The 243,793-nt window shown below is 41.1% G+C and overlaps 3 protein-coding genes and 3 long non-coding RNA genes across 10 annotated transcripts; 4 read left to right on the forward strand and 2 right to left on the reverse strand.

Annotated features, from left to right (window-relative positions):
• Positions 1 to 9,877: 9,877 nt before the first annotated feature.
• On the forward strand, positions 9,878 to 32,711 carry LOC112654307 (uncharacterized). Its single transcript, XR_003132917.3, has 3 exons — positions 9,878 to 10,450; positions 26,220 to 26,309; positions 30,611 to 32,711. It is a non-coding gene; the product is annotated as an uncharacterized LOC112654307 (long non-coding RNA).
• A 6,261-nt stretch (positions 32,712 to 38,972) lies between these two features.
• ELK3 (ETS transcription factor ELK3) lies at positions 38,973 to 103,339 on the forward strand. 3 transcript variants are annotated; one of them, XM_035699176.2, is made up of 6 exons: positions 38,973 to 39,384; positions 67,025 to 67,233; positions 86,857 to 87,636; positions 95,021 to 95,143; positions 96,597 to 96,656; positions 100,806 to 103,339. In XM_035699176.2, the coding sequence occupies exons 2-5, from the start codon at positions 67,027 to 67,029 to the stop codon at positions 96,642 to 96,644; spliced, it is 1,158 nt and encodes a 385-aa protein (XP_035555069.1). In that variant the 5' UTR covers positions 38,973 to 39,384; positions 67,025 to 67,026; the 3' UTR covers positions 96,645 to 96,656; positions 100,806 to 103,339. The 3 variants fall into 3 exon arrangements, with proteins under 3 accessions (XP_035555069.1, XP_048949902.1, XP_025294564.1); XM_025438779.3 differs by lacking the exon at positions 96,597 to 96,656 and having other exon boundaries at positions 38,975 to 39,384; XM_049093945.1 differs by lacking the exons at positions 95,021 to 95,143; positions 96,597 to 96,656; positions 100,806 to 103,339 and adding an exon at positions 94,453 to 94,558 and having other exon boundaries at positions 86,857 to 87,200.
• On the reverse strand, positions 57,615 to 70,964 carry LOC125752514 (uncharacterized). Its single transcript, XR_007402208.1, has 2 exons — positions 70,507 to 70,964; positions 57,615 to 62,333 (listed from the first exon to the last, which is right to left on the reverse strand). It is a non-coding gene; the product is annotated as an uncharacterized LOC125752514 (long non-coding RNA).
• CDK17 (cyclin dependent kinase 17) lies at positions 93,240 to 220,072 on the reverse strand. 3 transcript variants are annotated; one of them, XM_049093944.1, is made up of 18 exons: positions 219,937 to 220,072; positions 156,707 to 156,853; positions 149,233 to 149,397; positions 143,892 to 144,025; positions 140,566 to 140,691; positions 131,296 to 131,352; positions 130,055 to 130,169; positions 129,105 to 129,199; positions 128,807 to 128,869; positions 127,686 to 127,809; positions 123,513 to 123,633; positions 120,639 to 120,736; positions 119,897 to 120,002; positions 117,993 to 118,035; positions 113,681 to 113,771; positions 112,106 to 112,183; positions 106,159 to 106,190; positions 93,240 to 93,837 (listed from the first exon to the last, which is right to left on the reverse strand). In XM_049093944.1, the coding sequence occupies exons 2-17, from the start codon at positions 156,822 to 156,824 to the stop codon at positions 106,183 to 106,185; spliced, it is 1,542 nt and encodes a 513-aa protein (XP_048949901.1). In that variant the 5' UTR covers positions 156,825 to 156,853; positions 219,937 to 220,072; the 3' UTR covers positions 93,240 to 93,837; positions 106,159 to 106,182. The 3 variants fall into 3 exon arrangements, with proteins under 3 accessions (XP_048949901.1, XP_025295274.1, XP_025295275.1); XM_025439489.3 differs by lacking the exons at positions 93,240 to 93,837; positions 106,159 to 106,190 and adding an exon at positions 109,831 to 111,578; XM_025439490.3 differs by lacking the exons at positions 93,240 to 93,837; positions 106,159 to 106,190 and adding an exon at positions 111,441 to 111,933.
• LOC112654846 (40S ribosomal protein S6-like) lies at positions 190,685 to 200,091 on the forward strand. Its single transcript, XM_049093946.1, has one exon. It carries the CDS (start codon positions 193,809 to 193,811, stop codon positions 194,556 to 194,558), a length of 750 nt encoding a protein of 249 aa, XP_048949903.1. The 5' UTR covers positions 190,685 to 193,808; the 3' UTR covers positions 194,559 to 200,091.
• A 576-nt stretch (positions 220,073 to 220,648) lies between the features above and the next one.
• Positions 220,649 to 227,902, forward strand: LOC112654849 (uncharacterized). The gene is made up of 2 exons (XR_004805241.2): positions 220,649 to 220,782; positions 221,049 to 227,902. It is a non-coding gene; the product is annotated as an uncharacterized LOC112654849 (long non-coding RNA).
• The last annotated feature ends 15,891 nt before the right edge of the window (positions 227,903 to 243,793 follow it).

The raw sequence follows: 243,793 nt of genomic DNA on the forward strand, positions 1-243,793 counted from the left end.
TCAGTCAGATTGGATGAGGTCCCACTCATGGCCTCATTTTAACTCAATCACTCTTTAAAGGCCCTGTCTCCAAATATAGACATTCTGAGGTACTGAGGTTAGGGCTTCAACACGTAAATGGTAGGGGGAACAATTCAGCCCATATCAGTAACATACTAATGTTACAATAGATTATTCTAGAAGAGGGAAAGAGTGTTTTTCTAGTAAGCCCAGAGGCACCATATGGACCAGTCATGGTCCAGCTGGGTGTCCCTTAAAGCTCAGTGATTCCAGGGTTTTTGTGTCATGCTTGCAAGGGACTGGGAACCTAGGGCCTGGGTCCAGCCTCCCTGGAGACACAGCCAGCCATTCCTCTCTAGGAATATTACCAGTAGCCTAGCTCCAGGAAGTGGGGCTTTGTTTCCACCACCAAAGAGGACTTTCTGACCTTCATCCTCCTTTCAGTCTGGAGACATTGCCTCACTCTCCCTCTCTCCCACTTTTTCCTCCCTTCCCTCCTCTCCTCTTCCAGGAAACCTTGCACGATCTCACCCACAAGCTTAGCTTTCTTGCAAAAGACAAACAGATATGTGGTCTTCAGTCGACGTTGGCTTTTGACTCTCTGCAACACCAATCTCTCCTCCAGTGGGGGCCGATGGCCTGCTTTCCTCTTGGATTTGGGGATAGGGAGTGGGGGAGGGGGAAGCAATGAGAAAAAAAATTGACTTCTCAGTGGATTAACATGGCAGCCATGGAAAGACTTAGCGCAGGGCCCAGTAGAGTGAGAGCCCAACAGTGTGAATGAACCATCGTCATCATTACTATTAATGTAATTATTGCTCTCATCACAAGCATATACGAAGCAGCAGTCAGAGCCTACAGCCTGAGAAAAAAGCACCACGAAGCTAGTATCTAAAACAGCGCTGTCCAGTAGAACTTTCCACCACAATGGAAATGTTCTCAGTCTGCACTGTTCAGTGGAACAGACTTTAGCCACATATGGTTGTTGAGCACATGAAATGTGGGAGACCCAAGTTTAAGTTCGAAGGGCAATGGGGCTAGCTGTTATCCTATTAGGGCAATGCAGATTTGTAAGATTTTTATAGCAGCCAACCATAGAGAATATTCAAGTACTTTCATTCCAAATAACGTAACAATACCCACTCATTTCCTAGCCATGGTCTACGCATGAGCCGGTTGTGTCTCTCCACCCAGTACAAAGACCAAGGTGGCAGCCCTACGGTCTCTCTAAGCAAGCCCCAAAGCCAACAACAACATTTGGAAGCCTCAGGGGGATTTTTCCGTGTTGAAACCTTGACATTCCTGGTTCATTCTGCACAGTGGGAACGGCAGTGATGCCAACCTCTCACTGCACCTCGCAGCGCCCCCTTTCCTGAGTTTTATGTGGCACCTTAGAAAAAGATATCAAAGTAGAATTCAAGTTAATTCTGATCTTGTGCACTGGTGCGGATCGTTGTGCCACCTCTCGAGACCCTCGGAAATGCTGTGAGGCACCGCTCCCAGCCAGGCCTGGAAGCTGCACATTCCATAGCTGTGTCCAGGCTGCCAAGGTCTATGAAAGTCCTCTGAGCACAATTAGGATTTTTTACTAGATGCCTTAATGGTGTGCCCACTAGAAATGTGTACCTTGGCACAGCTGGGCCCCCCGGCTCCTGTCACTTTCTCGCTGCAACTGGAATTGGCCTTGCAGCCCCTGGAAAATGGGCACCTCTCATCTTGACATCCTGCATGAATTGGCCCGTTCTGTGGAGGAGCAGAGCTCGCCCCAGACGCCTGCAGACATAACAGACAGGCTGCTTTTCCCGCGCCGGGCTTGTCCCAGGGGCTGGAAAGGGGCCGAGAATCTTTCCTTGAGCCGCTGAAATTTTTCCTCTCCTCCTTCTCTGCCCTTTCCAAATTATATAATTTCCTTGAAGCCACATGTTTTTCAAGTCTCTCATTCACACACCTTTGCGAATATTCTCCAATGATGTGTGTGTCTGCGTGTGTGTTAGATACACTTGGCGAGGGCATGGTGTTGAATGCAGTCTGATGGTGTCTCCCCGTGTGAAGCATTTTTTCTGACTCCCCGTCACTAACAGAATATAGTACGGGCTGGTTCATCGTAATACAGGAGGCCCTCCGTGATCCGGGCCTACCTACATTGACAGCCTATCTCCCTCTGTTATTATGTTTGCTCCAGCAATATGGAGGGGCCTGTGGTTCCCCCAAATAAACCCTGCTGTTTCGCCTCCGCATACATCTGCCTGTGCTGTTCCCTGACCCAGGACACCCTCCTTGTCCACTTGAGAATGTCCTTCCCTGACACTCAGGCCGGAAGCTTGCTTCTGCTCCTCTCCCTGAGTTTTGCCCTCTGCCCCCTGCACTGTTTGAATGTCCCATATCTTATAGGGGTCTGGGTTCCACTTGTGTCCTGTATTGTGTTTTATTTCCTTGCCCATATTTCTCCGTATTGAACTGCGACACTGCTGAGGGCTAGATATCTGTTCTTTTCTCATCTGAACTTCCAGAACCAAAGATAGTGCCCAGCTCAGAACTGCCAATCACAATCCACTGTTGAACTGAAATGAGTAGGAAAAGCATCTGATGTGAAGAGGTTGTATGTTTTCAATGCTCAACAAAGTTTTGTTGGATTGACTAGAATTGACTTGTCTTTGGATACAGTTATCATCTGTGCATTAAAAAAAAAAAAAAAAGACTTAAATTACCTAAGAAATACCTTATGCCCAAACTCAACAAATGAAATGAAGTAGGGTACTTGCAAGGGATGTGGGGAGGAGAGGAAGTAAAGTAGCCCCATGCGGAAACGTTTATTTAGGGTCTGCCCCATGGGATCCGACTCCACCTACTTTTGCCCATTCTGGTCTGGGTCCCCTACCTCTTACCCAGACTCCCAGCAGCTGCCTCTCACTTCTACCTGCCCTGGTATGGGCTGTTTGTCTCCCCAAAAGGTACACATTGAAGCCCTCACCCCCAGGATGAAGGTGTTTGGAGATGGGGCCTTTGGGAAGTGACCAGGGTTAGATGAGGCCATGGAGGTGGAGCCCTCGAGTGGGATTAACATCCTTATTAGAAGAGGCAGAGAGACCATAGCTCACTCTCTGTGTGGTTATGTGAGGACCCTGCAAGACAGGTCTGCAAGCCGGAAAGTGGGCCACCAAGAACTGAATCCGCTGCCACTTGGATCTTGGACTTTCCAGCCCCCAGAACTGTAAGAATAAAGGTCTGTTGTTGAAGACACGCGGTCTATGGTGCTCTGTGATAGCAGCCTGAGCTCAGACATGAGAGAGCCTGAGCTCTCTTCCATTTTCCACCCAACAGCTAGAGTCAGCCCTTGCCAGGATGACAGATCAAGCCATTCCGCCTTAACCACCCCACTCACACCTGGGAGCATAACCCACACTCCTTTCTGCAACTCATGACAACCTTCCATAACCTGGCTACCACCTCCGTTCTAGAATTCTGTCTTCGTCCTCTCCCTTGTAACCACATTCCAGCCCCATTACCTTCTTTCAATCCCTCACAGGCTACGCCCATGGGTGCTGCTGCCCAAATTCCTACAGCCATCAGGATGGCTTGGCCCTTATGAGAAAGACATGTTGTCACTGAGACCTTTTCTGGCTGCCGTCTCTAAAGTCCTTCACAGCCTGTTTACTGTTTCATCTTCTTTATAGCCCTTTTCAACACCTGATACACCTTCTTGTTTATTTACTCATTCGTTCTCCATCTTCCCCAGCTAGGCTCGTGGGGACAGGGGCCTCACCTGTTTTGTTCGCTGCTCTATTCCCAGCACCCAGAACAAAGCCTGCCCTGGGGTGTTGCTCAGAAATGAATCGGTTACTGAAAGACCAGTGTGGGCCTGGCACTGTGCTAGATACTTCCACAAACAGTATTTCATGTAATCATATCCAGAAGGGTTTCTTGCAAAAGTTAGCGGGGGAATTGTCAATGATTTCCAGTTTTTGGACATACTTGGTGAGTTCATTCATAATTAGTTTTCTTTGAAGTAGAAGTGAGTCAGAGAGTGTGACTTCATACCCAAGTCTGTCCACATCAAAGTGTTTATGGATGAATGCAAGGGCACCAAAATTAATGCGACCCAGGAGTGAAGGTGCAGGCAGCTAGAGCCTAACGTAAAGCTGTGGGCAGCACCCACCAGGGTCTGTGCTCTGGCTCCTCATCGTTCTGGCTCCGATGCACCCGTTAACTGTGCTGATGCTTATCTGCCTTGAACACAAGTTTCGTCCTATTTGCCCACCCCTTTTGATGCTGAAAAAGATGAACACAATTTCAGAAACTGTGAGATTCTCAGAAGCTCAGTTTAATGTGAAGGTTAGGTTGTGCTTTTAAGAGCACGTGGTCAGAAGGAATCATGGAATTTTCTTCATCTTAAAATAATAAAAGCACCAGACTTGAACACCTAGATTGGAACCCAAATTCTAGTGCTTAGGAGCTCTGTGACTTTGGGCGCTCCAGCTCACCTAAGCTCTCTTCTCTGTGAAAGGTAGTACTTGCTCTATCTGCCTCAGGAGTTTGTTCTAAAGGTCAAAGCTAGAATGGCCCTCTGCAGCGAGTGTAAAGCTATGAAGTATCACACAGTGTAGTGTATTACTTTAGTTATTATCAAGATCTCCCTATGCAATCAGAGAATGACAATGTCAGAAATTATTAATTCAAGCCCTTTTACAGGATATGTGTGCACATGGGTGTTTATATGTTGCATGCATTATAGAAATAGCATGCTTTTGGGGTGCACGCTTGGGTGGCTCAGTCAGTTAAGTATTGGACTCTTGATTTCAGCTCAGGTCATGGTCTGAGGGGTGTGAGCTTGAGCCCTGCACCGAGCTCTGTGCTCCGTGGGGAGTCTGCTTGGGACTCTCTCTCCCTTTGCCTCTATCCCTCCCACCCCCCACTGCTCTCTCTGTCTCTAAAATAAAGAAATAAATCTTTAAAAAGAAAGAATGAAAGAGAAAGAAAGAAAAGAAAAAAGAAAGGAAGAAAAGAAAGAAAGAAAGAAAAAGAAAGAAAGGAAAAAAGAAAGAAGAGAAAGAAGAAAGAAAGAAAGAAAGAAAGAAAGAAAGAAAGAAGAAAGAAAGAAAGAAAGAAAGAAAAAGCTAAAGACACAAACTTCACACCCACACTGCTTGGGCTTACTTCCCCGCTGTGCTGCTTGAGGAGCTGGTTATTTCAGGTCCCTGTAAAAGTGGGAATGTATCAATATCTTCCCCCTTAAGGTTGTTTTTTAAAAATTTTTTTTTCTTTTCTTAAAAAATTTTTTTAAATTTATTTATGATAGTCACACACACACAGAGAGAGAGAGAGAGAGAGAGAGGCAGAGACACAGGCAGAGGGAGAAGCAGGCTCCATGCACCGGAAGCCCGACATGGGATTCGATCCCGGGTCTCCAGGATCGCGCCCTGGGCCAAAGGCAGGCGCCAAACCGCTGCGCCACCCAGGGATCCCCCCCTTAAGGTTGTTTTGAAGATGAAATGAGGTAGTTTATGTAAAAATACTTGGCATCCTGTCTAGCCCTTAATAAATACTTATTGATATCATTTAGGTTGCTCTTCTAACCACATCACTGGCCTAATAACAATTTTCTCATGGGATCTCGCCTTCTGCCACAGGGCCCCCAGCCCTCAGCAGGCCAGCCTCGCCCCCCCTCCACGGCCTACAGCCTTGTCTGTTACTCCCTCTCTCTGCAGCCAAACCAGCGAGTGGCTCCCCGGGAAGGCCTTTAGCCTTCAGGCTTGACTCTGCTTCCCAGAGCTGGAAGTTTCTCCCCTTTTCTCTGAATACATAGGACCTTGTCACAACCCCCACTCCAGTTTTCAAGCTCTCTTTATCTTCCCCATAAGCTCTTGAGCTGCAAGGGTTGTGAGTTCTTTGACTCGTATACTTTGCAGTATCTGAAATAGGCCCTTTGAACCACACACTTACTAAATGTTTACTGAATGAATGAACAGCCTGATGTGATCAGAGGTGGCGTCACAGAAGTGAAAATTTCCCTGAAGGGAGAACAGACTTAAATAATCATTATTATTATTTTTTAAGATTTATTTATCTGAGAGCGAGCGAGCATGTAAGTGTGCATGGGGGAGGGGCAGAGGGAGAGGGAGAGAATCGCAAGCAGACTCCCCACTGACCACAGAGCCTGACACAGGGCTTGATCTCATGACCCTGCAATCGTGACCTGCATCAAAAACCAAGAGTCGGATGCTCAACTGACTCAGCCACCTAGGTGCCCTCCCAAAATTGTTGTTATTTATTTTGACTGTACTGATTAAGAACACACATCATGTAGCTAAACCACATGGGTTCAAGTTCCAATCTTGACACCTACTAGCTCTGGGCACATTCCTTCACTTCTCTGTCCTTCAGTTTTCTTGTTCATTGGGAAAGGATAATAAAAATCACAATGGTTTATGCAGACTATTAGATGAACGTAGTGGCATCCCGCCACATAGTAAGTGCTCAACGAAGGCTAGTAAAAGGAGAGTAAAAGGCTTCTCGTAAGAGGTCCAGGAAGAGTTCCTTGCTCCACCCCAGCAGTCCTACCCCATAGACTTAGCCACTGCTATTGGCTTAGTGAAGATCCTTCCAGAGATTTACAAACATAAAATATATTTAGCAACATAAAATATTTCTTCAAGTTGCTTTTTTTTTTTTTACACAACCATGTATCATGCTGATCTATGTCAACACATTTTATTCCACTTCATTCCTTTTAACACTTGCCCAGCCTATCCGTTTATGGAACTATGATAATTATTTAATCAGTGACATATTGGCAGCCACTGAGGCTTCCTCAGTTTCTCACCATGATAAACATTGTGCAGTGAACATCTCAGAAGTGCAATTTTGTACACTTGTCATAATAGTGCAGCTGCAGGATAAAAAGTCCTGGGTGTGACACCATGGCCAATAGATAATATCCATACTGATGTGCCAGGTGCTCAGTTGTACACTGTGACCCTTGGTCCATTTCAGGTTGCTGTCATTGGTCCTTGCGTGGCCCTCTTATATTTTACAGTGTCGATCTATGTTTGCTAATGATAATGAACACAATAATCATGTTCTAAAGTTTCACAGTCATTTCTCCACTGCTATCTGGAGACATAGTACAAATTACAATCAAAGGATTTGATTTAAATAGGCAAAGGAGGGCAGCCCGGGTGTCTCAGTGGTTTAGTGCTGCCTTCAGCCCAGGGCGTGATCCTGGACACCTGGGATCGAGTCCCACATCGGGCTCCCTGCATGGAGCCTGCTTCTCCCTCTGCCTGTGTCTCTGCGTGTGTCTTTAATGAATAAATAAATAAAATAATAAATAAATAAATAAATAAATAAATAAATAAATAAATAGGTAAAGGATAGTAGTTATTGCTGCTCTTGTTAGGCAAACAACATGAGTATTCTGGGTGGTAGGAACAAATCAGGTTTGTTGAAGGTCCATGGCAAGGAGTGCAGTCTAATTTGAGAAGAAAGCTTCTTTACTGAAGCTGTAGGACAGAAAGTTGGATTAAGAGGAGCAGAGCCAAGGAGCTGGGATCTTACACCAGGCCAAAGGATGAATCTCGTAACACAAGAGGTCTTTTACAAAGATTTACCTGGGGACAGTAGTCAAGATGGACTTTTACTATTGTACTTTACTGTTTAGTGTGCAAGTAAATTTTGACGCTAAAGATACCTGAATCAGTCACAAGAGATTGGGTTATGCTGCAATAACAAATACCCCCCTAAATGGTGGCTTTCAACAATGGAAGTTTATTTTTTACTTATGCTTACTTATGCTGCCTGTGATTGGTTGGCAGGGGGTGGCACTGGCGGTTCTCTTCATCATTTATCAGAGTCACTGAGGGATGTAGGCAGATGGACAGTCACCATCTCCAGCATTGCTGGCTTCCAAGCCAGAGGGAAGGAGAGGACTGTTAGGTCTTGCATTGACTAGTAAATGCTTCAGCCTGGAAGTGACCCATTTCATGGCCTTTCTCAACTTGCTGGCCAAAACTAGCCACTTGACCCCATCCAATGCCCCAGGGGGGCCAGAACTATATAATCCCATCATGCACCCAGCAGGAAGGGAGCTAAAAATAATTGATGAACATCACTACTAACCATCTACTTTCCATATTCTAAAATGCCATGACAACTAAGAGAGAAGGGCCAAATGATGCTGTTGTATCTAACGTTACTTCAAAATACTGGGCTAAAGACAAGGCTTGACTATGCTTAGAACAGTCTGGTTTTACTGGTCAGATATTATTTTGAGAATGGCTTCAGATGAGGTGGAATAGGGTGAAAAGCCTTTTGGAATATGTGAAACCTGTTGAAGAAAACCTTCATGGCAGATCCACTCTCCTTCCACTTGGTGTCTTTTCTTCTCAATGTTCTCTTCCCTGGGTCCTTATGATGATATTCATCATAATGATAGTAAACTCTTTAGAAGTACTTTCCATGTGCCAGTGCTTTTCCTATGTTAACTCATTTTTCTTCACGCCAACCCTAGAAGGTTTTCACTATTTCCTTTTCACAAATGAGGAAACTGAGGCACAAAAGTCTTACATAATTTGCCCCAAGGTCACCAAAGATTAGAAGTCAGGCAGTGAACCTCCTAAGATGGATATGATTGCTAGAGCACTTGGTAGGAGAAATACTCTAAAACATTCCCCACTCTCAACCGCAAACCCCTAGCTACCATAATTTACCACAAAAATCTCTGTTTTAAAAAAAACTTTTCACCCCCCCCATGCCCCATTAGTTTCAGCTAGTATTAAATCCAGAGAAATGACACTATGATGAACACTCACAGAGCTAACAGTTCTTTTAATAGACTTGGTCTGAAAATCTTACATAAAAATCTGTCATGCTGTCACCTTGGTTGAGGACCTGCTTTGTTTTTGCTAACTAATCTGCTTTCATGCTTACTCATAGATCCCTTGATGAGTGGCTTCTTTACATTTCTCTCTTTTTTTTTTTTTTTTGCTCTGAATGCTTTTATAATTTCACCATGAAAAAGATCACCTTTAATGAAGCATTTCTTACCCCCAGACAGTGGTAACCTTTGAAACACACACTAACATACCTTGACCTTTAACCTTTAAATGACTTAATACTCATTTGACTTCAGGCTACTTAGTGTCAGTGATTGTGCTCATTCTTGTACTTCTATAATAATTTTTATCTGAGACCTGTAGAACACATCAGACCTCACAACACCTCTGTAAAGCAGGAAGGGCAAGGGAAAAATGCAAAGATGAAAATATGTATGTGCCATAAATCAGAAATGACACTTCTATGTTTCTCATTGTGATCTTTCAGTGTAGACATGATCTGAGAACTTTAGCATTAAGGACTTACTTGGTGTCCCTCTATCCCTCCTCCAGTTTAAAACCTCAGCCATTGGCACTTGCCTCTCGGGGCCACTTCATGACCCTTGGGATCTTACCTCTAGACTAAAGGAGAAGCCTTTGCTTAGGGTCTGGAGGCAAGACCTATGCTTCCCCAAGTGAAGAGGAGAGTGGGGTTGTCCTCAGGATGGTATATTGACATGAGTCACATGGGAGGAAAGAGAGTGAAGAAGTGAAGAAGGGTTTCTCATGTTGATGAGAAACCATCCAGATAAGCCACTGACTCAACCTGGTTCTATTGATCTAATACCTTGACTCATCCCAAGCACAACCTCCACCTTCTTGTACCTCAGGGTGTGGTCCTGAAGACTCCATTTTACCTGTAACTCACTCCATCTTAGAGAAGATGGAGCAGAGGTTGAGTATCTTTGTAATTAGGGAACGTCTAGGTATGTGATTGATGAGCCCATGGGAAGCAGGGTGGCTTGTGTATTGGAATTGGCACCCTAGTATAGTTGGAAAGATGAAGGCTCTACAAACCCTCCTGTCTTGGTTGCTGGGGAGGGCAGAGTGCTGCAATGAGAAGCATTAGAACCTGGAAAACCAGGCAATTACCCAAGATCAAGATCAAGGTCGAGTTTTGGTCAGAGGCCAGGAATGCAACACACGGTAGAATCATCCAAGTAGACCACTGGACCAGCTCTGTGGGAAACAGTTCAAAGATGTTCAAAATGTAAGAGCAATGTGGTTCCCTTGAGAAGGCTAGAGGTAGCATATAATTAGGAGACCTTGGATAGAGGTGAGGCTTAACTATGATTTTTGTTCAAGGAAAATCTTGAACTGGTTCCATTCAGCTTTCAATTGTAGACATAGGGATTTTTCCTGCAAAACCATGCCAAGTGCCCAAGGGCCCCACCATCCTTGTTGGGGGCCTACAAGTGTCCTGAGATATTGTTTTTTGTGTTGGTCATATGGGATAAGTCCAACTGTGACATCATAGCCAAGTTGAGGCCACAGACAACTGTTATCTAAAGAGTCAGTGAGAAATCCTCACTGGATGGCAACCAGTCTAGCCCCTGGGCATGGGTGAAGCAAAGGGTCGTGTGAGTAGATTATAGATGGTCTGTGGATGCTGTTTCTGCTAATGTGCATGTGGCCCCTTAGGATCTGGCCCTCTTGTCCCAGACTTCACCAGTTTTTTCTTTTCCTTCTGACACTCTCCAATTCTTGAAACTATAGGAGTGAGGCTGGCGAGGCATTTTGTTCTCACTCATGACATTGCTGCCAAATGTTTTGTCCTTTCTATGGGTCTTTTCCATTTCCCTAATGGCCTAAGCTTTTGAAACTCAAAAGTCAGGAAGAGTCTTTTCCCGGCTGTTTTCCATTGTAACATCCTTTCTCTGAGGCAGTCAGCACAGAATTGCCCAACGGCTTCAAAGGGAGTTAGGGGCATGGGGGAAGCACCAAGGAGAGAAAGGAAATGTTGGGATTGAGGGAAAGCATTGGTTCATACAATACAAGGATGTCAAATATTTTTCTCTCACAAATGTAATCCCTTAGAGGCTGATCTAAAGTTCGTTGTCTCACTTGGGTGGATGGCTCTTGGTAGAGCTATTGAACTTCTGTGTCTGAAATAGCAGTTGGGTACCCCCAGCTGAGCACTAGGGGTGAGTATAGCTCTGATCAAATAGCCAAGGAGGTAGAGGAGCAAAGCTACTCTGTGGGTCACCAATTCTTGAAACTACAGGAGTAGTTTCCACAGGAGGAAAGAGTCTGGAGAGTTTCTCCCTGACTGCAAATATCCTCATGCAGCAGAAGAGCCATAAAGTTCCATGATAAGACTGGGTGGGGGCAGAGCCTCTTCAATCAGGGACAGGGTCCAGTGAGGATGAGGCAGCCTGGGAAAATCAAGAGCCCCATAGAGCAAAATCAAATAGCTTTTTCAGGTTCTTGTGCTCTTGAGGGTAGTTAAGAACGGATTGTTTCCTGATTCCATCTAGTAATTGTCCACAGTTAACTCTATGTCTTAGCTCCAAAGTGAAGCACTGACATTGAAAGGAAAGATCCTTCTGTTTATGGAATACTGTGGTTTATATAATTCCTGTGTTTAAACTTTGTCTATAGACAATAAAACAACCGAGCCTCTCAAAATACAATCATCTGAGGTTGATTTTATATTAAATGAAGCATCTAGATGGGCCTTGATTCTTGTCCAAGTTGACTGAATTGGCTGAGCTGGGTTAAATGGAAAATACTGGGTTACCCAAAGACACACTACAATTCTTGAGAAACTGACTCACCTTCTTCTGAGCTCTGCATTGCCCATCTATGATATATGCTTTCAGGCAGCTGTTAATGTGAGCTGTCCTAATTCATGTGAAACTCTGTGGGAAGGATTTTTATTCTCTGAGTGTCTATGCCAATGATGCTACACACACACACACACACACACACACACACACACACACGTTGAAGTCAGCCAAAGTCCACAGCCCCCCAAAGGCACTTTACAAAGGGGTGAATGAGAAGGTACAACAAAGCTGAGATTCTCTGAGGCAATTTATGGAAATCACCAATCCCAAAGCTCCCCATTTACGTTGGACTCATTTCCCATTTTGAAAGATGTCATTTGTGTAAATGCAGGACACATTTGCTTTGGGGTGAGCAGAATTGTCCCCAACTCCTGGTGGTAGCGGATACATCTGAAAAATGGAATCAAATCAATTTTACTCCCGAGAGGGACAGGTAGAGGACTCCCATTTCCTGCCAAATCAGTTGGAAACAATGAGGAGAGAGAAAAAAAATTAAAAAACGGAGCCCTCCCTTCTCTTTCTGGCCTTAGACATGAACTCTTGATAAGATCCTGGAAAACAAGCAGCATTTTTAACAGCCGTTTGCCCTCTTCAGCTGAGAAAACAGCACGAGCCAAAACTAGGAACTGAGGCCACCTCTATTGTGAATGTGGCCAGGCTGACTTACTGTGGCCAAACAGCAAATCACGAAATGACTGAGATAAGGAATATAATAACATTTTCACATGAACCTTACATTCTTACCTCTTCTATAGGAAAGGATATCCCTGCAGGAAGGAGGAAGGTGGGGCCCTGCCCATGTCCTACAGTGGTGCTGGGACTGCATTGTCCAGGCCTTTTGTAGGGACACAGGAAGAGGGTACGGAAGTTTCTACAGGAAAACAGAGAAAAGTTCAAACATAAACAGCATCCAAAAAAATTTACCAACAGTGAACTAGATTTCCTCTTTGGGCCTTCCATGCTTCCACGCACCACTGGGTTGGCAGATTTTAATCTTGGATTCTGTTCACCTTGGTAACCTCCAGCGTGTGTGATTGTGCTGTTTCCCTACTTAATAAGTTAAGAGGATGTGTTTTCTATGGCATTGGAGACAAAAACAACCTCTTTCCAGAGACTGTATCCTGGCCTGGCTGGAGTCCGTTCTGTCTTTTCCATTTGTCATTTCTGGGGAGGGCACAGGCTTCCCTGAAGTCCCGGGTGGGACAGGGCGGCTCCCTTTTAGGAGGCTTTGAACAAAAGCTGAAAGTGGCCAAATCTCTGCTTCCCACAACAAGGCAAGGGTTTGGGTTCGGCCCTCCCAATTTGGCCAGAGATGTGCCGGGAGAAACTCACTCATGAAGGGGTGTGAGAAAAGTTGTATCCCCCCTCTAGTGAGGGCTACAATGTTTCCCTCTCCCACCCTTTTTGCTCTCTTTGGAGCCCCACTAGGGCTCAGAAGAAGTTTCTTCAAGAATGTCTGCTGCCACACAGCTCTCTGGTTTGAGGACTGAGTTATGAGAAACCACAGTTCTAACAGGGAGAAGTAATTCCATGGTTAAATCTGAAAGAAAAGAGCCCAAATGAAAAAGAGAGAGTGGCTTTGGGGGAAGCCCCTCCCCCTCTTCCTGGTCCTTAGAGAGGAAACCAAAATGGCTTCCCTTGGCCTCAAGCTGCAGAGATGGGTGACCCATAGAAAAAATGTTAGCAGATCTCTGCCGAGAGGCTTGAGAGAGTCTTCTCAAGGACAACCTCTGAATTGCAAGGAGTTGCTTTCCACTCTCCCCACTGATTGAAATGCTTTTAACTCCGGCTAGGAATTGTGGAAACCACTTCCAAACTGGTTTCAGTATAGGCCTCCGGGCACTAAAAGGAACATCCATTACTTCTCAGATGGGGCCAGTCACACGCTGCAGGAGCAAATTGTTACGGTGAATAGACTGACTTCCTAGATGAGGCCATTATGGGAAATTAAAACACTTCTTACCCCTCGAAAAATAGCGCTTACTCCCGAGAATCTTTCACGGCCCAGCAGAGGAGAGAGTTCTGAGTGGACTGCTCTAGCTTTTTAGGTGATATCTCTTTCTGAATTGCTTTTTCCAGAACAAATGACTTCCATTATGTTCAGCAAGGGACCAATTTTTCACTTAAGTATGTAAAGCAAAATACGGCCTGTGCTCTGGATGTGTTACTCACAATAGGAGAGCTTTTCTGACAATTGCCCCAGACGGATGATGGAAGCCTGTTCTATAAAAGCCTAGTTACAAGCAAGAGGGTGACCTCGACTTCTGAAACCAGTTTAGTACATTGATTAAGATATATTCAGAAAAAAAAAAAAAAGATATATTCAGGATGCTCTGCTGCGTGGAAGGGATACCTGACTTTTCAGAAAACCGTTGACACGGAGAACTCATTCAGGCAACACAAATTTATGGAACAACTGTTGCCCATTTTCATCTGTTCATTCATTCATTCATTCATTCATGCATGCATGCATGTATTCATTTATTTATATACTAAGGTGCTAAGGATTGGGCTGTATTTTAAGGACAATCAGTGGTGGTTTTCAGAACGTTTCACAGCAAGGCATTGGTTCTTGGAGAACTTGCTGGACATTCTGTTGGAAGGTCCTCCATTTCTGTGCCCAGTGTTAACCTTCCAGCTGCTGAGTGTATTTCATGTTTTTTTTAAAGATGCTATTTATTTATTCATGAGCAACACATGGAGAGAGGCAGAGACACAGGCAGAGGGAGAAGCAGAGGGAGAAGCAGGCTCCCTGTGGGGAGCCATAAGCGGAATTCAATTCCAGGACCCCAGGGATCATGACCTGAGCTGAAGGCAAATGCTCAACCACTAAGCCACCCAGGTGCTTGAGTGTATTTCAATGTTTTAATAACCACTATGGCTGTGCCAGTGCCTACCAGCTGTATAACAGCCCTGAATAGCAGGATATACTAACCATAGTTCCTCATCTCGAGAAACCAACAACGCAAGGCCAGTTGCTCTAAATTGGGATCAGCTCCCAGAGAGACTTGTTGCAAGGGTCTCTCAGTCTCAAGCTGACCTGAGCCTAAAATCCTCATAGGCTCCACTGACAGAGCCTTAATTCCCATGGCAGGGTAGAAGCAAGAGTGGGGAAAGGACGTTCTGGTAGGAGAGGGAGCTGGAACAAGCAGGGAATTATGTTAAGGATGATGAACCAGGGGAGAGATGGCCCAGCTATCTATGGGTGCCCTGTTTCCCACCTAGCCCAATAGGGGTTTCCCTGCCTGTGGAATCGTGTCCACCTCACTCAAGGTCAGCAGATGCCTGAGCAGGGGGTGGGGCTAGGGGTCTCTAAAACAACGAGCCAAGCAAGAACACTTGGTTCTGAGTTTCCACCTCAATGCTGAGGATACTATTCTCATTGGACCTTGAGATCTGTTTTGTTCTGTCCCCCAGTACACTCCTGGACATTGACTCCCCATTTTTCTTCTCCACTCTACCTTCCCAGACCCTGAATTCTGATCCATGGTCCCTGCCAGCCAGCTCCTGGTTAGCAAACACCAAGCCTGGGTCTCCCCTGGGCTCTCATGTCCTGTGCCTGCTTTTTCCACCATCCTCATGCATTCAGCATTTGTGCACTCATTCAATAAATAATTATTGAGTGCCAATCATAACATGCACTCTGTAGGTGCTGGAGACAGCGGTAACCAAGATGAACATGACCTTGACCTCATGGGGTTGTTAATCTGGCCAAATGACAGAAAGATGTCTAATTGTACTTGATTCATTTGAAATTTTTTTTTACATAATCCTATTTAAACATGCTATTTCGAAGCTGGTGTTCTAGATTGGTGAGATGTTAGGTTTTCCTTCCATTTTCTTTATTGTTGAAATTATGTGTTTCTATGCTTCTATAATTTACAATAATTAATAAAATATAACTATATACAGTTAGAGTTATATATAACTGTAAATCCATAGGTCTTGAATAACAAGCCTATCTGAACAAGATTAAGCCTTCCTGAGGCTATAGGAGATTCGAGGCATGCCCTTCACCTAGTGGTATACAACCTAAATTAACACCAATGACAGCTAGCATTTATGGAGAGAGGGTTGGCATGTGCCAGGCACTGCTAAGCACTTTACATGGATTGTCTCATTTATCATAACACGAGATAGTCACTAATATTATCCCTATTTTACAGACGAGAAAACTAAGGCTTAAGGAGGTTAAATAACAGATTTTTGAAAGACAAACCTTTTCACGGTTGAATCAGCAATTTATTTGGTTCACTGCACCCAATTGCAGGGATGATAAGCAAGATATTTAACAATCGGTACGGAGTGGACACTAACCAATCAGAACAGATGTCACGGAGCAGAGGCAGAGTGGGAGGGCCAGGGGTCACTGGGGGAGGCTGGGGTGGCTGGGCTAGACCAGTCATGATGGGGTCGGCTAGGAAAGCATCTGTTTATAGATCAGTATGGCGGTGTTTCATTCACTGTGTTAACAACTCAGGGATGCCTGGGTGGCTAAGCGTTGAGCATCTGCCTTTGGCTCAGGGCATGATCCCGGGGTCCTGGGATTGAATCCTGCATTGGGCTCCCCACAGACAGCCTGCTTCTCTCTCTGTCTGTGTCTCTGCCTCTCTCTCTGTGTCTCTCATGAATAAAAAAAGAAAGGAAGGAAGGAAGGAAGGAAGGAAGGAAGGAAGGAAGGAAAGAAAGAAAGAAAGAAAGAGAAGAAAGAAAGAAGAAAGAAAAGAAAGAAAGAAAGAAGAGAGAAAGAAAGAGAAAGAAAAAGAAAGAGAAAGAAAGAAAAAGAAAGAAAAGAAAGAAAGAAAGAAAGAAAGAAGAAAGAAAGAAAGAAAGAAAGAAAGAAAGAAAGAAAGAAAGAAAGAAAGAAAGAAAGAAAGAAAGAAAAAAGAAAAGAAAAAGAAAGAAGAAAGAAAGAATATGTTAACAACTCAGCCTGCCTACCCCGGAGCCTGGCCTAGGTGAACTGGAAAGCCACTCCCCCGCTCCCACATGGATCAGCTCAGTGACCACTGTGCTCATCAGAAATTTAGAGAGTTACTAAGGGTCAGATTGACTTTTACAGCCTATTTTAAACTCTTGATGTGCTTTGGAGTATGCTGAGATACTGAGTATGATTTTATACAAACTGTCTTAGGTTACCAAGAGCTCTCTTTCCTGTTTCTAGACCATAACGCCCGGGTTGGAAATCTATGGGCTGAATTCAGCCAGCAGACATGTTTTATTTAGCCCACACAATGACTTCTCATTTTAAGTAACAAGAGCTAATATTTCTGTAGCACTAACTATAGACCAGGCATGTGCATATATATATAACTCACGTTATTCACCTCAGGCCTACCAGATTGGTACTATATGACTGTCCTCATTTTACAGATGAGGGAACCAAGGCACAGAGAGGTTGAGTAACCTGCCTAAAGTGGCACAGTTAATCAATAGGCAGAGGTGGAATTTGAACCCAAGCATCCTGGCTCCAGAATTCAAGTTCTTGGCCATTTATACTCTGCCTCTCTAGTATGTTTGTTTTATTTGTTGACACTTAAAAATCAAGAGAAGTAAGATAAAAACCCAGAGTTCCAGCCTGTCCAAAGGAAAGATCAGAAGTTCTAATCATCTTGAGTTCATTCCCCTGGGGTAAAAGTTAGCCTCCTTTGCATGGGTATGTGTTCTTTGACTTTCCCAGTCCCCACCATTCCCAACTGCCTTCCAACACCGAGGCTGCCAGTCATTCCCCTTCTGTCATCAGGCTGGCACTGTTTTCTTACAGATACCCTCCTCACTCACTCTATGTGACCAACCTGGCCCCTGGAGCCATTTGGGCCTCCTCAAGTGAAGCCAGGATGCATTTTTGCTCTGATAATATGTATCCTAGAAGTGCAGAAGTATATAAGAGGCTCACCCCTCTTGTGGATTGTTACTAAGGACCAGAAAATTAAAGACAGACATTGAGAAGAGAAGCAAAGCAATAATGAACAAATTCAAAGGGGGCACTGGAGAAAGCTCGCTGCAGCCAGCTTGATTGCCTCCAGCCCAGATCATGCAAGACTTAAAAATGTTTACTTGAAAACGAAACAAAATAATCTTATCAAGCTAAATTCCCTACAACAGTTTTCTATGAGTCTGATCTTGTACAAAATATTACTATGAAGCAAAACGATTGCCTTATTTAAAACCCATCTACAGGAATTTTTACATTCACATGCAAATCATCACTTTCTAAGTGGTCCCCTTGGAAGGTGTGCACCTTTTCCTGTGATGCCCCTGCCAGAAACATTTTGGGACTCCTTGTGGGGGCTAATTTTCAAAGCAACTTATGAGCATACACATGGCAAATGTCAATCTCATTTTATATTCACATCTTGCTTTTTATCCAAAACAGTAACATCCAGTTTTTCCGCCATTATTCCAATGATATTCCTATTCCAAATAAAATCCATCAAAGGATAAATATTTGTTCATACTGAGAATAAAATAATTAGCAACAATCTTGGAACAACAATAACATCACACAAATAAGAATATCACCTCTCCAGGTGACCCCCTTGAATGGACCACTACTTATTATTTGGATATGTTCTGCTGTATTTGTTTAAGGAATCTGGCAAGAGAAAAATGTATATCTAATCCTGCTTTTATTATACATGACATAGAGAAAGCACATATACTGAATAATTATTTCTGGGTAGCACAACTATGCATGACTTTTTATTTTCTTCGTTAATACTCAGCTCAAATTCAGTGTTTGTTTGCACTATGTTAAATGCTAGAAACACAAATGTAAACATTTTCTTACAGTTTTTTATTATGAGAATGTTTGAACTTTGGTAATCATGAAAAAATGAACTCTTTCCATTTTGAAAATGACATATCCACACAGGCTAGAGGAGAAGGAAGGGGAAAGAAATTCTGTAAACCATCCTATCGAGACAACTAGTTTTCTATGCAACCACATAGTTCAGGTTTAGGACACACGGGCAAACGAAATGCCATGTGAAGGCAGCTGGCTGAACTGGGAAACAGTGATAAATTGGGGGTAGAACAATGAAAGTTTCAAGATCCACACTGGCTGGTATCTGTGTGACTTTGAACAGTGTGTTTAATCACTCTGCCCTTAGGTTTCTTCTCCTGAAATAAAAGAATTGGACTAAATGATCTCGGCGGTTCCCTGACAATTTTGACATCATTATTATCAAGTTCTATCAACTGGCTTAAATCATGCAACAAAATCTATGTTAATCACATGTGTGTTAGCCACAAGGAACAGTACTGAGCAAAAGAGATTATATTTTTTTAAAAGATTTATTTATTTATTTATTTATTTATTTATTTATTTATTTATTTATTCATGATAGAGAGAGAGAGAGGCAGAGACACAGGAGGAGGGAGAAGCAGGCTCCATGCCAGGAGCCCGATGTGGGACTCGATCCCGGGACTCCAGGATCGCGTCCTAGGCCAAAGGCAGGCGCTAAACCACTAAGCCACCCAGGGATCCCCGCAAAAGAGATTGTAGAGGTAGGTAGGCCTTCAGCAAAAACTCACATAAACTAGTGTAATAAGAAGTTATTTTTTAAAGACATTAAGCTGAGGTGCTAGTCCTGAAAACCATGTAGTCCCTTCCCACAAATGGGTGGATTCAGTAAGGTTGGACACGAGTTTGGAAAAAGAAGATAAAAAAGATTCCCACTGCTCAGCTGTGGGAATCAGACTTGGTTTCTAAATCCACAAGAAAGTAATCCTAAAACTTTATGGGAGAAAGAAAAAGTGTAAAGGGTGTGGCGGCCAGAGGGAAGCTGGTGGTTCATTTCTAAAGCTTGCTCTTACCTACGGAGAGGCCAACCTGGGTCATGGGCTTTATTCAGTGTGAGCCATGTATAATCAAGAGACCACATCACAGCTCCCAGAGGCCCCCCCAAGACTAGAAGGAAAGGGAGGATCCTGCCCCACCAGCAGGACAGTGGAGGAAGAGAGAGACTCTGGTCCCTGAGCCAACGTCAGGGCAAGGATGCAGAACAGTCCAGGTGGCCGAGGGGGAGTCAGGTCACAGGAGACTGGGCTCTGCCTTCTACTTGGTTAATAGAGGAAATTCTCTCTCTGGGCACCTCATAAACCATGGGGCAGCCACAGTGGACTCGAAACGGTGTTGAGCATGTTTCCATAGAGAGTGGCCTGAGATTGCTTCCCACTTCCTCTCAACCTGTGGGTGGCACGTAGGGGGTATAGAAGTTCCTCATGACATGCTCCCAAGATGGCTCAGAATGCCAGGCTAGGGGCTTGCCCCAGCAAGCCTAAGACGTGGCCTTACCATCAAGGCCTGGAGGATGGAGCTGACCCCCAAACTGTTCACATGGAAGCAGTGGTAGCCCATGGTGGCCCAAGAGTACCCAAGGCCAGCAACTTCCAACCTTGAGTTAACCAGATGGTTTGAAACTGGAAGAGGCTGTTACATTTCATTGGCAAGTTGAAGTCCTCCCCCCACACCCCACCCCACCATCAGCAGGAGTGGGAGCAAATGAGACCACTTGGACAAATAAAAAAATTTAGCTCATCATTTAGAGAACCCTGAGCCACAGTGCATATGTTTCCACCCTGCTGGGTAAGTGTGTAATTATAATTACTGTGAATCCTATGAAGAAAAAGTCCCAGGTGCTTTGAATGCACTTAATCAGGGGCTCTAACGTAGACTGGCAGGCAGCCCTTAGGGACAGCTTCTAGAAGGAAGTGATATTAAAGCAGAGACCTGAAGGAGAAGTTAGATAAGCAGGGGAGAGCCCCAGATGTGTGGGAGGAAGGCGGGCTGGGCCAGGCAGGAGTGTGAGGGGCCAGGCGAGGCAGCAGGTGAGGAAGTAGGCAGGCCAGGTGGGCAGGCCGCAGCCCCTTGCCCCGGCTCGCCGCTTCACTTCCACTGCCTTTGATTTCTTCTCTTTTGCGGGGCAAAGCAACCTAACAACCTGCGTTTTAGCAAAGCAACAACGAAGCATTTAGGTAGTCTGAGAGTAGATCCAGAAGGAAACGGGCACGTGGGGAGCCAGTGGTTGAGCGTCACCTTCGGCTCAGGGCGTGATCCCGGGGTCCTGGGATTGAGTCCTGCGTCGGGCTCCCTGCAGGGAGCCTGCGTCTCCCTCTGCCTGTGTCTCTGCCTCTCTCTGTGTGTCTCTCATGAATAAATAAATAAAAAGGGGAAAGGGAGCTGGGCTCCCAGGGAGGCGGGAGCCGTCCACTGCGCCACCCGCACCTGCTGGCTTCCGCAGGTGCCTCGGCGTCCAGGCCCGGGCCCTGCCGAGCTCTCTGGGCTCCTCTGGAGGGCTGGCCCAGAAGCAGGGCTTCCCTGCTGGGGGGCGGGCTGAGGGGGCTGAGCCAGAGGGCCAGAGGCCGAGGAGACAGAGACCAGAGGATGTGGGCTCTCGGCCAACTCCGGGTGTTTCTCGGCCGCCATGCGTGGGTGCTTTGGTTGGGCAGCGCCCTGGAGCACCCTCCCGGCTGGATGGAGGGTCCAGGGCAGTACTGAGAACTGACCGGATGGAGCCAGGTGCTTACAGGAGCTGTCTTGTCCCCCTTCCCAAGCCAGCACCTGCTCTAAGCCACCAGCGAACTTGCCAGGCCCATGGCAGCAATCCTGGAACTGGTCCTGCGGCCCTCACTCCACCCTCTGTGCATTCTTTTCAGAGACCCATTTTAACAAAATCAATCAGATCTTGTCTCTCCTGTGTATAAAATCCTTTAAGAGCTCCTTATTTGGCTCTTAATAAAACCAGAAGTCCCTGCGTGCCTGCAGGACTCCACCTGCCCTGGCCCCGGCTTACCTCTCCACTGCTGTCTTCTTCCAATGTTCATTCCACCCAATGCACATTTGCGCTCCTCTCTATTTCGCAGGTATGCCTGTGCTCTTTTTTTTTTTTTTTTTCCTGCATCGGGTTTGTTACCCTTTCTGTTCTCCTCCTGGAGTTCCTTCTGCAACTTTGTGCCTGGTTCCTTCTATCATGCCTGCTAAAATGGCATCCCTCCTTCTGACATTCATTTTTTTAGATTTTTAAAAATTATGTGTTTATTTGAGAGGGAGGGAGAGAGCGCATGTGCAGGAGCAGGGGGGAGGGGAGAGGGAGAAGCAGACTCCTCGCTGAGCAGGGAGCCCGAGCCCAGGACCCTGGGATCATCACCTGAGCAAAGGCGGACGCTTAACCAACTGAGCCACCAGGGAGCCCCTGACATTCTATATTATCACCCCGTTTATTCCTTTTGTAGTACCTACCAATCTGATGTTTTCTTGTTATTTATTTGCTTGTTTATCGTCCATGTCCTTCATTAGAATCTAAATTTCTTGAGGGCAGCATTTCGCCTTGAACAATGCCTGGCACAAAGAAGGCACTCAATTAGTACTTGTTAAATAAGTAATGAATGACCATTTGGCCAAGGATGGGCCAAGGTAGCGAAATGACTCTGGACCACAAACTTTTTCATTATATGTTTCCCAGTGGAGGGTATTGGTGGATAAAAGACAAATAAAATGGAGGAGCAATATCAGCAAAGAGCTTGTTTGCCTGCAGTCTTGTGACTGAGACAGCCACACTCAGCTAACCCTACAGAAATGCTGAAGGACTTGTGGTCTCATTTCAAAAGCATTGATTTCAACTGGGGAATTGAAAAAGTTTCCTAAGTCCAAATTGAATTCAATAGCTCAATAAATGGTATTTGGGCATTTTCGGCTGTGCAAGACTTACAGGACCTGGTCTCTGCCTTTTGGGAGCACACAGTGTGGCAGAGGCAGCCCCAGACAAAGCTAAGGATTCTAGAAGGTGATAGGTGGGGAAGGAGGGAGGGGTGGAGAAAGAGTCCAGGTCAGTGGAAGGAGGGTGCATCCATCGGTAGCACCACCTGCAGGGTGCAGCCCTGTGCCCTGAGGGTGAATGGGGTTTCTAGCCTGCTGGAGAGGCAAGGGTTGATGGAAGCAGAGAGAAAAGTATCAACAAGGGGGTATGAACGGACCTGATGATCCTGGATGTGCGGGTCTCAGTGCCTCACACAGAGCTGGGACCGGGATGTGGCCGGAGGTGGGGTTCAGGAATCCTTGGCAGGGGTTGAAGCCACTGGTTACAGGAGGGCTCCCGGGGAAGCATAGGGAACCACAAGGAACTGGGAGGGAGGAAGACACGATCTAAACCTGGGGTGGAGCAGGCCTGAAGGCCGAAGCAGGACTAGCAGCTTCAGCAATGGAATGAGAGGAAAGAAAGAGCTGTGAGGACAGGTCCCTGGAGAATGCCGGGCCTGAAGGGTCCTGTGGAAGAAAAGGAAGCAGCGATGGAGTGGTCAGTAAGTAGGAACTAAAATCTGGACAATTTCAATTCCGAGAAACCAAAGGAGGAAAGACTCACCTTTTAGAGGGCTTCCCCACATCCCCCCCCCCCTTTTTTAAGATTGGTTTATTTATTTGAGAGAGAGAGAGCACGAGTGGGAGGGGCAGAGGGAGAGGTAGAGGGAACCTTAAGCCCACTCCTCACTGAGCACAGAGCCCAACCCAGGGCTCAATCCCGGGACCCTGAGATCGATCATGACCTGAGCCAAAACCAAGAGTCAGATGCTTAACCGATGGAGCCACCCAGGCACCCCCACACCTCCCTCTTTATAACACCAATCCTGCAGGCTGCTGCTTATTCAGTGCCGATCATCTCACCAGACAAGAAGGTCTGCGAGGGCAAGAAATGTTTTTGACTGGTTTACTGTGATTAACACCTGCACCTAGACCAGGTCTTGTCACCCAACAGAATGACTGTGTGGAATAGGTAAGTATTTTCAAATCATGCAGAGTTGAAAAAGCTAAAGGCTGTAAATAAGACCTTGGATTTGGTGATTGGACACAAAGGTGTCATTGAAGAGAGCAGTTTTATGAACAGGGGTGGCAATACCTCCATCATGTAGTCGCTGTGAGAATGAATGAGCTGGTCCGTGTAAATGCTGAGCCAGTGCTTGGAGGGAGTTAAAGCTCAATAAATATTAGATGATGATTATTCCCTCAGCCTTCATTTTCAGAAGCTGTTCTGGTGAACTATTTCTTTTTTTACATTTATTTTATTATTTTTTAAAATTTCTTGATATTGTGTCTAACAGATTGGTTTACTACCTTTCCAAGATATTCTGGGGACATATTGCTTTGAAAACTGTAACTACAAAGTGCTATTTCATTAAATGACTGTAATGGAGCCCAGTGAAATGAGCTTTTGCTGTCAAATCTACCTATAGCTTGGGGCCTGACCAGCTCCCCGGGGACTAGAAGATGGACTGGAATCTTCATTGCTATCAAGGAGACCCATGGAACTCATGCAGTTATAGCCTTGGAAACAGGACTGTGTTCCTCAATCTGTCACTGGGTTGGTCTGCAAATCCAAAGTGGGAAGGCTGAGAAGTGGGGTGCTTCTGGAGACTGGTTCTGTCAATAGGTTTGGATAAAGAAAATAAGGCTTCAAATGGAAGAGATCCTTGAAGGTGTGGAACACTGGACTGAGATGCAAGTTCTCATCCCGTATATGCCACTAACTCTCTGAAGTTGACCAAGTCACCTAACCTGTGTGTGTATGATGAGGGCCCGCATGAGCCTCAAGGCTTCTGCAGTAGGTTGTTAGCAGAGATGACCACAATTTCTTCCATCCATACATGTTTGTCTCCCTTGTAGTGTAAGCTTGCTCCCTCTCCTATCGGGAGGTAGCACCTATTTTGCTGCCCCTTGAACCTGGGCTAGTGCTGTGACTTGGTCTGACTAATAGAATGGAGTACAAATGACACTGTGTTTGGGTCTAAGCATTAAGAGGCCTTGCTGTTGTGCCCAAGATCACGAATCCGAGAAACCACCGAGGAGCCGACACTGATGCAAACACATGAGGGTTTATTTACAAGCTTGAGCTTGGGTCCAAGTATACCCGACACAGTGGAGCAGGGACTTGGACCCCGAGACTAAGAGGCTTAGCAACTTTATAGGGCCAGTGGCCAATGGGATACGCAGGAAGATGCACAGTCATGCTGGTCCACTCGCAGGTGGCTGATTGAATTACATTTTACCTTAAAGTATCCATTTGAACTGGCCTATCACTGAGCCGGATTTCCGATTAGGGTGTGCCCTGGGCTTGACTAGGGTGGGGCAGTGCCCTAAGTAATAAGCAGGTCAGCACAAGGCGGGTGCAGCACAAAATAGTCAGTCCTGCTCTGCTTGTCCAGGGGTAGGGGATTTTGTTAAATTTCCTGGGTCCCACAATTGCGGTGCCTGCTACCACCCTCTTGGAATGATGCTGCAGCCACGCAAACAGGCCCAGACCAGCCTCCTTGAAGATGAGATCATGTGGAGAGAAGGGTTCAGCCAGAAGCCAGAAGCCAACAGCAACCAGCAGACATGGAGTTAGACCACCCAACCCCGGTTAAGATGAACATAGTTACAGGAGTGATCCCATGCAAGAGCATAGTGGAACCGCCCCGCTGAGCCCAGCCAAAATCGCTGACCCACAGAACTGTGAACAAATAAAATGGCTATTGCTTTAATCAACTAAGTGGTGCTTTGTTACACAAGACTAGATAGCTGAGACAGCCCCCTTTATAGCTGACATTCTAGAAAATGACTTGATTGCTCTGAAAAAGGAATCAGGCTGTATGATCTTTCAGTCGTATGTTAGGGTTTGTTGCTAGGAACTCAAAGGTTAAGTGACCATTTTGTTCCCTCCCCTGCCCCCCACACCCTTGACCCCGAGGGCCTTTTCTGTGGGGTGCTGTTGCATGTGGACTCACGAGAGCTAAAACTCTTTGCCACCTTCCGACCCTCTTAGGACTTGGCTTGGAGGACACTGAGCAAGACAGGAAGTGGCATGATGAGTCAGTGGTCCTTCCTTCTGAGTCACTGAGTTGTCAGTTCTCTCTCTCTCTGTGGTTCCATTCATTCACTCAGTCAATACCTTGTGAGCCATTGCCTTGTGCCAGGCCCTGTCTGGGAAGCAAGCCCCGAGGGAAGGGCTGGCAGTGCAGTGCATCTGAGTGGGTACGCACCAGGAGGCTTCCACTCACCACTCCCCTCTTAGCTGCTTTTCTGTAGCATCTCACACAAGTACTTTTCTGGGCTCCCACAGAAGGCCCTGTCCCAAAGGCACACAGTTGGAGACCTTTTCAGGCCAGTTGGTTCTAAACTTTTCTTTATTATACATACGAAGAAACTAAGGCCTGAAGAGTTAAGGATTGGGGTAGCTTGTGGTAAAATTAGGCCTAGCATTAAGGCCTATTAGCTTAAAATTCAACAGTCTCGGGCAACCCGGCTGGCCCAGAGGTTTAGGGTCACCCTCAGCCCAGGGCGTGATCCTGGAGACCCGGGATTAAGTCCCACGTCGGGCTCCCTGCGTGGAGCCTGCTTCTCCCTTCTTCTTGTGTCTCTGCTTCTCTCTCTCTCTCTCTGTCTCTCATGAATAAATAAATAAAATCTTAAGAAAAAGGATTCAACAGTCTCATCATTGCCTTGTAAGCCCCTCTCCCCACAGGCTCACACTCTCCTTCCTCTTGATTACTGAGTTTCTCATTAGTCCTCCTCAACCTTGTGTTTCAGGCATAAATCTAGTTCCTCTTCCGGCTCAAGATTCAGACATTATCAGAGGAATAAAGATTCTCAGATAAATTGCAGCCATCAACAATAAAGGTAATAATTACAACAACCTAAATTAAAAAACTACTTATTGAGTGCCTATTATGGGCCAGGCATTAATTCTGTTTTAGGGATACAGTGAATAAAACAGGGAATCTACCCCTGGGGAATTTATATTCTTGAGGGACACGGAGCAGACAATACTCTAGGAAGCAAATAAGAGGATTTGGGGCTGGTGTTACAAAAACGAAACAGGAAAATGTGATAGAGGTGACTGGACTGAGGGGTATATGGCCACAAGAGGCCTCTTTGACCTTACGACTTTTAAGCTGAAATCTGATTGTTGAGGAGCCAATAATTCTTTGGGAAATGAAAAGAGCAAAAGCCCTGAGGTAAACTTAACCATATTTGAGAAAGCAGAGAGGATGCATGTGGTCTCTTGGAAGGAGTGGTTAGGGGTAGAGGGAGGCAGAGGCCAGATCATGCAGGGCCCTGTAGGGCCCCCATATACGGAGCCCAGAACCTACACACCTGGATGGTACATAGGAGGGTTCTAAGTGATAGGATACCATTTACATGTTTAAGATCAATTAAAAAATCAGTCTGGCTCCCTGGATGGAGAATGGATGTTGAGGGTCAAGAGTGAAATTGGGAGAAGTGGTTCATTGAATGTTCACTATGTGGGGGGTACTTTGTGTATCTTAGCTCTATTCCTCCCAATGCTTCAAAGTAAATCTTGTTACACCCATTCTATAGAAGAAGAAATGGAACTGAAAGGGATAAAGGAACTTGTTCAAGGTCATGGGACCAAATTTGAATCCAGAACCATCTAATCCACTGTGGGAGCCCTTCCCAAGTAGCACGTGGCCTTACTAAGCTGGTCAATCTACCCCTGTGCTAATAAATCTCTCTGATTGTCATCGTACTTTGAAGCATGAAATTTTAGAGCCAGAAGCTATAGACTGGAAGTCCCTTGAAGGCAGGATTCATATCTTACTCATCTTGCCATTTAGTTGTGGCACAGCCCCTGGCACATAAGAGGCACTAATCATATCTGATGAATGAATGACTGAGTCCCAAGCATGAGAAGTTTTCTGAACCACTTCCCATCTCCGGCCCACTATTTTCAAGACAGGAGGCCAAGTGTTTTCCCCATATCACATGACAGGGCTGGAAGCTGTTGAATCCAGGGCTCTCTCCACCAAACCACACTACATCCAGTTTATCTGATTAGGACAGATTTCTTGGTTTAACCTACCATTTTAGCTTGGTAAATTCCCCAGGTCAGGCACCATGTCTTCTTTGTACCATGTCACGTTGGGAGTATGTGGTGCCTACAGGGAGGTTTGACTTGGGGCTTGGAAGTAAGATTTCTCTTGGAAAATTAAACTAAACAAATGAACTCTACATGTGATGGGAAGAACACAGACATCTTCAAGGTCTCCTAGAACAGCTCTTGACTGGAGTTTAGTGTCTGAAGAAAGAACATTCAGTCTGAACATCATGTGTTCAAGAAGAGCACAGAGAGAAAGGCCATCTTTGGCCTGACTGTCCAGCAGAATGTAGAGTCTGGGACAATGTATGCGGGGAATGGGTATTTTCTGGTTACCAGAGAGTACTTTCTATGACAAGATATTCACTTCCTGGTGCTTTTATTGTTGATCACCAAGCAACCAAGTCTCAAATGTTAATTTGGCTTTCTGGTTACCGAGGGGGTCCTCTGGGCAGAAGAGGCAAGCATTTCAATCATTCTGAGAAAGGAATGTTCTCTATTATAGGTGAATTCACTTGCAGATATACCCAGAAAATTGTGTCACCAAAAATCTGGTCCTCACTGGGGGTGGGGCCTCTCAGAGTTGAGGGAGCCATAGACCATGACTATTCTCTGAGGTTCTGAGTATATTATAAATTGAACAAATGCTAAAAGCTAGTTCTAAAACTTGTGGTGTATTTTAATTGTTTGCCTTGAACCAACTGTGGCTTTTTACATAGAAAACACAATGCAATATTATTGTCCTGGCAATGTGTAAATTAGGGACCCTCAAAAATAGTGGCGCACTTTAAGTGGTGTAGTTGGAGAATAGGATGGAAATTTAAAGATGAATGACGAATGCCTTCTATCAGGTTTGTTGGGCTATCTCTGTAACTGCCTAAGTAAGGTCATTTGGTAATAATATCAGCGCTATCTGTGAAGCCCTGTGTGGTGAGGCCCAAGACCGAAGGGCCCCGTTAAGAAGCATAAAGCCCACTTTCTCTACCTGCCAGCGCAAGCTCGGACCATCACCAAGGTGATACTATCCACAGACCACTAGCTAAGTCAGCTTTTACCTGGTGAACCCCTGACCATGCCATGTGCCACCCCCTTAAAATATCACATGTCCCACAATAAGAATGGCAGCTTGCGATGTCCACGAGTGAGTGCTCCTCAAGAAACTCGTTGACTTGAGCAGCTGATTAACCAGTGAGAAGCCAAGCTAGGGCATTTAAAAGGACTATTTATTTATTCAGTTGCAAGCCACTGAATCTATTTATTTTTTTATTTTTTTAACTTAAATGCAATCAGCCAACATATAGAACATCACTTGTGTCAGATGTAGGGTTCAACAATTTGGTGGTTGCGTCTAACACCCGGCACTCATTGCATCACGTGTCTTCCTTTATGCCCATCACTCAGTTGCCCCATCTCCCTGCCCACCTACAAGTACCCTTGCAATATTGCACTTGGGGAAGTTGCCTTCCTGACAGAGGTGGGAAGGTGCTTGGTGGGAGGGAAGACAACGAGAAGGTGAGAGGAGATGTTTAGAAGGACACAGACTCACACGTAGGTGGCCTCCCTGACCTCTGTGATCCTGTCCTGCTCCGCCCCGTCCCACCTCTCAACTCCCACCTTTCCAAACTCTCTCTGTGTGTCTCACACCAATCAATGGGTCATAAAATCAAATTGGTGGGCGACAACCGACGTCTCCTAAACAAAAAGGATGGAAAATATCAATATCACATGTGTCATACAGTAAAAGTTTCAAAAAAGGTGAAAAGAATCTGTTTTCTGAGACCTGTTTCAAATTCAAGTCCATACATGTGTGCATCAGGTTCAGATGCCAACTGAACCTCCTGTAGGCTGGAGGGAACGGTCTCAGTCCACTGCTCTAGGGGGCAGATTGAAACGCCCTCACCTTTCCCTGAGTGGATTCTGGGCATGGGCTCCCCAAGAAGAATCGCTTGGGGTCGCTGAGATGGCGATGGTGAGCTAACAAGCTGGGAAGCATGTGCGACGCTTTCGGGTGCAACGCCCTCAGTGCACCGATTTCCAGGGGCAGAGGCTGAATCTAGGGAAGGGGGAAAGACAAGTTGGTGGGAGAACCTTGGCTCCCGGTGGTTTCTCTGCCCCTCCCTCCTGTGCTCTTTTTCTTTATGAACTGGGGTCCTCTGTTGTCACACAGCAAAGATTTGTGGAAAGGAGTTAGATTTTTGGCCAGAAAACCTGGATTTTATTATTTTTTAAAGATTTTATTTATTTATTCATAAGAGACACACAGAGAGAGGCAGAGACACAGGCAGAGGGAGAAGCAGGCTCCCCATGGGGAGCCCGATGTGGGACTCAATTCTGGGATCCCGGGATCACACCCTGAGCCCAAGGTAGATGCTCAACCGCTGAGCCACCCAGGGGTCCCGAAAACCTGGATTTTAACAGGAGTCCATCGTTCACTGTGTGACCTTGAACTGGGTCGCTTAATATCTCTACGCCTCAGGTTGTATCAGACATAAAACAGGATTCACTCTATTGGAGACCAGTTGATTCGTCTCTTCGATGGCACTTTTTGGACTGAGGCATTACATATATTCTCTAAGAATAGTTTTTCCTCCTTGAGTATCCATGGCATTTATTCAACAAATATATGTTGCCATGGGGCTGGCCGAAGGAGGATGAATGTAGTATTATCAACTCTCACCCCTCGTTAAGAGTATTGACTGACCTTTTCCAGGGAGGAGATGCTACTCCCCTTCGTTTCACTCTAGCATCTGTCCTCAGAACCCTCACAAGGCCCTACAGAAGCTGGTTAATTTAAAGCTCATTCAACAGCCTGACATCATCGAGCTTCTTTTACCTTCAAACCATGGTGCCTGGCTCCTGCCAGCAGTCTGCACAATGGTGTTTTTCTTCTCCTCCACCTTTGGGTTACATGCAGAGCCTCGTCACACACATGAGGACACACATAAGGCCCTGTCAGAGACCTTCCCTCTCTCTTTCCCACTGGAGATCCTTCCATATAGAAACAGGAGGGAATCAGGGTGTCCCCCTATGTCTGAGAAGCCTGTTTGCTCATGTTCTTTCTTCTCTGGCTTCCTTGTTCCAGGGCTTCCTCATGAGGGCAAGGAGTGCCAGGTTCGATGCCACTGTGGGGGAAACGCCCTCTCCCCATCTCTGTGCTGGGCTCCCACGGGAGGAAGTGCTTGGTTTCGGAATATCCTGCAGCTTCACGTGAAACAATTTCATTTATTCTGATTTTGCATCAAAACTCTCACTGGGCTCTAGCCTCTGGAGACAAAGCCTATCAACCCATGCGAACAGGCCCGTGAGAAGGGATTGAAGTCATTGTGCTTGGCCCAGGAACTTCTTGCTCTGAAGACTCCTACTCTACTATTATCTCTGGCAAGCCTCTCTGTGGCCCCAGGCCTTCCTTTGCGGCTCTCAAATTACTATTCTCTTTTGAGTTTCAGGGATTTTTAAAAGGTGATAATCAACCTCTTAGCTGTTTCTACCATGAAGGAGTTAGTTTTGAAACCCCGTGAATAGCCGCTTACCTATCTTGGCCATTAATGCCCAGCGTGATGTCCTACCCACCAGGTGCCTCCTGGGCTCCACTAACTGTCTTCCGGCAGAGTCCTGTGCAACACCTAGGATCAAAGCAAGAGAGAAAATGCCCCATTTTCTTGATCTGCGCATTTAAAATCCAAAGCAGTTGTTTACACAGGAACTCTGGGCATCACTGTAAAAGAAAAGACCCAAGACTATTTGCATCTCTCGGGACATCCCATTTCTTTTTTTCATTTACATTTTTTTAAAATTTTTATTTATTTATGATAGTCACAGAGAGAGAAAGAGAGGCAGAGACACAGGCAGAGAGAGAAGCAGGCTCCATGCACCGGGAGCCCGACGTGGGAATCGATCCTGGGTCTCCAGGATCGTGCCCTAGGCCAAAGGCAGGCGCCAAACCGCTGCGCCACCCAAGGGACATCCCATTTCTATTACGTAGGAAGTGATTTTGAGCAGCAGCTGGTCAGGACAGTGTCTTGCTCTACTCATCCTGGAAATTACAGCCATGACTCATAGTGTGGTGTTGTGACATCCTAACAGCATGTTTTATCCTCCCTTCCACTCTACTGGTAGAGTGTAAATTTGGGGCTGAGTATGGAAGTTCCAGTGTTAGTGAATTTCAGTCAGTTTTCAAATGAAAAAATCTGAGGCTTGGAATCTGTTTTAATGCCCTCCAGAAGCCAGTGATTGTTTTTCCCCCTGGTGATTGTTCACATCTCAGTACTGTCCAACATTACTTACAAAATTTTATGGTATCTCAAAAAATTATTATTGACGAACTGATTGATTCAACAACGGCCATTTAGCATTTTTTGGCAGGCGTTGGTGATCTAGAGATAGAATATGGAGGGGAGCAACAGTTGGATAAATAATGCTGAGCCATAAAGTTCAAACACGGTGATCTGGGAGTTTAAGAGAAATGGCCCATGTACTTCATCTGGTGGATCTTGGAAGACTTCTCAAAGGAGACAGCGTCTGAGCTGACCACAAGGGCTGAGGAGGACACTGACAAGGGTTTCACGAGGAGAGACGTTGCCTGGGTGGAGAACTCTGGATCCTAGGCTCAACCTCAGATTCTCAGCGGGGAGGCCCCAGTACATGTGGTTTTGATGTGTAACCAGGGCTGAGAACCAACAGGAAGAAGGGCTCAGGTCTGGTCAGAGACTAGGAAGACTGTCTCAGAGGCCGGGACAGTGTAAGCCAGCTATTCTCCACCCATCAGAAGACAAATAAGAAGAATTAAATGAAGCACAATGACTTCGTTTCCTTGGAAGATGAAGTTCCTGGATGTAGAGTGTGTTAAAGTCACCTAGATTTTTACCAATGTGGCAAGGAAGGGTCCTTTTCTGGAACAAGGGAGAAAATGCAATTCAAACCAAAAAACAGAGCAGAATCTCCTTTGTCTCAGATGGCCTATGCCAGGCATTGACAAACTCTTCTGCAAGGAGTCAGAAAGTAAATATTTCCAGCTTGATAGACCGCACGGTCTGTCACAACTATTCAACTATGCCATGGTAGTGCAAAAGCAGCTTAATAATACAAAAGTGAATGAGCAGGGCTGTATTCTAAGAGAACTTTGTTTATGGACACTGAAATGTGAATTTCATATAATTCTTTCATGTTATAAAATATTATTCCTCCTTTGATTTGTTTTTAATAGTTAAAAATGGGGATCCCTGGGTGGCGCCTGCCTTTGGCCCAGGGCGCGATCCTGAAGATCCGGGATCGAATCCCACGTCAGGCTCCCGGTGCATGGAGCCTGCTTCTCCCTCTGCCTGTGTCTCTGCCTCTCTCTCTCTCTCTCACTGTGTGCCTATCATGAATAAATTAAAAAAAATTAAAAAAAATAGTTAAAAATGTAAATTCTCATTATTCATGATAGCCAAGTGGTGGGAGCAACCCCAATGTCCTTCAACAGATAATGGTTTTAAGAAAGCACTCTCTAAGTACAAGGGAATATTATCCAGCCTTGAAAAGGAAGGAAATCCTATCACATGATATAAATGCTGAACCCTGAGGAAGTTATGCTAAGTGAAATAAGCCAATCACAAAAAGGTAAATACTGTATGACTCCACTTCCATGAGGTATCTAAAGTAGTCAACTTCATAGAAACCGAATGTAGAATGATGGTTGCCAGGGGCTAGGGGGAACGGGAAGCTATGTTTAATGGGTCTACAGTTTCAGGTTTGCAAGATGAAAAGGTTTCAGACATTGATTATGTCACAATGGGAACACACTAGACACTATCACACTGTGTACTTGGAAATGAGTAAGAGTCACCTGGGTGGCTCAGCTGGTGCAGCATCTGCCTTCAGCTCAGGTCATGATCCCAGGGATCTGGGATGGAGCCCCAACTCGGGCTCCCTGCTCAGTGGGGAGTCTGCTTCTCCCTCTCCCTCTGCCCCTTCTCATGTTCTCTCTCTAGCTCACTCTCTCTCTCTCTCAAATAAATAAATAAAATATTAAAAAAAAAAAAAGGAAAGGAAAGGAAAACTCAACTGCTTCCTAAAGTACTCCACCACGTGGGAGTCAGGGAAATGGGAAAGAGAGCACAAAACACTGGGAAGAGATGGTCAGAGAAAGAGAATGAAAACTAGGTATGTGTGCTGTTCTAAATGGCAAGTGGAGAAATTATTTCCAGGCTGCTGATGGCTCAAGGAAGAACCAGCTATTGGCTTAAGGACATTGAGATCACAAATATTGATAGGGTAGTGGGTTCAGGAGAGAATTAGAAAGGAGAGCATACTGACAGCATGCATAAACCGCCCTCTCAAAGATGAGAAATCAAAATTGAGAAGTATCACAAGGTGGGGAATGAGGTCAAGGTATTTTGTTTTGTTTTTTAAGATTGAAAATATATGAGGCACCTGGGTGGCTCAGCGGTTGAGTGTCTGCCTTTGGCTCAGGTCGTGATCCCAGGGTTCTGGGATCGAGTACCGCATCAGGTTCCTTGCAGGGAGCCTGCTTCTCCCTCTGCCTGTGTCTCTGCCTCTCTCTGTGTGTCTCTCATGAATAAACAAATAGAATATTTTAAAAAATTGAAAAAGAAAAAAAAAGATTGAAAAGATACAACATATTGGCATGCTGATGGGAACAATCCAGTACAGAGTAGAAACTGACAATATGGCAGTGAGAAAAGAATAGCTGGGACCATGAATTTGAGTAGGTGGAGGCAATACGATGTAGTAGACAAATGAAGAGGTCAGCCCTAAGTAGGAGTATGGAAAGTTAACGTATATTGCTACAAGGGGAGGTAAATATATGGCTACAAATGTAGGTGGGCAGGCAGGGGGGATCACTTGGGACTTCTCTTCCGATTGTTTTGATTTTTTTTTCAGTGAAATGGATTGCAAGGTCATCAATAGGGAAAGTATGGGATTAGAAGTCTTGGAGTCAGAAGGAGTGGAGAAAGCTTTGAACACTTGTGACAGTGGAAGGGTGATTGAATAAAAACTCATAGCTTTGAATAATTATTGGGTAGGTTATATTAACGTAAAAACATTCATCATCCTTTCCCACGAGCTCCTCCTCACCATGCTCTCCCCGTAGAAGCATTATCCATCCCATTGATGTTACACTTGGCCAGATGACTCTCTTTGAGCAGTGAAATATTAGTGAGAGTTGCATGTACCACTTCAGAAGGAAAAAAAAAAGATTAAGATGGTAAGTTTTATGTGTTTTTTTTTTTTTTTTTTTTACCACAATTAAAACTTTTAACAGAAGTCAATTCTTCTTCACTTGAAAGTCCTACAGAAATAGGCAGCAGACCCTGTGGACTATAACTTGCCAACCTCTTGCCAATGGGTGGCCAGTCCGAATGCAAAAAAGATGGTCCAAATCAATACTTCTCAAATGTCTCTACTGAAAACCTCTAAGGACATAAAAGGAGGAATGCAGGCCACAGAGGTCCTGCCTACACGTCTATAAAATTCTTTTAAGTACTTTTTCAAATGAAGTTCATGAAAATCTTTGAATCTTAGTCTATAACACATATTGTTTTAATGGAAAATTGGCATTTACTGTAAAAATCAGTAAAAACTGATGCTCATGTAAGTTCAAAGAAGGTGAGAGTCTTAGTCAAGTCACATAGCTAGAACAAGTCAGGTATGGGACTGGATCCCAAAATTCCTGATTCCAAATGTATACTTTCCACCTGAGTGAGCTGCCTTCCCATCAGGCTTTGGCTCTCCATTCCTGGCTCCTAGCCATATGCCTCCATAATTGACGCAGGCTTCAAAGTAGTGTTGGCAAACCACTGTTGAGTTTTTTCCAAAATTTATCAATTCATGTTTAATACCATTGATTCATAAGTTTTATATATGATTTGTTCTGCTGTATTCTAGAATATATTATTTTTTTTAAAGATTTTATTTATTCATGAGAGAGAGAGAGGCAGAAACACAGGCAGAGGGAGAAGCAGGCTCCCCATAGGGAGCCTGATGTGGGACTCGATCCCGGATCCCGGGATCACAACCTGAGCCAAAGGCAGCTGCCCAACCGCTGAGCCACCAGGTGTCCCTATCCTAGAATATTTTAGATGATATTTTCTAAAACTCATTTTTTACCTCTTGCCCTAATTATGCTTTCTCATCCATCTGTATTTTTTAAAACTTTTCATAGCATCCCATTCTGTTATACATTGTGAAATGTTAAATTATGAAGGACCTGACAGATTTGCTCTTTTTGTACATCCGGCATCCATTTTTTCTTGTGGTAGACTGTATTATTTGTTCAGAATTCTCCTCTCCCACCCTGCCCTTCTCCTAGTCCCACTGACTTTAGACTTGGCCATATAACTTGCTTGCCCCCCAATGGATTGTGAGTCAAAGTGAGGGTGTGAGAGTCCTAACCAGAGGTTTTAAGAGGCCTCGTGTGTCTTCATGCACCTCTATTGAGCTCCTGCCTTCCTAGAGAACCATACATCTCAAGTAGAATCTATTCCTTTAGCCCAGGTTCCAGAATGAAAATGTGTGAAACAGACCAGAACCCAGCTAACCTAGACCCGTTTGCTGTCACTGAGTCACTGAGTTGTTTGTTACATTGCATTATCCCAGCAAAAGCTGACTAATACATCCCTTCTCCTGGAACCAGGGCTTCTGTTTTCTTCTGGAGACCCAGCCCTCTTCTACTTTTTATCTGTAGGGTTTGGTTGGGCTGGCCCTCCTCACTGGCCCTCCAACATATCACACTGCTCACTGCCATCTCTGTTGAGATCTCAGCTCTTCTTATCAAAGCTGAGAGAGCCTGATACTCTCTTGGCCAGTGGGAATGAATGACCCTGGGCCTTGTTACTTGCTCAAAAGGGCTCCTGAAGAAATCTTACTCCTAACCTATATATAGTGTTAACTCCTGTTTGTTTTACAAGAAGAGGGTGGGTGGGTCGTGTAACACTAAATGCCACACCGCTTGGCTACTTGTTGATAGTGGGCAGGAAAGCATGGAAAGCATGAAAACAAACAGCAATTGTTATGGACTTAAAGTTCGTGTCTCCCGAAAATGGAACACTGAAGCCCTGACCTCCAATGTGATGGTATTAGGAGCCTGGGGCTTTGGGAGGTCATTGGGTTTAGATGAAGTCATGAGGCTGGAGCTCCCATGTGGGATTAGTGTTCTTAGGAGAAGAGACACCAGAGGGTTTGCTTCCTCTCTCTCTCCCCACATGCATGTACTGAGAAAAGGCCATAGCGGAACACAGCAAGAGGGGACCATGCTGGGAAGAGGGCTCTCACCAAGCACCGCATCTGCTGGCACCTTGGTCTTGGACTTCCCATCCCCCAGAACTGTGAGAAATGAAGGTCTGTTTCTTAAGCCATCAGGTCTCTGGCATATGTCTTAGCAGTCCAAGCTAAGACTGCGGTTTTCCCTTGAGATTGCAAAGGGCAGAAGCTGGAGACACCGAAAAGTAAAAGTTATTCTCTGTGCCTAGAGGAAGAGCAGAGTCAGCCCTGAATTACTCATTCACACCGAGAGCTGGGAGGAGTGGTGTGGACGATCTGAAACACCAGGAAAACTTAAGAGGCCTTCACTTGGCCAGAGAAACCCTAGGGCTGCCCATAAATATTTCAGGAGTGCCTTCAACAGGAAATATTTCCTCAAAACAATCAAACTGCCTGATGAAAACATGTACACCTTTTCTCTCATACAGATTAGGATTCGACAAAGATTTATTGTGGAAAAAAAATACACGGAAAATCATGAAAGCCCCTGGTTTAAAATAGGCCTGTGTTGGGCTTTGGCATGCACTTTTTAAAACAAAGCAGAATGGTGTTGTTCTTAATTGTGAGTGCGGGATTTTTTTTACGCCCCCCCCAAGGCTAATAAGTTTATATTCCCCTCCCCACCCTCCGGTCCACGGATAACTGGATCACACGGGGACACGGAGTGAGCCAACTCGAGTGACAAGGGAACCAGCGAGGGATTACAATGATAATCCCTAAAGTGGAAAATTAGCTGCAGAAAATCAGGGGTTGATAAGTAGTTCTCTTCCCCATACCTTGGCCTCCTCCTCCGCGCTCCTATGGTGTCCCGCGGCTCCTGCCTCGCCTTCCCCGCCCGCCTCGGGCCCTCTCCGCCAACCATCCGCACCAGCCAGGAAGCCAAGGCTCTGGAGGGACTCAGGTGCTCTGATGGGCACTTAGGGGTGGAGAGCCGGGGCAAGCCTGAGGGAAAGACGGTGTCTGGCCTTCTGAAACCCCACAGTCGGTAGACGGGAGAGACTCCTAAGCAAGTCATCTTTAGAAAAGATGGCAGAAATGAGAAGCAAAGTGGGGGAGCGCTTAGCGTCCCCGCAGGGAATCTGATTGATCAGCGTGGGTCGTGTGCAGAGACCAGTAGTCCTCAAAACGCCCCCCAGCTGGTTCGAACCGTAAACCGGGCCCGAGACCAGCCCAGATCTGCCGCCTCAGGTGCTCGGCAGGTGAGGCCGGGGCAGCCAGTCCTTCCACAAGCCCCCGCGGGAGGCTGGCGCACACGCCAGTTGGGGGGCCGCTGGCCCGCCGGGCTAAGCAGCGGAGGCACAGGGGGCGCGGGGCCCGCGAGGCCAGCAGCTGGGGTTGCGATGCAGGCCCCCTCGCCGCGGGGCAAGGGGGGAAAGGGCTCCGGGTACAGCCTGGCCAGAGGGCTCCTGGGGCGGGGGGCGGGGGGCGCCCCCGGGGACGCTGCGGCGTCAGGTCCTGCCCGGCGACCCCGGCCTCCCCCTGGAGCCTCCCTGGCTCGGCCCACGGCGGCTGCCCGCGTCCCCCCGGGGCTCCCTGGCCCGCAGCAGAGGTCGGGCCCTGGTAGGCCAGAGCGAGCCGCCCGAGAGGTCTCTTCCCGGCGAGTCCCGGCTTCCAGCTTAAGGCTCCTCGTTCTTTTCCCCCAAGTGGGCCCCCTACTCTGGGCTCTGGCTTTTTTTTTTTCTTTTTTTTCTTTTTTTTTTAAATCCCAGACAGGAACTGTGTCCATCCCCAGACAGAGCCGGTGCCTCCTTCTCTGCACAGCCAGCCTCTCGCCCTAAGCAATCACGTCCCCATCCGCGCCAAAAGCAGCCCTTTGCCTGGAGCCGCCTCCCCCGGGCCCCACTCCCCGCGCCCCACTGCCCCGCAGTCCGGCCAGCCCAGCATCAGGAAAAACGGCAAGTCCGGCGGCCTCCCCGCTTCGGGCCTTCCCGCCCGGGCCAAAGTGGGCAAAGGCACGACCCCACCGCGGTGCCCGGCGCGGGGACCCCCAGGGTCCACGAGGGACCCGGGTCCGCCGCCGCCGCCCGGGGTCCCCACCCGCGCCCCGGGGGCGGGGGCCCGGGGCGGGGGCGGGGGGAGGAGGCCCGCTCCTCGGGGCTTCTGGCCGAGCAGTCCCCCCGCCTCGGGGAGGGGCTGCGGCCGCCCGGAGCCGCAGAGGGTCGGGAGGCTCCTCCCCTGGGGTGGCCGAGCAGGAAGCGGGGCGCGCGGCGGGGCGAGCGCGCGGGGCGCGGGCGGCGGAGTATGCGCGGGCCTCGGCGGCCAGTCCCGGCGCACAGCCGTGGCCGGGGCGCGCGGCGCGGGGCGGAAAAGCCTGTTTACACAGACTGCACACCGCCTGGGGAATAATGCAGTAAAGGAAGTGAGCCGGCTCGGCCTGACTGCTCCAACTTCCTGCTCTCACACACACACCAGAGGAAAAAAAAAAAAAAAAAAGAGGAGCGAGAGAAAGAAAAAAAAGGGGGAAAAATCAGGATCTCATTACAAGAGCAACAGACCGTCTGCAGACGCCTGTCAGCATGGAAAGTCGGGGGCTTTCGCCCGGTTCCTCCTAGAAATTCCCCCGAAGAAGGATCTTGAGAGCTCCCCCACATCTGGGTAGGTAGCAGGGCTCCAGCCTGTTGCTCCGACAGTTGCAAAGTTCCGTCGGGGCGCTTTTTCTTTCTTTTCTTTGGCTGGGTGCGGGTGGGGGTGGGGCTGGGGGCGCCGCGGGGTGCGCTGCGGCCCCGGGCAGGGGGCCCCCGGGATGCTCCAGCGCCCGCCCCGCCGGCCGGCGGGAGCCCCGCGCTGCGGCCGGGAGGGGAGCAGGGGGCGCGCGGGGGCGACGGCTCGGGGTCCCCGCAGCGGCGGCGGCGGGGCGGGCTGCGAGCCTGGGGGGGGGGGGGACGGCCGCCGAGCGGGGCTGCGGCCGGGCTCCCCGAGGGGGCAGTGGGCACCGATGCTCCGACTCGGGGAGACGACAGGGGAGGAGGGGCTCGCGGCGGGCGTGGGGAGCGAAGACGCGGGGCCGGGGGCCGCGTCCCTGGTCGTCCGGCAGGTGACCCCCGCCCGGGTCATCGTCCGGGGCGCGCGCCCAGGTGGACCTTTAACAACCAGCCGTGTCCTCACTGGACACGGTTTCGGCGGAGGACCGCGCGGGAGAGCTGGGCTTGGAGCCCCCGGCTCCTTAGGAAGGGGAGCTTCAGCTTGCAACTGAATGTTGGCCTGTAACGCTACTGTAACTTTTGGGAGGAGGAATTAAAATTTTGGAGACTTCAAAAAAAAAAAAAAAAAAAAAAGGAAAAAAGTTAAAAGAAAGAGGTCTCCGTTTTGTTATATTTTCTGAACCGAATCATCCCGAGGACAAGCTGCATTTAGGTGGCGGGTGGGGGTGGGAGTAAGAAATGTTATTTCAGAAACTGCAAAAGGGGCTTTTTAGAAAAAAAAAAAAAAAAAAAAACGAGTGTCGGGAGAGTTTCTGGCTTGTCTGGAAACGGCAAGACTAATTGCCATGCGCTTCCGCTTTGAAACTGGCAGCAGACAGCATCTTGAAAATGACTCACTAGAGGAGCTCACAAAGAAACTGGTTTGCTCCTTCTCAGGTTTATGTATTTGTGCCTTTTACAGTTTCCTTTGTAGTGTTCGAGGGGTCCCCCGCCCCTTCCCCGCCGGCCCCCTCCTCCCCTGCCGCTTTTGGAAGCCCCTGGCCGGTCTTTAACTACCCCCAGCACCCCAGCCGGAGGGGGGCTGGGGGAGGCCGAGTTGTTGTTGGAGTTGGCTGGGGAGAGGGTTACAGGGATTCTGCTGCTGCAGGGGGAAAAAGTTCCCTGAATTTTCCACTGGCTGCTGCAGGAAGAGAGAGCCCCTTTAGTCACTGCTAAGTAATGTCTGCACACACACCAACTAATCTCATTAGGAGTTTCCGCTGCTCGGCACAGGAGGGGTTTTGTGCAGCCACTGTCAGCCGGGGGAGCCCTGCGCTGCACGGGGAGAGCGGTTACGGCTTTATTGACTTAGAGGTGCAGCTGCCCCACAACCTTTTTCAGGGCAGCATCTTGAGAACTTTGAAGTCCCTTTGGCCATTTTGGGTTTCAGACTTACAGGTTTTTCTTCCCCAGTTGCGTGTAGGGTGTGTGTGTGTGTGTGTGTGTGTGTGTGTGTGTTGTGAAGTTTCTATTGCCTGGGCAGCTCAGTCACCCCCATTCTCTCTCATCTGTGCCTGTGTCTTTGTTGGAGGGCGCCGGGAGTGGGGGTGGGGGTTGGGGAGCCAGAAGAGGTGAGAAACCAAACGTGATAGGCATATATTAATGAGCTCAAATCGATTTCTGAGCCTTATTGCTTTACTGCCAAACAAAATACCCTCTGATCTCTCTCCCTTTTTCTCTGTCTGTGGCACACATTTATTTGGGATAGGTCAGTTATGAGTTTCAATTTATGGGGATTATAAAATTACAAATTGTGTTAGGAGGGCATGTGGGTCAGACAGTGAAGAAGACTGTCCATAAGTGTTTTTAGAGTTTCCAGTAATGATCCTGCCTGCAAAAACCCCTGATGGTCTTTCTATGCCAAATATAGCAAAGGTCTTATGGCCCTCTCTCTCTCTCTCTCTCTCTCTCTCTAAACCTTTAAATGTTGGAAATGTGTAGAGTTGCTTAAAGGGGTAAAGGATTTTTAGGAACTTGATTGGACCCGTGGCATTCCTTTATTGACAAAGACATGCTGCTTGAGGACATACTCTTGAGGGTTTTTTGAGGTGTTGGTATTTCTCTTCTGGTGGCAAAGCATGTCCTAAAAACAGCCCAGCCAGGGTGTGAGTCAGTGGACATGAGGACAGGATGTCCCTAACACAGTGCCTAGCACAGAGTAGATGCTCAATAAATTGTTGCATTGAAAGCTGTGAGTAGGATGACAGCACTTAGAACAAATAGATAAGAAAACTCCAAATTTCAAGAGAGGCCCCTTTGAGTGAACTATAAACCAGCCTGGATAAACAGACTTTCTGGAATAATTTTGCCATCCAGGTGACCTTTGGCAATATCTGGAGACATTTTGGTTGTCATAACCAGACGGGGTGCCCTAGGCATCTAGTCAGTAGAGGGTTAGACATGCTGCTACCCATCCAGTAATGTACAGAACAGCCCCCCCCCCAATAATTTTCCAGCCACAAATGTCAGTAGTGCCCACGCTGAGGAACTCTCATTTACATTAACTGTGATGATGATGACTCTCTTACCTGCATCAAGTCAATGAATAGGATGTTTACGAGTTGTTAGTTGTACTTTTCTGCTATGGATGTGTAACACAATGTGCATGAATTTTGTCTCCCTTGCTCTCTTTTTTGGTCAGTAATATGCAATAGAATGACATTTACATGATGAATTGTGATGGTTTACCTTTTTGAGCTGAATTAGACCATCTCAGAACCTCACTTGCTTGGTACTAATGCTTTTTAGACCAGAATGGCAGTAGCCCAGATGGGGAGAGCAGTGATTCTTATTTTTTTCCAACCCTATTTGAATTTTGAAATTTCCTAAAACATTTATTAAAGACCTCCTCCTCTTCTTATTTAAAAAATTAATAATTCAAAACTGTCAATATGCAGTAAATGTAACTCTGAGATCATATTTTGAAATTTATATTTGTAATAACTTTTTGGAACTTGAATCTTTTCCTGAAATGGGTTTTAAAATCCTTCCAGTCAGTGCATATAAATTAAAATATTCCTTTCTTAGTTGTCAGATACTGGGTTTTGTGTGTTCTGTGCTACCCAATTATGTTTTTCACCTATCTGATGCAAAAAACTGATGTGGATCCAAACCATTATCTATTGACAAACCCAAAACACGAAGAAGAAGAAGAAGAAGAAGAAGGAGGAGGAGGAGGAGGAGGAGGAGGAGGAGGAGGAGGAGGAGAAAGAAAAGAAGAAGAAGGAGAAGAAGATTATCCAAGGATGTGACTTCCAGAGGGTTGTTTTTTTTTTTTTTCACTAATGGCAAATTACTGCTTCTGAATTAATGGATTTGCTACTTTCCAGTCCTAGAGAATGATTCAGACATCGACATGTTCCCCAGACCTGGGGTTCCTCATTAAACTTTAAAAGAAATGGGCTCTCTGTTTTGGCTGCGCCCTGGGCTGCAGGCAGCTGGCTTCTGCCCCTTGCTAAGGGCTTGCACCGAGACATACACACCGACATACACACCAAGAGGCCTGGGTCATTTGAAAGAAAGACCCCCACTGCTGTCAGACTTTTCTGTAGGTTTCAGGCGAGAGCTTTTTATGTCCTACTTATCCATAATTCCCCTTTGTCTTTGTAAACTGATTTATAACATCTTTGAGATCGCACTAGTATGACGATATTTTCTAAAGGTTAGGTAGGTTTTATGTCTGTTTTGAAAAAATATTAATGTGAATTATGTTAGGAAGATTCAGAAAACCACGAAGAAAAATATAAACATCTCCCATAATCCCACTGTTAACATTTTGGTGTTTATTTTTTCAGTCTTCTAAAATGTGTGTGTGTGGGGGTGTGGGTGTGTACACACACACACACATGCACACATACATAAAACTTTTCATTGGAGTCACACTATACTTTCTGTTTTGTCACTTATTTTTACTTAACATATCATGTAACATGTTTTTATAACTAGTACCAAAACCAAAATTGCTGCACATAGAGCATGCATTTATTGATCTAATAAATGTGTTGACTCAACAGAGGATTGACATAATTTTTACATGGACTTGTTCAGTGTTTTTCTCTGTGGCTCAAAGTAATGTTCTAAGAATGCTGACCTCTTAGAAGGCTGAATTCATATGTGCTGTGAAATTTGCGATTTTGATGAGTTTCTCTATGATTTAACAATGAGTCATGATTTGCAGGAGAGTATCAAGATGTAGTAACAGGAAGTCCGGGGCACTACACATCAAAATAGAATGTTAGATGATGAAAAAGAGAAGCTAGGTTAAACCGAAAATATACCTGGAACTTAAACTTAAGGGGGAAGGAAGGTGCTTCTTGTACATTGTGACAATTCTTAGTTATTACTGTTTCATTTTATATCCGGAGAGTTTCCAAACTTTGTAACTGATGTTTTCAATGGGTTTTCAGCTCAAAATGACTATTGCCCATGGCTAATTTGAATTAAGATCATCCAGCCTTTTGGTTGAAACCTCGGCAGAGAGACCATGGTTTTGTGGCACAAAACTTTGGTTTTGCCACTTAAAGTGCAGCCCCAGTAAATTGAGTTATTAGTATGTGAGTTGTGTGTGTGTGTAACCTTCTGTGAATGAATCCTAAAGGCCTTCTAAAATGGTAGATCATTCTTTTAAGTCCTATTCTTTGTAGAAATTTGACTCCTACCTATAACCAAAATAAAAATGGCCTTCCAGCCATTACTGGAAACTTAACCTATGTGCCAGCAGTTTAAAAATAAACCTTGAATTGGTCATTTCAATAAATTGTGATTTGGTTTGAATTGCTACTAGGAATTATTAACTCATCAATTATGTGTTTTAGCTTGCATTTCCCAGAAAGTGATTATCAAATTATTCTAAGATTTAAAGGGGATTATTTTATAATTTGTCTTTGAGACTTGTATATTTTTAAAGAAATTAAGATGATCGTTTTACTAATATACTCTAATTTGAATTGGGCTAAAATTGATTTACTTACCTACCTGCTCTAAAAAGATGCTCTTTAAAGCACATGGTCTCATTAGTATTTTTAAAGCTACCATTTATAAGAATAATTGCTAATTTTCCATGTATAAGTATGGAGAGGATGGGGTAGGAATAAAATACCCTTATCTAATGCCTTCTCTTAGACTGAGGTCAGGAATCCTTTACTCCAAGCAATAGAAAAAGGAATCTGCGATCCTTGATGTCTTTGGGTTTTTTTAGGTGAGGTATAATTTCATACATGGAAATGGATAGATCCTCAGTGTTTTTGTATATGCCCATGGAATCCCCACCCCTTACCTTCAAATAGAAAGTATTTCCATCACCTTGAAGCATTCCCTAGCTATTTCTTTTTATTATGGCAGTTTCATGATTCTACCATATAGGTCATTAAACCCCAGAACACCTTGATAAAATACTGCACTATTTTTATTTAATCAATTTGGTTAAAAATAAATCATTAGAATGTGTAGATTTCCTCTGCAGTATGATAGGAGGGGGAAAAAATCCCTTCTACATTATTTACTACCACATAAGCTAACCGAAAGGAATATGTGTGCTGCAGGGAAGAGCAGAGTCCTTTAAAATCAGTCGTGTTGAGGTGCTAGCTCTTAATCTTCCCAGACCTCAGTTTCTCTGGATGGATGGTAAAGTGATGGAAGTGTCAGAAGTTCTGTTGTACTACTTTTTTGGAGTAAGGAATTTGAGTTCTTCTAAGAGTGGTAAAAAACGTGATGTGAATTTTTGCTGCCATCCCCAAACAGCCAACTTGCAGGCATACACAGTGATTTAAGCAAAATATCTGGTGGTGGGCAAAGGGCTTACCCATAAATTGCCCCTTCAATCCCATCCTGGCCCCTTGTTGAGTAAGGAACACTCGAGGGAAGGTTGGTATTAGCGGCTGTGCTTCATTTCCTCCTATGTTTAAAGTTTGTGACAAGCATCACTCATTTCTAATAAGGCCCACATCGCCTCATCCTTGGGGACACCAGTGGTGGTCTCTGGGTTGGACGCTTAGAAGGCCTACATAAGATTTGGATCACCAGGTTCAGTCCCTGTTCCTTCCGTCCTAGAGTCTATTTTTTAAAATATTTTATTTATTTATGAGAGAGAGAGAGAGAGAGAGAGAGAGGCAGAGACATGAGTAGGTGGGAGCCCGATGAGGAACTCAATCCCAGGACCCCAGATCATGACCTGAGTGGAAAGTAGACATTCAACCACTGAGCCACCCAGGCACCCCCTTCCTAGAGTCTTTGAAATGCTCTCCACCCTCCACTGTGTCTGGGGGGGGGTCCTCATTCCCTCTGGCAGTCCCTTGTCTACACACAGGCTAGAGTGATCCTTTAAACACAGGTCTGACCATGTCCCACCTTAACATCCCCCAGGGGCTTCTGTTGGGGTAAAGGCCAAAATCCTTAATGTAGGCTGCACACTGTGGTTCGGGCTGGCACCCGGCTGTTCTTCCCTTCTTCACAGAACGTGTCCTTAGGCTCCTGGGCCTTTCCAAATGCTGTTCTTTCTCCTGGGAATTCCCTTCCCCGCCCCCACGCCCATGGATTGTTCTCACTGCACTTTGCCAGCTTGTGGCCATGCTCCAGGGCCCCCAGGCTGGCGTTCCCATCGTCATCCACTCCGCTGTCTTGGTCTTCAGAGTCCTTGCCATATTTATTTACAGATTTCCTCAGCACTTTGTCCCTCTCCAAATCCCCATGACCCAAACACAGGTACTAACCAGTTTGAGATCTCCATTTCTGGAGGTGGGGTTGGTGTCCCTTCTTAATCATTAATACTCATTATCCCACATTCAGGAACCAAGTGGATTTGCTAGTGTGGCCTCCCCTGGTATCAAAAGCCTTTACCAAACCTTTGAATCCATTAGGTTGGGAGAGCAAGAGGTACCTGCCCAGGGAGGCGTCATGATGTGTTTCCCATCTGTTGCGGCCCTGGGGCCGGAAGCTCCCTCTGGGCCTGCTCTGTTTTTCCCATCCTCGCATTTATCCCAGCACATTGTCCAGTACCTGGCATTCAGTGAATTATAAACAATCCAAAGGGGGAAAAACCTGCCATCGGACTTGATCAAGCACTTCATTGCTACACATAAATCCAGCCCTCTCCTAGAGGTGAATTACTTGGATTAATAGAGGCCGGTCTCTCAGTTAAATCCTAGCAACAGCCCGGAAGAGCCTCTATAGAGGATATATCCCTTTCCAGAATTTTTGTCCAGACTTGCAGGCACAGTAGATGTACAGAAACAAGGTTGTTAATATCCAGGATGACACACTTCAGCCGTGTTGTTGCTCTCAGGTTTATACTGGAAGGGGCTGGTTAGCAGTGAAGTCACTCATAGGTCAGTGCAGCTTAAGAGGCTTTTGATGTAAAATTCCTTCCGTGTTGAAACTGCTCATTCTACAGCAACTATCATTAGTCTCTCATCGAGACTTCTATCGACCAAGTTCTCATAGTTCTTTGGGGCTGAGTTCCATAATATTTGCAGCTCAAAGTCCTCCTTCACTTACCCTAAAAACCTGTGTGTAGCTTTTTGTCTGTGACTTTTTGTAATTCATGAATGATGTTTCCGATTGATTTTCGAGAATAACCAAAGAGTCTGCCCATGTATTTGGAAGGATGAATGACCAGGACCCGCATTGTGTTCCTGGTGAAGGAGGGCTGGCTGGATCAGTGGTGAATTTCAGTTGGGTTTTGCCAAGGAGCAGTTTGTAGATAGTCAACCCTCAAATAACCAGAATGTGTGATGAAGCAGATTTCTCTCCCTGCATTTAACTGTCAGAGGGCAGGGATGAGAACGACAACAAAATAAGTCCCAGCATTTATCCAGGAGGTGCTCAGGAATTCTCTGTAAGAATTAACAACAAGGGTGCTCTTACAGGGTCTGCACCTGTACGTTCTCATCATCCTCAGAATCATCTGATACTAAAGTCCAGGAAGACCAGAATGTTCGATTAAGCGAGAAAAGGGGTATAGGTTTGATCAGTTTCCTAACACCGATCAGAAGAGGACTTCTCTGGTTAATACTCTGTGAACTAGAAATGCAGACTCCTCACTATCTCCTTCTTGGAGTTTGGAAGGTTCTCTTTTAGAGGTTAAACTAGAAGCCCTGGTTGTGTGAGTTCATTTGAAAGTGAAGAAGATAAGCATTGAGAGGGGTGTGTGTGGGGGGGAGGGTTATGGGTTCCACATATGTAGGCAACGAGAGATGCTTGAGTCCAAGAGTGAGACAATATGATCTCAGTTTTTGCTCCTCCTACGTCCAGAGTCACTGTTCTCATGTAGGATTTGAGCCCTAATTCTGTACAGAGGATGGGAACATAAGGGAACATTTGCTTAAACTTCTCATGCAAAAGAACCATTATTTCGCTATGAGAACTCCAAAGATGACTTGGATTTTTTTTTTAAAATGTATAATTTCTAGGAGAGGAGAAAGCAGAGATTCCTATTTTCAGCAAGTCACATTAAGAGTGTATAAGGAAGGGAGCAAACCTTTTAGTATTATTTGGAAGCGTGTGTACGTGGGTGCAGTGCCTCAACGTTCTCATGTAGTTTTTTGCATCTTGAAATCTCCTGGAATCTAGAACCCATGACCGTTGGTAGGGAAGTTATTTCTGCTAATGTCTCTCTGCCTGTGTTCCAAGCCTGAGAAACTGATCGCTTAGACCAGAAGGTGTTGGGTGGAGAACATTGCTTTTTATTTTTATTTCATTTTTTCTTTTTAAAAGTATCTTAGAACAAACATATCCAGATTCTCCAAGTGACATTCTGAGTCCAGGATTGGAACTGACCAAACCCCAGGCACAGCCATGTCATCACATCTGTGCTGAGCCTCTAGTGGAGGCCAGGAGTGCCTGTCGATGGGCCAAATTCATCTTTGATCATCGAGGCAAAAACATCAGTCAGCCGCTCCAAAGTCCCTGATTTTGCTTAATTCACTTATTTGGGATGCTCTAGTGCTAATTCTCGGTTCTGCATTTACAATACTTGGATAAATTGAACAATTTTGAAGAGTGCTAACATGTTCTTAAAGTGAAGTACTTTTATGACAAACGTGTATCTGTTAGAAGATCCCTTGAATCTAACAAATGTCCCAAGTACACTGGGGTTCTCCAAAGCTCATCGTCACTGCTCTTAAATAAAAGTGTCACCCTGCTTTGATTTAAATCAGAGCTGAACCACAAGAACAGCGTCCTCTGCCAGCCTTTGCCACATCCTTTGCTTTTCTCTCTCTCTCTCTCTCTTTCTGTCTCTCTCTCTTAACCTAAATATTAAGACCTAATTTGTCTTCGGGAAAGTAGAAACTTTAAGACTTTGACATAGGGGATCATACATGCTCTCGATGATGAAAATGTAGAAAGGGTGACTTTCTTTGGCAAGGGGGGAAAGTTTGCCTAAAGTGGGATGTGGCTGGTTTTTTTTTTTTTTTTTAAAGATTCTATTTATTTATTCATGAGAGACACACAGAGAGAGAGGCAGAGACACCGGCAGAGGGAGAAGCAGCCTCCCTGAAGGGAGCCCGATGCGGGATTTGATCCCAGGGCCCCAGGATCACCACCTGAGCCAAAGGCAGATACTCAACCGCTGAGCCACCGCCACCCAGGTCCCCCGGCTGTTGTTGTTGTTGTTTTTTGCAGTTAATACAGTCTCGTGAAACAATTATTGCAAGAGGATAGTATTAGGTTGTATGTGACAGTTCAGTAAAGAGCCAAGACGAGTTAGTGGTGGCAGATTCCTGAACGGGAAGTAAGGGCTACAAGGACGCTTTGGGGTGTATATCTGATGTTTGGTGGCTGTTGGTACGTCGGCCCTCTCTTCTGTCACGTGCTGTCGTGGGCCTCTTGGAGGACATAGGTGTGCACAGTAGCCGGACACAAATGAATAAAGCATCCGTTTTCCACTTGATCACCATTTTACAGTTCTTCTGTTCATTCATTCAGTGCACATGGGGGATAATAAATAGGTTTAAAATACAAGGCATTGGGAGAGTTTTGAAATCACTCTATTTTTGCAATAGTTTTCTTAGAAGTAACTGTACTCAACACGAGCACCAAGATATTTTAAATGTGCTCCACTTACTGTAGTTCGTCCACAAGATCGGCTCAATTTTGAATAGACTTTTGGTGGAAAATGAGAGGCCTGGTGTGTGCCACTCTATCCTACCGCCATGATATTTTTGCTTCCTGTTAAAAAGAACTTTATTAGAAGTTGTTTAAGTTTAGATGAAACCCCGCATTTGGTACCATAATCACCATATGTAGCAAAAGGTGTAAAAATGTGAGGGAAACATATGCATGTGGAGACCGTAAAACCATAAAAGGGACGGTGTACCTTCACGACGTGAGAGGCAGCTGAAATCCCCCACAGGTGTCCACCACATGAGCAGGTGATGACATTTGGAAGACTGCAGAGTCACTGTTTTTTTATAGATCCCTTGCAAAGTGAATATATTATCATACCAGATTATGTAAAAATGTTGATGCCTTGCATTTGCATTTCCTAAACCGGGGAAGAGTGTTGCTGAGAGAAAGGAAGGAAGGTGGCACAGCTGAGGTGCCCACAGGATGGAGAAGCCCCAGAGGAGTGCATTTCCTTGCACAGCCCACTGTCCATGCAAGGCGGCACTTTGTGCTCCTCGACAATCTCTGAAGGTGTCACAAGTGACCAGTAAACTCCTAAACTCCTACAGTTTGCAACTGTACTGTATTGGGTACGACCCAAACACAAACACAAGCTAATGTCCATATAATCCAGCAGAATCTTGACCTTTCTGGGAGCCACCCCATTTTGACATATGTTCAATTACAGAAAAAGGAACAGGTTTATAATACTATGAGCCATTTGCAAATTATCAGCTCCAAAATGCTCTGTTACAAGATTTTAACACTGACTGTATACTCCTTAAGAGTACCCGAGATCAGCTAACCAGGATCATTTTCTGTCGTACTCTTTTTTTTAAAAAAAAAAAGACCTCTAAGGTGGTTTCAGTAGATTTATTCCAGGAGGAGAGAAAGCTGACTTTGCCAGGAGTGCTGATGTTGGGGACGGTTTTCTTCCGTGACTTAACCATCCAGAAATGATTGAAGAACTAATACTTTATTACATGAAGTGGTGTAGGAAAGACAAGTTTCCCTGGGAGGACCATGACTTCTGTCCCTCTCCAGGCCATCATTAGAGCTGTGAAGGAAGGCTGGATGGAGGAGGGTCCCTAAAATCCGTGGCCTGATGAGAAATATTTCGATTTCTATTGATCCTCACCACTGGTGAAGAGAGGCATGTCCCAATGATAGGAAACAAGGTAGGGAGACTGAGCCACCTATGGGCAGGCCATGGGACCACCCATGGGGGCTTTGGTGGGCCAGGGGAGCCGAAGCAGTGGTCCTACTGGAGAGGGGTTTGGAGGGACAGGAGCTAGGGGGCCACGAGGAAGGGCTCCGTACCTCTCCATGGGTGGACCCAGGGCTGCAGGGCCCATGTGTTGGAGGTGGCCCAGACTGGTGCAGCCAGGCCAGGAAGGTGCACAGCTGGTTAGCGTGGTGTCAGGAAGTGCCCAAAGCTGCAGCAGGGCCGGGATGCTGAGCACAGCTGTGCAGATTTCCCGGTCTCCAGGGTCCCTCGGGAATCCTTCTGAGAGGAAGAGATGGTGTCGCAGCCCACACCTGACCCCACCCGGGCCTCCTTCCTCCCCCCCCCCCCATGGTGTCCGCTCAGTGTGTGTGTCCATGCAGGACAGGGACAAGGACAGGGACACCAATGCTGGTGATGCTCAGCCGGGTGGCATTCGATGAGGCCCGAGAAAGAAGGGCACTGGTTTGAAGCAGGGTATACTGCTGGTTGCCCCCTGCGGAAAAGAGCGGTGTCCAGATTTTTAATTAGAAGAGCTAAGATGTGAATTTTCTTTGACCAAACCGTATTTTATCTTGCAGTTTTTTTTTTTTTTTCTAATGTTTCCACTGGGTGGTGCTGCGGGAATTCCTACCTTGTGCCTTGGATCTACCCTTCCCAGAAAGACGCCTCTCAAGCATAATAGGAGGAAGTCCTGATTTAGAAAGATTTTACAGTTTCAACACAATAGAAGGGTTTTGGAGGATGCTCTGGCAGGAAATGTTTTAGTTTCTGGATGTGGAAAATCCACCATCATTTTGTATCATGTAGAAATTTTCTTACTATGCTGGGTATAGACTTTTTGGCCCTCACCAGCTTATTATTCAGCCCAGAAAAGCTTTCAAGTTTATCTGAAAGATGATGGTTTCGTTCTAGTGGAAGCAGTACATAAGATTTCCTTTATTTTTGATTTTTTTGTGAAACTATCATAACAAAGTGAGCAAACAAACATTTCCTGATGGTAAGATGACCAGAGATTTAAAAAATATCTCCGTTAAGGTTTTATTCGAAGCTGAAGGCATTGTTCCATTCCTGTTTTAAGAGACCGTTTGTACAGTGCATCGACCAAAAGGAAGGACGACTTGGATTTTTTAAATTTCAAAATAATCATACAGAGTCTTTCACTTTGATAGCACTCATGTATGGAGGGGGATGCACGTTTTATAGGTAAAGAAGTTGGAACGGAGAGAAGTTGACATCCCTGCCTGAGATCGTGCAGCCTCCACAGCTGTGATGGAATTTATGTTCCCATTTCCAACATATGCGGGGGATCGAGTTTTTAAAATATGAACAGTACAAACGTTTAGATAAAAGATTTTCCGTGTAAAGGCCTATGAAGTAGAAGAATTGAGGATAGTATGGGAGGAAAAATACCCACTGGGAATCAGGGAGCTCATGAAGTGGGAGCTCCCATGTGAGGACGGTTGGCAAGATTTTAAGTGAGTTGTACTGAACTCAAGACAGCGCTGCGTTTCGGTGCGCTTGTCAGGGTCCTCCACAAAATCCCAAATGTGGTTTTCTTGGAACCTGAAACAGGGCTTCCCCAAAGGTGCTTGTTTTTAAAGGAATAAGTTTGAGCTCCATCGGTGCCCCACAATCTACTGTTGTGCAGTTTTACAGGGGTTCCCGGCCTGTCCCTGCTCTGAGGTCAGGTGTTCCTGTGAAACTGTGGGGAGGTGTGCGTGTGGGTTTTGCACCCTGCGTCTGGAGCCAGGCGAGAGCCCTCATGTTTCTCTTCTTGACTTTCATCCTCTCATTCTGCAGTGACAGAAGGGACAGCTCCTCCTGTCTTGTCTTTCATAATGAAGGGCCAGTCTCGGTTCTTTAGCGTTGAATGAACCTGGAGCGTGTCTAAATCAACATACAGATGTTTTTAAAAGGGAAATTGGTTTAAAAAAGAAATGATGGTGGCATGGGTTCAAAGTGTCTGTCTTAAAACAGAGCCAATTGGAATAACTGGAGTCACAGATGAGGCAAAGTCAGCAATGGGCAGGGAAATTTCCTGATTTGATTCGTAGTGGGAATGTGGCCTCTGCACCAAGTAGGAGGCCTCTCTCTCAGCAGCAGCGAGGTGGGCATACAAGACATGAAGCCTCGGCTGGAGGAACTATGTGTGGTGATTAAGGACCTGGCCTTTGGAGCCAGATGGCCTTGGATAGGAGTCTCTGTGTGTCCCTGTTACTCCTGTGGCCACGAAGATCTTATTTCACCTTTTGAAGTCATGACTTCCCCGTGGAGTATTAAATTTAGATGTATGCAGAGTACTGAGCACAATGCCAGGTACATAATAAATGCTCATCAACTGTTCGCATTAAAAAAGAAAAGCTGCTGTTTAAAGAAGTAACAGATTTGGGGGGGGGGTGCGATATTAGCCCTTTTCTTGAGAATTCCATGGAATCTCAGTACTGCTGGTCAGGGAGGCTATACCTCACAATTCCTTTACAATAGGGCCCTGGGGATGTGAGTGTGTGTGCACGCCCGTGTGTGTCTATTCTATGTATGTGATTATATGCTTAAGTTGACTCTATGAGGTTGTCTTTGGCTGCTTTTGACCCATGAAAACAATTTCATATAGTTCAACCTAATGGTGATAACTGTTAAGAGATACAATTTGAGGGATGCTTGGGTGGCTAGGGGTTGAGCATCTGCCTTCGGCTCGGGGCTTGACCCCGGGGTCCCAGGATCGAGTCCTACATCAGGCTCCCCGTGGGGAGCCTGCTTCTCCCTCTGCCTGTGTCTCTGCCTCTCTCTGTGTGTCTCTCATGAATAAATTTTTAAAAAGTAAGACATATAATTTGAAACAGTGTCATAATGAAAGAGGTTATAATGAGGTATGAGTGTAGTTTCTTTTCATACGTTATTTGTCAAAAGCTCACGAGGTAAACTTCATCAGGGAGCCTTGGGCCCCTGGTAATCCAATTGATCTAACTTGTGTGTACAGTACCATTAAATAGTCTTGATTTTCATCGGGGATTTACTGGAGGCTTTCTCCCATCTAATGAATCATGCTTCTAGTTCCATATGCTTTTGATCCAAATGGCTACTGTCGAAGGAGAATTTGCTTAGTGTTTTTTTCCCTGTTGAAGTCATAGGGTTAATTACTCTGGGGAGGAAACAAAAGCCTCCATGAGTTTTCTTGGGCCGTAAGAATAGCAGTGTTCTTCCAGAACGCAGAGCTTGGCCGTCGTGGTGAGGGTTAAAACAGAGCTGACACACAAAGCAAAATGAAACCAGAGCTGCAATCACAAAGTGGGACAGATGTAGGAGGCCAGGTTTCCTGTGGCCCATTTTCCACCTTCCTGCCTGCAACCTGCAGAAGAGGAAGCTGACTGTTAGCAAGTATGAGAGCTGGAGGGGGACGTGCTTCGGGCCAGAATCAAGACATGCGCACAAAACAGGGGCACCAGAAACAATTGCAAAGAAAGTGACTGGTGGGGGTTTAGTACAGAAATGTCTGGAAGGGAGCCACCCCTCTGTTTAAAGAAAAGACAATGTCAGGAGAGCCTGTGCTTCCCCAGGGGGACCCGGGGACCGTCTCAGGTTGTAGGAGCTTCTGATTTTGATAGCCTTGCTCATCTTTAAAGACATGGTCTGCTTTTTAAATACAATTGGTTACCTGAAAAGATGTTCCCTGCAGTGCCCAGGATTTCTAAATTGGTTTTCCTGGGCATGTTGATATATGAGGGAGGTGGATGTGGTTAACCGAGTGGCTATAATGAACCTCTTCTGGGCCTCTTCTGGGGAAGGCTGGGTGACCAGTTGATTGCTTTGATCTAGCAGGTTTGTGTTCCCTTAACTGCCCAATAAAATCGTGTGTAATGTTTTTCAAAGAAGAGATGAAATGGAGATGTGTATGTTTGAGACCACGGAGCACATCCTCTGTTTGTGTGGCTACCTGACAAGCCATGTGGGGCGAGGCAGGGCTCATGTGGGTCAGAAGACACTGGACAAGTGGACAAGTCCATCTTTCTCCTGAGATAAAAAGAACAATAAGGTCATTCTATGTTTTGGGCTCACCAGCACATTATAGAAGAGTCTCACCCACCTTAAGGGTAAAGAAGTTGAGATTCAAAGAAATTGAGAGTCACTACACACCTTTTGGGAGAGCACCTGTTGCCTGCCTGCCAGGTGCTGTGTTGGAATTGCTGGGTGACCCTGTGTGATGATGTTAACACTAAGGAGCTGCACTGGTGGGAGCCTTGTCAAGGCTCCGTAGAAGGCGTGGATGAAGGCAACAGTAAGCCTTGCTGAAGGCTCGTACTGGCCAGGGCGCTGTGCTGAGCTTTTCCCAGACATCCTCCCACTCAAGTGGACTTGCCTCTTTGAGGTACAGAGAAATAAGTGTGTGCTCCTGGGCCAAACAATTGTTTATTAACCCTCTGGATTGATTGGTTATGGTTTCCTTGTCAGGCCCCAAGAGAACTAACTCTGTACCAGGACCAGTAGGAAATTTGGGGATGTTGCCAATTTAGGGGGCACAGAGGTGCCGGGAGGGAGGCAGCCTAGAGGGATAATAGGCCCCTTTCCATTTCAATGCAGGTCTGTCTGAAAATGTGGGGTGTGATGGGGCAGGGCTGTATAATGGTGGGGTGGGGTGGGGTGGGAAAGGGCTTATAGATGTGGGATGAAGCAGAGTGGCTCAAACATGCTATCCCAGACAGAGGGAATGTAGCCATCCGTTTACTTTTCCAAAGCAGATTCACCCGTGGAAAAGTCACCGATGAACCAATCGAGTTGCCTCTAGTTTACCCGGAGACAACAAGGTTTCATAGGTCTCTTTTACGGTGCCCCCCGACCCCCAATGTCTTTGCTCAGATGGAAGAGTTATTTGTAAAGCTGTACTTGCAGAAGAACATCGCCCACTTATAAAGAGTAACTAAGTAGACTGAGCAACTGGCTGCTTTCCCGCTGCCTGTCACCCTGCCCTTAAACATGGACAATCTGTAGATACTCGCAGAGTAAATGCAAATACAAACCATTGTTAATAAGTAAAAAGCGCTTTGAGGGACTTGGCCTCACAGATTGGCTTTTTTTTTTCTTACATGTGGCAGTTGATGATAACTAAAATGTCTTTTGGAAATAAATTTAGGGACGCCTGGGTGGTTCAGTGGGTCCCTCATCAGCTCCCCGCAGGGGGTCTGCTTCTCCCTCTGCCTCTGTCTGTGTGTCTCTCATGAATAAATAAATAAGATCTTTAAAAAAAATTTTTTTAAGTAAACTTAATCTTTATTCCACCTCATAAAAATAGTAAGACTTCAAGGTTCTCCTTGTTCACTTAGTGCCTTAAAGGTATTCTGTGCAGTTACTGCTGGTCTCAAAGAACCCAAGTTGTTGTTTTCCAATTCCTAGACTTAAGTAGTCAGGTTTGGTTTTCTATAATGAAGTGGCTTCTGCCCTTTGTCTCGGGCACTGGTAACATATGGGGTATAGAGGCCTAGTAGGTGCTGCTCTATCAGGAGCAGGGGAGAAGGAGAGAACTCCCATGGTCACCAGGGTGTTAACAGCCATCCCCTTGTCTCTAGCGTCCAAGCGACCCCCTCCCCGAGCACCTGCTTTGCCTCTTACCTGGGTCCTTTTCTCCTTTCCGGGGGGGCCCCCTAATGTCTGGCTAGAATGGGTTTTTGAAGTTGGCCACTTCCTTTGGTTCCCACCATCGCTAAGCTTTAGGCAAAAAATCAAGTACTTCCGTCCCCTGCGAGTCCCGCCCTAGCCGGGACCCCGCGGAGGGAAGGGTCGCGCTGCCAGCAGCAGAACCACAGCGGCCCTCCCCGCTCCCGCCTTCTCCGAGGGGCAGCGAGCAGCCCGCTGCGGCCCGGGTGCGCGGCCGCGGCTCGAGGTCTGGCGCCACCGCGTGGCGGACGGGAGGGTTGCCCGCTCTCCAGGAGAGGCGCCCAGGCCGCTGCGGGAGCGCGGGAAGGCCCGGCCCGGGGCGGCCCGGGGCGCGTCTGGGTTTTGTGGGGCTTGCGGCCTGAGCAGTTTGGAGAGACCCTCTGTGTGCCACCCCCTCCAAATCAGAAATCCCAGATCACCAGGACCCCAGGCGGCCGAGAGATGGCCCTGGACACCCGCTTAACGCTGTTGATGGGCTGCGCATTGGCCTTGGGGCGCGGGATCCAGGTGCCCGGCCCGCGGGCAGGTGGGGGTAGAGCTAGGTCCTCTGTCAGCCCGGCTGGAGGCCTGGTGGAGCTTAAGGGAGCGCATGACCCCTGCTCCTGGGTGACCTCTGATATTCAGGCTCAAGTGCCGGAGGGGGCCTCTGGGGCGGCTGCAGGTGCATTTCCTTCCCGCCCCCAGCCCCCCAGCTGGATTCTTGCTTTGGCTTTTGGGGTAGCTCCCTTGCCTACTGTGGGGACATCTGCCTGTCTCCTCTGGCCCCTTTGAAATCTTACCCACCCTTTAGTTAGGAGGCCAAGCGCTCACGCTCACCCCTCTAGAAAGCCTCCTCCAAGGAGCCTGATCCTAATTCTGGTGCATGCCCCAGGCGGTATCACAGAGCAGTTTCAGCACAGGCTGTGGCATGTGCTAACCTCAGTTTTATTCATTCATTCATTCATTCATTCATGGGACCAATGTTCCTTGGCTGTCTGGGGTGACTTGTCACTCAGCTAAGCTGGGGGTACGTCAGCAAGCAAAACAGAGGTTGGCACTCACTGAGCCAGCCTTTGGGACCAGTACCTCTCAAGCCATCAGTGGAAAAGGACTGGTTTTTAAGATTTCCAAGACACCGTGGACTGATATTTTGGGAAGTACAAGAAAAACAATGAACAAAGACACCAAAATATCAGCCCAATTTTTAATTATAGATTCTTACGGGCGTGAAATGACATTTCAGTAAATACAATTAGAGTAAGTGTAATGAGAAAAATAATTTTAAAAAAATGATATAGTCCGTGAAAGTGCACACAAAGGCCATTGATATAGAAGATCATTATTAATACTGGTAACTTTTTGCCATGTAGTACTTTTAACCAAATAAAACGGTTGCAAGTGAACTGGAGATCCCCTGTGTTATATGCCTAGAAGCACACTTTAAACAAACACTGTATTTATCAACACTTCACTTTTAATGGAGAAAGAGTTTGTTTCTCACTGACTAATGAATTTAATCTCGGTTGGATACAATAATGCTACTTGCAGGAGATGATGTATATGAACTATTTCTGTGTTTTGTTTCAATTACTCTGAAGAGAAGCCAGTCTCACAGAAGTGTGTTGATAGGCACTAGGAAAGAGATTTTTGAAACCCATTTCCACAAACTCGTATTAATTTTTTTCACTTTCACCTAAAAACAAGTATTGCTGCATCTGAATATCCATCTTCACTCCTTGGTTAGTTGCCAGTTCCCACAATTGTTCCTATAAAGCCATAGTTAAAACTTTTAATGAAATCAGTGAATTCTAGGTTTTTGTAGACTTTTGGGTTACGGTGGAAAAACCTTGAATATCACCCATTTTTGCATGGCCCTACTTCACGATTCTAACCAGTGAACAGCTTGTGCCAATAAGATGAGCCCACGCTGATCATGTATGTGGATATAGTGATCATGACAAGTTGCAGTAGAAGTCTCTATACACTTATTCTCAATTTCTGTACTCCTCTTATCGCGGGGTGGTGACCAACAGTTAGCACTGGTGTGTTGACCGCACACTGAGTACACTGTTTGGGGCTGGGGGGTGGGGTGGGGGCTGCTCTTCCTTCCACAACTGGTCCTCAATTTTCTCATCTACAAAGTGGAGGCGATAAATGTATTGAACTCATAGAGATGTTGGAATTAAATGAGACAATACAGGGAAAGTGCCTTGATGTATGGTGAGGGCTTAATAAAGGTATCCACTGTGTGCAGAAAAGACAAAGTAAGACTGTTCTTAGAATTAGAAAAGAAGGAGCCTCGGTGTCCATCGAAAGATGAATGGATAAAGAAGATGTGGTCTATGTATACAATGGAATATTACTCAGCCATTAGAAACGACAAATACCCACCATTTGCTTCCACGTGGATGGAACTGGAGGGTATTATGCTGAGTGAAGTGAGTCAATTGGAGAAGGACAAACATTATATGTTCTCATTCATTTGGGGAATATAAATAATAGTGAAAGGGAATATAAGGGAAAGGAGAAGAAATGTGTGGGAAATATCAGAAAGGGAGACAGAACATAGAGACTCCTAACCTGGGAAACGAACTAGGGATGGTGGAAGGGGAGGAGGGGGGGTGGGGGTGAATGGGTGATGGGCACTGAGGGGGGCACTGAGGGGGCACTTGACGGGATGAGCACTGGGTGTTATTCTGTATGTTGGCAAATTGAACACCAATAAGAAATAAATTCATTATTAAAAAAAATAAATTAAAAAAAAGAATTAGAAAAGACAGATGAATGAGTGAGTGACTAATGCTGTGAGGCAGGCCATGATGAATGCTGAAGAGATTCCTGGCATGACCGTGTTCACACCCATGTGTGTGTGAGTTGCTTTCATGGGGGAGGAGCTGGGTGGCCTTTTGGTCTTCTCGGCCCTGCCCATCATGCTTATGGTTTGAGCTACTAGATTTGGCATCAGGATGATTACTGCATCTTACTGCTCTTGCTTGCTTGTGAGTGTTGGTCCTTCCCAACCCTGGGGAGGGAGCAGCTTTCACTTCTTTGTGCAAGGTGTTCATTAGACCCCCCGCCCCCCCATTGGCCAGAGGAAGTATGCCCCAGGTGAGCTAGTGTGCTGGGGATTGGTGCCTAGTGCCTTGGACTTGAGAGGGGAGGTTGAGATGCTGAAGTCATGTCCCGTGGCCAGGTGGCAGCCAAGTAGGTGGAGGAGGGCACCGGGGTAATGAGGGGGCTCACTGTGACCAGCCTGTAGCGTCCTCCTCTGTGCAGCTCCATCTAGACTTAAGAGTCAATCTAGGGTGGTATCTGCCTTCTTTAAAAACAGGCAAGTTGAAGACACAGAATGAGGGTGGAAAGTAATGGTGTGCCTCGGTGTCCCTCCCCGTCTGGCCCAGAAGACAGGCCCTCTCCCCGTGGGCCACCTCCGCTCCCCACCTCAACTCTGCATCCGTTGCCCTGACCTGCCTGGGGGAGGGTACCTGTGTGGGCTCTGTCACGTGCAGTCGTGAGCATGTTGTCACAGATGTCCCTTGGGTCGTCGCTTTAGAACACTTCTCTTTTTCTGACCCAATGGCTTTCATCTACGTGGCTCCCTGCCCTACCCCCTCCAGGAGCACGAGACGTAGGGCGGAATTGGCCCCAAGGGAGGTGTGGGCACCCGTGGGCTCACAGCAGCTTGCAGGCCTCAGGCTAAGCATTTTGAACCAGTGTTTCTTAAGTTAGAATCAGTAAATATATGCCCAGGGATCTGAGTTCTCTCAGAAATACAAAAAAAAAAAAAAAAAAGTGCCCTTTTATTTTTGATGATAGTCTAAAAAAACAAATATAAGCATTATTTCAAATCACTTTATAAACAGTCACCAAACAGCTGAAAATTCTCCCCGGATTCCACTGACTTCACTGGGGTCATTGCCTAATGAACAAAAAACCAAGGTGTTAAAGTATCTAAATGAGGCCTTTGAGGGACACCTGGTGGCTCAATGGTTGAGCGTCCCAGGATCTAGTCCTGCATGGGGTTCCCTGAAGGGAGCCTGCTTTTCCCTCTGTCTGTGTCTCTGCCTCACTCTCTGTGTCTCTCATGAATAAATAAATAAAATATTTAAAAAATAAAAAACATAAAAAAATAAATGATGCCTTTGAGCGAGGTGAAAGCCAGATGACCTCAGAGCATGCTCTACAAAGAAGTTTCCTTGTTGCTTAAAAAATAATGGTAAAGGTTCAAATACCACTGTGTAGCAGGTGTAGTTCCAGTGCATTATCAGTAACGCGAACAATCCTTACAACAGCCTTGTAAGAGAGGTCCTTTATCGTCACCATCCCCATTTGACTTCTGAGGAGTATGGGGTACAGAAAGGCTAATGAACTTACCCAAAATCCCACAGCCAGAGGACCAGCCCTTGCCTTGGGACCCAGAGAGGCTGGCCCTGGCCTGCCCTTACTGCTTGTAACCTTCCAGAACAGAAGGGCTCCTCTCTCACTGCTGCAAGTTGTAGAGAATGATGAGCTGGGCACAGCCCCTGGACTTTTTGATTTTAGGCAAGCTGCTTTACAATTCTGTGAATTATGGGTACAAGGTAGCCCTTGTCTGTAGACATGCAAATCCCGGGGCGGGGCTCCCATGGCGCCCTGGGCCCAGCAGGTGGGCTCCTTGCGGAATTTCCGATCTGTAAATGCTTCTGTCATTTGGATATTTTGAAATTTGTGTAGAAGGCCTGCCTCGTTCCCTCCTTGCTTAGTGGGTAAGATAAAATCTTTACCGTGTCTTCGTTTTGAGGTCTGTGTGAGAGCAATGACTTTGCCTGTTTTGGAAATGGGGTTTTATTATTTTTTTTTATTTTTAAAGATTTTATTTGTTTATTCATGAGAATACACACAGAGAGAGAGAGGCTGAAACCCAGGCAGAGGGAGAAGCAGGCTCCATGCAGGGAGCCCGATGTGGGACTCGATCCCGGGTCTTCAGGATCACGCCCTGGGCTGAAGGTGGTGCTAAACTGCTGGGCCACCGGGGCTGCCCAAGGAAATGGGGTTTTAACAGGGAATCTCTGACCCCTTGATGATCCTGTGCTCACCCACCCCCTCCCCAGGCTCCCCCTGCTGCCTGGCTCCCTAGGTTTCTCCCTAGTGCTGTGCTCCTGACAGTCCTGTGGTGGGGGCCTCTGGCCTGTCCTCTGCCCCCAGAACGCGAGCTCCTTGAGGACAGAGGCCATGTCTCTTCACTGGTGTCTCCCAAATACTCCCATGGTGTCTTGGCATAAAGTGGACACTCAAAAAAAAAAAAAAAGTTGAAACAAGTGGGCAGAGAATGGAATCTTTATAGGGCCTAGTGCTGTAAACACATCTTACTCAAAAGGGCTTACATGGCTCAGTCATTGCCACCCCCTCGCCGTGGATGCGGACATCGTCCAACAAGATGTGTCATGTGTAAAATCATCAATTTGAATGGGACACGAGAGGAATCTAACTCACAAACTTCATTTTTTCATTATATAAGAATTTCAAACCTTGAGGAGTTTATATCCAGTTGTATTTATGTTGAAGGGAGAACACTGTAAAAATTTCAATGAAAATGGTTTGTCGACACGGGGCACCTATTTTTTTTCCCCTCACTCCTTTAAAAGGAAGCACGGGTGTTATTCAAATTGGACAAACTGTTTTAAATATCGAATGAAACTCCAGTGTGGTGAGATCTGGGCTGTAAATGACAAAGGAGGAGGGGAGCTGGGACAACCAGCAGGTGGCCTTGTTCTCTGGAGTGGCCTGGAGGTGGGTCTGGCCAGGGTGTGACTGTCCTCCTTGGCTTGCTCCAGGAGAGACTGCGCAGGTGGCGGGATGGAGGGTGTTTCATGCTGAGGGGCGCCTCTTCTTGTAAGAGCGATGATGCCTTCAGAAGGGGACCGATCCTCCTAAATGTAAAAGTGCAGAGGTTGATTTTTGCATTAAAAAATGGCATTACAAGACCGGATAAAACTGTATACGTTCAAAATAAGGTATGGGCGGGGGGAAGGGGAAAGAGAAGCATTTTCTATTTAAAAGTTTGATTTGGGGAATCTTTTTAAAAGATTTGTAGCAATTTCTTTCACGTGTTCTTTGTGTTTTAAGCAGGGAATTGTGGGGAAGTGGCCTCAGGAGGTTTGGCTCATGAACTATTTTTAACTCAAAGCAAGTCTCCATTTGCATAAAAGCATGTCAAACGTAAATCTCGGGTATCAAAACTTTCTTGAACTTTTTGCTTAATATGAGCCACGGCGTGGTGTCTGAATTACCCATGCTCCTTATAATGGTAGCCAGATGAGTTGGACTTCATCGCACCTGCACTTTAACACCTAACGTTTCATTAAAGATTCTAGGTGTCAAAGAATTTAGAAAAGAATTCATTTTAAGGCTTTTTCCTGGTGATAGACATAGTCATTTGGAGGAATTGGCGAATGTGTTTGGTTTTGGTCATCGTTGGAAGGGCACGCTTCCCAGTCGTGATGTTAGAATGTTTTCCAGTGACCCAGAGGGGGAGGATTTGCAGCAGGCAGAGAGGTGATAGAATGTGAAGCATAATTGTATGTGGAAACAACTGTGTAAATGATGATTAACTGCATTTAATCATAATTAAAATAAATTAAGATTGGAACTAAAAGAAGCACAGTGAGTGCCCTTGAATGGAGAGAACCAGAGCTGTGACGTCAGCTGGTGGCCTCCGTTGCCCACATGTACTCATGCATTTTGATCACCTGGAGGGCTGTGGCCTGAGGGGTGGGGGGGGGGGCGTCTGCAGCCCCGTTGGCCCCCCCGCTGCATCCCAGAATTAGCTCTGCCCGGTGCAGAAGGGGGTGACGCGTTTGTAAGCGTGACTGTAAACTCCCAGGGCGAGGTCTCTGGGACTCGCCTCTGGGGAGCGTGTAGCTGGGATTTACAACAGTGGAGATTTGTGTGCTCTACAACCGTGGAAACGGGAAGACCAGTGAGGGTGAAGGAGTGGCCAGTAGAGCTGGGGAATGGGAGAATGAGGACCCAGCACAGGGTTTGCTGTGCTTTAGGCAGGGGGGCTTGATCCCGTGGTCCCCTCCCCCAGAGTGGTGACAGTCACACTTCTTAAGGAATTCTCTGGTCCCCAGTGGTAGCATGACTGTGACACTTCGATGTGGGAGCCGTGAGGGGTAAGGAGGGGAACGTTCCAGGGTCCACCCAGCTGGGGGCTAGGGGGTAGCTCTGTGATTCCCAGTTCACAGCTCTGTGCATTCCTTTGGCTGAGTTTCTCTATCCCAGAAATCTGAGGGACTCCTGAGGCAGGGCCCCACCACCACCACTGGTGCCTCTGTCCTTTTGCATCTCCCTTGTCTTTCCTTCTCTGCTTCTTTCCTGCCACCTTTCTCTTAGCCCATGGCCATAGCACCCAGGTTGTCCCTTGGCCTGCTGGTGGCCCTCGAAGTAAAGATCTGATCAGCCACTCACCCAACACTCCCCACCCATGCTGCGTCGTGCAACATGTGTTTTCATGCCTGGATGTGCCTCATGATTGTGAATGTAAGCCCTACGGTGTAAAGATATTGGCAACCCCCAAAAGAGAGAATTTTTTAAAGCAAATACATTGGACATTGTCCTATTCAACTTTTGCTGCAAGGGTGCCACTTCACAAACTGCCCGCGAGTCGTTGGCATACCAGACACATGTTTCTTGCGGTGGGCTTCAGGGACGCTGCCTGCCTTACACTGTGGGCTCCAGGCTTTGGGTTGAGTTCACATTGGCTCCACATGTCTCATTTTGGGGCAGCAGCCTCCCAGCGGTGACAGGGGCACAAGAGGAAAAGTGCAAGCATGTGGAGCCTCTTAGACCTTGGCTCAGAATCAGCACCATTATCGCTTCTACGGAACGTTGCATTGGCTGAATGAATCAGGTGGTCAAGCCCAGATTTCCGTGGGGTGGGAAGAAAGCACTGCACACCCTCTGTGCACTGCCGCCTGGACACGTGAACAGGAGAAGGGGTGGAAGACTGAGGGCATCTCATCCTCTGAAGTCATGGCCAGAGAACATGGTTCCAAGTCTTGGGGTCGGAGCGCCATGAACTGGGATCCCAGGAAGCACGAGAGGGTCCAGGGAGGCCTGGTTGGTAGAAGCAGGAAGTGTGAAGCACATTCAAATACACAAATAGGTTTCTGTCGTCCCGTGTGGAACATGACGGTTTGAGTTGGTTCACGTGCAGGTGGCTGACCGCTTTGTCCGGCAGTCCCTTCCCTCCAGGCCTCCAAACCCACTGGCAGCTTTCTGTCCTTTGTGGGGGTTTTTTATTTGTTTTTTTTTTTAAAGATTTTATTTACTCATGAGAGACAGAGAGAGGCAGACACACAGGCAGAGGGAGAAGCAGGCTTCACGCAGCGAGAGCGATGCGGGACTTGGTCCCAGGACCCCGGGGTCACGCCCTGAGCCAGAGGCAGACGCTCAACCACTGAGCCACCCAGGCGCCCCAGCCTTCCGTCCTCCGGAGCAGGTTCCCCTGAGCATCTGCTTAAAGTTTCCAAGATGTGTTCAAGCTGACTGTCTGAAGCATTGGCCAAAAAAACACCAAAAAATTTGAGACAACTGTTAGCAATTGTTAGTGCCAATGATGAGAAGCAAGTCTGTGGCTCATCCACAAATAATCGGAAGGGTGGTTCGTATTAAGAAGCGGGCCTGCGAGCCGCGGCCTGTCCCCGCGGGCGCCAAGGCTCAGGGGGGCAGGGCCCTTTGCATCTACCAGCGAAAGGACAGACTGTCTTACAGCCCCGAGGGCCATCGTGGCGAAGATCGAAAGAGCTATAAATAAACTGCCTTATGGGTTTTTGGAGAACGTTCCTAATCTGCTTTCCTTTAATAAATAGCCCATGGTTGCTTAGAGAAATAATAAAAATGTGTGCTTTTGGCTAAACACGTGAAGAGGAGTAAGTATGTGGATGCTGGGTGCGTTCACATCCTCTCCCGTGTGGAGGAAAACAACCTGTCAGTCCTAGAGCTGCCCCTTGTAAGAAGAGTGCCTGAGAGGTGGCGAGGCATTGACACAAATATTGGTACAGATGGGTCGTCCAAGGAAGTTACTCTGGCTCCCAGGTGTCTGGGAGTCCCGCACCTAGCTCGCTGCACCTCGCCTCCAGAGTGTCCTGTTGTTGTCGTTGCAGGGGAGCCTTGGTTCTCTCTGGCTCACCCCCGCTCACAGCTTGCCCCTGAAGCTTGCTCCAGCCAGAGAAGCCAGTCTTCTACCCTCTGGTCATCCCCGGCCTCCTCAACCCAGCGCTGGGATCTCATGCCCCTCCTGCCCCGAGTAAAGGCCGGGGCACGTCATGTGTCCAACCGTGACGGGTGACCTGAGGTGAAGCTTTCGACACCAACCCAACTGCCTACTCTTTCCTAATGTGATGGATGTTCTTTTTTTCCCCCTTAGTTGACAAGATTTATCTTTATTTTTTAAATTTTATATCAGTTCCACTGTAGTTAACATGTGGTGTTATATTAGCTTTAGGTGTACAGTACAGTGATTTAGCAGTTGTGTGCATCACTCAATGCGGATCATGCTAAGTGCCCTCCTTAGTCCCCTTCGCCCATAATTTAATGACTGTTGATAAAATAAGTGTGTTAGTAGTAGTAGAAGAATCAGTACCCATTGGGGGCATCTGGGTGGCTCAGTGGTTGAGCATCTGCCTGCAGCTCAGGGCGTGATCCCGGGGTCCTGGGATTGAGTCCTGCATCGGGCTCCCTGCAGGGAGCCTGCTTCTCCCTCCATCTGTGTCTCTGCCTATCTCTCTCTCTCTCTGTCTCTCATGAATAAATAAATAAAATCTTAAGAAAAAAAAAAAAGAATCAGTACCCATTGCTGTGGAAGTCCTCAAATGCCTGAAGATAAGGAACTGCCTGGGGGAGGGGGAGAAATCTCTTAAGAAGGCTCCCTTAAACTGGGCGTTTGCCAGGCTCCAGGGCTAGGGAACAGCATTTAGACAGAAGGAAGAGCACTTATAAAGCCCACACCAGAGGCAAAGGAAAAGAGAGTATCTCCTAAACGTCTCACAGCAGGGAAAAGTGCTTTTTCCCATATAAGCAGGTGTGGCTGTGGGTTCGACCTGCAGCAGGACAAATGTCCAGGGAAGCGAAGGGGCTTGTCAGGTGGCAGTGGCGGCCCTTCAGTTCACAAACCTTTGTCAGCTGGGCCCCTGCGACCTTTGGGTGCTATGCGTGGTTTCAAAGTCCTGGGAGGACACAGAGCAACCCGACAGAGACCCTTCCCTGGGTCTCACGTAGTCACCCTGACCAAGGGAACCCCGCTGCCCCGATGCGCCCAGCGTGGTCTCCAGCGTTGAAGGCCAAGGAGTTGGTGGGATGCGTGGGCACAGGCACCGGAGTTGGGAGGCGGCTGGTCCTCAAGTGTGTCCTGGTGCCCTGGGGCGGTGGGGAGGCACTCCGGGGCTCACGGGCTTCCCTGTATCTCAGCATCGTGGCTGTTGACAAAGATGCCTCCAGAAGGCCCCTGAGGCAGAGGGGCCTGCAGGGTGGAGGCGAAAGCGACTGCTGGGCTCGGAGTGGGGGGGGGGGCAGGGGTCCCCGCGCCGCCTGTGCTGACGCCCTGGCCTCCTTCCCCCAGGTATGGAGAGTGCAATCACACTGTGGCAGTTCCTGTTGCAGTTGCTGCTGGACCAGAAACACGAGCACCTGATCTGCTGGACCTCCAACGATGGTGAATTCAAGCTCCTCAAGGCAGAAGAAGTGGCCAAACTGTGGGGCCTCCGGAAGAACAAAACGAACATGAACTACGATAAGCTGAGCAGAGCCCTTCGATACTATTATGACAAGGTAAACCCTCGACCCTCCGGGAGCCGGTCCGGGGAGGGGGCGCCCCCTGCACATCTCCCCGACCAGAGCAGATAGTCGTGGACTGTGAAGCAACGTAGGAACGTCAGACGGAAGCAATTTATGCAGGTTTTCCTGGTGGAGGGGAAAGCCATGCTGTAGGGATTTTTTTTTTCCTGGAAGCCCTTTGGGTGTCCCTATGGGTCAAATTTTGTTCCCTCCACGTGTTCCCTTATAACTGCTGCAGACCTTGGCTAACAGCAGTAATTAGTGTTAGGGAAGCTCATCCTTAGCTCCCTCATCTGGAGGGAGCGGCTGGAGCGGCAGGACAAACGTTATGATCCAGGAAGTCTGTGCATCCCAACTGGTTCGTAGATCATTCAGAGGTCTCTCCTGGGAATGAGGCGGCTTGGGCAAGTCACTCAACAGCGCAGGGCCTCGGCGGGGCGTCCTCATCTCTACAAGTGGCGGGGGGGATCCCAGTAGTACCATGTCGTCGGGATGGTGACGAAGGTCGTGACGAAGACGAAATGTGTCCAGTACTTAGAATGATGCTTGCAGCCACCCCGGAGGTTTGTCCCTCTGTGGGAAACTTCCCTAATTAAAAGAAAAGTGGTTTTTCCTTTTTAAGTCACCAAGAGGAGTCCGCGTGCTTTGTTAAGTGGTAACGCGGCACAGTTGCCAAGCAAGGACAGTTGGGGTGAGTTTTAATGCCTTTCTGGAAAAGCAGTTAACGTGCCTGCTAGGGCAAAATCATTGCTATTTAGAGGTAATCATTTTGGGCCCGTGATTTTGGCCGTCTCCGTGTGGATCTGTTGTTGCTGTGTAGCTAGCCTCCTGGACATAGAGACCTGGAGCGCCAATAGGAGTAAGCTTTTGTTCTGGGTTTGCTGTTCATATTGAAAGGTGAATTAAAAGCTGATTTAAATATTAGTTCCCAATCTATGTTTAGTGCCTGCCTTTGTGCCAACCTCTTTGGAATTCAAGACAGAGGGATTACACATTTCAGGAAGTGGAGACATCATTAATTATAAAGTGTTCCTTTATGTGATCGTAATTACATATGATTATGTCATTGAAATGTTAAAGGTAATTTCCTTTACTGTAGCAATTCATTAGTCCTGGCTTAATGCAGAGTCCTACGAAGAAGCAAAAAGCACTTCTTCAAATTGCAGTGCGAGAGACTTGCAGATGGTTTATTGTCTTGCATTCTCCCTCCAGGTTCTAAGTTACACAATGGGAATGGGGGAGGGGGGCTCTGAAGGAAAACAGTCCTCTTGCCTGTTGGCAGGGTGCCTAAAAGCCTGGCTTTGAGACTAAAGAAAAAAAAAGTCATTGTTTTTAAATCAAGGCGTCAAAGATAAGGAGCCCTCCTGGGATCTGTGACTCGGTTTGACCTCTTCCTGTGACCTGGGCGCGGGCCCTGAGGATCCTGTATGTTCAGCGTGAAGGGAGATGGGCTGCAACTGGCTCCCCTTGCTGTGTAGACCGCACCTGCTCACCCTTGGGCAGACTTCCTATGTTTCTAGCCTGGCAATGCCCTCGGGCCCCCGGCGGCACTGCCCGTGTCCCCTGGTGGCACAGCGGCCCCATGAGACGGGCCTGCGGCATGAGGACAGGGGCTTTGAGGAGCCAGCTGCCCGCACCTGCAGCCCCGAGGCCCGCCTGCGTCCCGCCGCAGGACACACAGACTTTCTAGATCTTAGCGTCCGACCTGTCACTCCTGTCACTCCAGCGACTAACGCCGAGGGAGGTCCTCGAGCCTCCCACCACTAGTTTCTGCTGTTAGCCAAGGCCCTGCCTTCTGGGCTGTTCGAGCCCCTTGCTCTCTGAACACTTGGGTTCCGGGTAGGCCACTGGGCAGCGCCACGGTGGCACTTGGGACCCGCGAAGCCGTGCTGCACCCCCGCCTGGCCCCGCCCTGGGTCCCCATGGCCAGGTGGCCTCCTCGCCCACTCGGCCCTTTCCTCCCCGCCAGCGTGGAGCTTGGGGTTTGGCCATGCGACCTCTGAGCAGCCAGCGGTGCCCACGGTGAGGGCAGGAGCAGCTTCTGTCCAGCGGGTCGCACGGGCTGGGCCACCAGGGGAAGATGCTTCCTGTCTGTCCTTCCATGTGTCCACAGTACACTCACATGTACACAGTACACGTGTGCATGGACACACTGTGCATGTGTGTACTCCACGTACACACACCCTACATGTGTGCAGTGTACACACGCCTGTGCACAATGTACATGTATACAGTATACGTGCACATATACATACTATATGTGTGTGCATAACACATACAGGCAGCCAGTATGCATGTGTGTGCACACAGTATATGTGAGCCTGTATGCAGTATGCATGCACACACAGTACACCCATGTGTACACAGTATACATGTGAGTATATGCCATATATATGCGTGTGTGCACGGGACACATGTGTACACAATATACGTGGGCATGCACATGATACTTGTGCACACAGGCATTTGACTCTTCCTTATGAAATACTCTCAGGTGATGAGTAAGTTTGATCATTAGACTCTGGATACAGTTTCAAATTCAAAGGGAGGAAGGGAGAGGGGCAGAGGATGAAGGAGAGTCTAGGAAGGGGAAGAAGGAAAGGTGGGAGGGGAGGAGGGGAGGAAGAAAAATGGCAAAGGCTACAAAAATTATGGTAAATTTTACATTTCACGATAAACATTTTTTTTTAAGATTGCATTTACTTATTTTTGAGAAAGAGAGAAAGCATGCAAGCAGGGGGAGGGGCAAGGGAGAGGGAGAGAGGGAATCCTAAGCAGACTCCCTGCTAAGTGCAGAGCCCAAAGTGGGGCTTGATCCCGCCACTCTGAGATTGTGACCTGAGCTGAAATCCAGAGTCAGGTGCTTCACTGATGGAGCTCCCGTGACGAACACTTCTTTCAACTGTGCCAATGTAACCCTGTGACTGCGTGTGTACATCGAACCATAAGAAGCTGCCAACATCTGACCATTTTGACCCATAAAAATGACAGCTCATATGGTTTGGTCTCTAACCTGAGAGGCAGATGGAGGAGTCTGTGAATGTGAAGCTCTTGGCCATGTGGACACTCCTTGATGCACCCCATCCTGCTCCATAGGCAGTTCTCACAGCCCCCTGGCTCTTGGTGTGACCCTCTCTGCCTTCCAGAGTTCTCCTCAGCCCCCTCCTCCACCCTCCCTCCTGTCCATCTGTCCAACTCCCGTGTCTCCCATCCCCTAAGGACACTGATCCAGAGCCCGCATGTGGCATAGATGTGGTGACTCCCTACCTGGATAGCTCATTCTTCTCTCCCATTGGCTTTTCTGTCCAGTGCTTACCATCATCTCTTCACTCTTGGCTGAAACTGCACGTCCTTGGTGTGTCCTGATAAGGAAGTTTTCCTGCCAGAGTAGACAAGCGTGAGAATATCATTTTTGTTGTTGTTGTAGTATGTTATATTTTTAACTCATTCCAGAATATTAGACATGGGCAGAGGGGAAAAAAAATGGAAAATGTGTGCAGTACTTTGTAGAAGGCATCAGAACAGAATAGTGTATGGGCTAATTGTATCTGCTTGGGGCTGAGACATTTTAATCATCATTCCTCAAAAAATCTACCCGCCCCCCCCAGCCCCCATCCATCATCATAGCAAGTTGGTTAACAGCATGAACTCTAGGCTACACTTCTGGGTTTTAATCCAGCTCCATGACTGTGAGTGCTTTGCCCCATCCTTCTTGGTCTCGGCTTCCTTCCTAAAATGGGTATAACAGTAGAGCCTGCACCATGGGGCAGTGGTGGGGGTTAGCTGAGTTCACACATGGTCAGTTCTGAGAACAGTGCTCAAAATACAGTAGGTGCTATGAAGTATTAGCCAGAGGCTTGACTCAGATGATATTTTCCTCATCACCAATTTGAAAAATTCAGACAGCTTCGAAGAAGGAAATTGCGACCTGTGTACCACCTTCCCACACAAGGACACCCAGAAGTGGGGTGAAGTCAGATGCTGGGTTTAACAGCTCCTCTCACATACGAGCTGCTGGGAGTGCTTTGCCATCATGTGTTTCAGTGACGGAGAATGGGTGACTGCAGGTTCTTTACCCAACTGACTATCTTAATATATGTAGGCCGTTTGGAAACTCAATGACTAAGGTGCTTTCATATTTAAATGATGCTTCCTTGCTCCTCTGAGGGGCACCCTTCTCTGTGTGCCCCCACCTGGAGCAGGTGTCAGACCTCCCTGCACCCCCTGAGCAGCCAGCCAGCCAGCCAGGGCTTTGCACTCAGTGCTCTCCGGGCTGGAGTCCGGGGTCCCTCAGCCTCTGAGTGTCTGCACCGCCATGGGGAAGGGAAGCATGGTAAAAGCACCTTCCCTCTTCAGGGGGTGGGTGAGGATTACATGTGAGCATGTGTTTGGGGTGCTCAGCATGGTGCCAGGCACCTGTTAAGGACACACGCAGTGCTCGTCCCTTCTATTAGCTGTGTCTGTGCAGCTCCCTGCATTGCGTTGCAGTGGCCTGTTTATGTAGCCACACAAAACCGTCTTCACTGTGGTCTTCTGGTTCACCCACTTTTGTTGCTCTGGCACCTAGGAGTCACTTGACGAATGTGAAATGAAAGCCATTGGGTAACATAATGAGGTGGACACTCCCCAAATACAAATCACTTTTATAATGAAAGGTGACATTAGATGATGCTAAACTTGGAATCAAAATCTCACTGCCTGGTATAGTATTAGTGACTGAGGGCTGTCACAACCACAAAGTGTGTGGCTTAGAGCAACAGAAATGCATCATCTCACAGATGTGGAGGCCAGAAGTCTGAGCCCGATGTGTCAGCAGGGCCATGCTCCCTCTGAGACTCTGGGTAGATCCTTCCTGGCCTCCTCTGAGCCTCTGGTGGGGGTTGTCCATCCTTGGCGTCCTTCACCTTCCACCTGCATTGCTCCAGTCTCTGCCTGTATTGTTGCATGATGCTCCTCCTCTGTATCTCTGTGTCAGAATTTCCCTCCTCTGAGGACACATCCAGTTCCACTGGATTAGGGACCACCCTGATGACTTCCTCTGGACTCAGTTACGTCTGGGGTATGGGGTGGGAGGTTAGGACTTCAACATTCCTGTTTGGGGGACATATTTCGGTTTGTCATATATGCCTCTGTTTCAGACACTGCTAGGTTTTCATTTAGATTTTCAAAACTACAAAGAAAGATCCTTGGAGATGATGGCTTATTGCCACACTTTCTGGAGGAAAACTGCGTGACGTGGACAGCAGCTAGACTCCGTAGCAGGTGTGAAGCTAGATTCTATGACAGGTCCATCATGAAGGGCCTGCCACGTGCCAGGCACGGTGCTACGTCCCCGGGGTGGAAGCAAAGATGAAGAAGTTGAGTTTGGCCTTGGAAGGAGTTGTCAGGGTCTTTGGGCATTCAGCGGCTCCCCACTCTGGAAAGGCGAGCGACTCTAATAGAGGACCTGGGTGAGAAGAAAAGCCCACCTTGATAGCTCTGATTCTGGCTTAGCAGTGGCCTTGGTAGGAGACCTCTGGGGTTCCTTCCCCTGCTGTGTTTCTGGGGATTGCCATCACATATGCCTTTAGGGAAGGCTTGGAGGGTCAAGGGTTTGCACTGAAATGCTGGCAAAGACCTGCTTCCCCTGCTGACAGCTTTTGAGGAGGCTGCTGGGCAAACCCAGGTAGGATTCCAAGAAAGGAGTGCTGCTCAGGCCAGGACGCAGCATGTTTCATTCCTTGGGCATAGACTGAAGGCCCTGGGTCAGCTTGGAAACATGCAGATGGAGGGAGGAGCCGCTGTCTGAGCCCAGAAGCACAGAAAGCAGAGCCAGTTCATGCCTGGACAGTTCAAGATCTTGCTCCCTAGCCAGCTTGTTGCCCCCAAGTCTCACTGTACATCCCAGGACATGGCTTTATTTGTTGTAGTTCTGATGGTTGGAATTTTGGGAGTACAGTTTGTTTTAATTTTTCTTGGGGTTAAACTGAGTCTTCCAGAAAGTCCCTTCACACCTTGATGCAGTAGTAAGGGTCTCTTTCAGAGATCTGCTTTGTTAACGAGATCGATGACTCTTTTTCACTCCATAACAACTCAGACAGACCTGGTTCTTAAACCTCTCATCTTGGAGGGAGAGGAGAAGGGGGGTCAAAGCCCAGAGTGTGCCCGTGATCGGCCCTGTGCACTGTCTGTATCCAGGGGTCCAAGCATGAGGGGCATGATGCACTGCTGGGATCTACTTCTTGAGGAGCTTCTGGGAGGTTTTTAGTTAGACACCCAGCTCTCGTAGACATTCTTTCACTCTCTTTCACCTCTGCTTTTTCTCTTCCCTGGTTCAGCCATACATTTGAAGACCTACCCCTTGCCCCTCAGATGGCTCAGTGGCTGGTTGGGGAGACAGACATGCCAGGCAGTGACAACAGAGTGCCAGCCTGGCTGCGATAGCAGCATCCTTCAGGACAGGGCAGGAGGGGAGTAAAGGCAGAGAGCGGGTCCCCGGAGGTCAAGACACCTGCCCTGGTCTGCAGCGATGAGACTGGGTTTACCAGGCTGAACCAAGTTGGGAAAAGATACACTGACAAAAGGAACAGCATGTGCCGAAGGCAGGCAGGCAGAGGCGTGAGAGTTTGCCTTTTGGTTTCCCCAGAGGGTAGTTTCCAGGGCTCTCCAGGGAATAAGGGGGAACGTGGGGTGGGAAGAGTGGGAAACGGGGCACAGAGCTTTCAGGGAAAAAGTTGGAACTTCGTGGCAGGGACTGGAGGCAGGAGGGTGCTGTGGTCAGATTTGCATTTTAGAAATAAAACTATGGCCCCCTGCCCTTGGCCCTGATGGGGTCCTGCTCTAGTCCCCACCCGGGCCTTTCAGGCCCTGATCTTTGGGGCCGGGTTAGCACACACCCATGTCTCTGGGCTGGCCCTGTGGCACCTTCAGGTCGGGGTGTGCAGGCCCTCCCTGGGCCTGGGCCGGGGTTGAGTGGGGCCGCTGTGGCCTGCATGCGGGCAGCTCCCCGAGAAAGCTGCAGCCACAGACTCCCAGCTAGCTGCAGGAGACCTGCAAGCTGACGCAATCCCCGTCCTTTTCCGTCCAACAGAGCTTTTGTCCTTGTTGTTGTTGGCGGGGAGCATTCATCCCCGGGGGGAGGCTGGAAGCTTTGCCAGCTCCCTTCTCATCAGGAGATTGCGATGGCGATATGATGAAAAATCCTCCGGTCTCCACAGCAACATCCCCGCTTATCCTCACAATGTCCCGAACAGTCTTTGCTTAATTGGAAGAGGTTCAGGAGCGCACCGTCAAGACAGAATCATTGGCAGAGAGTTCCTGGAAGTGGACCGCGTCACCTTCTTAACTTAATTGGATAATTCATTTTAAATGGGGCGTGCAATCACGACAGGAGAGTGTTCGTGTTAATACGTATCTGAGATGGCCTGCCTGGGCCAAGATGCCTGGCCCCGGCTGAGTTCGCCAACTCCCCAAAATACATTTTACGAAGATAAAGTGATGTATTATTCTCTGTCGGAGTGGAGAAGGAACAAAAGTCCAGCCAGCCTTTGCATCCTGGAAATTTCTAGAAGACTTTTGTTGGTTGTGAAAGTCTGCGGGAGACCCATCCATCCTGGGCTCTGTTCAGAAGCTTTTTGTACTTCGACGCTGCCTCCCGGTGCCCAGCCCTGGATCTGAGGGTGAAGGGTCTGGTGTGTTTGTTAGGTGTCTTTTTTTTCCCTTTCTGTCATGTCAGCTGCTCATACGATCTGGAGTACAACAGATGGCAACTGCACCTTTGCTTGGGGGCCGAGGGGAACCAGGGCCTTCCTGGAAGCTGCCTAGTGACCTGGGGGTAGCTGACTGCCTCGTGAAGGGCTTCCAGGTCTGGTCGCAGGGCCCCGGGACTTAGCAGCTGGCGTTGGCGGGGCCAGGCTGGAGGGGGGCACGGCGTGTCGCTCGGGGGGGTGCTGACTATCTTGCACATGCTTACATTTTGCTAGCTTTGCGGTGTTACTCAGTGTTCCCCCAAATAGGGCAGTTGCTAAGAAACACCCAGAGTCTTGGGAGTACCTTCAGCACTGTGTGGATGGGGCTGCTGGGCTCGGCCCTCAGCTGCCAAAGCTCCGGCGGCCTAGCCAAAGGCACTTACGTCAGGCTGTTGCCCAAGCCCACACTGGTTGCCGGCATGAGTGTTCCTGCTTCTGGGCAGCTTCTAGCTGCGGGAAAATTCAGCGGTTGTGTAGACAAACTGACAAAACCCGACATTCGCATCATGCCGCCCACCACCCACCTACCAGCCCAGCTGCTCCTCTGGGCGGCCTCCTCCTCCCCCACCTCCTGCCTGGGCTCTCACAACCCTTTACCTCCGCTCCTACCCCCCACTTTGTGACAGAAGGAGAGGAAGCTCACTTGTAGGGAGGATTCGTCTTGGGCCAGCGCCGTGCTAGATATTTTTACATTTATTGACTCATTTTCTGACACGTGAAACGCCTGTCGTCATAGCTGCTGATGGGCCCATAGTAGAGGTTGGATACGGGGGTTCAGGGAGGTTCAGTAGCGGGTCCAGGACGGAGCCCCCGGGAAGCAGCAAGCTTTCTGACCCCGAGGCCTGTGCTCAGGGTCGTGAAGGGGGACCGATCGCCCAGCTACAGATCCCCCATTCCTAATATTGCTGATTATCACCCTAAGGGCAGGCAGAGAGAGGAGACCAACCCCGGGTGTTCAAAATGACAACAGAAGAACTGCTGGCGGCCTGCTCCGAGCCCAGTGGGCCTCTGGCAGCCCCAGAAGCGCCCACCCCCTTCCCACAGGCCCGGGCCCGGCACCCCTCCGCTCCTGCAGCCTCCTGGAGAGACTCCAAAGCCCCTGCCACGGTCTGGGCCCGGCAGCCGGCGCCCTCCTGGCGTCTCCTCACACCTCGGCCTCCCCTGGGCGCTCCCCCCTTCCCCGCTTGGCCTGCCCCCGTGTGCGAGCGCCGCGGGTCGAGGGCCCGTCCTCCTTACCGTTCCCAGTTCCGCGCACCCCCTGGCATGCAGTGGTGCCAAATGAATGAGGGGTGGCCCCGGGATGGACAAGCATGAACCCGGCTGATGAGCTTCTCTGCGGCATGGAAGGAAGTCGGTCCTCTGGGAGCGTCAGCGCTGCGGGGGACCCCAGAAGGACCCCGCGTGTCTGGCTTCAGCAAGTGAGGACCGAAGGGGGGCAGGTGGATTTTCAGGAAAACCGGTGGCAGATGCGGGGTGAGAGGGTGCCGGCGGCCCTGCCCAAGGCTCGCCCGCCCCCTGCCCGCCCCCTGCCCGCAGGGCACGCGCCAAGCAGGCGTGGGGAACAGGTTTGCACCCAGAGGCCTCTCGTAAAAATACCCTCGAGTGTTGAAAGGGAGCCGGCAGGGAGAGCAGAGCCTCAGTCCAGAGGAGCAGCCAGGGCCCAGAGAGGGCGAGGAATGCTGGGGTCCCCGGTTGGGGGCCACGGGCTCCCGGGCCTGCAGGCCTTGGGGATGGCGCGGTTGCCCCGGCGTGGGCTGGGAGCCCTCGGGGGCGCCGGGCGCGGAAGGCAGGGGGGTTCCCACTGCGGCAGCGGTGCCGGGGAATAAAGCGATGGCAACACAGACCACAAAGAAACCTCCCCCGGGAGGCAGCCAATTCCAAGGCCGAGTTGGAGCTCTTTACTGGCAGCACGTTATTCTTAGAAGTTGGAAGCGGGGTGTGGGCGTGTGCGTGTGCAAGAGTGCACGGTGCAAACTTCAGCTTCAGACGGAGGACGCCCGGCTTCACCTGCTGGGCGCCGCGGCTGTGGCTGCGCGGGTGGCCAAGCCGCCGCCTCGCTGCCCGCTCCCCGACACAGGAGCCAGTCGCCCCCTAGGGCTGCCGAACCGGCACCACAAGCCGGCGGCTCAGCAACAGCAGCTCTCCTCTCCCGGTCCCGGAGGCCAGGAGTCCAAAGTCCGGGCGTCCGCTGGGCCATGCTCCCTTTGAAGGCTCTCGGGGAGCATGTCCCTCTCCCTGCCTTCCCCGGCAGCCCCCGCTGTCGCTTCCCTCCTCCTGTGCCCTCTTCCCTTTCTTCTGGTCGTGAGGACTCTGGGCATCGGATTCCATGCCCACCCGAACTCTGTGATGATTCCATCCCGACATCCTTAACTGACCACATGTGCCAAGATGCCGTTTCTAAATAAAGTCATCTTCTGAGCCTCTGGGAGGAAATGAATTTGGGGACGGGGGTGCATACTGTACAACTCACTACAGGCAGGGGACAGACAGTCCCAGGGAGAGGCGGCTCCAGTTGACGGGGGTGGGAGGTCCTTTCAAAGCTGCTTCTTAGGGTGGCAGGTGCGAGGTGGGCCTGCCCACAACAGGTTTGTAGCAGAGCTCAGTGTGGCCCCAGGGGCTCCACGTCCCCTTGGGTTTGATGGCAGGGAATGAGAGGGCACAGATATCGGCAGCAGTCCCATGTTTCCAGGACAGGGGCCGGATTCACTTCCTTTTCTGTTCCTCAGAGCCTAGCAAGGAGCCTTCCATACGAGAGCGTCTGAAATGTTGTTGAAAGAATGCTTGCTTGTTGCAGAGGAGGGACTGGGAGCATGACTCCTACAGTGAGTACTTGTTCTAACTTTGGAGAGAGGACAGTCAGGTTTTGTGTCAGGAAAGAGTGAGTCAGACTAGTGGTCTGGACGGGAACCCAAAATGAGGAGCCGAAGCAAGGGTGTTGGCTGGGAACCGTGGCCCGGAGACTCGCCTCTGCTACTTACTAGTTTGTGAACTAAGCCTGGCACTTCATCCCTCATCTGTAAAATGGGTATCAGAGTGTTGTAGGGATTACGTGGGCTAACCTGTAAGCCCTCGGGAAGCTAGAAAGCGAGGCACCCATAGAGGGAATTGAGATTATTTGAGGGGTGCCTGACTGGCTCAGTCAGTGGAACGTGCAGCTCTCGATCTCAGGGTCATAAGTTCAAGCCCCATGCTGGGTGTAGAGATTGCTTAAAATATGCAATCTTTTTTTTTTTTTTAAGAAAGAATTTAGATTATTGGAAGGCAGACCGTAAGGAGCAGACAGTGGTATAATGGGGATGCCATGTAATTAGATCATTGCTGGCTAAGTGGCATTGCCCTGGGTGAGAGGTCATGTTTTGAGGATCTATATGAATACGGCACTGACATATATTGATTTTTTGGGGAAAAAAAGTTACCCCGTGCAGCATTTTTGTTCCGCTTTTAGAGATGAGCAAACCAAGGCCTGTAGAAGCTCAATACCCTTCCCAAGGTCAGAGGAAGGAGAGAAACTGGGATGCGAACCTAGGTCAGTTCACACAGTGCTGGTTCCGTTTAACATCTGGCCCATTCAGGCTCAGGCCTGTGGACACTCAGAGATGCTGTGTAGTGCTCCCCGTGCTCCCCTAGGAGCACGTCCGTGGCTCAGCGGGGGCCATGAGCAGGCTGTGTATGTGGCTGCCAGTTCCTGCTGTTTGCCAGTCACCCTTATCTCCCGAATGTCACCCACTTCAAGGTGGGCTCTTGATGTGTGGTCTGCTGCAGCGGGTCCGCCCCGGGCCCCTGGAGCCTCGTGCAGGGTGACCCAGCAAACCCGGCACCTCCTCTGCCCTGAGGGTGGACAGAGGCAGTTCTGTTTCCAGCCACGGAATAGACCTGAGGGAAGGCCCGTCTCCTCGGGGGAGCTGGAGATGGTTCCTGAGCAAGGACCTTGCTTCCTGAGCACAAAGCTGGTTTTCCCGGGCTCTCTGCAGTTGGCCCACGATGGCTCTGGAATGTGGAGCCTGTCGTCCCGGCCACTGGACTCAAACAGCAGCCTGTGCACCAACTGCAGCTGCTTCTGGGCGGGCGGGGGGTGGGGAAGTGGGGTGGGGGGTGACAGCACTCCCCTCCTGGCTCTCTCCAGAGAACTGGTTTAAGCCTCGGCTTCACCAGTTACAAGCTGCGGGGTTTTGGGCTAGTGAGCTTTTTAGAGCCTGCTTCTTTTTTGAAAAGAGGGAGAAAAGTGGGGCAGGGGGCTTATTTTGACAACCAGTGCATATTAAATGCACGCTATTTAATGTGAAGATGCAGACAGTGAAAAGAAATATTACCAATCACTGGCAATCCTACCACCTTTAAGTTTTATTATACATCTTTGGAGATTAACTTTTTCTTCTTTTATTTAATATATATTATATATATTATACATATATAGTTATTCTGCTAAAATAACAGAAGCATTCCATGAGTACAGGTGATGTTCTTTTTAAGGCATGGGGCAATGTTAGCGATATATTGTCCTCTAAAATAGCTACGTGATCTTCCACTGTAAGGCCCTCCCGTTATGTAACCAACCCCGTGGGACAGGAAATTAGATCTAACCTCCCCATCAGCAGCCTTGACTTCTTCATCTTTAGAATGGGTTCCCAGAGCTCATCTTGCCTGCAGGTGGCTGTGCAAGCATAGCACACTGTAGGCGCTCAGAAACGTTGGCTTCTTTCCTTGGCCCCTTCTGGCCACAGGTTCCTTTCACGTTAGGGTCTCTACTGTGGTGAGACAAATGTGCTCAAAGCAGGTCCATCCTTCCTCCCCTGCCTGGGGATCTCGGTGACAGGAGCCCAGGGCCAGCAGCCTGCGTTGCCTGCTTCCCTCCTGCCCTGCGAGGCCAGGGGGAGTGGAGGGGATCAGCTGGGGGTCTGGGTAGTGTCCCCTGCACCTGCCGCCTTCCTGCCAAAGCCACTGTGGCCTTCTGGGCGGGACACCCAGATTTCATGTCTGCTGCCCCCGGGGCTGGTCCCCCACTCACCGAGCCCTGAATTAATCGGAGTGTGCGAGGTGTCCTTCGAGGCACATGGCAGGCATTGCCATGCGAGGCGTGATATACTGAACGCCTGGTGTCTATTTTTTGTCTGAACCCAACTAAATAAAACATCATGTTTCCCCTGTTGGTCGAGATATATAAACCAGATGTGATTCTGTCTGCCATACGCCCCAGCCTGGTACCCAGGACTGTGGACACAGAAGGGGAGATACGCACAGTCTCTAGGAGGTTTGATGTTGACTACTCATTTGTCCCTGGAGTGGCTAGAGGGTGGATTTTTTTTAAAGATTTTATTTATTCATGAGAGACACACAGAGAGAGGCAGACATGGAGGCAGAGGGAGAAGCAGGCTCCCTGTGGGGACCCTGATGCGGGACTCGATCCCAGGAAGGGATCACGGCCTGAGCTGAAAGCAGATGCTCAGCCACTGAGCCACCCAGGCGCCCCTAGAGAGTGGATTTTGTGTGTGGTTTTGTTTTTGCTTAGATGGGATGATAAAAGTAGTAGCAGCAGCAGTAGTAGTAGTAGTAATAATAATAATAATAATAATAATAATAATACTGTTGTGTATTGTGGGCTCGTCATGTGTGGCTGTCTCAGGTATGCTGCTGTAAGCTTTATATGGATTACCTCATTCAATCCCATGAGGCAGGTGGTAGACCAGTCCCCATTTCATAGATGGGGAAACTGAGGCACGTGGCCGCCCAGAGATAGGAGTGGCAGTGGAACTCAGGCAGTTGGCTCTAGAACCACCCCTCCTAATCCCAGTGGCAGCCTTCGTGACAGAGTCAAGTGGGTATTTATGGAAGGGTCTGCACCACCCTGTCCTCTGCAGCCCTGCGCTGCCCCTGCCGCGGCCGCTGGGTGGGGAATGGGTTGGGCCGTGAGGAAGGCGCTCCTCCACCACCTTTCCTGACGTTTCTCAGTTCTGAGAACCTGAGACCGGAGGGCAGGAGTCCTGCAGTCCCTGGAAGGCCTCACGTGGGGGGAAGGCGAGGGCGCCTATCCAGCCGGCCGGGGCTCCTGCCGGGCCCGGGAGCAGCCTGCGGAGAGCCGGCAGCTGCGGTAAGAAGCCTGAGCGCTGGGAAGTCCAGTGCGTGACCTTACCTCAAAATTGGGGTGCCAGGGCAGAGCCAAGGCACGCAGCACCGATTTTGCGGAGTCCGTGTGCGGACAAGGGAAATCCAGGCTGTTAAGCCCTCCCGGGAGGAGGGGGTTGTAGGCTTCTGCCTCTGGCCGTCGGGCCGTCCGGGGTTTCCGGCTTGGCAGCGCCAACAAGGGAGCGCACGCAGTTATGCCCCGGGACGCATTCAGGTGGAGCCGCGCCGGCCTGGGGCCAGGAGGACGGCGTCTCCGGCCGAGCCTCGGCTCTCCCGCATGGGTCGGGGCTCTTCACGGTGAGGGTCCTGCAGACACGCAGCTCGCCTGGGGTACCCAGACAACGTGGGCACCCAGGAGGTAAATGGCGTTCCCCGAGCAGCCCTCCGTTGCCCGGCCCTGCGGGTCGAGGGCTCCTGTACCCAGGAGACCCGCTCCGGGTGCACCGCTCCGTGGCGGCAGTAACAGGGGCCCCATGTTTCTGCCCCGCGGCCCGAGAAGGAGCCGGGTGTGTGCACACAGCTGTACGCACACCTGCGGGCACCCCTGTTTTCACCGGTAAAGCCTGCAACCTGTCCGGGTAACCGGCAGCCCTGAGTGGGGGGAGAGGTGCCCCCCCGGCCCTTGGGCCCCTGCGATCCCCGGGCGCCAGCCTGGAGGTGGCAGCGTGGGCCCCAGCTGAGGTGTCGCCGGGTTCCTCCCTCGGGAGCCCCCGTCCCTGCTGCCGGGACCCTTGGCGAGGTGTCCCAGGAGGCCGCCCTGGGAGTGACACACTCGTGGTGGGACAGGACGAATAGGGAGACCGAGCCCGCATGTGGAGGGAGGCAGACGTGCGCAGCTGTTGTCAGAAGCCTCGCTGGCGAAGTCCCTGAGCTCGAGGACGCACGCAGCAGGGGTCAGGCCACCAGGTGACCGGAAGCGACACACCGTTGCGGGGCTGGGAGGAAGGGGTGAAGACGCGGACTTTCTGTAAATGCTTGGTCGCCTTTCATGGAGAGAGCCTGGCCCGACGCTCGTGTGCCTGGGCGGCCCCTCCATCCCGGCGGGGCCCTGGGACCAGGCTGCCCGTGCCAGCTTGTGGCCGCAGGGGACGTGCGCCCTCCGCGCCTCAGTCTGCCTGGCTCCCAGGCGCCGATCGTGCTAGTTCCCGCCTCTCAGAGCATTAAGTGAGGGAACGGTGGTCGGGTTCTTGGGCCACAGCCTGAGCCGTGACACGTGCTCAGCAGCTACTACCTGGGTGTCCTCCGCGAGCCCCCGGAGGGGCAGACCTGGGAGGGAACCTGCCTTCAGGGACACAGAGACCGGGGTCTGCCTGGCACCTTGTACCCCCTCTATGCCTAGCCTCGGTCCCGGGGGGTCCAGCTTGTCCAGGGAGCCACATCTGCCCCATTTCTCCTGCTGGACCACACCAGCAGGGCCCGGCCCGGTTCTTTCCAAAGGCTCCTTCCTCCTCGCGGTCAGCTCCCGGAGTCCTCTCCATCCCCGGCCCTGGGACCTGTCCCCAGAAAGCCCTGCCAGGCCCCCCGGCCGAAGCCGAGCGCGAGGTCCGTGGCCGAGGCCCCGGTGTACCCCGAGGAGGCTTGCGGCCTCACCACCCGCGCCCTCCACTGAGGCCCGCAAGCACGTCGGGTAGACCCTGAGAGCCTTCTGCAAAGTGCAATAAGGGAAAGATGAACACTGAATGATTTCTCTTATGTGTGGGATCTAGAAAAGCAGAAATCTGGGGCACCTGGGACGCGGACTTTCGCGGTTGAGCGGCTGCCTTCAGCCCAGGGTGTGATCCCGGGGTTCCGGGATCGAGTCCCGCCTTGGGCTCCCCGCGAGGAGCCTGCTTCTCCCTCTGCCTGTGTCTCTGCCTCTTTCTGTGTGTCTCTCATGAATAAAGAAGTAAAATCTTAAGAAATAAATAAAAAAGCAAAACTCCTACAGAGAGGATAGAGTGGTGGTTGCGGGGGGCTGAGGGGCAGGGAAATGAGGAGGTGCTGGCCGAAGGTAGGAACTTCCAGCCACAGAATGAGTCCGTCCTGGAGAGGCGAGGCATGGACAGTGACTGTGTTAACGATACCGTACTGTGCACTCGTCAGCTGCCGAGAGAGTAGACCGTAAATGGGGCCGCCACCGCCGCCGCCAAATCATAATTACATGAGGTGATAATCTTATGGTGGTAAATATTTCACAGTGTACACATGCATCAAATCTTCATATTGTACATCTTAAACTAATGATGTTTTGTTTTAAATATTTTATTTATTCATGAGAGACACACAGAGAGAAGCAGAGAGACAGGCAGAGGGAGAAACAGGCTCCCCATGGGGAGCCCGAGGCAGGACTCGATCCCAAGACCCTGGGATCATGTCGAGCCAAAGGCAGACGCTCAATCACTGAGCCACCCAGGCGGCCCAAACTTCACGATGTTATATGTTAATTATCTCAGTAAAGCTGGGGGAGGAAGAAGATTCCTCATGTTCTTTTTTTTTTTTTTTTTTTTTTAAACAGCTTCATTGAGGTATAATTCACAGACCATCCCATTGACTCATGGGAGGTACACAATTAGTGGCTTTGAGTATATTTCCAGAGTGGTGCATCCAAAACCACAGTAAATTTTAGGACATTTTCCTACCCTTCCTCCCAAACCCTTACTTTTTAGTGTCATCCTCCCATAGCACCTCCAAATCCTAGGAAATGACTCTTTTGTCTCTATAGGTTTGTCTATTCTGGACATTTTATAGAAATGGAATCAGTCACGTACATGGCCTTTCTTTCACTTAACACAAGGCATTCAAGTTGCATCCACGCAGTTGCATGTGTCTGTATGTCCTTCCTTTTTATGGCTGGATGATAGCCTATGGTTTGAATATACCATATTTTGTTCATCTGTCAGTTGATAGTCATGTGAGTTCTTCCTCGTGTTCTTTTTTTTTTTTTTTTTAAGATTTTATTTATTTACTTATTTGAGAGAGCGAGAGCACACAGGTGAGCCAGGGGAGGAGTGGAGGGAGAGGGAGAGGCAGAGTCCAAGTGGAGTGTGGAGCCTGATGCGAGGCTTGATCTCACGGCCCTGAGATCATGACCTGAGCAGAAATCCACTGCTCAAGGCACCCAGGCGCCCCTTCTTTATGTGAACACATCAAAGCCCTGCTCTTTGAGACTACTTTTCAATTCCCAGTCACTTTTTCAGGAGGGAGGGGCCTTTTTGTTATTTTTATCACAGCCCCAAATTACTCCTTGGTTTGCTTATGCATATAGCCCCTGCTTGGACATTATATTCTGAATACCCAAAATAAAATTAAAGGTTAAAATTAGAGGTTTTAAAAGAAACTTTATGGGGTCTTTGGCTCAGGTCATGATCCCAGGGTCCTGGGATCCCACTCAGCAGGGAGCCTGCTTCTCCCTCTCCCTCTGCCTGCTGCTCCTCCTGCCTGTGCTCTCTCTCTGTCAAATAAATAAAATCTTTAAAAAGAAAAGAAACTTTACAAGAAGTGCCTGGAGAAATGATTGAGACCATACAGTTTCACTTTTCTTCTGTGTATTTATTTTTCAATTTTTACTTATTTACAAATTTATAAAAATTAAAAACTTGTACTTTTTATAAATTTATAATAATGAATTTTATCATTTACTTCTTAATTATTTATTGATCTAATCATTCAGTCCGTTTTGATAGATGTCCAAACTGGCTGAAGACAAAATAAGGTTTTTACCTAGAGAGAGAAATATTAACGAAAACCAGAAATATGACTAAGACCCTGCCCTGAGTGGGGCGGCACCAGTGACCCTTTATTTAGCCCTGTTGTGCCAGGAGTGGACTTCCCCCAGGCCTGTTGTCTATCCACGCCCGGTGGGTGCCCACAGAGGCTGCCAAGGAGGCTGAGGTGGAACTCCTGAGTTTCTCAGATTCCTCTGAAGGTTTGTAAGCGGTTTTTGGCTTTGCTAGTGATGAGTGTGCAGTTGTGGTCAGGTGGGGGTAAATGGCACTCAGTGGGTTAAATCGCGGGCCCCAGCACCAGGATGCCGGGCCCTACAACTGTTCAGTGTTGCACCTAACGTGCTCAGGGGTGGGAGCCTCCCATGGGCTGGTGCTGAGCGAAGGTTCTCCAGGATTTGCAGTACTGGGATTTCTGGTGCTGGATGGGGACGTCGTGTGTCTCTCCTGAGGGACTCCTGCTCAGAAACCTCAGGGGCATAGTAACCGTGCCCTCCCCTCCTGACTGCTGGGTAAAGTCACCTCTGGGATTTGATGATCTGTTTAAGGAGGAAGCATGCACGTGGGCATGCTGTAAGGTAACAAGGGGGAGGTAAAAACATAATATACTTAGGTTTATGAGCCGAACCACGATCACAAAAGGAACATCAAAATTTAATTACATTTAGCCTCTGTGGTATATTGGAGAGTTGCTAAGAGAGTCGTAGAGCCTAAAAGTACTCATCACAAGGGGGAAAATGTTAAACTAGGCGCGGTGACGGATGTTAACTCGACTTGTGATCTTACGCGGAACGCCTGAAAACTGATGCGGTGTGACGTGTCAGTTGCGTTTCCATTTTGAAATTTCACCCCAACTAAGGGGTTCTTCGGCACTCTCCACCTAAATTTTTTGTGGAAATCTGAAAAAGCTTCAGAATGAGAACATCTTGGTGGTTCTTGATGCTCAGTCCCCATCTCTGAGCTTGCTGAGCTCAGGTGGTAGGTGATGTCCCCCACCCTCCAGGACGGGTGAGTATGAGAACAGGTCAGAGCTGGCGCACAACACCTGGTATGCAGTAAGTGCCCAACAGGGGTTCTAAAGTTCTCCCCTAAATGACTTTTTTTGTTTTTGTTTTTCTTTACACTGATACCCAGGTCTGTTTGCAAGGAAACATCCCAAGTCCCTTCCCCATAGGATGGCGCCGCCACTACCTCCTTTGTACCCCACAAACATCTGATAGATACTTGCTGATGTTCCGATGAAACCAACCTCAGGGACAGTTGACAGTCTTTCATACGAAGTCCATTCTCCCAAAGGGGTTCGGAAACTTTTGCAGTGATTAGTGGTGTTCATTTCTGTCCTACCGTGTGAGGGCTGGGGCCATAGCCTGAAGAGCCAGAGTTCGATACCAGCAACCAAAAATCCTGCAGGAGTGATGTAAATCTTAAAAGGAGACAAGTTGTTTTTCCCTCCAGTGGCTTTCTTGGCAGAAAATTAAAAAGGGGGAGAAAAGGTTTCACGACTTAAGAAAACATTGTGGTGGCTGCTGATAATAACTTAACATTTCTGTGACGCGGCCCAGCTTCCAGAATGCTTTCCCGTTATTATTTCGTGGAACCCTCACAGGTCCCAGAGGCAGGTCAAGGCCTCAGCACCACGGGGCGGCTGAGCCAGGGCGGCCTGTGTCACGCACCTGCCACGCGGCTTCCCGGCCTTAGTCAAGCGCTCTCAGCTGATTTTTCTTAAGTTTTCAGAGGGAGTCTCCTAATCTAGCGTGGAGGCGGCCGTGGTACCTTCCCTTTCGGATTGGTCGCCGTGCAGATGATGTGAGATGATGCAGGGCACGGCCGGCCACGTGGTATGGGCACGGCGAAGGGTGACCGCTCGGCGTTGGTTATTAGGCGCGATGACCCTACGTCACTGATGACGACGGAGATGCATCATCGGCGCCACCGGCAGGGCTGCCAGGCCAGGCTGAGGCCTTCTCCCGCGGCTCCTGCCAGTGGATGCTGCCCCCATCCCCTGGCGACAAGTGTGTCCCCCCTCCCTGCTGCACTCATCTTTTCACTGTCTCCTCTTCTGTTCACAGAACATCATCAAAAAGGTGATTGGACAGAAGTTTGTGTACAAGTTTGTCTCTTTCCCGGAGATCCTGAAAATGGACCCCCACGCGGTGGAGATCAGCCGGGAGAGCCTTCTGCTGCAGGACAGCGACTGCAAGGCGCCCTCCGAGGGCCGGGAGGCCCCCAGACATGGGCTGTCAGCCCTCAAGAGCACAAGCCGCAACGAATACATCCACTCAGGCCTGTACTCATCCTTCACCATTAATTCCCTGCAGAACCCACCCGAATCCTTCAAGGCCATCAAGACGGAAAAGCTGGAGGAGCCGCCGGAAGACAGCCCTCCCGTGGAAGAAGTGAGGACTGTCATCAGGTTTGTGACCAATAAAACCGACAAGCACAGCAGCAGGCCCGTGGTGCCCCTGCCCTCCACCTCGGAGGCCTTCCTGGCCTCGCCGGCCTCAGCCAAGGTCTCCTCCTTAATGTTGCCAAATGCCGCCAGCATTTCATCCGCCTCGCCCTCCTCGTCTCGGTCCCCGTCCCTGTCCCCCAGCTCGCCCCTCCCTGCTGAACACAGAAGCCTCTTCCTGGAGGCCGCCTGCCATGACTCCGATTCCCTAGAGCCCTTGAACCTGTCATCGGGCTCCAAGACCAGGTCTCCATCTCTTCCCCCAAAGGCCAAAAAACCCAAAGGCTTGGAAATCTCCGCACCCCCGCTGGTGCTGTCTGGCACCGACATCGGCTCTATCGCCCTCAACAGCCCAGCTCTCCCCTCGGGATCCCTCACCCCAGCCTTCTTCACCGCACAGGTAAGAGCCGGCCCTGCATGGGGGAGGCGCCCTGACTCGGTGGCAGAGCAGAAAGGCAGGAAAGAGCACGCAAAGCCACCTCCTCTGTCCTGCAGAATGTCATCTCAGGGCCCGCAGGCCAAAGTCACGGTGTGACTGTGAAGGGAAATTACTTTTCCATCCCCAGACCAGGGCGTCCACAGGAGAAAAGGTTCAGGGTAGTGGCTACGGTGCGACGCCTCACTGGTTTCCTGCTTCTAGTGGCTGAAAGCGACCATGCGCCCTGGCCATCGAAGCAGGTGCAAACAGTAGTTTCCCAGGGAAGGTCGAGCAGGCCAAGTGACATTTCATGAAGGCATTTGGGCTTTAGGACTGATTGATTGATTTTTTTTTAGAGGGGGTGAGAGAGGGAGATGGAGGGGCAGAGAGATAATCTTAAGCAGGCTTCACGCCGAGCGCTGAGCCTGACGTGCGGCTCGATCTCACGACCCTGAGCCGAGATCAAGAGGCGGACGCTTAACCAACCCAGCTGCCCAGGCGTCCCTGGGCTCAAGGGAATGTTTATGACGGGGTCCTCTCTGGGGCACTTGAGGAGTGGCCCTTAGCTTCTGCTAAGGAGGTCGAGGTTGATCCTGCCACTGCCGCCGGCGGCGTGGGTCTGCGCTGCCCTGCAGTCTCCGGCAAGAAAGGGAAGGCTCCCCCCCCCAGCCCCGCGGGCTCCCCAGGAAGAGCGGCGCTACCCTGAGAAAACCCGGGTCCGCGTAGGGAGAGGAGAGCAGGCTGGCCCGCGGGATTAGAGATTCTCCAGGGTTACGAGCGCCCACGAGAAGGCGGCCTTTCCCTCCAAGGCGACGGGAAGCCGCTGCTCCGGGGCGGGCGCTGGCGGGCGGACTCCCGTCCCTGCGGGTGCTGGCTCGGGCCGCGGCCCGGGGCGTGGGGCCGTGGATGCTCGTCCTCGGAGCCGCTGCCCTGCGCTGTTAACGTCGGGGTGATGCTGGGGCCGAGAGGCGGGGGCTCCTGCCGTGACCGTCCTGAGGGCCGCGGCATCGTAGGGGTTCCCGCCTGCCGGTCGCTCGCGCCCCTTTGGTTACTCTTCACGCGGGCCACCAGGTCCACGCGGTTATGGCCCCCTGAGGTCCACGAGGCGCTGAGGCGGGGCAGCTCGGGCACACAGCTAACAGCGGTAGAGGCAAATCTGAACCCAGCTCGTCTGTTCCAGAATCCATGCTCTTCAGTAAAATGTCCTTGGCAGGAAAACACCTGGCTGTCCTGATCGCAGCCGTCCGTGGAGTCGGCCCAACAAGCGAGGGCAGCTCTTGGCCGTTCTCCCCTCCGTGGCTGCTCCCAAACTGTGGCCCAAAGAGCCCGCGTCCATCAGGCTTGTGAGCTGGTGGTACTGAGGGAGCCGCCCCGGCCGGGAGGGCTTCGGGCTCAGGTACCGGCCCGAACGGGCATGGAGGGGTTTCTCAGGCATCATCTGATCAAACAAAACCATCCTGTGACTGGGGGCCGCTCAAGAAGTGGCTCAGAGGGATCCCTGGGTGGCGCAGCGGTTTGGCGCCTGCCTTTGGCCCAGGGCACGATCCTGGAAACCCCGGATCGAATCCCACGTCAGGCTCCCGGTGCATGGAGCCTGCTTCTCCCTCTGCCTGTGTCTCTGCCTCTCTCTCTCTCTCTCTCTATGTGACTATCATAAATAAATAAAATTAAAAAAAAAATTTTTAAAGAAGTGGCTCAGAAACAGCGGTTCCTGAAGCAGCTGAGAGAAGCAACTGGAGAAGTGGGCCAGGGTGGGCCATCTGAGGATCTCCCTCCCGCGGCCTCCTTTGTGTTTACTGGTCAGGTTTAGGGAGGCCTCAAGCCAGACCGGGGCCAACTCTGATTCCCGTGTCTGCCTTCTGGGTGCGGGTAGCCTGTTTCACCATCTCTGAACCCATGCCAGTGCTGTGGTCTCAGGCGAGCAGCTCAGGCCGGCCCTGGGGTTTTGAACCTGCACTCGAGGAATTTCGGGTGGCTGTGCGCAGTGGGACTGAGGGTGGTGTGGCTGGGCTGAGGGGAGCAGGGACCTGGACATGAGGTGGGGAGAGAGTGCGGGTATAACCTCAGGAGACGGGCCTAAAACAGAGGAGGGGAGAGCATAGGAAAGCTGGATGCTTTAATGGAGGGCTTGGGCCTTGGGCAGACCGTAGAGCCATGGTCCTCAGCCCTGAATGGTCCAGGGCTTCCCAAGGAGAGAGAGGCTAAGGGTTAAAATCGATGATTTTACTTGAATTTGGCCAGCTCCAGAAGCCTCCAGAGATAGTTGCCTTTTGTTTGAGGATTTGTTTCTAACCCCAAAACAGCACTGTCATGGGTTCTGTTGGCGTCCACGAGAGACTAAGATTTGTGATGTCTGTTGGTACAACAAAATATTAAACTGACATCCTGATTTCCTCTTTTATTTTCTAAAGCCTGAGAAAGACTTAACTACTATCTCAAATTACCAAATCAATCTGCAAGTACTTCTGGTTGAGCTGCTCATGCACATCCTTTTTAGTCAGTAAATGGTTACTATGTTCATTTGTTCATTGGGAAGATAACTGTTAACCACCTCCTGTTTGCTAGTGATTGTGGGGTATACAGAGGCGGGCAAGATAGTTCCTGCTCTCATGAGCTTATAGCTTGCTGTCCAGTAGGTGAGGAATGTGGGGAATATAACTTGGGGGGGGGGGATGTGAAATTGCAGAGGTCCCTGAAAACTAGATAAGGAACTCAGACTTGATAGGAAACTAATAGCTTGCTGGGGTTTTAAATCAAGAAAAACAAAAATTTTTACTAATATCTTTCAACAGGTAATTATCAAGTAGTATTTACAAATCATTGCAAGAATTTCAGAAGTCCATACAGTGCCTATTTTCAAGACCATAGGACCTAGCCAAGAAAAGGCATACAGACACCCAGGAGCACAGGGCAAGAGTCAAACACATAGTGCAGAGAAGCTCACATCAGGAACAGAAGAGGGCAAAGATCATTTAGTTCATGAAAACTGAGCACATATTACATGTAAGCTGCTGTGCTTGGAGCTGGGGATACGGACATGAGTTAGTCTCTGATCATTAGGAGCTCATAACTTGCCTTAAATTGTTTAATATGCTATCCCAAATCAGTACAAAAGAAATACAAAGGAGGAAGGCATTAATTTTGCTGGGGCTGGGAAAGGATGTTGAGAGGGCTTCATGGGAGGCATGTTCACACTTGGGTCAGGTGTTGACGGATCAGTAGCAGTCCATCTGGCACATAGGGTGAGCAGGGCATTGTAGGCAGAGGAGCAGCTTGAGCCAAGCTACAAAGATGTGAAATAGCTTAGTATATTAGGGGCAGGACAGTAATTCAGTGAGGGGTGGGGAGGATAAATTCCAAAGGTGAAAGGGTCGGAGATGGGGCTGAATGACATAGAGTTCTTTTAGAAATCAACCTGATGACGGAGATTGGGGTGAGGTGAGGCTGGAACCAGTCAGGATACTGTTATATTCCAGATGAAAGACAAAGAGGATCTAGATCTGAGGTGGTGGCAGTGGGAGGTGGTCCCAGGAGACAGACTGAGAGACACAGGACCTGGTGACTGAACCAAGTGTGAAGGTGGTAGGGGAGAGCCGGGAGCTGAATATGAGGAGCTTGGGAGGAAGAATAAGCTCCTGGTGAAAGGTTGGTTACAAGTTCATTTTGGGCCATGTCGAGTTCGAGAAGCCTGTAGGACATGAAGGAGCAAACATCCAGCTAGAGCTGTGGCTAAGGAGTTTGGGACTGGAGATAAAGTTAGGGAGTCACTAACATGGAAGCGTGCTTAAAATCATGGAAATGGATGAGATCACCTATGGAACAGGTCTAGCCCAGGGAAGTATGGGCTAGGTGGGCAGGGAAGTTCTGGAATGAGTGCTAAAGAACTTGTAGGTTGGAAACCTATAGTGTTCAGGACCTAGAAGCAAAGTAGGAGGGTTCATAGAGAGAAATTAAGCAGCATATGATGTCAGGTTATCGGGGAACCTAGAATTGTGGCTAAGGAATTTTTCCCCCGGAAACTGAAAGAATTTCAAGAAACATAGTATCTTAGGGTGGCTGATTTGGTGGCGGTGCTCAGAACAGATTGGAAGAGAGACCAGAGGTATGTGGGCTGGTTTAGGTGGCATTTATTGAATGCCATTTCTAAGGTGATAAGGCCGTGAATGTAGCAGGAATGGAAAGAGAGGGGGGCATAAGAGAGTCAGTTCCAAGAAGGATCCACAGGCCGTGTCCAGAGGTGGTAGCAAGTGGGAAGGCATTCTGCATCTCAGGGACTAGGATGCTGGGTCGGAGACAGGGCTGTGAGTCCAGGGATCATGTCTTGTTTGATCATTGTATTTCTGGCACCTGATACCATGCACTCAGCCAGTATTTCTCGAGTGGACAAACAGGTGGTATTGTTGATAGAAATGGAGGGGTCGTAAGAAACCCTAGATTTGGAAAGAAAGGGAGAAGTTCCAGTTTGAACATGTGGGGCATTCCAAGTGGACACGTCCAACAGGTGACATGTGAGGGAATGTACCTAGAGCCCCAGCTTGCTTCAACTCATCACGTATTTAGAAACTTGATACTGTAGGAGGAATAAAGATGAGCAAGGTACCTTAAAGGTGACAGAAAGAGGTATAATAAGAATATGCAAATTACCATGCTAGGAGGCAGAAAATGTGAAGGAAAAAAGTGGTTATAAAGTGTGATAAAGATTTAGGAAGAAGAGAAATGTCATATTTTGAGAGAAAAGCAGAGGAGTCTCCTTTGAGGAGGTCAAGTTTTGATGGGCAGAGGTAGGCAGAGGAGGGAGGAGGAGGGGGTCTGAGGGCCTGGCCGAGGCAGAGGGCCATGAACCAGGGCACTCGGAGGGGCATGTCTGGGCAATGCCAGCTCACCAGGTTTAGCTCAAACAGGCAGCTTTGTAGGCAACTCTGTATTGTGTGGAAGATCTGAGTTGAAAGGGATGAAATGAGATCCTGGTCGGAAGGTCTTTCCCCTTGAACATCACTGTCCTTTGCCTCGGGTCCTAGGGCATCTCCTTTCCCTGCAGCTGATGATCAGGAACTCCCGGTCTGCCGTTCAAAACGGCCTATTTGCTAAAATATTTTTTGGTGAAGGCAGAGGAAGCATGCATTTTGCTTGTGGCTTCTTTCTTTAGCCTCCAGCCCTTAGGCTCAGCCCCCCTTGCCTGACTCTAGGAGCTTGCGGAAAGAGGCCCTGAAAACACACTTTACTGCGGACTACCCAGGGTGGGCATGAATAGGGACATTCCTTAACAGAGCAACCAAATAGTTTTCTTTACAGCCACAGGATCTTCAGGGAGAACAGAGACGGGAGGGAGGAGAGCGAATGAAATCACTTCACAGTATTTATTTGCATATATTATAAAAGATATTCCAAATGTATTAAACATGCAAAACAGAGGACTACTGTATTCTGAGTACATCCTGTATCCCTTAGAAACAGATGTGCAAACATCTCACATCCAGACCTGGGTACATATTTTAGACTAAAATAAAAATTCTACACTTCATGTATTGCTCACAGGATGAAAAAGGAGGGAATGTTTATTTATGGCCATGAATAAGAGAAAGATGTTTTGTAGTCTAGAAGACTTAGGTCTCTTTTTTTTTTTTTTTTTTTTTTAAGACTTAGGTCTCTTAAGAGCTTTGGGACCTCCCCGTTGGCAGGTAAAGTGGGAGACCCTGAACACCCTGGTTTTTGAATGTTAATGTGGCGTGCTGTGGTTAGAATCTGATTCCGGAGTAATGTGCAAACACGGTAGTTCTCTCATGACCTGGGCTTGTGGACTTGAGCCTAATATGAACGAGAGGAGCCTTGACGGTACCGACTGACCTGACTGGTCTCAGAATGCTGAGTACTTCTGGGTTAGACATTGAGGATTTCTCCCATGAACACATGAGATTCACTAAGGAGGCCGGGTACACTTGTAATGAACACTTCTGGAGCATTTGCTCTGTGCCGGGCACGTATGAAGAGCTTATTTCATCTTCCCAGCAATCCTGTATCGTAGGTGTCTTTTTCCTCCCCATTTTTTAGCTTTGGAAACCGAGGGATAGAGAGGTTACGCAGGTCAGGAGTGGTGGTCCTGAGGTCGGAACCCTGACAGAGCCCGTGCTGAACCATTAGGTCGTAGTCATCAGCCCAGATGGCCCGGTATCTTTGTGAAACTGCCTTGGATTAGAAGTGGGAAGCTTATCCAAAACATGTATTTATCCTAGTAACCCCACAGGTCATTTCATGTGTAGGAAATGCTGTGGAACCAACGACTCAAATGACTTGGTATAAATCAGTTTACCTTTCAGCACCTTCACAGTTTGAGAACCTTTGGATGTTTGTCTCCTTTTCGCTGAACAGAGCGGACCTTTCAACTTAGGTTTATGCCAAGAGTTCTCGATAATTAACGAAGCTGCTGAGGCCAATTCTAGGAAAAAATAACACTTCAGCATCCAATGTGATGCAATCTGCAATGCTGGCGCCTGTGCTGTGGTTCTTCTTACACAAAGCACCTTATTGACATCACAAAACCACTGAGGGGGCTCCTTCTAGTCAGCAAAGGTGCAAAACCACCATGGGCCAGGGAGTTTGCCTCAGCTGAGAATAAAAGCCATGCAGACATACCAGCTGGAGCGAGTTGTTTCTTCTGTGCTCTAGCTAGCTTGCAGGCCAGGACCCCTGCTGTGTGTGTGCAAGCAAAGGCAGTCCTTGGCGCTCTCCTGGGAAACCCCACAGTTTTGGCTTTACACGCAATCTAACAAAGAATTTTTTCCTCTTCCAAATCATTGCCAGGGAGATGAATTCTCATCAGCCCCACATCCGGAGTGCAATCTGGAAAACCCAGTTCAGAACTTTTGAAGAAGCTGCTAACAGGGTATTTTAACAACAGATCCTAAAATCTTAAAGGGCCAATGATACCCACAAAAGTGAAGCTTGAGAGGCCCTTTTAAAAATGTGTTTGTAATGGATGTCCACTGTAGGAAAATATAGATTAAAAAAATTAATAAAGCCCCTTCATGGAATCTCATTTTGTATACACTAGATCTTGTTTAATGTGGGAACGGAAACAAATTGAAGAAACCATCTGGACAAAAGTTGCTCTGAACTTGAGTCTTATAACTAGACTGTTTAGGGAAGGTAACTCGTCCATACTCTTCTCCTTTATGAAATTGCTAATACAATAGCACTGAAGAAAATTCAACTGTGTGCAGCCTTGCAGAAATAACGTAGTTGTCAGATTTTCCTAAAACGGGAAGGCTTGTTTCTTGGTTCATGGCTAGTGCGCCTGGCCACACTGCTGATCAGGGCCAGAGTCAGGTGACACCTTTATCACAATCTGTGTGTGTGCTTTCTTTCCCAGACACCAAATGGATTGCTCCTGACCCCGAGTCCACTGCTATCCAGCATACATTTCTGGAGCAGCCTTAGTCCCGTTGCTCCACTGAGTCCTGCCCGGTTGCAAGGGCCAAACACGCTGTTCCAGGTGAGCATTTAGAAATCAACGTTTAAACATCAAGCTTCTAAGGGATGTTTCCCCAGTAAATCCTGCAAAGGTAACAAGAGTTCTGCCCTACGTTTGGTTAAAATGGTAAGCTTCCAAAGGGAGTGCATGAGGCTGCAAAAGCCAGCCTTCAACAGCAGACATTTTCACTGAGGCAGAGGTGGCACATCATGTCAGATATCCACAAATAGAACAATTAATTCTTGAAGTGTTTGGGTATTTTCACGGACTATGAAAACTGGAAATTTATTAAGGAAAAGGGACTTTAAAAGAATTAAGCCATATACTGACATCACTTGAAATAGACTGAAAAACAGTAAGGCATGTCTCCACACTGTTAACAGAAAAGCTATCTGTATAATCCTGTGAACCATAATCAAGTTTTCCTTGTTCCATTGTAAGAAAGGAGCACTCAGGGCATTTGGTTAAAAACTAAGTCTTAGCTGTTTTATCTTGCACAAGTCCCGTTACTAGGTAGACACACTTATTATTCATTCATACACTAGAATCTTGCGATAGCGCTGCCTGCGATCATGTGGTAATCAGTATTTCCTCCTTGAGACTCTAAGACTGTTCTTCACAAAGAGATTACTAAGAGAATAATAGAAACGGTCCTAGGAACAAGAGTGAAGCAAAGCTGGGGGCAAGTGAAAACCCCCTCAAACTCTAGCCTGTCTCACTTGAATCCCGTGCCTGCCCCACAGTGCGGCTCACCCAAGCTAGTCGTAGTTCTTTTGCATCTAGCACTGACCACTCTGTGTTATGATTGCCTGCTCACCTGGCAATCATCTCCCCCACTAGACTGTGGGCCCCCGAGGGGCCAGAACTGCATCTTGTTTATTATGGTGCCCTCCCCACCCCATGTCTGGCATATTGCGTGGCACACAAATGATGCTTAGTAATTACCACTGAGCAGATACCTAAGAATTCACCAAGAAATTGGGACACCAGGCCGGCTCAGTTTGTAAAGCATGGGATTCTTGATCACAGGGTCAGGAGTTTGAGCCCCACATTTGGTATAAGGGTTACTTAAAAGAGAGTAAGAAATGTCTGACTTAAGTGTTAAAAAGATCAGGTCTCTGTGTTTTGAGTTGGTCATTTTGTTTGTCCTCCCTGCCAGGAGCGATACATGCTGGGATTTAAGGTCTCAGGAAGAAGGGTGGAGCTAAAGAGGTTTTGACTGCTACCTTGCTTCTCTGGTTTCCTAGTAAGGTTGAGGTAGGATATGACTGTACATCTCTAGGTAATCAGGTTTCTCTCCTGGCCTATCATCACAAGAAAACTGAGCTATGGTCAAACACAGCCAACATGTGGATGCTTAGCCCTTTGAACTCAGGCAGGGAAACAAACTAGAACCAGTGAACAAATGTAGTACTGGGAAAGTTCTAGATTAGTAGTGTTTTGGTGGAGAGCTGAAAGACCTTATTTCCTCCAGGTATTCAGATTGGAGCAGCAGTACTTCGGCATCAGAGCTGCTGAGTAGAGCATGTGTAGGGTAAGCTCCATGGACACAGGGACTGCAGTAGTACTCTGGTCCTAGACTCTAGCAAGGCCTCTGTAGGATTCTCTGGGTATTTGTGAATAATGAATGGATTCTCACTGCCCCTCTTACTGGGAATTCTTCCACTGACTGGTCAGGCCTTGGGGATCTCCAGGGAAGCCATGGAGGGAACTGTTGTTAGGGAGTTCTTTGGGATCCCTTGCCCTAGATGCTAAGCCTCTTCCAGCCCATCACTTCTAGCAGTAGCAGTGGCTGGTGAACATAGCATTTCCACACATTTGCAGGCTATTCGGAGCTCTGGGTGTTGGATCCACGTACCCTCTTTCTCTTCAGTCACTGTTGTAGACTAGTGGCTCTTGAAGATTAATGTGCAACAGAATCAGCTTGGATGGTATGTTTAAAAAGATTTTGCTGGGCTCCAACCCCAGAGTTTCTGATTTAGAAGGTAGGTGTGGGACGTGGCCTGATTATGACATCTTTTCAAGATCCTAGTGATGCTGCTGCTCCAGGAATCCACTATGAGAACCATAGCAGACCAATGGTTCCTAATTTATAACTGGAATTCTGCAGAAGAAATTGCTGCATTTTTTAATTTTACAAAATGTACCGATTACCAGAAGCATTCAAAAACCATAAATGGGAGGTAGGAATGGGGAATACAATCATGTTTAGATCGTTGGCAGGGCCTTCTGCCCTCTTTATGTGACTGGGTCCATAAAACTAAAGAAAAACTTTGTACTTTTAAGACTATTACTCTTCCTATAAGAGTAGTTGTGAAAGAACTTGAAGTTAGCAGTTTTTTAAAACATAGAGGAACGAACATTCGAAATTCAGATTATCAGCAGTGCCCCTTTTATAAACTATTAATTTTCTTCAAAGTAAACCTTTCATATATATGTATTGGAGCACGAAAAGAAGTACACTTGGGCTACAATAAGTGTTAAATGATGTTTGGCAAATTTCCTGTTTTAAGGGAAGGAGAGAAAAGGTATTGGCCTTTCTGGAAGAGGTATATTTAAAAATGAGATTGGTCTGAACAATTTGGCATTTTGAGCTTATCTACAAGATGTCTGTTCCATTTTTGAAACCAATTTTGATGAAATTTGGCATCAATACAGATATCTTGAAACAAGGCAGAATTAAGTTTTCAATTGAGAATGTTTTCTGGGTGTTGTAATTCGAATCTAACCCAGAAAATATTTGCAGTGCTGTTACCAGGGATTGTAGGGAAATATACAATATGGAACTAATTGATCTATAAGCAAAACATTATAGGAACCCAATAGGCCTAGTTTTCTAGCTGGGGACTAGATGAAGGCTCCAGGGAAGAACTGGCACCTGAGCTGGGACAATAAGACAGGATTTTGGCAGAGAGAAAAGCACCTTCTAGATAATGTACATGATTTGGATATGCAGGTACACAGTCTGTTCAGGAAGGGACTGGGTGATTAGAAAAGCACCTGTGAGCCTTGAATAGTATGTCCACCGTATTCTCTTAATTGATAACCATGGAAAACTTTCTTAGCTGGAGATAAATAGTATAATATCTGTTTTTGTTTTTGTTTTAAAGATTTTTGAGAGAAGACAAGGGAGGTGATGGAGGGGGGAAGGTAGAGGGAGAGAAGCAGGCTCCTGTGCCAGCAGGGAGGCTGACCCGGGGCTTGATCCCAGGACTCTGAGATCACGACCTGAGCAGAAGGCAGATGCTTAATCAACTGAGCCACCCAGGCACCCCTAAAATCTCTATTTTAGGAAGATATTGTTGATCCCAGTGTGGAAGAAGGACTGAAGAGAAAGGAGGAAGTGTAGGGTGCAGAAGGTATGAGGAATATTTATACTACTGCGAATACTGAGGGGAAAATCATCTTCTAGAATAGTAGAAATAGGAATATATTTAAAAGACATTCCAGAGGTAAAATTGAGACTTTTAGTTTGATTTGAGGAGATTAGGAAGAGGCAAAAGACTTATGTGATTAAAAGATTGAACAATGTCTAGAATACATTAGCTCTCACTCATAGCATTTCCAAAGCACTTTTTATGGCTTCTCAAATACAGCTGATCCTTGAACAATATGGAGGTAGTTGACTACACCCCTTACAGTTGAAAACCCATGTTTAACTTCTGACTCTTCAAAGCCTTAATTACTAATATCAGAAAGATTTCTGGTCAATATTAGGCTAACAGGGATGCCTGGGTGGCTCCGCGGTTGAGTGTCTGCCTTTGGCTCAGGGCATGATCCCAGAGTCCCAGGATCGAGTGCCATATGGGGTTCCTTGCATGGAGCCTGCTTCTCCCTCTGCCTGTGTCTCTGCCCTCTCTCTGTCTCTCATGAATAAATAAATAAAATCTTAAAAAAAAAAAAAAAGATAAGGAAACTAAGGCTCAGAGACGTTGCTCAATTTACCCCAGATCACACGACATTAAGTGGCAGAGCCCTGATTCAAGTTTAGGGTCATATATCTATCACCACTCTCACTGACTTAAGAGTGAACATGGAATAACAGGTTTTTGGTGAAGACGCATTGATGGGGACGTCTGACACACAGGATAGGATTGCTGAGTCCAATATAGGAGAAAGGAAGCTGGGAACAGAAGTTTGGGAGGAATGTTGCAACTGAAACAATTGGACGTGGGGAGTCAATAAAGATGAAATATGCCAGAAAAGCCAAAGCCAAACTACAACTGCTTGTATAGAAATAAAGAGCAGAGGGCAGACATCAAGAATATACATTTTAAAAACAGTAGTATTAACAAAATCTAAAGGTGATTCTTTTGAAAACAGCAATAAGATGGACAAAAAACAAAAAGAAAAAGATTGCAAATAAGATAAGAGAATGAAAATTCAAAGCCTGTTCTTCATCCTGAGTTCACTCTTAAGTCAATGGGGATAGTAATTAGGAGCATGGATCTTAATATATTGTTAATGAACAGTATGCAAACAGATTTGATAACCCAGTTGAAACGGATAAAATTCTACAAGCAGCTAAAATTCCAAAGTGTCAGAAAAGAAACAAAAGCCTTGAATATGCCAGTGACCCTCAAAGAAACTGAAATCGTATTTAAAGAGCACATCCACAGCAAGCCCTGCCAAAAAACAAGTTGGACAGTTTGGTACAAAAGCGCAGTATCTTTCAGAGTTTAAAACTTGGCTTTACTACTTACTAGTCTTTAACCAATCCAAACTTATTTGAACTCTGTTTTCTCTCCTATAAAATGGAGATGACCAAATTTACTTTACAGGCTCCTAAATACCAACTGAAATGACAACCATTGATAAACTGTAAGGCACTAGACATTAGGTTATTGAAATAGTTTGAAAATATACATTTTATATTTAATGTACTTCTAACTTGTGCTAGGCTCTATAGTTTGATATTTAGTGTTGAAATTTAATATTAACTTTTCCAGAATAAACAGAAATTTAACTAGAAGATAGCCCAGGAGATCATTTTGACATCTATCATCTAGACAATGAAAATCTAGTTGTGAATATAATATATTAAAAGGAGGCCCTTAATTATTCTTACTCAGTTGGGAGTGTAGCAGTGGTATTTCTCTTAGACCTGAGAGTTATCCTGTTTATCATCTTAGTTACCAACAATATGGAAATTAACTTTACTCTGTTTTGTTACTTAAGGGTGATCTATGAAGTTTGATATTATTTATCATGTAATTAAAAAATACTTCCTCAGTTCCAAAATATATTCTTGCTTTCCAAATCTTTTAAGGTAAAACATTCTTCATTTTTAACAGTTACTGAGAAAGCATCTTTATAGTACTCTGGAAAAACAAGGGCCATTTTCAAAATACAGTATTAGAAATTTTACACGTGAATCAGGAGAGTCAGTTGTCTGCGGTTTTTAAAATTACTTTAAGGCAAATCAGCGTCCTAAGTAGCTTGAAGCCTTTTAAAAGGAGTATTAGAACATGCTTTAGCACCATGTATACATTTTTTTTTCTAGTGGCCTAGGCATATAAAACAGGGACGTTTTCTGGGCCTTATCCCTTTTTTGCTGTATGTAATCTTGATCTCATTCTGTAAAAATAGTCCTAGCTATGCTCTGTTTCAGAATGTAAAGAACTCAAGTTTATCCCAATGGGTCTGCAATAATAATTTAAAAAAATCTTCTGTTCCCTTACAGTTTCCAACACTGCTTAACGGCCACATGCCAGTGCCAATCCCCAGTCTGGATAGAGCTGCTTCTCCAGTACTGCTTTCTTCGAACTCTCAGAAATCCTGATGACATCTGCCCACAATTAAAGACTTATTAACTGATGAAAATAAAATTTGTCCCCATGGGCTAGTTTACCTGTGTCATGAGAAGGACGTTGTGAAACCCTCTGTTAATTTGGTTTGCACTTTTCATAACATGGATGGTCTAGATTTATGTTAGCATTTTTAAAACTTTTTTTATATTCAAGTATATATGAAGATCTGTTTGGCATTAAGTGATTTTTAATGTTTTTGTTTTTATATTCTCTTATCTCTTAAGTACTGAACACTGTTGACAGTGAAGAACTTTTCTTAATGGTTTTCAGTGTAACTAATAAGGATGTGAAGCTTTATTTTCTCTAATTCCGCATATGCTGAACTATGCTTATAGACACTATAACCAGCTGTGCCTTCCTTTGCATTTAGTTTTATGTAAATGGTTTATATATTTTTTAGTATTAAGAGAAAATGTTTGAAAGACAAATTAGTATCAAACAGCTCTCTAGTAGAATCATTATTTTTCATAAGTAGGCAATATGAAAGCATATTCATATTTTTCTTTTTCGCTTTCAATTGTATAAGAATTGCCTTAGAACCTCTTTTGAACTGAAATTCAGCAAATGTTCAATTTAATGTTTTTATAAAAGAAACTAAGCCATATCTAGAAAATAAACATTCATAAAAGAAAATGTTCTAAAGTGCATTTTTTTTTAAAGTGCATTTTTTAAAGAATGAACTTTGAAAGCCTAGCCACCAAGTAGTTTAGAATCTTTTAGGCTCCTCCCAAACAAAAACCTGAGATGGAAATCTATCACTCTACCATGCCCCTTGGAATATCTCCTATGTAAGCATGTTCTTATTTCAAAAAATTACTTGTGCTTCTCCCAGTTTTCCATAATCACACCCGATACATTTCCTGTATCGTTGTAAGTTAGGGTTGCTCTAAAACCCTAGAACTCTTAACATGTAAACATCTTATGCTTTGAAGAGGCTCACAGACTGGTGATGAATGCAAGAATTTTGTAACATCTGGTAGCTTCAGGTGTATAAGGCATAGCCTTATTTGTGGAAACTGAGAGGTAGGATACACTGCTTATGTATTACTAAAGTTTATGGTGAGAATGAAGGAAATTGGATATAAGAAAATATAAAATTCTTCAGGAATCTCATTGTAGAACTGAACTAACAACCTGGAGCACTCAGCAGTAAATTCTTTTTTTTTTTTTTTTCCCAGCAGTAAATTCTTTTGTGTAGGGTAGAGCAGTGATAACAGAAACATCAGCAGGTGCCACTCTAAGGCATTGTTCTGTACATGAAGTATGAAAGTTCTAATGTGAAGAGAACTGCAAAGTGCCCGGGGCTTTCAAGATCAGATTATCATCCTCAAATATAAGAGTAACAAGGCAATCTGAAATGTGGCTGAATGACTCCAAAGTAAGGGTTAAATGACAAGATTATGAAAAAGGGTAAAAAAATAAAGCTTATAAAAACATATTTTTTAAATTTTCAAAAAATCTAAGAACTGTTATCCTTAAAATCTTGAGATTTTCAATTCTGTGTATGGGGATGTATATACATCTCTAACATAATTGGAATATAAAGTAAATTATAAAATCCAGACACTACTGTCACTCCCTCATAAGCTAAGGCTAATTCTGTACTCAAAAGAGCTGGTCCAGGGAACTGATATTTACCTGACCTGAAACGTTAAAGGTTTCACCACAGTTTCCAGATAAGGCAACTGGAAGTTGCCTAAGGCCACACAGCTCATTAAAGGTAAAACAATGATTGGTGCTTAGTCCAGTTCTGTTTCCCATACCTAGCTGTAACTTCTGGCCCAAAACTGTAAGGTAGAAAAAAACAGGTAAAGATAGAACATTAAAAAAAAAAAAATTGTAAGAGAAGAATATACCCCAAATGTAAGATTCTTACAGAGAAACCAATGCCAGTTAATCAATGTCCAAAAATCTCAACCCAAAATGTATATGCTGATTAGAAATGCCCAAATGACTCTAAATCTGATCCTTGTATTTCCTTCCTTGAAATACATGTAATGATAGAATACATGTATGATAGAATGTATGATTAACATACATTCTAGCTGTTTATTAAAAATGGAAAAACGCCATGATTTTTATGGATCAAAAAACTTATCATGACACAAATACAGAACTGGAGATACTAAATTATAACCCTTCTAGCTCTGCCTCATTCTCTGTGTGTCTTAGCAATTATTTTAGTCAGAAAATAGGTTTCAAAGGACATATTAAATCACCTTTTTCCCTTTTTTATGTCTGCTTGATCAGTGTTAAACTGCTATGGCTAAGGTTTTATAGAACTATAACCTAAACGTTGTTTTCTTTGTACACCTCTTTTCTATGAGTGCATATCTTCATTCACTTTCATATATGTATCAATTTTACTGTTATATTATTTTTGTTCAATAAATACTTTGTGATAAAAGTGTGAGGAAGCAAGTGGGTTGGTTTACTTCCATTTACTTGGGATGATCCAAATTTTACTTTGTGTGGGTACAAATTGGAAAATAAGTGTTGTCATCTAGCCTTAAATAGGATACATCATAACATGCATTGTATATAATATTGTATATAATATAATCTGCTTTAAAGAGATATTTAAGGAAACAGAATTATTGAGGTTGACTTAGGAGAGGGGTTGGGGGAGAACAGGTTTGAAAAGTGTCCTCTAATCTTTTAAACTTAAAGGTTTACCAATCATTCTATATTGGTGAGGAAAAAAAGAACAAATTATCATTTACTCTTTTAGCTGCAACTAATACCATAGTCAGTGGTGAAAGACTGAAAGTGTTTTGCCTTACCATAAAGAACATGTTGCCAATTCTACTTCAACACAGGACTGAAAGTCCTAACCAAAGTAATTAGGCAAAAAAATAAATCCGTATTATAGAGGAAGTAAAGCTATCTTGATTCATGATGACCTGATCTTATATGTGGAAAAACTTAAAGAATCCACACACAAAAAAGAGTTAATACACGAAGTCAGCAAAATTATAGGATACAAAATCAAGACACAAAAATCATTTGTCTTTCTACACACTAGCAAATGAAAATCAAAAAAAATAAATAATTCCATCTACAGTGACATCGAAAAGAATAAAATACTAAGGAATGAACTTAGTCAAGGAAGCACAGGACTTACACACTGAAAAGCTACAAAACATTACTAAAAGAAATGAAAGCTATCCTGTGTTCATGGACTCAAAAACTTAAGATCACATACTCGCAAAGTGATCTACCAATTCAATCCAATTCCTATCACAATCCCAATGGTATATTTCCTGGGAAACAGAAAAACCCCATCCTAAAATTTATTTTTTTCATTTTTTTAAAGATTTATTTATTTATTTTTGATAGAGAGAGAGAGAGAGAGAGAGAGAGAAAGAGAGAGGCAGAGACACAGGAGGAGGGAGAAGCAGGCTCCATGCTGGGAGCCTGACGTGGAACTCAATCCCGGGACTCCAGGATCGCGCCCTGGACCAAAGGCAGGTGCTAAACCGCTGAGCCACCCAGGGATCCCCCATCCTAAAATTTAAATGGAATTTCAAGGGACCCTGAATAGCCAAAACAATCTTGAAAAAAAGAACAAAGTTGGAGAACTCACTTCTTAATTTCAAAATCTAGAAAGCTACAAGTAACCAAAACATTGTGGTACTGGCAGAAAGACAGAGATGTAGACCAATAAAACAGAACCAAGAGCCCCCAAAATAGACTCTCACACTTATGGCCAATTAATTTAACAAGGGTGTCAAGGCAATTTAATGGGAAGAGTGCAGTCTTTTTAACAAATAGTTCTGGGAAAACTAGACATTCCCGTGCAATGTATAGATCCTCATTTTACACCACAAAAATTAACTCAAAATGGATCAAAGTTTTACATGGAAGCAATAACAAAACTCCTAAAACAGGGCAAAATATTCATGACCTTAAATTTGGCAGCAGTTTCTTAAATATGCCACCATGAGAAGTAAAAAAAACAAAAACCACCAAACAAATATGTCATTAAAAAGAAAAATTTTACATATTAAAAAAACACCATCAAGAAAGTAAAAGACAACCCACAGAATGGAAAAAATAAGTGCAAGTCATATACCTCATATGAGTCTACTATCTAGAATACATAAAGACAAGTGCCTGGGTGACACAGGTAAGCATCTGACTTGATTTCAGGTCAGGTCATGATCTCAGGTTCGTGAGATTGAGCCCCTCACTAGGCTGCATGCTCAGCAGGGAATCTACTGGGAAATTCTTAAAAAAGAAAAGAAAAAAAAAATTAAACAACTATAGCTTAAATGACTTAACTCAACAACAACTTAAAAATGGGCAAAGGACTTGAATAGACTCTTCTCTAAACCAGATAAAACAAATGGTGAATAAGCACATGATGCTCAACATCCTACTCACTTGGTTAATACAAATCAAAAGCACAATGAGGGACGCCTGGGTGGCTCAGGGGTTGAGCACCTCCCTTCAGCTAAGGGCATGATCCTGGAGTCCCGGGATAGAGTCCCAGGATCGAGTCCCACATCAGGCTCCCTGCATGGAGCCTGCTTTCTCTCTCTGTGTCTCTCATGAACAAATAAAATCTTAAAACAAACAAACAACACAATGAGATACCATGTCATATGTATTAAAATGAATATAATTTTTTTAAAAAGAAAAATAAGTGTTGGCAAGGATGAAAATTAGAACTCTCAGACATTATTACTGGGAATGTAAAATGGTGCAATCGCCATGGACAATCATTTGATGGTTTCTCAAAAAGGTAAACAGATTTAAAAAAGCCAGCAATGCAAATCCTAGGCATACAAACTCAAAGAATTGAAAACAAGGACCCACACAGATGCTTGTACACCCATGGTCATAACAGCATTATTCACAAAAGCCAAAAAGAGGGAAAAAGCTAGTGTGAAATCAATGGATATTTAAACAAAATGTTAAAGAGTATTATTTCAGCCATGAGAATAAAATTCTGACACATGCTACAACATGGATGAAAGCTGAAAACATCATTTTAAGTAAATGAAATAAGCCAGACACCCAAGGACAATCATGCTATGACTCTACGTATATGAAATATCTACAATAGGCAAATTCAGACACAGAAAGTACAGGCATACAAGGGGTGCCTGGCTGGCTCAGTCGGAAAGGTATGCGACTCAATCTCAGGGTTGTGATTTCAAGCCTCATGTGGGTGTAGAGATATACTTAATAAATGAAAATTTAAAAAAATTACAGGCATACCTTGGAGATATTGCAGGTTCAGTTTCAGACCACTGCAATAAAGCAAATACCACAATGAGGCGAGTCAAGTGCATTTCTTGGCTTTCTAGTGCATATAAAAATTATGCTATACTGCAGGCTATTAAGTGTGCAATAGCATTATGTCTAATAAAGTACATATTTTTGTTAAAAAACACTTTGTTAAAAAAAATGATAACCCATCTGAGATTTAAATGTGTCATGGTCCTTTTACTCTTGGAGAGTCTTGCCTTCATGTTGATTGCTGCTGACTGAGCAGGGTGGTGGTTGCTTGTAGAAGGCTGGAGTGGCTGTGGCAATTTCTTAAAATAAGACAACAATGAAGTCTGCTGCAACAATGGAAGGGTCCTTTCATGCTGTTTGATAGCATTTACCCATAGAACTTATTTCAAAATTGGAGTACTCTTAAACCCTGATGTTTTACCAACTAAGTTTATGTGATGATATTCTAAATCCTTTGTTGTCATTTCAACAATCTTCATGGCATCTTCACCAGGAGTTGATTGCATCTCAAGAAACCACTGTTCATCCCTAAGAAGTAACTTCTCATCATTAAAAGTTTTATCATGGAAGTGCAGTAATTCAGCCACATTTTCAGGGTCCACTTCTAATTCTAGTTCCCTTGCTACATCCACCACATCTGCAGTTACTTCTTCCGCTGAAGTCTTGAAATCAGCTTCTTCCAAACTCCTGTTAATGTTGATATTCTGACCTCTCCCCATGATTCATACATGTTCTTAATGGCACCTAGAATGGTGAATCCTTTCCAAAAGGTTTTTGATTTGCTTTGCCCAGATTCATCAGAGGAATCACTATGGCAGCTATAGCCTTATGAGACTTATTTCTTAAAGAATAAGACTTGAGGGATCCCTGGGTGGCCTGGCGGTTTGGCGCCTGCCTTTGGCCCAGGGCGTGATCTTGGAGTCTCCGGATAGAGCCCACGTCAGGCTCCTGGCATGTTGCCTGCTTCTCCCTCTGCCTGTGTCTCTGCCTCTCTCTCTCTCTATGTCTATCATGAATAAATAAATAAAATCTTTAAAAAAAAAAAAAAAAAAAGAATAAGACTTGAAAGTCAAAACTACTCCTTGATCTATGGGCTCCAGAGCAGATATTGTGTTAGCAAGAATGAAAACAAGATTAGTGTTGATTGTCCCTCTCCATCTGAGCTCCTGGGTGATCAGGTGCATTGCCAATGAACAGTATTTTGAAAATCTTTTTTCTGAACAGTAAGCTTGAAATATTCAGTAAATCATACTATAAAGAGATGTGCTGTCATCCAGGTTTTGTTGTTCCATTGACAGCACAGGGAGAGTAGATTTAGCATATTTCTTAAGGGCCTTAGGGTTTTCAGTATGGTCAATGAGCACTGGCTTCAACTTCTAGTCATCACCTGCATTAGTCTCTAATAAGAGAGTAAGTCTGTTCTTTTTTTTTTTTTTTAAAGATTTTATATATTTATTCATGACAGACACACACACAGAGAGAGAGAGGCAGAGACACAGGCAGAGGGAGAAGCAGGCTCCATGCAGGAAGCCCAACGTGGGACTCGATCCTGGGTCTCCAGGATCATGCCCTGGGCTGAAGGTGGTGCTAAACTGCTGAGCCACCTGGGCTGCCCAGTCTGTTCTTTTTTTAAAAAAAGATTTATTTATTTCAGAGAGTGTAGGAGTGGGAAGGGAGAGGCAGAGAGGGAGCCAGAGGGAGAGAAAGGAGAGGGGGAGAGGGAGAAAGGGAGAAGCAGACTCTCTGCCAAGTGTGGAGCCCAACACAGGGCTCAATCCCACATCCCTGAGATCATCATAACCTGAGCCAAAAATCAAGAGTCAGGTGCTCAACCGACTGTAACTCAGTCAATCTTTTGAAGGTAGGCACTGACTTCTTTCTCTCGCTTTGAGATCCAGACGGCATCTTCTTCCAAGAGAAAGTTATTCTGCCAACATTAAAACTCTGTTTAAGGTAGCCATTTTCATTAATTATCTTTGCTAGATCATCTGGATAACTTACACTTTTGTTAGGCAGACATCTTTCCTTTAACCTCATGAACCAACCTCAGCTTCAAACTTTTCTTCTGCAGCTTCTTTACCTCTGTAAGCCTTCAAAGAACTGAAGAGAGATAGGGCTTTGCTCTGGATCAGATTTGGCTTAAGGGAATGTTGTGGCTGATCTGACCTTCTACCCAGACCAATAAAACTTTCTCTGTATCAGCAATAAGGTTGTTTCACTTTATCATTTATGTGTTCACTAGACTGTTCCTTTGCATTCACAGCTTGGCTGATTGGAGCAAGAGGCCTAGCTTTCAGCCTATGCTAGCTTTTGACATGCCTTCCCAATTAAGCTTAAATCATTTCTAGCTTTACTTTAAACTCAGACATGTGTGACTCTTATCACTTGAACAATTATAGGCCATCGTAGGGTTATTAATTGGCCTAATTTCAGTACTGGGAGAATAACCTGTTGGTGGAGCATTCAGAACACCTAATAACATTTATCAATTAAGCTCATTGTCTCGCATGGGTGTGATTTGTGGCATCCCCAAAACAATTACAGTGGTAATATCAAGGATCACTAATCACGAATCACCATGACAAATATAATAATACAATTCTAAATACTTTGAGAAATACCAAAATGTGATGCCAAGACATGGAGTGAACAAATGCAGTTGGAAAAATGGCACTGGCAGGGTTGCTACAAACCTTTAATTTATTAAAAACAAAACAAAACAAAACACAGTATCTGCAAAGCACGATAAAGTGCAGCACAGCAAAATGAGTTATGACTACACATCAGAGGTTACCAGAAGCTGTAGGGAGGGGGAAATGAGGGAGGATTTCTTAATGGGTGTAGAATTTCTGTTTGGAGATGAAAAATTTTGGTAAAAGATAGTGGTAACTGCTGTACAATACTCTAATGCCACTAAACTGTATACTTACAATGGGTAAAAATGGCAGATTAAAAAAAATATTAAATACAGAAGCATACAAAATGCTTTGGATCCACCTTATGAATTGTCCTGGATCCAAAAGACAGATCATGTTAACAAGTAGTCTTTGAAATATAATAAAGCATCAGATAGGAGTGGAGCCACTTCTATACACCTAGAGTGATGTAGTTAATGTGTGTTAACAACATCACTCGGAAGGAAAACAAAAAACACATCCTCTCTTACCTTTAAAACCACGTCAGTTTAAGATGAATTGTAAGGGTTCAAGGTTTAAAATTTTTGAGCTTCATTTCTCTTCATTACAAAATTTTCAGGATCTGAATTGTGGTGCTCAAGTATCAAAAAAAATATCGAATTCCTTAATAAAATGAAGAAACATCCCTAGGACTTCCTAGGAAGAATTTTATATAACTACTGGATATATTTCTTCATCTTTTATATGCAAGAATATCAAACATGGATAACTATATGAAATTTGCAAATCATTTATATAACTTATGAAATGAAAAATCTGACAGCTTTATAATCGAGTACTATTCTATAAAATTACAGCAGAGATTACTAAATGAATGGCTAGCACAAATATAAATTAAATATCATTACTGGCACAGCGAGACTTCATCATCGTAAAATGAAACCCATAGAAGAAAATGACCCCATCCTGCACGGCCTTCTTCCCCCAGAAAGAACTGTGACTCAACAAAACCACATTTTAACAACATGAAGATCTTGTTATTATAAATTTCAAAACAAAATGGAGGAATTTCCACATAATATTTATAGCCTTCAAAGTACAATATTAATACATGTCTGTCAGTTAGAAATAACAGCAGTTTGTTAGGCTACAGGGTTTAACAGAAAACCAATTTACAAATGTGAAAAGCAGTAGTGGTCCAATATTCACCATTACACATGAATCTGTTTCTTCCAGAAAATTTTTTTAAAAATTAAAATTTCTGTATCATGAAATATTAAAATAACACCCAAACATGCCACAATCACTATTCACAAATAAAGTTAAAATGAAATATACAAAAATTCACTTAATACTGTTAAATAACAATAAACTACAAGATTTCCTGAACAGAAATGGTAGGACCCCTGAATGTTTTACAGTGAATATCAGGAAAAAAATATTAAGTTATGATTATTTTCATGATATATAAGCCAAAAATTTACATGACCATTTCAAAATATACCAATTAAGAGTTGTAGTTTGTAAGATGCACTAAATAAACAAATAGTCCTTAAAAGTTAACACAAATGCTTAAAACACTTACCAACACCAAGGTGTGTTTATGATGTTCAAAGAGATGCATAATTGAAACTGTAATATTTACTATCTCTGATAAACACATTAATACCTACAATGCTTCAAAACAATCCTCTAAGTTCTCATTTCTCTCATTTGTTTTTAACATGGCTCATTTCAAAGACATATTACAGCTTTTAGCTGATTCCAAGTGAATGTTATTAAAACATACACATACACAGCTCCCCCCCAAATGAAATAAATGGCTCCCCAAAGAAGTATCATCCCTTCTAATAAAAGAATTGTGTTTAAGATGAAACAAGACCTCACATATTTCACTGGACTTGTATGGTTTACTTTTAACTAAATTAAAGCACAATGTAAAATAGGTAAGTGTATTAGTATACACATATCCAATAATATGCAGTAAATATTTCTAAAATGAGGAAAGGTAAAAATAAATAATTTTGGTTCTTTAATTCACTGGTATCTAAGGTAAGATCCCCATAATGTCAAGGTATTCACTTGCTTGAATCAACTTCTGCATCACATGCTTTCCTAAACATAAATGTGCTCATCAATTTCTTAGCTACTCTACTTGCTGATGTTCAATAAAAAATTATACAGCATGAACTTAGAGTGTTCAAGATGGCTCACTTATTTTACTGTTAAGCAAAGCTAAATTTACATTCCAGGAAACACTGCAGTTTAATTTTAAAAACAAACAAGAAATGCAGCAGTAAAACAATTCGTGAGGAGAAACAGATGCATTCACATCTAATAAAGCCACTGCAACTTCTTCAGGCATTTAACTGTTGTGTTAAATAAACAGACAGTAGTTATTTAGCAGCAATGATTCCGCAATAAATAATGCACTGTGTTTCTCAGTCCTGCACAAAAATTGCAGCTACAGTTACATCAATAGCTGTAACCTACTGGCTCTAATGGCAGAGAAGACCTTAAAACCAACTGTACAAAAAAATTGTCACACTGTGACAACAAATATAAAAACAATCTGTAGGTCTGAAATAAAAAGACTCCACTGTGAAGAGGACAGTGCAGACAAACGGAGATTCCAAGTCCACCAAAAGAAATAATTTGCCTTCAGATCTGAGTCCTTGATTGATAAGAAAGGCTGGGGGCTGGGCTTGAAACCATTTTATCAGACTTAAAAGAGCATGCTCTGTCTTCTGTTCTTCCCATGTCCTAAAATATAAAGTCATTTTATGAGGCAGTTCAAAGTTCAGTTTTATCCCACATACAGTATTTGGTGACTCTAGGAAGCTAATGGTCCCACCAGCAAAAACTAATGTTCCACGATAAGAGTGATCAGCACTGTCTGAAATGACCCTTTTGTTGATGGGGTCAGTCTATAGCTTCTATGCTTCGAAGTGATGAACCTGATGACTAGGGAAGCACAAGATGTGTCTTCTGCCTCAGGTACCAGGGATGGCGTGTGCAGTGATCAAGCCAGGCCACTTGTAAAAGGTCTTTGTGCCATCTGCAGCTTTCAGGATCCCTGACTTGACTGAGTCAGATTTCTCTCTGAAGAATTACTGAGCTGCCCACATCATACAGAAAAGTGAGTACGTGCAATGCTAAACATACAGTTGTGGAATGCACTGTACATTGGTTTATACATCAATAATTTTACTGATCAATTTATAAACCAAAAACTTGGTTCCACGCAAAATTTCATGATCGACACGTGAAATGGTTTATGACAAACACACCTGTCTCTGGATAAGAAGAATTTCGAAAACCCGGGTCCTTTTGCAACTGAATCTCTTTCAAACTGAATATTGATACACCTAAAATGCATAGACAAAAACTATCAGGTGAAGGTCTAACATTATTAAAACAAACATAACTATAGACAAAATGTTTAAAAATGTATATTGATTCAACATTTATAAGATTATAGCCCTACTGAACTATCTTCCCCTTTGTCCCAATGTTTTGAGAAGAAAATCAAACAAAATAATCGCCCCTCAGAACCTTTCCCCCACAACTCTGCTTTGAATCATGCTTCCAATGTCATGTTTCTCCTCAAATATGTACATATAGAGAATAGACCCTGTCTCTTTCCAGGACTTAATGGGGTTGGGAGATGTAATCAAGAGGTATTTGATTTTTATTCTCTGTCCTTTTATCTGCCTCCTTAAAATGGCATGAAGGTATCAGGGCCTCAAAATACCCTCAGATTTCCAGAAAAAAATCAACAGGTTTGTACACAACCACAATTGCCTACCTCACACTATAAAACTTGGTATTAATAATGAAATGTAAATATCATCTTGTAATTCAATTTTCTTATTTCTAATCTCTGCCAGAGAGGTAGTCTATTAAAAAATAACCAATAAATGAAAAGTCTTAAGGATTCTTGATTCCAATTAGTAAACGTCAATGAATCAGTTATTTATTTGTAAATGAGAATGGGAAATTAATGAAAGCTTTTGGAATCTCAGTTCCTAAATATTCTAATTCCCCATTCACCTTACTCTGTTTTAAAGTGAAATGTTGGGGTAATCTTTTAAAATGAAGCAATTAGACATGAGAAATCAGCTCTTTTAGTGACCGACAATACACTCACCACTGTCATGAGGATAGTAAAGTCAGAGTGACCACAGCAAAGAAAAATCATCTTTATATCTTGAAAAGGAAATCTACTTTCACAAGAAAACAATTTTAGGTTTTGGTTGTGCTTCATTACTTTTTGCCTAAAAATCCATTTTTAGAAACTCTGAATCTAAGCAATCCAGACTGGACCTAATGACAATGTTTATCATCAGATGGCATTTTCTAATTTAAGTCCAATAAGATTAATAACCCATGCCTAAGTACTATTGATTTCTTACAGAGCAGAGGCAATGTGCTCAGTGTTAAACAAGTTAAGGGGTGCCTAGGTGGCTCAGTCAGTTGGGCATCCAACTCTTGTTTCAGTTTGGATCAATTACTCCAGGTTACTAGGTTGTAGGGGGTAAGCCCCACTCTGAGCCCCACGTCAGGCTCTGTGCTCAGCAGCAAGTCTGCTTGAAGACTCTCCCTCTGCCCCTCCTGCTACTTGCGTGGGCATGTTCTCACACACACTCTCTCTCTAAAATAAATAAATACATCTTAAAGAAAAAGAAATGAAAACATATGCAAATAAGACACACTTCCCTTCAAGGACTTCTAATCTGGTTACATAAAGACTAAAATTTTATGCTTAAAAACTAACAACAATCTCTTCCTAAACCCTTAATTCACCCCAGTCTCTAACACTAGACAAATGAAAAGGGGGGAAGGGACTTTAGATTTTCTCTTACTTTCAGGTAAAGTATGTATTCTTGGTCCCAGACTTCGAAAATATACATGTTTCATGGCCTCTTCTGCTGAAACCCTTTTCTTAGATTCGTACTGCGAAAAAGCAAAGAACTGCTTCATTAACTTTTTCTCTAAACATTATGAGGGGAGGCAGATTAGCATTTAGAGCTACTTGTATCTTGAAAATCTGTAATATAGTGACTGCTTTTTAAGAACCAACTTGGAGAATACAGATGTATTTTAATGTGAGTTGCTATTGAGATTATGTAGTAATGACCATATATCTCAGTTCCAAATTTCCAAGATGAAGTTGGATCTTCACTAAAAATTCAGATTCCCTGTATTTCTGAATTTTTTAAAAAATTAAAATATCTGACTTTTGGTGTTACTTTTCCTCATGAGCACCAAAGGATCATTGGAAATACATCCAATACTTTTAGGAGAGATGTGTCTCTTTTGGTATTTTTAAAAAATTTTATTTAAGTTAATTAATTAACATAAAACGTATTACTGGTTTCAGAGGTAGAGGTCAGTGATTCTTCAGTCTTATATAATAATAAGTGTGCATTATATCACGTGCCCTCAATGTTCATCACCAGTTACCCCATCTCCCACCTGCCTCCCCTCCAGCAACCCTCAGTTTGTTTCTTAGGATTAAGAGTCTCTTATCGTTGTCTCCCTCTCTGTCTTATTTTTTTCTTCTCTTCTTGTATAATCCTCTGTTTTGTTTCTTAAATTCCACATATGAGTGAGGTCATATGATAATTGTCTTTCTCTGGCTTATTTCGCTTAGCATAATATCCTCTGGTTCGATTTACCCCAAAGATTCAGATGCAATGAAACGCCGGGACACCTGTACCCCGATGTTTATAGCAGCAATGTCCACAATAGCCAAACTGTGGAAGGAGCCTCGGTGTCCATCGAAAGATGAATGGATAAAGAAGATGTGGTTTATCTATACAATGGAATGTTACTCAGCCTTTAGAAATGACAAATACGGGATCCCTGGGTGGCGCAGCGGTTTGGCGCCTGCCTTTGGCCCAGGGCGCGATCCTGGAGACCCGGGATCGAATCTCACGTCGGGCTCCCGGTGCATGGAGCCTGCTTCTCCCTCTGCCTGTGTCTCTGCCTCTCTCTCTCTCTCTCTCTGTGTGACTATCATAAATAAATAAAAATTAAAAAAAAAATAAAAGAAACGACAAATACCCACCATTTGCTTCAACGTGGATGGAACTGGAAGGTATTATGCTGAGTGAAATAAGTCAATCAGAGAAGGACAAACATTGTATGTTCTCATTCATTTGGGAAATATAAATAATAGTGAAAGGGAATATAAGGGAAGGGAGAAGAAATGTGTGCGAAATATCAGAAAGGAAGACAGAACATAAAGACTCCTAACTCTGGGAAATGAACTAGGGGTGGTGGAAGGGGAGGAGGGCGGGGGATGGGGGTGAATGGGTGACGGGCACTGAGCGGGGCACTTGACGGGATGAGCAATGGGTGTTATTCTGTATGTTGGTAAATTGAACACCAATAAAAAATAAATTTATTATAAAAAAAATCCTCTGGTTCCATCCACATCATTGAAAATAGCAAGATTTCTTTTTTGATGGCTGAGTAGTATTCCATTGTATATCTAGATCACATCTTCTTTATCCATTCATCTGTTGATGGACACCTAGGCTTTTTTCATAGTTTGGGGATTGCGGACATTGCTGCTATAAACATTGGGGTGCATGTGCACTACATTTGTATCTTTAGGGTAGGATAGTTCTATTCTCAACTTTTGGAGGAACCTCCATACTGCTTTCCAGAGTGGCTGCCCCAGCTTGCATTCCCACCAACTGTGTATGAGTTCTCCTTTTTCTGTATCCTTGCCAACATCTGTTGTTTCCTGACTTGTTAATTTAGCCATTCTGACTGGTGTGAGGAGGTATCTCTTTGTGATTTACAGATGATGTGATACTCTATATGGAAAACCCAAAAGAGGGACACGTGGGTAGCTCAGTGGTTGAGCATCTGCCTTTGGCTCAGGCTGTGATCCTGGGGTCCTGGGATCAAGTCCTGTATTGAGCTCCCCACAGGGAGCCTGCTCCTCCCACTGCCTATGCCTCTGCCTCTCTGTGTCTCCCATGAGTAAATAAATAAAATCTTTAAAAAAACAAAACAAAAAACAAGACTCCACCCCAAAATTGCTAGAACTCATACAGGAATTCAGCAAAGTAGCAGGATATAAAATCAATGCACAAAAATCAGTTGCAATTCTATACACTAACAATGAGACAGAAGAAAGAAAAATTAAGGAGTCAATCCCATTTAAAATTGCACCCAAAACCATTAAGATACCTAGGAATAAACCTAACCAAAGAGGCAAAAGATCTGTACTCAGAAAACTAAAGAACATTCATGAAAGAGACTGAGGAAGACACAAAGAAATGGGAAAACATTCCATGCTTATGGATTGGAAGAACAAATATTGTTAAAATGTCTATGCTACTTAGAGCAATCTATACATTCAGTGCAATCCCTATCAAAATACCATCAACTTATTTCACGGAGTTGGGACAAATAATCCTAAAATTTGTATGGAACCAGAAAAGACCCTGAATAGCCAAAGGAATGCTGAAAAAGAAAACCCAAACTGGTGGCATCACAACTCCTGGCTTCAAGCTCTATTACAAAGCTGTAATCATCAAGACAGTAAGGTACTGGCACAAAAACAGACACATAGATCAATGGAAAAGAACAGAGAACCCAGAAGTGGACCCTCAACTCTATGGTCAACTAATCTTTGACAAAGCAGGAAAGAATATCCAATGGAAAAAAGACAGTCCCTTCAACAAATGGTATTGGGAAAATTGGACAGTCACATGCAGAAGAATGAAACTGGACCATTCCTTCACACCACACACAAAAATAGACTCAAAATGGATGAAAGACCTAGATGTGAGAGGGGAATCCATCAAAATCCTAGAGAACACAGGCAGCAACCTCTTCCACCTCATCTGCAGTAACTTCTGGCTAGACATATCTCCAAAGGCAAGGGAAACAAAAGCAAAAATGAACTACTGAGACTTCATCAAGATAAAAAGCTTTTGCACAGCAAAGGAAACAGTCAACAAAACCAAAAGGCAACCAACAGAATGGGAGAACATATTTGCAAATGACACATCAGATAAAGGGCTAGTATCCAAAATCTATTAAAGACTTATCAAACTCAACACTCAAAGGACAAATAATCCAGTCAAGAAATGGGCAGAAGACATGAACAGATATTTCTCCAAAGAAGACATACAAATGGCCAACAGACACATGAAAAAATGCTCAACATCACTCAACACCAGGGAAATACAATTCAAAACCACAATGAGATACCACGTCACACCAGTCAAAATGGCTAAAATTAAAAGTCAAGAAATGAGAGATGTTGGTGAGGATGAGGAATGTTGGTGGGAATGTAAGCTGGTGCAGCCACTCCAGGACAGATACTATTAAATTACCTATTAGGATCCCATTTTTTTCCTTGATGAGATAATCTATTTAAGGTGTCCATGCTTCCAAATTCAACATATCAATGATGAATCATGATTTTACCAAATTTAGACTAATTATGGCAATCTTGCTCCCCAATTCCCAACCTCTTTTACAATTAATGTTTTGATGACCAAGACTTAGGAAGAAACTTTGTAGGGGTTTCTGGAAAAGCTTTGCTTTCCAGATACAAGAGGACTATTATGGCTGACACCCTTATCCTCTCTTCTTCCTGCTTTGAATAGAAGATATTTGTAGGTGCAGCAGCCTATAAGGCTCTAGGTATAAGGAAAAGAAAAAGAACTTAAGAGAACAGGAATTGCAGAGAATATGGCCTGGACATAGTTGATCAATGCCAGAAGGGGACTACCTCATATTGTTCTAGGTCACAATGAGAGACCTATACACATTAAGAGAAACCATCATTTATTCTTATTTTACTTAAGCATATGCCTTAAGCATGCCAGATACTACCATAAATAATCTTATTTAATGTCATGACAAGGGGCACCAGCATGGCTCAGTCGGTCAAGCATCTGCCTTCGGCTCAGGTCATGATCCCAGGGTCCTGGGATTGAGCCCCATGTTGGGCTCCTGCTCAGAGGGGAATATGCTTCTTCCTCTGTCCCCTGCTCATGTGCTCTTTCGCTACCTCTACCTCTCAAATAAATAAAATCTTAAAAAAAATCGTCTTGACAAATATTTAAGCAAAGCATTATTTATCCCATTCTACAGATGCAGAGAAACTGAGGCTTAGTGATTACAAAGTAAGATGTAACTTACCTGAAGAAACTTTGTTATTAACTCTATTCCCTCAGAGTCTAACCTAAAAACAACAAAAAACAAGTGGCAATTTATTCTTTTATCTCAGTTGACAGCAACTTCTCAAATATAACTATTTTCCAAGTGTCTTAATCTGCTAACTTCAAGTGCTCTAAAATAGCCACTCTTGTTGCTTTCAAACAGACTCAAATCTGTTTTATCCTTAAAAGACTTACCCTGCCACTTGTTTAAGAAGAAACTATAAAAAAACGGGCTTTGACTCAAATTTTCAATAATGAAAAACAAATTAGAAAATTAAAGAAATTTTTAAAATCACCACTCTATCTCAAAGTAACCTCTATTACTTAAGTGTATCATTTTCAGTGTTCCACTACACACAAGCTATAGAAGCATCATTTTCTCATTGTATAGGTGAAAATAAAGAGGCAAGTGGCCCCACATGCATCACTGTGGTTCACAATAAACACAGATGACTCATTCAACACATTTTTACAGGGCAGTCTACTATAGAAGCTATAAAGTTCAATTTAAATATGCCACAATGACATCATAAAACATAATTAAAAACTAGGGCTACAAAATCAATGAGGTAGTCATTTATAGTGATGAAATTCACTTAATAAGCAATAGAAGGTTGAGGGACTATTTTAATGGGATAATCTCTTGATCAGAAATTATAGGTTCTATTTTGCATTCCTTTTCACTGTCAAAAGCATGATAATGAATAAAGAGACATTTTCTCAAGTGCTCTTAGTAGATACTGGGGATGCTGTGGCCTAGACATTTTCTAGGCTGTTCTGTTCCTTTGTAGTTTGCCATTCTGGCAAATATCCAGAGCTCCTTGGGCACAAACTAGAGGCTAAGGTCATGGAGAACCTGCTTTAAAGAAGAGCTTGACCTTCTGCACTGGACACCATAATAGCAAGCAACATAAAAATCACAAAAATAGGATTTATGCTACTTAGAAGGAAGAGACACACATAAAAAGCCCTGCACATAGTATTATTTTCCTAAGAAAGTCTACTTAGAATGTTATTAGTTGCTATAGTAACAATAAGAACATCAATTCACATAAATACTTTAAAAAATATTTTTGTATCAGAACTATTTTTCCTACTCTCTCTAGCTTGAGAATAAATGGAACTACAGCCAAGTGTGTTATGTTGTAAGCAATGTGAATGGCTTTTTATTAAAACAAACACTGACCTTATTTGGTATCTGGGTGTACTCTTTTATTTTTTTAAGGAAATGTGAAAAAATAGAAGGGGTCAGTTATTCTATGTTACTTACTGAAAACGTAATAATTCCATAAGTAGAAACGTTCTGACTGAAATTTTAATGCCAGTATTAAATAGATCTGGGGGTAGAGTTGAGAAACTTTAATGAAATGGCCAACATTTAGGACATAAGAGGTCAGAAAGAGTTTACATTCTTCAAATACAAATCACATCATTAACACTGGCCAAATACTGACAAGTCATCTTGTGTCAGAGTCAAGATTTTACTATAACACTTTCTTAGGTTTTTATAAGTAAATACAGAATAATACTGTAGGAAGCAAAACAAAAACTTCATTGTGGTCTTCATGGTACTGAGGATGGCATTAACCAATGTCTTCTTTCAGATAAAGGGAACAATCTACATAAACTCTAGAATTCTAATATGGATGTTCTATATTCATATAAGGAGCTCAATTCTTTGATTTACATATCTTGGTCTCTGAATTATAAAATTAATCTGACAAAAGGAAGAAATTCATTTAAATCAGATCCTAAAATATTTAAGAACTTTGTACGTGTATTTTATATTTTTCCCTGAATCCTTACTATGGCTAATGCTTTAAGAGACTGGAAAGAATCATGTGGGTTTTTCTCCCTTTGATTTAAAGAAAAAGAAAAAAGTACCTGGGTGCATGGTTAATGAGAGGCTGTGGTTTGTATTTTGGAAAGTTGTAGTTCTTGAACTCATCATTTGAAGAAACACCTGGCCAAGTTTCCTGAGATGGTGTCCCTGAATCGAAAAAAAAAAATTTTGTATTTGTAAATACATACAAATTTACATACATACAAATATATATAAATAAGGAGAACTAAGAAAATGTCTTAAAGAATAATTCACATTTAGTAGATGATTTGACTATTTCAACTGAAAGCAAAATGAAAGAATTAGTAAACACATATCTACTTTTTTTGGGATTACACGATAAGCCTTAAAAATGATGCCTAACTAACACCTAACCTAGAATTATTTCCTAATAATATGCTACAGACCAATTTTCAATAATATTTCTCTTCTCTGTCCTTCCATACAATTTTTAATACAAAGGCAGAACTCAGTAAATGAAAAGAAGTCACATAGAATGCTCAATCTTTAGGATTACAATTTTCCTTAATCAGTTTTTCTTTTAAAGATTTTATTTTTAAGTAATTTCTATATACAACATGAGGCTCAAATTCACAACTCAGAGATCAAGAGTCACAAGCCCCATGACTGAGTCAGTCAGGTGCCAACTAATTATAATTCTTAAAACAGCTATTTATGTTAGTTTCAGTACCAAATTTTTGGATATATTTTTAAAAAATATATAGTCTTATCTAGCTAGTCACAATTGCAGAAAACAAATTACTGGGAAAATATTTCTGTTACCTAGCAGTCGGAAAATTAAGTGCAGTTCATCTTCCACAGTTGATCCTGGAAACAGAGGTCTTCCAGAAGCCATTTCAAAGAAAATGCAACCAACACCCCTTTAAGATACATCATAAAAAAAAGATGAGTAAGCCATTTACCTGTTATGAAGGACAATTCTCTTTTCCTTAAGATTGCCTCTCAAGATGGAGAATTTTGTATTTACCTGCTAGAAAAACCTCCCGCAGATTTTTTTTCAGCTCCAGCTAATTTGTTAACATGTATCCTATTTGTCTCAACTTCCATATTGCTATATCCATTCCTCCATCTCAGTTCCTCCACCCTGCCTTAAAAATTCTAGCTCTCCTTTGTATGATCTTTGAAAAAAAACACCGCCAATAACTAATGGTGATTTAATGCCTATTATGTCTTAGACAGTGGGTAACAGGGATAGGGAGAAGCAAATGATTCAAGATGTTTTTATGCAGGAAGCAGAGACAGAACATACAGGTGCAGGGTGGTGAGTGTTTTGAGTGTGTACGTGTGTGGGAAGGAAAAAAAATGGAGAGAGATTCAGTGAATGAATACTATCTTCTAGGGGATCCCTGGGTGGCGCAGCAGGTTAGCGCCTGCCTTTGGCCCAGGGTGTGATCCTGGAGACCCGGGATCGAATCCCACATCGGGCTCTCGGTGCATGGAGCCTGCTTCTCCCTCTGCCTGTGTCTCTGCCTCTCTCTCTCTCTCTCTGTGACTATCATAAATAAATAAAAATTAAAAAAAAAAAAAGATTCTAAATATACAAAAAAAAAAATACTATCTTCTAGAATCTGTGTCAATAAACTTAAAAGACAGTCCTTTCCATTAAAGAACTCACACTCTAACTACTGTATGTAAAATTTTACATATTAAAATGCTATATAAAAAATTATGATGGAGCCACTATAGAAAACAATATGGTTGTCCTTCAAAATAATTTAAAATAGAATTACCATATGATCCAGAAATTCCACTCCTAAGTATATACCCAAAAGAACTGAAAGCAGAGTTTCAAAGACATATTTGTCACACATGTCCATAGTGGCATTACTCGTTACAGCCAAAAGGTAGAAACAACCCATACGTCCACCAATGGATGGATAAACAAAATGTAGCATACATATACAATGATTATTCAGTCTTAAAAATTAAATAAATTCTGACATAAAAAAGTCAAATATCTCTACAACATGGATGAAACTTAAAGACATTTATGCTATGTGAAAAAAACCAGTTACGAAAGGACAAATATGATTCTACTCATATGAAATGCTTAGAAATATCAAACTGATAGGGAAAGAAAGTAGAACAGTGGTTGCCAGGGGCTGGAAGGAGGAGTAAATGGGGAATTGTCTAATGGGTATGGAGTCTCAGTTTTGCAAGATGAAAAGTTCTGGAGCGCTAAGGTTGCACAACAATGTGGATGCACTTAATGCCAAAGAACTGTACATTTAAAATGGGTAAAATGGTAAATTTTACATTATATGTATTTGCAATTTAAAAAATAAGTTTAAAAAATGTTACACAAAATTATATATAGTTGTTCAACACAAGACAACAGAAAGAAGTATATGACTTAACATTACATTATATATTCAATAAATGTGACCACATTTCAGAGAAAGGGATTGCCGCTGGATGCTGGGTAGTATTCAGGAAGGATTTACGAAAAGCTGTGTTCTGAAGGTTCATAGGCCCAGAGAAGCACAGCATGCATTCCAGATGGGTAGACTGGTATGAGCACAAGTGCAAAGACGGGAAAGCCCAGGTTATTTTTGAGATATGGTGAGTGGCCCACTGGGCTAGAAGAGAATATTTATATAGAGGAATAGTGTAAAGTTGTTGTGCCCAAGATCACGAATCTGAGAAACCACCTCGGAGCCGACACCGACGCAAACACACGAGGGTTTATTTACAAGCTCGAGCTTGGGTCCAAGTATACCCGACACAGCGGAGCAGGGACTTGGACCCCGAGACTAAGAGGCTTAGCAACTTTATAGGGGCCAGTGGCCAATGAGATACGCAGAAAGTTGCACAGTCATTCTGGTCCAGGTGGCCGACTGAATTACATTTTACCCTACAGTATCCATTTGAACTGGCCTATCACTGAGCCGGATTACCGGTTAGGGTGTGCCCTGGGCTTGACTAGGGTAGGGCAGTGCCCTAAGTAATAAGCATGTCAGCACAAGGCGGGTGCAGCACAAAATAGTCAGTCCTGCTCTGCTTGTCCAGGGGTAGGGGATTTTGTTAAATTTCCTGGGTCCCACAAAGTAAGTTGGGAAAGATAGTTTAGAGATGTTTTATGGAGATCATTAAGTATCAGATTGATGGATGGAACCTTACTCCATAGATAATGGAGAAAGCAGCAAAGGTATTTGAGTAAAGGAATGTCATCAGAGGGGATATGAGGAAGGTGGCTATGATATTTTATTATTCTTAGGTCAACTTAAGAACAAATGGATTTTAATGAATATTAAATGTCAAGAATAATTTTATTTGAAACTACTATGTACTAAATATTCTTCTAAGTACTTTATATGTATTATTAGCTCATTTGGTCTCAACATTATCCACAGAACAGTCTTTTAAAGTAGTTAATATTACTATTCCCATTTCCTTAAATGAGGAAACTGAGGCAAGGCCAGTAATTTGAATAAGGTTACTAACTATATGGCTGTAAGTGGTAGAACTGGTAAACCAATGTTATCTTACTCATGTGACAAAACTCTTAATTACTGCTTATGTTTTCACTCTTTAAAGTAATATTGCCTTAAAACTCAAGTATCTATCAGTATGCCTTGTGTTAATGGCTACATTCTTTCACAATTATAAATGACAATAACATATGCATGTATTTACCACATGTCAATCTGTGTTGAGTACTCTGAGGAACCAAGAAGCACATCAGGTGGCCGGTACCACAGTGTGACAACTTCATTGGAGTAGGTCTTTGTAGGAACCGACTTGGCTCTGGCTAGCCCTTCACAGGGAAAAGAAAACAATTAAGAAATGGCTATAAACCATATCCTCACTATGACTCCAGTCACAAGATGTCTGAGACAGCTACTCTTTAGTTTCCTGAAGTTTAACAAAATAAGTTTTATGAATTTTTTTGAGAGCTCATGGTCTTGGGTAAGCAAATCCTTATGTGATTAAAATAATAACAATTCCACAATCTGAAACCATGTTTATTTTTATGCATGTGAATGCACTTGATACAGTGCCTCCCATTAATCTAAACTTAAGATACTTTCCTTCTATGAATCACGGTGCCAAAATTATTTCCAAGTGGAACTTAAATTAATGCCAAATAGGCTGATGATACAGAGATAAACAGTTTTACTGCTTATAGCTAGAGGCCTGTTACCTTTTCTTAACCTAATTCCAACTTTCATTTGCTATACCAATTTTAGTTTTTTTAGAATAAATTACACTGCTATTGTGTACTTTAAGTTTTAAGTTATATTTAAGCATAATTTTAAATAAAATGGACCACGCTGCCTTTGGCTATTAATGTAAATGATGAAAACCATGTGCCATTCCTTTGCCAATTTCAAGTGGAATTCACTGATTATTTAGAAATAAAGGCAAGAGTTCACAACCTCATCCCTTGAGCTACTTGCATGAGAGTTTTTATTATCTCTAAGCCTCCAAATTCTGATCACTCGAAGAAGCAACTGTAAAAGATACCTGAAAAAAATATAAATTTATTCTAACATATAGTTTATTTCAATAACGAGGAATAATTCATTTTTAGGCTGTTATTTGGTATGTATAATTTTATATATTAAAATACTAAATAAGAAAAGTTATAAAAGGATAATTCAATACTTATTAAACTAGATAAAAATCACTCAAATAAAACCAGAAATTTAAACAGTTAGGCAGCACTCATACTATTTTTGTTTACTATAACATAACTGCTAAAGGGTATAACTAGAACAATTAAAATACAAGTATTACTGTACCAACCCAACTTGGTAAAATAAGTTCAACAAATTATTTTCCTACCAACTTTGATAATTAGCAAGATGTGGGAAGCTTTCTAATGTTTCCTCCTGATGTTAATAATGGCTTATTTGGGGACAAAAGACAGGGCCACAAGTTGGTTTATTCTAGAACCTGTATGTATGTACAGCATCAAATTAACAGCAAGTTATAGTCTCCTCCATACCTTACTCTCCTGCTCCTAAGAGAATTCTGAACTAGGGTGCTTGTTCAAATAGACTCCTGGTTCACAATTAGAATTTCAGTATTGGTATGAAACAAAATAATCTTTCAAACCAAATTAATTGTGATATGGTATAATTATAGAAGTCATTTTCTATTATTAACAAAAATGTTTGTCTGTATTAGTACTTCCCCATATCTGAATCATCAATCACAGAAAAATGATATAATTTTCATAGAGATCAAGAACAGTTTATAATAAAATACTCAAAGTTATATGACCCTCCCTTACTTGTGGTTCTTAAGTATATTTACTACACAACCAATAAAAAATAATTAACTAAAAGCAGAGATAAATTGATTGTACTATCTCATGGAATAATCAGAATTTCTTGTTGGCCTGTGAAAAGAAAATTTGCTTTGTTTACTTTCTTAGAAGCAAAATTTAGAGCACTCATAACATTATTCCCCCCCCAAAAGTACATTTTTGATGGTCCTTGCCATTCATTCCTTTTTGCATTTCTAATAGCCAAGGAGGGTTTCTCTATCACTGCTATTCATTTTAGGATTAAGGAATAGAGTAGTAAATGCAGCTCAGCTAAAAAACAAAAAACAAAACAAAACAAAAAACGCCAAAAAACAGAAAGAGAGTGAAAATAACAATTATAAGGAAAGTAACAACATAAACTGTGCCCAAGACACTATATAGTATGTCTAAGCATATGCAAATAATTCCAAAGTTTAAAAACACATGACCTCTACTCATTTCCTTTTTAAGGAAGGAAAAACAAATACTAACCTACTTTCAAACAAATAGTAAAGTTCAATGAGTAAAAGTATAGGAATTTCCTGAATAAAATCACCACTTAGTGAATTTTTAATGTTATTAACTTGAACCATTTATATTTTCAAATTTAATGCAATACTCCAAAAATAAAACTACTATAATCATTTATGAAAAATGATAAACACTAACTGTGAAAACTGCACTGGCTTTTTAAAACCAAGTTCTGTTACAGTACTAAAACTCTCAAAATGTGGAATATTTTAAAAAACAAAAAATACAAAACTACTATATAATTTCTTTAATATAAAAAAGTTAGGGATCCCTGGGTGGCACAGCGGTTTGGCGCCTGCCTTTGGCCCAGGGCGCGATCCTGGAGACCCAGGATCGAATCCCACATCAGGCTCCCGGTGCATGGAGCCTGCTTCTCCCTCTGCCTATGTCTCTGCCTCTCTCTCTCTCTCTGTGTGACTATCATAAATAAATAAAAATTAAAAAAAAAAAAAGTTTACTTCCTAGAAGCAAAAAGAACTTGTGATCTTATTAAAATTGGGTTAGCTAAAGAGAGACAGATAAATAGCATTAGTTAATAAGCATATAAATACAAGTCATGGTGGCAGTCATGTTAAAGAACCTTTCGGTAGTGGCAGCACCCAAAGAGCTTTTATTTATATAGATGATTGATATCTGCCATATTAGAAAAACGGAGAAAAAATTAAAACTTATTTAAAACACCACTTATACATTAATTTTTATGAAAGATTTTTTCTAAAGGAAAATAAAAATTAGTACAAATAACCTTGGTTTTTATATTTGTAGTCTATTTTAAAAGAAGACTTGGATTCTCACAATTGCTCTTGCATTCAATCTGTATGACATGTTGCTTTGATTGAAGTTTATGAAGAGATTCAAGATCTCACACAGATATGAAGTTGGAAAAAAGAAAAGTATTTAAATAGCCTTTTCTGAAAACTGTCCATATTCTTTGACACTACATAAGATTTAATTTCTTAAAGATTATGTGGTAACAAATTATCTTAGTAAACTTCTCATGCTCCTGTTACATTAAAATTCATTGGTCTATCTTGCACTTTTTAAGTGTATCTTTTAGCCAGGCACGATTCTGTTAATATCATGTAAATACTAGTTATTTTGGAAAATATTGATTCTCTAAGTTATACATATATTCCAAATGTTTACAGACTTCTGAGCACATTTTTAAAAATCATATTTGTTAATATCACCAATGATCTCATCAGTAAAATCTTTTAAATATTTAAGTATGGGGAAAATATTAAGCTCAAAGTAGCAGATTCAAATTTCCAAAATCTAATTTTTTTCTTGAAAATTCATACTTTCCTATTGGCAAGAAATACTTTCAGTTGTTTTCCTTGAAGTGATAGGCTCACTTCATTTACAAGAAAACCTGTGCCAAATATATCTGAGTACCTATAGTTTGTTCATCATTTTTTTCAAGTAAAAATGATGTTCCTTGAAAAAAAGTTTAGTAGTCACACAAGCACTATTCCTTGAGATAACCATAGTATTTCCATGTACAGCAAATATGTTTTATGTATACTCATTTTATCACATAAAATACTAAAAAGACATATAAAGATGGAGATTTAATAAAATTAATAAATTTTACTGCTTCATCAAATACCTTTTTATATGTAACTGACACTTTTTTCCTTCCAAGTATATAGTGGTACAGAACACAATGACCACTAAGTACAATCTGCCTTGATATATGCTAAGGCACCAGTAGCTTTACCCCTGAGTGCTTCTGGACCATCACTGCAAATATTAACACAGTCAAAAAGGAAAGCAACATTTAGTATAATTTTAATATTATACACCTTTGGAGATGCCCTGAAAGAGTCTCAGGATGCTTAGGGGTCTAAAGACCATATCTGAGAACTGGTACCTTTTAGCATTCATGAACATAACTTACCCACCAAAGTTTGGGCTACAGAGAAAATTCCAAACTCATGTAAAAGCAATCACACAGTGTCAACAGTTGCTCTTATAAATATAACCACTTGGAACTATTTATAAATATCTCATACATTCCATACCAAAATCTGCTAGCTTTAATTCTCCTTTTTCATTAATGAGTAGGTTCTGTGGTTTCAAGTCTCGGTGCAATACCTTTCTTCTGTGGCAATATGCCAAACCACGTAGAATTTGGTATAAAAACAGCTACAGAAACAAATGAATAGAAATTAGTCTTAAAAATAATAAGATATACTTTGGTAAGCATGTTATGGTAAACAAAAAGTAACTGGCCAAAATAGTCAAAGAAAAAAAACCCACATCCTTAAGTACAAAGCTTTCCTTATACAGTTGTTCTCTAAATTTTACAATTTATTATTCTATTTGAAGCATCCACCTACTTTTCTAGTCTGACAATTTCTATGAAAATAAAAACTGAAAATACAGTGGAATGAAATTTTGTCTGCATAGTAATAATCCCTATTTATAGAAATTTATTTAAAATAAATATATCCTTATAAGCTTACAGGCCTCCTAAGACTTACAAGTTGATTATGCTTTTCTGGCAAAACAACTAAACAACATCTACCCCCCAGCCACCCAAAAAACCTGATCTGGGACAGTGTCTTTAAAATAAGGCATTGGAATTAGTGGTTTTATAAAAATTCTAAGGTGTCAAAGAGATTGGTACTGCATAGCTCTGGCGAATTATGTGCTATAAAAATAACCTAAACCAGCTTCTATCACCCACCCTCTGGGTACTTTACTTTCTGCACCTCCTACTCAGCCTTCGAAATCTGCTATGATTCAGAAAAGAGAATTAGCACTGTAGAGCTCTGAATGACTCTCTGAAAAAAGCAATTCCTATAAGTTAATGGTAGACCTTTTTTGTGCATTTTGGTAGAAAAAGGGATGTGCAACACAGAAGGTTTTTGTTTCTCTGGAGTTGACAAAAAGAGCCTCAAGTACAGAGGATTCAAGAATGTACCTTCAGTTTACTTGTACATGAAAAACAGACCATTAGGACATTAAGAATAAGCCAGGGCAGGAGCTGAACAATAGGCCTAAAATTCTAAGCAGAAGTTTCTACACTCTACATATTTATATGTTTTGAAAACTCTAAAATTACTATTTCTATCTATTCCTGTTGCATTCTATGTTTGAAAAATATAAGGGCTATTTAAGAACACATACTAAAACATACCTTTACATTGTGCATGCTCATGATGTTTCCACAGTCATCCATGTACTGTTTTAGGTCTTTATCCTGAAAAAATACAGTACTTTAACTAGGTGATACATACTTCTCAGAAGACATGGCTGATTTCTTAATAGTATCTAATTTTTAAAAGTGGTTTTTGCTGTTTGTTTTCTTAAGATACTGAATGCACAACACATAATTTAATTAAATACCAATAACTAAACAGCAATGCCCTGGAGCCTTAATTTCCTACGTTTTATTATAGCAAAAGTAAATAACTCAATTTTTGTTAAATGCTTACCAGATACTCAAACACCAGAGTCAAAGACTTATCTGTATGAACAATGTCATGTAAGGTTACTATATTTGCATGTTTTAAATCCTTTAATAGTGAAACTGCAAAAAAGAAAAGAAAGTCAATTATTCAGTCTGTGGTAGCCAGACTATAAAAAACCTGAAGTTTAATCATGACCTGAGTTTAAGATTCTCTTAAGTGTAGGGCAGCCCCAGTGGCGCAGCGGTTTGGCACCGCCTGTAGCCCAGGGTGTGATCCTGGAGACCTGGGATCGAGTCCCACATCAGGCTCCTTGCATGGTGCCTGCTTCTCCCTCTGCCTGTGTCTCTGCCTCTCTCTCTCTAGCTGTGTCTCTATGAATAAATAAAATCTTAAAAAAAAAAAAAAAAGATTCTCTTAAGTGTAAAACAAAAATGCACCAACAGGATCTGCAGCATAGATTTTAATCTAATAATTTTTCTTTTATAGATTTGGGTTTGTTTTTCATACTTAAAATTGTCCCCAATGTTTACAGTAACTTTCTCCACAACATCTTCTGTTTTTATCTCAAGTATTAACTTATCTTTTTCCTCCAAATTGCTTATGACTTGCTTCAAGTCATTTTCTGGATAATCTAACTTTAAAAAAAAAATGGTATCATGTTATTCTGTACGTATCAATTTATAGTTTACTTTTCCCCATAGATAGTATATAACATTTCCCAAAGTCAAATATTTATCAATGACAGTAATTTTTAATGACTTCATAGTATTTCACTGTAACCTATACAATAATATAATTAATTCTGTTAAATATTTTGACTTTAAATATTAGCTTTAAGGTCTAAATATATCTCCCAGTCATCTTTATCTGAGCTCTTTTACTTATTAAAATATAAACTCTTATTATGCAGCTTTGGTTTTAAAACATTCTATATAAACTCTGTATACATTTTGCTCACGAAGATCAAATTTTACCTTCTCTTATAGCTGTGCAGGGTGCACCTTCCTCATGTTCCAACCGGATCTCTTTCAATGCCACCAAATTCTCTGTCAATTTACTTCTTCCTTTATATACTGTTGCATATGTACCCTATAAAATATATTTTTGAAAGACACATCAAAATATCCTAAGAGTCTATCTACAGCATCTATATAATAAAGAGACCTAAATTCCTAATTTGTAAGCATATGTTAAAAGTCCATTTTGCAAGCAAAACTCTACAATGATTAGTCTTGGTTTTCTTATAGCTAAGAGGACTTTCAGTACCATATGCAGAGCCTCCATATTCTTATAACCCTACAGAGTGCCTCAAAGTATGAAAACTCAGGGAGAATATTTAATCTACTTTTTGTACTCTGAATCAGATTAACTGGATCAGTAGCTTCAGAATCAAAGGTGCTTTGCCTGCAGTGATATGGGAACTCTGAGGCCACTAACTGACCATATTAACTGAAAACTGAAAATATAACTGACATTGTTAAATATGAAAAATTTTTATCAGTTCTCAGACTTTTCAGAATTTATGTACATTTACTCTTCTTTAAACAACAAATATATTCTACAGGAGATTTCTTCTATCACTGCTAAGATAGCCCTCAAATTCTCTTAAGGCTTTCCTAATAGCTAATTCCATTGTTTTCTGGCTGGCCCTTTTTCACCCTGGGCAGAAGACCACCTTAAAATTAGTCACATCACTTCTTGGCCTTTTGGCTAAGATCAAGTGCAAAATTAGTTCAGTAGCAGGCTCAAGAAAACCAAGGTCTTTTTAGCCAAAAATTTCCTAAGCCTTCAATGAGATATGTTTTCTTTTTTTTTTTTTTTTTTGAGATATGTTTTCATCTTTAGAGACAAATTTTTATTTTTTGCAGGTTTGAACTCATGCAATTTCCCACATGACAGCACAGACAACAGACTACCAAGGAGGCTAACAGAGAGATGCCTATTTTGTTACCAAGAAAGCATAACATTTTATGCTTCAAATAAAAGATTATAAGCTAAAAAAAAAAAAACATTTCCTTTTAAATTGATAGCATATTTTCAAGACTTCAAAGTTTTTTTCCTTCTAACATTCTGTTACCTTTTCAGTATAAGATACAGTCTTTTAGACAATGGTGCTTACGTTTTTTTTTCTAGGTTGGTAAAAACTGTGAATTGTGGAGTTTAGGTAACAAGAAAAAGAAGGTGTGTTATATTTTTGAAAAAAGTATTTGCTTACCTCTCCAAGCTTTTCCAACTTGATATAAGTTTCCATTTTTCCAAACCCAATTTCTGACTGAAAGCAAACAATTATAAGTTTAGTGTTCTTAAAATTTCAATCCATCTCTTCTTCAATTTCTCTTTTTAAACATTATTCCTTTTCTTAAAGGAGTACACTTTATTTTATTATTTCTTTTAAGGTAAGCTCCACACTCAACATAGGGCTTGAATTTATGACTCTGACATCAAGAGTTGCATCCCCTACCAACTGAGCCAACCAGGTACCCCTCTTCCTCAATTTCTGAAACGTTCTCACTCTGAAGAGTGTCTTGAAATAGATAAATCTGATTATAATTAAATTGTTGAACATCTGTCAAGTTTTAAAATACACCCAATGTTAGAACATTCAAAGGTTCAAAAATATCAAAGTTCACAATTAAAACTGCCAAACCATCTTTTTATATAGATTGGTTAACATTCTGCTATGAAAAAAATTTTTTACTTTAAGTCCCTGAGATTTTTAAGACACCACAGTCATTTTAAGATACTAAAGAATTTTACAAAAGACAATTACATGATTTTCTTTTTAGCAAAACTGCAAAATAAGTAATTTTCCTACATACTTTCCTTTACCAATCTTTGACTTCCCTTGGAAGGCCTGCAAACAACAAAATATTATTTGTTTCAGGTTTTCTAACCAAAATGTAATGAAAAAGACCATTGCAAGTCATACTCCATTATGGCTCAGGAAACTAACACAGAAGCAGTAAATCTAAATCTGACAACCCAAGACAACCCCCCAAAAAGTCTTTGTTTATTTATTTTTTAAAGATTTTATTTACTTATTCATGATAGACACACACACACACACACACACACACACACACACACACACACAGAGGTAGAAGCAGGCTCCATGCAGGGAGTCGGACGTGGGACTCGATCCTGGGACTCGATCCTGGGACTCCAGGATCATGCCCTGGGCAGAAGGCAGGCACTTAAACCGCTGAGCCACCCAGGCCGGCCCTAAAAAGTCTTTAAAAGTGAGTTCTCAAAACCACTGCTTTTAAACCTTGAGCTTATGTGCCTCATTTTGTATGGAGTCAATAAATGAGGTAGATGGAATACATTCAAATATATAACAGAAACAATATTTAAAAACTAAAACCAAAAAACCTCAACACTAAAGATTTAAGAAAAAAGAAAAAAATATAAAGATGAAAACTTAGGGATTGAGAGAGCAGTGACAAAAAAAAAAAAGGTTAACAAATAGAGGCGAGTAAGAATTTTCTTAAAATTGCCTTCTTGTACTTTTTCATACTCCTTCGTACATAGTGAAAAAGGCAATATTTAAAGAGATTCGATTCTCATTGAGAGCTGTGCTCATGCCCTTAAATGAATAGCCAATGAAAGGAAACAATGTTCTTTTATACATGATCTCAGCTCTCAAAGTTGTATAAATAATAATGGATCCTTAAATACTATGTTTTAGTCCAATTCTGAAGGCTCAAATATGCAATTTTTCCAGAGGTGTTGAATAAAATAAAAATAATACTCGACAATTTGACTTAAAGTCACTTGCCAAATTTGAAAGGCCAAAAACGGCACAAATCCCTCAAATAGAATGGTATCTTTTTCTCAAATTAAATTTTATTGTTTTTAGTATAGTTGACATATTGTTTTTATCCTTTTGTTACAATGACTTACATCATGTTAAAAGCCATGAGGAAAACTGTATAGTACTTAATTCAATTTTGCTAAACTAATAAAAGCTTTAATCATAGGTGGATGACTATGATCAAATAACAGATGACTCTCAAATTTCTTTTTGCACTCTTTAAGACTTTTCGCACTATGTGGTACTTTCAAACAATTTTACTTAAAAAATGAGATTCTGGAACCATCACACACCATCTACCCATGTGCTCTGTCTTATATGTGACTCAGAGGTACTAAATCCTTGCTTTCTATTATCAGTAACTATGCAGAATAATAAAGTAGTATTCACAATAGATAACACTTTCCAAGTACAAATGGAATTTGTTTTTTTAAAGATTTTATTTATTTATTCATGAAAGACACACAGAGAGAGAGGCAGAGACACAGGCAGAGGGAGAAGCAGGCTCCATGCAGGAGCCCGACGTGAGACTCAATCCCGGGTCTCCAAGACCAGGCCCTGGGCTGACGGCAGCGCTAAACCGCTGAGCCACCCAGGCTGCCCCAAGTCTTTTAACTTTAATAGGGAAAATGTGGCAAATACCCTGATCCTAAATAATCTTTTAGTGTATGTATGTTTTGTTTACAGCTTATTTAGACAGGATCTTAAATAACTACTTTGAAAAAACACTAATTGCCAGGGTCACATCAACTATGGTAGAATGTGTTACTTTTCTTATACCTATCTCTAGAATTCATTAAACTCACAAATATGGAACTACTGCACTTTTGCCATGAATTTTAAGTCTAGTGTCATATCTTAAATGAAGGGGAAAATAATATATTGATAATAAATGGAAACTAATATAAACAAAACAATGAAGTCCCTGAAAAAAATATTATCTATAATAATGAGAACCACAAAGAAAAATATGACCGTGAGCTAGAAACTTTTTCTTTTCAGGAGTTGGGAAATTTTCTTATTCATTTTTTTATCTTAAGTAAATAAATATTGGTACTCCCTTAAAACCCCAAATATATTTTGGCCAATGGTTCAGTGGCTATGATAAAAATGCTGATATTTGCTTTAAAGAGTATGTAAGTAGACCAAAAATTCAAGATTGTAAAGATAAAAATGTTACAGAGATTACTGTAACATATGAAGTATATAAGGGATGATCAAATATTAACATAACAAACTCATTCTTCAGAGAATGACATTTAGTGAGATCATTAAAATATGCTGAAAGTTTGTTTTTTAAAACAAAGGCAATGTTGTACTATTAAGTTGAATTTAAATTTGAATAATCAATCTATATGATAAAGAGCATTATTGAATTTCATCAGGCAGGCAGGCAGAGAATTCAGAAAAAAGGCATAGTTATACTAGTGAATTATTTGCCAGAATAAACTGTAACCACCTCATTTAATAATTTCCAGCCTTAAGGCTTTAATAATTATATCTAAATATTACTTACTGAATCTTTAAATGGAATTTTTAGAAAAATTTGCTTGCATTTTTATCTGCTGAACATGACAAGATTAACAATAGATATAATGACTAGCTTGTTGACATGTTCTCCTACAGAAATTATTCAGAGGACAGAGGACAAAGCTCATTTATTCATTTACCAAGTACAATTTTAGGTACTGGGGATATAGTGAAGACAGAAAGGATTCCCGCTTTCATGCGTTCACAATCTAGACTAAGTTCCACCATTAGATTATTTTACAATATTTTAAAAGTTTTGTAAAAGCAGAAATAGCTAAAGGAATTGAACACTAAGCTTTATATTTTATTTTTTAAGGATTTATTTATTTCAGAGAAAGCGTGCAAGCAAGAAGGGGGGAGGGGAGGGAGAGGAAGAGGGAGGGAGAGGACCTCAGGCACACTCCCTGCTGAGCTCAGAACCCAACTTGGAGCTCAATCTCACAATCCCAAGATCATGACTTGAGACAAAATCAAGAGTCAGATGCTTATGCAACTGAGGCACCCAAATACACCAACTTTATATTTTAATAAAATATAAAAACTTCCTTAATTCTACTTTCCAAACAAATGAAGATAATTTTTTCTGTTATTTCATTGCTCCAAGAGAATACCTGGCTTTTTTTGGCAGCCCCAATCAAATTCCTATTCAGATGACTCTTAAAGCCTAACCACATGAAAATTTTTTTAAATCCAAAATAAATTATAATTTTTAATAGCCTTCCTGTAATTCACCGTACCCTGTAAGTGGTATTGAACATTATGGGAGGTTTCTGGATTACTCTGGCTCTACCAACATAATCACTGTATCATAATCCTAAAGATTTTTTTTCAAGTTTTTATTTAAATTCTAGTTAACATATAGTGTAATATTGGCTTCAGGAGAATTTAGCGATTCATCACTTACATATAATTTATCTACAAGTGCTCATCACAAGTCCCTCCTTCGTATTAACATGCTAGCAATGCAGTCTGAGGTTAAAAACCAATGTTCTATACATGCCATCCTAAAAGTCAAAGCATACATAATAAACACAGGGAACGAAGGGAGATTTTTTTTCGAATACCCATTTCCCATTATGGAGTTAGCATGACTAACAGAAATGTCCTGGGCAGGGGCACCTGGGTGGCTCAGTGGTTGAGCGTCTGCCTTTGGCTTGGGTCATAATCCTGGGGTCCTGGGATCGAGTCCTGCTTCAGACTCCCTGCAGAGAGCCCACTTCTCCCTCTGCCTATGTCTCTACCTCTCTCTCTCTCTGTGCCTCTCATGAATAAATAAAATCTTAAAAAAAAAAAAAAAAGAAAAGAAAAAGAAAAAGAAAAGGAAAAAGAAAAAGAAAAAGAAAAGAAAAGAAAGAATTGTCTGGGACAGAAAACAGATTGAGAACTTTTATTCCACTTGGTAATTTTGTCTTCCAAAAATTGCTGTTATCAGTATGATACTATCTTAATTCTGTACATAATATGACAAAAGTAAACTAAATTGTGAGTGGATTTTAAGCCTCACTTCCATACTCCGTAATATATTTACTATCTCTAAGGGACATCAGGACTTGATACACTACTTTCTCACCTACTCTTAGGAATATGAAAGGAGGGGTGTCTGGGTGGTTGAGTGTCTGCCTTTGGCTCAGGGTGTGATCCCGGGGTCCTGGGATTGAGTTCCACATCGGGGTCCCCATGGGGAGTCTGCTTCTCCCTCTGCCTATGTCTCTGCCTCTGTGTGTCTCTCATGAATACATAAATAAAATCTTTAAAAAAAAAAAGAAAAAGAAGAAAGGAGTACATATAATACTGCTCAAGCCATGACTGAATAATCCAACTTGCTGTTAGGAACAAGTAGATTCTGTAAGTGTGTAAAACCTATTAATTACAATATAATGAGGCAAATTTTCATATATAGACTTTCAGTCTACTAGAGCTGCACTTAACAGGCTCACGGAACTTCCAGTGAGCATGCTATCATTCTAAGTGAATCAATGCTCTAACGAATCTTGACTATTGGTATGTGGGCTTTCCACTAATCTAATGTTTCAATGTTAAGAGTTAGAACATTTCATTTCTAATCAACCATTAGTAATATTATATAGCACTTCATCAATTCAATAACCAGTATCTTTAATATGAGATATAATAACTAAATGTAATGTGGTGTCCTAAATGGGATCCTGGGACAAAAAAAGGACGCTAGGGAAATGAATAGTGTGGAGTAGTAATAATGTACAAGATGCTGATTTCCTTAGTTATAATACACTAAAGTAATGAAAAATGTTAATAGTGGTAACTGGATATGTGTATGGGAACTCAATATTATCTTTTAAATTAGAAAAATTTAAAGAAATTTATAGAAAATAAGTCTAAAACTATTCTAAAGTAAAAAGTTTATTAAATAAAAATAGGAAGAATTTAGTCAAGAAAGAGACTAAACATATATGAATGGACCAGGATGACAAAAATATTCTCAAGCATTCTGAGATGGGATAGAAGAAAGACAATTTCTCAATATTAAAAGAAGGAAAGATCAGAATGAGTACGGGCATAGATAAATTTGCATGCTTGTTATTAAAAAATACAAGGAGGTTTCTAGTTAATGGCTTCTCTCTTCTTTATCACACAGAGAGATCATCTGCGCAGAGTGAGAGGGGAAGAATTAAACAGAGAAAGACAATACAGGATAGCCAAGAAAAACAGGTTTCATTTGAGGTCAATAATGATCATCATAAATTTATAGAAGAACCAATTAATCCTATTGTAAGTCTCTTTCACCAGAAATGAATTGTGATTGGTTTCTTAATTCCTATGCAAAGGATTTATGTTATTATTATATTGTTATATATTACTAATGAATAAGCAAAAACCAAGTTTTATAGTTTTAGAAAGACAAGGTTAAAATTTTATATTTTATATTGAAAACATTTTATTTTTTTATTTTTTTATTTTTTTATTTTTTATTTTTTTTTTTTTTTATTTTTTCATTTTATTTTTTTAGATAAAGAGTTTATTATCTAGAGATGCCTGGGTGGCTCAGTGGCTTAAGCATCCGACTTCATTTTGGTTCAGGTCATGATCTCTGTGTAGCACTGAGTCTGCCTGAGATTCTTTCGCCTTCCCTCTGCCCTACCTCCCGCTTGTATGAGCGTGTGCACTCTCACTCTAAAATAAATAAACCTCAAAAAAAAAAAGTATATTATCCACGGAAACATGAGCTCTAACACAGGTGAAGGATATATTTCTTTTCCCATCCCCTTTCTATCCATTCTCTAGCCCTTCCCCCTTCATACCTAAACCTAAGGTAGTGAAGAATAATTTTCTAATATACTTCACAAGAGACCATGGTTTAGTTTAGCAAGGCAGATGAATAATGAAAAGAGTGCATTAGTAGAAACCAAAACATAGCTGGTATAATTAATCTGAAATCTATAAACCACTTTAGATCAAAAACCAAGGAAGTTGGGTAGGAATACTCAACCACAATAAAAACTCCATCACTTAATATTCATTAGAGGGCACTGTTTTCCTTAATTTAGTGCAGACTGAAAAAGATAGCTCATAAGGGACAGTTTTAAGAATTATGTGAATATATCATATTGTTCATCTCAATCTGAACATTAAATAACCCCAAAATTTATCTTAAGCACTAATCTTTGATAAAAATCGATAGCCAAAGAACACTTAAAACGAGGTAATCAAATGGCAAAGCTATTTAAATAAAAATGTCTTAGGCAGTGATGCAAAACTATGAGGACCATAACCTATAATACCAAAATCGAGTTGGCACTATATTTTTACTTTATTATACACTGATGAATGTTAAATAACAATGTGCTCATGTTACATACAGCATAAGGTAATTTTACTCTTTAGAATATGTAACCAAACAGAAGTTTTTGGTGGATAAAAACATTCCATGATATAAAATATAAAAATAACAACTGCTAGCAATTCAGGAATCCTCATCAATTGCTCTTCAGACACAAAGTTCAGGTGAGTATCAGAGGTCCTGCCTATTTTATCTTTACATGGTCCTGAAACAAAAATGTTTCATCAGCCCTTGTTTAAATCAAACTCTGAGGTCCATTACATGAGATAAATGAAGTTCAGACTCCTTGCCTGGCCAAAGCTTTTTATGGTCTGGATTGATCCTATTCTTTTAATCCCTATCCTTTAATATTATCCCACATTTACCCTTCATATCAGTTATAATTTCCCCAACATACTTATATTCATACTTATGGGTATTAATACATCAAGTTTCCTCTGCTTAGAATACCCTTCTATTTATTGTCAACCTGACAAGTTCCTACCCATCCTAGAGCCAGCTCAAGTACTATCTCCTTTGCAAGTCTGTGATACGCAAAGCCGTTCTACTTACTATCTCTTCTGTTGTCCCACAGCGCTTTTTTTTTTTTTAAGATTTTATTTATTTAATTCATGAGAGACACGGGGGTGGGGGGTGGGGACAGAGACACAGGCAGAAGAAAAAAGCAAGCTCCATGCAGGGAGCCCGATGTGGGACCCAATCCCAAGACTCTAGGATCATGCTCTGGGCCAAAGGCAGGCGCTAAATCACTAAGCCACCCAGGCATCCCCTCCCACAGCACTTTGTGTGCACCTCTACTATAGGGCTAGAGGCATCCATAAGAGATCCTTAAATACACAACCACCTGAACTTATGTCAAAGGTGACACTGCAACAGGGAAAGCTGACCTTTCAATCAGCAATGTTTATTGCAACTGCAAGGGTCAGTTGCTAAATGCTAGAAGATATCTACAAGACATATAATTCACAGTTTCTTTATTCACAATATATAAAGAATTTTCATAAATCAATAAGAAAAAGGCAGCAAACCCTAAAGAAAACAGACTGCAGCTGTTAAATCACAAAAGAAGGTATATCTAAATGACCATTAAACATTAAAAAGGTGTTCAGCTTAGTCCTCAGAAAAATGCAAAGTAAAACCACACTACACACTCACCAAAAAAGCTTAAATTTTTCTTTTCTTTTTTTTTTTTTAAAAAAAAGACAATATCAAAAGTTGGCTAAGGAGAATAAACAATTATCAAATATTTATGTGAGTGTAAATTGGTATGATAACTTTGGAAACTCTTTTAACAATGTTTAGGAAAACTGAACATATACGCACAATTAGACCCAACAGTTTCACTCCTAGGTATGCACCCAACAAAAATGCTTACACACATTAACCAAAATACATGTACAAGAATGATGACAGAACCACTATTTGGTACTAACTAAAAACTAAAAACAACCCAAACATTTAAATGTCCATCAAAAGGAGACTGGATGAAGTATAGTATACAATGGAATACCATGCAACAATAAGAACAAATGAACTATAAGTATATGGAATAAACCAGATGAAACAAGAGCATAATATTCAGCAAAAGAGGCCAGCCAAAAACAGAATATATACTCTATTCTTCCATGCATATTGTATAATAGAAACTTAGATATACATATTTATGTATTTGTATAAAATGTATTTTAGTAATTTATATAGTCATAATTAAAGTTCAAAAGTTTTGATATGAATAATCAGAAATCACAAAAGCATTTTAAAAATAAGAATGTTAATGTAAATGAAAATTTTAGAAAGTCTTTTGAGATAGTAAGACAATTATAAGGATAATATAACCAAAACAATAGGAAACATATGTAACCTAATCTTTGGCATTAGAAAGCAGGAATGTGGCTACAGTTGAGGAAGTGTGAGCAGAAACTGAACAGAGAGGTGGCAGGAGGGAGTTATGGGATTTGAGGAATTTTCTTTTATTGATCTGGAGACTAGTTACACAGGTATGTTAACTTTGGAAAAATACATTGAGCTATATACAATTCTGGTTTACGTTCTTTTCTGTATTATATATATTTATATATCTAATATATATACTATACTTCTAAGTTATATCAATAAAATTTCTTCAGAAAATAAGACAGAATATAGCTTAAATTGTATTGCAATATGCATCTTTAAATTCAAAAGAATTGGAAAACAATAAAATCCAAAAAGCAACGCAATAAAATTTAGTTATTCAGAAAGTAAATATAAAAATTAATCTAAAATGTTTACATACAGATAATCAAACAGATTTAATGGCATAGATACAGAGATTGAAAACTTACTAAAGAAGCTCTACGAGACCTTCGGCTCATTGGTTGATCAAACGGTGGACTGTTTATCTGCAATTTTTCAAGATATCCATCAGGTATTCTGATATCTGCAGGCAGTGATAATCGCTTATTTAAGTCCTTTAAAAAGATAAAAAGGAAAAAAAGGTATTTATAGATAACTACAAATAGAAGAGACAAAGGCATTTCACTTTTGAGTTCATGGGCTCTACTATATTATTTATTAATGGTAAGTGACAAGTTTTATTAAAGTTTCAAAGTTACCCTGTTGATTATATATAATATCTGAATGCAAATACATTTACTGTAAGCAAAAGTATATAACATAATTCTACAGAAATGGTACTCTGCAACCCAGTTATTTCTGAGTTCTTTCATTGGTAAATTCCACATGGAATTTACTTAGACATTATACCATATAGGAAGAGGCAAAGACTACCACAAAATGTGACCAGTTTAAATACCTAACCAAACAGGTATTGTAAGGTTTTATACGCAACACAGTGAGACAACTGAAATCTTTTATTATTGCTATATCAATGGAAAGAAATAAAAAGCAACAAAAGTCTCAAACAATCTAACTTTACACATAAAGCAGCTAGAAAAAGAACAATGCCCAAACCTAGAAGGAAGGAAATAATAAAGATTAGAATAGAAATAAATGAAATAGAGACTTAAAAAAAGAGAACAGATCAAAGTAAGAGCTAGTTTGTTGAAAAGATCAACTGGGTGGCTCAGCTGGCTAAGCACTGATTCTTGATTTTGACTAAGGTCATGATCTCAGGGTGGTGAGATAGAGCCTGGTGTAGGGCCCTGTGTTCAGCAGGGAGTCTGCTCGAGATTCTCTTCCTCTCTGTCTGCCCCTCCCCTCCACATGCACCAGTGTGCATGCTCTCTCTCAAATAAATACATTTTTTAAAAAGAAAAGATCAACAAAACTGATAAACCATTAGCCAGACTCATCGAAAAAAAAGGAGAGGGCTCAAAATCAAAGGAAAGATGAGAAATAACCACCGACACTACCGAAAGGCAAAGGATTTTAAGAGAATTTAATGACAAATTATAAGCCAACAAACTGGACAACCCAGAAGAAGTGGATAAATTCCTAGAAACATATAACAACTTCCCAAAAGTGAATGAGGAAGAAAATCTGAAAACAAGAATTACCAGCAATGAAACTGAATCAGTCAGTTATCAAAAAGTTTCCAACACACAAAAGCTCTGGACCAGACTGGTCTCACAGATGAATCTCATCAAAAATTTAAACAAGAGTTAATATCTATTCTTCTCAAACTACTCCAAAAAAATAGAAGAGGAAAGAAACCTTCTAAATTCATTCTATGAGGCTGGCATTATCCTGATACCAAAACCAGATAAAAACACCACAAAAAAAGTAACTATAAGCCAGTATCTCTGAACATATATGCAAAAATCCCACAAAAAAATAGCAAATCAGCTCCAAACAATACATTAAAAAAATTAGGAGTGCCTGGCCATGCTGGGCATAGAGCTAACTTAAATATATATATTTAATATAATATATATATTTAACATATCATATATATCATTTGCCACAATTAAGTGGGATTTATTCCAAGGATACAAGGGTGGCTCTTAAAAAAAAAAAAAAAAGGATGGGGTATTTCTGTTCCATTTAATTATAAATGTGAACTGGGAGAAATTCAAAAGGGAATCTTGCCTATATTGTCACACCAAGAAACATAAATCCTATAAAAAAATAAATCCCTACTATCCATAATAGTATAAAACAAAATTGAGATGTATAGGAATTATGTAAAAATTTACTGAGAGATATATGACTCAAGTATAGAAATATATACCATACTCCCAAATGCTAAGACTAAATAATAAAAATATAATGGTTCTCCCATATTAGTTTTATATTTTACATAATCCCAAATAAATCAAATAACATTATTATAAGAACAAAATATTTAAAACTTATCTAGAAGTATATACAGAATCCAAAAACATTCGAGATAAGAATATATATGTATGCAAGATGCAGAAGATGTTAAGAAAGAAGTCTTTTCACCTATTATACAAAAGAAAGAGTATCATCAATGGACTATCACCTTTGGGGCAAAAAATAAATATAGCTCAGTGAAGACTAAGTTAAAAAAAAAAAAAAGCCTTATAAAAATCCCAATAGTAAAGTCCTAATAGTAAAAAAAATCCTAATAAACATCCTAATAAAAATCCTAGTAGTAAAAAACTTTTTAAACATGATAAAATTATACATATGAAGAAAAATAAATATATTTTATTATTGTAATATAATTATAGTGATATGGATAGCAAGTTGATCTCAGAGTTGAAAATATTAATTTGTCATTTAGAAAACTGATACTGTTTTTTTAACTGATTTAGCAGCAATCTTTAATCAATGAAAATGCAATCAGCCAATGGGACAGATACCTAAGCACTGTAATCTCAACTCAAAAGTACCAAAAACAAAACAAAAAAACCCAATATTCTTTTTAAAATTATTTATTTTTAAATAACAATATTCTTCAAAACACTTTCAATTGTTTTGGAGAAAACTTTTATAATCTATAGTATATACTGAAATAATAACATTCATAATCAACTTCGGTCTCAAGGTTATACCTGAGCTATTCTTTTACATGAAAACATAACTTATATGTTCTACAGAAACTGGTATGTATAATAAGCCATCAAGGCAATGATATCCATTATTTATAATATAAAGCAAAAAAAAAAGTAGTGCTTATTTTATGTACAGGGTTTGAAATCTGAAATAAGAGATGCCTGCATGGCTCAGTGGTTGAGCATCTTCAGCTCAGGGCATGATCCTGGAGACCCAGGATCGAGTCCCACCTCGGGCTGCCTGCATGGAGCCTGCTTCTCCCTCTGCCTATGTCTCTGCCTCTCTCTATCTCTCATGAATAAATAAATAAAATCTTTTTTAAAAATCTGAAAATATAAAATAAATATTAAGTATCTGGATGAACCTCAAAAATAGAATTAAAATCATATTTTCTGAAAAGAAAAATGCTAAAGTACCATTCTGAATTTCCAGTATTTTTGAAAATTCACATTTCTCTTACAGAGATTCTATACGTGTTCTGCAGAATGTTAAATATAATTAATGTAGATTTCCCTTGGAATAGTAGATAACTAGAAAAAGGAAATATTGACAAGGCTATTTTTTTACTAATGCAGAGAAACAATTTTCTTACAATGTCATTTGCCTTCATGAAAATTTTCCAATGGGCATTTACTGTTTGATGTGTATATGTATTTATACAAACACATATATGCGGGTGTATTGTTACCTCCATTGAGATTCGTCTATGTATACGATTTCTAAGACAAACGCCTGTAGGTGACTGTACTTCATCAGATGATGTCCCAGAAGCTTGGTCACTCTCACCATCTGATCCCATTTTTAGATTTTCATGAACAATATCTGTATCACAAAAGGAAACATCATTTATCTTCAAAGATATATTTTATATACTACTATATCACACAATTTATTATTTCTACAAATAAGATATAGGTAGCCAACACACAAAAATCATCCTACATTCTCGGGATGCCTAGGTGGCTCAGTGGCTTAGTGTCTGCCTTCCGCTTGGGGCGTGATCCCAGAGTCCTGGGATTGAGTCCCACATTGGGCCCTCTTCTCCCTCTGCCTGTATCTCTGCCTCAATCTTTGTGTCTCTCATGAATAAATAAATAAAATCTTAAAAAAGAAAAAAAATCATTCTACATTCTGCTGCTCTAGGTGCGTAGCTAATAGAGCAAAATAGAACTCAGATGTCTTGAAACAGTAGTGACAAACCTTTCACACTCTTGAGATTATGAAAAATATGAAAAAAATTAACAACCAAGTTATTATCAGGAGCTGAATAATAAAATTACAGACTGGAAAAAGGATTACTTAGTTCTCTCATTTTCTAGATCTGGGAACTGAGACTTTGAAAGGTTAAATGATTTTCAAAGGTTACACAGCTCAGAGGCAGAGCTAAAATAGAAACCTGATCTTTAGCCTTTTATTTAGTTTAGTATTTTTTCTGTAAAGTAATGTGCTACTGAGTCTATAGCCAAATGATCTACTTCTTTGAATATTCTTTAAAAAATTTTTTTAAAGCCACTAATGCAGCTTCCCCTCTCCACAGTGTTAAAAATAAAAGAACAATTCAAAAAGTATTCAGTGATTATTTAACTATAGAAACAGGCAAAAACATATTTAAATTATCAAAGTGGTGATTTTTGTTTTTGTTTTCTAATTAATGATAAAAGTTAAATGGGAGTAGTGAGGAGGAAGATTAATTCCATCTGGAAATACATTAAAAACAAACTTGTATACCTGCTTACATTTGTGTTTGTCAATCATCCTGTAATTCATCTAGCAAGAGTTGCCCAGCAGAAACAAATGCTAGATCTCAAACACATTTCTTACCACTGTTTTTCTTTATACAATTATTCATTCCCCAAGAAGTATCATATTGCTTCATGCTAGAATGTTTTAACACAACACACTTTCTCCTCCTTCTTTTATTCATAAGAGATGCCTTTCCCCAATTTACCAATTTGGTAAACTCATACTTATTTTTCAAAACTATGTTCATTTGTCATCAGTGAAATCTTTTCTACACTGAGACACAGATGACTATTGTGCCCACACTTACCACATCTACTGCACTGAAGTGCATTTTTTGGTTTCATATGATTTTATAGCAAGTTATGAGATCCCTTGGGGCAGGATTTAGCTCATTCATTTTATATTCCCCAAACTTAAAGTGTCTGGCATTTAGAAGGTGCTCAAAAAATAATCCAATAAATTGACTATTAACTAAAAATCAAAGAATGTTCTAGATAACTGCACCTTTTCTTTCAAATGAAATGTTATATGAAACACCAATATGTAAAAACAAAGTAGTATTTTATAGTCACAAGTTTGTATTTTTAATGAATATTTGCTTATGAAAATGGGAACTGTTTAACAAAGAAATGAACCAAAGGATCTTATCCAAATCAGTCTTAGAATTCCCTAAATTTTTTTTTGTCTTGATAACACATTATTTTCTTTTTAGAAAGAGAAAATACATGTGTAGGAGCGGGGAACAGGGAGGCAGAGGGGGAAATAATCTTAGGCAGACTCCACACCCAGCTCGGAGCCCAACCAGGCAGGGGGTTGGGGGAGGGCTTGACCTCATGACCCTGAGTTCGTGACCTGAGCCAAAATCAAGAGTCAGATGTTTAACCAACTGAGCCACCCACATGTCCCTTGAAAACACATTATTGAGAAAATCCCTACTCACAATGATAAGCAATTGCAAATATGATGGTTTTTAATAGATTGATATGTAATTTAAGAATATACTTCATAAATAAAAAAAAAAAAAGGGGATCCCTGGGTGGCGCAGCGGTTTAGCGCGTGCCTTTGGCCCAGGGCGCGATCCTGAAGACCCGGGATCAAATCCCACGTCGGGCTCCCGGTGCATGGAGCCTGCTTCTCCCTCTGCCTGTCTCTGCGTCTCTCTCTCTCTCTCTGTGTGACTATCATAAATAAAAAATAAAAAAAATAAAATAAAATAAAATAAAAGAATATACTTCAATTACATAAAGATTTCTGGAGAAATTTTATATTAAAATCTAAACAAAAAATTAACTTGGAAATAAAATTCAATGTGTTGATAACTAAATCCTAATCTGCTGGTAACATATCTGAGGCCAAGGATTCTTTTCTGTCACACTTTTAAAATATTAAAGATGGGGCAGCCCACGTGGCTCAGCGGTTTAGTGCTGCCCTCAGCCCAGGGCCTGATCCTGGAGTCCCGGGATTGAGTCCCACGTCAAGCTCCCTGCATGGAGCCTACTTCTCCCTCTGCCTCTCTCTCTCTCTCTGTCTCTCTCTCTGTCTCTCATGAATAAATAAATAAAATCTTAAAAAAATATATTAAAGATAATTTAACCAGGTCTTCTTTTTTCTGGCAAAATCTGAAAACTTTCTTCCTCAAGGAAATGTTGAATAAAATGTAATAATACTTTAAAATATATAGCTGAGTTTGCAAGAATATGTGCATAGTACTCAGGAAGCAGAGACAAAGAGAGAACTGAGGGCCAAAAGCTGTTATGCATAAATTGAGTCTGTCACTCTCTCAGGGAGGAGCTGTTGATCTTGGTAAGAAGGTGTTGGAGTTTAGCTGCCACACTGGGATTAAAGAAGTGTCAGGTGTCTGAGGTGCAAGTGAGAGCATCCTAAAGAAAAGACAAGACTCTCAAAGTCCTATAAAGGGCATAATTAAATCTGTTCTACTGCACAAGGACTACAAAGGAGCACATTCATCTCAGACTATATATAAATAAATACTTGAGTACCATCTGATTCAACCAAGAAATTGTTCATGTCATTAACAAACAAGTGTAATTCCAACATGAGTATCAGTATTTTTATTTCCACTAATAAGATAAAAGTTAAACAAGGAAGGCTTATGTCAAAACTTCACTCATTTGTCAATGGTGTGAACAACCTCTTTGCTCAAGGTAATAGTTTTTGTATACTAGAAGAATATTTACCTCTCAAATGGCTCAATTTTGTGCCATTCACAAGTGTAAAAGCCACAAATATAACACACTGTTAAATTGAATATGCATTACTAACATTTTCAATATTACTTTCTTAAATTCAGACCAAATATCAGCAAAGGTGACCTGTTTTTGTATGGCTCCTAAGGTAAAAATATTTTCTGCATCTTTAAAGAGTTATTTTTAAAAAGCAGAAAAATATGCAACAGAAAGCATATGTGGCCTATAAAACCTGAAAAATTTACAATCTGGCCCTTTGCATAAAAGTTTGCCAATCCCCACTAGACAACAAAACAATAAACCAAGTCCTGATCTGAATGTTTTCCAATTTCGGTGGGGTAAATACTCCCTTCATGGTCAACTTCAAGCTATAACATGACCAACACCAAGCATACAGTTGGGAAGAAATGTACATACCACTACATAAAATTTTGGCTATAAAACAGAAATAACCCCAAAAGCAGAGGTAATAGTGTAGTAAAATAATTTGGAAATAATGATCTTTAAAGATTCATTACTTTTGTTTTTAATTAGCTTACTTAGTTATAGGTTTTTAACATTTAAATTTTAATAATGGGGATCCCTGGGTGGCGCAGCGGTTTGGCGCCTGCCTTTGGCCAGGGCGCGATCCTGGAGACCCGGGATCGAATCCCACGTCGGGCTCCCGGTGCATGGAGCCTGCTTCTCCCTCTGCCTGTGTCTCTGCCTCATTCTCTCTCTCTGTGACTATCACAAATAAATAAAAATTAAAAAAAATAAAAAAATAAATAAATAAATAAATAAATTTTAATAATGGCTATATTTAACAACCAGCTTGCAAAACTCCTGAAAATTTAACAATCATCTCTCATGAACCAGTGTGAGCCAATTCCAGCACACCATTCCACAAAGTTACATCTGCAGGGATAAAGGTGACCTACATTTCTCCCATAGATAAAACCCCACTCTATATTCCTCATATTAACAAAACTCAAAAGCTCATATTCCTCAAGTTAACAAAACACATGAGTAAATAACCTACCATGGCAAAGGAAGCAGATAAGCAAGTGGCAAAATAAAAGCCTTAGAAACTTATGTCATGAGACTATAAAATCATTATGTTTAAATGGATTTTTTTTAAAGATTTTATTTATTTATTCATGAGAGACACACACAGAGAGAGAGAGAGAGAGAGAGAGAGAGAGAGAGGCAGAGACACAGGCAGACGGAGAAGCAGGCTCCATACAGGGAGCCCGATGTGGGACTCGATCCCGGGTCTCCAGGATCACACCCTGGACTGAAAGGCGGTGCTAAACCACTGAGCCACCTGGGCTGCCCTTAAATGGATTTTAAAAATCAAAACATAGGGACACTTGAGGGGCTTAGTTTGTTAAGCATATGCCTTTGACTTAAGCATATGCCTTTGACTCTGGTCATGATCCCGCAATCCAGGGACCGAGTCCCACATATCTGGCCCCCTGCTCAGTGGGGAGTCTGTTTTCCCCTCTCTGTCTACCCAACCCCTAGCTCATGTGCTCTTACTCAAATAAATAAATAAAATCTTTAAAAATACCTTTAAAAAATTTTTAAAAAAATAAAAATACCTTTTAAAAATATAAAAATAAAAACACGATAGTAAGATGCTATGAAAAAAGACCAGAGAAATAAACAGAAACTTGCAGGTATGTATCTTTCCTAAATATTTAGAACGACATAGTGATATAAGAATAGCAGCTCAGGTGACATTCATGTATACAAATCATTGCACTGGGTTCTTGTACGGCGATGATCTGGAATTACTATGGTAAGACCCTAAATTAAGCACGATCTTCATGATTTCATCTTGAAATTATGCATCCATTTCCTAAGGGTTTTGTTTTTTTCCTGATGGATAGGTTTTCAAATGTTACTCCTCTGTAGTGTCAGCACTAGTACCTCTGTAGAACCTTCTTTCTGCTATCTCTGTTATTTTCAACTTGATTTTTAGTTTACAAAAAAAATCAGATAATGAAGGCTAGCTGACTTCCATACAACTCTAACAATAGCTATGTATATGATCTACAGTAAGAAAATTAAAAAAAAAAAGGGCCATTAAATTACCTAATCTGCTTCCATTTCTGGGCATTGCCATGAAGGATCCAAGGCTTCCTCCAATAACACTATGTGGTCTCCGCAATGGGGGCTTCTTGAAGGACCCTGTGTACTGGTGAAGGAAGGAATGCATACTGTGAGAGGTTGGAGGCCTGCCATTCTTCACAATAGGCTCTGTGGTTCACAGTATCCAAAATCATTCCATTAGCAGCCCAAGATCCAGGATCACATGAGAAGGATTGAGAAAGCAAAACAGAAAACAAAAGGTTTATGAGATTAGTAACATTTAAGAGTTCTTTGGCTATCTATACAAAGAAGCAGAATTAAATAATTTCTATGAAAAACCACAGAAAACACTTTAATATTTGAAAGTAGTCTAATCACTTAAATATCCACTTTTGGAAATAACCAAAATTGGTTAGCAATCATAAAACTACTAATACAGTCCACAGATTTCAACCATTTGCTTATTTTAATGTATCTCAAGCTTATTTCCAAACTACTGTACATTTACTAACTGCCTCAAATATCCCTTATAATTAGGCATGCTAGAGTATATAAACGACATGGTCCTGGCCTGAATGAATTTATGTCCCTATTTGCTATACATTCAAAAGGTACGTCAGTTAATGGTTAAACACAGAAGTAGTTAAGCACAGATCAATATAGAGGTTCTGAAATTTATTACCCAAAATTTAGGACTTTCAATATAAAGAGGTTTTCGCTTTTTATTATTTTTTTTTAAAGATTTTATTTATTTGTTCGTAGAGACAGAGAGAGAGAGAGACAGAGAGAGAGAGGCAGAGACACAGGCAGAGGGAGAAGCAGGCTCCATGCAGCGAGCCCGACGTGGGACTTGATCCTGGGTCTCCAGGACAGGACAACACTCTGGACCGAAGGCGGCGCTAAACTGCTGAGCCACCCGGGTTGCCCGAGGTTTTTGCTTTTTAAAGAAATTACAGATGTATACACAAGCAGAAACATTTAAAAAATATAAACCTTAAAATTTATTTAATTGTAATTATATACAAAACAGGAGAAATCCTGTTTTGTAATGCTTATGAGGAATCTCAGGATTCCTTTCCACCTCTAAGTAAGAGCTCTAAAATAGGTTAAAGACATGATACATTCTTCTATGACAAATAATTAGTCTTTTGTATTAGAATTATGTTTTACTGGTAGTAATCAAGGAATTTTAAAAGGAACTAGGCTTCTCTGAATATCTTCTCCTCTAAAATGGAACCAGCTCTTCTTTTGTAGTTGATAATCAGAAGCAAGAGTATCTCCTGATGTGGGTATTTCCCCTACCTGTAAAGGTTTATGAGACACAAAGAACAAGAAGACTTTATGACCCACACCTCTACTGATAATGGCTGCATAAAAGAAAATGGGAGAAGGAGGATGACCCAAAGGGTCCTTGGGGGTCAAACAGAACTCAAGTTCTCTAATTTTGGTAAAACATCAAACTGGAAAAAGGAAAAGTACCTAACTAGTAACAGATAATGCCTGTCTAAAGTGTCCCATGGCCTGTACATTCCTTGGTGGTAGCTGGCTGATCAAGGATTTAAGGGATCTTAAGCTTAGTAAAATAACCAATGATTTAATAATGAATGCAGAGGAGATATATAATACAAATGCAAAAATGAAATAGTCAAACAGTGTAAGATATAGGCTAGAACATATTTAAAAATTTCTTCTTTCTATGTTATAATATTCCATATCTGGAATCATAATAAAATACACATATATTCTGCCTATAGACAACATGTTTTAGTCACTCTGTAAAGTTATCCTGGGGATTAAAGCTTTACAGTCTTGAGGAATATAGCTTAAAAAGATCATAAAAATTCAATTATTCAGTGGACATTTATTTATTGTGTGCCTACTATTCTAGGTCCTGGGCATCAACAGGTGAACAAAACAAGCAAAATACTACTAAGGCTGTAAGATTTTATGAAGGGGAAACAAATAAGAAACTAATGAATAAGAAAAATATCAGGGCACCTGGGTGGCTCAGTTGGATAAGCATCTGCCTTTAGCTCACATCATGATCCCAAAGGTCCTGGGACTGAGCCCTGTGTCAGGTTCCCTGCTCGGCAGGGACTCTGTTTCTTCCTCTGCCCTTACCTGGCTAAAGCTGGCCTTCTTGCTAATAAAATCTTAAAAAAAGAAAAATATCAGGGATCCCTGGGTGGCGCAGCGGTTTAGCGCCTGCCTTTGGCCCAGGGCACGATCCTGGAGACCCAGGATCGAGTCCCACGTCGGGCTCCCGGTGCACGGAGCCTGCTTCTCCCTCTGCCTGTGTCTCTGCCTCTCTCTCTCTCTGTGTGACTATCATAAATAAAAAAAATAAAAAATAAAAAATCAGTGATAGGCAATATGCAAAAGAGAGATATGATAGAATATAAAGGAGTGCCTATTTTACAATGAATACTGAGTAAAGTTCTCCCTGCAGAAGTGTTTTTGACAGAGATACAAATGCAAGAAAGAGTCAATCTAAGTTAAAAAATATCCCAGACAGAGGGTAAAGCTACTGCAAGAGTTAACACGTGGCAGGAGTTTGACTTCCTAGGGCAGCAGTCATCAAATTTTAGCAAGTTTCAGTATTAAAATACAAGACTGCCGGGCCCAACCTTCCAGACCTCCTGACTCTCAGTAGGTCTGACATGGAATCTGAAATTTGCATCTCTAACAAATTCTCAGGTGATGCTGAGGTTGCTGGTCCAGGGGTCAAACTCTGAAAACACTGTGTTAAAGGAACACAAAGAAGGCAAGTGTAGCTGTAGTACACATACGTTATTTAGTGAGGTCAGAGAGATAAGCAGGTTTGTAGGTAACCATAAAAGTTTAAATTTTATTCTCAGATTAGAATCAGTTATGGTAGCTTGGAAGCAGGTAGTAATATGATTTCATTCATGTTTTAAAACTACCACTCTGAGGGGTCAGGGATGGTGGGAGATAAGAGGTGGAATAACTATAAAGAGGTAGCATGAGAGGGATGTCTTTGTGGTAATGGAATACCTCCTTATCCTGACTGCAGTCATGGTTATATGAATCTACACATGATACAATGGCACAAAACTATACTCACACTTCCAGTATTATTTTTCCGAGCTTGATAATGGTCTATAGTTAAGGAAGATGTAACCAAAGGAGGGAACTGAGAGAAGAGCACAAGGGACCTCTCAGTACTATGTTTACAACTTCCTTTGAATCTATAATTATTTAAAAATTTTTAAAAAATTAAACATTACTCTTGTTGCTGCTGGAGAACAGATGAGAGGAAATCAACAGAAGGGAAACAGAAGAGACTACTATAGTATCCTAAACAACAAACAGTGGTGGCCTGGACTGAATGGAGAGGAGGCGGCAAATTTAGGATATATTATAAAGACAGAATCAAAGGCTAGCAGACATGGCTACAAAATTACTTTCATACATATTCTCCAATCCAGCTTTTAGTGAGGACCTATATTAAAAACATCTATCTAAAGAAAAATTTTAAAGCTACAGCAGAGCCTCTGTTAAAAATAAATAATAATACGTAAAAAGGACAAGAGCTGTAACCATGTTATCAAGCATATATGTAACTATCATTAACAGTGAGTTTTTAAAAGTTATTTACATGGTAAATACACAGGAAACTACAATGATAGAAAGGAGAAGGGGGAAACAGAAATGTGAAAAAGAAAAATCAAGGATCATTCCTGGTTTTCTAGTTTTAAGAAGTTTAGGTTAAGTGAGGGAAATTGGAAAAGAAGCAGACTTGGGGGGAAGGAAATCAAGAATTATGGTTTGGTAGTATTAAGTTCAACTTCTATTAAATATCTATATGGAGAAGCCAACTAATATTTGGCTGTGAATCCAGAGATCCAGACAAAAATCCTGACTAGAAATACAGATTTAGGAATAGTCAGCATACACATAGTAGCTGAAATCACAGGACTGGATAACATCAGCCCAAGGAGAGTGTACAGAAAAGAGAATAGGGTCCATGAATAATAAAATATTCCAACATCTCAAGAGTACGGCAGCAATTAATTGGAAGTTCAATAAGACAATATGTTGTATTTTAAAAAATGGAAACTTTTAAGACATCATGCTAAGTGAAAGAAGTCAGATACAAAAGGACAAATACTGTATGATTCCACTTATATGAGGTACCTTTAAATTCACAGAAGACAGAAAAGTAGAATAGTTGTTACCTGAGACTGAAGGAAGGGGAGAACAGACAGCTATTATGTAATGAATATAGAGTTTCAGTTTGGAATAGTGAAAAAATTCTGGAGATAGATGGTGATGTGATGGCTGCACAACAACGTGAATGTACCTAATGCCACAAAAACTAAAAACTTCAAAGTAGTTAAAATAGTAAATTATACATTATGTATACTTTACCACAGTATTTTTTTATTTTTTTAAATATTTATCTATTCATGAGAACGCAGAGAGAGAGAGAGGCAGAGAGACACAGGCAGAGGGAGAAGCAGGCTCCACGCAGGGAGCCCGACGTGGGACTCAATCTGGGGACTCCAGGATCGCGCCCTGGGCTGAAGGCGGCGCTAAACCGCTGAGCCATCCAGGCTGCCCACAGTATTTTTTTTTTTAAAGATCTTATTTATTTATTCATGATAGAGAGAGAGAGAGAGAGAGAGAGGCAGAGACACAGGCAGAGGGAGAAGCAGGTTCTCTGTAGCCCAATGTGGGACTCAATTCCAGGACCTCAGGATCACGACCTGAGCCGAAGGCAGATGCTTAACTGCTGAGCCACCCAGGCGTCCCTACCACAATATTTTTTAAAGTAATGACGATCTGTATGAAAAACAGCAGATCTCTTATTCTACAAAGTAGTTAGTTCAAAGTAAGACTTCCTAATGATTTTTAACATAACATGGCAATCATGATTTCAAGCATCTTATTCATTTGGATTTTCTGATTATGTGAACTATCAGCAGGAACATGCGATTTCTTAGCCCATGCTGTACTCTTCCTTATTCCCTACCCCAATCCTGCTCTTTTAACACTATTAATACCTAATCCTAGTCAGACCCTACATACAGCCATAATCTGTGCTTTTAACCTCATTCTCTCATGGACCCTTGCTATTTGTAAGAGTCAGCACTACCTACAACCTCCTAGTGGCATCCACTCTTGCAAAAAACTTCACTGCTATCATCTACCAGATCATCAGGAGAAAGGAAAAAAACCTGGGTGAATGACAAAGTCTCACAATATCCACCAACTAGGCTTGTTGACTCTAAACAACTTAATAAACTTCCCCATTACACAGACTGAGTAAAGAAAAGGAACTGGAATATCTGGAAAACTAGATCATTTCAATCTTTGCTGTTTTGGGGGGTTTCTTCAGATTCTAAGTAATCATGAGAAGTGGCATTCTGTTAAATTTATTTTATTATACTTCCTAAGAACATAAAGATGCAGTTTTCTTTAAGAATTTTAGTTGTCAAAAAAAGTAACTTTTGTTGTAACTGCATTTGAAAGCCCTCAAATAATATATGTGTAATAAAACATTATTCTTGCTTTTTTCAACTGTGATCTATTTTCTCCCTCATATTTAAATTGTCACCTATTCCATTCATCAAATTCAGTAATTTTAACAAATATTCTCAATAGAGTAATGTTACTTAAACAAGATCCTGAAATATCTTAACTTTTCTGTGATATGTCTAAAAATACAATTAAAAACATTTACTGGGGGTGTCTAGGTGGCCTAGTTGGTTAGTAGGAGTCCAACTCTTGATTTCAGTTCAGGTCATGATCTCAGGATCATAAGATCAAGCTCCACCACAGAACTCTGCACTGGGCTTGGGATTCTCTCTCCCCCTCTCTTTCTCCCTTCAGCCCCCCACCCAGCCCTCTCAAAAACAAACAAACCCCCAAGGTTTAATTAAAAGACCAAGAATTCAAAGAGGGTCTAAGAGAGAATTAAGGATTTTGTTCCTAGTAAGAGGAAAAAAATGACATTATAAAATTATCTTTGAGTTTTGACCCAAATGAAAAATGTGTCCCCCTCCAACATTTAAGTTATATCCAAATTATTATTTTTAAAAAATATTTCTACTGAATTTATCTGTCTCCTCTTCCATATTACAACCAGCCAGATAAACTTGAGTAAATAATGATCCTTCTGAGAAAACAGATAAATTAAAGGTTGAGTAGGATAAATTACTTACTCTGAGACAAAAACTAGTAAGGGTGTGTTAGTGTATCCCAAATCCTAATCCATGACTTTTAACTAAAATTCAGAGCCCGTTCCATTATACCTTTCCCTCTCTCACAACAAGGACATTTACATTCAGCAAAAGTGGGTAAGGGTATTCATGCTTTCACCTACTGCCACAAATTTCTAACAAAAGAATTTCAGGCACAGGGAAGAAAGGCTTGCCAGAGAAGGCAGTCATTCCTGCAACTCCTTCATGATTATTACTATAATATCCCCAGGGTTATTTCAGTTCTAAAATACGTACCCCTGTTCTATAAATTTCATCAGGATTTTACATTTTAATCTACTCAATTTAATAAGCTCTTTTCATTTTATATCAGCATCTGTGTATTACTTTACATTGTAAAAAAGAACTGTCAAACACATGAAATGTTATATGCCTATCTACTGTTAAGTAGTAGATATTATGGATTATCTCAATATTATGGATAGATTCTACAGTAAATATAAAATAAGGAAAGAGTAAGATTCACTCATGTCATGAACCTTGTCATTTATAGTCCATATGCATATATACTGTCACAAAATTATGAGGAACATCAAACAGGAATTTCACAAACTTACTACACTTTTAAGCTGTGTTAACTTGAATTATCTTAAAAACCATTATTTAACAACTAGGATGATATTATATAAGGTATTCTTATTTAAGAGCCAATAAAACAGAAAGAGTGAAGTAAGTCAATCGGAGAAGGACAAACATTATATGGTTTCATTCATACGGGGAATATAAAAAATAGTGAAAAGGATTAAAGGGGAAAGGAGAGAAAATGAGTGGGAAATATCAGAGAAGGTGACAGAACATGAGACTCCTAACTCTGGGAAATGAACAAGGGATAATGGAAGGGGAGGTGGTGGGCAAGGGGATGGGGTGACTGGGTGACGGGCACTGGGGGCACTTGACAGGATGAACACTGGGTGTTATACTTTATGTTGGCAAATCGAATGCCAATAAAAAAATACACACACACAAAAAAGAAAGATAAACAGGATAGGAAAATCCATAAGGGTTAGAGACTAGGTATAATAACACTCCTGCAGTAAGAATGAAACATTCCAATAAGTAAGCGCAAGCAAAAGTCACGTAGTCTTCTGTTTCCTAAGAACTAGAGAACAAGACAAATAAACAAAAGGAAGCTATTAGGAACTTATCAGAAAATTAAATTCACATTCAATTTATAAAGTAATTAAAACGGAGAAGCATCTCTCCTTCCCTCCCCTCCCCAGCCAAATATTTACCATTATCCTTGCTGCTGTTTTCTTCAATGGTCATTTGTTCCGCCAATTCAGACAATGATTCATCAATAGTCTGGCTTCCTCGAAGAGTGAGGGATAGCCTTCTCTTAAATTTTTTCATCCTATCAACTGAACGTGACTCGAACAATCCTAAAAAAAAAAAAAATTAAAAAATTAAAAAATTAAAAAAAAGAATGAACACGAAATTAAAGCTAAAAAAAATGCCATTTTGAGTTTACTGGGAATCTTCAAAATAGGAATATAAAAAGGAGTTCTCGTGTCCACCAATCACAATACAATATTTCTTCAAGATCCAGACACTTTGATTAATAATGCTATATTTATGCAGTATCATCAGAAGAGCAGGGATTCTACAAAACCAAGTAAAAATGGAGGTCTGAAGCATCACAACTGAATTTAGAAGGATTAGAAATTTTCCTAAAATGTGCTCTTTAAAAACCAATATAGTATTTTGATGCATAGGTCTCATCATTATAAATATTAATCATCACATTGGAAGAAATCAGTGATATCTTATATATAAATGGGGACATAGGACATGTAAAGGGGACTGGAGAGAGAAGAAAGAGTGATGTTTGACACTATTAAACAACTCCAACAGGAATTTTCTGTTTAAAGTTCTTATTTAACCAATATATTACATTTTTTTTCTCCCCTTGGTCAGCTGTTAGGAACCTCTTCCTATTATTCTAACAATGACAAGGTTTTTTTTTTTAAAAAGATCATGTATTTATTTATTCATAGAGACAGAGACAGAGAGAGAGAGGCAGAGACACAGGCAGAGGGAGAAGCAGGCTCCATGCAGAGAGCCCGACGTGGGACTTGATCCCGGGTCTCCAGGATCACGCCCTGGGATGCAGGCGGCACTAAACCACTACACCACCGGGGTTGCCCGAATGACAAGTTTTAAAAGGAAGAAATGAAAGCTAAATTCATAATATTAAATGCATACCCTGTACAAATGACTTTCATATTGTTTAATTCATTTAGTCCTCCTACCTCTAGAGTGGACTATCCATAGCAGCTATGCTATTCCATTTTCACAAATAAATTCACAGATTCAAAGAAGTCCCCTGACCAAAGTCAAATGAACAATAAATGATAGAACTGAGATTTAAAACTAGGATCATCTTTCCCACACATTTTAACATCTCTGAAATTAGGATGCAGCTTATCATTAAGGGGATGTCAAAATAAAATTGACAGCCTCTTTTTTCTTAGTGGTACATACAGCAATGGTATGATTCATAGTAGAACCACAAATAAAGTCTAAGTATTTGCTGCCAAAAAGATTTTCTCAATAATCTACTTGTAATTTCTTTTCTAGTTTACTATTTTTTACTTGTGATGAGCAACTTTACCAGATTACCAAACATATTATAACCATTAGCCCAACTAAAAGTAAGAACCTTATAATAATTCCCCTATGCTAAAACACATGTTTTATCATCCAGCTCTGGGTAGCTACTTTGAATCTCTATGTATTTTGCTTATTTTCTCATTTTTAGGTCTATGTAAGTAGTGAGGTATGCTCAACAGGTATCATATGATATTTGTTTGCTCAAGGGCTCAGGGGAGGGTACTGAGCAGAAATTTGTGACAATATTGTATTTTACCAACTACTTTTTACATTATATTTTTTTAAAACCTATAACAAAAATATAAAAACCATGCACATTAAAATAGCAAAAGTTGTAACTGCACTCTAATAAGGACACTTTTTATCCTTAAGCTTTAAAACAGCTGATATTTTTTTGGTGAGATACTGAAAAACCCCTGTTCCTCAGTTTAGTTTGGTCGGGACACCAACAGGACAAATCCATAGTACTGAGTATTTTCTTTTTTTTTTTTTTTTTTAATTTTTATTTATTTATGATAGTCACAGAGAGAGAGAGAGAGAGGCAGAGACACAGGCAGAGGGAGAAGCAGGCTCCATGCACCGGGAGCCCAACATGGGATTCGATCCCGGGTCTCCAGGATCGCGCCCTGGGCCAAAGGCAGGCGCCAAACCGCGGCGCCACCCAGGGATCCCGTACTGAGTATTTTCTACTGAGTTATCTTCCTGTTGACTAATCCTCTTTTCAGCTGTGTCCAATCAACAGTTAAAATCATCTACACTTACTATATTTTTCAGTTCTCAAATTTCCATATGATTCTTTCCTATTGATTCCAGTTCTCTAGGGGAATTCTCCACCTTGTCATCTATTTTCATGAATAGATTAAAGTATTTTAAAGCTCTTGTCTGTAATCCAGTCTGCATAACTTATTTCATTGCTGACTTATCTCTGTTGGTCCTGTGTATACCTAGTAATTTTTAATTGAATATTATTAATTGTATGTGATGATTGCACGAAAATATGAAAAAATTAGAGGAAAAAAGATTATGTTACCTTCTTCCAGAGATGATTTAATTTTTTTCTAACAAGCAGAGTAGGAGCAGATCACTTCAACCCAATCAAGAACTGAGCTGAATGAGACTGGATTTCAAACATTGTAAAGACTGGCCTACCTCTGATTTGTTACCACTCTTATGGTATGCCACCCTTCAAAGGATTCCAAATGCAAACAAACCTAAGGCTAGAACAACCAACAAAAACTATTAAAAGCTCCACTTAGCTTCCTCAGTTGCTTTTTGCTCATCTCTTCTACAATGTTCAGCTTTCATCATCCTTTCCAAAATAACTTAAGAGCTAGAAAATGCCTTAAGAAGGAAACCAGCATAGAATATGTCTATCTCTCCTCTCTCCTGAATCTTGCCTCAAGGCGTGACTAACTTCAAAGCTCTACCATGCCTTCAAATTCATTTTTCCCCCCATATCAAACAGTTCTCTGTAGAATATTCAGTATAATACAAGTTGCTCTATCATACATAGAAGTGGAGATTTAGGATTAAAAGAGGTAGTGTATATGTGACAGCACCAAACTGTTTTGCTTACTACAGCTTTGTGGTAGATCTTTAAATCTGGCATTGTGACACCTCCATCTTTGTCCTTCTTTCTCAAAACAGCTTTCACTGTTCAAGGTCTTTTGTGGTTCCAAGCAAATTTTAGAATTATTTGTTCTAATTCTGTAAAAAATGTTGTAGGTATTTAGATAGGGATTGCAATGAAACTGTAGACTGCTCTGGGTAGTATAGGCATTTTAACAATAGTAATTCTTCTAATCCATGAGCATGGAATATCTTTCCATTTGTGTTGGTCTTCAATGTCTTTCATCGATGTTTTATAGTTTTCAGAGCACATGTTTTTCACTTCCTTGGTTAAGTTTAACCCTAGGCATTTTATTCTTTTTGGTGTATAGCATATTACTCACAATAGTCAAGAATGGAAGCAGCCTAAGTGTCCATCAATAGATGAATGGATAAAGAGGATGTGGTATGGAATATTACATAGCCACAAAAAAGGATGTGATCTTTCCATTGCAACAACAATGGATAGATTTAGAGGGTATTATGCTCAGTGAAATAAGTCAGAAAAAGGCAATACAGTTTAACTTCACTTATATATGGGATCTAAAAAACAAACAAATGAATAAAACAAAAAGTAGAATCAGACCTACAAATACAGAGAACTGAGGGTTACCAAAGGGAATGGGGTGGCAGGGAGATATGTGCAAAACAGATGAAGGAAAGTAGAAGATACAGGTTTCCAGTCATGGAATGAATGAGTCATAGGAATAAAAGACACAGCATAGGAAATATAGTCAAGGGTCTTGTATTGAGGTCGTATGGTGACAGACTGTAGCTACACTTGTGGTGAGCATAACACATCATATAGAAATGTTGAATCACTATGTTGTATACATGAAACTAATGTAACACTGTATGTCAACTATACTCCAATTAAATATTTAAGAAAAAAAAATAGGTAATATATGTATTTCACCAAGCAAGGTGAATTTATAGGAGGCAGTCAGTAAAATATAAAAGTTGATTCCAACTAAAAACCTGTTACTACAGGGCTGTTCTACATGCTAGATTCTTTACTTCTCAGTCAGCCTTTATAAAGTTCTACCTTGTCAGTAATCTATGCCGTTTGTTTAAAACATATTGGATATTTAAGGTAAATTGAGCTATGGCCAATCTCATCTACCCTTCTGTCACTGTAAGAATTTATACTAGAGATACTCTGCTATAGGGATCCAAATCACCCTGTGCGGTAAGGTAACTCTATAAGCTGGCGGGGGCGGGTTGCAGCTCAAACTCTGCACATTCCAAAGAAAAGACTTAACTGTGGTAGACTACTGGGAAATAATTTCTAAGCCCTTGGAATATCTTGCCTGGTAAATCTGTTTGCCTAAGATCTTGGGCCACACCAGGTAATTTATATTAGCAATGTAAATTATGGTAAATGTCTGTTTTTGTATGCCTGGGGTTTAAACCACACTATCAGTTGGACCTCAGAGGAGAGGAGAGATAAGTGAAGCTGGTGGAGACAGAGTAGCTAAGATATTTATATGGGTACTTCTGTGCCTATGTAACTGATCCCCAGTGAAAATACTGGACATCAAGACTCAAGTAAGCTTCCCTGGTTGACAACACTGCACATGTCATACAAGGTGGCTGGAAGAAGGAAGCACTGTCCATGCAACTCCAGTAGGAGAGGTTAACTAAAAACCTGCACCTGGTTTCTCTCGGACTCTATCCTACACACACTTCTCCCTTAGCTGATTTTAATCTGTATCTTTTCACTGTAATAAATCATAACCATAAGCTTTTCCTATGCTTTTCTCTGACTTCTGTTTCCTTCTAGCAAATCATCAAGCCTGAGGATGGTCTTAGGGAACCCCCAACACACACACCTTCAAAAAATCTGCATGCCCAAGCAAAACAAAAACTCTTTAGAGCTGGTAGCTCACAACTGCCAAGTTTCAAACTCCAATATTTTCAAACATAGCGGCATCATCCCAATGTCTATCGAACTATATAGACATCACCACTTTCTAATCTTGCACATATCATGTTTGAAAGTTTGCTGCTTGTTGTGTCAGATGACAAATAAGGATCAAACAACAAACTACAACAGAAATGTTATTATAGAATTAATTCACATAAAATAGTAACATCCCATTCTGACCACTTAAGAAGTGGTCAGTTCAAACTGCCTTATACTGTAAATGTAAAATACAAACTGTATTTTAAAAACTCAGTATTTTAAAATAGTATTTTAAAAGGACATAAAAATAGCTCATTAATTGTTGTATAGATAACATTTAAAAATTCCAGATATATTTGGTTATATAAAATGTATTATTAAAATTAACTCTACTTTTTAAAATATACTTTTAAATTAAGTACGGGGTTCACATATTTCTATTGGACAATGCTGGTATAGAGCATCTAACTGATCTTGGTAGTTTTAAGTGAGTACAATTTAAAAAAAGGAATCACAAAAGCCTTAACCTTTTCTTGATAAAATGTATTTGAACAATATATCAAGAGACATTCTATGTTTTATAACTCAGAATAGTATGCACTGCATTTATTTTCTATCAAGGTAATTCCAGTCTAAAAAAAAACCTTTGGTATTTTCTATTTTATCAGCAATAAGAAAGCCATTTCCAGTACATACTAGCAAGAGAAAAAAAAAAAAAAAAAACACTTCATTTTATAAGCTAAATCTTACCACAAAATTTTCAAAAACCACATCTTCAAATGAAGACCCTTCTTTTTATCTGTCATGGCATAACTGTAACCTTTTAATTAAGTCAAAATGCTAAACACAGAAGTTAAAGAATTCTATGGTCACAGTCTAAATCAGTATTAAAGAAAAAAGACTCCCAAATTAAATAGATCCCTTGATATTTCTAATCACCTTTAAGTAGAATTACATGTCAACATTTTCCCCTCTTTAGGTAAGGACAAAAACACATAAAATGGTATAATAAAAACACCTTTTAAGAAATAAAGATTATTTACATTAGCTTTAAAATTGATTAATCTCTACTGTAGTATAATAAAGCAGTGCTGATTTCCTAAAATCAAAACCCTCAAGAGTTTTTCTAAAATATTGTACCCAGTTTAGTAAAAACTTTTATGTGGAGTTGTTGGGATCTTTACACTATCATTTTCAGGAATATTAAAATAGGTAACAATGTGACTTATGGTAAACACCTAAATTTTTAGTTTAATGTTTAATTCATGCCATTGAAAAACTTATTTTCACCTAAATGTACTGTAATTTAAAATAAACCCTAAACAAAAACTCCACAATTGTTTTAATATTTTAAAGATTTACCTATACAGTAAACCATTATAAATGCTCAAATTTTCAGCATGTTAATATTCAAAGGACTCTTTCCTGACTCTGACTCTATTTCTTTATTCTTAGTTTTTTTTCTCACTGCATGTTATCATGTATACCCATGTACACACATACATATACACACATATATATCCCCATTCAAATATGTACATATGTATGTGTGTATAAATTGAAATGTTTATGCTTTTGTAGCTCTTGAAAATATCTCTAGCTTTTTATCATAGCTAGAGCAAGGTAAAAAGGCAATAAATGATACTCAGAACGACAGTATGTTTCCAACTACAAGTACTTAAAAGAAACCAGAATTGTGTTATCCTACTTTATCACCTGGGGCTAAACTTGATCTGGGACTGACTTGTTAAATTAAGAAAATTTTTTCTTTTTTTTTTTTTTTTTTGAAATGAAACCATTCTGTTTATTTACAGAATACAGAAAATCATTCTGGAATGCTAACTCAGTTTCGTCCTAAGAATGGGAAACACACATACACACACGCAACCTTTTTAAGAAAACTGTTAACATTCCCAAAATAGATCTTCTACTATCGTGTTAACCTGCAAAAATGGTGACATATTGTGGTCCTTTTGGCACTTGTGGTAAGAAATTCTTTGGATGCAAATTTACCTTATAATTCAAAGTTCTCTAATGTTAAAGGATTTATTAGAGTGGCAATTGTCTGCTTATGCCTTTGAGATAGTCTCAAAACAATCTGTTAACATTGCAGAAAAAGTTGAGGAAAAAACTGAAGATTGTTTTTAAATATCTAAATGACTTTTCTTTAGGTAAAAAAAGCAAAAATTTACATGTAGAACAATTTGAGCATTTTAAAGCTTGGATTAAAATCCAATCTTAAAAAGGCAGACAAAAGTTCTAAAATATGAAGTAAAGTAATAGGACTTCACAATAGAAGACAATTTCATTTATTTCTTTATAACATTTTCTGTAGTGACCATGGCTTTAAATCTGTTATAAATGAGGTAAACCCACTAAGTGGTTTGCAAGCAAATTTTCTATTATTTTCCCCTCAATAATTAAATCATAATAAACATCTAATGCTTTCTATGATACGTAAGCTAACCACTTAATGAGGAATAAACTAACATTTAAAAATTAAGTTTTTTCACCAAAGACATAAATTTCTTATTTACATAAAACACAAAGTTACTATACAAAACCATTGAGAGAGCACTGAAATAAAAGTCCAATCATGCTTACAGGAATTTTCTTTCCCAAAACACTTAAATATCTTAATCCTTTAAGGATTAAAATCTGAACACACAATCCATAAAAAAGAAACCTACCAAGGATTTTCCTCCATTCATAAGCACCACATCCGAAAGCCCATGTAAGACTACTGTGACATTGGAGATGAAAAAATGTCATAGTAGGAAGCTGTTAAGGTTGGTCCCTCCACCCAAAACAACCAGTAAACTGGAAAAAACAACCAGAATCAACTACTTCAGAACCATGGAACCTGACTAGATACTTAAAACAACCATGAGTGTTTGCTAAAAGGGAGAGGCTGCTAGGAGAACCACATGTGCAAACCAGTTAACACTGCCCATTCCTCAGCTCTGTCATACATTCCTAGGGCAGCTGGTTGGTGCCAAGGCAGGCAATGGGGAACCCTGACATTAAAAAATTGGGGGCTGCACATTTTGCTCAGTCTGGCAGATCAGAAACTGGGATAATGCAGACACCTGCCTTCCTTTTTTTTTTTTTTTTAAAGATTATATTTATTTATTCATGAGAGACACAGAGAGAGAGAAGGGCAGAGACAGAGGCAGAGGGAGAAGCAGGCTCCAGGCAGGGAGCCCAATGCCGGACTTGATACCACGCCCTGGGCCATAGGCAGGTGCTAAACCGCTGAGCCACCCAGGGATCCCCCAGACTGCTGCCTTCCTTAAGGCCCTTTAGGGGCTTCCTATAACATCCATTGGAAGATTTAAAGAGAGAGCAACATTTTTTGTTGTTTGAGCCAGATATTAAACAATATCTTCATCAGGTCACTAGCTAACTGCAAAGATAATGGAAAAGAAACTTCAGTGACCACACACAACCAAGAACACACATTTGCAAAAATAGTTTGAGAAAGTCACAAACAGATGGCAGCAGCCTCAACAGCACACATATAGGAGTCTGAGAATCTAGCTTAGTTTCCAAAATTACTACATTGTAACACAATGTCCAGGTCTCACCAGAAGAAATTACAAAGCATACAAACAAAACATGGCCCATTCACAAGAAAAAAAAGCATTTGACAGAAACCATTCCTAAAGAAGTCCAGAATTTGGATTTAGTAGTCAAAGATATTAAATCAAGTGTCCTAAATATGCTCAAAGGACTAAAGGAAACCCAATGACCAAAAAAAAAAAAAAAAAAAAAGGAAAGCAATGTATGAGAACATCAATAAAGAGACAAATATAAGAGGAAACCAGATAGGGATGCCTTAGATCAGTGGTTGAGCATCTGCCTTCAGCTCAGGGCGTGATCCCAGGGTTCTGGGATCAAGTCCCACATCACGCTCCTCGCAGGGAGCCTGCTTCTCCCTCTGCCTATGTCTGTGTCTCTCATGGATGAATAAATAAGATTAAAAAAAAAGAAAAAAAAAAAGAAACCAGATAGATATTCCAGAACTAAAAGGTATAATAACTCAATGAAAAATTCATTAGCAGGGTTCAATGGATTTAAATAAGCGGAAAGAAATATCAGTGGACTTTAACATAATAAAGACAAAATATTTCAGTCTGAAGAACAGAAAGAGAAAGAATGAAGAAAAACAAACAGAGCCTGAGGGACCTATATACTCATATAGGCATTACAGGAGTCGCAGAAGAGAAATAAAAGGGAGCAAAAAAAATGATTGAAGAAATACTGGCTGAAAACTTCCAAAACATGATGAAAAACATGAACACAATACACATCATCCAAGAATCTCAACCAACTCCAAAGATAAACTCAAAGAGACCCATGCCAAAATACTTTATATTCAAAGTGTAGAAATGAAAGAAAAAGAATGTTGAAAGCAAGGAAAAACTTGACATAGAGAAAAGACCCTCATGATGCTAACAATTGATACCTCATCAGCAACCATAAAGATCAGGAAACACTGGGAATGATGTCTTTAAATAAAGAAACAAAAATCTTGGGACGCCTGGGTGGCTCTGTGGTTGAGTGTCTGCCTTTGGCTCAGGGCATGATTCCAGGATCCAGGATCGAGTCCCACATCGGTCTTCCTGCGAGGAGCCTGCTTCTCCTTCCACCTGTGTCTCTGCCCTTCTCTGTGTCTCATGAATAAATAAATAAATCTTAAAAACAAATAAACAAACAAAAATCTTATCTGGCAACACTATCCTTCAAGAATGAAGGAGAAATTAAGACATTTCCAAATAAACAAAAGCTGAGGAGATGCATTAGTAGTAGATCTGCCACACAAAAAAAAGCTAAAGGAAGAGCTTCAGTCTGAAATGAAAGGACACTAGCAAAATCACAAAAAGAAATAAAGAATATTAGTAAAAGTAAGTTTATATGTAGTTATAAAAGATAGTATAATATATTTTTGATTTGTACCTTCTATTTTTTTCTCCCTTTTCCTATATGATTTAAAAGGCAAAAGTTCACACATAAAAAAATGATAAGTCTATGTGAATGATAAGTCTATGTGAATGGGCACACAATGTATAAAGAGGTAATCTGTGACAATAGCAAGATAAAAAGAAAGATGGAGATACACAGGATCAGTGTTTATCTACTATTGAACTAAGTTGGTATTATTCAAACTAGGTTAATGTAAGTTTAGATATTAATTGTAACTGACAAGTAACCACTGAAGTTAACTGAAAAATATTACAGAAAAGGAAAAAAGGGAATCAGAAAAATAACACTATAAAAAAATCAACTGTGCAAAAAAGGGCAATAATGGAGGAATTGAGGAACAAGAAATAAGACCATAAAGTAAATCCTTCCTTATTAGTAATTACTTTAAATGTGAATGGATTGGGCAGCCCGGGTAGCTTGGCGGTTTAGCGCTGTCTTCGGCCCAGGGCATGATCCTGGAGACCCAGGATGGAGTCCCATGTCAGGCTCCTGCATGGAGCCTGCTTCTCTCTTTGCCTGTGTTTCTGCCTCTCTCTCTCTCTCTCTCTCTCTCTCTCTCTGTCTCATGAATAAATAAATAAACTCTAAAAAAATAAAAATTAAAAGAAAAATAAATGTGAATGGATTAAACTCTTAAACTGAAAGGCAGAGACTGGCAGAATGGATTTTAAAAATATGGTCCATCTACATATTGTCTACAAGAGACTTAATTTAGATACAAAGACATAAAGAGACTGAAAGTAAAATGATAGAGTAAGGTGTTCTATACAAACAGTAACTAAAAGAGCTAGAACTACTATATTTTTATCAAACAAAATAGACTAAAATAGTAAAAAAAGGTTACTGGAGACAAAAAAGGTTACTATAGATTAATAAGAGATTAATACATAACAATTATAAGCACAGGGATCCCTGGATGGCACAGCGGTTTAGCACCTGCCTTTGGCCCAGGGCACAATCCTGGAGACCCGGGATCGAGTCCCACGTCGGGCTCCCAGTGCATGGAGCCTGCTTCTCTCTCTGCCTGTGTCTCTGCCTCTCTCTCTCTCTCTCTCTCTGTGTGACTATCATAAATAAATTTTTAAAAAATAAAAAAAAAATTATAAGCACATACATACTTAACAAAACCTGAAAATATATTAAAAGTAACAACTGAAAAAATAGATGGTTCTACAATAATAATAATTGGAAATTTCAATACCCCATTTTCAACACTAGATATAAGAATGAGAAAAAGGTCAATAAAGAAATAAAAGATCTGAACAAGAAAGCTACCTAGTGTACTAGACCTGACAGATATAGAATGTTCCACCTAACAACAGAATACGCTTTTTTCTCAAGTACAAACAGAATATTCTCCATAATAGATATTAGTAAGACCACAAGTCTTAATAAATTTAAAAAGATCCAAATCATGCAAAGTATGTTTTACAATTACAATAAAATGAAATAAGAAATCAGTAACAGGAAAAAAAAAACTGGAGAGGTGCCTGGGTGACTCAGTTGAACATCTGACTCTTAGTTTCAGCTCCGGTCACAATCTCAGAGTCATGGAATAGAGCCCCATGTTGGGCTCCATGCTCAACTGTTAAGTCTGCTTGGAATTCTCTCTCTTCCTCTCCCTCTGCCCCTCCCCCTGCTCTCTCTCTCTCCTCTGTCTCAAATGAAATTAAATTAAAAAAAGAAAAGAAAGAACTGGAAAATTTACACATATTTGGTAATTAAACGACCATATTCAACCAACAGATCAAAGAAGAAATCATAAGCGATATTACAAATACCTTGAAACAAATGAAAACAAAAACACATCAAAACTTATGGGATACAGGAAAAAACAATGCTGAGAAGAAATTTACAGATCTCAATTAAAAAAAGATCTCAAGTCAACAACCTAACTGTATGCTTTACAAAGCTAGAAGAACAGCAAATGAAACCCAAAGCTAGCAGAAAGATATAATAAAGATTATATTGTAAATAAAACAGATTAGAAAAACAATGCTAAGTCAACAAAACCCAATGTTGGTCTTTGGGGAAAATAACAAAGTCAACAAACTTTTAAGCTAGGTTGACTAAGGAAAAAAAAGAAAGGACTTAAATTACTAAAATCAGAAATGAAAATTAGGACAACCTATCAATTATGGAGAAATAAAAAGTGTTATAAGAGATTAATATGAACAACTACACACCAACAAATTGGATAATTAATGAAATGGACAAATCCTGGAAACACACAAACTACCAAAACTGACTCAAAAAGATATAGACAATCTAAACAGACCCTCAACAAGTAAGCAGTTTGAATCAGTAATCAAAGCACTTGTAACAAAGAAAAGCCCAGGACCAGATGGCTTTACTTGTGAATTCTACTTGTGAATTCTACTTGTGAATTCTACCAAGCATTTTTTTTAGAGATTTTATTTATTTATTCATTTGAGAAAGAGAGAGAGAGAAAGAGGACATATGCAGAAGGAGGGAGCACAACTCAAGGCTCGATCCCAGGACCCCCAGATCATTACCTGAGCTGAAGGCAGATGCTTAACCCACTGAGCCACCCAGGTGCCTGAATTTTACCAAATATCGAAAGAAGAATTAATAAGAATCCTTCTTAAACTATTCTAAAAAAAACTGAGAGGGATACCTAGGTGGATCAGTTAAGCATCTGCCTTCAGCTCAGGTCATGATCTTACGGTCCTGGATGGAATCCTGCATCAGGGTCCCTGTTAGCAGGAAGTCACTTCTCCCTCTCACTCTGCCCCTCTTCCTGCTTATGCTCTTTCTCTCAAATAAATAAAATCTTTAAAATACAACTAAAAAGAAGGGATCACTTCCAAATTTATTCCATGAGGCCAGCATTACTGATACCAAAGCCAGACAAAGACACTACCAAAAACTACAGGCTACTACTAATAAAATATTAAAACAAAAAAACTAATATAGTAATACTAAATACTAAAAATACTAGTATCCTTTATCAATTGCAGAGTAAAAATCCCTAACAAAATGCTAAGAAATCAAACTCAACAACATACTGAAAGGATCACACTTATAACCAAGTGGGATTTATCCCCAGAAAGCAAGGGAGGTTTGATATGAGAAAATAATCAAATTAGTAACACCACATTAACAGAATGAAGGGCAAAAACCACATGAACATGTCCTAATGCAGAAAAAGCATTTAGTAAAATTCAATACCTTTTAATGATAAAACACTCAATGAAGTAGGAATATAAGGGAACTGCCTCATCATGATTAAAATCATATATGAAGGGGATCCCTGGGTGGCGCAGTGGTTTAGCGCCTGCCTTTGGCCCAGGGCACGATCCTGGAGACCCGGGATCGAATCCCACATCGGGCTCCCGGTGCATGGAGCGTGCTTCTCCCTCTGCCTATGTCTCTGCCTCTCTCTCTCTCTCTCTCTGTGACTATCATAAATAAAAAAAATTTAAAAAAGAAAAAAAAAAAAAAGAAAAACCCACAGCTAATATATTCAATGGTAAAACACTGGAAACTTCTCCTAAAATCAGGAACAAGACAAGGATGCCCACTTTCACCATTCCTATTCAACATACTACTGAAAGTTCTAACCGCAGTAATTAAGCAAGAAATAAAAATAAATAGCATAATTGAAAAGGGAGACATAAAACTATTTCTATTCACAGATGACAGGATCTTATATGTGGCAAACCCTTGAAAAGGGAGACATAAAACTATTTCTATTCACAGATGACAGGATCTTATTATATGTGGCAAACCCTTTAGAATCCACATATTTAAAAAAACCTGTGTGAGCTACTAATGCATTTGGCAAAATTGGATGCAAAATAAACACACAAAAATCAATTGTATTTCTATATATTTACAATGAACATGAAAAGGACATTTACATGGCATTAAAAAAACAATGAAATACTTAGGAATAAGTTTAAACAAGTAAGTACAAGACTTGTACACTGAAAATTTCACTACAAAATATCTTTTTATCAAAGAAGATCTAAATAAATGCAAAGATATCCTATATTCATGTTTTGGAAAATTTAATAGTAAGATGACAATATTACCCAAAATGACCTACAGATTCAATGCAATCCCTATTAAAATTCCAATGGTGTTTTTTACAGAAATAAAAAAACACATGAGGGGCCTGGATGGCTCAGTCGGTTCAATATCTGCCTTCAGCTCAGTTCATGATCTCAGGGTCCTGAGATCAAGCCCCAAGTCGGGCTCCCTGCTCAGTGGAGAGACTGCTGCTCCCTATTCTTCAACTCTTTGTCCCCACCTGTGCACACTCTCTCTCCCCATTCTGTCTCACTCTATCTCAAATAAAATCTTTTTTAAAAAAAGAAAAGAAAAACACATCCTAAAGTTTATATAAAATTCCAATGAATCTAGCCAAAACAATCTTGAAGTAAAATAACAAAGTTGAAGGATTCACATTTCTTACTTTCAAAACTTACTACAAAACCCAATAATCAAAACATGGTACAGGCACAAGGACAGTCATAAATATCAATGAAAGAACTGAGCCCAGAAATAAACCTTCATCTCTAAGATCAACTGAGTTTTAACATGGTTGCCAAAACCATTCAGTGGACAAAGGATAATGTTTTCAAAAATTATGCTGGGAAGGGGGTGCCTGGGTGGCTTGGTCCATTAAGTATCAGAGTCTTGGTTTCAACTTAGGTCATGATCTAACAAGGGTGATGAGCTGGAGCCCTGAGGCAGGTTTCCAAGCTCAGCAGGGAGTCTGCTGGAGATTCTCTCTCTTTCTCCCCGGTACCCCCTTCCCAGGCATGTGCATGTGTTCATGGATCAAAGACCTAAATCTAAAAGCTAAAACTCTAAAACTCTTCTAAGAAAGCATGGGGGAAATATTCATGATGTTGGATTTAGCAATCATTTCTTTAAATATGACACCAAAAGCACAGGGAACCAAAAATAAATAAAAATAGACAAATTAGACTTCATTAGAATTAAAAACTTCTGTGCATCTAGGGATAGCATCAAGAAAGTAAAAAAAACAACATGGAGAATGGGAGAAAACCTGAATTGAATTTAAATTAAAAAGAAAAAAAAGGATGCTTTCCAAGTACAGAAGCTGCATGAGGGGAATGGGAGGCTGGGCTGTAAAATGCTGGGAACAGGGCTGCAAGGCAGAGAACAGTGTCCCCAAGGCCTGCCCCCAGTGCAAGGTCACACCCACTACAGGATGCCTTGTGGGTCTTAGGCAAATACTTTCTCCAGAAGAGAGAAAAGCCAGGGGTGCAGCTAAAGAGAAAAGAAAAGGTCTCAGCTGCTCAAAATCCTAGCAGCTGTGCTGAACAGAGAGATCTCTTACAGTTTTATGAACTGTTGGCTGGGCTATAAAGCATGAAGAAATTTCTTGAGTCTCACAAGTGCTCAGATCCTAAGACATAATGAAGGGAAAGTCTTGATTCTGCACTCAAAACATATGATACCAGTGGTGAACTAAGTAAAACTAAAGCAGTAACAGAGTCCAGATCCAAATTAGGCTATTTTTCTATTAATATTATATTTCAGCCTTCCTCCTTCAACAAGGTCATGGAGATCTATTTATGTAAATAAACGTAACTATATGTCATCACTCTAAATGACTGTACCATACAGCAGAAATTTTTTTTTTAAGATTTTTATTTGTTTATTTATTCATAGAGACACACAGAGAGAGGCAGAGACACAGGCAGAGGGAGAAGCAGGCTCCACACAGGGAGCCCGACATGGGACTAGATCCCGGGTCTCCAGGATCACACCCCAGGCTGCAGGCAGCACTAAACCGCTGTGCCACCGGGGCTGCCCAGCAGAAATGTTTTATACTACAGTTTTCATCACACAGAATATTAAGACATGTATCTAAGAATAAGATTTAAGAAAATTAATATATTTTACTGCTTCGTAAAGTAAGCAAGTAAAGTAAGTAAAACTGTGTCCTTCCCTGCAAATGCATATAAGGGGAAGAATGCTGCTGCTATGATCTAAAATAAGGAGCCAGTAGTTGTATACACTACTGCATATGTACCATGAGAGCAAATGTCCACAGTTTTAAAAAGTCAAATAATGGGGATCCCTGGATGGCTCAGCGGTTTGGTGCCACCCTTCAGCACAGGGCGTGGTACTGGAGTCCTGGAATCGAGTCCCACATTGATCTCTGCCTCTCCCTCTCTCTGTGTCTCTCATGAAATAAATAAGTAAAATCTTAAAAAAAAAAAAAAAAGTCAAATAATGAAATAATGTTTTAGTATTACAAAAATTAGTTTTGATCTTGCAGGCTCTCTGAAAGGGTTTCAGGATCATGGATCACATTGGGAGATCTGCCAACTTAGTTTCCCAAACTTAATTCCAATTAACTTATCTTAGCGAACTGAATATTAGTAATTAAATAAGTTAATAATTGGCTATTAATAATAGAAATCATATAATCAAAATTACCAACTGCTGAGCTCAGGAAGAAGAGCAAGTTTAGGGGAGAGAAAATGAATTCAGGACTGAACCTATTGGAGCAAATGTAAATGAATCTAGAACTTAAAAACAAAAAGTTTAAAGGGCAGATCTGAGAGTTACATTTATAAAACTGATTAAAGCCAGGCAGAATATGGGTGATAAGAGAGAAGGTCAGAAATGTGAGGAACACCTATAATTAATAAGTGGATAAAGGGTAAGTCATTAAAGCACTTCCAAAAAGAATGAAATGGACACAAACTGTGACAAATGAAAGGATGTTAGAGACCATCAGGGTCAACCAATTCATTTTTCTGGTTCAGGAAACAAAGCTTGAAGAGGCTCAAAAAATGATCTGGCCAACTCTCTGAAAGTAAGAGCATCAGGTTTTAAAATGCCATTTTAGAATCCCAAATCAGTTTTCTTTCCATAGTACAAAATTTCCAGAGTTAGGAAGCAATTCTTTCATATTCCAACTAGAGAATTAAAATCTAGCATCAGGGACAGATATCAAGGAGAAAATAACACATGTATTTCTACTTCCTCTAAACCCTGCTCCTCTTATTAGCCTATCACCTCTTCTGGTTGTCTTCATATCCCACAATCATGCATCAACCAAACCTGTAGGCTCTGCCTTCAAAATATATCCAGAGTCCAATCACTTCTTATCATCTAAACTGTTAAAATATTAACCCAACCCTGATCATCTCTTTACCTAGAATTTTTAGAGCATCCTAACCAGCCTTCCTGCTCTCACTCCACCACCTTCCCTGTTCTGCCCAATGACCATTGTGCATTTTCTATGCAGCAGCCAGAGCAAACACTAAATCATAAATAACATCATCTCTCTTCTTCAAAATCCTCCAACTACTGGCACTTTAACTCAGTAATTAACCCCAAAGCCCTTAAATGGCTTACAAGACCCTATATGACCTGTCTGCCATTCTCCTTTTTAAATCTCATCTGCAACTATTCTGTTCCCATCTACTCTATTCTAGCAGCACAGCAGTCTCTGCTGATACTGCCTTTGTACTTGCTCTTCTTGGCTTGGCATGCACTTCTCCCAGATCTTCTCACATCTTTCTGGGTGTACTCAAATAGCACTTCCCTGGTCACCCTATATATAAGAGACAACTCCATACCCAGGTTACTCTATCCCTCTTGTTTTAATTTCCTCTATAGCCTTTCTGACTTGACATTCTAAATACCAGTTTTATTGCTTATTCCCTCCACTAGAATTTAATCTCAAGAGCAAGGACTTAATGTTTTGTTCATTATTGTACTTAGTACAAAACCCAGCATTTAGTACAAAACCTGGCACTCAATAGGCAACAAACCTCTCAAGCAAAAGAACAAAAGCAAATAATAAACATTAGTATAACCTAAGATCTTTCTCTCTATTTAAAGTCGATCTACTGGGTGCCTGGCTGGCTCAGATGGTTGAGCATGTGCCTTTGCCTTGGGTTGTGATCCCAGGGTCCTGGGATCAAGCCCCGCATTGAGCTCCTTGCTCAGCCAGGAGCCTGCTTCTCTCTCACACTCTCCCTGCTATGTGCTCTCTCTCTCTCTGTCAAATAAATAAATAAAATGTTAAAAAAAATTTAAGTCCATCTATTAACTGGTAAAGTTTTAGATCACCGTCCCATTCTGATGGCTCTGCTTAGGTTTTCCCTTTTATGTTAAAAAGTTTTATTTATTCATTCAACAAACATTCACACAGAGGCCCTATCATGTCTCACACAGTATGAGGCACTGAAGGCAAAAAGATAAATAAAACAAGAAATCTGCCCACAAGAAACTTAGTTCTAGAGAGGCATTACATCATTTTCAGAACAATAAAGTTGTAGTATCACAAATGAGGGTAACTGTGGGCTATGTTAATAAACTAAATATTAAAATTGTTACAAAAGCTAAACAATTCATTGAACAAAATACTCAAAATGTACTTTTCATGCAAACTGCTTCACCAGTTTGACAACTTCTATAAAATTTAATTGGCTGAAAAGATCAAGACATTTAGTTCACTACACTCGAACATGAAATGGTATCCCCCTATTCATCTTCATTCATTATCCCTTGGATTCATTAACATCTTAGGCAAAACCTACAACAGTCACCAAGAAACTTCTAACAGGCTTATTAATGCATCTCAATACATTCACTGGGCTAATCCCCAAATCCTGGCTTTTCACTAGAAGTTATTTTAGTTAATTTCTTTAAATGTATTTTTGCTGGAGCACCTGAGTTGCTCAGTCAATTAACTGTCTGCCAGGCATCCTGGGATTGAGCCCTGCGTAGGGCTCCCCACTCAGCAGGGAGTTTGCTTCTTCCTCACCCTCTGCCCCTCCCCTCTCTTGTACTTACACATGCACCCTAACAAATAAAATATTTTTTTAAAAATGTTTAAACACATATTTTCACTTACATTGCTGGGCAATACATTGAAATTCAAAATAATGATTAAAATCTGATTTTAAAAATGACTCAAAATGTAAATATTTTCATCACAAATAATAATAAATTGATCTGCAGATGATAAATGCCCACAGAAAGGGCATTTGTTTGAAACAGCTGTTCAGCTTCAGTGAATTCAGAAAGTCATCTATTAGAAAAGTCATATGATGTTTTTGATAATAATGGTCTTACTCACAGCAGAACCAAAAGAGCAATTGTAATCATTTGAGGTAGTGCCTCATTTTGATACACAAATGGTTATATACAAAAAGGAAAAGGCCCACCGAAAAAGCAGTAAAGATTTGAAAAATATAAGACTTCATTAATTTTTATCTAGTCTTTCATAAATTCATAAATATAAAGTCTTTTATTTATTCCAGCTAAATTAATTTTACCAAATTCTCTATGATTAAACAAAAAAACTTTAAATTAAATTATAAAACCAGAAGTTCCTTGAAAGATACAAATGTTTCCTCTTTTTTTTTTTTTTTTTTTTCAAATGTTTCCTCTTTTTGGTAATTTTAATTTTCTTAAGTAGGCACCATGCCCAATGTGGGGCTTGAATTCATGACCGAGAGATCAAGAGACAATGGCTCTACCAACTGAGGCAGCCAGGTGCCCCTACAAACTGATTTTTATTTTTTTTTAAGATGTTATTTATTCATTTGTGAGAGACACTGAGAGAGACAGACATAGGCAGATGGAGAATCAGGCTCCTGAAGGGGAGCCTAAGGCAGGACTCAATCCCGGGGATTCCGGGACACCTGAGCCACAGGCAGCCACTCAACCGCTGAGCCACCCAGGCATCCCTACAAACTGTTTTTAAAACACCTGTTCTGGGACGCCTGGATGGCTCAGTGGTGGAACGTCTGCCTTCAGCGCAGGGCGTGATCCCAGAGTCTGGGATCGAGTCGACATCGGGCTCCCTGTGAGGAGCCTGCTCCTCTCTCTGCCTGTCTCTCTCTCTCTCTTTCTCTCTGTGTGTCTCTCATGAATAAATAAAATCTTAAAAAAAAAAACAAAAAAAACCTGTCCTTCCAATTATCCCCTGCACCCTTGAAAATCAATCATCAAAAAAAAAAAAAAAAAAAAAAAAAAAAAAAAAAAAAAAAAGAAAATCAATCATCATCTCTGATAGCTAATGAAACTACTACTGTAAAAGAAAATTTAAACTCCTCCACTCTAATTCAAAAATAAAGAAGGCAGGGGCACCTAGGTGGCTCAGTGGTTGAGCATCTGCCTTTCGCTCAGGTCATGATCCCGAGGTCCTGGAATCCAGTCCCCTATCAGGCTCCCCGCCTTTGTCTCTGCCTCTCTCTCATGAATAAATAAAATCTTTAAAACAAACAAAAAAAACCCAAAGAATGCAATTCAAATTATCATTCGCTATCTCAGTTAAGTGATGAGAGCTCCTAATCATGGGTTTGCATATAAGTACTATATTTCTCAAAGGAGAACTACAGAAAGAAAGTCAACTACTGATTATTCTGGGCTTCAAATTACTTTACTTAGTTCCTTGAGAACTAATACTTTTAAACAATACAGGGAGCACTGAGAGTTTACAGCTTTGTGTTGTACCTGACCTATCTTCTGTCTAGAGTATTTGGCAAAGAGTCAACTAGTGATAATATTAGGACAATAGTTTCAAAGTTCTTCTTGAGGAATGTAAAGTAGTTTATATGAAATGTTCTCTAAGCATTAAAGAAAAAACAGTACTCCTAAAAGCTTTTTTTTTTTTTTTAATAACAGAAAATAATGGCACTGAAACTAATGAAACAAAACTGATCTAGGCACTTTTCAATTACAAGATCAGACAAAGTAACCTACATTTTTACACTCCTGATTTATATATATGCCAGAAACTCAAAGATCATTCTTTACAATTTCCATTCCCTTAAATGTCATATTAAATTGCATCAAGTCAGACTGTATTTCTTTCTCTTTTTTTTTAAAAGATTTTATTTATTTATTCATGAGACACACAGAGAGGCAGAGACATAGGCAGAGAGAGAAACAGGCTCTGCACCAGGTGCTCGATGCAGAACTTGATCCCAGGACCCCAGGATCACGACCGGAGCCAAAAGTAGACACTCAACCCCTAAGCTACCCAGGCATCCCCAGACTCTATTTCTTTCATATCCCATTCCCTTCTATCTCCACTGCTAAATCTTAGCTTAAATCATAATGATTTATTTTTTAAATCATTACAACAAGGCTCATAAAATAGCTTCCCTAGTTTTTTCAAAAGATAAAATAAGTAAACCTCTAGCAATGCTGGTCAAGAAAAAAAAATAATGCATAGTATAACAATGGTGGAAATTAATTAGGTACCATTTTGTGAAGTTAAATACTGTATACTCTTTGAGCCTGCAATTTTTATTCTGGGTACACATCTGAGAGAAATTTTTAACACATTTACCCAGAAATATGAGTAGAAATATGCTCATAACAACATGTCTGTAATAGCATAATACTGGTAACAACCCAAATGTCTATAGTATGGAACTGTCTATAGTAAGGATCAATTATAATAAGTTTGCAGAATGGAATACTATATACAGTGATAAAAATGAGTAAACTACAACCACATGCAACAAGAATGAATATTATTAACACGATATCTAATCAAAAAAGCAAATCCAGAAGAACATGTTTTAGCATATTCTTTTTTAAAAAATAAAACCAAGAAAAAAAAACATTGTTTAGGTAAATGTATTTATAATAAAACTTTTATAAAATGTAAAAGACTGAAATACAAAGTTCAGAATGATAGTTACCATTTAGGGAGAGGCAAGGAAAACACACAGGAGGATCTAAGTTATTGGCATGTTTGAGAAACTGGATTCACAGATATTACTTTACTGAAGTTTAAATACATTCTGTGTAAGGTTATGCACAAACCAGTAATAATAATGTGTCATGAGCCAAGAATTGTGATTATGACAATTCTGTGCAAGTTGGTGGGAAAATGCTAATTAAGTTTAGAGGGAAAAATCAGTAATGAAAGGAAAGGCATAATTAAAGACTGAGTGGGTTAAAAATCTTAAGAGAATAAATGAAATGTTTTAATAATAAAAAGGACATAGTCAAAATGGTTGATTTTTCCCCCCAATCCTGCCACTAAGTAGCTGTGTAATCTCAGGACTAAGTCACTTAACTCACTTAACAGATGAGCTTCCAAAACAGACTATGCTCAGATGGATTTCTTTCTTTTATTTTCAGATACAAATGGCCTATATTTCATGTTATCAGGTATAAAATCTGGTCACTTCTGAAAGATGTACCATTCCATTCTGGGCTTCCCTTCTTTTCCTGGCCTACCAACATTATCTAATACCTGTCACTAAGCTTGTGCCCACAGATAAAAATAAGGCACCTAACTAAATCATCCCAGTAGATTCTCTTTGCTACTTCTACTGATATTACAACCACTTACACTGAACTTCAAAAGATATATATATATACTGGAGAACAGTTTTTATATGACATGTATTTGCTCAACAAATGTTGCTACAAAAAAGTTATGTTGATTAACACCAATTATCTAAGTCAGGCTCAACTACGTTATGCTACAATAACAAATACCAACAAATCTTGGTGGCTTAAAATAACTAAGATTTTATTCTTTTATGCTATCTGCTCATTGAGAGCACTCCTCCAAGTCTTCAGGGACCTAGGCTAAAGTAGCAGCCACCACAGGAAGGAGACAGTGTGGCAAAGTATATGCGGACTCCTACAGCCTCCATTTAGGAGTATCACACACTACTTGACTCACACTTAATTGGCTAAATCATGTCCCTTGGCCATGCCTAATTTTAATTTAGCAGGAATATCTACCATATTCCCAAGAGGAGAGTAAAAATATATGTGAACAATTTTCACAATTTCACAATGTGGAAACATCAAATGAAATGTTAACATACTATGATGTATGAAAAATTCAAGAATACAAAGAGAGGAGCCTGGTTCTAGGCTCAACGGATGAGCATCTGCCTTTGCTGAGGTTGTGATCCCGGGGTTCTAGGATCAAGTCCCACATCAGGTTCCCCGCAGAGGAGCCTGCTTCTCCCTCTGCCTATGTCTCTGCCTCTCTGTGTCTCTCATGAATAAATAAAATCTTTTTTAAAAAAAATTCAAGAATTCAAAAAATAATCAACATACAAGGTTTTGAAAAAATTTACCAACACGTATACCAACAAATTGGACAACCTAGAGAAGATGGATAATTCCTAGAAACATAATAGCCACCAAAACTGAAACAAGAAATACAAAATCTGAACAGACCAATTCCCAGCAAAGAAACTGAATCAGTGATCCAAAAACTCCCAACAAATAAAAGTCCAAGACCAGATGGTTTCACAGGCAAATTCTACTACACATTTAAAGAAGAGTTAATGCTTAGTCTTCTTAAACTACTCCAAAAAATAGAAAAGGAAGGAAAATTTCCAAATTTATTCTATAAAGCCAGCATTACCCTGATACCAAAACCAAATAAGGACACCACCACAAAAGAGAACTACAGGCCAATATCCCTGATGAACACAGATGCAAAAATCCTCAACAAAATATTAGCAAACCAGATCCAACACTACATTACAAAAATCATTCCTCACGATCAAGTGGGATTTATTCCTGGGTTGCACAAATGGTTCAATCTTCATGAATAATCAAAGTGACAAATCACATCAATATGACAAAGGAGGGGCACCTGGCTGGTGCCTGCTTCTGCGCCTCTCTCTCTCTCTCATGAATAAATAAAATCTTAAAAAAAAAAAAAAAAGAAAGCAATCTTATTTACAATTGCACCACAAATACTAAAATATCTAGGAATAAATCTAAACAAAAAGGTAAAAGACTTGTACTCTGAAAACTATAAAACACATGTGTAAAACACATGAAAGAAACTGATCACACAGGGACATGTGGGGGGGCTCAGTCATTTAAGCATCTGCCTTCAATCCAGGTCATGATCCTGGGATCCTAGATCAAGCCCTGTGTTGGGCTCCCTGCTCAGTGGGGAGTCTGTTTCTGCCTCTTCCTTTGCCCTCTCCCCAGATCATGCTCTATCAAGTAAAATCTTTTAGAAAGAAAAAGGAAAAGGGAAAGGAAAAGGAAAAAGAAAAGGAAAGGAAAAAGAAAAAAAGAAAAAGAACAATAGGACAAGACATGACATTCCATGCTCATGGTTTGAAAGAACAAATATTGTTAAAATGCCTATACTACTCAAAGCAATGTACACATTTAATGCAATCCCTGTGAAAATACCAATAGTATTTTTCACAGAACTAGAACAAATAATCCTATAATTTGTATGGAATCACAAAAGACCCTGATCACCAAAGCAATATTAAAAAAGAAAAGCAAAACCAGAAGCATCACAATTCCAGGCTTCAAGTTATATTACAGAGCTGTAGTAGTCAAAATAGTATGGAGCTGGCACAAAAATAGACACATAGTTCAAGGGAGCAGAATAGGAAGCCCAGAAATAAACCTACAGTTATATAGTCAATTAATTGTCAACAAAATAGGGAAGAATATGCATGGAGAAAAACTTTCTTCAAAAGGTGTTGGGAAAACTGGACACCTATGTGAAAAAGAATGAAATTGGACCACTTTCTTGCACCATACACAAAAATACACTCAAAATGCAAAACTTGGTATCATAAAAATCCTAGAAGAGAGCACAGGCAGTAATTTTTCTGACATTGGTCATAGCAATACCCTCTGGATAGGTCTCCTGAGGCAAGGGAAATAAACTATTGGGACTACTTAAAAAAAAGAAAATCTCTGCAAAGCAAAAGAAATGACCAACAAAAACTAAGACAACCTAAGCGGTTGAATGGATAAAGATAAATGCAAATGATATACTTGTTAAAGGGCTAGTATCCAAAATATATTAAAAACTGATACAGCTCAACACCCCCAAAAACCAATAATCCAAAAAAAAATGAGAAGACATGAACAGATATTTTTGTAAAGAAGACATACAGATGGCCAACAGACACAATGTAAAACACATGAAAAGATGCTCAACATCACATATCGGGGAAATGAAAATCAAAACCACAACGGAAATCACCTCAAACCTGTCAGAACAGCTAAATCAAAAACAAGAAATAACAAGGGTTGGTGAGGATGTGGAGAAAAAAGGAACCCTTGTGCACTGTTGGTGGGAATACAAACTGGTGCAGATACTGTGGAAGACTGTGGAGGTTCCTCAAAAAATTAAAAATAGAACTGTCCTACTTGGTTGGTTAAGTGTCGAACTCTTGATCACAATTCAGGTCTTGATCTCAGGTTCCTAAGTTAAGCCCTGCACTAGCTCCACACTGAGCACAGAGCCCATTAAAAAAAAAAAAAAAAAAAAAAAAAAGGGAGAAGAACTGCCCTATGATACAGTAATCATGCTACTGGATATTTTTACCCAAAGCACAGGAAAACACTAATTCGAGGAATATATGCACCCCCGTTTATTGCAGCACTATTTATAATAGCTAAACTATGGAGCAGCCCAAGTGTCCCTGACAGATGAATGGATAAAGATGTGGTATATATAAAGATAGATGTATAAATATACACGTCTATATATATAGATATGGGCAGATAGATATATGTATATTTATATAGATACATACAATGGAATACTATTCAGCCATTTAAAAAGAATGAAATGGAGATCCCTGGGTGGCACAGCGGTTTGGCGCCTGCCTTTGGCCCAGGGCGCGATCCTGGAGATCCGGGATCGAATCCCACGTCGGGCTCCCGGTGCATGGAGCCTGCTTCTCCCTCTGCCTATGTCTCTGCCTCTCTCTCTCTCTCTCTGTGACTATCATAAATAAATAAAAATTAAAAAAAAAATAAGAAGAATGAAATGGGGGAACCCTGGGTGGCACAGCAGTTTGGTGCCTGCCTTTGGCCCAGGGCGCGATCCTGGAGACCGGGGATGGAGTCCCACGTTGGGCTCCTGGTGCATGGAGCCTGCTTCTCCCTCTGCCTGTGTCTCTGCCTCTCTCTCTCTCTCTCTCTCTCTCTCTGCATCTCTATGAATAAATAAATAAAATCTTTAAAAAAAAAAAAAAAGAAGAATGAAATCTTGCCATTCTCAACAACAGGAATGGTGTTAGAGAGGGCAACCCGGGTGGCTCAGCGGTTTAGCGCCGCCTTTGGCCCAGGGCGTGATCCTGGGGACCCAGGATCGAATCCCACATCATGCTCCCTGCATGGAGCCTGCTTCTCTCTCTGCCTGTGTCTCTGCGCCTCTATGTCTCTTGTGAATAGATAAAATCTTAAAAAAAAAAAAAAAGGAATGGTGCTAGATAGTATAATGCTTAGTGAAATAAGCCAGTAAGGGAAAGACAAATACCACATGATTTCACTCACATATGGAAGTTAAAAAACAAAGGGGAAAGTAAAAGAGAGACAAATCAAAAAACAGACTCTTAACTACAGAGAACATACAAATGGTTACCAGAAGGGAGGTAGGTGGTGGTGGTTGGGGGGGGGGGGGGGAGAACTAGTGAAACAGGTGAAGAGGATTAGGAGGGCACCTGTTTCGATGAGCACTAAGTAGTGTATGGAACTGCTGGATCACTATATAGTACATCTGAAACAAGCAATAGCACCACATGTTAACTACACTGGAACAAAACGATTTAGCAACATAAAAACTCAAAAAGTAAATAGAAGGCTAAATGACCAGATACCCATCAAAATTCTGAAAGATAAAGCAAAAACTCAGGGCACCTGGGTGGCTCAGAGGTTGAGCATCTATCTTTGGCTCAGGTTGTGATCCCCGTGTCTTAGGATCAAGTCCCAAAATCAGGATCCCCACAGGGAGCCTGCTTCTCCCTCTGCATATGTCTCTGCATCTCGTGTCTCTCATGAATAAATAAAATCTTTTAAAAAAATAAAGCAAAAAAAAAAAATCTACATCCCTCAACAAGTATAAAGAAATTTCAGGGAAATACTTTTTTCCTTAAAATCTCAGTATTGTAGACTAAGACATTCAAATTAGTTAGCTTATCAACAGATCCTCTCCTACAAATAAGTCGGAATAGAAAGATGTCCCCAACTCTCTCAGTCTGAAAAACTGTAACTATAGATTTAAATTGTTTGATTTAAACTGAGGAGGAGGTAGCCTATACTAAAGAGTATAACAATAGAATGACGTGGGTGCCAATATGTTGTACCGTGATGGGAGTTAAGGGTCTGGAACTAGGGTATTTGTAGGCCAAGATGACTCCACTAAATACTGGAGGCAAAGTGTATTGCAATCAAAATAACTAGAAGACCTGGAAGCCCTCTGGTTGGCCCTATATCAAGCATTAATGATGCACTAATAAGTAAAGCACACTGTAATACAGGGCTCATTCCATGAGCATAATGAAGGTAGAAGGGAAGGAGAAGCTTAAAATCTCAATCAAAAGTGAGACATGACAGGTATAGGCCTGATAACCTGAGAAATATCATCATGATTGGATCTGGATTCTTCCCTGGAACAAAGCCGTATAAGAGTTGGTGAAAATGTAGTGAGATAAGTCAATCTCACAAACAACGGAACTAGAACAATTAAACCAGAAAACCCAAATCAAGCCTTAGGTATGTGACTTTTAGAAGAGTATTAAATAACCTTTGATGCCATGTTAACATTTGATTTAAATATCTCAGTATCTGAGGACCTTCATATGCCAAAAATAATCAAAATAAGATCTTTCCCTTTATCAGGTAATTTTTGTGATGACTTCTGCCCTTTACAACCATATCTACAAGCATATTTATTAATTAAAATATTTATTGGCCTCAAAGTGAGAAATTAAAAGAAAGCAGGGAGCGACAGTGAAGTGGAATAATGATATATTCTCAAGCAGCTCTGGGACCACAGATAAGGGAAGACATCTGATAGAGGATACAGAGAACAAAAAAGACCTAGCACACTGCAGAGGTTCAATAACTACTAAATGAAGAATGGCCTAATGTGACCTCCAGGGCTTTGGTCTGTAAAGGCCTACTATTTTGACCAGTCTATTATTAGTCAGGTATCAGTCAAAAGACAGAAATCGTATCAGTAATTTTTACAGAGAATTTAGTATAAGTTGTTAACCACAAACTGGAGAACTGGAAAGGCAAAAAAAGGAATCATATAATCACAAAGATAGTAATGACAGGAAGCAGCTATGACACCCCCCTTCCCACCCACCCCCCAACCCAGAGCTGAGGGAAACAAAAGGAAGTGATTGGAATTACAAAACTCAAGGGTTTGGAGAAATCCTGTAAAACTGGAGCCCAGATCTCTAAAAATAAAGCACTCTTTAAAGAACACTAAGAACCAAGAACTTGAAGGAGGGTCCCTCCAAAACTGGGACACAAATCCCTGAAAGGGAACAAAAGGCTAGCTGATGGTATCTAGGAGGGATGTGGTGAGGTTCTATGAGTGTGGAAAAATGCAAAATGGAGTCATTTGCCCCTCCTACTCTTGCCAGGGTGAAGTCCTCTGTTGCTGTGAAGATAAAGATAGGAAGAAGTAAACATAAAGGAGCAAGTCGCTTGTCCCTCCCCTTGCTTTCCTATTTCCCACTCTCTTATTGGTAGAATTTAATAGACAACCAGGTGGGAAATGAGAAATACAGTTTGAAGGGTCTCAGCTCCTACGCCAGGTAATAAAGTTTAGAAGGATGAGTCTGAAGCTCACAAAAAATACCTTAAAAGCCAGCATCACCTATACAATTTTCTTCTCTCTAGATACTTAAGGCAATATTCTGCAAATATTTACAAGGCTCTAGTTAAATTAAGCAATTTGATTTTTCTCATGACTTTTGAGGAAATTATATAGTCAACACTAAAATAAGAGCACCTACTTTAACACTCCAAACTTTAAAAGAACCACCACCCTTGCTGTACTCTATAAATTAGGCAATGCACCGACCTTCTCAACAAAATCAGAACCTCAAGGGATGCCTGGGTGGCTCAGAGGTTGAGCATCTGTCTTCGGCCCAGGGCGTGATCCTGGAGCCCCGGGATCGAGTCCTACATCGGGCTCCCTGCATGGAGCCTGCTTCTCCCTCTGCCTGTGTCTCTGCCTCTCTCTCTTTCTCTGTTTCTCATGAATAAATAAATGAAATCTTTAAAAAAAAAAAAAATCAGAACCTCAAGAGTTTGAAAACAATCTTGTGGCTCCAATTTAGTATCTATATGAAACTTTAAAACTCTCATGTATTCAAATATTGTCACAAGATTAATGTGAATTAATGACAGGCCTGAATTGCTAAAATTTTAGATGAATGCTATTTCATTATTTCAAAAATGTAAATAGCTTTTTCTTTTGGACAAAATATTTTCCTAGTAATTAATTTTAATATTTTTATTGCCTGAAATGTTCTGAATCTTCCTCTGGAATAGATGACTTACACATACATCACTTCAAAATACCATATATTTCACCAAATTGAAGATGCCATCGATTATAGAACACAGCATTATTGCATAAATCACTAATGGGAAAAAGATGCTGTAAGTTAAACTATGACTGCATGAGTTCTTTCATGGACTTTTATGAATTCCTGAAAGAACTCTACCACATTAATAATCTAAAGTACTGAGGCACCCAGTGTCTTCGGCTCAGGTCTGATACCAGGGTCCTGGGATGAGCCCTGAGTCAGAGTCCCTGCTCAGCGGGGAGTCTGCTTCTGCTTCTCCCCCTCCCTGACCCTGCTCATGCTAATATATAGAATCTTAAAAAAAAAAAAAAGAAAAGAAAAATCTAATGTACTGAGAAGAGGTATTATCTCAGAATATATTTTAGTAACTTTTTTATTGCCGATTGCTCTTGTATCAGTTCTTATAGTGCATATAAGTATTTTGGTTTCTTAAACTTCTATTTTTATTTCCCTTACAGTATTATCTTTTTACTTACTCAATAGCATAAATATTAACCTTAGTTCACTTCTGTTCATTTTAAACTGGTGGGCTAAATAATTTTATTCAACATTTGCAGGCTAAGGAAGGAGATGGGAGAGGATGGAGAAGAATGGATACAGTTTCTGAGGTGGCCATGAAAATGTTCTGAAATCAGACTACGGTGATGACTGTATAAACGTAAATATATTTTAAAAAACCACCAAACTATACATTTTGAAGGGGTAAGTTTTACACAGAAACTGTATTCCAACAATGCTGTTAAAATTGTATTTATGATAAATTCTGCTTTCTTACATCAAAAGTTTTCAAAAAAGAAATATTTATAGTATACTTCTGAAATAATTGTAAATAAATATATCAGAAGATTCTCTAGTTCAGGTGTCAGCAAACTTTTTCAACTGAGGTTCCACAGAATCTTAGGCTCCCATGAAGTACTACTTATTCAAGAGATCATGACTTAAAAAATAATAAACTCTGCACAATGAAAGAGAAGTCACAGTGCTGCAAGGTGATCCAGCAGCTCCATTAGCAGCTTTGTGTCAGCTCCTTAAGATAGTAATTTTTTAGAAATTCCACATAAACGGAGTCATGGAAGAGTATTTATTCTTACATGTGTGACTTCTATATTCAGCATGATACTGAGATTAATCCATGTTGTTGTGTGCATCCAGTTTCTTGCTGTTGCTGAAGAGTATTCCACTATATGGATATACCACATTTTCTTCATTAGCCTGTTAATGAACATTTGTTTCCAGTTTCTGAATACAGTGATTAAAGTTCCTATGAACATTCTTGTACAAATCTTTTTTGCTGGGTCATTATGGTAGATGTCCACTTAACTTTCTAAAGAATGGCCCATTTTCCAAAGTGGCCGTACAGGTTTTACATTCCACCAGCAAGGTATATGTTCTAGTTATTCCACATCATCATAAACACATTATCTTTTTTAAATTCTAGTCATTCTGATGCATCTGCCATTTTAATTTGTATTTTCCTAGTGACTAATCTCACGTATAATTCATATAACTTCTTCGAATCTTTTGTCCACTTTAAATAGAGTTGTCTTAAGACTTCTTTGGGTTTAAGTCCTTTGTCGAACATGCATTGGAAATCTCTGTTCTATGGCTTGCCTTTTGTTCTCTCTTGTTTTTTATGGTTGGTTCTCTTTGCATCCTAAAATTTCTGGTACATTATCACAAATATTTTTTCTGTATTTTTATTCTACAAGTTTTATATTTTTAGCCTTACAATTTAAGACCATTGACCATTTTCAATTACTTCTTTGTAGTTGGTGTGAGGTAAAGGTCACTGTTCATTTCCCACAGATTTTTTTTGTCTACTTGTTCTATCAGAGAGGTTTATTAAATCTACAACTGGGATCCCTGGGTGGCGCTGCGGTTTGGCGCCTGCCTTTGGCCCAGGGCGTGATCCTGGAGACCCGGGAACGAATCCCACATCGGGCTCCCGGTGCATGGAGCCTGCCTTCTCCCTCTGCCTGTGTCTCTGCCTCTCTCTCTCTCTCTCTCTGTGACTATCATAAATAAATAAATAAATAAATAAATAAATAAATAAATAAATAAATAAATAAATCTACAACTATAATTGTGGACTCTTTTCCTTTTAGCTCAATTTTTGCTTTATATTATGTATATACAAATTAGAACTGTTATATCTAATACATTGACCCTTTTAACATTATCCCTTATCTCCAATAATGTTTCTTGCCTAAAGCTACTATATCTATTAGTATAGTCACACATGCCATTTCTTAGCTAACATTTGCATGCTACATTGTTTCCCATATTTTTACTCTGAAATTGTTTATGCTTTGTGAACAGCATATAGTTGGGTTTTGCTTTTTTTTATTCAGGCTGATAATCTGTCTTATAATGGAAACATTTAGTCCATTTGCATTTAATTACTGATATAGTTGAGTTTAAGTCTACCATCTTTCTTTTTTTTTTTTCCATCTTTCTATTTTATTTTCCATTTGACCCCCGTTCTCGTCTGTCTTTTGTTCTTCTTTCATTTTTTATTAATCGAATATTATTCTATTTTATGTATTCTATAGGCTTATCTTTTAGCATCATTCATTCTTTCAGTGGTTACTGTAAAGATACAAAAATGCATCTTTATTTTCTATCTTAAACTAGTACTTTTATCATGTCCCATATAAATGAGATTCTTGTAATTTAATTCTATTTACTTCCTCTTTTTGCTACTATGGTCACATAATTACTTCTACATGTTATACTGTTTTCCAATATAACATTTCTAATGGAATATGAGAACATTGTTAAAACTGCTGGTTTAAGCAATTAACAGCCTTGCCTGCCATATTTAGCTATTACAGTACTCTGTATTCAATCATGCTTCTACTTGAGAATTTTTTCCTGTAGCCTGGTGGACTTCCTTAATATTTCCTGAAGTGTGGGCATGCTGCTAATGACTTCTCTCAGTTTTTGTTTATGCAAGAATATATTTATTTCATTTTTATTTTTCTAAGGATATTTTCAGAGTATAGAATTACTGGTTGTCTACTTCTTTTAGCACTTTAAAGGGGTTATTCCACTGTCTTTTAACTTACATAGTAGTTGAAAAGTAAACTTTGAAAATTCTTATGATTCCTCTGTAACTAACATGTCTTTTCCTCCTTCTGTTTTTATGTGGGTTTCAGCACTGTGATCTGGAACAGTATGCTGAGGAAAATATAACAGCAGGCAGACATAGTACTACTGACTCCTACTTTTAAGTTGTTAACTACTTAATAAATAGAATTATTATTTCTTTTAGCTTAGTAATGCTATGAATAGTTTTCTAAAATACCAAAGGTAAGAGTTCATTATTTATCCTATTTTGGGTTCACCAAACTTCCTCCATCAGTGGTCTTAAGAGTTCTGAAAAATAGCCATTATTTCTTCAAATATTGCTTTTGCCCCTTTCCCCTAACCATTTCATCAATGTCTTAATCTGCTTTGCTGCTATAACAAAATACCATAGATTAGAGAGCTTATAAACAACAGAAATTTCTCATGGTCTGGAAGCTGAAAGTCTGAGATCAAGGTGCCAGCACTGATCATGTGAGGACCCTCTTCTGTGCTATAGACTTCTTGCTGTATTCTCTCACTTTGGAGGATTTCTTTTATATAAGCATTAATCCCACGCATGAAAGCCCCACCCTCATGACCTCAGCACCTCCCTAAAACTTCACATCCTAATACCATCACAATGGGCATTAGGATTTTGACATGAAATTTGGGGACCAAACATTCAGAGCATAACACTTAGGGACTCCAATTACACATATGTTAAATCATCTAGCTATATTATACTTGTTTTTTATGTTGTTTCTTTCCATCTTGTTTTCTTATTGCTTTAAACATATCCTCTCAATAATCCTCTCAGTTTCTATAAAGAAACACAGCAAGTACTTTAGGAAATCACCTCAATATACTTGGTCTACAGTACTTTCTAAATGGGAAAATGAAAATATTTTCCTCTATGTTTCACAAATAAACCAAAAACTGCCTTGAAAAAAAAAAATTAAGATTAGCAAATTACTGCTCCATTTTAGGGAAAATGCTGAGAATTCAGTTATACCTCAGTCTCATCCATGAAAGCTATTAAATATGTTCAAGAACGTATGAGGTCAAAACAAACAGGAGACAGAACAAGCTATATAAGGAAGGTGCTTAATTTGCAAAAAGTATCAGTTATGATAAAATCTTTTTTAGACAACAAACCTTTGTCTTTTTGCCTCAAATACCTTTTGTCAGTTTAAAAATCCTCTGGATATTTATAAAATGAGATCCTATACATTGTATTATTATTTATTATGTATTTATCCATAAGAATTTTAAAGGTTTAAAATTATCCTTAAATATATCATTCAATGTTAAATAAAAATAAAATTGCTTTTCTCCCCAAAGATGAGATATGTACTAATAGACACATGTAGATAATTCATTTACCAATTTACTATTAAAATAACATGAATGGCACCATTATGTACCTAGCCCTATGGAGTTTATAAGCAGTCTTCACATCTTATTTGATTCTTAAAATGACTCTGTAAGGTAAAAAGGTATAATTATTTACCATTCCTGTTATGCAAATGAGGAAACAAAAGCTCAAAACTTAAGTGAGTCACCATAGATTCATTAATCTACTAAATAAATCCTAATAAAATAGAAATTTAATACCTATGTGTTCCTTCCATTAATCTGTTCACAAAGAAGTTGGCTCATGTGCATATCACAAGTGAAATACAAATTATCTTTCCTTTTAATTTTTATAATATTCTTGAATAAAACTGAGTCAAAGAATGTGCGATCTTTTTCAAAAGAAAAACCACACCATAAAGCAATTTTAGCAACATCAAATTATCTGTAAAAGTTACCAAATTTCATTTACTGTCATATTAAAGTATACAAATTATTTCCTAATGAGAATATTCTAATAGAATTTTTAAAGTATTTTTAAAACTAGGTTTATACAAAGTAGATAATACTATAAATATTACCTTTACAGAAGACCTATAAACATGCCTCTTTCCTCCTTTAGTAGGCCTCTGATCATTTCTTCTTGGGGAGAATCATAAAGAATTTCCAGACTCAATACCACAAACGGTTAGGAAAAATTTTCAACTATTTCTAGTTTTACTGCCACACTTCTGAGAAGAGGTATCTGACCCTCCAATGCCATCCAGACTTTCTAGACTAGCCATTACACACACACACACACACACACACACACGTATTTTTAAGAATTTTAATACACTTCAAACCAGTGTGCCAGGTTCATTTCAGCTCCTTCACTGCCAAACCTGGGGGCAGGGACTGCTTCGGTTTCTCTTCTTTCTCTTTATCTGTGATGACCAATGTATAAAGGTATCTGCTGTATCAAACTTTATTTTTTTTAATTTTTTTTTTTTTAATGATAGTAACAGAGAGACAGAGACAGAGAGAGAGAGAGGCAGAGACACAGGCAGAAGGAGAAGCAGGCTCCATGCACCTGGAGCCCGACGTGGGATTCGATCCCAGGTCTCCAGGATCGCGCCCTGGGCCAAAGGCAGGCGCCAAACCGCTGCGCCACCCAGGGATCCCTGTATCAAACTTTAAACTTCACATTATCCACATTTTTCCTGATCTTGACAGATTTGGCATCCTTTAGCCTGGCCATGAGCAGAAAGTTTTTGAATTCTTCAATTTTGTGAGGCATGGCTACAAGGGATGCAGAGAGTGTGCAGAGGGATGGCTACAAGGGATGCAGAGAATGTGCAGAGGGCACCACCCAAAAGACCTACCCAGTGTATTTTTAAATAAAATTATTTATAATTATCAATGAACTCTTTGAAAACAGTACTGTCAAGTATCAGACACTCCATCAGAGAAACAGGGCACACTCATTACTATATGAACACAGGTGTTACCTTGCTACATAGCAAGTCATTTCTGTGATTACTTTTATGGACATTATAACCCAGTCCTTCAAATACAGGACTAGGTTATATACTGAAGTCTTTTAGTTCTAAGTATAATAAACCACAGCCACTGATATAACAACATTATATACTATATAATATGTCATTCTATCTAGTGTATTGCAACATACAGGACAAATAGACATGAAGAAAATAAAAAGCATCTTTGAAAACTAAGTGGAATTATAAGCTGCTATTTAATAAAGTAAACTATCCTGGGATGCCTGGGAGGCTCAGCAGTTTGGGGCCTGCCTTAGGGTATGATCCTAGAGGCCCAGGATGGAGTCCCACATCAGGCTCCCTGCATGGAGCCTGCTTCTCTCTCTGCCTGTGTCTCTGCCTCTGTGTGTGTGTCTCTCATGAATAAATAAATAAAATCTTAAAAAAAAAAAAAAAGTCAACTGCCAAAACAAAGTCAGTTAATGGTAACCGGCTAAGGCTAAGATCCATAATTTGATCCTACATAAGTCAGGAATATCACATAGCTGTAACTCTGGACACTTAGAAAATATGTATCAGTGGCCTATGAGGATTTAGCAAAATTATAGGTGGTTTAATGCCATCAGTCAACAGAAAGGTATACAACTCCAAAGGATGTGATGTTGTGTAAACGTCTGGGTCCTGTTGTTTTTTTCTAAGTAGAAAGATACTAACTACGTAAGTCAACAAAATTACAATGCTTACAAAACACCTCAATACATTTTATTACTTCCGTATTTCTTTTTCCTCTCATTTCATGACTTTTTTTTTTAATTTGTATTTATTTATGATAGTCACAGAGAGAGAGAGAGAGAGAGGCAGAGACACAGGCAGAGGGAGAAGCAGGCTCCATGCACCGGGAGCCCGATGTGGGATTCGATCCCGGGTCTCCAGGATCGTGCCCTGGGCCAAAGGCAGGCGCCAAACCGCTGCGCCACCCAGGGATCCCATTTCATGACATTTTTAATGATTGTTGCCCTTCCTTTTTTTTTTTTCCCCAACTCAGTATATCTTCCAAAAGTCAAGCACAGAGACTTCTACTATGGTGGTAGTTCCTTTGGTATCAGGAAGACTTACAAAGTAAAACAACAGTTCTCGATTGTGTAATTAATGCTTTCAATAAGTATTCCGTGCTCATGTTTTAAGCACTTGAATTTCTTATCATCAAAGTAAGAAATATGTGAACTGCACTTTATGTACTACATTTAAGGTTATTTCTATAATAACCTTAAATTCCCAAAAATGAAAGTGGCTTTATAGTTAATGAGTTAGAAATTGTTCACAACTGGGGCACCTGGGCAGCTCACTTGGTTATGCGTCTGACCCTTGGTTTTGGCTCTGGTCCAGGAATCAGGGCCTTGAGTTGGGCTCCACGCTCAACACAGAGTCTGCATGTTTCTCTCCCACTTGTTTTCTCTCTCTCGAATAAATAAATAAAATCTTAAAAAATTGCTCACAATTTTTTGTGGATCCCTCTTGTCTATCCAGTAACTTATAGTTTTCCATATATGAAATTATCTATTCTACCATGTGCATCATAGCAGAAATGAAGTTGAAATCTCTAGAAAATAAAGCTCCATAAAACCCAGCAGGAATATGTAGAGAATAATAATCATTCAAGAGCAATGATCTGAAAATGTGTGTATCAAGAAACAATGATTTGCTGTCTAACACAGACAAAAGAGTTGTCACACTTTTGGTATGCTTTTTTTGGAAAAGGATGAGTTTATAAAGTCTCAGGTCTACTGCATCTATAGAAATGGTCTAGAAAGATTTCAATAGGAAAAAATAAGTAGAGAAGGGGAAGGATTATTTCTCTGTTCAACAAAGAACAGTAGGTTAAAACTATTGTTTATTATTCTGAATCCATCTGTATAAAGTGTTAAGAAAGTCAAAAGGTGCTCTTTTTCGTGGCACCTCCGAGGCGGTAGGCCGCATCAGGATGAAGCTGAACATCTCTTTCCCAGCTACTGGCTGCCAGAAACTCATTGAAGTGGATGATGCACGCAAACTGCGTACCTTTTATGAGAAGCATATGGCCACAGAAGTTGCTGCCGATGCTCTGGGTGAGGAATGGAAGGGTTACGTGGTGCGAATCAGTAGTGGCAATGACAAACAAGGCTTCCCCATGAAGCAGGCTGTCTTGACCAACGGCCGCATCCGCCTGCTGCTGAGTAAGGGGCATTCCTGCTACCGACACAGGAGGACTGGAGAGAGGAAGTGCAAATCTGTTCAGGGTTGCATTGTGGATGCCAATCTCAGTGTTCTCAATTTGGTTATTGTGAAAAAAGGGGAGAAGGATATTCCTGGACTCACGGATACTACTGTGCTTCGTCGCGTGGGGCCCAAAAGAGCCAGCAGAATCCAAAAGCTTTTTAATCTGTCAAAAGAAGACGATGTCCGCCAGTATGTTGTTAGAAAGCCCCTAAACAAAGAAGGTAAGAAACCTAGAACCAAAGCACCCAAGATTCAGCGTCTTGTTACTCCACGTGTCCTCCAACACAAACGTCGGCGTATTGCTTTGAAAAAACAGTGTACTAAGAAAAATAAGGAAGAGGCTGCAGAATATGCTAAACTTTTGGCCAAGAGAATGAAGGAGGCCAAAGAAAAACACCAGGAACAGATTGCCGAGAGACGGAGGCTGTCCTTTCTGAGAGCTTCTACCTCTAAGTCTGAGTCCAGTCAAAAATGAGATTCTCTAAGAGTGACAAAATAAATAAGATCAGACACCAAAAAAAAAAAAAAAAAAAGAAAGAAAGAAAGTCAAAAGGTCACAATCTTTAGATGTAGCTATATGTTCCCATGCAATTTGGTGGCTAGAAGTTAGGAATTGTTCCTTGTTTCAAAGGTAGGAAATGAGAGGTTATCCTGAGGTCAGGATCTTCTTATGTGGCTCTTGATCTAAATTGTGTTAACTTGCTCTGCTCTAGGATGAAAGCAATTATGACCAGATCGATGTGCTATACATCTGGTTAGTCAGCTGCTCCAGAGCCAGCAAAACAGCTTTGGGGCCCTCTCTGGGCACGGTGCCTCCTAAGATTTGAGTATAGGCCAATCCTGTTGCCCACTAATTCTTAAAGATATTTTCTGATCGCCAAGATAAGAAACATAAACAGAAAATATCCTTTTAATTTTCCAAGTAAACTGCTGAGCCACCGGGCTGCCCTCTTAGGGGCAATTTTTGTTAAGCTCCAGTAACTCACCAAATTCCAATTCTGGAATCTACTTCTGGGTATCTTCTACTTTGAATAGCCTTGGAGCAATATAGGCTTTGGTTCTTTTGTACCTTTCGTTCCTTTTTACTGTCACTTAGGCATTATCAATTGGAAATGGCCAGACTTGCAAACAATGTGATCTCAGGCAAATTTGCTAAAATTTTTGAGTCTGTTTCCTCACTTAGCATTGTGGAGCAACACCAACTCATTAGGCTTTCATGGGAATTAAAAAAGATAGAGTTATATTCAGTTGCTAATAAAATCTGGCCATATATAGAATACTCCAATTGCAGTTTACTAAAGGCAGCCCAGGTGGCTCAGCAGTTTAGTGCCACCTTCAGCCCAGGGTGTGATCCTGGAGACCCGGGATGGAGTTCCACACTGGGCTCCCTGCATGGAGCCTGCTTCTCCCCCTGCCTGTATCTCTGCCTCTCTCCTTCTGTGTCTCTCATAAATAAATAAATAAAATCTTTAAAAAAATTGCCCCTAAGAATATCCAACTGAGAGAAGGTCAAGCATGGGATTAGGATCCAATTTCATTTTGATTCATAAGTTCTCAAAGTGCAATCTGTAAAATCTTTACAGGGGTGTCTGGTCCTGAGATCAAAATTATTTTTATAGTGATACTAAGAAGTTACTTGCCTTTCTCACTTTTCTCTCAAGTGTACAGCAGAGTTTTCCAAAAACTACACTGCATGGAATATTGCAACAGGTGGAAATGCAAAAGTAGAGGAGAGAATCCAGCTGTTTCCTATTGAGCTAGACAGGAAAGAGATCTACAAATACATAAAACAACGGTAATATTATTGCCATGTTTTTAAAGTTATTTTTCATTTAAAATATGCACTGTGATTAATTTGTTTCATTTTAAGTAAATTAAAATTAAAGAACATAAAGAAGTCCAGAGACGAAAAAGGTTGAAAAAGCTGCTGCTCTAGATGGAGGATGAAAGATGGTAGGAGACCCTAGGCTCACCTTGTCCCATGAATACAACTATGTAACCATCAAATAATCTTAAACACCCCCAAAATTGACCCAAAGACCAGCAGAACAAACTCCACAACTAAAAGTAGAGAAGAAGCCACACTTAAAAAGGTAGGAAGTACAGAGACAGGGCTTGGGAGAGAAACAGATGTTGGCCACTGAGGTGGGGAGAGAGACACAGTTGCAGAGAAGGATGAAAGACAGCCCAGCACACAGGGAAAAGTCAATCTCCACAGCAACTGTCTTGGAAAGGGAGAAGGGCTTGAGTTCTTGAGTTCTTGCAACTAACAGAGTTAAAGCTTGGAATTTTAGTGGTCAGCAGGCTTGGCTGGGATAGAGCCCCAAGGGCACTGTGCTGCTCTTAGAATGAAGGCAAACAACCCATGGACATACAGCATGGAAACAGCGATCTTAAGAGCTCCTAGGGCACACGGTGGTAGCTGATTTGCTCATCTTGAGCATGTCCCAGAGAGGCGGCCTTCATGGAGAGGCTATCCTTCCCTCTCTGTGAGGAGAGAAGGCCCCCTGAGGTTATCAGTGTAGCACCACCACCAGCTACCTAATTGCTTACACCAAGCCCTGCCTTCTAATGCTCCAGTGGAACCACACCCTTTCCAGACTTACTTGCCTTGGCAAGGTGAGCCCCCTCCCCAACAAGACCAGCCCAAACTCCTGCCTATACCCAGTCTCCCGACCCAGGAGTTCTGTGGGGCGTTGGTTCTGGTGGCTGTGGCAACAGGTCTCATTTCACAAACAGAGAAGAGCACACAAGGTTAATACTCACCACATTCAGGCCAGAGACAAAACATTGCCCATAGCAGTAAAGCTTCTGCACACTATTGGCCTGAAGGATAGAGCACCCAGAATACAAAAGGAGAGTGCACACAACACACACTGGAGGCACTCTCTGAAGTGCCAGGCCCTGGGGAACAGGAGACACTACACAGCAGGGCATTACAGAACCTCTTTTCATAAGGCCATTATTACCTTAAGAACAGGAGATTTAAGCTGACTTTTCTAACACAAAGAAAAAGGCAGTAAGACTTAAAATGAGAAGACAGAGAAAAATGTCTCAAATCAAAAAACAAGACAAGGTCATGGCCAGAGATCTAATCAAAACAGATATAAGTAATACATCTGATTTTACAGGATTTTAAACAATGATCATTAGGGTACTCACTGATTTGAGAAAAAAGTGGAAGACTTGAGTAAGACCCTTACAGAGAGATAAATAACAGCAGACATAAAGGGCTCAATAAACAAAATGAGAAACACTCTTGATGGAATGAAAGGCTGAAAGAAGCAAAGGAATGAATTACTGAGAAGACAGAGTAATATAAAGTAATCAAGCTGAACAAAAGAGAGCAAAAAGAATTATGCAAAATGAGAATAAATGTAAGGAACATAGTGACTTAACCAAACGTAAAAACATCCAAATTACAGGAGTCCAAAAAGAAGAAAGAGAAAGGGGACAGAAAATTCATTTGGATAATAACTAAAAAATTCCCTGATCTGGGGAAGAAAACAAATAGGAGGCACAGAAAACTTCCATCAAAATCAACAAAAGCAGATTCATCCCAAGACAGACTAGTTAAACTGGCAAAATATAGTGACAGAAAATTTTAAAAGCAGAAAGACAAAAGGAGACAGAACTTAAAAGGGAAAACCATAAGGCTAGCAGGGGATTTTTCAGTAGAAACATTCCAAGCCAGAAGGGCCTGGCATGATGCATTCAAGGTGCTAAATGAGAAAAATCTACAGTCAAGAAAACCCTATCCAGCAAGGCTATGATTCAAAATAGAAGTAGAGATAAAGATTTCCAGACAAACAAAAACTAAAGGAGTTCATGACTACCAAACCAGCCCAACAAGAAATATTAAAGGGGACTCTCTGAGTGGAAAGGAGAGACCAAAAGTAACAGTATAAAGGTATGAAACACAATAGCAGTAAAAAATGAGTATTTCTGTAAAAAATCAGTCAAGAAACTCACAAAATAAAAGGATGTAAAATACAACAATATATACATAAAATGTGAGAAGAGGAATAAAGAATGGATTCAAACATAAATGACCATCAACTTACTATAGACTGCTATATGCAGATTAATACAAACCTGATGGTAACTTTATATCAAAAACCACTAATACGCAAAGAATAAAGAAAAAGAAATCCAAATCTATCACTTAAGAAAATCAACAAACCATGAAAGAGAGAAAAATCTTCAGAAAAAAACACAAAATAATAAAATGACAATAAATACATACCTATCAATAATTACTCTGAATGAAATTGGACTAAATGCCACCAAAAAACATAGGGTGACAGAAAAGGTTTAAGAAAGAACAAGACTTATCTTAAAAATGAGACTCATTTTAGACCTAAGGATGCCAGCACATTGAGAGTAAGGGGATGGAGAAACATTTATCATGCAAATGGGTGTCAAAAGAAAACTGGAAACAAAGAACATTATATAACAATAAAGGAGACAACCCAACAAGAAGATAAAACAACTGTAAATATTTGTGCACCCAACATAAGAGCACCCAAATACATAAAACATTTGATAACAAACATGAAGGAACTAATCAATAATGATACGATAATAGGGGACTTACATCAGTGGACAGATCATCTAAACAAACTCAATAAGGAAACATGGCTTTGAATGACACACTAGACCAGATGGATTTAACAGATACATTCAGAACATTCCATCCTAAAACAGCAGAATACACATTCTTTTGAAGTGTACATGAAACACTCTCCAGAACGTATTTCCCATTAGCCCACAAAACAAGTCTCAACAAATTCAGAACATCAAAGTCATACCATGCAACTTTCCTGACCACAACACTATGAAACTAGAAGTCAACCACAAGAAAAATTCTGGAAAGACCACAAATACATAGATAAATAATATACTATTATGCAATGAGTAGGTCAATAAGAAAATAAAAGAAGAAATAAAATAATACAAGGAAACAAATGAAAATGAAAGCACAGTGGTCCAAGTATTTTGGGATGCAACAAAAGCAGTTCTAAGACAGAAGTTCATAGCAATACTGGCCTCAGTAGCAAGAATAACCTCAAACAACTTATTATACCTAACAGAGTCAGGAAAAGAACAAAACCTGAAATGAACAGAACAAAGGAAATAATACAGATTAGAGAAGAAATGAGTAATAAAGAAACTAAAAAAAAACAGTAGATCAATGAAACCAGGAACTGGTTCTTTGAGGAAAAAAAAAAATCAATACAATTGATAAACCTCTAGAAAGAGTTACAAAGAACAAAAGAGAAATAACTCCAATATATAAGAATGAGAGGGAAGAAATAACAACCAACCTCAGAGAAATACAATTACAAGGGAATAGTCTAAAAAACTATATGCCAACAAATTGGGCAACCTAGAGAAGATGGATAATTCCTAGAAACATATAAACTACCAAAACTGAAACAAGAAATCCAAAATCTGAACAGACCAATTCCCAGCAAAGAAACTGAATCAGTAATCCAAAAACTTCCAACAAACAAAAGTTTGACCAGATGGTTTCACAGGCAAATTCTACTAAACATTTAAAGAAGAGTTAATGCCTAGTCTTCTCAAACTATTCCAAAAAATAGAATAGGCAGGAAAATTTCCAAATTCATTCTGCGAGGCCATTACCCTGATACCAAAACCAGATAAAGACACCACCACAAACGAGAACTACAGGCCAATATCCTTGATGAACACAGATGCAAAAATCAACAAAATATTAGCAAACCAGATCCAACAATACATTATAAAAACCATTCCCCAAGATGAAGTGAGATTTATTCTTGGGGTGTAAAGGTGGGTCAATCTCTGCAAATCAATCAACATGATACATCACATCAATATGAGAAAGGAGGAGCACCTGGCTGGTTCAATAAATGTAATGTCCACCCTTCAAGCACCAAGTTGGGTGTATAGATTAATTAAAAATAAAATCTAAAAAAAAAAAATAAAAGATAAGAACCATATGATCATTTCAATAGATGTAGAAAAAGCATTTGACAAAGTACAACACCCATTCATGATAAAAAAAAACCTCAACAAAGTAATTTTAGAGGAATGTACTTCAACATTATAAAGCCATATATGAAAAACTCAAGCTAATATTATCCTAAATGGGAAAAAAAAAAAAAAAACTGAGAGCTTATTCTCTACAGTCAGGAATAAGGCAGGGATGTCCACACTCATCATTTGAATTCAACATAGTACTGAAATTCTTAGCCATAGCATTCAGACAATAAAAAGAAATAAGAGGCCTCTAAATTGGTAAAGAAGCAAAACTTTCACTATTTACCAAAGACATGATACCATACATAGGAAACACTAATTACTCCACAAAAACAAAACAAAACAAAACAAAACAAAACAAAAAAAACCTGCTAGGACTGATAAATTCAGTAAAACCTCAGGATTCAAAACTAATGTACAGAAATCTGTTATATGTCTATATATTAATAATGAAGCAACACAAAAAGAAATTAAGAAAACAATCCCATTTACAATTGCACCAAAAATACTAAGATACCTAAGAATAAACCTAACCAAAAAGGTGCAAGATCTGTGCTCTGAAAACTATAACACACTGAGGAAAGAAATTGAAGATGATACAGAGAAATGGAAAGACATTCTTTTCAAGGATTTAAAGAACAAATATTGTTAAAATGTCTATACTACCCAAAGCAATCTACACATTTAATGCAAATGCTATCAAAATACGAACTGCATCTTTCACAAAACTAGAACAAACAATCCTAAAACTTGTTTGGAACCACAAAAGACCCCAAGTAACCAAAGCAATCTTGAAAAAGAAAAGCAAAGCTGGAGGCATCACAACTCTGGACTTCAAGTTATATTATAAAGCTACAGTAATCCAAACAGTATGATGCTGGCACAAAAACAGACACATACATCAATAGAACAGAACAGAAAACCCAGAAATGAAACCACAATTATATGGCCAATTAATCTTTGACATAGGAAAGAATATCCAATGGGAAAAAGACAAGTCTCTTCAACAAATGGTGTTGAGAAAACCAGTCAGCAACATGCAAAAGAAAGTGGCCCACTTTCTTGCACCATACACAAAAATAAATTCAAAATGGATTAAACACCTAAATAGGAGACCAGAAACCATAAAAATCCTAGAAGAGAACACAGGCAGTAACTTCTCTGACATCAGCCAACACAGTATTTATCTAGATATGTCTCCTGAGACAAGGAAATAAAAGCAAAGATAAACTATCGGGACTACATCAAATTAAAAAGCTTCTGCACAGCAAAGCAAATTAAGCAATCACTAAAACCAAAAGGCAATCTACAAAATGGGAGAAGGTATCTGCAAATGACATATCCAATGAAGGGTTAATATTTAAAATATATGAAGAACTTAGAAAGCTCAACACCCAAAAAACAAAAAATCCCATTAGAAAATGGGCAGAAAATGCCTGGGTGGTTTCGTTGGCTTGAGCACTCAGTTCTTGGCTTTGGCTCAGGTCCTGATCTCATGGATATTGGATATTCTCTCCCTCTGCCTCTCCCCCTGCTCTCTCTCTCTCTCTCTCTAGAATAAATCTTAAAAACAAGCGAACAAAATACAAAGGCAGAAGAAACAGACATTTCTCCAAAGAAGACATACATCTAGATGGCCTACAGACACATGAAGAGATGTTTATCATCACTTACCATCAGGGAAATGCAAATAAACTACAATGAGATATCACCTCACACTTGTCAGTGACTAAAAACAACAACACAAGAAACATGTTGGTGAGAATGTGGGAAAAAGGAAACCTCTGCCCTGTTGGTGGGGATGCAAACTGGTGCAGCCACTGTGGAAAACAGTATGAAGGTTCATCAAAATTTTAAAATAGAACTACCTTATGACCCAGGAATTGCACCACCAAGCATTTACCTAAAGAATACAAAAATACTAAATCAAAGGGATAGGTGCACCTGTATGTTTATAGCAGTATTATTAACTATAGCCAAATTATGGAAGCAGCCCAAGTATCCACTAATATATGAATGGATAAAGAAGTGAGATATACATATGTATGCGTGTGTGTGTGTAATGGAATATTATTCAGCCATAAAAAAGAATGAAATCTTTTGCATTTGCAACAACATAGATGGAGTTAGAGATATAATGCCTGGTGGAATAAGTCAGAGAAAAACAAATAACATATGATTTCACGCATGTGGAATTTAAGAAAGAAAACAAATGAGCAAAGGAGGGAAAAAGAGACAAATCAAAAAACAGACTCTTAACTACAGAGAACAAACTGATGATTACCAGAGGGGAGGAGGATATAGGGGATGGGTTAAACAGATGAGGAGGAATAAGAAGTGCATTTGTGGTGATGAGCACCAGGTGATATGTGAATTGCTGAATCAGTATGTTGTATACTTGAAACTAATTTAACGCTCAAATAAAACCTAAAAGGCCAAAACCATAAAAAAAATAAAATACACCATTAAAACAAAACAAAACAAAAGCTGCTGTTCTAAGGCCATTCTCGACCAATCCTCAAATCTAAAATCTGGTCTTCTAAATTGATTTACTCATCAGAATTAAGTGAACTATGTAAATGGAAAGTTCCTGGGTTTCACCATATTATAAACTTCTTAAGGACTGAAATATTTTTTTAAATCTTGTGTCCCTCCCTACCCTCATCCTATCACTCATATCTCTGCAAAATTGGTTATATCAAGCCAAATTATTTCTCACCATGTCTTTCTGAAATGATGCTCTACTTTATCCTTAAGTAACAAAGGATTCTACAGTACCACAACACCTCAAAATGAACTGCTCAGCAAACTGAAAAGATCAGACTTTAGCACATGGTGATAATATGATGACTCCACTAATGTAAAGATATCCTGTGGGGCTCAGCTTAATCATTCACTCTTTTTTTTTTTTTTTCATTCACTCTTTTAAACGCCTCCTAACTCCAACAAGTAAGAAAATTAAAAAGCATTTCAGGGACCTCATTTGAATAGAAAGACATAAAAATGTTTAGATACTTAAAAGGTCATATTCATATAGGTACTGTAAGAATGAAACTTTAATTCCCTTCAAAAATAGCAATTTAATTCTATTCAGATGACATATTTTTCAGTTACCACCAAATAATTGTGTTGTCTTCTAAACATTTTCAAAGCTCAAATCTCATATCTCCCACTTTGTAAATATTTATTGTAATATTCTCCCACTGAGAATGTTCTTAGCCATGCCCAGCACGAGATAAAAATGAATCTGCTCTTAAGGCATACGGACAACTTTCTAACTTTTCTCACCAAAACATATCTAAACAACTGAATGTGCTACTCTGTCACTGATGACACAATAATAGTTTATCACATTTTTAAAAAACTAGCTCTTTATGAAAGCTTTAAGACAAATCCTACTGTATAGTGACCAACTTCCCTTGCCAACAGTGGAAGTAAGGTGAAATGAAGAAAAAAAGAGGGCAAAATGTGTATACCCGTTAATAACAGACTTTTTAAAAAGATTTTCATGAGGATAGAGAAAAACACTTAAAAAACATTAATGTCAAAAATAAAATAAAATAAAAAATAAAAATAAAAAACATTAATGTCTGAATTAACCAGAATTCTGTCAAATAGGATACTGTTCTTTAACCTGAATATCTCCCTTAAGAGGAATTAAATGGATTATGATCAAAGATCCTAGTTAATCAAAGACTGAGTGGGGCCTACATCCTTTCTTCTTTGCTTCACTATATTGCTTAATACCTGTTCAATTTTGTTCCTCAAAAGCTGAAAGGTAACATATGCCTACATTTAATTAACAGCAGGTGAAATGTTTATTGCATACAACCATGGCATTGGTTGACCAAGGGTTTATATAGCACACAGGAAGTCCATCTGGTTCAGGAAAAACTGAGAATAAGCCTAACCAGGGTTCAAATCCTTCATAGAGACACTGAGGAAAGTCTCACTGGGAAATCCAACCTTAATTTATCCCTCTTTGGGGAAGGAAATAAAAAAATACTTCAAAAAGACATGATATATAATTTAGAATGTATGGACTATGCCTAGCACATTGTAGGCATTCAATAAATGTTACTTCTTCCACCATACACTCCTGAAGCATTAACACCAAATAGATGTACTGTAATTAAATTGCAGGCTATATACTACTGATCTCTCCCCAACCACAGTCAAAATGAGAGATTAATTTTTACGGGGTAATGTGGGAATTAGTAAAATTATTTCTAATAAAATATTCTTAATTTCAAATAACTACCCTGCAAACAATTTACCATTAGGCGGGATGTCTGGGTGTCTCAGTGGGTAAGCATCTGACTTTGGCTATGGGCATGATCCAGGCAGGATCCAGTCTCACATCTAGCTCCCCACTGGAGCCTGCTTCTCCCTCTGCCTATGTCTCTGCTCTCTGTATCTCATGAATAAATTAAAAAAAAAATTCCCATTAGGCAATTCTTATGTAAAGAATGTCATAATTGAATATTGTTGTGAACAGTCTGTATTTTGTACAAGCACAGAACTTGTTGGGTGAAAATTCACCACTGGAGCCAAAAGGTCTTTCTTCACCTAGACATATAAGCCCTTCATGTTCTGAGACCATTACTTTTCAGCCACATCTCCAGAGATCACATATCCTCGCTTTCTTCCAACCTCTCTAGCCACTCCTTTACAGGTTTGCACGCATGCACACATGTATGCATGTGCACACACACACCCACATACATATAGCTATCAGGCACTAGAACGTCTAAGGCTCAAGTATTTTTCTTCTCACTCCATGCTTCCTCCTTAGACAAACTTATCTAGGCACAAGAATTCAATCTAAACAGTAACTCCCAAATTTCCATCTCTGATTCTTTTGTATCTCTTTTCTTGGTTGCAGACCCCTATATCCAACTGCCTACTTAGGTGTCTCAGACAACTTAATTATCAAAGTTAGGCCTCATTCTTTGGGGGAATTCAATGTCAAACCCCTCACCAAAGGAATATATTGTCTTAGTAGCTGGTCCTAAGAATTATACTTTTTATAATTACAATCCAACTTTATTGTGGTTCTGAATGGGTAGGGAGAACTGAAACCATCTACATCCAGAGTTTACAGTCTACATTGACATCACTATTCAGTTGTCCTCAACAACATGACTTTACTATTCCAGGAAACTCTTGTCCAGGCAGATAAGATTTGCAAATAACTTCATTGTTCATTTCAGGAACTTCCCCAAAACCCCATATAAACCAACAGCACACTATTCAACTTTTTAATAAATAGCTGCAAATAACCATTCACTTTCTCAAACACTTTGAAAAAAAATCTCACCTCAAAACCCTTGCTTTGCTAGATCTATCAATCCTAAACTATTATATATCATTCATAATCCTTACTAGTTCAGTTCCTGCACTGAAATAGCGGTCTTAAAGACTTCAAATCCTCAATAAATATCCCAACTTTGCTCTCCCTTCCTACTTCACTCACACACCCTCCCCTTTCCCTAGCAGATCCTACCAACTCTGTAAAGGTAGTTCTCTCCTTTATGCAATAAATTCACCAGGTCATTTCTGGTGGTATTTTCTAAGAGTCAATATTCCACAGCACTACCAAACAGTTTCCCACCAAATATCTGTTAAAATTCTGTTCAGTAATACTAGTTTCATCACATGTAATGTGAGGAAAATATGAATACCTATACAAAAGGTCATAAGAAATCATCATCCTACATTAGGCACCAACTGCTAACACTATTGGTCCCATTTTCTTAATGAGTTAAAACAGGTATTTGGCCTACAAATAAAATTTCTAAGTAATACCAAATAAAGAGATATGAGTATCAGAGCAGCCATAAAACCAGTGAGGAGTTCTGAGGACAAGAGAAAGTAAATCACACAGGTTTAATAACTGAAGCAGTAATCTTAGGAGAAAATGGATGGGGAAAAAACTGAATACGTGAATAATCTGCAACACTAATAATCAGTAAAAGAAAAAAAATGCTGAATTTACTACAATTTAACAGCGACGAGAAATTTTAAAGGAATTTTCACTACAGTAAAATTATTTTTAAACCATGAGGTGGAATTAAGTCACAATGAAACATTTAATACATTTTCCAGAAAGTAAAGACTTTTTATCAACCAAGAGTAAATGTATGAGCATTTCTTTTACTATAAATCATTTAAAGCAATATAAGCCCATAAGGATGCCTATATAGGAGTAATTTGAAAGAAAGTTAAGCATTTAGAATGCTTCAATGTTTGGGAGGAACTGAAGAATTCAAATATTAAGATCTAAATGTAAAAATGGAATCCACAGTACTGAGAGAAAATATAGATGAACTCCATTATAATCTTAGAGTGGTGAAGACTTTTCTAATTATGTTTCAAAGTCCAGAAACATAAGAGAAAAATATCGCCATATAAAAAAGGAAAAATTTTGCATAAGAAACACAGTAAAGAATGAAAAAATATATTTTTGGCAACCTATATTACACGAAGGGCTAACTTCTCTATAAAGAACTCCTGAAACAAAGAAGAGAAAAACCAAAACCTAACAGAAAAATAAACAAAAGACGTGAGAGTTCACAGAAGGGAGAAAAATGTCCATTGAACGTATGAGAAAATACTCAAATCATTCATAATGAGAGAAACATAACAGTCTGAATTACACCAGTTCAAATCTATCAAAATTCCAAAAGTCTGACAACACATTCAGTTGGTAAAGCATGGGAAAATAAGCCTCTTAAACATTTAGATACATAACAGGAATATGACTATACCTAACAGAATTACAGATCCATCTTTTTTAGAAAAATATTTTAAAATAGTTTTAGATTTATAGGAAAATTGCAAAGATAGTACATACAATTACTAGATTCTGCAATTAAGGTCTTATATTATCATGGTATAATTGTCACAATTAATCAACCAAAGGTGACATTTTGGACTAAAGCCCACTCTTTATTTTTTTTTAAGCCCATTCTATTTATATTTCACTTTATTGTACTGTCATGTCTTCTGCAGCTCCTGTTGGTTGTGACAGTAGACTTCCCCTGTTTCAGATGACCTTGACAGTTTTAAGAAGTACTGTTCAGGTATGTTGTAGAACATCCAACACTGTATACTTAATAGTATTAAACGTTGGTCACACAATTGAGGTAGTGTTCATCAGGTTTCTCCCATGTCAAGTTATTCTTTTCCATATTTTTCCAGTACTTAAGAGAATTCTGTTATATATCTTTGAGGACTAAGTACCTACATAAATTATTTATAATTCCTCTGCATAGGAGATATGTTTATTCTCTGCCTTTTATTTTTATCAGAACGGATTCATGCATATTATTTTATAATTGAACTATAATTTAATTTTTAAAATTCAATTTCACTTTTGTTGCTCAAATTATTCTATTATTAGTTACTGGAAATTCTTTGAGTTGGCTCCTATATGTGTTTTACATATTTCATTGTTTTTGTTGTAGTATTTCCTAACTTTTCAGCATTATTATATTTCCTGTCCCAGTCCTGGAATCAGTCATTTCTCCAGAGCTCTGGTTCCTTTTATGGGAGAACAGTATTAGAAACCAAGATCGGGGCACTAGCTGTGCTCACTGCTACTGGGGTGTCATTTTCTTCTAGGCCCTCTCAGCTGACAGAGCAAGGAAACATGTGTACAGATGTATTTATCACTTGACTGATCCTTGTTCTTAGAAACTAAATCATGCACTTGCTTATGTAAGTACAAAATGCTGTATTATGTTATTCATTTGGTATTGTAATAGCAAAAGGTAAGAAACAACCCACGTGTCCTCACAGGACTAAGTGACTTAATTATCTCATCCACAAGTGTAAAATTCAGCTATTAAAAATAAGGAAGATCCTTTCCAACTAGGGCCCGGCAGAATGGCTCCCGCAAAGAAGGGTGGCGAGAAGAAGGGCCGTTCTGCCATCAACGAGATAGTGACCAGAATATACCATCAACATTCACAAACGTATCCATGGAGTGGGTTTCAAGAAGCGTGCCCCTCAGGCACTCAAAGAGATCCGTAAATTTGCATTAAGGAGATGGGAACTCCAGATGTGCACATTGACACCAGGCTCAACAAAGCTGTCTGGGCCAAAGGAATAAGGAATGCTCCATACCATATCCGTGTGCAGCTGTCCAGAAAACGTAACGAGGATGAAGATTCACCAAACAAGCTCTACACGCTGGTTACCTACGTACCTGTCACCACTTTCAAAAATCTACAGACTGTTAATGTGTTTGAGAACTAATTGCTGATTGTCAAATAAAGGTATAAAACTGCAAAAAAAAAAAAAGTAATAAAAATAAAAATAAAAATAAGGAAGATCTTCACCTAGACACAGAAAAACCTCCAAAATAAAATCTACATGTATTTGCTTATATTTGCAAAAAACACTGGAAGGATAAACAAGATAGGAAAGGAAATGTCTATCTATAAAAGGTGTGGGAGGAAAAACAGGCTAGAGAAAGCAAAAAGGAAAACAAGACTTCTCTAAGATCTCTCTATATACTTTTAAGTTCTTCATCACATCACCTATTCAAGTAAATTAAGTTAAATTTTTAAAAAACTATTCAATGCCTACAGAAGTGGAAGGATGTGAAGGGTTCAAATTAAAAAAGGAATGGGGCAGGGAGATAATCATTTGTGAAGAGTAAATACAATAAGAAAAGATACCTCCATCTTAGAAACAAATTATGTATCAAAAATCCTTTGTAAGCTTTAATAAAATGAAAGGACAGTTGACCCTTGAACAATGCAGCGGTTAGGGGCACTGACCCCTGTGTGGTCCAAAACCTGTATTTAATTTTTGATTCCTCAAAAACTTAACTACTAATAGGTTACTGTTGACTGGAAGCCTTACCAACAATATAGTTGATTAACACATTTTGTATGATATATATATATTCTATGTTCTATATTCTTTTTTTAAAAAAAAGATCATAGTCTCAGGGTCCTGAGATCAAGACCCACGTTGAGCTCTGTGCTCAGCAAGGAGTCTGCTTGAGATTCTCTCTCCTCCCTCTGCCCTTCCCTCTGCCCCTCCCCCCACGTGCAAGTTCTCTCTCTCTCTCTCTCTCAAATAAATAAGTAAATAAAATAAAATAAAATCTTTTTTAAAAAGGACAATTGTTAAGTCCATCTTTGGTGACAGCATGAATAAGTGGTTAAATCATAAGTTACCTTATTTTTACTGATATGCTGTTTACATGACAGAACCTGGACAATGAAGAAATGGAAGTCTACCCCAATTCCTGATGCAACTCCTATAGGTACACTGACATATCTAGGATTGAAGTTTTTTTGGAGAGACCAGCTTGAAAGAAAAAAATAGAGACACGTATTCTATATCTTTTTTGCCTGCCATTTGAAAATAAATAAAAGTAGAATAAAAATAGGTATATATCAAAATAATTTGAAGGAAAAAGGAAGGAAAAATATAAAGTAGTAAGTTAATAATTATCAACCACTATGAAATGATAAAACTTCCTTTGAAAGATTGCTATAACCACTGAAAATGATAGCCATAAGAATTATTTGGTAACTTAAAATATATATGTATCATAAAAAAAAGGTCTTAAAAATATTAAACTCCATATATGAAAAAAACAAAGGGGAGTATTTGTAGATGATAACCACTGCTAGAAAATTTAGACTATGGTCTATTTTCTACATTATTATGTTATGTTTAACAATTTTCAAAAACATAATAATTGAGAATGTACAGATAGAAAACACTCAAAGAAACTGTTAACTAAATAAGCAGGCCATTAGACTTAAGTGGCTCCAATGCCTTGATAACCTAGGTAGGCAAACCAAAACTTAAGCCAGAGTCACTGCAAAAGAATCAGAAAATGAAACTTAAGAACAACCAATCACAAACAGCCAACTAGGCTTTCCAAATAAAGCAACTGCTTAAACCATCACCAATCAAATAATTCCCTTTGCTTCTGTGTCTTCTCTATAAAAACCTCCCCCATCTCCCAGCTCCTGTTGGTGGACTGGTAAAAACTTTTGGCTTGGCACTCCTTGATTCCATCAATGTATATGCTCATTAAACTTTGAAAAATTAACATGTCTCAGTTTACCTTTTAACAAAACAAAGTAAAAAAAAGCAAAACAAAAAGATATTCACTAAAAGGATAAAAAATACTTGGGACATAAGACTTTTATAAATGAAGTTAAGAAAACTCCCCTAAGATATGATAAAACTGTAAGATTCAAAAAAGAATAAAAGAAAAAATAAGATACAATGATGGAAAGTTTTAATAACTTTGCCTTTAATTTATATATGATGGTTGCTCCCCCTTAATACTGTGCTAAACCGTAAAACGGTGTTTCTAAACACTATCTGTAACATTTTAAAACCAAGCTCAGAGATTCCACTTCAGTTGTTCTGGGACAGAGTTTCAGATTTTACATCATACATACACACACACGGAGATATCTAGTTGTTGTTTTTTTGTTTATTTTTCTAAATCACAAGAGTGCTCCTGAAGTTCAAATTAAGGCCACTGACCTAGAACGTAAGATAATAAAGACCTAAAATAATAAATAGTACACACCCAAGCAGACTTTATGACAAAGAATAAAATGTAAAAACCATTTTCTTTTTTTGATGGGTAAGCTATAGGACCGGTTATTCTATTGTGACTTCAGAATACCTGAGTCACACATAAAAGTCATTAACAAGGAAAGCAAATACTGTCTAGACTGCTGAGATGTCAAACAAGCAGTACAGCATAGGTCTGAAGAAGGGAACAGACATGGCAAATGGTTACAAGAAAAATTTGGTTGGTCCTAAGGAAAAGCTTATCAATGTACTTATCAGAAACATTATTAACAGCTTTATTCCTAACAGGCATTAGATAAGAAACAACAATGAATACCCTACATTATTTGGTCCAATATCTATACTATCCTCCTCCCCACAATATATCTAAAGGGTGCAACTTACACCAATTAGTAACACTAATTCTCAAATTAGGTGGGAGCAGGGAGGCATATGAGAAAATCCAGGAGGTATGTATAGTTTCAAAAGCCAGAGAGATGCTTTTGATTCAACTGTCCTTGCGAATCACTTCTTTACCCTTAAGGAATCAATCAACCTAAAGAGGTAGATCAGCAAAGTAATTCTAGTACCATTACTAGTAATTCTTGCAGGCTGTGAGTGCTAAGTACAAGGTACTTTCACTTTTTATCATTTCATTTAATTCCCATGGCTCCATGAAGAAGGTTCTGGCATTTCCCAATTTTATAGAAGAAACTGACCCTTAAGAGTTTAAATAACTAGCTCAAGATCACATAATTATCAATTACGACCGAAGTAGTTTCTTTACAGGAAAAAAAACAAAACACATATAAACCAATTTTAACTTTATATAATGAGAGTTCAGATATTTTTCCAAAAAGTTATACATAAAATAAAAAAGGTGTCAACCATTTTATAGCTTCTTGGGAAGAAAAGGGATCAGAGGAGATAAGCGATGTAAATAAGAATATATGGAGATGGAAGGGAAATAGCTATGCTCACAAGTTTATGGGCAGGGGTGCCTGGTCAGTAGAGCATGCAACTCTTGATATCAGGGTCATGAATTCAAGCCCCATAATGGGCACTAAAGCTTACTTTTAAGAAATTTTTTTAATTAAAAAAAAGATTTATAAACAATAAAATCTACTGCAAAATACAGTGCTGACTCCACTGTTCCTGAAATGATAAAACGTCAGTAAATAAATCATGAACATGAAAATGTAGCTGATATAAAAATGTTTAATGTTTTAAGACCATATGATAGAGAAATATTAAAAGGCACTGAATCTCACAACTTGTGAAAATTCATTTTTAAATGTCACATCTCCAGATGTCATCAAGTCATAATCTCTGGTTTCTAAAATAAATCTTAACAATATACCTACTTTAACAGAGGTATAATTTTAAACTCAATTTTTTAAAAAAATCAATGAAATGTCTTTAATTTTAAACGTAGACCACAAAGCAGGTTTTAATTACAGTAAGCCCAAAGAAAACAAAATTCCTAGTCAACTGTATACATAAACTATCAGGGTAACTGAAATGACAAATACACTGTTCTATCCTTTTGGGTGCAATTTTGTACTTCAGGGGATCCCTGGGTGGCGCAGCGGTTTAGCGCCTGTCTTTGACCCAGGGCGTGATCCTGGAGACCCGGGATCGAATCCCACATCAGGCTCCAGGTGCATGGAGCCTGCTTCTCCCTCTGCCTGTGTCTCTGCCTCTCTCTCTCTCTCTCTGTGTGACTATCATAAATACATAAAAATTAAAAAAAAAAATGTTGTACTTCAGTAAAATGCATTTAACTCTAGTACTACATAGCTAAAGAACTCAGTTAAACCAAATTTTAGTCTTGATCTTGACCAGAGTTTTCAGATCTTTAGAAATAGGTATTTACATATAAGTATTACAATTTTATATTTCCAATTTGTCTAAGATAACAAGTTAGTACAATTTACATGTAATTAAAAAGACCAAATAATGCCAAGTTACTGCCCCTCCAAGTTGGCCTACAAACTGCTTCTTCAAGAATGCTCACAAATACCACCTACATGTAACAATAATATTCAAGACTTTTGATGGGTTTTTATTGTCTCCTGTATCAGAATTGATTCTCGACTCTTTTTAGGCCATGATTGACCTAATTTACCAGTTCCTAATCTCATCACTTCATCATTCAATTAAGCAATACGTAATTTGGAGGGAATACCAAAAAAGTATGGTCTCTCTGGAGCAGAAAGCCAACTAGGAAACAGATTTATAAATAATTACAAAACAATGGGTTAAGTACTATGGTAGACATAAATGCTATAGCAGAATCACCATATGTAGACTGAAGATGACTTTAGAGGAAGTGACATTTGTCTTCAAAAATGAGAATCTCTCTCAAGTGTCACAGCACAATAACATCAATACACCAGTTTTCTCATCTTTATATCCTAGCCCTGACTATAAATGCTAGTATAGAATACACAAACACACTTCAGACATGGATACATGGATGGATGGATAGAAGGAACGATAAAAAGACATATATACAAATATAAAGAAGAATGAGTAACTGATAGATTAAAATGGGAAAAATTGGACATAATAATTTAGATGGGGCATTCCAAAACCCTAACATATGAAAGTAACAACAGGAAAAGATAAATCTAAAAGATATTTAGAAATAAAATTAACAAAATTTGGTGTGACAGACTGGACAAGGGGGAGGAGAGCATAATAGAAAAGACAATCTGCCAAAGGTTTTGGCTTTAGTCACCAGGCTAAAAGTGATACGTTACTGTTGGCTGGGAATCGAGGCAGGGGATAAAAAAAAAAAATGAGCTCTCGTGAAGGAGCACTAAGAGGCAGTATCTGGAAGGTAGCTAGAAAGGAATTCAAGAAAAGAGGTCTGGATTAGAAATAAATATGAAGATCATCAACATATAGGTAATAAGAAAAAAGCACTAAATTCAAATGAGATTGCCCAGGCAACACATAAAATAGGAGAACAGGGCCAAGAGCAGAACATTCATCAACTAGTCTTGCTGTTATTTCACATGTCTCAGTACTACCTCACAATACCACCGCAGTGTATACCACATACGATGACTAACACAATGCCTAGGACACGACAAATGCTTTAAAAATACTGATTATACATATCCCTGAATTGAAAAACAAAACGTACTAAGTACAATAAAGCCATTAAGGATTATTATTATGTCATTAGAAATATTTCAATAAGGGATGCCTGGGTGGCTCAGTGGGTTAAGTGATGGACTCTTGATTTTGGCTCAGGTTGTGATCTCAGGGTTGTGGGATTGGGCCCCACATGGGGCTCCTGGGGCTCTTCCCTGAACACAGAGCCTGCTTGGGATTCTCTCTCCGCACCCCTTCCATATTCACCCACTCTCCAAAAAAAAAAAAAAAAAAAAAAAAATTTTTTTTTTTTTCAGTAAGACAGGCTCAAAGGACTAAAGTCCGCTTAAGAAATCCAAACTTGGGATCCCTGGGTGGCGCAGCGGTTTGGCGCCTGCCTTTGGCCCAGGGCGCGATCCTGGAGACCCGGGATCGAATCCCACGTCGGGCTCCCGGTGCATGGAGCCTGCTTCTCCCTCTGCCTGTGTCTCTGCCTCTCTCTCTCTCACTGTGTGCCTATCATAAATAAATAAAAAAAAAAAATAAAATAAAAAAAAAATAAAAAAAAAAAAAAAAAAAAAAAAAAAAAAAAAGAAATCCAAACTTTACTTCAAAAATCAATAGGAGGCTTCCTTCCAACCAGAAACAGCAGTACAAACCAGTAATTAAAACATTAAAATCTGGAATTATGAAAAAGGTTTACTTCAAAGATAATACTTAAACATACATATTAACTAATTTTTCTACATATTAGCTAATTTAAAGGATAATATCTCTAAAGTTGGAGAGCTTCAATGTTGTTACCTGACTTTTCACAAATGTTAATTTTTACCAACCTTTTTTAACACTAACTTGCACTAATTAACAGAAATTTAACCATCAATTTTAAGAATAGAAAGACTATATATATGATTGAGAAGACCAAAGTGAGTTAGTAACTAACCTAGAATATAGTGAATTTATTCTTGGGTCCTTTTCCCACTGTTTAAAAATATGCATATGGAGCATTCCTAAAAGTATTTACACTAACAAGTGCAAAAAAAGAAATAAGGATGTGCTATTAGAAAGTTGACAAGGGACACATGCGTGGTTCAATTGGTATAGAGGATGTGACTTCTGATCTCAGTGTTGTGAGTTCTAGCCTCATGTTGAGCATAGAGCTTACATTAAAAAAAAAAAAATGGGTGGACAAAAATTTTTTAAATTAACTTTTATGACAACAAAACAAAGCAAATCGTCTGTTCTTCCACTTTAACAGACTACCTTTAGGTCAAGTCAATAACATTTTCTGTTTTTCAAATGGAATAAGAGATAGGATACGTATCAACAATACTAATTTGCAATATTTTTCTTCATAAGGGTTGGTTTACAGTGTGAAAAGTTATTACAAAAATGTATAATGTGATCTAATATTTCCAGTTTTGGTGGTATACAGCTATATATCGATAAAAATACAAGATCAAAATTTATGCATTGAATTTATAAATACAAAACCCAAAAACCAGTAACATAAAATTCCCACCTAATACTGAAGCAATCTACACGGCATGCATCTGGGCTGTCTTCTCTTTTATGGCATATGCTAATGCAAACTAATTTTAACACATGTAAAATCAAATAAGTAAACATATACATAAAAATGTGTAAATATGCAATATAATTATTTTTGCTTTTCACTACCTATTCATTTTACTCTGTGCCCAAACAACTCTAATTGATAAATCCATTTTACTTTGTGCCCAAACTCTAATTGATAAATCCATGATTAAAAATAAGTCTACAAAAACTTTCAATCTTTTTACATTTAATCCATTTTGAGCTATAAATATATCCTCTCATTCATACATTTTGTATAGACCAATTTTTTGTGTGTGATAAAAACTAATTCAATGGAATTTAAACCTAATTTTGATGAACATTTTAATTTACCACTTTATAGTGCTCTCTACAGCAGACACTTAACACAGACTTTTTAACATCACATCTCTATGGAGGCATTGTAATAAAATGGTTTGAACACCAAAACTCAGCTTCACCATAGTGGTAGAACCTTAGGGACAATTAATTTAAGGCCTCTGTGTACTTATTTGAAAATGAGGCACAATACTTACCTGATGGGCTTATGATGAGCACTAAACAAAGTAACACCTGTCATGGTACCCAGCAAAAGAAACAATTAAGTTTAATTTCTTTCAGTTTATATCAAAAAATAATTTTTAAAGGAGGCTTTGGAGAGCAAGATGATTTCATTCATCCCAATATGTCACAGATTTATAAATCTACCTTTTCACATACAATATTCAGTACCATTTGTTACCACAGAACGTTTTTATAGGAGGCACTCCCCGGATTAGATGTATTGGTAGGTATTTATGGTTTTTCAAGTTAGCGGAAACAGGCTAGCAAAAGGTAAGCCACACTCAGATACATTCATTATGTTTTTCTGGTCGCTGGCAATTACTCCTTCCAGGTCAGTATTTTATAGATATTAAAGTAATTGTCAACTAAAAAGGCTGGGAGCAAACTAATGACAAAGAATCCTCTAATGACAGTAAGAATTCTTGGCTTAATATTGTAAACATCTCATAAAAATTAAAAAAAAAAAAAAAAAAAAAAGACCAGTTCAAAGAAATTGCCAACAACTGTAGGTTGAATGCTAGTCAACTAAAACCAACTTTTCTATTTTGGCGATTTTTTTAACCTCACAAATACTATATAAAATGTAATTTTAAAGGCCATAAACTTATTGCTTATCTTTGTCATTTAAAATACAAAAATGCCATAATCTGTAGTACACTTTAAATAACTTTCCCATTTAAAAGTTTAAGTAAAAAAAAGAAAAAACAAATAAAAAATAAAAATAAAAAAATAAAAGTTTAAGTAAAAATTACAGTCAAAATTTGAAGAACCTAAAACTAATCTTTCGTCATATATATATATGAAAGAAGGCAATTTTAAAAGTAGATAAAATACTCTAATGATTATTTTTATAAGCTGAATTTAACATATAATGTCCTTTTTCTACAACACAGCAACACATTCGCTAAGTACTTATCCTCCATGGAAGTATAAAAGCTACAAAAAATAAAATAAAATAAAAAAATAAGCCATGACATGATGCTGCAATTTTTATAAAGACTGAAGAACACTAATAAAGACTCAAAATATAATACTTTATAAATATTCAGCACTATTAGACAATAACAAAGAAAATACCAGGGAAAAAATTTGTATTCACATATAATTTTTCCTAATATTAAAGGAAATCATCTTCATTTCTAAATATCTTCCTCAGTTGCCATTATTGTTTCTATTATTCACAAGACTTGCAGTTGTTTAGTTAGCACTATTTCATGAGTAAAGGAGAAACATATTGCTGAAAATAAGGCGAAAAACAAAAGCCTCACGGACTAAATTATTTTATAGGTCATCTCGTTCCACCATAGTCATAGGACTGAAGCAATATCTGAAAACTAAACATATCAACAAATACATACATTAAAATCTGTTGAGTCAACACAACTATTCTGTACTACAAAAAATAAATTTTTTCTATTTTTGTAAAACCAATGATTTATTAGCCTAAGATTAGTGCTGTACAAATCTACCCCCATCTATCAGATCATTACCATATACTGAATCAATTCTTCCGATTTTATCTTCCTTACTATGTATCTTTCTCCCTTCAGGTAACCAGAGCACATCTGGCAGGCTGCACTATTTCAAACAGCTGACACCTGAAAGTGAGTGACTTTGTTGGGCCTTGGTTCAAGGATGAGAATAAACTATTTTATAGAAGCTTCTTCTAGTAATAGGAAAATTAGGTTATTAACAAGCCTTCATACTTCATACACTTTTTTTTTTCCTGCCTGTAAGAGGAATGTAAAAATTTGGAAAATACAGAACTGTATTTTTATTCAGCCATAAATCCTACCACCCAGAAATCTTACTTAACTTTTTAGTAGATTTCCTTCAGAGAATTAAACTTCAATAATCTAATTAAACACTAATAAATACCCAGGGGAAAAAAAAAAAAAAAACAATGTACCTTTATTTTGGCCTTTTGAGAAGTATTATATAAAAACATTGATTATTAATGATACAACCTGTTAATTTTACAAGGATATCTGAAAAGTGTTAAGTGGTGAGGGTGGGATAGGGAGTCCCACAGTTCGGAGACTGGTCCCTAGGCTGAAATCCCCTTCACAATTTTTATAGCTTCAAATACTTGAATGGCAGCAAGATGTGACTGTTTTTAGAATGATATCAATAGTAACTTCGCTACATCAAACAGGCTTTACTTTTAATTTCTTTCCATTCATAATTCAGTATCTCCTTCCTTTCGCTGTAAATATATATCTATACATACATACATACATATATATATTTTTAAACAGCTTAAATTCAAAGACTCAACTATTTTCTTTGAGGTCCAGCATTCAAACTGTTAGTGTTTCTGGCCTAGGAGACAGTCCACCAGGTAAAACGATAATATTTTTATATTCCAAAATTCTCCATCATAAAAAGACCATTCCCTAAAGATAGCCACATTTTTTTTCTTTTGTTACAACCCTCGTACATCTAAGTATGCAGATGCTAGAATTACAGAGACTGATACGACTTCATCCACAAACAAAAAACCAATAAACTACTGCCGGCAAATTTTTTTTTCCTTCTTAAAATTTGCTTGAACCTATTTCTAGCTTCGACAGAGGCTTTCGTTAACTCAAGGCATCAAAGGTCTTAAAACCAACCCCATTCATTATTCTCCTCTGCCCGGTGGTCAACAAAACAAGTCGAAAATACAGTAGCGCGAATGTGTTCCTTTGACCTTCTTACACAAGCGCCTTTTGAAAGAAATCCCTCAACAAAGACTCAAGAAAGAATCCGTAAAGTTTGGGGAAAGCATTGTCTGTCACTGATAAGTGACAGCAGGTCTGGCTGCCGGGGATACACTCCGCTGACCCTAAGGAAGAGCCGAGACTCGAAACAAAATTCGCCACTTTTGTTATCTAGAAAATTTGGCGGAGAGGTGATAAAGCTCCATGACCAACGACGTGACTCTGACGGACGAATTAATACAGACGGCGGAGGAGCGCCACGGGTTTCGGCTACGCTTCTGCCGTTTTTGAAAGAAAAGCTAATTGTTAGCGGCCATGTGACATTACAGGAGCCCAGAAAGGAAAGGGTGGGAGGGAGGGAGAGGAGTTCAAGGCAGTTCAGGGTCAGAGCGAGCTCAGGCATCCTGTCATTAGCTCACGCTCCCCGCAGGCTGGAGGCAAAACACTGCTTACCCGAAAAAGGAGTGGGTGAGAAGTGGGCAGAGAACGGTGGGGAGAGAACGCGGGGGGGGGGGGGGGGCACGCGGCGGCGGGGGGCGGGGGACCCGGGGCCAGCCCGCGGACTTGGGGAGCGAAGGCACCGGCCACAAAAACGCTGAGAAAAGCAACTGCCACGGAGACGACAACCCCGGGCGGCTGCCCAGGCCCCCTCCCCGCCGGCTCCCCGGGTTTCCCGCACTCGCGGCCCCTCCGCCGCGGCCCCGCGCTCAGGGGTGTGACCCGCCGGCGGGAGGCCGCGCTCAGCTTTGTCTCGGCGGCTCCCCACGCGCGGGCTCCCGCTCCTCCCCCGCGCCCGCCACCCGCTCACACCCCCCGCGTCTCCAAGGAGCTGGGAGCGCCGCGGCCGCCGCCGCCGCCGCCGCCGCCGCCGCCTCCGCCTCGTCGCCCACCTCCCGCAGCCTCGCGCCCTTCCTTCCCCGCGGCCCCGCCCCCGCCCCCGCCCCCGCCGGGGGGAATCTGTGTCTCGGGGGACTTTCGGCCTCCTCGCGCCCCCCCGCCTCCCCCGGGGTCCAGGTGGGCAGCGAGCCCCGGGGGTGGCGGCGACCGCGCGCGCCTCCGCGAAGGAGCCCGTCACCTCCCCACAGCCCAGCCCAGCCCAGCCCAGCCCCGGAAATGCCCCGGCGCCCCGGGGATCGCGCGCGGGGCCGGGGGCCACCGGCACCCGCGAGCCCCCCCGGCCGCGCCTGCCTCTCTCAACTTCCCGGCCGGGCCTGAGCCCGCGGCGCCCCGCCACGGCCGCCCTCCCGCCCCGCGGGGCTCGCGAGGGTCCGCCGGGCGGCAGGGAGAGCCCCGCGCGGTCGCCAGCCGCCAACTCACCAGCGAGCGCGGGGGCCGCGTCTCCAGGCGAGGCGCGGAGGGTGAGCGGCTCCGCCGACGCCCGCGGCGACCGGATGCAGGTCCGGGTCTCAGCGGCCGGCGGGGGACCCACGGCGCCTCCGAGGCGCAGGCCTCCGCTGCCGCCTTCCGGCCCTCGCCCGGGTCCGGAGCCTTCGGGAGGGGCCGCGGGTGCCTCACGCGTTGCCGAGCCCCCCGGACAACATGGCTCCCGGGCCGCCGGGCCGCCGGGCCGCGCGGGCAGCCCACTAATCCCCTCGGAGGGGCCCGGGCGGGAGCGAGGCCGGGCAGGGAGGTGCCGGCGCTCGGCTGAGGCGGCCCGCCCGGACCGGGGCTCCTTCTTCTCTGCGGCCGGACCCGGAGGAGCTCGGGAGACCGCGGGCGGCCGCTCCCGTTCGCTGCGTGTGCGTCGCTTTCTCGCTCGGCGACTGCGGATTGACGCCTCCGCCTGTTCCCCGGAGGAGAGCGAGCGAGCGAGCGAGCGAGCGAGAAAAAAGACTTTTATTGAAACGATCCAACCAGCAGCAGCGGAGAAAAGCGACCCGCCGCGGGAGCTTCCCCCACCCCCGCCTGAGCGGCTCGCGGCGGGCAGCGCGACCCCTGCTGGCGGCGGCCGCGGGGCGGGGCCGGCGGGCCGGGGGCGGGGCCGGGGCGGGGCGGGGCGGGGCCCGGAGGGCGGGGCGGGGCGGGGTATCCCCGGGAAACCCCCCGCCCGGGGGTGGGGGCCCTGCTCCCGGCGGCCGAGCTCCTGGAGCCGCGGGAGGGAGGTGAGAGGGCGAGAAGGTTCGGTAGAGCCACTCCGCGGGCATCGGGAACGAGATTACCCCGGTAATTCGGCCCCTTCATCCTCCTCCCACCCCCCCCCCTCCCCAACGAAACAAAAACTCTTGCTTAAATTACCCAAGTAATTATGTAATGAAGATACCAGTGCCGCAGTTCTCTACCAAAAGGTTTTCTGGAGAAAAGGGCCCACACCTGAGCCTGTTGTTGGCCCCTTTGTGGGTGCCTGGGTGGGCAGCTGTGCAGCAGTCATTCCCGCACGCAGGCAGCGTTTGTTCATTTCACCTTTTTATATCTTCTTGGCAATGCCCTAGGTCCTCAAAGGACTGCGTCGAGCTGGGGTGAGAGATGTTCAGTAAGCGGTTATAATGAAATTCTGAATTTTATGAGAAAGGAAATACAAGGTGCTATAGGAGAGCGGAGAAGAACTTCTGTTGCCCTTGGTTAGGTTTTGTTTTCTTGGGGGGAGGGGGCGCCAAGAGGTTGGCCCAGTTTCTGTGAATGTTTTTACTTTGTTCTTTTCTCAGAGGCTAAAAGCTGGTTCAGGAATGAACAGCAGAGTGAAAGTGAAGACAAACTAAAGTAATACTGACCCATTTTTTTCCACTAATAAGGATAAAAGCAGAAAGTAAAAACAAACCCCTAGAGGGAGATAATGAGAGGATAGAAAAGACAAGAGTGGGGACCGGATGTGGACAACCTAAACAAGAAAAAATTTTAAACCACATAAAAAATCTGCTAAAGTGAGATATAAATATTTTTCCATTTTAATACTCAGAAATAGTCTTCGTAGATTTTTAATGCAATTTCAAATGTCCTAAGGACTTCTGCTAATTATCTTCTTGGATTCCTGGACGAATCCTTTCCCTCTAAAAATAATGCCTCTGGATTTCTTTCTCTCATTTTGTTGGGCAAAGTTGAATGTATCTATTGTAATAACCCAAAAAAGTCATACATTTCAATCCGATTTCCGTGCCTCTAAAATTAACCAGGATCCATAAATAAGCAACATTTATGCTCTGCACATATTTAACACTTGCTTATCATTTCTATACAAATGCAAATATAGAACACAAGCTTTCCTTTAGAACAAGTGTGCTTAAAAAAAAAAAAAAGTTAATGATGCTTTGTCAATTTGTCCAAGTTGGAGAACTTGTAACATGCCAAGAATATAGCATCACTATTACATAGCATCATTTTTAGAGGTCTTTTAGAGAACTAGAAAAATTAGTATTTATATAAGGCATGCTTACATGCCAAGCATCTTTCACATACTTGTCTTATTTTTAAAAAATAATTGTCCTTTTTCGATCCCTTAGTATATATTAAAAATCATGGGGCGCCTGGGGCAGGCTGCTTCTCCCTTTCCACTGCTTGCGTTCCCTCGTGCTCATTCTCTCAAATGAATAAATAAAATATTTTTTAAATCATTTTAAAAATCGTAATAAAAATTAATCTACAAGGGGTACCTGGGTCCCTCAGTCAAAGTATCTGCTTTCAGCTCAAGTCATGATCTCTGGACCCAGGATTGAGCCCCACATCTGGCTTCCTGCTTAGCGGGAGCTTGCTTCTCCCTTTTGCACTCCCCCTGCTTGTGCTCTCTCTCTCTCTCTCTGTGTGTCAAATAAATAAATAAAATATTTTTAAAAAGCGAATCTACAAAACAACATCCTGAGTTTCAAATCAATAATTCCTCTTTTATTTTATTAGATTGGAATTACTCCTTTAGAAAGCCAAAGATTGTCCTGATTGCCTCAACTGAAGCTGCTAAAGAGCACCCTTTTTTCTTCCTATATCTTTTATTACCATAATAAACATTTCATAATTAAAACTTAGGTAATGATTGTATAGATTTATTTATTCCTTCCATCAAAAAATATTTACTGACTATATATGATGTGCCAGGCACTGCTCTAGACACTGAAAATACAGAAATGAACAAAACAGACAAGATATTGCCCTCATGGAACCGTTTTCTAGTGGTAGAAACAAGCAATAAATCTGTAACTCATCTAAGGAATTCATAAGAACTTGTAATCATGAGAAATATACTGAAGAAAATGAAAAACTAATGGAAAAGAAATTGTGTGGGAGGAACAGAGCTTGGGGGTAAGGTTCAGAAAGACTTGATGAACAGCAGAGGCTAAAGCCTTGGGTTCTTTTCTTTATATCCCTCAGTAGATTATTTGATCACAAAAAGGTCACATGAAAGAAGAAAATGTGGTATATACACAGAGTGGAATACTATCAGCTACAAAAAAGGAGGAAGTGGTACAAAAACATGGATGAATCTAAAAAAAAATGGATGAATCTTGAGAACGTTATACTAAGTGAAATAAGCTAATCATAGGACAAATACAGCATGGTTCCATTTATATGAAATATTCTAAATAGTCAAACTCAGAAACAGAAGGTAGAAGGGTGAGAGCCAGGGTTTGTGGGATGGGAGAAATAGGGAGTTGATGTTCAGCAGGTATAAGGTTTCAGTTATACAAAATGAATAAATTCTAGAGATCTGCTGTACAGATCTCTAGATCTGTGCCTGTAGTTAACAATATTGCACACTTAAAAATTTGTTAAGAGGGTAGATCTTATGACAATTTTTAAAAAGTCATATACAATCAAAATAATGAGTACATTTATTTAGTTACTCTTCTAAATTGATTTAAAGTTTGCCCATGATGTTTTTGGTCTGCTAAATTGGCTTTTTTTGGCTGGGTTGTAGTATAGACTTTTTTAACCTTATAAAGTAAATTACAAAATTACTTAGAGCATTTCCTAAACTATGGTTAATAAATATTCCCTAGCATATGGTGAGGAAGAGGGTTGAGAAAGAATTCCAAGATCAAATCCACTTGGGAAATGCCACATACTTCATCTCCCTTTGGAAAATTCACCATGTACATTTGTATATGAAAAACTCTGAGAAGTTCTGAGATTGAAAGTAATTTTCTTTCCAGTTAAACCAGTGTATCCCAAAATGTTTTGACCATAGAATAGCTTCATCACAGGATGTATATGAAGATATTGCGGGACACATGTGCTTATGAGCACGATTTGGGAAACTGGTCTCTTGGAGCGTTAGGTATTTACTCTCCAATCTGGGGACAAGGGGGTCCTTGAAAGGAGAGAGAATTTGAAGGTCATTGAATTTTGGACAGAGAGAGTAGAAGGGGATGTAGTCAGAAAATCTTCATTGTGCTTCACACTTTAAGAATGACATAAGCCTGAGAAACAAATATGAAACATTATCAAGTTACGAAATGGGAGAGACACTGAAGCCTGTTTTAAGTTGTTCTACATTAATGGTTCTCAAACAATGATCCCTAAATCAGTGGCGGCAGCAGTATCACTTGAGAATTTCTTAGAAATTAAAATTCTCAGGCTCCACTCTAGACCAGTTGAATCAGAGAGTCTGGGATGAAGCCCAGCAAACAGTTTTAACAAGTCCTCTAGGATTCTGCTACACAATAAAGTTTGAGAACCACTGCTCTTTAGAGCAGCAACACATAGCTCCATCTATTTACAAAAACAATTTCCCACATGTCTGAATTCTGGAACCATTTCCAATTATTATAAGCTCTAAAAAATTCTCAAAGAAATTAGTTAACTTATCAAATTGGAAAAAAGCTTTTTGTTTGGCTTTATTCTTTATTTTGCTAGGCCGAACCATAGAATAAATTTATTTGTTTGCAATAAGAGTGAAGTAAATCAAGCTAAGGGCAGCAATTAACTATCTTCCCTATACTATCACCTGAGCAAAATAATTTTACTTTTAGTAAAAATGAAACTATGGATGAGAAAAGAGTAATATTGAAGGATTTTTTAACCTACTTCAAAAACAAAACAGGTGGCATCACCTTAATGTTTATTTTTTATAAATATTTGGTACCAACCCAACTTTTGCAAAATAACCTTATACCGTTGCATAATGATACAACTGTAGCCCATCCCTTTAAAGGTTAACTACAGAGATGTTACAGATCCAGCTCTATTTAAAAATCATTATCAAAGTATCTCCATAGACACACAACTTACAAATTTGGGGAGAGAAATTTCTTTACTGTCTACATCTAAAATTTCTAATTTGCAGTATTAGATTTATCAAACGTAAAGGCTTAGTAACATCCAAGAGATTTGATACAGTCCAGGGAGTATTATAAAAAGCTTTCAGGAAAGTGATGTCATGTATCCTCACAAAGGAAATGAATCCAGGAACCAAACTCAGTCTTGGCAGTTAAGGAAGACATAATTTTCAAACATTATGTTTCAAAATAAAGTTGTTCTCTAGTGTTGACAAAATGCTTAGGGAGTGTTAGTCTCCAGGTTTCCAGTAAGGCTCCCACATGGGTCTCTATTAAAAGACTAAGGAGGGATTAAATTGTTTTTCTTTCTGTCCTTTTTAAACCTTGTGATATTAACTGCTCTTAACTAGGTTTATGTTTCCTACCTCCTGAAAGAAATCAGAGGTGGGCTCTTCCAATAAAATATATTTAAGGCTGATTTGAGCTTCCTGAGAAATGAAGCACAACAGCAAACCATCTTTAGATTTCACAAATTTCTTTCTTTTTAAAAAAAAGATATTGTTGGAAAGTGGGAGCTAGGGCAGTAAGGGTTTTCTCCCTCTTAAGTGTGTTAAAAAGGAGGATGTAGCAATCAGCTATTTTCCTGGGGCTTGTCAGAATGATCACTGGCCTTTCATCTTTTTAAAAAATGAGAGAAGGGAGGAAGTAGCAGAGGACTTCTGGTTTTGTCATCTTCAGAATTTGCCCCAGTGATTTGCTTGCAGTGATATTTATCAGAATGACTTGTAGACGTAATCCTTCTTGTCTTTAGCTATTAGTTTAGAAGGGCAAGTTTGTCAGTAAACTAACTTTTCCTTGCCCAAGTCAACGTGAGCATAGATCACCCAGGAAGAGGAGAGTAGAGCAAATATTTGGTATCTAACATTGAAAAAACTGGAGAAATTAAAAATGAAAAAGTGGAAGAAGACAATAAGAAAGGTAAAAAAGCAGGGGCAGAGAAGTATTAAGTCTTATAAATATATTTTTATCTTGGGATGCCTAGGTGGCTCAGCAGTTGAGCGTCTGCCTTTGGCTCAGGGTGTGATCTTAGAGTCACCAGATCAAGTCCCACATCGGGCTTCTTGCATGGAGCCTGCTTCTCCCTCTGCCTGTGTTTCTACCTCTCTCTGTGTCTCTGATGAATAAATAAACAAAATCTTAAATATATATATATATATATATTTTTTTTTTTTTTAATCTCAGCAACAAGGAAGCCACAAATGTGCAGAGTGTTAAACTTCATGTACTGGAAAGAAAGAATAGAAAAACACAGAGCTAAGCAGGTCAGGGTTCCAGCCCTGAAGCAGTATTGCATAGGAACTGAGCTTTGCAATAGTTGGGTTGGATGGGCATCCTAGCTTTGCCACTGTAAGATTTTGGTAAGTTACTTAACTAAGAGTTTCCCCACATATAAAATTAGTGTAGTAACATACCTGCCGGGTTGCAAGTATTAAATGAGATAATGAATGTAAAGCACCTGTACTGCAACTTTTTCTTTTGTAACTGACATGAATAGCCACTCAGAAAACTTTTACAGAAAAAAGATTTTTGTTTACAGAACTTCAAAAACCAGGGGTATTGCAGGCTTCAGAGACATCTTATCCAACAGCCCACACAATGTCTTTGGGACCTGGTTTTTCTCCTTTTGGCTCTGACTTTGGCAGCCCCTGCTCGTCTACCCATTAGGTCAAAAGATGGCTGCAATATTTGTAACTCAGTACTTCCTGTCTTAAGTCTTCCGGAAAAAAGGGAGCAACATCCCCAGTAGCATAAAGAGTGCTTATTAGCCCAACTTGAATCAACGAACTGTCACCATGACCAAGGCAGCTGAGTTATTGGCCACATATGCTCTACCCTTTAAAGCCAAGGTGGAGTTTGCTTCGCCTAAGTTACATGTGCTGAGAGCATGGGAAGAGAGGTTCCCTCTAAAAAAAAAAAAAAAAATGAGGACACTCTTACCATCCACTTAATTAAAATGGGGACAGTCAGGGATAAGCAGACTTTATTATCAGCTGGATCCAGGAAGTCTGCCTCAGAACATAGTGACTCAGTCTCTCATCTGGGCTTCAGTTCATGTGCAACCTCATTTTCTTGGACTTCTTTTCATGTTCCCTGAGCTCCCTGGGACCTGCCCTCATAATGCCTAATCCAAAGGAAGGGCAATCCATTCAGATAATTCTGATTGATTGGTTGATTGATTGATTGATTGATTGATTCATGAGAGATGCAGAGAGAGAGGCAGAGACATAGGCAGAGGGAGAAGTAGGCGCCTCACAGGAGCCCGATGTGGGACTAGATCCCAGGACCATGGGATCATGCCCTGAGTCAAAGGCAGATGCTCAACCACTGAGCCACCCAGGTGTCCCCATTCAGAAAATTCTAAATAAGGACTCTAATTGCTCCAACCTGGGTCATATGTATCCATTCTCTTATCAGAAGAGTCCTAACAGACCATGTGGAGTGGAGGAGATGCACTTGTTCAAGGGACAGAAAGTGCTATTAACAAATATAAGAGGAAAGGGATTCAGGGCAGTCAAAACCACAGGTGTCCACTATAACTGGGTAAATGCAAAGGGTATAATCATCAGAAATTGCAAATCAGAGAAAGTAATTTTGGTCAGGAGACTAGGGTCAACCAAAAAGAGCAAGAAGTGCATGAATGAATGGATAAACAAATTGTGGTGTAGTGATGCTCAGCATGGGATGCTACTTGGCAATAAAAAGAAGTGAATTACCGACATACGCAACAACATGGATGAGTCCCAGAGTAATTATGACGAGTAAAAGAAGCCAGATTAGAAAGAGTACACACACTGTATGGTCCATTTTGTGAAATCATAGGAAATGCAAACTAATCTGTAGTGACAAAAATGAAATGAGTGATTGCTTGAGTCTGGGAGAGGGAAGAATCAAAAAAGGCGTGTGAGGACAGTTGTGGGGATGATAAATATGTTCTTTTTTTCCTTTATTGCAGTGATGGCTTCAATGGTGTATACATATGTGAAAACCTTAAATTGGATGCTTCAAATATGTGCAGTTCATTATCTGTTCATTGTACCTAAATGATACTGTTTAATAAAGAGAGAGAGCAAATATGACCCAAACACTGTCCTGTTTAATGACATTTGAAACCATTATCTGACCTGTCTGTGCAAGTCTGAATTTTTCAACGTTGTTATAAATGCTTTCTGAGAGTATATCTGTATAGAAGTCACACCATCTAACCCAAAGGTGCTTTCTAGCCACAGGCTCAAAGGTGAGATTAACAAAAGTCACAAGCAAGATGATATTTTTCTTGATAGATTGTTCTCCATGGTGAAAAAGACTATAGCAGTGGGCATTACCGAACAAGCCATGTCTGACATCCACTTGACCCTGTATAAAATATTGACCTAGTGAATCCAAAACATTTCTTCAAAGCAGACTGTAGCATTCAGTAAATGTCAGCTCCCTTTTCTTTTCTTTTCTTTTCTTTTTTCTTTTTTCTTTTCTTTTCTTTCTTTTCTTTTCTTTTCTTTCTTTTCTTTTCTTTTTTTTCCTTTCCTTTCCTTTCCTTTCCTTTCCTTTCCTTTCCTTTCCTTTCCTTTCCTTTCCTTTCCTTTCCTTTCCTTTCCTTTCCTTTTCAGATTTATTCATTTATTTAAGAGAGAGCATGCATGTGCATGGGTGGGGGGGGGGGACATTGGGGGAGGAGCAAGGGAGAGGGAGAAAGAGTCTTTTTTGGTGGGGAGGAGTCTTAAACTCCCCAGCTGAGTGTGGAGCTCAAAGCAGGCCTTGACTTTGGGCTTAACCTCACCACCTCGAGATCACAACCAGAGCCAAAACCAAGAGTCCAGTGCTCAATCTCAATCAACTGCACCACCCAGGTACCCCATCAGCTCACTTCTCTTTCCACCTTCTCAATGTAAAAAGAATCCAAAAAAAATGGACTATTTATTTCTATGTTTACTCATAAATATTTTCTGCTTTTATATTCTAAAATGTAGATCGTCCATGTAATTTTTAAAAAATTAATTTTTTTAAAGTAGGCTCTACACCCAACATGGAGCTTGAAATCACATTCCCTAGATCAAGAGTCACATGCTCTACTAGTTAAGTCAGCCAGACACCTCTGTCTGTGCAATTAAAGGTGCTTTCCTTCTAGGTAGAGAGAAGCTTACCACTGGCCAGGATATTCTGTTTCTTTGGGCCCCCTGAAAGTCATTAGGTAGATCACAGAATGGCTTTCTGGAGCTCAAAGCAATTATCTAACTTCAAATTCTAGTTTGATTGGAAGGCATCAGAAGTGCTAAGTATTTTAGTATTATCTCTTGTACACCTGGAAATGCAAAGACATTTTACAAAGGCTGCTTTTGTTGTTTATAAGATAATCTTCTCATAATTATAAAAAATTTTGGTAATGTAGCCTGTTGAAAAAGATATTTTATATCTTTAGATAATTCAAATCACTTTAAATCAATTATTAGGGTAGTAGGTACCTCTCTATATAGATTTATGCTTCCTTCCTTTACTACCTTCTATCCATTACTAGATATAGTGAAGTAAAATATTCCAGCCTTCTCTTATTTTGCATTCATCTTCACAGATCCAGTAGAAAGATTATAGGATTTGGAGATGCCTGGCTGGCTCAGTTGGAGAAGTATGTGACTCTTGATCTTGGGGTTGTGAGTTTGAGCCTTACACTGGGTATAGCAATTGCTTCAATCAATCATTTATTTTTTTAAAATAATTTTTTTAAAAAGGAAAAGAAACAACGAAGACTATAACATTCAAAGTGAAATGAACCCAGGTTTAAATCTTAGCTCCACTGTTGTTTATAAGACAATGAGAAAGAGGGTTAATTTTTCTGAGCTTTGGTTTCTTTTTTATGTAAAATGGCATATCTCAGAGGTTCTTTCGTGAGATTGAACAAGACACCAAATATAAAGTTGCCTAACACAATACTTGCCACTTAACTGGTAATGAATAAATGTTAATGTTCTTCCTTCCACTCTCGCACATCATGACTATAAAAGTCATGGAAAAATACTTTGATAAAAATGCATCTAGGAGGGCAGAGATCTAAGTTTATACTGCTCAAGAGAAATAATCTGTTTTCTAGGAAGAGGAACTACAATATTTAGAAAAAAGGAATGGAGACAAACATTTTTGCTAGAAGATTAGCAGCCCCATTTAGAAAAAGAGTAGATGGCTCATATCCTAGTGTATTATTTGTCATAAGTATTACTTAACATTCAAATTCTGAAGGGCCAGTAATATAATAACATTATGAATAAAACACATATAGTTTGTGATGTATAAAGATCTTCCTGTAAGGGGAACAGAACACATGAATACAGATTCCTATTTATCTACTTTCTATACCTTGTATTTACAAATACAAATATAAACTTCAATTTATTTTGTCAGAGATACTCAAGCAATTTTAGGAAACAGAGCTAGAAGTCCTCCAACCCTCATATTTACTTTTAAACTACTATTTCATTCAATTATTCCTCCAACCAATACATATTTGGTGTCTAGAATGTACCAAGTACTGTCAGGAATAGAAGAATAAAAGGCAATGTCTCCGTCCTCAAAGGCCTCTGTGTCTCAGGGGAAAAGAAGGCCTGGCCATAACTCAGAAAAACTAACAGCAGAAGATAAAAGTCTGAATATGCTGCTTGGAGGAAGAGGAGGACCTCTAGCTGGAAGAAGTACAGGGAGTAGGCAATCAAGCCACATTACATGGCTTCTATAAGTCAACAAGTGCTGATTGGTGACTAATTAGGAATCTAGCATTGAGTGCTATCAAGAACGTGGGAGCCCTTAAGTGGTAATCCCTGGCCTCATGGAATGCACAACATGTAGTTTGACCCAATATTCTAGCACCAAGCAGAATGTGCAGGGTAGACGGGCTATGCTACTCCTATAGCTTTTGGTATATTTATTTTAAATGCTGATTCTTTATTATTATTAATTCATTTACGAACGGTAATCCTGTCTCAAAAAACAATGAATCTACATATAGAGACAAAGGCAGGTCTTTCTCTCCCTTTCTCTCTTTTTAGGAATGAAGGAGGGGAGGGGCAGAGGGAGAGAGGAGAGAATCTAAAACAGGTTCCATGCCCAGCACAGAGCCCAACACGGTGCTCAATATGGGGCTTGACGATGTGGGACTCAATCTCAGAATCCTGAGAGCATGACGTGAGCTGAAATCCAGAGTCAGGTACTCACCCACTGAGCCACCCAGGTGCCTCCACGTGTCTCTCTTAAAATGAGTGATTTTATAAACAGATAACGGAAAAAAGTAATCAGGACACTTTGAAATAGCCTCTAATGCTTTGCCAAATTGTAGATGTGCTATGCTATACCATTCCTTATGAATCTTGGATGCAAGGCAATACTATGAAAACTAAAGTTTTAAATTACCAAATTTAAATTCGATTTACTGATTAGGCCTTTATTTTTAAATAATTAAAGATATAGTTATGTCTGCAGAGTCATATAAATTTTGGGTCTAGGGTTTATGTATAGTAAGATTAAGATCAGTAGTAAACTTTCATTAGAAAGATTAAGGGATGCCTGGGTGGCTCAGTGGTTGAGTGTCTGCCTTCAGTCCAGGGCATGATCCCAGATCTGGGGATCAAGTCCCACATTGGGCTCCCTGCATGGAGCCTGCTTCTCTCTTTGCCTGTGTCTCTGCCTCTCTCTCTCTCAATGAATAAGTAAATAAATCTTTAAAAAACAAAAAGTTTAAACATTTTATTTTACAATAGAGATATGCTGTAAATCCTTAACAAATTTATTTTTAAGTAATCTTTGGAGATAAATTTACTTTTTGGGACACCTGGGTGGCTCAGTGGTTAAGTGCCTGCCTTCCGCCCAGGGCATGATCCTGGAGACCTGGGATCGAGTCCCACATCAAGCTTCCCCGCATGGAGCCTGCTTCTTCCTCTGCCTGTGTCTCTGCCTCTTTCTCTCTCTCTCTCTCTCTCTCTCTGTGTGTGTGTGTGTGTGTCTCATGAATAAATAAATTAAAAATCTTTTTTAAAAATTTACTTTTTGTTTATCGCATAGGCCCATAAATGTGAAGTAATCTATTTCCTTTTCCTAAATTCAAGTTTCCAACTTTCTCAACTAAAACAACCTCACTCTACCAATGAATGCATAAAGATGTGTTATATACATACAATGGAATATTGCTCAGCCATCAAAAGGCATGAAATCTTGGGGTTCCTGGTGGCTCAGTTGGTTAAGTGGCCAACTCTTGATTTTGGTTCAGGTCATGACTTCAGGGGATATGGGATCCACATCAAGCTCCATATTTAGTAGGGAGTCTACTTAAGGATTCTCTCTCTTTTTCCCTCTGTCCTTGCCCCTCCCCACTCTTTCTCTTTTTCAAATAAATAAATCAATCTTTAAAAAAAGAATGAAATCTAGCCATTTGCAATGATGTGGATGGAACTAGAGTATATTATGCTACATTTCACTTAGTAAGTCAGTCAGAGAAAAACAAATATCATATGATCTCACTCAAAAGAGGAATTTAAGAAAGAAAACAGATAAACATATGGGAAGGGAGGGGAAAGAGAGAGAGAGAAATAAATCGTAAGAGACTCAACAATAGAGAACAAACAGGGTTGATGGAGGAAGATGGGTGGGGGGATGGGATAGATGGTTGAAGGAGGACCCTTTTTGTGATGAGTACTGGGTGATGTATGTAAGCAATGAATCACTGAATTCTACTCCAGAAACCAATATTGCACTGTATGTTAACCAAATAAAATTTAAATAAATAAGATAAATAAAACAACCTCACTCCCAAGTTTGGCATCTAAGTTCTTTTATTTCTTCACCTAAGAAACATTGTCTGTGCTTTTGTATCTGATTCATGCCTTCTGCGGTCTTACAAATTGGATGCCTTAGCTTTTTTTTTTTTTTTTTTTTTTTTTTTTTTGCAAGTCAGGTACTTCTAACTCAGAGTTAGGCACGTCTGTATGGCTCACACAAGTGACACCTAAGCCAGCAAAACACAATATGCTCAAGCTATATCATAACTCAGCCTGAGGGGGAACAATCTGTTTCATTTGAAACACAGAATGAATTGGAATGAGAGGCAGATTGAGGTAGACTTTGAAAAGATGACAAGGAAGAATGAAGGAAAAAATTATTACTGTTTTTAAGAACTTTCTCTTTTTCTTATAGAATATAAAAATGTTAATTAAATGTTCTCTTCACCTACCATCTTTTTTGGTAAAAACTCTTTAAAAATTGTAACAATATTATGAAAGATTAGAAAAGAAAAAAAACCACCCATAACTCTTCAATCACAACACAGTGACTTTTATCATTTTGGAGTATTGCTTTCCAGCCTTTATTTCATATTCATATATGTTTTAATAGTTCACAGATGATTTTGTATCATGTTCTCGACTTACCATTATCTTAAACACTTGTTCCTGTTGTCTTCATGATCATCATTTTTACTGGCAACTTTATCATATTAGGGTAACTTGTGTTTCAAGGGCTCCCCCCCACATCTCTGCAAAAATCTTCCCCAGAGTGTGTTTGGAAGTTGCTGAAGGGAGGGGTGCCTGCCTTGTGCTCTTGCCCAGTCAGTTGCTACCTGTGTCATTTAATTGCTCTTCTCTATTGCTGGTTACGGCCATGCTTTCAAGCAAGCTGAGTCTGGATAAATTGAGGCTGCCTCTGCTATCATTTGCCCTGGACACTGTTGACTTCCTAGATAGACTTCTGTTTCAGTTTATCCTTTCAAGTTCACCTACTTTGATTTCACTTCCTGCTGTTCCAACCTACTGGGTTCCCATTTGCAGAGGGTAGAAATTGGACTAGGGGCCGACAAAAGTGTTTGGGGTTCCCAGCAGTAGGCATGTTTTTCCTGAACTTCCTCTAAACTACACTCATTTTTTAGTGATAAGAAAGGTTGTGTCTAAATATTGGGCTTGGTATGAATTTTTTTAAAAATATTTACTCTGGGGGTGCCTGGATGGCTCAGTCAGTTAAGTATCTGCCTTTGGCTCAGGTCATGATCCCTGGGTTCTGGGATGGAGCCCAGCTTAGAGCTCCCTGCTCATCAGGGAGCCTGCTTCTCCCTCTCCTTCTACCCCTGCTTGTGTTCTCTCTCTTGCTCACTCTCTCTCCCTCTCCCAAAAATATAAATAAAATCTTTTTTAAAAAATATTTTTTAAAAAATATTTATTCTAAGTAACATAATAAGTGGCTCTGACACTTTTTTTTTTTTTTTGAGGGGGAGGAGGGGCAAAGGGAGAGGGAGAAACAGAATCTTAAGCTGGCTCCACACTCAGCATGGAGCAGACACGGTGCTCAGTCTCACGACCCTGCCATTTTTTTTTTAATTTTTTTTTTTTTTTATTTATGATAGTCACAGAGAGAGAGAGAGAGGGGGGGGGGGGCAGAGACACAGGCAGAGGGAGAAGCAGGTTCCATGCACCGAGAGCCCGATGTGGGATTCGATCCCAGGTCTCCAGGATCGCGCCCTGGGCCAAAGGCAGGCGCTAACCCGCTGCGCCACCCAGGGATCCCCGACCCTGCCATTTTTTAACAGTATATCTCTTAGCAAGTTAACCTGTTTGACCTCTATTTGCTCATCTATACATTGAGATAATACTTTCTACTTTGCAGAGTGGTTGTAAGGACATAGGCATGCTTGTACAGCTCTCACTACCAGATTGATACTGATATTGATGGTTAATGTTATTAAGTATTGTTCATGTACTAAAAGCAGACTTATTTCAAAAGGCCTACCCCATCTTCAAAGTGGCAGATAGGAACTACAGACTGAGAGTCAAAATTTCAACTCTGTTTTGATGAGCAACTTTAAAAAAGCTCTTGGACTCAAAGTAATTCATATTCCAAAAAAGATACTTCATTAAGTTAAATGAGAAAAATACATGACTTTCATACACTTGAAGATGAAAAGGCTTTAAATTAGCATTTTCTCTCTTTTTTTTTTAAGTTTTATTTATTTATTCATGAAAGACACACAGAGAGAGAGGCAGAGACACAGGCAGAGGGAGAAGCAGGCTCCATGCAGGGAACCAGATGTGGGACTCAATTCTGGGACCCCAGGATCACGCCCTGGGGGGAAGGCAAACGTTCAACTGCTGAGCCACCTAGGCGTCCTAATGTTTTTTTTCTTTTTCAAACAAAGGGTCCATTTTAGCATATTGCCATAAGATACTTACTACAGAACTCACTAAACTCTAGTAACAGTTATTTGCTATAAACTGAATGTTTACACCCCCCCCCAAATTCATATGTTACATCCTAAACCCCAATATGATAGTATTAAGAGGTGAGACTTTTGGTAAGTGACTAGGTCATCAGAGTGAAGCCTTCACAAATGGGTTTAATATTCCCATAAAAGAGACCCCAGAGAACTCCCTCATCCTTTCTGCCTTGTGAAGACAGAGCAAGAAGATGGCTGACTATGAACCAAAACATGGGTTCTCACTAGACACTGAATCTGTCACAGAGTCTAGAGAATAGAGATCGGGGTGCCTGGGTGGCTCATTCAGTTAAGTATCTGCCTTCCGCTCAGGTCATGATCTTGGGGGCCTGGGATGAAGCCCCACATCGGGTTCCCTGCACAGCTGGGGAGCCTGCTTCTCCCTCTCCCTCTGCTGCTCCCCCTGCTTGTGCTCTCACTCATCCTGTCAAATAAATAAACCCTTAAAAATTTTTTTAAAAATTAAAAAAAAAAGGATAGAGAGAGAATAGAGACACACCCAGGTGAAGGCTAGTGCTATTTATTTAAGGTACTTAAGTCTGCTAGTAGATTTGAAACCAGGACATCTGTCATTAAAGAAGAAAAACAGGCAGGAACAAGATGGGGTAGGTGGCAGATGGATTTTCCTAGCAGCTGGCGATCAGTGCAGGTCTAGGCAGGTAGGACGTCAAGGCTGGGAAAGTCTGGTAGTAACACATTTGGAACAAAAGCTTTCAGTTTTACAAAGGTTTGTTGGTGGTTGGTTTGTTTTGGTCTGGTTTGGTTCCAAAGAACTTTCTTTTTTTTTTTTTTTTAATTTTTTATTTATTTATGATAGTCACAGAGAGAGAAAGAGAGAGATGCAGAGACATAGGCAGAGGGAGAAGCAGGCTCCATGCACCGGGAGCCTGATGTGGGATTCGATCCCAGGTCTCCAGGATCGCGCCCTGGGCCAAAGGCAGGCGCCAAACTGCTGCGCCACCCAGGGATCCCTCCAAAGAACTTTCTTATGTGACTGTGGGATGTCCCACTGAAGAAACATAATGGCAACATTGTATAAGGGCCTCAGACAAGAGATCTAGGCTCAAATTGCAGTTTTAACACTTAGTAGGTGTGTGACTTTGGGCAAATAATTCATTTCTGGAGTCTCCACACTTACTCACTGTAAAATGAAGTGGCTATATTATATCCATGTTTCTTCTTTTTTTTTTTTTTTTTAAGATTTTATTTATTTATTCAGGAGAGAGAGAGAGAGAGAGAGAGAGAGAGAGATGCAGAGACCAGGCAGAGGGAGAAGCAGGCTCCACACAAGGAGCCTGACATGGGACTCGATCCTGATCCTCAGTCCGGGTCTCAGGATCAGGCCCTGGGCTGGAGGTGGCGCTAAACCGCTGAGTCACCGGGGCTGCCCCAGATCCCTGGTTTTTAACCATTTTGGGGGGAGAATCATTCTCCCCTCTTTGATCTGATAGAAAAGGAAAATAATTGTCTACAAAAATGCATGTAAGTATTCCCTCATATTACATATTTTATTGCATTGGAAATTGATTCCCTTCGCACAGGAAAAACTTACAAAAATTTTCCCATCTCTCTTGTTTATTCACATTAATTAAGTAATTGAAATAAATTCAGTATGCAAATACAAAACATCAAAATTTAAATTCTTCCCCAAAGCAAATTTAAATAAGGCTGCCATCATTTGACAGGAGAAGAAATTAAATAGTAATCTTTACATAACAATGCGTTGGTCATTTATGATACTCTATCAATGTTTACTCCTAATTTTGATAGCCACAAGTGAACAGGATTAACAAAGTAGGTTACAACCAATGGCAAGACGTATTGGATTTTTCTAGAACTCTTCAAGCTGATAGTTGTATCATTTCCCGTGTCCTCCGGTCAATGAATTTATACATTTTTGCAAGGTCTGCATCATCAATGATATATATGTCAATAAAGACAGGGTTAAAATCCGCATTTCAGGGCAGCCCCGGTGTCTCAGGGGTTTAGCGCCGCCTTCAGCCCAAGGTGTGATCTTGGAGACCCGAGATCAAGTCCTGCATCGGGCTCCCTGCATGGAGCCTGCTTCTCCCTCTGCCTGTGTCTCTGCCTCTCTGTGTGTATCTCTCATGAATAAATAAATAAAATCTTTTTTTTTTAAATCCACATTTCAATTTTAAAATCAAATGAGCATAACTAATTTTTGGAGAAGTTTTGTAGTGTTTCCAGGTATCTGCACATTCTGCTTTGTGAGAAATTGACTAGTTTCATCATTTTTGAGTAGAGCCTGAAGACTCTCCTCCAGTATGGGAAAGGCTCCTATTTCTCTGTTTCCAATCCCTTGTCTCACAATAGTAACTTGACCCAAAGGGCTTTTTCAGTTCTTGTGTGTGTGTGTGTGTGTGTGTTTTGGTTTCAAAATGTCATCCTCAGAATCTCCTCCAAAAAAAAAAAAAAAAAAGCCTTACCTTATTCATGTGATCAAATATATCAAGCCACAAACAACTTCTTTCCTATGGGTTAATTTTAGGAGTGAATTCCAATGAATAACTTCACATTCTGCTTCCATTTCTTGATAAATTTTTGTTTTAAATCCCCAAGAGTCAAAAGGTCTAGAGAAATTGACGACTTCAGCCGCAATAGGCAAAACTTCTTCAGGACTATTAGCAAGGGCTTTGATGCCTACACACGGTGATGTAGAAAGCAATGACTCATGTTGGTGTGTTAAGCTTCTTTCTTCATCAAAGCAGAAAAACCAGATGTGTTGCCAAACACTGCATGTGCACCATAATTCTGAAATTTTGTTTGCAACTGTAGTTTTTACTTGAATAAATAACTCTTTACCATTCCAGGTAACTCAGGGTTTTTGAGCTTCCCCAAAAGGGCTCATAAAATTATTTAAAATTTTTTCAGCACATATTTGACAGATAAACAACAGAAAATGACTGGCACTTCTTTTCAGAAGAAGAAAATGATGTAATCGCAAATTCCTCCACATTCTGATCCAAAGTAACAGACAAAATGTTAGTAAATCCAGAGCAGAGTGTTTAATTTTGCAAAGACACTGGTTCCTTATTATTCCTTTACTCCAAGCTATAATTTAACTTGACCATTTAATAGCACAAGGCTTGCCTGTGGCTTCCTTTGCCTAGTAATGCAATTAGAAGCCTTTAGATAGGGGCAGCCTGGGTGGCTCAGGGGTTTAGCGCTGCCTTCAGCCCAGGGCCTGATCCTGGAGTCTCGGGATCGAGTTCTGCGTCAGGCTTCCTGCATGGGGCCTGCTTCTCCCTCTGCCTGTGTCTCTACTTCTCTGTCTCTCATGAATAAATAAATAAATAAATCTTAAAAAAAAAAAAAAAAAAAAGAAGCCTTTAGACAGGAATGTTGGGGAAAATGCATGCTTTTAGGAAATTCCAGCCTTTCCAAATTGAGTCTTCTTAAAACAAAACAAGTAACAGAAGCACCTCACAGTCTCATGTATTTTCAGGGTAGAGAGATGCAAAGGTGTTTCTTCAGCCTTTTACCTGCTAGTTGCCAGGCGCCAGAATCATGGCTCACAGTAAGCAAACTGGCTTTCGCATCCCATAACAACAGAGAATGCGTATAAAAGCCAAGGATGCCATGTTTAGAAGTACTTTTTTTCCCTTCAATTCCAGCTAGATGTCATATAAGCAGATGTGCAAATGTAATAATGTCAGGAATAATTTTAATTTTTAGTGATTATATTAGGAAAGTTTAAGAGTTATTGTTTCTTTCCTTCTAATTTTCAAATTTTCCATAATGTTATTATACTGGTTTTAGAATATGAATTACATATTAAAACAAAACAGAAAACTGGGGAGAAAATGAGACATGCAGAAGTCAAGATTATATGCCACTTTGATATGAGAGCAGATACTTTCAGAATATAGTAGTTATGTAGCTATAACTAATTGGGCTAGCTGTTTTGCATATATTATCTCATTTTATTTTCATACTAACCCTGTGAGACAAGTACTATTATTGTCCTCATTTTATAGATGAGGAATTTGAAACTCAGAAATGATAAGCAACTGATCCAGTCGCACACAGCTAGTGGCTGAGTTATCATTCAAACCCAGGTCTCCTTACCTCCCAGGCTGTGCTCTTAATCAGTACACAGATGTTAAGGAATTGAAGACATAGGTGAGGAAATAAGCATACAGAGAGTAAACAGAATTCCTAGCTGAAGGGTAAATATGGGATATCCATGGAAGGAGGGATTTATTTAAAGGGAAATGAATAGAAGTATCTTTGGAGAAGGTACCATTTTGCAAACAAATCCAGTTCTCTTTGTGGTAAATCTGTATTTCCAGAGTTTTATGATCTGTGACTTAGGCTCTATAGTGGGTATTTATGAGGAATGCAGTCCCAATTCACAATCCAGGTCCTTAACACTTTCTATTAGAAGCTAATTGATCTCTTTCTTGTCAAACAAGCTCTTGGGAGTTTGAGTGGTATAAAACCATTGTCCTGAGACCCAATCACACCATCATCATTCCTTCTTTTATTTACTTCTGTATCCTTTCAGCCCAGCACAGTGCCTGGCAGTTAGCGGGCACCCAGGCAATGTTAGTTGACTAATAAAACAATGAATGAGGTTTTGAAAGATTCTCCATGTCCAGTGGGCAGACTCTGACACCCAGCAACCGTTGAAAGCCTGCTGCAAGATAACTATTTAGACATATGAATTGATGACTCCCCCAACCCCTATCCCATTAACAACATAGTTGACAATGGGCAAAACCATCTTGGAATTCCCATTTGGCAAACCTTTGTTTGAACAGCATGTACCTGACTTGTGCACAGACTCTAGCCCCTTGGTTTTTTGCGACCATCTTAGGCCGTTATTTTCTTACTTTAGAGAGCATATTTTTTCCCTGCTGCTCTTGGCCATACTAAAATTTGTTCACTCAATTCCTGACCATTTTAATAATATGATGGAGTCAATTTGTGCTTTTCCCATTAATCCTTCCAAAATGAAGGAAAAAAGAGTCTTTTTTTGTTGTTGTCTCAGTTGGAAACAACTCTACTCCCCCGCCCCCGCTCCAAGCTCCCAATAATATTGCCAAGTAAGCTTAGTAACAGATAAGCAATTTCACTGACAGATAAGTGAAATATACTCTGCGATAAATGTGTGGGTATCCTATGTTCCTCTTGAGTTATTCTGCAGGAATCTGGCTTTTGCCAGTTTCCAATCATGTATTGGCTCAGCAAGGTGACTCTGCAGTTTTTTGTTTTTTCTTTTCTTTTCTTTTCTTTTCTTTTTTTTTTCCTGGGGAAACACCTGTTCATTCTGAAAAAAAAAAAAAAAAAAAAAAGCTATTGCTCTCACTAAATGAGTCCTAATGCCCTGGGAGGATTTCCTTCTGTGGTTTTGTTTGTTGCTGAAACAGGTTCTCCTACTGAGCTTTCTCACCTCAGTAGCTTTAGTGAAGGGAAACAAATTTTCCTGGCAATTTTTTTTCAGTTCTCGATATATTAATAGCCCTGTTTTCTTACTAGTGCCCATGTAAACTCTTGTCACAAGTGACGAAAAGGTAGTCTTGAATACTGCCCTAAGAGATAGCCTTTGTTTTGGGAATAAATACCAATAATTCCTTTCAGTCGATAAATATTTCAATAAAAATGCAAAAGCAATCTTGGCTGACAGAGAATGCAGAATTTAAGTGTAAAGTTCTCCTCATGAGCTCAACTTGAGTCTTTGAAGGCTAGAAACCCATGATCCAATTCCCTGTTGGGAACCGATCTTATATTAAAACATGGCAAATATTATCTGAGAGAATTTTACTGCAGTGCAGCTGGGAATTCTCACTTTGAAATTCGTTGCAGTGTGCTGGGCCATATTTTGAACTTGAAACTTTGCAGATTCTTTATCCAAACTCATATTCTGATAAAATTTTGAAATAAAATCTCTTACATCCTAAATTTAACCATGTATTCAAACTGCATTAAAAAAAATTACTTGTTATTTAGGTCCTTCTAACTCTAAATTATATAATGGACTCAGTAAATTGACCCAAATTTGTAGTCTAACTCACCTATACCAAATAATCAAAGGGTTAGTGGACTCGGCATATTTCATTATGACCACCAAATATAAAAATGTGTGAGATAGGTCATCAAGCTCTGTATCTTACTTTTTAATTCAATTAAAATTATTTTAATTGAATTATTAAAATAATTTTATATATATATACGTATGTACATGTAAGCATACACATATATTTTTCTCCTATTCTTTCCCAAAATTATTTTAAGAGACTTACCCCATATGATATTAAAATATATCTCAGTGGAAAAGTCAGACTGCCTGGATTCAATAAAGTCTCCAGTACTCACAATCTGTTTGACATTACTCAAAACTTAGGTTTTTCATCTGTAAAACTCAGGATTATTATAAAGGTTAAATGAGATAATTCGTGTGACGTACTTGGCATGGCACCTGGCAAACTATATTATTTTCATTACAAGGAGAAAAGTCAGAATCTGAGAAAAATACAAATATTAGGATCAAATAGATAAACATTGCTTTAATTGTCCAAATTAAATCATTGAATTGGTTTTTAATTTTTTACCTCTCATAACAGTAAGATGAAACATAGTCCATTATATAAATCTTGGTTTTAGAAAGTAAGAGGAAAACTAGTCCAGAAGTAAAATTTTGCTGGCCGTGAATTCCAAAATGAATTTACAGAAGGTACATTAAATAAATAATACATTGAGTAATGTTTTCAATAACATTTTATAGCAAATACCCTCAAGGATTTAATATGGCTGGTATAGCAACCTTTAGTAAAAACCCAAAGTATTCTCTCTTTTTTTTTTTAAGATTTTATTTATTTATTCATGAGAGACACAGAGAGAGAGAGAGAGAGAGAGGCAGAGACACAGGCAGAGGAAGAAGCAGGCTCCATGCAGGGAGCCTGATGTGGGACTCGATCCTGGGACTCCACGATCACGCCCTGGGCCGAAGGCAGGCGCTAAACCGCTGAGCCACCCAGGGATTCCCCAAAACCCAAAGTATTCTATTAAAATGTAGGTTGGTAAAGAATTATATAATGGACTCAGTAAATTGACCCAAATTTGTAGTCTTATGGAATTCAAAAAATAGTTACTGAGCAAAAAAAAAAAAAAAAAAGTTACTGAGCATCTAATTTGTGCATGGTACTCTCCTAGGCACTGTAAAGGAACCCATAGAAGAAATAGACTCAATCCTTGCCCTCGAGAATTTATTAACACATAAGGCATGGGAATGAGAATAAGAAAATGATAACAAGACTTGTCCAGGGAGACAAGTGTAAATCCCAAAGGTGGATATAAAATGTTCTGTGATGTTCAAAGGAAGGAAAGGTCTATTCTTTAAGCGCATAAAACTCACCCCCACCTCCTGACTTTTGCACATGCTCTTCCCTGAACCTGGAATGCTCTTGCCCCTATACAATATGGACAATTTCTCCTCTTCCTTGAGAGCTTAACTTCTGTTTTTACCTCTTTGTAGAGGCCTTCCTTGGCTGCCCATCATAGAGGAGACTTCTCTCTCCATAATTGATCCCGGCTCCTTGCTGTTGTTTTTCTTCATAGTACTTATTACAATTTATGATTATTTAATTTATTTGTTAATTTTAACTTTTATCAGTCTCCCTATGTAGAATATAAGCTCTAGAGAATGCAAGACTATGTTTGTCTGTCTTGTCTTCCATTTATTTTACTTTTTAAAAAGATTTTATTTATTTATTCATGAGAGACACAGAGAGACAGGCAGAGACACAGGCAGAGGGAGAAGCAGGCTCCCCATGGGAGCCTTGTTCCCAGGACCCTGGGATCACGCCCTGAGCCAAGGCAGATGATCAACCACTGAGCCACCCAGGTGTCCCGGTCTTGTCTTCCTTCACGCCGAGAATAGTGCTGAAAACAGGGGCACCTGGGTGGCTCAGTTAATTAATCATCTGCCTTCAGCCCAGATCATGATGCCAGAGTCCTGGGATCGTGCCCCCCTGGTCAGACTCTCTGCTCAGCTGGGGTTCTGCTTGTGCATGTGCGCTTTCTCTCTCCCTCCCTCTCTCTCTCTCTCTCTCTGTCTCTTAAATAAATCAATAAACAAAATCTTTGAAAAAAAAAACCCAACACCTAAAAACACAGCTGGCATGAAATATAGATTTGTTGAATGAGTCAATGAACAAACAAAAGATCCCATTTCCTTGGCAAGATCAGGACAGGTTTCATGAAAGGAAGTAAGGTACCCTGCAGGACTGGATAGGTTATAAGTAAGGGTAGAGAAATGAGACACGTTCAAACAGAAGGAAAAGCATAAGCAAATATTTGGAGCCTAGGAAATGCAAAGCAATTTCTGAGAGCAAAAAACACTGTGTATCTTTGAACTCAAGATGCACTTCATCCTCTTACTTCCTCCTTCTATTTTAACATATCCAATTTGGTATAATTGGCATGTGTCTTATAATTACTATCTGAATATACTACAGTTGTATCTCTTGTTCTCTAAAATGTTATTTAATTGATGGTGTGCCTTATAACCATCAGTTGCATTTTAGAAATGGGAGAAGAAAGTAATTCAGTCTTACTGGAACATAGAGTATGTGTAGGGGAGCTGAGAAGGTTCTGCTGTAGAAGTTATGCTGCATATAACAAGGCCAGAGTGATACATTTTTAGCATACTTAATTTATCAGGAATGGAAGGAGTTCCTACCGAAGTTATAAAACTATATTTTTCCTAAAATAGTTATAA

Source organism: Canis lupus, chromosome 15 (genome assembly GCF_003254725.2).
Source record: "Canis lupus dingo isolate Sandy chromosome 15, ASM325472v2, whole genome shotgun sequence".
Taxonomy (NCBI): Eukaryota; Metazoa; Chordata; class Mammalia; order Carnivora; family Canidae; genus Canis; species Canis lupus.

What these genes read in the sequence shown, in the direction of transcription:
- ELK3 (XM_025438779.3), top strand. Translation starts at nt 67,027, where the DNA reads ATGGAGAGTGCAATCACACTGTGGCAGTTCCTGTTGCAGTTGCTGCTG. An exon ending in CAGCCTTCTTCACCGCACAG is followed by an intron (nt 87,637 to 95,020) that starts GTAAGAGCCGGC and finishes TTTCTTTCCCAG; the next exon opens with ACACCAAATGGATTGCTCCT. An exon ending in GGCCAAACACGCTGTTCCAG is followed by an intron (nt 95,144 to 100,805) that starts GTGAGCATTTAG and finishes GTTCCCTTACAG; the next exon opens with TTTCCAACACTGCTTAACGG.
- CDK17 (XM_025439489.3), bottom strand. Translation starts at nt 156,824, where the DNA reads ATGAAAAAATTTAAGAGAAGGCTATCCCTCACTCTTCGAGGAAGCCAG. An exon ending in ATAGACGAATCTCAATGGAG is followed by an intron (nt 140,692 to 143,891) that starts GTAACAATACAC and finishes ATCTTTTTAAAG; the next exon opens with GACTTAAATAAGCGATTATC. An exon ending in CTCATTAACCATGCACCCAG is followed by an intron (nt 118,036 to 119,896) that starts GTACTTTTTTCT and finishes TGTTGTTTTTAG; the next exon opens with GTTAGACTCTGAGGGAATAG.
- LOC112654846 (XM_049093946.1), top strand. Translation starts at nt 193,809, where the DNA reads ATGAAGCTGAACATCTCTTTCCCAGCTACTGGCTGCCAGAAACTCATT.